This window comes from Dromiciops gliroides, chromosome 2 (genome assembly GCF_019393635.1).
Source record: "Dromiciops gliroides isolate mDroGli1 chromosome 2, mDroGli1.pri, whole genome shotgun sequence".
Classification (NCBI taxonomy): domain Eukaryota; kingdom Metazoa; phylum Chordata; class Mammalia; order Microbiotheria; family Microbiotheriidae; genus Dromiciops; species Dromiciops gliroides.
The window spans coordinates 602532957-602803481 of record NC_057862.1 but is presented as its reverse complement, the minus strand read 5'-3'; the positions used below and the strand labels follow the sequence as shown (position 1 = coordinate 602803481).

The 270525-nt window shown below is 39.2% G+C and overlaps 2 protein-coding genes and 1 pseudogene across 4 annotated transcripts; 2 read left to right on the top strand and 1 right to left on the bottom strand.

The window, feature by feature from the left end:
* Positions 1-42658: 42658 nt before the first annotated feature.
* Positions 42659-83657, bottom strand: LOC122739358 (annotated as a pseudogene).
* A 1022-nt stretch (positions 83658-84679) lies between these two features.
* On the top strand, positions 84680-176708 carry PPP1R21 (protein phosphatase 1 regulatory subunit 21). 2 transcript variants are annotated; one of them, XM_043988520.1, is made up of 22 exons: positions 84680-84958; positions 98789-98857; positions 108624-108770; positions 114345-114446; positions 120121-120285; positions 120454-120512; positions 121653-121747; positions 121986-122038; positions 122554-122703; positions 127325-127426; positions 127515-127603; positions 133681-133817; positions 134614-134706; positions 141608-141735; positions 146611-146763; positions 147512-147604; positions 149365-149613; positions 155314-155346; positions 157676-157792; positions 160536-160634; positions 161655-161783; positions 174759-176708. In XM_043988520.1, exons 1-22 carry the CDS (start codon positions 84902-84904, stop codon positions 174786-174788), a joined length of 2349 nt encoding a protein of 782 aa, XP_043844455.1. In that variant the 5' UTR covers positions 84680-84901; the 3' UTR covers positions 174789-176708. The 2 variants fall into 2 exon arrangements, with proteins under 2 accessions (XP_043844455.1, XP_043844456.1); XM_043988521.1 differs by lacking the exon at positions 108624-108770.
* An 8873-nt stretch (positions 176709-185581) lies between these two features.
* STON1 (stonin 1) lies at positions 185582-261648 on the top strand. Of its 2 annotated transcripts, none has more exons than XM_043989048.1 (4): positions 185582-185676; positions 235229-237212; positions 254118-254320; positions 255694-261648. In XM_043989048.1, exons 2-4 carry the CDS (start codon positions 235277-235279, stop codon positions 255766-255768), a joined length of 2214 nt encoding a protein of 737 aa, XP_043844983.1. In that variant the 5' UTR covers positions 185582-185676; positions 235229-235276; the 3' UTR covers positions 255769-261648. The 2 variants fall into 2 exon arrangements, with proteins under 2 accessions (XP_043844983.1, XP_043844984.1); XM_043989049.1 differs by lacking the exon at positions 185582-185676 and adding an exon at positions 185691-185770.
* The last annotated feature ends 8877 nt before the right edge of the window (positions 261649-270525 follow it).

The window sequence follows — 270525 nt, the reverse complement described above, 5'->3', positions numbered from 1 at the left end:
ACAGCTTGAAAAGCCAAATGGAAAAGGAGATGCAAAACTCTCAGAAGAAAATTGCCTAAGAATTAGGATTGAACAAATGGAAGCTAGTGACTTTTTGAGAAACCAAGACACAGTAAAGCAAATCCAAATGAATACAAAAATAGAGGGCAATTTGAAATATCTCCTTGGAAAAACAGCTGACCTGGAAATAGATCCAGGAGAGATAATTTAAAAATCATTGGACTACCTGAAAACCATGACCAAAATAAGAGTTTAGACAGCATCTTCCAAGAGATTGTCAGGGAAAATTGCCCTGATATTCTAGAAGAAGAAAGTAAAATAGAAATTGAAAGAATCCACCAATCACCTCCTGAAAGATCCCAAAAAAAAAACCTTCAGGAATATTAGCCAAATTCCAGAGTTCCCAGGTCAAGGAGAAAATATTGCAAGCAGCTGCAAAAAAGGAATTCAAATACTATGGAGTTACAGTAAGGAAAATAGTATGGTTCAATCTGCATCCAGACTCCATAGTTCTTTTTCTGGATGTGGATAGCATTTTCTATCATGAGTCTTTTGGAATTGTCTTGGATCGTTGTATTGCTGAGAAGAGCTAAGTCTATCATAGTTGATCATTACTCAGTATTGCTGCTACTCTGTGGTTCTGTTCTCTTCACTCGCCATCAGTTCGTGGAAGTCTTTTCTGGGTTTTTCTGCAATTCACCTCATCATTTCTTAAAGCACAGAAGTATTCCATTAGATTCAATATACCACAACTTGTTCAGCCATTCCCCAGTTGATGGACATCCCCTCAATTTCCAATTCTTTTCCACCACAAAAAGAGCTGCTATAAATATTTTTTGTACATGGGGTCCTTTTCCCTTTTTTATGATCTCTTTGGTAGTATGGTATTGCTGGGTCAAAGGGTATGCACAGTTTTATAGTCCTTTGGGCATAGTTCCAAATTTCTCCCCAGAATGGTTGGATCAGTTCACACCTCCACCAACAATGCATTAGTTCTTTACAACATTTGTGACAAAGAGTCATTCAGCCTTCACTTGAAGCCTTCCAGTAAGGAGCAACCCACTAATGCCCAAGGTAAACCACTTTTTTTTTTTTTTGAGACAGTTCTAATTGATAAATTGTTCTCTTACATCAAACCTGTATTTGCTTTTTTGTGGCTCCCACCCAGTACTTTTATTTCTGTCATCTCAATCTAAGCAAAATGTTCATGAGCAGCTAGGTGGCACAGCTCATAGAGTTCCAGGCCTGGAGTCAGTACAACTCATCTTCCAGAGTTCAAATCTGACCACAAACGTTTACTCGTTGTATGACCCTGTGCAAGTCACTTAATCTGTGTTTGCCTCAGTTCTCTCATTTGTAAAACAGAGATAATAATAGTACCTGACTCTCAGGGTTGTTGTGAGGATCAAGTGAGATAATTGTAAAGTGCTTAACACAAGTGCTCTGTGAATGTTAGCTATTATTATGGGGGGGGGGGCAGTGAGAGTTAAGTGACTCATCCAGGGTCACACAGCTAGTAAGTGTCAAGTGTTTGTTGTTGGAATTGAACTTAGGTCCTCCTGAATCCAGGGCCAGTGCTTTATCCACTGTGCCGCCTAGCTGCCCAATCTATTATTATTAGCAAGAATAAATGACATGCTATTTTTTAATGCTATTTCTTTAAGGTTCATAAAGGATTTTATATATAGTACACCACTTGATCTTCCCAGAAACACTGTAAAGTAGGTGGTAGCTACAGGAATGTAAGTTTGCCTGCTTTATTGAAGAGGGAACTGAAGATGAAGTTAAGTGACTTGCCCATGATCACACAATTAATAAATCCTAGAAACAGGATGTGAACCCAACTGCCCCAGCCACAGATCCAGTACACTATCTATTATATTAGGCTATTTCGTTTGTAAACAAGAAAAATATTTACTGAAAAAAAGTCTCCCCCACAAAAAAAAAAAAGTTTAAAAAAGTTGTAGTTCTGCTCACATCACTTTGCATCACCTCGTGGAGCTTTTCCTGATTTCCTTTGAAATTGTCTCATCATTTCTTGTAGTATAATAATATCCCATGGGGCAGCTAGGTGGCGCAGTAGATAAGGCACCAGCCTTGGATTCAGGAGGACCTGAGTTCAAACCCAGCCTCAGACACTAGCTGTGTGACCCTGGGCAAGTCACTTAACCTCATTGCCCTGAAAAAAGAAAAAAAAATGAACAACAAAAAAAATAATAATAATATCCCATTATATTTGTGTACCACAATTTGTTTAGCCATTCCCAAATGGAAAGGTGCCCCTTTAGTTTATAATATTTGGTTGCTGTGAAAAGAGCTACTATTTGTGTTTTTATATTTATTTAAAATGCATATCCTTTTCCTCTTTCTTTGATTTCTTCAGGGTATTGATAAATCCAGGAATGCCTGAGTCAGAGGGTTCCCATATTTTAGTAACTTGGGGTACCATTCCCAAATTGCTTTTCAGAATTACTGGGATAAAATTCACAGTTCCACAAACAGTTCACTAATGTACAGTGTCTGGGGGGTTTGGGTTTTTTACATTTTTTTTCTTTTGTATTTTCACTTTAAGTTCTACTCCCTACCCCACCCATCAAGGAGGCAAGAAATATACCCATTATACATATGAGTCATGCAAGGCATTTCCACATTAGCTGGGGGGGGGAGGCAAAGAAAAAATATGCTTTGCTCTGCATTTTCATCGGTTCTCTTTAGAGGTAGATATTATTTTTTATCATGACTTTAGGAATTATGGATCATTGCATTAATCAAACTTGCTAAGTTTTTGATGATTAATTATGATTACAATCTTGCTGTTACTGTGTACATTCTGGTTCTTGATTCACTTTGCATCAATTCATATAAATCCAGGTCTTTTTCATTTTTTAAATATTTTTCTTTAAATTGATCATTTATTTTTAATAGTCATTTTTGAGTTCCATTTATCTTCCTCCCTGTAGCTTCTTTCCCACCCATTGAGGAAACAAGCAATAAGATATCAATTATTCATTGACAATCACACAAAACATTTTCAAATTAGCCATGTTGCAAAACAAAAACAAGAAAAAGAGTGAAAAAATTATACTTCAATTCTAACTCAGAGTTCATCAGTTCTCTCTCTGGAGGTAGACAACATTTTTCATCCTGAGTCCTTCAGAATTGTCATATCATTGTATTGTTCAGAGTAGCAAAGTCTTTTACAATTCATTATTGTTAAAACATTGCTATTACTGTGTACAATATTCTGATTTCCCTTTGCATCAGTTCATATAAGTCTTCCCAGGTTTTTCTGACACCATCTCCATTATTTCTTATAGCACCATAGTATTCCATCACAATCATAAACCACAACTTGTTCAGACATTCCTCAATTGATAGATATCCCCTCAGTTTCTAATTCCTTGCCATTATAAAAAGAACTGCTATAAATATTTTGTTCATATGGGCCCTTTTCCTTTTATTTGTTTGAGGAATAGACTTAGTAGTAGTATTGTTGGGTATGCATTGTCTTATAGCTCTTTGGGGATAGTTCAAAATTGTTTTTCCAGAATGGCTGGAACAATTCCATCAACAATGCACCAATGAACAAGGTTTCAGTACTCTTATCTTAGCACTTACCAAAAAAAGATCATTTCTGTACACATAATAGAAGACTAAAACAGAATCCTATATGAAACAATCTCCATTTCATACAACTTGCTTTTTCTAAAAAAAGTATATAATAAATTTTATATATTACTTTCAAAATTATTCTGCTTATCTGTGCTGCTTTTTGAACTTCATTCTGTTCTTTGCATTTCAAAAACTGTTTCAGTGACCTCTTTAAAAGTTTTTTAATATCATTGTTACCTCCTGCTCCAAGCCTCCCCCCCAACTGAAAACCAAGAGAAAGAGAAGAAAATAAACAAACCTTTGTAACAAGTACTATGCATAATCAAGAAAAACAAATTCACAAAATGGCCATGTCTAAAAATATATTGTCTCATCAGTGGCCATCACCTCTCTGTCAAGAGATGGGTAACATTTCATCAGCAGTCCTCTGGAGACAGTTTCATCATTGCATTGATCAGAGTTCTTAAGTATTTAGAAATTGTTTTTCCCGATAATGTTGCTGTCGTTTTATAAATTGTTTTTCTGGTTATGCAGAGAACTTTTTTCCTTTGCCTCAATTTGTTTTATGAACTAATTCTAGGATTCTCTGAAATCATATCATTTCTTATGATTCAATAATATTGCATTGAATTAATATACCATAATTTGTTCAACTATTCCCCTATTGTTTAAGAAACAATTTAAAGCACCTTAGATTTTAGATCTGTACTTTTCTATTTCTGCATCTCCCCACTACTTTTAATTTCTCCTTCAGGATTAAGAAATTTGTTTTGGGAGCAGGTAGGTGGCGCAGTGGATAGAGCAGTGGCCCTGGATTCAGGAGGACCTGAGTTCAAATTCGACCTCAGAGACTTGACACTTACTAGCTGTGTGACCCTGGGCAAGTCACTTAACTCCAATTGCCTCAACAAAAAGAAAAAAGAAAAGAAATTTGTTTTGTTTGTGACCATTCCCTCCTTAATATGCACCTCTACCTTAATTCTTCTATGGATTCTTTCCATCTTCTCTTTGCATAGATTTGGTCAATTTTCATTTATGATTTCTATTACAGTTTTCAAGGAATCAATTGGATTCTCAAATTCTCCTAGTCTGGTTTTACAGGCAATTTTTTCTAACATCTAATATCTTACTTTTTTTTTTCAGTCTTTTGATTTTGTCCTGTTTCTTGCTGTTTCATGGAGTCATTGATTTCTATTTAGTCTTCTAATTTTCAGAAATTAATTTCTTGAGTAAAGTACCATTTTTCTTTTCTGAGCTACTTATTCTCCCAATTCTTTCCTCCTAGAGCTTTTATTTCATTTTTAATCTTTTGCTTTATTTAATCTATGAAGCATGTAGTCCTTGTAAAAAATCCCTTTTTTCCCTTTTAAGACTCCTATTTTGATTTTTTTTTTCCTAAATTCAATTTTATTTTATTTTCAGGTGGCATCCTCTCCCTTCTGCAACACCCAATGAGAAAGCAAGAAAAACAAAACCCATTACAAACATGTATAGTCAAGCAAATTCCCACATTGATCATGTTAAAACAAAACCAAAAATGAACATGCTTCAGTCTGCACTCTGAGTTCATCACCTCTCTCTGGAGGGAGATAGTAGGTTTCATCATGAGTCCTCTGGATTGTGGTTGGTCATGGAGTTTATCAGAGTTTCCTAAGTCTTTCAAAGTTGTTTTGACTTTGTAATTTTACTACTGTACAAATTGTTCTGATTCTACTCACTTCGTTTTGTATCAGTTCAAACAAATCTCTAGTTCCTCTAAAACTGTCCCCTTTATCCTTTCTTACAGTACAATAGTATTATATTAATTTACCATAACTTGTTCAGCCATTTCCTAATTTATTGACATTTCAGTTTCCAATTCTTTGCCATTACACAAAGAGTTGCCAAAAATATTTTTGTACATATGAGTCCTTATCCTCTTTCTTTGATTGTTTTGAGGTATAGACCTAGTAGCAGTATTGCTGGGTGTGCACAATTTAATAGCTTTGAAGACAACTCCAAATTGCTTTCCATAATGGCTAGACTAGTAAACAGTTCCCCTAGTAGTGCATTAATGTACCTGTTTTTCCCCAATCTTTAAGCATTTATAATTTTCTTTTGTTGTTGTCTTTTTTTGTCATGGTAGCCAATCTTATAGATTTGAGGTGGTATCTCAGAGTTGTTTTAATTTTTTTTCTCCAATTATTTATAATTTAGAGCAGATCTGTAATAATTTTTGATACTGCCTAGGAACAGCTAAATGGCACAGTAGATAGAGTGCTGGGCCTGTAGTCAGGAAGACCTGAATTAAAATCTGGCCTCAGACTCTTATTAGCTGTGTGACCATGGTCAAGTAATTTAGCCCTGTTTGCTTCAATTTCCTCATCCATAAAATGAGCCGGAGAAGGAAATGACAGACTACTCCAGTATCTTTGCCAAGAAAATCCCAATATGATGATGATGATGGAATGTTACTGTGCTATAAGAAATGACAAAGCAGGATGATTTCAGAAAGGCCTGGAAAGACTTTTGTGAACTGATATATAATGAAGAGAGCAGAACCAAGAGAACACCGTGCACAGAGATAGCAATATTGTTTGATGAAAAACTGTGAAAGACTTAACTATTCTCAACAATACAGTGATCTAAGACAATCCCAAAGGACTATCAGTGAAACATACTATCCATCTCTAAAGAAAGAACAGATATGAGGCAGCTAGGTGGTGCAGTGGATAAAGCACCGGCCCTGGACTCAGGAGGACCTGAGTTCAAATTTGGCCTCAGACACTTGACACTTACTAGCTGTGTCACCTAGGGCAAGTCACTTAACCCTGATTGCCTCACCAAAAAAAGGAAGGAAGGAAGAAAGAAAGGAAGAAAAAGAAAGAAAGAAAGAAAGAAAAGAAAGAGAGAGAGAGAAAGAGAGAGAGAAAGAAAAAGTCCAAATGAGGTCACAAAGAGTCAGACACAACTAAAACAACTGAACGACTAAAGTCATATCCATAACACCTTTCAGAGTTGTTAGGAAAAAACTTTATATATCTATCTTAAGGAAAATACATATAGTGGCTCAAAACTGAAGAGGCTTATGGCCCGTTAGTCCTACGGTTGTTGTGAGGATCAAATATGATAATATATGTAAAATGTTTAAGACAATGCTTGGCACAAAGTAGAAAAGGTTAAGAGTATTGAACCTTCTGGTCTTTTGTCTCAGGACAGAGCATTAGGGACCTCAGAATGCCTGGTCCTTGGCTATCCCTGGACTTCCAAGGTCTCTACCCTGGAACTTTTATAAGTCTGCCTTCTTTTGCTTTCTTAGCATACAGAGTCTTGACAGCCACACATGTCCTATCCCTGGTCAAATTAGGAGGTTACCCTGCACTGATACTTACTTTCCTATTGCCTGTGAGCTTCTGGCTTACTTTGGTGCAGTGCTGGGGTCACTATAGTCTCTCATTAGATTTCTTGATCATTTTTCTGTCTGGAATGAACATCAAGGTTTTAATGAAGTTGGTATGTGGGAGTTGAGTAGGCTGCTTCCTATTCAGACTGCCATCTTGGCTGGAGAGTATCATACGATTTAGAGCTTAAAGGAACCCTAGGGGTTCCTTCTATTCTACCCTTCCATTTTGTAGATAAAGAAACTGAATCCCAAAGAGGTAAAAATGAAATTGTCCAATGTCACATAATAAGTAATAGAATAAGAACTTAGGTCTTATGTCCAAATTCAATCTACTTCATATTTTAGGGTGAATATTCCCAGTTTCTAGATTGTTGCTTCAATTTAAAGATACTGATTTCAAAGCTCCTTTTCTATTCCTGGAAGGTTGTATAGGGAAAGGAAAAAGATGGGATAAAAAGAATTGTGGACTCAGAACCTAAATGGGGTAGCACTCCTTAAATATACAAGCTCGAACTTGGGAGAGGAGATGTTCCCCACTGCCACCCCCTTTCTGCTCCCATGCATGAGTAAATATCAGTGAAAAGGTTTTCAAAGCAAATTTTAAAATATTTATTAAGTTTTATAACCTATATCACATTGCTTGCTATCTTGGGGAAGGAGAAAAATTTAGAACTCAAAATCTTATAAAAACCAATGTTGAAAACTCTCTTTACCCAGTCCAATCAGAAACTTACTTTAGGGTGATATCTCAGGACAGTTGAGGGTGGCATTTTCCCTAACTGCTGCCATAAATTTTGCCCATATCTCCCCATTCTGCTGGCCTAATTGTGACCAAACTCTATTTTCCCTTAGTTCTTCAGAAACAAAATTTGAACTTTTAAAACAAGATATATGGGTAACAAAAGAATTTCTCTTTATTTGGAACTTATGTGGCATTTGAGAGAGGGAAGCAGGTTACAAATGGATAGGCAATGCCCATGTGCCTCCCAGGAGTGGAGCTGGAAAAAGCTAATCAAAGTGAAATATATAAATAAGTCACCAGATGGTGCTATAAATTTGAGGGGTTCCAGCTCTCTTCCTTTGCTCACACATCTACAGGATGTCTGCACAAGTTGAGATTTTCTAGCTTGGGTTCCTTGCTTCCCAACCTTTAGAATCAACCCAGATTCTATCTCATCTCATTTAGTCTAGGGTGGAAAGCATGAAGATTATTATAATTGATTTAATTTGTTTATTCACATTTATGTTAAAATTCTTTTCTTCTCCAGTGGGGGAGTCAGTGAACCTTACCCTCATCATAATTGGCTCAAATAGGGAATAACACACACTCTCAAGTGGGTATAGTAATAGATTATGCCCTGAGGGAAAGTGGGAGGGGAGGAGAAGGAAGGAAGGAAGGAAGGGCAGATTCGGGGAGGGGGCAGTAAAAAGCAAAACACTTTCCAGGAGGAATAGGGGGAAGGAAGATAGAAAATAGAGTAAATATCAAGGGGAGGGAATAAGATGGACAGTAATACAGTTAACAATAGTAACTGTGAAAGAAATGATGAACAGGATGTTATCAGAAGAATGTATGAAAAATACAAACCATCAACAGAGGAAGAACTGATGGTATCTAAATACAGATTGAAGTATAATTTTGTTAGCTCCTCTTTGTAAAGTTATTTTATCTATTTTCTTTTACAAGATGTTTTACATAACTGCACATGTATGAGTTATATTGAATTGCTTGCTTTCATAGAGAGGATTGAGGAGGGAGGGAGGAAGAAAATTTAGAACACAGAACACAAAGTTTTAAAAAATCAATGTGAAAAGTAATGATGAGCAGGAAGAGTTCAGAAAAACCTGGAAGGACTTACATGAACTGATGCTGACTGAGAGGAGCAGAAGCAGGAGAACATTATACACAGTAATAGCAACATTGTATGATGAACAATGGTGATAGACTTGGCTCTTTTTAGCAATGCAAAAATCCAAAACAATTTCAAAGAACTTCATGATAGAAAATGTTCTCAACATCCAGAAAAAAGAACCGTGGATTATGAATGCAGATTGAACCATAGTGTTTCTACTTTGGGGTTGTTGGGTTTTTTCCCTTCTTTTTTGAGGTTTTTCCCTTGTGCTCTGATTCTTCTTTCCCAATATGACTAATGCAGAAATATATTTAATGTGATTGCACATATATAATCTATATCAGATTGCTTTCTGTCTTGGGGAGGAGGAAGGGAAGGGAGGGTTGGAGAAAAAATTGGAACTAAAAAATCCTAAGAAAACAAATGTTGAAAACTATCCTTTTATGTAACTGGAAAATAATGAAATACTTTTATTAGGAAAAAAAAATTCTATCCTTCCCAACTTATCATAGCTCCAAAAGAACTTTGCATTCACATTATATTTTTTCAATCTGAAGAAAATCATTTCATGTAATTTTGTGATCCAAAGGTTATGATTTTCAATTGTATTCCATATAAAGTATTCTGCAAAAATCTAGTCTTTTCCTACATTAGAATTTTGTTTGTTGTTCATATGCAATTTCTTTTAAAATTTTTTTTCATTTCTAAACTGTCACTCTCCCTCACCCATTGAGAAGGCAAAAAATACGATATCCATAAGGGGATGCTAGGTGGCACTGTGGATAAAGCACTGGCCCTGGATTCAGGAGATCCTGAGTTCAAATTTGACCTCAGACACTTGACACTTACTAGCTGTGTGACCTTGGACAAGTCACATAACCCTTATTGTCCCAACCAAAAAAAAAAACCCAAGGGAAACAAAAATATGATATCCATTATATGTTTTATTTTGCATTTCAGTATTGAACTAGCTGCGCATTCCTTGTATAAATCTAACCTAGTCATAGTATATGATCTTTGTGATATAGTCTCTTTGCTAACATTTTATTTAAAATTTCCTCATCAATGTTTATTAGGGAAATTAAGCTATCCTTTTTTTCCCTCTGTTTTTGCTTTCCCTGGTTAAGTATCAAAACCTTATTTGTATCATAGAAGGAATTTGGTGGGGGCAGCTAGGTGGTGCAGATTGCCTCACCAAAAAAAAGAAAAAAAGGAATTTGGTAGGATTTCTCTTTACCATTTTTTCTGATAGTATTGGTACTAATTTTTCTTTAAATGGTTGGTAGAATTTACTTGTAAATCTATGTGGTCCTAGGTTGTTGTGTTTTTTTCTTATAGTTTTACTGTCTATTTCCTACTGTATTAATTTAACTTTTCCTTTAAGAATTTGGATACTGGGGGCAGCTAGGTGGTACAATGGATAAAGCACCAGCCCTGGAGTCAGGAGGACCTGAGTTCAAATCTGACCTCAGACACTTGACACTTAGTAGCTGTGTGACCCTGGGCAAGTCACTTAACCCTCATTGCCCCACAAAAAAACAAACAAACAAAAAGAATCTGGATACTATGCCATTTGGTGCATATATGTCTAGTATTTATATTAATTCATTGTTTGTGGTACCTTTTAGCAAGACATAGTTTCTCTGGTTACCTATTTTAATTATTTTTGCTTTTTTTTTTGTCTTAGATTATGATTGCTATCTCTGCCTTTTTTACTTCAGCTAAAGTATAATAGATTCTACTCCAGCCCCTTATTTTAACTTTGTGTATGTGTTTATGTTTCTCTCTCTTTTTTTTTTTTTAGTGAGGCAATTGGGGTTAACTGACTTGCCCAGGGTCACACAGCTAGTAAGTGTTAAGTGTCTGAGGCCGGATTTGAACTCAGGTCCTCCTGACTCCAGGGCTGGTGCTCTATCCACTGCGCCATCCAGCTACCCCCTATGTTTCAAGTGTGTCTCTTGTAAACAACATATTGTTGTATTCCAGTTTCTAATACATTCTGCTATCCACTTCCATTTTATGGGTAAGTTCCTACCATTCACATTCATAGTTATGATTGCTAGCTGTATATTTCCCTCCATCCTATTCTATTTATCCTTCTCTCATCTGGCCTCAGACACTTGACACTTACTAGCTGTGTGACCCTGGGCAAGTCACCTAACCCCAATTGCCTCACAAAAAAAAAAAAAACCCAAAACCAAAAAACATATTTATCCTTCTCTCTTTTTTTTTAACCTTGTCCCCTCCTCAAAAGTCTGTTTTCCTTCTGACTACTGCCTCCCTTAATCTATCCTACCTCTTATCATTGAGACAAATAAAGAGCCCAAGAGACAGAGTTTCTGGGTAATTAATAATCAGTTTATTAATTTATAAATTAAACTAGCTGGTAATCAATAAAATGATAGTCAGTGGTTTCTCTCGATAATCATGGAGATGCCTGAATGCTTAAACACCTTTGAAAAAGAAGGTGGCCCTGACAGGTGAAAATCAACCCTCGTTGGTGAATAATTAATGAGGGGGTAGACATATTATGGAGGAGGTGAGCTAAAAGTCTTCAGCTCTTCCTGTTGAGAACATGACTTGATCATGAGACTTAGCCACTTCCAGAAACCTGGACAAAGGGATACATCTTTATCCAGACCACTCCAGTTGGTTTTCTTTATCATAAGCTAGGTTCCCCTAGACCACAAAGTGTGTGTGGGGTGGGAGTGGGGGGCGTTACTGCAAGAGCAAAGACTTACTTCCTAAGGGTAAGAACTCACCTAGATTAGATTATGTTTATAAGGTCTTCTAGTTGGGTGGGGTCCTGCTGAAGATGGCAGAGCATGTACCCAGAAGGTTTGGGCAATTTCATCTATCAGCAATATCCTTCAGAGACTAACTGACTGATCTACAGGTGATGAACTCTGAAGAAATAGAAAGGGAAAAACCTCAATTTAATAATTGGTTATTAATATAATAGAAAATAATAATTTCTCTCATCCACCCCTTATTTTCTCTTATCTTCCCTTCCTACTTCCCATTGGGTAAGATGGATTTCTATACTCAACTCTGTGTGTACATACATACATACACTATATACACACACACATACATACACACTGTGTGTATGTCTATTCTTCCTACTTTGAACCAATTCAGATGAGGGTGAGGTTCAAGTGTTTCCAACTCTGCCCCATTTCCACCCCCATTGTAAAAACATTTCTATGCTTTCCTCTTTTATGTGAGATAATTTTTCCCATTCTTCCTTTCCCTTCCCTCTTCCCCCAATATATTCCTCTTTCTCACTCTTCCATTTTCCTTTCAAGATCATCCCAATGCAGTTGACTTATACCTATGCCTTTTGTTTAAGTAGACTCCTTCTAACTGATCTAATGATGATAGAGCTCATAGGGGTTTCATGTATCATCTCATTTGGTAATGTAAACCATTTAACTTTATTAAATTCCTTGTGATTTCCCACCCACGTTTACCTTTCTTTGCTTCTTTTGAGTCTTGTGTTTCAATGTCAGGTTTTCTATTCAGCTCTCATCTTTTCATCAGGAATGAGTGGAAGTTCTCTCTTTTATTAAATATTCATTCCCCCCAAAGATTATACTCAGTTTTGCTAGGTAAGTTATTCTTGGTTGTAATCGTAGATCCTTTGTCTTCTGGAATATCACATTCCAAGCCCTCTCCTTCTTTAACATTGTAGCTGCTAAATCATGTGTTATCCTTACTGTGGCTCAACATTATATGAATTGTTTCTTTTTGGCTATTACAATATTTTTTCCTTGACCTAGGAGCTGTGGAATTTTGCCATAATATTCCTGGAAGTTTTCATTTTGGAATCTCTTTCAGGATATGACTCCTTCAATTTCCATTTTGCCTTCTGGTTTGAAGATTTGGGAAGTTTACCTTTTTAATTTTTAGCCTTTTTTTTTCCACTTTATCACACACTTTATTGATTCTTTTCTACTAAAGAGAGTAGAGGCCCTTTCCCTAGACAGGAACTATGCAGTCAGCTCAGGGCCAGGACCCTAGCACAGTCATGAGCTTACATGGGATAGATTATAGGGGGTGGCACACACGACATGGTTGTACATGGAAACAAAGAGACAGAGTCAGAGCTACACAGCTATCCACAGACACAGGAGATTACACAGAGAGAGACACAGGCCCAGGCAGAGCTCATACATGGATGGGGATGAGAAGATCACCCTAGAAGTGGATAGTGTCTTGAGAGAGGTCCTTTGAGAAGTCCATTTGTGGGAGAGCTGTGCCAGAAGGGGAGGGGCACAGCTTCTTCCTCTCCAGGGTCTTCACCTTTGAACCAGCAGAATCCACCTGGGATGATGTTCCCCAAGACATTTTCAATCTGCAGGACCCGGTCCTTGAGTCCGCTGCTCCTCTAGGTCCTGGCGCATTCTCTCCTGCTCCTCCTCATCAAGCACACAATTGCCGTCTGTATCAAACCTGGTGAAAGCCACTGTGACCTCAGTGATTTCATGCTCAGCATGCCCCTGGCTGGGGAGGGGAGTGATAGAGGAGGGGAGAGAGAGAGAGACAGATGAAAAGGAGGGGTGCCTTTTTTTTTAATCATGGCTTTTAGGTAGTCCAATAGTGGGTTGGGTTTTTTTTTTATTATAAAAGTATTTTATTATTTTCCAGTTACATGTAGAGATAGTTTTCAACATTTGTTTTTATAAGATTTCTAGTTTCAAATTGTTTCCTTCTCTCCCCTCCCTGCCCCCTCCCCAAGACAGCAAGTAATCTGATATAGGTTATATATGTACAGTAACATTAAACATATTTCTGTATTAGTCATGTTATAAGAGAAGAATCAGAGCAAAAAGGAAAAACCTCAAAAAAGAAAAACAACAGCACCAAAAACAAAAGAAATAGTTTAGTCCAATCAGCATCCATATTCCACAGTTCCTTTTTTTTTTCTTCTGGATTTGAAGAGCCTTTTCCATCATGAGTCTTTTGGAACTTTCTTGTACCGTTGGATTGGTGAGAAGAATCTAGTCTATCACAGTGATCAACACATAATGTTGAACCATCATGAGTCCTTTGGAACTATCTTGTACCATTGTATTGCTGAGAAGAATCAAGTTCTATCACAGTTGATCAACACATAATGTTGATCATACTATGTACAATGTTCTCCTGGTTCTGCTCATCTCATCATCAGTTCATGCAAGTCCTTCCAAGTTTCTCTCAACTCCTCCTGCTCATCATTTCTTGCAGCACAATAGAATCCCATTACATTCACATACCACAACTTGTTCAGTCATTCCCCAATTGATGGGCAGCCCCATAATTTCCAATTCCTTGCCACCACAAAAAGAGCAGCTATAAATATTTTTGTACATGTGGGTCCTTTTCCCTTTTTTATGATCTCTTTGGGAAAAAGACCCAATATTGGTATTGCTGGGTCAAAGGATATGCACAGCTTTATAGTCCTTTGGGCATAATTCAAATTGCTCTCCAGAATGGTTGGATCAATTCACAGCTCCACCAACACTACTACATTAGTGTTCCAATTTTTCCACAGCTTCTCCAACATTTATTATTTTCCTTTTTTGTCATATTAGCCAATCTGATAGGTGTCAGGTGGGACCTCAGAGTTGTTTTAATTTGCATTTCTCTAATCAATAGTGATTTAGAGCATTTTTTTCATATGGCAATAGATAGCTTTGATTTATTCATCAGAAAACTGCCTGTTCATATCCTTTGACCATTTCTCAGTTGGGGAATGACAAAGTCCAGTGGTTCTTAAATTATCTCTCCTCAACTTATTTTCCAGGTCATTTGTTCTTCTGAAGAGATTTTTCACATTTTCCTCTATTTTCCCCATTCTTTTGGTTTGGTTTGGTTTCTTGATGTCACATGGCATCAATAGCTTCCACTTAACCAATTCTAATTTTTAAGGAATTATTATTATTATTTTTTTGTGGGGGGCAATGAGGGTTAGGTGACTTGCCCAAGGTCACACAGCTGGTCAAGTGTCAGTTTTGAACTCAGGTCCTCCTGAATCCAGGGCTGGTTCTTTATTTATTGTACCACCTAGCTGTGCCCAGGAATTATTTTTATAATGAGTTTGTGTACTTCTTTTGCAATTTGCCCAGTTTTTCTTTTTAAGAATTTATTGTCTTCAGTGAGGTTTTTTTTACCTCTTTTATCATTTGTCTAATTCTAATTTATTTTTTTTTTTAGTGAGGCAATTGGGGTTAAGTGATTTGCCCAGGGTCACACAGCTAGTAAGTGTTAAGTGTCTGAGGCCATATTTGAATTCAGGTACTCCTGACTCCAGGGCCAGTGCTCTATCCACTGCACCACCTAGCTGCCCCTATTCTAATTTTTAAGAAGTTTATTTTCTTCAGTATGTTTGTGCGTCTTTTTACCAAGATATTAATTCTCTTAATATTTTTCTTACATTGCTCTAATTTTCCCCCAGTTTTTCTACTTATTTTATTTTAAAAATCTTTTTTAATCATTTTTTTTTTTGCTTTTCCAGTAATTCTTGTTGGGCTTGTGTCCAATGTCCATTTTTCTTTGAATCTTTGCTTATAGATATTTTTAAGTCACTGTCACCTTCTAAGTTTGTGTCTTAAGCTTCCCTGTCACTATATTGGATGTTTATAGTCAGGTTCTATTGTTGTTGTTTGCTCATTTCTCCAAGTTATTTCTTTTCTTTTTGTGGGGCAATGGGGGTTAAGTGACTTGCCCAAGGTTACACAGCTAGTAAGTTTCAACTGTCTGAGGCCAGATTTGAACTCAGGCCCTCTTGAATCCAATGGCAGTGTTTTATCTACTGCACCACCTAGCCACCCCCTCCAACTTATTTCTTAACTTTGGACTTTATGTTAGAGTTGGTCTCCACTTACCTTTGTCTCAAGCTTCAGGCTTTTTTATCCTCCTGTTTTCACAGCTAATTCTGGGGTCCTGTAAGTTTTTGATGCTTCCAAGGTGGTATGATCCAGGGAGAGGTGTAATCATTACTCCTCTGTTATATACTCTGGTCCTTTTCCATGTAAGGCCTCTGCTCCTTTGCAACCAAAAGAGTTCTTCTCTGCCCTAGAACTATGACCTGGAACTGGGTAATGGACAATGGAATTGCCAAATGGTGCCCAGTCTTGTTTCCAGTGATAGAACAATGGTCACCTACAATCTCTTTTTAACCAGGTATTAAATCCCCATACTGTCTCTGGGTGCTAAACACTCCTAGTATGTGCTGCTGCAACTGCTATTGCTGTCTCAAAATTCCACAGCTGGTGTTGCTTCCACCATGTTGTGTTCCTGGCCAGCCCCAACCCTAGTGCCTCACACCTCTCTCTTCTGTACTTCTAAGTTGTCCTGGGCTAGCAAAATTACTCAATCTGACATTTTGTTGGTTCTTCTGCTTAGAGTTCTATTTTATATGCTTTTTTTTTTTTTTTTTAGTGAGGCAATTGGGGTTAAGTGACTTGCCCAGGGTCACACAGCTAGTAAGTATTAAGTGTCTGAGGCCGGATTTGAACTCAGGTACTCCTGACTCCAGGGCCGGTGCTCTATCCACTGCACCACCTAGCTGCCCCTATTTTATATGCTTTTGAAAGATGTTTGGAAGGGAATATTGGGAGAACTTGGCAAAAATGCTCCCTTTACTTCACCATCTTGACTCCATCCTCACCCCTTTGCCTCACATTATAAATTAAAGTACAGGGGCAGCTGAGTGGCACAGTAGATAGAGCACTGGCCCTGGAGTCAGGAGTACCTGAGTTCAAATCCAGCCTCAGACACTTAACACTTACTAGCTGTGTGACCCTGGGCAAGTCACTTAACCCCAATTGCCTCACCAAAAAAACAAAATCAAAAACAAAAAAAAATAAATTAAAGTACACTTCTTGAGTGAAATGGAAATGAAAAGATAGAATGTTAAAAATTCTAAGGGGCTGAGACAGTCACTGCTGAAATGGTCTGAAATCTCAACTTTCCAGAAGCTACAACATCTCCTGTTCAGATCTGCTTTCTCAGCTTGACCTTCACTATGGGAAGAGGGTGCATATAGAGGAGAACCATCAAGCACCACCATCACCACCCTTCATCTTCTCAATACCAAAGTCCCAAAGAGAAAAAGTTAACAATTTCTCCATGTGGCTGGTAGTTATCCCCTCTCTTTATTTCTCCAGGGACAGCATTTTTTTGGTCCACTTGCCAAGTGAATCCTAGATTTAGATGGCCACTGGAGGTTCTCTGATATCTCCAACATCACCCTGACCTGCCTCAATCACCCCACCCTGAAATCTCCTTTTTTTGTTCCCTGTCTTCAGGTAAGCTTTCTATGAGTCCCTTTCTGGCTTCAAGCATATCCTCTTTTTTTTTTTTTTTTGGCAGGGAAATGTTATCCTTTGACATATTTCCCATAATACAAGCAATAACTTTTTCAATGTCCAAATACAAAGTGAAATATTGACTTTTTTGGGGGGAAGGGCAGGGCAATGAGGATTAAGTGACATGCCCAAGGTCACACAGCTAGTAAGTGTCAAGTGTCTGAGGCCAGATTTGAACTTAGGCCCTCTTGAATCCAATGCCAGTGCTTATCTACTGCGCCACCTAGCTGCCCCCAAAGTGAAATATTGAACAACTTTTTGACCTCTGTTTTCATAAGCCACATACTTCCTGTCCATTTGGCACCTATAAAATAGGAATACTGTAGGGAAACTAAACCCTAAATCTTATTTTGCCATGTGGCCAATTACTATGCTATCTTCTGGAATAAACTTTAGAGGATAGAAAAGTAGAAGTGATAGAGTCACTGAACTCCAGGATTTTACAATTTATCTACGGGGACACAAAACACACCTGTAAGAAACAGTAAAAATCGGGCCATGTTTTTAATGTCATTTCAGTCATGTCTGATTCTTTGTGACCTCTTTGGGGGTTTTCTTGGCCGAGATACTGGAGTGATTTTCCATTTCCTTCTCCAGCTCATTTGATAGATGAGGAAACTGAGGCAAATAGTGTTAGTGATTTGCTTAGGGTCACACAATCAGAAAGTGTCTGTGGCTGAATTTGAACTCATAAAGATAAAACTTCCTAATTCCAGCCCAGTGCTCTAGTCACTATGCCACCCAGCTAACCTAGGCCATATTCAGTAACATGTTGATGGTTCATTATAGGTAAATGCATTGTATGGTAATATGATTCTAAAAACATAGATTTTTTTTTTTACTTTAGTTATCTCAAGAAATCCTGTAAAGCAGTTTTCTAACTCTTGTCTTTAGAGAATGATCCAGGTGCATTATGAATACTAGGCCTTCTGTCCACAAGCTGACTTTGGAGATAACTGACCATATCTGCAATAAAGATCCTTGACAACTTGAGGGTTAAATGTTTTAAAATTAGCTCTCACTGTTCACTGGATCTTGTTGCCTAGTGACTGCTGCATTGCCTGCTGCTGTCACTCATATGGTCTCTAGGGACTTCGTTACCCTCCTGCTTTTAAAAGACAGGTTATGATTGGATAAAGGTGACATCATGTTGAATAATGGAATTCTGTCTTTGTCTAGGCAGTGCTTAATAAAGTAATTCAGGATTTCATAGCAAGGCATTTTCGTTCTTTTGTTTTGTTTCTTTAATGTTGATCAAAACCAGACTGACTAGCCCAGACATCTTTGAACAGTTTTAATATACACATGCAATTCTACAATTCCTATGTAGCCAAAAAGACATAGGATGACTCTTTATAGAATATGGCAATGGTTAAGTGGGGGGGGGTGCATTTTCCCATTAAAACACACACACACACACACACACACACACACACACACCTTTTCACATTTTAAAAAACATCTTCAGCTTCATTCTTTGTGTCTCCCAAATCAGCGCTACTGCCAGCAAAGCATTATGTCCCAAGTATTTTCAGAGCTTCAGACCACTGTTGTCCACTTGAGAAACTAAATGAATACTAGCAGAAGTCAACTACACTGACATCTCCTAGAGAGAACTTTCATTCATTCATTCAATAAGCATTTATTAAGCACCTACAATATGCCAGGCACCATAATGAGCACTGGGAATATAAAAAAGAGGTAAAAGACAGTCTCTGCTTTCAAGCTTATAGCTTCCTTATAAAGCAGGTACTTTGCAGGGTCCATTCAAGGAGGTTTGGTTACCAAAGTATCTAAAAGGACCCTGGTATAAGATATTCCCATGGCATCAATCCTTAGACATTGGTGAAATTCCAATGTTATAAATACATGTCATTTAAAAGGTTAAAAAATACCACAGGGTGGCACAGTGGATAAAGCATGGACCCTGGATTCAGGAGGACATGAGTTCAAATTCGACTCAGACACTTGACACTTGCTAGCTGTGTGACCCTGGGCAAGTCACTTAAACCCTTATTGCCCTGCCCCCCCCCCCAAAGAATAGTTGGAGAACTCTTTCTGGTTAAAGAACAAATATGTTGTTGTTTTTGTTTTTGTTTTTTTGAGGGGCCATGGGGGTCAAGTGACTTGCCCAGGGTCACACAGCTAGTAAGTGTCAAGTGTCTGAGGCTGGATTTGAACCCAGGTACTCCTGAATCCAGGGCTGGTGCTTTATCCACTGTGCCACCTAGCTGCCCCCTTGTTGTTTTTTTTAAAAATCATATTGTGCTATATACTTTACTGTCTTCTAAATCAAAACTTAATAGACCAGTTTTTATGTAATAACAGGTTGTTACCTTGCTTCTTTGAAGATTACAACTATTTAAGACAATGTTATTGATGAGATTGCGGGTGTTAAGTAGCAGATTCATTATGCCACAATTCTGTAATAAATCATTTGTTAAATGCTCCCCTCCTCCCCATTGGTAAACATCCAGTATAAAGCATAGTCACAGCTGGTATAATTGGATAATTGGCTCCAATTAATGCTCTATTTCAAAAGCTGTGACTCCGTATAAAGTATGTAACTCAGTGGCAACAAAGGCAAACCCTCATGGGTGGATAAAAGCAGTGAAAATGAGGAGTGCTTCCTAAAGTCTCATTGAAAAGCAGTTATGGAGACAGTCCTTATTAATTATATATGGCTCTGCTTTTACTTGAACAAATAAGTAACATGTAGCATGTCAGCTAAGATACATACATACATCACCTTCTCTTAAAAGCTGGCTAAGAGCATTTGCGGCACTGATGTTTCCAATTTTAATAAAGAACATTGTTTTCATTGTGAATTAAAAGGCTTCCATACATTTCTTGAGTACCATTCATTTCAAAGTTGAGAATAAAGCATTTCAATCATTGCAGATTCCAAACTCCATTGCTGAGTCTGAGTGATTTTTATCTTGCATAAGCAAAGGATAAAGACAACAGGAGTATCTACTAAGAATAGATTGGCAGTGGCAAGTTTTGAGAGAACAAGCCTATCGATCAAAGACAGAACCATAAATGGCAAGGAATGAAAAGATCTTTGTCCCAGGTTGCTGACATCTTGTAGGGAGGGGGTGTGCTTCTTCCTCAAAGAAGGGGCACAGTGAGATTACTTCAAGGTACCCAGGAGACCAAGACTGCAACCCATAGCCACCCCCACCCCCACCCTGACTCAAGTCTTGTCACTGTGGCAGAACTGTCTTAAACCTTCAAACTGCATTTGGATAAGTGGCTGGAACATTGACTAACAAGTGACCATGTCCTAGTGCAAATGCATACAAGATGGGAATATCTTCTGAAACACTATATCCCTTCTCCTCCCATTGATGCATAGCCACATACCCCTCTTCTTAGTAGAACTTGCACCAGGTACAGTTTTAACTACTTATGATTCCAATCAAAGAAAGGTTTACATTTTCATTTTGTTTTGGCCCAAGTGAAGAAAGATACTTTTTATCTCCTCTCTCCCTACCTTATGTAGGAAAAACAACTTTTATGTGTCTTTTTTTTTTAATTCGAGTTGGTGAGGACAGGTAAATCAACAATTCTTGGATTATTGCATGACTGATAATGAGCATGTGTAGACAATTTCTTAGGTGAAAATAGTGTTCATTTTAGGACAAGAGAAGAGAAAGAAAAAGCTGAATTCTTAAGGATTTATGCTAAGAGCATTTATTTATTTGTTTGTTTGTTTATTTGTTTGCTTCTTTCTTTCTTTCTTTCTTTCTTTCTTTCTTTCTTTCTTTCTTTCTTTCTTTCTTTCTTTCTTTCTTTCTTTCTTTCTTTCTTTCTTTCTTTCTTTCTTTCTTTCTTTCTTTTTACTGAGGCAAGTGGGGTTAAGTGACTTGCCCAGGGTCACACAGCTAGTGAGTGTTAAGTGTCTGAGGCCAGATTTGAACTCAGGTACTCCTGACTCCAGGGCTGGTGCTCTATCCACTGCGCCACCTAGCTGCCCCTAAGAGTATTTATTTCAAAGGATTAGGAAATGCTTAGGAAGAGTCAGTGCCTGGTACATTAAGTAGGCACTAAATAAATGCTTACTGATTGATTTGTTAGAAGTAGTTAAACGCCTCATTAATTTACATGCCTACAGTTTGAAATTTGTGGTGATTTATGGAAGGGGGAAAGGGACCCACATGTACAAAAATATTTATAGCTGCTCTTTACGTGGCAGCAAGGAATTGGAAGTTGAGGGGGTGCCCATCAATTGGGGAATGGCTGGACAAGTTGTGGTATATGAATACAATGGAATACTATTGTGCTGTAAGAAATGATGAGCAGGAAGAGTTCAGAGAAACCTGGAGGGTCTTACGTGAGCTGATGATGAGTGAGATGAGCAGAACCAGAAGAACATTGTACACAGTATCATCAACATTGAGTGTTGACCTACTGTGATGGACTATATTCTTCTCACCAATGCAATGGTACAGAAGAGTTCCAGGGAACTCATGATAGAAGAGGATCTCCAAATCCAAGAAAAAAAAAGAAAGAAAGAACTGTGGAGTATAGATGCTGATTGAACCATATTATTTCTTTTGTTTTGGGTGCTGTTGTTTTTTTTTTCTATTTTGAGGTTTTGCATCACTGCTCTGATTCTTTCTCTTGTAACAGGATTAATGCAGAAATAGGATTAATGTTATTATGCGTATATATATGTGTGTGTATATATATATCTATATGTATATGTATAGATATATATAGATATAACCTATATCAGATTACCTGCTGTCTAGGGGAGGGGGGAGGGAGGGGAGGGAGGGAGGGAGAAAAATCTGAAAGTGTAAAGCATGTATAAACAAAAGTTGAGAACTATCTTTACATGTAACGGAAAAAATAAAATATCTCAAAAAAAAAAAAAAAAAAAAAGAAATTTGTGGTGATTTAAGCATGAGCTTAACTAAAGCCTAACTTTGCCCTGTATAGGAAAAGTTTGCTAGAGTAAATTGACAAGAGAAACAATATTATAAAAAAGGAAGTTTTAGGCTATTTCACACATGTTCATTACAACTTGTTCTCGTTGAATCATTAAACATATCCACTATATTTGGCTTAGTTCCAATTTTATTTAGAATCAATCAACACTTGGGGCAGCTAGATGGCACAGCGGACAGAGCACTGGCCCTGGAATCAGGAGGAAGGAGTTCAAATCCAGCCTGAGACAATTGACAGTAGCTGTGTGACCCAAGGCAAGTCACTCAACCTCCACACTTAACTTTTGTCTCAAAAAAAAAAAAAAGAATCAATCAAAAAGCATTTATTGAATGCCTACTATGCATCCCTACCCAACCCCCCAATCACTGCCTTGTTGTGTTCAATGGGCTTGCACAGATCAATGAAACTATAAGCTATGCTGTGCAAGGTTACCCCAGATGGACAGATCATAATTGAGAGTTCTGACAATCCTAAAGAAGAGCAATGCCAAGGAATGTTCAAATTACCAAACAATGGTGTTTATTTCACATGCCAGCAAGATAACCATAAGATTCTACAAGCTAGGCTTCAGCAATATGTGAACTGAGAATTAGCAGAAGAGCAAGCTGGTTTTCAAAGAGTCTGAAGAAATAGAGACCAAATTGCCAACATTCACTGAATTATGGAGAAAGCAAGGAAGTTCCAGAAAAACATCTACTTTTGCTTCATTGGTTACACTAAAGCCTTTGTGTAAATCACAATCAAATGTGTCAACTCCCCAAAGATGTGGAAGTACCAGATCTTCTTACTTCTCTCCTGAGGAACTTGTATTCAGGCCAAGAAACAACAGTTAGAACCAAACATGGAACAACTGATTGGCTTAAGATTGGAAAAGGAGTATGACAAGGCTATATATTGTTACCTTATTTATTCAACTTATATGCAAAGTATATCATGTGAAATGCCAGACTCAATGAATCAAAAGCTGGAATTTAGGTTGCTGGGAGAAATATCCACAATCTCAGATGTACAAATGCTACCACTCTGATGGCAGGAAGTGAAGAAGAATTTAGAAGCCTCTTGATGAGGGTGAAAGAGGAGAGTGTAAAAGTTAACGTATGAAAAAAAAACAAAAACAAAAAAAGCTAAGATCTTTGGCAAATGGTCCCATCACTTCCCAGCAAACAGAGGCAGAATGCAAGCAGTGTCAGACTTTATAGTCTTCGGCTCAAAGATCACTGCAGACAGTAACTGCAGCCATGAAATTAAAAGATGTTTGCTCTTTGGAAGGAAAGCTATAGCAAATCTGGACAGCATACTAAAAAGCAGAGACATCACCTTGCTGATGAAGGTGTGTATAGTTAAAGTTATGATTTTTTTTCAATAGCAGTGTATGGCTTTGAGAGTTGGACTTTAAGGAAAGTTGTGCACAGCAGAATCAATGCTTCTGAATTGTGGTGCTGAAAAGAATTTTGAGAGTCTCTTGGACAACAAGGAGATCAAATCAGTAAATACTTAAAGAAATTAATTCAGGCTCCTCCCCACCCTGGGCCTGGGTGGCGCAGCGGCAGCGGAGACCTTCGCAGGAAGAGGCGGGGTCGGGCGAATCCTCATGAGCCTGTCTAGCTGGTGGTGAATGGGGGCTCTAGGGCCTTTATACTAGGCTCCCCAAGGAAGCCTCTTCAAGACCAATGGATGCATTCACGAGCTCGAGTCTCAAGAGGAAGTTTGAAGATGTGGATGTGGGCTCTTCCATTTCTAACTCAGATGATGAGATCTCTAGCAGTGACAGTGTTGACAGCTGTGACAGCCTTAACCCTCCTAGAACTGCAGGCTTCACCCCCACATCTCTCCTGAAGCGGCAGAAACAACTCCGGGGGAAGAATGTGCACTTAGATCAGGTGACGGTGTACTACTTTGCCAGGCGCCAGGGCTTCACCAGCATGCCCAGCCAAGGTGGGAGTTCTCTGGGCATGGCCCAGCGCCACAATTCTGTGAGAAGCTACATGCTCTGTGAGTTTGCTCAGGAGCAGGAGGTCAACCACCGGGAGATCCTCCGTGAGCACCTGAAAGAGGAGAAGCTGCATGCCAACAAAATGAAGGTGCTCAGGACAGGGGAAAGAACTTGAGCAGGTCATTGCCAAGGAGAAGGGAGAAAGACATTTGGGTCCTTTGGTTGTGGCTAAGCCACTGTCCAGTTCTATAACATAACAGTAGTAGAGTGAGGAGCTTTGCAAATAGGTCGACAAGTCTACCTTACCTTCCAAGAAGAAGCTCTTACCTTCCCTGTCCTTTCCAGTTGGCTTACATGTGACCTGGCTTGACAGAATGACAGCTCTGTCATTGTTTAAATTTGTTTTCAAATTTATTGTCTTTGGCCTCATAAAACTATGGGGTTTTTTTCTTTTGGCACTCTCTCCCCCCGAAACAACCCCTTGTTTGGTTACTCAGTATTACTGTATTATTACTAAATTCATTTAACACTCAAATAGCTATTGAGAATACCATAGTTGTGCTCTCACACAACAGAACTTCAAGACTAGGAAGAAGAAGGACCGTGGCAGACCATTTCACCCAGCTCCTATATTCAGATGTTGGCTGCCAACACCAAAACATCTGGGGCTTTGCACTTCCAAGTACAGAATCATGTCTTTGGGATTTCCATCTTAGTTCCTAATTTGTGAAACATTGCTTTAGATACAGTCCAGTTTGTTTTGGGTCCACATGACTTCATCAGATTCAGAAACTCAGTGGGAGGAAAACAAGAAATGTGGTGGGACCAGAGGACTTTAGTCAGCAATTGTCTGTAGGCCTCATCTCATTTCTAATTCTATGTGAGAGCTATGAGTCTGCCACCTGCTCGTCCCCCATTCTGACGGGCACAACATTCAGTAGTATTCCCTTGCTTCTAGATGTTCAAGAGCTCCATCCTTGGCCCCATAACTACAATTTGGCAAATAGACACTGATCCATTTGCCATTCAGAGTTTATGGGCTTCCTCCCCTCTCTCCCCTAGAAGAAATGTCCTGGCTCCTGAACCTGGCAGAAGGATGCCCTGCCAGAGTGATTCCATCCTGACCCTAAGGGAGACCCTGGCCCCTGTAGGAGCCCCCAGGGCAAAATCAGGTAAACCTAAGACTTGTTTTGAGAGTTCCGCTTGTTTGCAGAAAACTGAGCCAAGAGCAACTAATGCTGCATCCAATAAAGATTCATACATCAGAAAAAAAAAGAAATTAATTCAGGCTGTTCACTGGAAAGTCAAATACTGAAGATGAAGCTTAAATACTTTGGCCACATAATGAAAAGACAGGACTAATTTGAAAAGACCCTGATGAAAAAAATAAAGGAAAAAAAAAAGAAAAGACCTGTTATTGGGAAAGATTAAAGGCAAAAGGAAAAGGAGACAGTAGAGGATGAAATGGATAGATGATAGTATCATGGAAACAATGAACATGAACTTGGATCGACTTTGAGAGATAGCGAAGGATAGAAGGGCCTGGTGTACTATGGTCCATGGGGTCACAAAGAGTAAGGTATGATTGAATGACTACACAACCACAAATGTATTAGGTACTGTTTGGGATTTAGAAAAAGTTCATTTCTGTATATTAGAATTCAGACATCATTACCTCCCCATATCTGAATTAATAAGGTTTTAATAAAGGGTTGAGGAAGGGAATAGTGGTAGATAACAGTGACAATTTTGTTCTTAAAGGTGTTTGTTCTTATACTTGAATTTAGGCATTTCTGCTGTTCTGAGAATTCACATTTCAAATTATACAATGAAATCCTATTGCAAACAAACTAGGGAGAGAGTTGTCAAGTCTTCTTTCCATTCTGTTAATAACTCCATAGGGGAATGGACTTTGTGACCTCTTAGACTAACACAAAAGATCAGTCTTAAAGGGGAAAAAAAACAGTTCATATTGAGAAGCAGTTATTTTAGCTTCAAAGGTTCCTTCTTTCTGTACTTATCAAGTTGGCAAATTTGACCACTTCCACTTCAAGTCTGAAAGGGACATATTCTCTGTTTTTTGTTTTGTTTTGTTTTTTCTCTGTTTAGAATTTTCTTTTCCAAATTACATGTAAAAACAAATTTTGACATGAATTTTTTTAAAGCTTTGTGTTCCAACTTCTCTTCCTCCCTCCCTTCCCACCCCCCCCCACCCCAAGAACTCAAGCAATTCAATACAAGTTATACATGAGTAGTCACAAAACATCTCCACATTAGCTAGGCTGTGAGAGAAAAAAGATAAAAAGAAAACTTCAGATTAAGGAATTTTTTTTAATTTTTTTTTTTTGGTGAGGCAATTGGGGTTAAGTGACTTGCCCAAGGTCACACAGCTAGTAAGTGTTAAGTGTCTGAGGTTGGATTTGAACTCAGGTACTCCTGAATCCAGGGCCGGTGCTCGATCTACTGCGCCACCTAGCTGCCCCAGGAATTATTTTTTTAAAGTGTGTTTCAATCTGTTTTCAGATGGACATATTCTCTGTTAACCTGACTATAATTGTCATCAAGTTGGGGAGGGGAGTGTCAGCGATCACCATGCTTTATATAGGCTATCCATGATAACTGGAACAGATATATAGATTAAATATGTATTATGCACTTGCTATGTGACATGCAGTGTTGTATACACCTAATTTACCTCTGCTTCTTCATTCAATCTCTAGCTTCCTTCAATGCTCAGTTCAAGTTCTATTTTGTATAAGAAGCCTATATTGATCCCTCAGTTACTATTACATTCTCTCACTCTCCAAAAATTACTTTCCTATGTATATGTTGTTTTTCCTAATAGAATATAAGTTTCTTGAGGGCATAGAACAATGCAGAGTGTGTTTTATTTATTCCTCTGGAATCTTGGTTGGTCCTTTCATTGATAAAAGTTCTTCAGGCTTTCAAAACCATTTGTCTGTACAATTTGGCTGTAATTGTATAAATTGATCTCCTGGTTCCACTCACTTTAGTTTGCAATAATCCATGTGAATATAACCTGGGGCTCAAGCCTGAACATTTTCATAAGATTTTCCTTTTTGAAGGAGAATATGATCAATCCATGCTCATTGTATTACATGAGGAGTGGATAAAGATAAAAGATCATTTCAATTATATGAAATTATAAAACTTTTACATGGACAAAGTAAATGCAACTAGGATAAGAAGGGAAGAGGTTGGCTGGGGAAATAATTTTTTTAATCAAATATCTTTGATAAGAATATCACATCTAAGATAAGAAAACAAAACAAAAAAAATACCAAAAGCAAAAGCCATTGCCTGATAGATAAGTGATCAAAGAATACAAAGAAACAGTACTGAAAAGAATTGCAAATTTTTAAAAACCATTCAAAAGAATGTTCTAATTCACTAATAATAAGATAAATGCTAATCAAAACAATTCTGGGGTTTCTCCTCACACTTTACAAATGGAAAAAGATGACAAAAGATAAGAATAACCAATTTTGGGAAAAGGTTGTGGAGACAGGCATACTTATGCCATTTGTTGGTGGAGCTGTGAATTGGCATAACCATTCTGGGAAGCAATTTGGAATTATATCAGAAAATGACTAAAATAACCATAGCAGCATTTTTGTGGTAGCAAAAACTAAAAGCAAAATAAATACTCAATGATTAGTGAATGGTTAAACAAATCATGACAGTATAGTAACAGAATATGCTTATCTGTATGGAATGATCATTATGATGAATACAAAGACTCAGAAAAAGATTTATATGGACTGTTCCAAAGTGAAATAAGCCAAACCAGGAAGATAATATATACAATGGCTACAGCAATGAAAATGGAAATAAGACAGGGGGGGTGGGGTAGCTAGGTGGTGCAGTAGATAAAGCACTGGCCCTGGATTCAGGAGGACCTGAGTTCAAATTCGGCCTCAGACCCTTGACACTTACTAGCTGTGTGACCCTGGGCAAGTCACTTAACCCTCATTGCCCTGTGGAAAAAAAAGTTCTCTCTATAGGTTACCTCATGTAGGAGACATTAAAAACAAAAGATACCAATGTATGGAGCAAACTGCCTCAGTTTACCCAAATAACTCGAGGAGACCACCAAGTCAAGCAGAGACAGATTATTATCCCATAGGAATGGGCAAGCTCAATACCTGAACCGCGCCAGCTAATACATGCCTTGACCTTATATAGGAATGTTGGTCAGAGGGGAAGTCCCCACGCACACTAGGTCGAGCTCATAATCTAACATCCAATCCTGTCTCACCCAGGGTGCGTTTTCAGCTCGTGATCAATGTATGGAGACATGCATACGTGTTCCAGGAGCAAGGGGGAAAAGGGGAGGGGGAACAAGGTCAAAACAAAGGAAGAGGAAACAGGGGAGTGACAGTCAGATGTTTCAGATCTCACAGTTCCCATTGACTCCCCTCTCCGGGCCCCTGTCTCTAAAGATATTCAACCTGAATAACAGGAAGAGTCACTCAGGTGCTTCAGCATTGTTAAGGATGACAGGGAAGTCAAAGAAATAGAATAAAGAATAAAAGAATAACACATTGTTGGGACCCTAGGGTCAAGGGGATTCTGCTCTGAGAAAAAGAGACATGTCACTTAACATCTGGTCTCAACTCAATTGCTGCATCCTGTGCCGAGCCCCGTCCTTTCTTCTTGAGTCCCGAGTATTGAATTGGTGGGCTAACTCCCTGACCCACTGACTGGGGTTCTGACACATGATGGATTTGTTAAGGGCTAAAATTCTAGCTAAACTGTCTAAAATATCTAATGAGTGGTCGCCAATAAATTATAAGCTTTAGCAAGAGTTAGACTTTTAAGCATTTATTAAGGAGAATAAGAATTTGGTAAAGAGAGAGAAAGGCCTAGATTCCTATCTATTAAAGGGAGAGCACATTTCTAGCTCCGCTCTCCACCAGAGTCCAAAGGAAAGAGCGTCAGAGCGAGCGCCAGTCTCTTCCTTCCTCCTCCCACTAGCCCGCGTCACTTCCTGACGCCAAAGAAAAGACTCCTGGTCTTGCCCTCAAAGACCTTCGCTTCATGGGCAGAACTCTTCTACAGTAAATCTCCAGCAGGTGGCGTTATTCCAATCATTACAGATTGCAGACAAAACTAATATGTAGCTGACAAGTGGGGAGACTGAGCAGAAGTAAAAATACTGTTAATTGGCAATAAAACTTAAAGGAGACAGTGAGAATTTGACAAGCAATAAACTTCTAAACAAACTATACTGGGGCAGGGCTGGGTACCTTCCAGACCCCATCCTCAGAGTTTAATCTGACTCAAATCCATAATCATATCATACACGAATGATTTTTTTTTTAAGAACTAAAAAAAGGTTCCTGTGATAGTCCAAAATCCTACTGGTTTGGGGAGTAGGGAGGCTTTTCTGGACACATTTTTTTTTTTTTTAGTGAGGCAATTGGGGTTAAGTGGCTTGCCCAGGGTCACACAGCTAGTAAGTGTTAAGTGTCTGAGGCCGGATTTGAACTCAGGTACTCCTGAATCCAGGGCTGGTGCTCTATCCACTGCACCATCTAGCTGCCCCTTTTTCTGGGCACTTATGTCAGACTGTCTTCAAGTAACTTTCATGCTTATGCCTCCAAGGCCTCACTAGTCAATTGTTAGAACATGTCCTGAGTTGGGAACCAACCAGAAGTGCCTAAGTGAGAGTACTCTGTCCCACTAAAATCCATGACCCCTGACTGCTTCATTGAGTTGTTTTTCCCTGGCTATCAAGGTGTCGACTAGTGAACATACCTGTAGATCTATGTATGGTGCCAGCAGGTTGTCGCTCCTGTGTTCCCACTACTGAGTGTCTCCTTATACTTTCTTTTGAATGTGGTAAAATATCCTGCAATAAAGGCCTATTGCTTTAAGCATTTACCAGCTCCATTCTTCTGTGAAATCTCCTTTAAGACCCCAAATGGCTGACTGAGATTGGAATAGTCTTTGAAAATAAGGACCTTCTGTCTAATAGGGAAAATGGACCTAACATAGGCAGGAGCCAAAAGTTATAATGGTAACCCTCTTATTTTGGACATGAGGAAACTGTTTCCTTGACAAGAGAGTCTGATGTTGATGCAGTAAATAAGATCCCAAGGGTGAAAGTGTGAGGTACTTAAGAGAACAAATGGTTGTTGAGAATTCCTCTGGCTTCTCTAATTGTAAGTAATTTGTTACTGATTCATAAAGAGTTTTGAAAGTCCTTTAGGAGACCGTACTTTGTTATCCCAGCTCTTATTAATGTATGTACTTGAAAGTTAAAAACTCACACTGAGAAAACACCACCCACAGCAACAATAAATGAGCAACAATTCTTTTTTAAAATAATATTTTATTTTTCCCTAATTACATGTAAAAACATTTTAAACATTTCTTTTTTTAAATTTTGAGTTCCAAATTCTCTCCCTCCTTCCCTTTCCTTTCCCTGAGACAGTAAGCAATTTGATATAGGTTATACACTGACAATCATGCAAAACCTATTTCCATATTAGTCATGTTGTGAAAAAAGACACAGACCAAAAATAAAAATAAAAAAGTTAGAAATAGTATGCCTCAAATGCATTCAGACTCCACCAGTTCTTTCTCTGGGTGTAGATAGTATTTTTCATCATGAATCCTTTGGAATTGTCTTGGGTCATTGAATTGCCGAGACTAGCTAATCAATCATAGTTGTTTGTCCTTTTTTTTTTTTTTTTTTTTTTGGTGAGGCAATTGAGGTTAAGTGACTTGCCCAGAGTCACACAGCTAGTAAGTGTTAAGTGTCTGAGGTCGGATTTGAACTCAGGTCCTCCTGAATCCAGGGCCAGTGCTCTATCCACTGTGCCACCTAGCTTCCCCAATCATAGTTGATCATTGTATAATATTGTTGTTACTGTGTACAATGTTCTCTTGCTTCTGCTCACTTCACTCAGCATCAGTTCATGTAAGTCTTCCCAGGTTTTTCTGAAACCATCCTGCTCATCATTTCTTATAGCACAACAGTATTCCATTACAAACAGATACTAAAACTTGTTCAGTCATTCCCAAATTGATGGACATCCCTTCAATGTCCAATTCTTTGCTACCACAAAAAAAAGCTGCTATAAATATTTTTGTACAAATAGGTCCTTTTCCCTTTAATAAGCATCACACGTTCAAGGCTATTCAACAGTTAATTTTCTTCCTTCACTTCTGGTCTTTTCACTAGTTTTTTTTTTATAGGAATAGGGTTGTAAAATTATATAAAAACCCAGGGGCACAGGGATGAGTGAAAAATATCAACAAACCAATCCAGAAGAAAATGTTAAGATTGTTCTCACAAAGTAAATGTGTTGGAGTCAAAGAAAGTTAACATATTAAGCCATTATCTGCCATTAAGACCATAGCACAAATTGTCTGCTGTTTCTTTCTGTTATCCTTTACTACTATCCAGATGATACACTGACCTCTTCTCTCTGAGCTGCAGCTCTTTGCAACTATCTGAGGTTCTCAGTAATGCTTTGTAGCTCTCTGCTCAGCCCGCCCCAGCCACACTCCCAATGCCAAGGCTGTCCTCCCCTTTCTATTTTGCTGCACCAGTCTTTGAATAACAATAATAGAAGTAGCGGCAATTGGTAGTAGAAGATGGTGGTGGTGCTTAGGAGATGGGGGAAGAGAAAGAGAAAGAGAAAGAGGAGAAGAAGAAGAGGAAGAAGAAAAGAACAACAAGACTCTTCTTCCTCAATCTGTAAAATGGACTCGCGTAGAGATTCTTAACTGGGGTTCGTGAACTTGTTTTATAAAACTTTTTGATAACTGTATTCCAACATAATTGGTTTCCTTTGTAACCCCATGTATTTTCTTTCATGTATTTATAAGTATTATTCTGAGGAGAGATCCAGAGGCTTCCCTAGACAGTAACTAAGGGGGTCTATGACACAAAAAAGGTGAAGAATTCCTGAGCTAGATGCTCTTCAGAGTCCCTCCAGCTCTGAAATTCTTGATTCTGTTGGGTTTGCATGTGCTAAAGCTAGAACTCTAAACTCTCTTGTCCTTGTCACTTGGCATAATTATTAAATATCCCCACCTTTAAAAGGCCACTGGTCTGGTGGCTTAATTATTCCTCAATTCATTCTCTGTAGGAAAAAGTAGAACTATTCAAAGCCATATGAGAATGGAGTTTATATATGCTTGAGGCCTGTTTGCAATTTTCCTAAGTGGGAGAAAGGGAAGACTGAATCAGGCTATTGCAGAGATCACTGGATAGGTTCATAGAATTTAGAGCTAAAGTCAGTCTCCTCAAATAAGTGGATTGACTTGCCCTTGGTCAAACAGGTAGCAGAGGTAGAATTCAAATTCACCTCTTCTGATTTCAAAGCTAGTGATCTTTCCACTCTCTGTGCTGAAAATGGACTGTGCTTTCTTCATAGTTCTACCTCACCTGGCCCCGTCAATTGTTTTATAGTAAGTCAAATAATTGAAGAGTTGATCATGTTGGTTTTGCATGCAGGCAATAGATGGAGTGGATTTGGTGGCAAGGGAACTGGCCAGCTTGTGTGAGAGAATATGAATGGAAACCACTTCATTTTGTCTTTTGTCAAGACTATAGAGCAGGGGGGCAGCTAGGTGGTGCAGTGGATGAAGCACCAGCCCTGGATTCAGGAGTACCTGAGTTCAGGTCCGGCCTCGAACACTTGACACTTGCTAGCTGTGTGACCCTGGGCAAGTCACTTAGCCCCCTTTGCCCCACACACACACAAAAAAAAGACTATAGAGCAGAAGCCACACAGAGAAGCTTGTTTCAATAAAGAGGATCCCAGTATTGAATAAACATCTGTGAATGACCATCTACAGAATAATAACAATTCATATTTGCATAGCACTTTAAGTCAATCAGCAAGTATTAATTAGGTGATTACTATGTACCAGGCTTGGTGCTAAGTCCTGGAGTTAAAAAACAACCTCTGCTCTCAAGGACCTTTCATTCTTTTTTTTCTTTTTTTTTTCCAGAAAAAAAGGAATTTATTTTTATTCAAGTAACTGCAAATAGGAAACCAGAGGCGGGGGGGGGGGGGGCTCACACCAGTCTGGGACCACCCCTTCCCCCACTTCAGCTGGACCTCCTTCCCATAACCCTCCCAATTTAAAGATTACCAAAGGAGGGACTGATAGAAGTGGGGGTGGGCAGCTCCCCTGGGGCCCACCTCCCCAACAATGTCACTTTTTTAGTAAACTAGACCTGGTGTCCCCTCTTATCTCCCCAAGCCCTCCTTGTGATGATTTGGGGAGGATGAGCAGGGTGGATGGGGAAGGGTTAGAGGGCAGGTGAACATGAGAACCAACAAAACTGCATGGCTGAGTGTCTGGAAGCCAGAATGCAAGAACAAAACCGTTTAAAAAAGAAAACCAACAAAATGTGTTCAGAGGTAGATTGTGAACGGAGGGAAGATGTAACCAGCTCCTAGGGGGAGGGGGATGGCATTCTGAAAGGATGGAGGGGGGGGGGATTGAGAAGGAAATATCCTTGCAAAACATGCATTCCAAAGGCAAAAATCATAGGCCCAGGAAGGCCAGCCCAGGATTGGGGGAAATTAATAGGATTGAAGGACCTTTCATTCTAATGGGGGAACAACATGTAAATAAAAAGGTGGGTAAACTTTATATACAGAGAAGGTGGAAGACAATTTGAGAGGGGGAGGTACTAGCAGGGGGTGAAGAGGGGATGGGGCCTGGAAAAGCCTCCTGAAGAAATGGGGTAAGTGCAAAAGGAGGTCCAAAAAAAAAAAATACTAGGAGAACCTTGATGAGAAAGAGATAGATTTCAGATGAAGGAGAAAGTGGAGGCTTGATGGAGGAAGTGACATCCAGGTTAGACCTTGAAGAAAATTAGGAATTTCAATAGATAGACCATGAAGTTTATTCTAAGTATGGTAGAAGGGAACAGAGTAGCATGGGAAAAAAGCATGCTTCTCTTTTGCATGTCAGCTTCTTCTCAGTCTTCTTTTCCCTTTGGGGACCTCTCCCTGAGAAGAGGAACTAGTGTTCTTCTCTCAAAGCTGGAAGCCAAAAGAAAAAGCTCTCTCCTCTCTCAAGCTCTTGTCAACTCTATCCTTCACGTGAGCATGGAACACTGAGTAATTAGTCTCCACCAAAAAAGAGAGTCTTATGCAAATGTCCTCGAGCCCCTACTTACATTTGCTAAGTAATATGGAACCACTAAAGGTTTACTTTTTTAAAAATTTTAAATATATTTTATTGACATCTTTTATTTTCACAATAACCTACATTTCCTAATGTTTGACTCTTCCTCTCCCAGAGAGGCATCCTTTATAGTAAAAAAAAAATTAAAATATAAAAAAGAGCAATCAACCAAACTAATCAATACATTGAAGATCATTTGATTCTATTTTTAGCATTTTATACCCATAACTCCCTACCACTTTAAAGATGGGAAGGAGGTGCCTTCTCATATCTTATATGTCAACAAAACATGGACTACAACAATCTCCAAAGAAGTGAACATTAAAGTCATAAAAAGGGCAATGTAGAGGAGTATGGTGGTTATGAGAGCTGCAACACATAACCAATGAGGAACTTTAAAGAAGGACAGGAGGTGAAAGATGTCATCAGGAAAATGTATGCTAGAAGATGGGCTGGTAAGACAAGAGATGTCAAGTTGTCAGCCACAGTGTTCTACTGGTTTCTCAAGATGTCAGAAAATGAAAAAAGGTGCTATGGGACCTTGGGTGGACCTCCTATGGTGAACTTATGGAATGACATGAATAAGAGCCACAAATGATGAGCAGCTAAGATAGGTCGCAATTTGTATAGAAAAGTCCAAATGGATAAATCAAAATTCCATGTAAGTATTAATTTGGAGTGGCAGAGAAAGAGTTTGAAGAAAAATGAATTAATTTCATTTTAGACATGGTAGGTTTGAGATGCTCCATCAATTGTGGCTATATAACATCACTGGAAGATTTTTTTAAAGGGGATATTTTGTTTCAGGAAGGATAGGTTGGGATCAAATAAAGTGCTACACAGTTTTTTCAAACACAATCCAACCTGCTTTTTTCCTCCTACTTACTTTTGGACCTGGTTCACTGTCCATCTACAATGTTTAAATATTAATGTACATTTATATATGTGTGTGTATTTGCACATATTTACACATGTGTACATATATATGTATATATTTATAATGTATATAAATATGAGATGTATGCAAATACAATTTATTGATATCTTGTTTTCTCATAAACTATATTTTCCAATGAATTTCTCTCTGTATATATATATATGTGTGCATATATGTATATGTATGTGTGTGATATAGACTGATCAGCTAACCACAATTTCTAAATAACCAAAGTTCCAGTCACCAAAGAGTAATGGAGAGATGTTCAGTGAGGATAAATAAGTTATAGTGTGTCTGGTGTGCAACAAAGTCTTTTGTAAGATATTATTTAGCAATGCATGACTGGTAAAGGAAGTTGGCCAATCACATAGTCAGAGCAAGTGAAAACAGACCAACAGTCCAAGTGTGGCAAAGGTTGACATATCCAGCAGGCAAGTTCAGGATTAGAAATCTGGGAAAGATCAGGACTGGAGATATAAATTTGGGAGTCAGAAGCATAAAGATCATAACTAAATCCATGGGAGTGTATACCAAAGGGGAAAGAATAGGGAAGACACTCACATTTAAGAAGAAGGAGAAAGATGAGGAGCCAGCAAAGGAGACAGAAGGAGCAATCGGAGAGAGAGGAAAGGAACCATGAAAATGTAGTGTCCTTGAGGGTAAGGAAAGGAAGCACAATTGGAAAGTCAAGTGAGTTTAATCCAGCCTCAGACACTCATCTGTGTAACCTTGGGCAAATCATTTATGTCTGCTTCAATTTCTTCCTGTGTAAAATGGGGGAAATAATAGTCACTGACTTCCCAGGGGTGTTGTGAGGATAAAATGATATGATATTTGTAAAGCACTTTGGAAAGTTTGACATGCTGTATAAATGCTTATTATCCTTGTTATTACTACATAAGATTCTCCCAATTGGTGGACAAATTTATGACAGTGCTGTGCTTATTCTTCATTTCTGTTTTAAAAGAACACATAGTTCCAGACTCTCATGAGGAAAAAAATCCAGAAACATGAAGGGAAAGAGACAGACTTTGGAAGGTAGACATAAAAGGGAAATGTAGCTCCTTAATATATTGCTGACTTCCAGCTTGCTTTCCTAGAGACTTTGGTCAATTTCCTTTTGGGTAAGATTCAGTCTCTGTCTTCACTGAACAAGATATCAGTCGGCTTCAGTCTAAAGAACTCCTTCACTTTTGTGTAGTTCTTGGTATATTCTAATCTATTGATCTCTGATTTTTCTTTGCTATCTGGTTGGATAAATAGGTTTACTTGCTATTCATTATTTGTGATAGTTTTTTTTTGTGTAACTTGCATTTGTAAGGACAGGGGCAGATAGCTGTAAACTTGGGATACACTTCCCTTTTAAGGAATAGCAACCAAGGAAGCTACTAGCTCTATTGCTTTTGAGCCTAAAAAAATATCATGCCCCTAAACCATCAATATTGGCCATTGGCCCCCTCTCAATTTCCCTCCTTTCAGAGGAAGTATTGGACTAAAATTTTATCTATCAGTGTGTCTCCCCCGCCCCCCCCTCCCCGACCCTGACACTAATAGATATAATTCAAGTCCAATACTTCCTTTGAAAGGCGAACAGAGCAACCAGACTTGGGCCCTTAAGCCTGGTCCCTGCCAGGGAAGAATCAAAGTTTCTCTTGAAGAGGGGCCCTATTTTGGAGATAGATATCTATGCCTCCTCATGAGCCACATTTAGACAATGCATGTGGACATATACATCTTACCTGGAACACAGCCCCATGTAAATAATATAAAAAGTATCCAGAAGGGGTTGGTCAATAGCAAAACTGCAAAAACTACAAGAATATCTAAAGAGTATTGAAAACCTTGTTTCTCCAGAATCTACTCGTCCTAGGAAAAACAGCATGGCACCATGGCAAGAACACTGGATTAAAGTCAGGTAATTGGTGTTGTGACTGTTACTAAGTTGCCATGTAAGCTTTAATATTTTCTTCAGTTTTCTCACCTATAAGGCAGGAAGAATACTCTTAATAACAGACAAACAGGGGCAGCTAGGTGGCGCAGTGGATAGTGCACCGGCCCTGGAGTCAGGAGGACCTGAGTTCAAATCTGGCCTCAGACACTTAACACTTACTAGCTGTGTGACCCTGGACAAGTCACTTAACCCCAATTGCCTCACTAAAAAAAAAACAAACCCAACAACAGACAAACATCATAAGGATAGGATGAGATGTCAGTAAAAGCTACTTGAAAGAGCATAAGGATAAGTAGGCCCCCAAAGTATTGAGGGCCTTGGTTTTCTTGTCTACAAAATGAGGGGATGGGACTAGATGACCTCAGTGGTCCCTTTTTGCTCTAAATCTCTGTTCCCTCTTATGTAATCCCCTCCAGACTCTGGCCTCTCTTTATCTGGTCAGTGGCTATTCCTCAGAAGTCCTTTTGAGCTCTAAAGATCTAGAGCTTGAAGTGAGCTTAGAAGCCATTTAGTCCAAACTGTAATTTTTAGTTAAAGGAACTGAGGCACAAGGAGGTTAAGTCATTTGCCCAAGGTTAAAAAGGCAGTAAGTGTCCAAAGCTGTTAGCAACTTAGTGTAGAGATTATGCCTTCCCCTTCTCTGGATATTAGATAGCTAATATTGCAGGGCATGAAGTAGAGGTTCAATACATACATGTCGAAGAGAATCAGACTAGCTTCTCTCTCTCTCTCTCTTTCATCTATCTATCCATCCATCCATCCATCCATCCATTCATTTATTCATCCATTCATTTATTTATTCATTCATTTATTTATGTGTTTATTTATGCATTTGCTCATTCATTCATTTGTTTGTTTGTTTGCTTATTTATTAATTTGCTTGTTTGTTTGTTTTTCAGACTCATTTACATGAAATAAAAATGAACTGGGGCTATGTCAGGGGATATCTCTCAGCTATAGAAGAAACAGACATCTAGCCCATTTAGAATCCAAGCTTTTAGAAGTTGAATTATTTTCTCTCTATTTTTTCTGGTTCTCATAAGTTCCTAGGCTAAAAATACTAGAGCTAGAAAGGATCTTAGAGATTATCTTCCCCAATTAATTGTCTTATTTTACAGGTGAGGAAACTGAGGCCCAATAGATGAAGTACTTTGCTCAATGTCACACAAAACCAGGTAAAGGTAGTACTTACTGACTTCTAGTCTGCTTTTTATCATAAACACTAGTGAAAAAAAAGCAGATGAATGAATGAATGAATGAAAAAAAACCAAACCATTTCTTGAGCCTTTCTATGTGTCCATTGTTGTGCTAATTACTAATCACTAGGGATATAAAAACAAAAGGAAATAGGCCTTTCTCAAGGAGCTTATGTTTTAATGTAGGAAACAACACAGAGAGGGGAGTGGTAGGCAGGGAAGGTCACTGTAGTACTGAAAGCTGTAAGAATAGTGAGTGGGGCTTTGGTGGGTGAGTAAATTGACATAACCTATCCAGGTATCATAGCAGACTTGATATGATCATACTTAATGGTTCCAGAATTGGAAGGAAGAAGAAGGGAGAAGAAAGAAGTTTACTTATTTTGACTAGGTGATTGTTGAGACTGTGACAGAGATGGCCAGAAAGCCTGGATGGGGCTTCTTTAATACTGTTGTCTGGAGGGGCAGCTAGGTGGCGCAGCGGATAAAGCACCGGCCCGGGATTCAGGAGGACCTGACTTCAAATCTGGCTTCAGACACTTAACACTTACTAGCTGTGTGACCCTAGACAAGTCACTTAACCCCAATTGCCTCACCAAAAAAAAAAAAAAAAATACTGTTGTCCGGAGAGGCAGTAACCAAGCGGAAAGCTGGAGGCCCAGGGCAAAAGTTTCTCCAGGATTTTCAGGCAGTTGGGGAGATTGTGGAGGATAGGGCTGGGAGTGGACCTTTAATTCAGACCTTTACAATTGTCACTCTCACTTCCAGCACCTGGAATACCCTTCCTTCTTTTGGAATCCAACCATTTTTCTTCCTCTCCCTCCCCCAGCCCCAAACCATTTCTCTATACATGACCCAAGTCCTGTTTCTTCCATTCAGGCTTTCCTGACCTTTCATTGATTTCTTCCTCTCTTCCTCCTCTGAATAGCTATAGCATTTATTAACTATAGTTGTCACTCATAGATAAAAGAATGTTATATCCATAGGTGTGCTGGTACATGTTTAACAACCAATTATTCAAAAGAAACAATTATGAAGGATAATTTGCATTATCAACATTTTCTCCATCATTTTATTAAGCCTAGACAATAAACAAAATAATAAATTAAGCCCTAGTTTTTAGCATTTGCTAATCTCTAAGGTGTAAATGTGATTAGCTTTCTTGAGTTGGTTTGAGCTGGCTCCAATACACCCCTAATATAACTGAAGGGAACTGATACAGACTGGCCAGACAGGGCCCCTTCTCCCAGCTGGAAAGGTGGGGAATGGGAACAAATAGGCAAAAACTACTAGCATAAGTGATGAATCCCTGAGTGTGGTTCCTGACATCAAAGAAATTCTACTAATGCGATGTATATATTTTAAACTAGCTCATTCAAAAGGTGGCTGGCATCTGCTTAACCTAGATTGGTATATCTGAAAAAGGCTCTAGCTCACTTCATTTTTTCTTTTTTTTTCTTTTTTTAATTTTGCAGGGCAATGAGGGTTAAGTGACTTGCCCAGAGTCACACAGCTAGTAAGTGACAAGTGTCTGAGGCCGGACTTGAACTCAGGTCCTCCTGACTCCAGGGCCGGTGCTCTATCCACTGTGTCATCTAGCTGCCCCTCATTTTTTCTTTTCTTTTTTTTTTGTTTGTTTTTTTTAGTGAGACAGTTGGGGTTAAGTGACTTGCCCAGGGTCACACAGCTAGTAAGTGTTAAGTGTCTGAGGCTGGATTTGAACTCAGGTACTCCTGACTCCAGGGCTGGTGCTCTATCCACTGCGCCATGTAGCTGCCCCTCATTTTTTCTTAATATAAAACAATAGGACCCTTAACACTGATAGCTGTGGTCACTTAGACATAGCCTGTAGCTCTGGACAGGATGGTTTTCCTGGGACTATTGTGTCGTGTTACTTCACAGAGCCTCCTGAGTAACTGGTGAAGCTAATTAGTAATGTATCCTTGTATTTATTTCTTGTTTGTTTGTTTTTTGTGGGGCAATGAGGGTTAAGTGACTTGCCCAGGATCACACAGCTAGTAAGTATTAAGTGTCTGAGGCTTATGTGGGATGGAATTTAGGGTCAAATTAATTGTGAGTTGTCCCAAAAGAATTACAACAAAACCCAGTGACTCCTTTTCCCAAGTTTTATTGCAATACTGTGTGGGTGACCACAGGGAGAGAACCAGAAAAGTGGAAAGGTATCTCTTGAATAGTAAAAGAAAAGACAGTTATATTTATAGTATAGATAAATTGATTATTAGTCTCATTATAATAATCTCCACCGTAGGGAGGTACAGGGGAGGGCCTATCCTAATTTGGAGTTCCTGGCGTCCTAAACCAATCCCCGAGGTAGGTACCTTTTTCAGTGGAGGTGTGTTTTGGGAGTTTGCATGTCATGAGTTGAATCTGGGGACAAATTTGGCCTTTTCTGTACATGTCTCTTTCTGATACCCATGGCTAGTTTCGAAACATAATCATTTTTCTTTTTTATTTCTGGTCTGAATTTCTATAGGCTGTCAATTTCTTTATTGTTATTTGACCTGACCCTTTATGGTCCTGTTATGGGTACTGATTTCTGTGGGTAAGAGAACCTAGCATCTTGAATTGTAAGTTATCCACTAACTGGGGTCTGGCTCCCTTTGAGAGCTAATATCTGAATTAAAGCTTGGGTCTTAGGTTTTTTTATTAACCCCTTTTTTGACTCCTACATCAAGGCTGGATTTGAACTCAGGTCCTCCTGAATCCAGGGCAGGTGCTCTATCCACTGTGCCACCTAGCTGCCCCGTATTTATTTCTTATGTATGTGTCACTAGTGATTTGCGTATTATCAATAAACCCTACGATTAGATTTTTCTGTTTTTCAATTCAACTATTCCTTAAGTTCTTGTCATGAACCAGGAACTTATACTAGGCACTGTACAAAGATGAAAAATGATACTCCCTAAACTCAAGGAACTTATAGTCTAATTTGGAGGATATGACATATGCATAAACAGATGTAATGAAACATGGAATGTGATCAAGAAACTTTTGAGGGTGAGATGGTTTTTAGCATCAGAGATAACTGACATTAATATAGGTCTTTAAAGTTTGCAAAGTAGTTTACATGCATTTCATTCCCACAAAAATCCTATGAGGCAGCTTTGACATTTTAGAAATAAGGAAACTGAGGCTTGGTGATCTCATGGCCACAACGTAGCAGAGGGAATATTCAAACTTAGCTTTTTCTCATTTCAAGTGCATTGATCTCTCCACTAAAGCACATAACTGCCTTATCAAGGACAGGCTTTACGGAGGAAAAGGCACCCTGGAGTTGACTAAGACTTAATGAGAATACTTTCAACAGGCAGAAATGAGGGAATGGGTTTTAAGGGATGAGGTAAGGTCTACACAAAGGCACTGCAATGTAGAACAAGAACAAGAATCTGAAAACAGCTACTCATCCAGTTTGGCTAGAACATAGACAACGAGGGCATGAATGAAGGTAATGTAAAAGGTAGGTCATAGCCAGGTGTGGAGGGTCTTAAATGCAAGGAGAAGGAATTTTCATTTTATCATAGAAATAATAGCTACCCACTGGTGTCTTTTAAGCCATTAAATAGCATGATTAGACCTGTACATTAACAAGATTATTTGGCAGCCCTGCAAAGGATCAAAATAAAAAGCCAAGATATAAACCTGCTCTTCCTTTCCTCATTCAAAAGAAAGAAAGAAAGAAGGAAAGGAAGGAAGGAAGAAAGAAAGAAAGATACTTTAACATTTCTTTATCTCCAGTGTGTAAAAAGTCTGTTGAGGGGGCAGCTAGGTGGCACAGTGAATAGAGCACCGGCCCTGGAGTCAGGAGGACCTGAGTTCAAATCCTGTCTCAAACACTTGACACTTACTAGCTGTGTGACCCTGGGCAAGTCACTTACCCCCAATTGCCTCACTAAAAAAAAAAAAAATCTGTTGAGGGGCAGCTAGGTGGCACAGTGGATAAAGCATGGGCCCTGGATTCAGGAGGCCCTGAGTTCAAATTTGATCTCATACACCTGACACTTACTAGCTGTGTGACCCTGGGCAAGTCACTTAACCCCAATTGCCTCACCAAAACCTAACCAAAACAAAACAAACAAAAAAAGTCTGTTGAATAAGTGAGAGGGAAAACACCAGGGAAGTAGACATCAATGCTTTTTTCACCAAGATAGGCAGCATAAACATATGGCAGCCAACAAATAAGTGGAGTAGAAGACAGACCCTCTTCTTTGCCAGGATTTGCCTTGCACAGTGAGAAAGAAGGGTCTCCAGAGACACTCTTATGGAGTCGGCAGCCAATTACTACACTGGCTGGTAAGTGATGTATCTCCCTGTAGTCTCTCTGTGTCTTATTTCACCGCTTGCCCTCGCTTTATTCCAAAGTATTGAGCCACTGGGTCTTCTGATTGGATCCTGGGAAACTGATTTTCTCAAAGCTTTTATCATGCCAACAACTTAGTCACTTCTCTTTTATCTCAACAATATGCTCTAGATCCAGCTCATGTTCCATGATATTGATAAAAGCTCCCACTCTAGAAACTGTTCTAGGATATACTTGGGAACCATCTTAAACCAGTGACAGCTTTGCTGAGGGTGTATTGCCCTGTTACACTATGATGAGAACCCTAGTGATGTTCTCTTCCTGCATTCATTAACATTACATCTTAATAGTCTAATATCAACCTTTGGTTTCTCTAGAAAGGAGACAAATATCTGGTTGATGTGGTCATCGTCATGGGCCACAAACATGGTATGATCAGTGCATCAAAGTTGCCCTTCGTTGGGTTTGGCCCCAAACTGGGACTTGAGCTATTCTAAGGTCTGATCTAATTTATCCTGGGTTATGATACAACTACATGATGGTCTGGCATATGGGCTTAGATGGTAGGTGGTCCTGTCATTATTAGCATCAACTAAGCCATCTCTCCATCACTCCCTGATCTTGTGTCAACTCACGTAGAACTCTGAGTAAAGTATATCTGTGTGAAGCTCTATATTGAGATTTAGGAAATACAATAGTATTTCTGTTTCTAGAATTCTAAAGCTGAACTAAAACAGAACCTTAGATACCATCTAATCCAATGTCTTATTTTATCAATGAAGAAACAATGAAGCTTTTTTCTTTCTTCCAGAGACCACTTTAGTGGGGTCTGAGACACTCATTGGAACAAAAATATTGAATTGATAATTAATTTATGAAATAAGAGCAAACATGCCCCATTCTCTGAGCACTCAACAGGAAAAGCCATGATTGGCAGTGGGAAACAGGGCAGCAATCACACTTTAATACCACTACAGATATAAGAGCAAACAGCAAAGGACATTGAAGGCAATCAATGAATGCTATTGTTTTCTGGACAAGTCATTGCTAGATGCCTTGGCTAATTGTAGCTAGAGGGAGGAAGAAAAGAGGGAAGGGGAGGAAAAAGGAGAGAAATCCCTTCCTTCCCCCAGGAGATTACTCCATAAAAGCCCCTACTCTTTCACTCTCTCTAACTCCCTAGAGTTTAGCTATTTAAAGCCCCCAGGGGCATAGCCAACTTGTTTGCTCACCTAATCACACAGTTCCCTTCTGATTCACTTATGAGACTTATTCCTACCTCACAAAGGTGTGGCCACAGTTTTACAGTGAGTTTAACACTATGTTACCAGATTAAAAACTCATCTTTTTCTGGAGGCAGCTAGGTGGCTCAGTGGATTAAAGCACTGGCCCTGGCTGAGTTCAAATCCAGCCTCAGACACTTGACACTTACTAGCTGTGTGACCCTGGGCAAGCCACTTAACCCTCATTGGTCTGGAAAAAAAAATCTCATCATCAATGACTAAATCTCATGATTACATCAACTGATTTGGGGGTAGGAAGTGGTAAATTGTCTGAGACGATTAGGGGTTAGATTCAATTATCTTTAAAGTCTTTTTTTCCAGCTCTTATGACTCTATGTAATGTAGGGAACAGGGCAGAAAAAGATCAGTGAAACCTAGAGGAAGCACAGGGAACTGATACCAACCCAATAGGAAGGGTTCCTGGAGGAGGAATTGGACCTTGAAGATTTAGTTAGTTGAAGGACAGAGGGGGAGGCATTCCTAGTATGGGGGAAAATATAAATGAATTAAGAGGAAGATTTCTACAAAAGATGGGCACATGAAAGGTTCCAACTAAGCCTAGGCTTGAGAATCACTCCAGGAACAATGATAAAGCAAAAATCACCAGATAAAGGGAAAGATCAACAAGTAGGAGAGATGAGTAAAGAGAAACACCAGTGAGGTAATTCCCCTCTACACACACACACACACACACACACACACACACCCCAAAGGATCACAGTATCTGGCGGATCTGAGCCAATGATGATGCCTCAATCATTTACTCCACAGAGGTGTGCAAGTCCTAGGCTCCCACATCCCATTTCAGTCCAGCATTGCTTAAAAAAGCAGGGCCTTGGTCTGTTTGGCATTAAATACTATGGCAAGGACTCCCTATCTGACAAGAACTGTTAAGAAAACAGGAAAGCAGTTTGTCACACATTAGGTTTTGACCATCATCTTAAACCATCTACCACATACCATAAGCTATGTGACCCAAAAGAAAACATCACATTGTGAAAAAACATTTGACAATGGAAGGAGTTGCCTTGAACATCAATGGTTAGAGGCAGAATTTTTTATTTATATATTTATTTTTGCTGGGCAATAAGGGTTAAGTGACTTGCCCAGGTTCACACAGCTAGTAAGTGTCAGGTGTATGAGATCAAATTTGAACTCAGGTCCTCCTGAATCCAGGGCCCATGCTTTATCCACTGTGCCACCTAGCTGCCCCTAGTGACAGAATTTTTAACCAAGCAAGATGATCATAAAAGATAAAAAAGACATTTTTAATTAATAAGGTTAAAAAGGTTTTGCCCAATTTTTTTTTAATCAATGCTGCTAGAATAAAAATAGAAACTATTGTTTGAGGGGAGTTTTTTTTTTCCAGCAAATATCTCTGACGATTGTCTAATCTCCAAAATGTATAGGGAACTGATATAAATATAGACAAGCAAATGCTATTTCTTAATAAGTTAAAAGGATATGAAGTTTCCAAAAGATGAAATGGAGGTTATCAGCAAGTTAATGAAAGTATGGTCCAAATCACTAATAAGAGAAATGCAAATTTAAATTATCAAGGAAGCAATTTTTTAAAAAAAATCCTTGTTAGCATCAGCTGCATACAGACACATCTCTCTTATATCTAGCTTCTGCTACAATAAGCCAGTGCTGATGTAGTAGAGGAGAAAGAAAGAAACATTTCTGCATTAGTCATGTTATATAAGAAGAATCAGAGCAAAAAGGAAAAACCTCAAAAAAGAAAAACAACAGCACCAAAAACAAAAGAAATAGTATGGTCCAACCAGCGTCCATATTATTCCACAGTTCCGTTTTTTTTTTTTTTCTGGATTTGGAGAGCCTTTTCCATCATGAGTCCTTTGGAACTTTCTAGTACAAGTGAATCTTCAAGAGCTGAATTCTTCCTCCATAGTTGGCTCTCTTCTTAAGTATCTCTCCTATTGAGAGGTACTAGAGATAGAATAGTGGATAGAGTGCTAGACTTGGAGTCAGAAAGACCTGAGTTCAAATACTACCTCAGCCACTTAGTAGCTGTTGAACTAGCAAGTCCTGTACTGTAATTTTCTGTAAAATGGGGGAGTTGTACTTGATGGCCTAAAAGGTTCCTTCCTATGGCAAAGGTCTATCTATTCTTCTATTTCTAAACTCTCAGTCATTGCCAGTTCATCCTCCAAACTAAGGCAATTCGAGACCTAAGGCAAATCTATTGTCTCTGGCTAGCCTCAGCCCCTTTCTGACCCTTTCATATGCAAATTAGCCACTCGTCTGAAAGGGCTTTTTGCCCCACACTCTTACAAATGCAAACGGACTACTTGAAGTCTGACACCCTGCAATCGTATTAAATGGATTGGGGTTCTCAGTTGATCATGGATCCATTAATCAACCCCCACCTCCTTACAATGTGTAAATAGGTTTCATAAGGTTAAAATATGGATTCTAGATCAAGAATGAATTATTAATGGCAGTTGGAAAGATTAAGGTTATTGTCATAAAGAGTAACTGTGGCCTCCTATAAATGTCTCTCTAGTGCTGCTTTAACCAGGACCTCCAGGTTGGAAGGAATTTGGAGTTGACGATTCATTGTATGACCATAGGCCAATAACAACTTTTCTCTTTCTTCATCTTTGAAATGCATATAATCATACCTATAGAACCCACCTTACAGATACGTCACTCTCTGGTCATTTGTTACCAGAATTAACAGGTAGGAGAATCAAATGAGATAAGGCTTATAAAATACTTTCTAAATTGTAAAGTGCTATGTAAAGATTAGTTTCTAGGAGAAATTTGAGGAGAAATTTGTCATTAAAGGAAATTTGAAACTTCCCTAACTTCACCACCCTCCTATAGTCATCTCTTTCTACATCTATTTTATTTCAGGCCATAACTTGTTGCCCATTTCTACTAACCCAGATGTGTATACTGATAGTCAAGTTCTATAGGTTGCCTCTTTGACTTTATGTCAAAATTTGGGCAATAGACATTTCTTCATCCTCACATACTTTCCTTTCTGGAATTTCAGGCCAAATAACTTTGAGAATTTGTAGATCACTTCTGGAAGCATCATACAGCACGATGCAACTAGCAGTATATAATCCACAAACAGGAACATCTACAGAACTTTGCCATGCACGGGTGAATTCCTCTTCAACTTGGATTCCATGGTGGATCACAGTGGCAAATACCTTTGACAAACAGACATTTCCCTTATTTATGCCTCCTCTGATATTTATGATTAGAAGACCACTGAATAAGGTTATCACTGTTAGAGTTTTCAAGGAATTTTGAATAATTTTGATATATGAATGGAAGACACTATTGGAAAAGGACCTTTCTCTATCAAGTACTTTTTCATCAACAAATAATCTTTTTCTTTTTTCTTCCTTTTTTTTTTTTTTTTGGTGAGGCAATTGTGGTTAAGTGACTTGCCCAGGGTCACACAACTAGTAAGTGTCAAATGTCTGAGGTCGGATTTGAACTCAGGTACTCTTGATTCCAGGGCCAGTGCTCTATCTATGCACCACCTAGCTGCCTCAACAAATAATCTTTTGAATATCAATATTTTGTTGGTGGTGTTATAGGGCTGTGAGACATGAAACTTGGCTCTCTCTGAAGAAATGGAAATGAATTATCACACAAAAGGGAACAAAAGGTTACATGGTGGGCATGAACAGGCTGCAACATAGAACAAATGAGGAACTTCAAAGGAGAACTGGAGTAAAAGATGTCATTAGGGAAGTAGAGAATAGGAAAAGATGGGTGCATCGGCTGACAAGGGGGAGGGATGACAGGTGGACAGCCTGCATGTTTGACTGATACCCTTGAAATATCAGGAGAAGGGGCAGCTAGGTGGCACAGTGTATAAATCACTGGCCCTGGAGTCAGGAGGACCTGAGTTCAAATCCTGCCTCAGATACTTGACACTTACTAGCTGTGTGATCCTGGGCAAGTCACATAACCCTCATTGCCCCACCAAAAAAAAAAATCAGGAGAAATTGAGGAAGGTCTCCAGGACATTGGGTGCACCCCCATTCCCCTGCCCTGTGCAATGCAACATAATACAAACATTTGTTAAGGGTTGTCTACTATGCACCAGCAAGAACTGAGCTAAACTTATGAATCCATAGAGACTGGAGTCACACAGGATAAGTGGGCATTTTGATGGGTTGTGATTCAGAATCGTTTGAGGGAAAAATTAATTGAATTAAGATACCAGGTCCATTGGAGTTTCTGAGGAGAAATATTCCTTCTTATTACTTTTTATAACTGCCAGAGAAATTGTTATTAAATTGAAGAATTTAGTGATTCCTTCACTTGAGTCATATTCCAACTGCTCATTGTAACTTAGAGGTAACTTTGAGTTCTTAAAAGTGGTGCCAGCGGGGCAGCTAGGTGGCGCAGTGGATAGAGCACCGGCCCTGGAGTCAGGAGTACCTAAATTCAAATCCGACCTCAGACACTTAACACTTACTAGCTGTGTAACCCTGGGCAAGTCACTTAACCCCATTTGCTTCACTAAAACAAAACAAAACAAACAAAAAAAAAGTGGTGCCAGCAAAATGAAAACTTGAATATGAGCCCAGTAAAGGACTACACATCTGTCATTTGAAGACCAGCCTAGCTAAATACAAAGAGGTTCATTATTCTAAGGCTGAGATGATGAGATTATTATTATTGTTTTTTTAATTTTCAGCTAGAGCAGTTTATGAAGGGATCTACTAAGATAGAGAGGGGTTATGATCTATGTTGGAGGGAAGAGGATTGGGTCGGGGTAGAGTAGGGTGGTACCTGTACTAATGAAATCACATCCTAGAATTCTTGAAGCAAGACATGCCTATTATTTGGTTAAGTCTATCTTAATTTCCAAAGACGAACAAGAAAAGGATTTTAGTTTAGAACACAGTCCAATCTTCAGTAGTACTCTGTTGTCCACAAATTCTTTTTTTTTTTAACTAATAAAGTATTTTATTTTTTTCCGTTACATGTAAAGATAGTTCTCAACTTTTGTTTATACAAGCTTTACAATTTCAGATTTTTCTCCCTCCCTCCCCTCCCTCCCCCCTCCCCTAGACAGCAGGTAATCTGATATAGGTTATATATATATATATATATATATATATATATATATATACACTTAATAACATTAATCCTATTTCTGCATTAGTCATGTTATAAGACAAAAAATCAGAGCAATGATGAAAAACCTCAAAATAGAAAAAAAACCCAACAGCATCAAAAACAAAAGAAACAGCATGGTTCATTCAGCATCTATACTCCACAGTTCTTTTTTTTTTTCTTGGATTTGGAGATCCTCTTCCATCACGAGTTCCCTGGAACTCTTCTGTGCCATTGCATTGGTGAGAAGAATATAGTCCATCACAGTAGATCAACACTCAATGTTGATGATACGTCCACAAATTCTTTTGCCTGATTTTCAAATATTTCCAATAAATTATAAGCAAAAATATATAGAAATGATAAATAAAACTAAAAGTTGGTTCTTGAAAAGACTAATAAAATTGATAAACCCTTAGCTAATCTGATTTTTTTAAAAAAGAGAACAGAAAATCAAATAAATAAAATAGCAAATGAGCAAGGTGAAATCATGGCAAAATCAGAAGTAATAAAAAAAGTAATCAGAACATATGATTCATAGTTATATACTAACAAAACTGAGATTACAAAAGAAATAAAGGAATACTTTCAAAAATATAAAATATCCAAGCTATCAGAAGACCAGATAGAGATCTTAAATAAATCAATCTCAGCAAAGAAAATAGAGCTATCTGTAAAGAAACTACCAAGGAGCAGCTAGGTGGCACAGTGGATAAAGCGCTGGCCCTGGATTCAGGAGGACCTGAGTTCAAATTCAGCCTCAGATACTTGACAATTACTAGCTGTGTGACCCTGGGCAAGTCACTTAACCCCAATTGCCTCACCAAAAAAAAAAAAAAAGAAAAAGAAACTACCAAAATGGGAAGGGGGTAAGGGGGAAAATTCCTAGTCCTGATGGATTCACAAGAGAATCATGTCAAACTTGTAAAGAATAGTTAGTAACCAAATTTTACAAATTATTCCCAAAAATTGAGAAAGTGCCCTAACAGATTCACTTTATATGACAAATATAGTCCTAATACCCAAACTAGGGAAAGATAAAAGAAAAAAAAATTCAATATTGTTTCAATATTGTTAATGAATATTAACTCAAAAATTTAAACAAAATCCTATCAAACAGACTATAGTGATTTATCCACAAAATAACCTTTCATTATGACTAAGTGATATTTATACCAGGGATGCCAGGATAGTTTAACATTAGAGAAACAACATAATTAATAATGAATATTAAAATTAAAAACATCTAAAACCACATGATCATCCTAATAGATGCAGAAAACACTCTTGACAAGGTACCACACTTTTTTATGCTAAAAACCCCAACCCTACAAATTATATGCATAGAAGGGTTTTTAAAAATATTATCAAAAGCATCTATCTAAAACCAAAAGCAAGCATCATATGCAATGGGGACACACTAGAATCTTTTCCAGTAAAAATGGGAGTAAATCAAGAATACCCACTTTCCTCAGTATCATTTGATATAGTTTCAAATTCTTCCACCACAATATGCCTGTGCTTTACCTTTTTAACCTTATCTGTTACTGACCCATAATATTTAATTCAATTTAACAGGTAGTTGTGAAATGCCAACTTTATGCAAGGCACTATCTTGATTCGGGGGTTACAAAGTGAAAAACTTCCTAGTCTCTGTCCTTAAGAAGCTTATATAATAAGAGCTAAGACATGTGCAGAAATAACTGATACAAAGCAATGTATGAAAAGAGAAAAAATGGTCCAGACAAAATACTATAATAACTCAAATTTATATCAGTTTTGAGGGGGAACTTATTCCACTGATAGAGCTTTCAGCAAGGAAATGTCTTCCACCAACTTAGATCTGCGTCTGTTCTGCAACTTGTAGTCTTAGAGATTTGCCTACATTTCTGAGAGGTTAAATGACTTCCCAGGGTCAAAGCCAATATATGTCAAAGGCAGGACTCGACCTTGAATCTTCCTCATTCTAAAGCTGACTGTAGAAACTATGTATCACTGCTTCTCTCTAGATATAAAATACAGTTACAAAAGACTTTTCTCTTGTAGTGCAGGGTCTGAATTATTTCTCAACTTCCATTTACAATGGAAGGTTAGTTCCCCAGTAGGAAGCTTATTATTTCTCTTCTCAAGGTTCTAGGGACAGTCTGAAGATGCCTAATAGTATCACTCACAAGTGTGATACCCCATTGTATTCCCTATTGATTATTACTAATATCAACTGGTCAGCCAGAGTTAATTAGTTTTTAGAGGTATTTACTAAGGAGACAGAATAAGAACAATTGGAATAAAACCAATCTCCCCCAAAAGCCTAGGACATACTCTCACAAATTCATACAGAGTACAAGAGAAAGTGGGCTCAGTTATAGAGAGGATATGTGGCAAATGGGAAATCATGCTGGTTAAATAAAGTCCTTTTCAGCTTCTGTGGAGTTCTCATGAAATTTTCCTTTGGTATCGCTTTCTTCTGGCTTCTTCATTTAGTCCTGAAGCTATTTTTTTTTTAAAGTATGTTTAGTTTGTCCTCAAATTCTAATGCTGCCACCAGTCACTGCTGTTCCAAAGATACTGCTATTGGGGGTAGCGATGTGGTGCAGTGGATAAAGCACCGGCCCTGGATTCAGGAGGACCTGAGTTCAAATATGACCTCAGACACTTGACACTTACTAGCTGTGTGACCCTGGGCAAGTCACTTAACCCTCGTTGCTCCCTCCCCCCCCAAAAAAAATCCAAAGATCCTGCTAGGATGTGATGGAAAGTCCAAATCTTATGAAGTTCACAAGGTCAACTTCTGGTCAAGGGAAGAAGGGAAGGAGATATAGAATACCTTCTCTGTCTTGCCCCCTCCCCCCAACACTATGCCCCAAAGTGATTCACTCTCAAGGAGTTGGCTGGCATTGTTCCAAAATGAGTTTGGCCTGCTTTGGAATCTTGGTTTCTGAACAGGCTGGTAGTTTTTATCCAAGGCCCCCAGGGCAAGACCAACTCTCTTCAGTCAGTCACAAGACATTGCCTGTGTGTCTTCATTTGCTTTCTTCCAATGCTCACTCCTTCTGATTGATTGTAAGAAACTAGTTTTTGCCTTTGATTTATTGAGTAGAGATATCTAGGCCTTGTTCACATCTAGTTTGTTCTTCTTATCGATTGATTGATTCAGTAGAGATGTCTAGGCCTTATTCACATCTAGTTTATTCTTCTTGATTGATTGACTAAATCAATTTATTTTTATTTTTATTTTTTTTAGTGAGGCAATTGGGGTTAAGTGACTTGCCCAGGGTCACACAGCTAGTAAGGGTTAAGTGTCTGAGGCCAGATTTGAACTCAGGTACTCCTGACTCCAGGGCTGGTGCTCTATCCACCCCGCCACCTAGCTGCCCTGATTGACTCAATCAAAAAGTCTGGGCCCTCTGAATTTCTTGAACACCTTTCTTATACTCATAAAAGAGGCAGTACAAGTATTATTAACCCTTTTAATAGATGAGGACACAGAGGCTCAGGGATATTAAGTAACTTGGTCAAAGTTACTCATCCATAGCTTCCACTACTGAAGCTGCATAGTAAAGGACAAAACTGTGGCTTTATGGTTGATAAGGATGTCAGAGGAGGCTTCTATTCTACTAGGGTTTCAGGGACCAGGGTTTTTAAGGGAGTCAGAGGGAACAGAAGTTGTATAAGATTAGCCAAATTGGCCTATGTGAAATGGAGAGAGAGTGGGGGGTGAGTGTAGGCAGAGGCAGGGTGGGCAGCAGATCTTGGATCTATCCATTTTGTATGAGGCCTCATGGGCTTTCCTAGTTGTCTTGCCTTAGAATGGTTCCAGGAAGCTGTGGCATTTGTAGCTTTGAGATGCTCTATGTGTGTGCCTGGTCACGTTGCCTAGAGTCTAGGAACTGGGAAGTTTGCTTTGGAGAGGACAGTGAGAATAAGATGTGGCCAAGGGTCAGTGCATACTGCATCCTGAGAACATCCTCTGTGATCTTTCTCCCCAGCCCTATGGATACATCTGTGCCAACATCTCTGGACCCTGTCCATTCATAGGCCAGGCACCTTGAGAATAATATTTGAAGACATAAAACACAGGGATTTTTTAAAATGGGGGAATCAGAATGTTATGGCAAAAAAGAATGGTATACTGGACATTTTTATGACTTTGGGTAGTCTCTCTCTTTTTTTTTGGTGAGGCAGTTGGGGTTAAGTGACTTGCCCAGGGTCACACAGCTAGTAAGTGTTAAGTGTCTGAGGCCAGATTTGAACTCAGGTACTCCTGAATCCAGGGCCAGTGCTCTATCCACTTCACCACCTAGCTGCCCCTGGATAGTCTCTTAACATCTCCAAACCTCTACAATTTCTTTTTCTGTTAAATGGGGACAATAATACTTATAATATCTCAAGGGTTGTTGAGAGAATTTTCTGAACTTTAAAGCACTATATAAATGTAAGTGGTATCTATTTCTATTGGCCAAGTTGTAAGGTATTGGCAGGTAAGGTATTGTAAGGTATTGCAAGCAGTATGAGTTTTCCAGGTCATAAGTTTCCTGAAGGAGAAGGGAGGGAAGAGAACATAGAGAGGGAGCCTTTTAAAGACATTAGAGCTATTTTCAAGTTTTTTAGTGAGAGCATTATTAGGAGTCTACTATCTACCAGACACTCTATAAATTTCATCTCACTTAATTCTCACAACAACCCTGGGAGGAACTATTATTATCCCTATTTCACAGTTGAGGAAACTGAGGCAGTTCGAAGTTAAATAACTTTCCTGAGGTCATACACCTAGTAAGAATCTGAAGCCAGATTTTCTTTACTACAGATTTAGCACTCTATCCATTGGACCACCTAAGTTACTCCCACATTAGTTTGGGAACATTTTCATTTTCAGGCTTACTCTTTCTGTATCCACTTCTAGGAGAACGCAAGTCTTCCCAGCCTTGCCTGGGGCTGGGAGAGATCTAGGGAGTGTTGAGATGGACTTTCTCCTGTGGTTGCTAGGTGATGGGGGGGAGGGGAAGGAAGCTCCTTTGGAGTTAGAGTATTATTTGCAGATGACTTGGGGCCAAGGATGAGAAAAGGATCTCTATCTTTCTCTCAGGGGTTGTCATTAGAGAAGGGACAGAATTTATGCTTTTGCTCTTCATTAGAAGGCTTAAGACTTTTCCAGGCTTCAGAAGCAGGAAAAAGATATTTCATTAGCTTTTCGGAGTGGATCTACAGTTGGCCCTTGGAGACAAAATTGTGAGTCAGAAAATTATTCCTCTTTTGTGCCTTCATTTTCCGGGCCCTGCTCCTGCCCCAGTACTATATGGGCCACTCCCCAGTACCTCCCCACTCTCTACGAAGGAAACTTGCACTCCTGAGATGCTTTAATATCGGTGTTTGGCATTTAAGAAGATTCTAAGCTCAGCATTTAAAAACTGGCATTTGGGGAAAAGTCTGGAGGGTAACAGTGAAGATGGGATTTGGGTTCATGGGAACAGGGAAAAAAAAGTGCAGATTGCGGTAGGGACAGGTAGGGTGTGAAGACAAATGTTGCCTGCTTCATGATTCTGCTAAGGGGCCAGCCCCTTGACAGGGTGAGGCTTTGCTGTTCACAAAGAATCAGGAGGTTTCCTAGAAATTGATTGCATGAGGCAGCTTGACTTTGGGAGGGGAAGGGGCTGTCAGAGCAGTTTTAAAACTGCTGTGGCTTTTCCTGCAGCAAACACAGAAATAACCATTTGATTTATTTCCTGAAACCCATTGCAACAGGAGCCTGTAGAAGACGTATGACTGGCAGCGAGGTGCTATAGCAGATAGTACTGGGCTTGGAATTAGGCAAGGCAACATGCAATTATTGAATGCTTACTATGTTCCTGGCAAGGTACTAGGCACTAGGACTACAAAAACAAGCAAAAAGAAAGCCCCTGCCTGCAAGTGGCTTACATGCTAATGAGGGAAGACTACACCGAAAAGGGAGCTAAAAAGAGGTGGGTGGGGAAAGGAGAAAGTACCAGCATTGGAAGTTCAGAGAATCAGAAGCACGTCCTAGAGGGGAACTAAGTATGATTGGCCTGGACTATCCCCAAAACAGAGGCCCTTTCCTCACCACTAGGAGAAGGCTGGTATGAAGGAGGAATGTTCTGGGGTAAGAAGGTCCTAGGCACTGAGGAAAGTTCCCAAAAGACTGGAATCTGAATCCTTACTATCTGTGTGACCTTGGGCAAGCCATTTAACCTCTTTGAACATCAGTTTCCTCATTTGTAAAAGGAGGGGGCCAAACTTGATGGCTGTTAGGGTCCCTGAATCAGCTCTAAATCTATGATCCTAGGGCGAACAGGGATTTTCCCACAGGTGGCTTAATCAACATGATCTCTGAAAGTGTTGACCTTGACTCCTTCCTTCAGATAGAGCTGCCTTACAAAGACAGGAAAATGAGACGCCCAGGTGAGTTGGCCACACCCACGCCCTAAACTCAAGCTTCACAGAATAAGAGAGGTTTCAACTTGTCCTACTGAACAATTTAGTAATTTTCCACTTACTAATCTGCCTTACCTGTTCTGTTCAAACAGGCGAATTGTTTTCCCTAAAAGACTCCGGTGTAGTAAGAGGAGGTCACCTGTGAGCTACATAAACAACTGTAACTCAGACTGGCAAATGCTCATCGCTCCAGTGCCAGTAAACTGCAAATCCAAGGAGGAGGCTCCCCCTAGTGGCTTGTGGAAGGAAACCATGCAGAAAGAGAAGCCTCGTTTCTCTCAAAACAACCAGTCCTGTGTAGTCCCAATGTCTGTCTAGCGCTGGGCTTCTTAAACTTCCCCCGCTCACTATTCCTTTTCACCTGAGAAATTTTTATGTGACCCTGGGTATAGAGGTATATAAAATAGATATACATACCCTTTTACTGTTGCCAAATTTTTTACGATCCCCACATTCAGTTACATGACCTCATGGGTTCTTGACCCACAGTTTTAAGAAGCTAGGATCTAGTGAACTGAATTGTTACTGACTTAGTGGAGGGGTAGTTATGCTGAAACATTCTTAGAGGTTGATAATAGGTACCCAATGCATATCTGTTGAAGAAAAGAGGGAATAAAAAGAATGGGTCAAAACTACTCTCTACATGTGATTTTTGATCTTGGAATGTAAGATTTTTGATGGAAAAAAAAACATTGAAAACTTAGTTTGGAAAGAAAAAAAGCAGTTAGAGGTGGTTTCTTGACTGATAAGGAAAGAGAGGTTAGTTTTGAAAACTCCAAATTCTGATTTGTGGAGTGTATTAAATTATCTCCTCAGTTTCTCAGGGCAGGATTTTCTTTTGTTTTACCGATGATGAGAAAATCTAAAAAGCAGTTAAGATCAGGAAATACTGTCACCACAAAATATTATTTGAATATAAGAGCTGGTTTTGTTTTGTTTTAAACTCAGCCTATTGTTCTGCTTTGCAAGAAGGAAGCACAGAATTATTATGTCTTATTTTTGCAGGAATTCAGATATATTTCACATGTAGTTTTAAAATAATAAGGATTAGAGATGAAAAAAACCCCGAGCTGCCATTTAGTCCAAATCATATATTTTACATATGAGGAACTGAAGACCAAAGAGTTTCAGAGACTGGGTATGTAAATAGTAAAAATGATGTAAACAGTAAGTGGCAAAACTGTTATTTAAACCCTGTCCTCTCATTCCAGATAAAAATCTTCAAATATCTGAAGGACTAGGATTTGGAAGAAAAATTAGATTTCTTCAATGTAACTTCGGAGGAAAGAACTAGAACCAATGAGGAGAAGGTATAAATAGGTCTTTTTTTTTGTTTAGAATTTTCTTTCCCAAATTACATGTATAAACAAATTTTGACATGAATTTTTTTTTATAATTTTTTTTTTGGTGAGGCAGTTGGGGTTAAGTGACTTGCCCAGGGTCACACAGCTAGTAAGTGTTAAGTGTCTGAGGCCAGATTTGAACTCAGGTCCTCCTGACTCTAGGGCTGGTGCTCTATCCACTGCACCATCTAGCTGCCCCTTGACATGAATTTTTAAAAACTTTATGTTCCAACTTCTCTTCCTCCCTCTCTTCCCACCCCATGCCCCACCCCCAAGAACTCAAGCAATTCAATATATGTTATATATGAGTAGTCATGGAAAACATCTCCACATTAGCCAGGCTGTGAGAGAAAACAGACAAAAACAAAACTTCAGATTAAGGAACTATCAAAAAAATTTATGCTTCAATCTATTTTTAGATACCATCAGTTCTTTCTCTGTAGATGGATTGCAATTTTCATACGTCCTTCAGAGTTATACTGGATCATTGCATTGCTGAAAATAAACATGTCCTTCCCAGCAGATCATCTTACACTATTGCTGTTCTTTTGTATACAGTACATTTCACTCTGCTTCAGTTCATGTAGGTCTTTCTAGGTTTTTCTGATAGCATCCTGTTCATCATAACCTTTATATAGTACCTTAAACTTGACAAAGAATTTTATTCACAATAACCCAGCAAAGTAGGTACCATACATTTTGCCATTATAATCAATCATCAAAACTATTTCCCTCCATCCTAATCCTTTCCTATGATACTTACTCTATTTTCTATCTTCTTTTACCCTATTCCTCCTCAAAAGTGCTTTGCTTCTGACTGCCCCCTCCCCTGCTCTACCCTCCCTTCTTTTACCCTCCTTATCCTCTTTCCCTCCTACTTTCCTGCAGGGTTAGATAGATTACTCCTCCCAATTGGGTGTGTATGTTATTTCCTCCTTGAGCCAACTCTGATGAGATTAAGGTCTTTAAGCTAATTTTGTGTCTAAATTTTCTTCCTCCCACTCTCCTCAACCCTCCCTATGAAATCAAGCAGTTCAATATAAGTCATACATGTGCTGTTATGCAGAACATCTTCACCTTCCTTGAAAGTGTTTTGTTTTTTATTGCTCCCTCCCCCAATCTGCCCTTCCTTCCTTCCCCTCTCCTCCCCCCTTATCTCCTTCCCCTCACACTTTCCCTCAGGGCAAAATATATTACTACACTCACTTGAGTATGTATGTTATTCCCTCTTTGAGCCAATCCTAATAATAGTAAGGTTCACTCACTCCCCCACTCCTTTCCCCTCTTCTCCTCCCCTCCATAAGCTTTTTTCTTGTTTCTTTTATGTGAGCTACTTTTCCCCAGTCTACCTCTTCCTTTCCCTTTCTTCCAATGCATTCCTCTTATTTCTTAACTTTATTTTAAAGATGTCATCATGCGTTAGCTAGGTGGCACAGTGGACAAAGCACCAGCCCTGGACCCAGGAGACCCAGAGCCCAAATCCAGCCCCAGACATAAGCCACCCCATCCTGCCTGCCCCACAAAAAAACAAGGATAAACAAAAAAAATAAATGATTTACAGATATCATCCCTTTACATTCAGTTCAGACCTGTATCCTCTGTCTAAGTGTATTCCTACCAGCTGCCCTAATACTGAGAAAGTTCTTATGAGTTAGAAGTATTATCTTCCCATGTAGGAATGTAAACAGTTTAATCTTTTAATATCCCTCATGATTTCTTTTTCCTGTTTACCTTTTTATACTTCTCCAGGGTCTTGTATCTGAAAGTCAAATTTTCTATTCAGTTCAGGTCTTTTTATCTCTCTTGGATCTATTTCCCAGGTCAGCTGTTTTTCCAAAGAGATATTTCATATTACCCTCTTTTTAAAAATTCATTTGGGGGGGGCAGCTAGGTGGCACAGTGGATAAAGCACTGGTTCTGGATTCAGGAGGTTCAAATCCAGGCTCAGACACTTGACGCTTAACTAGCTGTGTGACCCTGGGCAAGTCACTTAACCCTCATTGCCCTGCAAAAAAAATCCCCAAGCCCTCCCCACCCCCCAAATTCATTTGGATTTGCTTTACTGTGTCTTGCTTTCTCATAAAGTCACTAGCTTCCATTTGTTCAATTCTAATTCTTAGGCAATTGTTTTCTTCTGATAGCTTTTGTATCTCCTTTTCCATTTGCCTTTTCAAGCTGTTGACTTTTTTTCTCATGACTCTCCTGCATTGCTCTCATTTCTCTTTCCATTCTTTCCTCCACCTCTCTAAATCTTCCTTCTATCTCTCCTAATTTTTCTTCAAAGTCCCTTTTGAGCACTTCCATGACCTGAGGTCAACTCATATTTTTCTTGGAAGCTTTGGATGTAGGGGCCCTGAGGTTGCTATCTTCTTCTGAAGGTGCACATTGATCTTCCTTGTTGCTAAAGAAATTTTTGATAATTCTCATCTTTCTTTGCTTGTTCATCTTGCCATCTTTTATTTGATTTTTAAGTCCCTCTTACAGTGGAGCCCTACTTCCAAGCTACACTGCCCCAAGCTTCAGAGAGTCCCAGGTGTTTTGGTTTGAGGAAGGGCAGGTTTTTTTCTTGCCTGGCCTGATCTCTAGTCTGAAGATAACCTCAAGCCAACTTTCTAATTAACCAGTCAGCAAAACTTTGTGTGCTGTGGTTCTTAGCTCTGACAAGCCTGTGCCCCTCCCCTAGCTGGGCCTCCTGCAGCTCAAAATTTCTTCCTGGTTCCCTGCTGGGGTGGGATAACCAAATTCTTCCTTAGGTCCCACAGACACCCCTGTATTTTCCACCCCCCTGGTCAGCTGTTCAGCCCTCTCACCTAACCATAAGCTTAGTTCCAGAAGATGCTAGTGCTGCAGCTGATTCGGAGGCTGGGGGGTAAGTTTCTCTGGTGCAGCCTGCCTGGGGACTGTGTGGGTGTGATTGCAGGGTTGTACTCTTTTTGCAGCCCAGCATGGCCCCCTCTAAGCTGTCTTTGGCTGGAAAGTAATCTCAGCCCATCTTTTTGTGGGTTTTGCTGCTCCAGGGGTTGTTCTATGGCTGTTTTGAGGGTAATTGTATCAGGAACTCTGTGTGTTTAATGTCTTTCCTCTGCCATCTTGGCTCCACCCCCCATAAATAGGTCTTAATATAAAGGAACACTTTATAATAATTAGTGCTATTTTAAAATGGAATGGGTTACCCTTCAAAGTAGAGTTCCATAATACTAGGATTGTAAGCAGAGAGGTTGACTACTTATTGGAGTTGAAGGAAAGATACATGTATTGGGCATAGGATTGGAATCGACACCCTCAAAGGTATCTTTCCACTCTGAAGTTCCATATTAATCATGTTTCTTTTTTTTTTTTTTAAGTGAGGCAATTTGGGTTAAGTGACTTGCCCAGGGTCACACAGCTAGTAAGTGTTAAGTGTCTGAAGCCGGATTTGAACTCAGGTACTCCTGGCTCCAAGGCCAGTGCTCTATCCACTGCGCCATCTAGCTGCCCCCAATCATGTTTCTTAAAACAGTTCTATTCATTATACTAATAGTACAAGAAAATAGGAAATAAACAATTCAATTCTCTGAATATTTAGCATCTACTGGGCGTCAGATATTGTTCTAGTCCATGGAGATACAATGATAAAAATGAAAGTCCCTTTCTTCTGTTGAATAGCTTCAATTTGCCATCTATATCTGTGTCTAGCACTATATCTATACATCTAATTTGTACATTTGTCTTTAAGTTGTTTCCCTCATTAGACTGTGTGCTCCATGGGGATACTGTTTTTTGTCCTTTTAAAAATATCTTCATATGTTTAGCACAGTGTCTGATGCATAATAGATGCTTAATAAATCTTTATTGACTGAACTGATAAGATTTTGAGATAAACTAATATACAATAGAAAAATAACTAGTCTGATTTTGAAAAGATAGTAGAAAATGAAATTGTTGGTATAAAAGTGAAAAAAGGAGTAACTGAAGAAGTAAAGGAAACTATTAGAATTATTTTTTGCTAATTATATGCCAACAAAACTGAAAATACTCAGAATACTAAATAGATTTAAATAGCCTTTTATCAGAAAAAGAAATTGAGAAAGCCATAAATGAACTCCCCCCCCCCGCCCCAATTAAACAAGCCATAAGTGAATGCCCAAAGAAAATAACCTCCAGACCAGATGGATTTATAAGTAAATTCTATCAAAAATTCAAAGAATAATTAATTCTAATATTATATAAACTGTTTGTAATAATAGGAAAAGAGGTCACCCAACTAACTCCATACAACTATAGCTTTGATATGGCCTAAACAAAGAGAAATGAGGCTGAAAAAAAAAACCCAAAACACTGTAGTCTACTATCCCTAATGAACATTGATAATAATTTTTAAATAAAATATTAGCAATAACATATTAAAAGATTATATGCTGTGGATAGATTGTATTTAAATTCAGAATATGTGGTTGGCTCAATTATAAGGAACATTTTAAACCCAATAAACAATGTTAATAACAAAAATAATTATACCAATATACCAGAAAAGGGATTTTGACAAAATTTTACACTCATTTCTGTTAAAAAATACTAACAAGCATAGGAATAAATGGACTTTTCCTTACCATAATAAGTAGTATCAGTCTAAAAATAAGAGCCAATATGATATATAATGGAGAAGAGGGTAAAGAGCTTTCCAATAAGATCAAAGTTAAAACGGGGGGGGGGGGGGGCAGCTAGATGGCATAGTGGATAGAGCACCAGCCCTGGAGTCAGGAGTACTTGTGTTCAAATCTGGCCTCAGACACTTAACACTTACTAGCTGTGTGACCCTGGGCAAGTCACTTAACCCCAATTGCCTCACTAAAAAAAAAAAAAAAGTTAAAACAAGGGTGTCCACTATCATTACTACTGTTTGATATAATTCTAGAAATGCTAGCCATAGTAATCAGAAATGACAAAGAAATTGAAGGAATAAGCAAAGGTAAAGAGGAAACAAAATTCTCACTTTTTGTAGATGGTATGTAATCTAGAGAACTCTGAGGAATAAACTAAAGATTAATTGAACAATAACTTCAGTAAAATTGAAAATTATAAAATAAACTTATTGAATCATCAGTATTTTTATATAATAATAGCCAGAATGTATGCATATATGTGTATGTGTATATATGCAAATACATATGTATATATATATATTTTATAATATGCTTCACATGTATCATTTGATCCTCATAGCAACCTGTGAGGTAGATGCTATTATGATCCTCATTTTATAGCTGAAGAAACTGAGGCAGGCAGAGGTTAAGTGATTTGTCTGGGGTCATGTAGCTAGTAAGGGTCTGAGATCTAGTTTCTTTCTTTTTTCTTTCTTTTTTTTTTTTTTTTAGTGAGGCAATTGGGGTTAAGTGACTTGCCCAGAGTCACACAGCTAGTAAGTGTTAAGTGTCTGAGGCCGGACTTGAACTCAGGTACTCCTGACTCCAGGGCCAGTGCTCTATCTACTGCGCCACCTAGCTGCCCCTCTTTCTTTCTTTCTTTTTTAACTTCACGGTTTTTAAAAAATATAGATTTATATTTATTTATAAAATAGTTTCTTACAGAAAACCAACACCAACTTTAAAAAACCAAACCAAACCAAACCAGGAGAGCTAGTTTCAACTCAGATCTTCCTGATTCCAAATTCAACATCCTATATACTGCTGCTTCACTTAGCTGCCAGCTGTCAACAAAACCCAGGAGAAAGTGATAGAAAAGGAATTCTATCCAAAATAATTGCAGAATGTATAACATACTTGGTAGTCTACTACCAAGATATACATAGGAACTATATTTAACTATATTGTATATAATTCAACCGTAAAGCTATCTTTATAGATATGAAGACAAATGCTCACGTTCAAGCCATGGCAATACAAAGTGTAGCGGAACATTTGGAGACTAGTTTTGGTGGGCAGAGGAAATATTGTTATCACCTGTCTATATAGATACTAAAATCAGTAAGGTTGTAATTGCCTCTGGAAAATAATGATGATAATAATAATAATAGCATTTATATATCACTTTATGATTTACAAAATACTGTAATATGCTTTCTAATTTAATCTTTACAATAGCCCTCTTCATTTTATATATAAGGAAATGGAGGCAGTTAGAGGGGAGGTGATTTGCTCAGCATCACACACCTAGGAAGTATCCAAGGCAGTTTGAAGGCAAGTCTTCCTGATTCAGAGTCCATCACTACCTACTGTTCCACCTAGCTGCCCATCTCTGGAATCTCTTTATTCTTTCCTTGTCTTGAAGGAAAGGGAGAGGGGAAAACCATATGAGGAAGAGAAATGAGAAAGTTTATTGTCAATGAATACTCCAGCCTTTTAAATCTTGAATATTTTAGAAGCAGCCTCCAAATAGAGACAGCCTTGGAATGAGGAAGAGTTGGGATTGAGTCTTGTCTCTTTTTATTTATTTATTTTTTCGGTGGGGGCAATGAGGGTAAAGTGACTTGTCCAGGGTCACAAAGTTACTAAGTGTCAAGTGTCTTAGCCAATTTAGAACTCAGGCCTTCCTCAATCTAGGGCTGGGGCTTTGTCCACTGTGCCACCTAGCTGCCTCTTGAGTCCTGTCTCTTGCACATGACTTTGTGACCTTTGATGTTGTTTTGAGTGCTGTCATGACAGGCTAGGCAGTTTGGGCTTTGCTTTCAGTTTGGCTAGTTGAGCAAGGAGGATGGATGCTGAGAAATTCAGGTGACACCAGATTGAGAGACTGTAATAGATGGGAGCAAGGCAGAGAGACTTTGACCAGTATTAAATCATGTCCTATGCTCTAGGGAGCCACCTTCAACCTCTTTGGTTACATAGGACATATATAGGGCTGAGGCAAGGGACAGGTCTAATTGTCTGCACTTTCCCGTTTGAGAGAACTCACTGCAGATGATAAATTGCCTAGCTCCTCATTGTACGCTTCTACAAATATTCATGGAGTTCCTCCTGTAGGCTAGAGGCATGGGCAATGACTAGTGAGTAGGGCATAACCAATGAGAGAGCAGCTAGGTGGCACAGTGGATAGAGCACTGGCCTTGGAGTCAGGAAGACCTGAGTTCAAATCCAGCCTCAGACATGTGACACTACTAGCTGTGTGACCCTGGCCACTTAACCCAATTGCCTCAAACATCTGGAGCCATCTCCAGTTGTCCTGATGTATATCTTGCCACTGGACTCAGATGGCTCTGGAGGAGAGAGTGAGGTTGGTGACTTTGCACAGCCTTCCCTCACTTAAATCCAATTCACTGCAAGTCATGATATCACCTCCAGATTCATGATCCTCTTTGAGAATGAAGGACAAAACAACAACAATCCAATGGGACCTACATTCCCAGAGGGTTGGGGGTACCCAACAGGGAGTAGCTTTCTTTTTCTCCTCATACAACCACAGACGCCCTGATACAAATGCATGAGATTACTAATAGTCTATAGTCATTCTTTTCTCTAGTTAGGGCCCTCAAAATTGAAAATCCCCTGATACTGTTAAAGTTATGCACCATTAAGCATTGTGCTGATGATATCATTCCTATATCCAGCCTTTGAAATTATCTAGGGGAAGGCTATATTGGAAAATTTTTTTCATTTCATGGTTGAGTACCACAAGTTCTATAGCACAATTGAAATTATTATAGAAAAAGTGTGTTATAATCAAACCCAACGCTTTCCTCCCTTGCTTACCACTTGTTACCTATTCCCAGTTGAACATGGTTGATGTTCATAAGAGAAAAGAATTTCATATTGGAAAAGATCTTATAGAGCATCTTGTCCAATCATCCCATTTTATAGATGAGGAAAATGGGGTCAAGAGATAAAAATGACTTTTCTCAAGATAGTTATTTCCCATGTAGGAAATAAATGGCAGAGTCAACACTCAAATATGTCTTCTGACTCCCTATCTGTTGTTTTTCTCCTTACACCATGAAATCATTCCCTAACAGAACTTTTCTCATTTATCTTTATGCCTGGGATGACAAGTAGGAAGTCAGTGATGATAGTAGCAACATATTTAATGTTACATTAACTGTTTCACTCAATCTTAAAGTCAGGAGGAAATGCTATATTGTATAAATGGGAGCCAAGGAAAACTTGTTGCTCTAAAACAAAGCTTCTTAATCTGTGGATTGCAACCCCATATGGGGTCATGTAACAATGTGGGGGTTGTGAAAAATTTGGTAGTAAATGTTTGATTTGTATACCTATTTGGGGGGGGGGGCAGGGCAGTGAGGGTTAAATGACTTGCCCAGGGTCACACAGCTAGTAAGTGTCAAGTATCTGAGGTTGGATTTGAACTCAGGTCCTCCTGAATCCAGGGCCTGTGCTTTATTCACTGCACCACCTAGCTGCCCCCTGTATACCTATTTTATATACCTTTATACCCAGGGTCATGTAAAAATTTCTCAGGCCAAAAGGGGTCACGAATGGGAGAAGTTCAAGAAGCCCTGCTCTAAAACATTAGGGATAAGGACTGTATCTGATATTTCTTTTGTGTAAGGCACGCCCAGGTGAAGAATTTACATATGCTAAGGAAGGTCAACAATTTCTTAATAATTTATAATCTAATCCTGCAGGAAAATAGGAGGGGAAGGGGATTAAGAGAGAGGGGCAAAAGAAGGAAGGGCAGAGTGGGGGAGGGGACAGACAGAAGCAAATCCCTTTTGAAGAGTGATAGGATAAAAGAAGATGGATAATAGAATAAATATCATGGGGAAGGGAATAGGATGGAAGGGAAACAGTTAACAATAGTAATCATGAAAAAGAGAAAAGAGGGGAAAATTGTACAAAAAATATTTATAGCAACTCTTGGTGGAGGCTAAGAATTGAGAATCAAGGGAATGTCCATCAATTGAGGAATGATGGAAAAAGCTGTGCTATATGATTGTAGTGGAATGGTCTTGTGCTACAGGAAATGACAAACAGGATGATCCCAGAAAAACCTGGAAAGACTAATGAACATCGATGTATAGTGAAGTGAGCAGAGCTGGGAGCACATTGTGCATAGTGACAGCAATATTGTTCAATAAGCAATTGTGAATGACTTAACTATTCTCAGCAATGCAATGATCCAAGACAATCCCAAGGAACTAATGAGGAAGCTTACTATGTACTCCCATTGAAAGAACTGATAAAAAGAACACTTGTGGATTGTATATATATATAACCTGGTTGGGATCTTGTGGAAGGGGGAGGAAAGGGAGGGAGGGAGGGAGAAAAATTTGGAACTCTAAATCTTATGAAAATGAATGTTGAAAACTACCCTTACCTGTAACTGGAAAAATTAAAATAAATGTTTGTTGCTAAAAAAAAATTTAAAAAATAAACTAAAATAATTTATAATCTAAGAGAATTGCCTAGAACAGGTGAGTTAAAAGCATAAGAGCCAGATTAAAATGTAATTGGGAAATATTTAACAAAATAAATAAAAATATAGTAGAATATGAATAATGATAGCATAGATGATGTTAATATATAGTTTTCTAAGTCAATATGCTGCTGCAGAGCTCCTTCTGTGTGGTTTAGTGGCCCCCTTTTCCATTTGAGTTTGACATCACTGGCTTAGAACATGGAGAGGTTAACTGACTTGCTCAAGATTACAAAAAAACAATATGTGTGAGAAGTGGGACTTGAACCCAAATCTTCCTGATTCTGAGGTTGGCTCTTTATGCCATGCTGCCTCTAATATAGGTAGGTATGTATGTATGTATGTATGTAGGTAGGTAGGTAGGTAGATAGATAGATTGATAGATACATATAGATATAGACATATGAAAAGACCATATTTAATGACAATAAACATAAAAAAAAAGTAGATAAATAATACAGTCTTATTCAAGCTTCTCATGGAGTTTAAAATTGAATACAAAAGATAATACATACATACATACATAAATTACATTAATAATTGCATGAGAATGGTCCATACTTGATGCTATGGAGTTAAGAAGGAAAAACTAAGCCTAGTGCTTATCCTTGTGTGAAATAATTATAACTGATAACTTAGGGTGAGGGACCCAGTAATTCTCTTTCTTTCTTAGTTCTTTCTTCCTCCCAATTCCTAGATCTAGTTCTTAAAAGTGGGATTCATCTGGGTTGAGGAGTTTTGGGTGGAGACAGATCCAATTATCTAGATGGCTAAAGGATTTTACTGATAACATTTAACCTATACCAAACCACACCAAGGTGGAAATCATTGTGCCCCCATTAGCTTGAGTGGGGTCTGCTTTCTTTCTCTAATGTCTTCTTTTTTACCAAGATTTGTGTGACCTAAGTCACTTATCCCCAGACTTCATTTTAATATAAAACACTATTAATCATGTCAATCAATTAGATTTGCTATGTGATGGACCTCCTACAATTAAAAGGGTATATAAACTGTGACCCCACTACCATTAGGAGTTTTTGATCTGAGAGAGATGGTTATTGACCATCCTTTTCTCAATAACCTGCTGCCCTATTAATAAAATGATTAAATTACCCAGAAAATTATGTCTCTTGTATTTTTATTTGTCACAGCCTCAATGTTAAAAAGACATTCTGTTTAGAAATAAAGTATTTTACTTGACTAATATAGACATAATTTAAGATATCTGAGAGAGGTCCTTAGATTTTGACTTTGCAAACAAAGATAATGAACCAAATGCTAGCAATAGAATAACAAACAACTATGCTCTACTTTACCATAAAGTAACATAGTTTACTAGGTGGCAGAGTGGGTAGAGTGATAGACCTAGAATTAGGAATGCTCATTTTCCTGTGTTCAAATCTATCTACTAGCTGGGTAAGTCACTTAGGCTTGTTTGCCTCAGTTTCCTCATCTGTAAAATGAGCCGGAGAAGGAAATGGCAAACCTCTCCAGTAACTTTGCCAAGAAAACCCCAAATGAGGTCACCAAGAGTCAGACACAACTGAAACAACTGAACAACAACTGGATGTACAGTGCCATTTGATAACATAATAGATACTTTTCTATTTGCCAGTGGTAAATACCATGTTATGCATAACAAACACGAATTACTTCAAACTAATAATTGTCTATAACTTGTTAAAATCCCATTTTTGGTTAAAGAATTTGAGTTTCTATAGACGTGAGATTAAGTACTCAGCGTATTTAAATATGAACTCCCAAAATATGTGGTTCATTAAGCTTCCCATCTCAATTAAGCTCTATTTTATATTGTCTTCTTCCACTAGAATATAAACAGGGGCAAGGATTGTCTTTCTTTTTGTTTGTTTTTTTACTTCCAGCATCTGTCTATCTGTCTATCTATCTATCTTCTTGTTATTGTTCTTTTCCCCCTTCACCTTAGGCCCCCCCTTCCATGTACAAAATGACTTTAAATGCACTAGAATCATGTATAATTAGGTTATAACTCACAACAACATTCCTTCCTTGTTCTCCTTTTGGATAACCCTACAAAAAGGTACATGACTAGAGGAAGGTAAGCTATTTAATGGCCTAATAAAGTCAGAAAATGACAGAGTAGCATATTAGACAATTGGGATTTCATTACAATAGATTTGACAAACATCCCAGATTAGTTAGTAGAAATTAAATTTCATGATACTTAGACCGTTTATAGATGCTTTGACCTATGTGTACATTCTTTTTTTGCAGTAGATTTTTTATAATGATAGACTTTATTGTAATGAGTCAGATAATATTACAAAGCATAGAACAACAATGTAACCATAACATGTAATTTTGTCATTTGGTGGTGCCATTTAAAACAAACAAAACAGAAACCATAACAGAATGTTTAAAAATTTATAACTTAAAGAGCTTGGATATTTCTTTTTATACCCTCTCTCTAAACTCTTCTTTCCTCCCCACCTCCATCCTTCTTATTTCCCTGTTAAGTTGGATGTATTTCTACCCCAAATTCTATGTGTGTTCAACCCTCCTTTGCCTATTTTAAAAAAAATTTTTGCTAGTATTTATACAGTGATTTAAAGTTTGCAAAGCACTTGACAAATATCTCATTTGATCATCTCAGTAATCCTAGGAAGTAGGTTCTATGATTATCCCCATTTTATAGATAAGGAAACAAGTGAGGTTTGTTCAATGCCTGTTCCCTCTACCTTTCTTCAATATCTATATATCTATCGATCTACTCACATACTCCAATCCTGAGAAATAGTCTCACCCCCTTCTTCCTCCTTTGTACATTAGTATATTCATTTTAACCTCTCTTTTATTTTCCTTCTTAAAATCCTCAGAACCGAATCAAGTCACCTTTACTTGTGCCTTAATATTTCAATCAATAGTTGATAATCATTCATTATGCTACTACAATGAGCCAGATACTATGCTATGTGATGGGAAAATGAAGGCAAAAAATTAATAATTCCCACTCTCAAGAAACTTTCATTTATATATAGGCACAAAAATATGCTGTTAACCTAGAAATTAATGAAACAATCAATATAGGAGAATTAAGGTCTTTAATTGGGGCAGAGGAGCTATAACTCAGAGTATTGCAAGGCAAGAATGCTAGGAATACCCAAAGATGGGGACTGAGGACAGGGCTTATATGGAGTAACAGATCAAAAAGGAACTATGAGACTGCCCTTTAGTTAAGTATAGAAGCTACTTAACTCTAAATAGAAATTACTTAATGTAAATGGATGAATCCTTGTAAATAATAACCTAAAGTCCAAGGAGTGAGGTGGGGAATCTTTGGGTGGGGATAAGTTTGTTTTGGGGGAGACCCATGACACAATTAAGAGTGCAATTGACAAAGATTAGTTAGGTCCAGGCAATTCATTGGCCTGGGAATGGGGAGTAGGTAGGGATTAGTCAGTTCTCAGTAAATTGTCTTTATCATTCCCTCCTCTTGGTCAAGATGAATTCTGGAATTCGTTGATGACCAAAAAGTAGTGCTGGGGCATGAAACACAGGATTCTCAGGCCACTCTGGCATCTTGGGAAAGTGGTCTACCCTATTGATGTAGGAGGCAAAAAGGGGTTAAAAGAAAAACCTAAGACCCAAGCTTTAATTAAGATATTAGTTCTAAAAGGGAGTCAGACCCCAGTTAATGGATAACTTATACTAGGTTCTTGTACCCACAGAAATCAGTGCCCATAATGGAACAGAGGGAGAGAGGCCATCATGACCTTAGACTAAATGACAACAGTATAGAATTCTAATGAAAAATGGAGGTGTTTTGAAACTAGCCATGGGAATCAGAAAGAGACATGTGCAGAAAAGGCCAAATTTGTCCCCAGATTCACCTTATGATTCTATCCCACATCACTACCATCATCTACTTATTTTTCCTGGTCAGATGAAGTTTGATATTGCTGGTAATGTCTGGCCATCCATTAAGGAGTTGGAGCTTTTTTCAGATGTGATAAGTGTATCCAGCTGTCAATTCCTTTCAGTTTTGTAGCAGAGGGGTTGGTCAGCAGGACTTGGTAGGGACCTTTCTGTCTGGGCTGTAGGGAATCCTTGCATAAGTGCTTTTTCTAAAAGACACAGTCGGGGCAGCTAGGTGGCGCAGTGGATAAAGCACCGGCCCTGGATTCAGGAGTACCTGAGTTCAAATCCGGCCTCAGACACTTGACACTTATTAGCTGTGTGACCCTGGGCAAGTCACTTAACCCCCATTGCCCCGCAAAAAAAAAAAAAAAAAAAAAAAAGACACAGTCTCCAGGTTCCAACTGTACAGTAGACTGATTTAAGATTGAGCCTCTAGAAAATTAATGAGAGACAAGTTAAGGTGATGAAGAGTTTGGCTAACTCCTTTGCAATGGGGCAGAAGGGAGGTCCTGGTGGTGAGGGAGTCCCTGGAGGGAGAAATGATGCACACTGACAGAAGGGGTTGCCTCTAGTCTTGCATCTAAACTGTCTTTCAGAATCTCAAACTGGATATCAAGTAGACATCTTATATTCAATATGTCCAAAAAGAAACTCATTAGGATTTCCCCTAAATATCCCCTCCCTTACCTTTTCTGTTACTGTAGAGTCCCTCTGGCTCCCAATTTAGAAATTATCCTGGATTCCTCACTATATTTTACCACCCTTCCCCATATCCAATCTTTCGCCAAATCCTTTGCACTATCTCTAGTATTCCCCCTTCTCTCCTGATAGTGCTACCACTCTAGTGCAGGCTATCACTTCAGGCCTGGATTATTACAATAGCCTGCTAGTGGGTCTACCTGCCTCAAGTCTCTCTTCACTCTAAACATCCTCCTTTCAGTTAATAAGTGATTTTCCTAAAGTGAAGGTCCTATCACATCACCTCCTTCAAGAAACTCCAAAAAAAAAAAAAGAAAGAAAGAAAGAAAAGAAACTCCAGTGGCTTCTTATTGTCTCCATGATCAAATACAACATGCTCTAGCATTCAGAACCCTTCATAATCTAGTCCTCCACTACCTTTTCAGTCTTCTTGTTATGGGAATGGGACCTCAAGAAAGCTAAAGATCCTAACCCCCCCCAAGGAATCCTTGAACTCTCCCAGGGGAAAGGCAGCTCTGCCTCCCACCTCAGGAATGGGTGTTGCCAAGCACTACCCTGGTACACCGATATGCAAGATATGGAAGAGTGCTGCATTTCTTACTGATGCCCCATTATTCCAAAATCCCCTCCCTTTTGTTACATTTCCCTCCCAGTTCTTTGTAATGTCCTTCCCTCCCTTTTGTCTGGTAAAAATACAAAAGACTACTCTTCTCCTACTCCTGAGGGACAGTCACCAAGGCAATCTGTCCCCTGGCCATATATTCCTCTCTTAATGAATCTCTTTATTTTACAAGATTTGTGATGAGCCTCCAATTCTTTGGGTGAGGGTGAGCTAGCTCCCTCCCATCCAGGCCATAAGTCTTCCCAAACATTCTTACATTTTACTACTCAACATATGCTCTCTGATATAATGACACTGTCTTCCTTGGCTGCTCCATGAACAAGACACCATCTTTTGGCTCTGGGCATATTTTCTGCCTGTCCTTCATGCCTGACATGCTCTCCCTCCTCCTCTGTTCTAACTACTGCCCTGCCTGACTTCAAGTCCTAACTAAAATCCTACCTTTTACAAGAAACCTTCTACAAATCCTCTTAATTCCAGTATCTTCCCTCTGCTAATTATATCCTATTTATCCCATATATAGCTTGTTTTGTGCATATTTGTTTGCATGTTACCTACTCAATTGGATTATAAGCTCCTTGAGGGCAGAGATTGACTTTTGCCTCTTTTTGTATCCCTAGCACTTAGCACAATGCCTAATATGTTGTAGGTGCTTAATAAAAGGCAGCTAGGTGGCACAGTGAGTAGAGCACTGGCCCTGAAGTCAGGAGGATCTGAGTTCAAATTTCACTTACCAGCTGTGTGACCCTGGGCAAATCACTTAACCCCAATCACCTGGGGACCATCTTCACTTGTCCTGATGTTTATCTTGCCACTAGGCCCAGATGGCTCTGGAAGAGAGTGAAGTTGATGACCTTGCACAGCCCTTCCTCACTGTAAGTCATGACATCACTTCCTGATGTCATGGTCCTCTTTGAGAATGAAGGACAAACAACAATTGGTTGATAAATGATACGTAATCAATGATACAGATCAAATACAAAATAAGTAAAACATAGGCAGGAAGGCACTTATAGTTGGAGGGATCAAGAATGATGAATCTGAGACTTGAAGTGAGGGATTCTGTGAAGTGGAGATGACAAGGAAGTGTATTCTAGGTATGGAGAGAGCCAATGCAGAGACACAGAAATGGGAGATGGAATGCTGCATATGGTATAGAGAGGTTGATGCTAGGAGGTGAAAAAAGGGTTAACAGAAGAACCTAAGACCCAAGTTCTAATTTAGATATTAGCTCCAAAAGGGAGTTAAACCCCAGTTAATGGATAATTTATGTTAGGTTATCATACCTACAGTGATCAGTACCCATAACGGGACCATAAAGGGTCAGGTCATATAACAATAAAGGAAATGACAAGGGTATAGAAATTCTAATGAAAAATGGAGGTGTTTTGAAACTAGCCATGGGAATCAGAAAGAGACATGCGCAGAAAAGGTCAAATTTGTCCCCAGATTCACCTTATGATGTGTAAACCCCCAAAACACACCTCCATATAAAAAGGTACCTGTCTCAGGGGTTGGCTTAGGACCCCAGGAACTCCAAATTAGGATAAGTCCTACCTTGTACCTCCCCAAGGTGGAGATTATTATGAGACTGATAAATCAATTTGTCTATACTATAAATATAACTGTCTTTTCTTTTATTATTTGAGAGATACCTTTCCACTATTCTGTTTTTCTCCCTGTGGTCACCCAAAGTATTGCAATAAAACTTAGGAAACTGACTCACTGAGTCTTGTAATTCTTTTGGGACAACTCATGATCAATTTGACCCCAAATTCAGCCCACATCAAGGTCACTTGGGCTGGGCTATATAGTGCAGGAAGATGAGTGATATATATATTTAAGTTGGAAAAGACAGTTTGAAGCCTGGTCATGGAGGACTTTAAAAGGGCTTTAAAGCCAAAGCAGACAAGTTTATATTCTATCAAAGAGTCAATAGGGAGCCACTGGAGTTTATTGAGTTAAGTATGGTGACATGGTCAGACCTGAGCTTTAGGGAAGTCACTTTGGAAGCTTTGTGGGGGATGGATTTGAGTAGGGAGATACTTAAAATAGGTCCTAGCTTCTTCAATTTCAATTTGACTATTTTTAAATTTAGAATTTTTATTTTCCCAAATTACATGTAAAACCAAATTTTGACATCAATTAAAAAAAAATCTTTTGTGTTTCAAATTCTCTTCTTCCTTCCCCCCCCTCCCAAGAGCTCAAGCAATTCAACATAAGTTATACATGAGTATCATCATCATCACCATCACCATCACCATTATCTTACATTGCTTTTGCCTCTTCTTCAAAATTTTTTCCACAGTTACTATTGCTAACTATGTTTCCCTCCATCCTCTTCCCTCCCCATGATATTTACTCTATTTTCTTTCTTCTTTCACCCTATGCCTCCTCAAAAATGTTTTTCTTCTGACTGCCCCCTCCCCCAATCTGCCCTCCCTTCCTTCACCCCTCAACCCTTATCCCCTTCCCCTCCTACTTTCCTGCATGGTTAAATAGATTACCCAATTGAGTGTATAAGTTATTCCCTCTTTGAGCCAATTCTGATGAGAGTAAGGCTCGCTCACTCCCCACAACTTCCCCATCTTCCCCTCCACTCCATAAGCTCTAAGAAAGAGTTAAAAGTCAAGAAATAGGCTGGCAAAGTGAGCAGACAGAAAAAAATGTGGACACTAGAAAGTTTCTTTGGTGACAAGGACGATCAAAATACACCCTCAGAAGAAAAATATGAATTAGTCTCAGGCCATGGAAACACTCAAAAAGGACTTTGAAGATAAGGTAAGAGAAGTAGAGGAAAAAATGGAAAGAGAAATGAGAGTGATGCAGGAGGGTCATTTAAAAAAGTCAACAACTTGAAAAGCCAAATGGAAAAGGAGATACAAAAGCTCTCTGAAGAAAATAATTGCTTAAGAATTAGGATTGAGCAAATAGAAGCCAATGACTTTATGAGAAATCAAGACACAATAAAGCAAAACCAAAAGAATGAAAAAAATAGAGGGCAGTGTGAAATATCTCCTTGGAAAAACAGCTGACCTGGAAAATAGATCCAGGAGAGATAATTTGAAAATTATTGGACTACCTGAAAGCCAAGATCAAAATAAGAGCTTAGACATCATCTTCCAAGAAATTGTCAGGGAAAATTGGCCTGATATTCTAGAAGCAGAAGGCAGAATAGAAATTAAAAGAATCCACTGATCACCTCCTGAAAGAGATCCCAAAATGAAAACCTCCCAGAATATTATAGCCAAATTCTAGAACTCCCAGGTCAAGAATATTGCAAGCAGCCAAAAAGAAACAATTCAAGTATGGTGGAGCCACAGTCAGGATAACACAAGATCTAGCAGCTTTTACATTAAAGGATCAGAGGGCAGGGAATATGATATTTTGGAGGGCAGAAGAATTGGGATTGCAACCAAGAATCACCTACCCAGCAAAACTGAGTATAATTTTTCAGGAGGAAAAATGGGAATTCAGTGAAAGAGAGGACTTTCAGGCATTTGTGATGAAAAGACCTGAGCTGAATAAAAATTTTGACTTTCAAATACAAGACCCTAGAGAAGCATTCAAAGGTAAACAGGAAAAAGAAATCATAAGGGATATTAAAAGGTTAAACTGTTTACATTCCTACATGAGAAGATGATACTTGTAACTCATAAGAACTTTCTCATTATTAGGGCAGGTGGATGGAGTATATTTATACAGAGGGCACAGGTATGAGTCGAATATGAAGGAATGATATCTTTAAAAAATTAAAATTAAGGGGTGAGAGAGAAATGCACTGGAAGAAGGGGAAAGGGAGAGGTAGAATGGGATAAAGTATTTCACATAAAAGAAGCAAGGTTCTAGTTTCTTAAACTGTGGGTTGCAACCCCATATGGAGTCATGTAACTGAGTGTTGGGGTCATGAATAATTTGGCAACAGTAAAAGGTTATGTATACCTATTTTATATACCTATATGCCCAGAGTCAAAAAAAAAATTTCTTGGGCAAAAAGAAGCCCTGGTCTAAGTGAGAAATGATGGAGGTTGAACCTAAGGTGGTGTAATGGATAGGCTCGACTCAAACCAGTCCTGTTAGTTTAGATTTATTTTTAGACCAAAATAGGACACTCATAACTCATTCAACAATTAACAAAAAGATGCATACTTGGACATAGCATAAAAAAGATATTTAAGAAGCATAATGAAGGATTTAGCTTGTGTAGACATGTCTTCCCCCCTTGCCTCCATATAAAACACTTCTGGTCAGCAGATCAGAGCTGAAATTGAAATCATATGCAAAAGGATTGATATGCCTCTTCCTCAGTCCTTTTTTTGGTCTTTTCTCTTCCCTGGTGTCTTGTAGTAAGGAATAACTGTTAAGTCTCTGGGTAGGAAGAGGAGGCAACAGTTGTACCTGCCTTATTCCTTCACCTGGCTACCATGTGTTCCTGAGCACATGGTGCCTATTTCTGTTCTGTTTATTCTTTCCTGGTGTTAGGTAAATGATTCTCTGGAGATGAAATGGACTGGATTGCCACCTAGTGAGTTTCTAAAAATTGGAAGAGTCATCAGAGTAGCAGAGCCCAGTAAAGCTAGTGGCACTATTAGCTGCATGTGATAAGTATAGAGCTGTGAAGATCTGCTTGATTCAGTCAATCAGTGAATGGACTCTGAATTCAAGGAACCAGTTAAGCAAAGAAGCTAGCTGAGCAAAATAGCAATTAATTGACCAGATGCACCACACCTAGAAGTGAACTTGATGGAGACTCTATGAATAAAGAAAAGGACTCCTGGGGCCAGGGCATACCACTTGGCCACACATTTCCCTCACACAGGTGCCTCACAGCTTTTCTGCTTTGAGTTTGAACTTATTCTCCCCAGGGACTGAGTATATGCACAAGAGATTGAGTGTTGGAGCAGAGAATGTTTTGTATCAAATACTTTAAACATGAGTCCACTTTCCCCAGGTATTGAGTGTATGATGAGGTGAGAGTGTGTCCTTGGTTTGGGAAATATATTTGTAACTTTTGTCCTTGATCTATCTTCTCAATAAATACTCTCTTATAAACTAACAACAATTAGTTAATTGGTAGACTGGATGAGGACTCATGGGAAATAATACTATATATCTGCAACACTCAAGGTTACCCCTAGAAAATTGAAGAAAGGAATAGGCAACCTTCCTGTGGGGACTCAGCTATGAGATTTGGGAGAATGAGTCAGAGGGAATGCTTCAGAGAAATCACTGGTAACTTGGAGAGAGTAGTTTCAGTTGAGGGATGAGGTTAGAAGCCAGACTACAAAGAATGAGGAGAGGAAAAAGATGCTAGGAGTATAGTTGAGAAAGGGAAGAGAAATATAGGATCAAAGCTTGAAGAGATTAGAGCTGAGGATCCAATAATTTTTTTTTTAAAGATAGGAATCATTTGGATATGTTCAAAGACATCAAGGAACAAACCAGAAGATAGAAAGAGATTGAAAGTTAGAGAAAGGGGATAAAGGAAATAAGGAAGGAAACAATCATTTATTAGGTGCTTACTATATCCTAGGAACTGTGCTAAGAGCTTTGGAAATATTATCTCATTTAATCCTCATCACAACCCTGTAAGGAAAAATCATCTTGTTATCTGGAGGAAAGGATGGGGGGCGGGAGAGGGGGGAGAGAGAGAGAGATTGAGAGAGTGACAAGGGCAGCTAGGTGGTGCAGTGGATAGAACACTGGCCCTGGATTCAGGAGGACCTGAATTCAAATCTGGTCTCAGATACTTGATACTTACTAGCTGTGTGACCCTGGGCAAATCACTTAACCCTCATTGCCCTGCAAAAAAAAAAAAAAGCATGGAGAGATTGTGACAAGAAATTTTGAGATTAAGGGAAATGAAAGGGGAGCTTTTGGAGAATGGCCTTTATTTTCTCAGTAAAGTATGAGATAAGATCCTGGGCCAAGAGGAAAGGGAGGTGATACATTTAAGGAAATAAAAAATGTTTTGGACTAGCCTCTTGAGTGGGACAGGAAATCATTTAGGGAAAAGACAAAAAGATTGCTTTGCTATATTGAGGGCCCACAAGCAGTTAGTAAACAAATTTGTATTGGACCAAGTCAACTTGTGTACGTAGTCCATTCAGCAGCTCTATGTGTAGGAGGAGAAATTGTCAATGGAGGAGTAATCAGGAAAGGTTTGGAGGCCAGTAGCATAGGACAAGGGAACAAGGTATTCCAGATTAGAGAACCATATGGAGTTGAAATATTTACATGTTCCCTTTCTCATTAGAATGTGAGTTCCTTGAGAGCAGGAACAGTTTTTGATTTTTTTTTTGTATTCCAGAGCTTAATATAGTGTCTGACATCCAGTAAGCACTTAATAAATGTTTAATGATTGACTGGCTAGTTAACTAAAGGGTGGACATATACTAGGGAGGAAAGTAAAGTCAGAGCTGGGGAAATAGTTTGAGAAAGTACTGAGGTAGAGAGATTGAAGGTTAGGATGAGGTCAACAAACTAGTTTAAGAGGGATAAGATTTAGGGGAATAAGGAATGACAGCATATTATCAGACTGAGCTATCTGATAATAATTTTGGACCATGGAAATGGGACACTTGTGGGTGATTATGAGATTCTGAGTGTGACCATCCCTGTGTGTAGTAATGTGAAGTAGGTCTGGGGAGTTCAGGAAGTTGAGGAATTGAGAGGTTATAGTGTTTAAGGGAAAATCAATATAGATGTTGAAATCCCCGAGTATAAGGGCAAGAGTTGGAGAGAAGAGGAAAACAGTGAGCCAGATATTGAACTCCTTGAGAAACAGCCACAATGACTTAGATAGATTTTGACTGAATGAATTTCATAGGACTCTTAAGAGATGGCTGAGTTGTGCCAGGAAAAGGAGAATCCTATCTTTATGCCTTGTTTATGACATCTGTAAAATGACTAAAATAAGCAGTTCTCAATTTATGGGCCAGACTGCAGTTATTGCAAAGGATCCTTGAATTCCCAGACGAGGAGATATACCCTTATTATGAGAATTTTTGATTCTTGATTTCCTTTTTTTTTTTTTTTTAAGTGAGGCAATTGGGGTTAAGTGACTTGCCCAGGGTCACACAGCTAGTAAGTGTTAAGTGTCTGAGGCTGGATTTGAACTCAGGTACTCCTGACTCCAGGGCCGGTGCTCTATCCACTGTGCCATCTAGCTGCCCCCTCTTGATTTCCTTTTACTAATTTAATTATGTGGTAAAAAGTTTTTAATAGTCGGTTAGTGAATACGGAAAGATGCCAGTTTTTGAAGGACCACCCTTTCGGGGAGGAGACCCATGGCCGTGCATGGGCTACGCATGCCAGCTCAGCTGCTAAGCACTCCACTTCCGGGGTGTGAGCTTAAAAGGCAAGGAGAGAATGGAAGTGGGATCTCTTTCCTGCTCCGAGGACTGGCGCGACACACAGAGAGACGCTGACTGGAGTTGGACTCGGCCTGGCTCGCCGTTAGCAGCACGTGCTTGACTCGGCTCTCTCCCCGCAAAGGTGGCCTTGGGCTTTTGGTGAGTTTTATACGGAATATAGACTAAGTTTAGATTTAAGACTATTTGTTTTGTATTTCTACTTTCCTATCCCTCTAATCAACATCACCTTGTAACTACCAAACAATAAAAGCTCTAACTAGAGACCAGAGGTTTCTTCCATTTACTAGTCTGGGAGATAAATTAAGGGAAAGGTTAAAGAAGGGAGATTAATGCTCTAGTATCCAATTTTAAATCTCACAGTTAAATCTCACAATTATTTGGTTTTGGGAGATCAATGCTGTTTCTCCTAGTTAGAAGGTTATTGAACTGGCTGAAACCTGTCCCATGGCATGTGAAAATTTACTTCAGGGCTCAAACATTCCTCAGATAAGAAGCCAAAAGAGCCAAGGCTTCCTGAAGTAATTCGACTTACCTTATTTGAGGAGGGATTCTCTATAGGTATATACATCTTCCGTCTACATCAGCCTGTTGAGAACCTTAACCTGACTTGGTTTAATTATAGTCTCTTTAACTAGGTTTGTTTCCTTGGGGGATGTGTGAGATTATAATTCTGTTTAAGTTTTTTCAACTTTATGACATTGAAGGAAGAATGAGATTATGAATCTGTCTTTTTTAAAACTTTTATAACAAAAAAGTATGTATAAGATTGCAATGTGTAAAAGAATTATTTCCCTGTCACTCTGACACAATTTTATCTATAAAAAGCCTCTTTAGAATCTTAATCTTTGTTCAGGATTATTATTATTTTTTAAATCCTGAACCTGTGCTTAAGAAAAATAAAACCTAGGTTTTTGCCTCTATAATTTTTGCATGTGGTAGATTTATTTTGGCAGTAGTAACCTACCACATGAATTTAAAGATGAGTTATTTTTCCCATAACACCCTCTATAGATTAAATGCCTCACATATAAATGAACGACTATTTTCAAATGTTTATAAGTGCTATTTCCTAGAAGAAAACAGGCATGTGCATATTTTAAACATATGTAAAATAGTGATATGCAAAATTTACAACAAATAGATACAAAGTATATATGCACTAGCAGCTGGGGGAGTGAGGGTGGGCAGGAAATCAGGAAAGACTCCTTGTAAAAATTAGTATTTGAAGAAATACTTTTGAGATACTAAGAGATACAGGTGAAGAGGGGCAATTAGTAAATTAGTAATTAGTAAAACCTAAGTATGTAAAGGAAATGTATTAACACTGTTAATGGTAGTTAGTAAATAATAGATATGCTATAGTTTAGCCAGTGAGTTATGTTAATTGCATGCTGAGACAATTAGGACCCAAAAGGAGTTCTCTTTCTCTTTTGTTAGGTCTATAGTACATAGGTATTTCACCTGTCCCACCATCAAGAAGAATTTGGTAACCATTGCATAGAGTATACTTCTGGACTGGTCAATGTACAAAACAAGAGAAGCTGATTTGATGCCTGCTCTCTAAGAACACCTTTTCTAATGTAAGCAGAGTTTTCTTCCATTGCTCCTGAATTAAAAAAAAATCTAAAAACTGAAAGAGCTCCCAGAGATCATATCTAATTTAACCCATACCTGAATAGGAATTCCCTCCAAACCATCCCTGAGAAGTGGTCATCTAGTTTCTATTTAAAGACCTGTAATAAAGGGAAATCCATTGTTTTCCAGATGTAGCCCATTCTACTTTTTGATATCTCATTGTTAGAATGTTTTTCTTTCATTAAAGTCTATTTTTATAAACAACTTCTACTTGTTTCTAGATCTACCCTTTTGGGCCAAGCAGAACAACTCTAAAACCTCTTCCCCACAATAGTCCATCAGACATCAATCATACCTCCCATAAACCCATCTGTCTTTGCATAAAACAGGAGTGCCTTTCATTCCATTATCAAATTTCATAATCTCAAGATTATGTCTCAATTAATTAAGATTAATATTGCATTGTTTTTTGACTGCCATTTCATACTGGTGTTGGAGTATGGTGGGTAGAGAGTTGCCTCCTAAATTAGGAAGACCTACGTTCAAGTGCCAACTCTGACACACAGAGTGTCTTGGGCAAGTCATTTGACCTTATAGTCTCTCAAGCAACTCTCTAATGTTACAAATTATAGAGCAGTTGTATTGGATCTCCCCTCTCCAACGAAATAATGAGTGTGGATCAAAGAAAACCCAGTCAACTATTGACTTCCGTTGAGCTATCAATCCACTAAAACCTTCAGATCTTTTTTCACTTGAACCATGAGAGACTAAGTGAATAGTTTTTTCTATGTTTACAGGCACCTTTAGAAATCACAGAAGATCTTGGTTCTAGAGAGGTACCAGTGTCAGGGATTCTGAAACACAAAGATGACTTTGTTGCTGGCTAACCATTTATTTATAAGATTGGGTACAAGAAAATAACTTAATTTTCTTTGGAAAATTCCATCTCCTTTAGAGTGGCACTTAATAAAAATAATCTGACTTTTCTGATAGGGGCAAGTTTCTGTAAACTTTGTGTCCAAAGAATAATTTTCTAAATATGACACATTACTTATGCAATGATTTTTTTTAACCCCAGAAAAGAACTTTATATGTATCCTTATTAAATTTAATCTTATTTGATTTGGTCCATGAATGTAGTCTGTAGAGATATTTTTGTGTCCTTATTGTGATTTTTGGTTATACCTCCCAGTTTCATACCATCTACAAAGCTAATAAATAATCAAATTTAATTGCCATTTATCCTTCATCAAAGACAATAAAAAAAAAAAATCTTGAGCCATACAGGTCCAAAAAAGGATCCCTGAAGTACTCTGCCAGAGACCACATACCAAGTTAACTCTTTTCAACTCTGTTGTCCCTCAACAACCAATAAATTGCCTTGCTGTTAATTCCAAATCAACTATCACCGTTGGACTCAAGTTTGAACACTGAAATATAACCCCTGCCTCAAAGCCTATTGGTATGGAATTCTCTTCTTATTGGTGGAGATGAAGGCTTTGCTTTGCATAAGATGTGGGTAGAGCTGGTGAGAGGCAAGAGCTTCAGTTCTCAGCCAATCCTCCTTTGGGGGTGGGGGTCTTGAAGAGACTTGAAGAGTTGGAGTTCCCCCTGGAAGAGTTCCCCTTTAGGACTCTTTAAGCGAGCCTGAAGCTTTGGAAAGAAGATGAAAGAAGCCAATCCCACTTTAGGTTGCTGAAGGAAAAGACTCTAGGAAGATATGAGAGGATCTGGCAGTTTCAATCATATACCTATTTCCACCTTGCTACTCTAGAGACTTCAGGGAGTTTCATTTTGGGTGTGTTAGAAATGCAGCTAACCACTCATAGTGTTGCACAGCTCTAGTGTTAGCAGCTCTAGTGTTGGCAGCCCTAGTGTTGCTAGTAGGTCACTGCTCAAAAATTCCAAGCAGGTAGCAGTTAGTGAGTGAAGGCTTTTTATTCATCTTCTAGAAGATAGGCACTCTTCTGAGAGTGCACTGAAGTGAGGTCCCTCACCTTTATTTATACCCCTTATCACATTAGGGAATTTCACCACCCCTCATTTACATACTTCCCTCATCAACATACAGCATAACAATAACAACCAATCAGATTGTACCAAGTGGACCAATCACAGTGCTAGAAACTAGTCAGGAGGTACCAGTTGACCAATCAGATTCTACAAACTATGATACTAGGCCATAACCTATTCTGGGTAAGAGTGTCAGCTCCTCCTCAGAACAATGTGTTAACCTACATAACTCTTCAAGAAAGAAAACCTGACTTGGGGTTTGACCAATCAGATTGCTCCATTTACCAACCAATCAGATTGCAGCCTTAGGCCCCAACCCTATGCTGGAGTAAGAATGTCCCCATTCCCCACTAAACAGTGCTTGTGTAAACATAACCTTTCATAACAAAACTTAAGTCAGGGCTTGAGCTCTGAGTCATGTGGGGATCACCTCAGGCGCCTCAAGGTGATCTCCCAGCCCAGCCTGACTCCCACAAAACCCAGGCCCTTCTTCAGGCCCTGCTTGGGCCTAAGGCCCAGGAGCCTTGGCTTCCTCAGAGCATGTGCAGAGCGGCCCCCCTACTGGGGGATTTGGGCCACAAGGCTGTAGGGCCTGAAACCAGACTCACTCTCTGCCTTTAGGGCTCTGAGAAGAGTTCAAATATAGTCTTTTCTTTTAGGTGAGATCCAGGACTTTCTCTACACATAGGGCTCACCTCACCAGTAGCTTTTCTTTGCTACAGAAAAAAAATTGAAATCTGATAATCTTGGCTTTGTGTGGAGGTAGGAAAAGATACAATGAGGTTGATATGGGAAGGTTAGGACATCTGCCAGCACAAACAAGGATGAAAGGCTGAATTTACTGAGGCATGGTTTTTGTTTTTCCAAAGAAGGGAGGAGGGGGCAGCTAGGTGGCAAAGTGGATGAAGCACCGGCCCTGGATTCAGGAGGACCTGAGTTCAAATCCGGTCTCAGACACTTGATACTTACTAGCTGTGTGACCCTGGGCAAGTCACTTAACCCTTATTGCCGCCCCCCCCCCCCAAAAAAAAAGGGAGGCAAGGCGTTATATACCAGTCATCTCCCATCCAACTGAACTCCTTGGGATTCTCAATCGTGCCCCTGTGAACCTCTTCATTTTACAGTACTACTTCAGCCCAGGAAAGCCATCACTTCCTTTCCTACCCAACAGCACTCTTCAGGGCTTCTTTGTTCTCTTCCAAGGGGTAACTTTGATCCCTGGCTGATCCCTGCTGCTGTAGCATCCCTTCCCTTTTAAGCTTTTGCATTTCTTCCCCAATTAGATTATAAGCTCCTTAAGGACAGGGGATGTATTGTTTTTCATATTTGCATTTCCGGCGCTTAGTACAGTGCCTGACACAGAATAGGCACTAATTAAATGTTTATTGACCAAATATCTACCATGAAGTGGACCACATAGGACAATGGCGGTAGTTAAAGCAAAAAGGCCCAGAGAGATTTCAGATATCACCGTTTTTGCTTTCATTCTTCATGAATGTGCCTCAAATTTCTACAATACTTAGCGGCAGGCACAAACTGTAAATGGAATGAGGGGGGTCTAATATATTACTTCCCCTCCCTTCCCAAAGTCTATTAAAGTTACCTCCCCTCACCCACTCCTTTTCTGAGCAAGGCCCTGGGGGTGGGTGTGGAAGGCAGTTAATAAATACTTGGGCCGGTTCTGGGTGTGTGGCTGCGCTTGGCGCTGGGGATCTAAGAAAGGCAAAAGCTGACCCTGTTCCCAAGGAGCTCACTATCTAATGGGGGAGGCGACATGCGAACAGCTGTGCGCATAAACAAGCTATACAGAGACCCTAAAGCGCAAAGACCGCGGCGGAGGGGGTCTGTCTTTCTAGCTGTGGAAATTCCAAGGGCAGGCAGTGAGGGCCGTTCCCCGTGACGGGATGTATCACGGGGTGTATCTTTCCGGCTCTAGAGAGGCCGGGTGGCCTCTAGCTGCCGGGTGGTTGCCATGGAAACCAAAGAGCGGATGGATGAGTTCACCGGCTGTCTCTCTCACTCCTTCCGCTCCTTCCTTTTCCCTCCCTCCCTTCCCATACGCTTCTTCCGGTTCTACCAGCTCCCACCCCGCCCTCGCCTTTGACACCATCTTGGGCCGTGCGTCAAGATGGCGCCCCCTGGGGCTCCAAAGGCGGAGCCTCTTGGCGCCGGTGGTGGCGAGGCTGCGCGCCGGCGTTCCCCAACGTGGAGGGGCGGGGCTCCGCGGCGGCCCCCACGACGTCAGCCCGCCCTTTCTCCACCTCCCTCCCCTCTCAGGCTCTTTCCCCGCCTTTCTCCCTTCGGGCGAACCCGGAAGTGGAGGCTCCGCGGCGGCAGCGGCGGCTGAAGCGGCGGCGAGTACCTGCCGAGAGACCGGTGCCCAGTGAGGGCGCTGGCGGAGCCGAGCTGGCGAGAGCCTCAGGGGTTTGGGGGTGGAGGGGACGGCACTGGGGCCGGGCAGCCCGGCCTGGACTGTGCGAGGGGCGCGATGGCCGCGGCGGACCTTCAGGGGAAGTACCAGAAGCTGGCTCAGGAGTACTCGAAGGTAGCCAGCCCTCCCCTTCTGCCCCCTCCCCCGGCAGGGCGCCCGGGGGGACCCCGGCCCCGCCACCCCCCGTTGCCATGGCAGCGGCGAGGGCGGCTTCGCGGGGAGAGGGGCGGGCAAGGCAGGCGGGCGGATGCTCCCAGAGCGGTCCCCATCCCCGCGGCGCTCTGTGCACCTGCAGCCCAGGGCGAGGGGTGGGGGTGCTGGGCGGGGTCCGGGACTCCCCGGGGATGGAAGGATGGAGGCAGAGTTTGGCGCCTCCTTGCCTGCAAGCCCCGGCTTCTGTCCTCGAGGGCTCGGGGAGGAGGGCAGGTGGCTCGCCTTCCCTTGCCCTTTGCCTCAGTTTCCCCAGGCAAACCCTTCCCAAAGGGATGGATTGGCGATTGATCCGGCGTCTGGATGTTCGTGGTCCCTTCCCCAGTGGGCGTGGAAGTACTGGATACATCCAGAGTCTCGGCGGGTCTAGTGCGAGAAGCTCTTGCGAGCCCTTTGAAGACCGGGGCCTTTTCCCCTCTTGGGTCCGCTCCTGAGCCCCGTAGCCGTGCGGGGGACGCGGAGCTCTGTTCATCTGCGGAGATGCTCATCCACTTGTTGAATGAAATTAGATGGGGACCCCGTCCGGTGTGTCACGCTTCTCGCCCTGCTCATTGTGTAACGGCGGGCTGAATGAAGGGTGTTCCCCTTCATGCCCACAGTCCCCTTATCAATCTTAATTCAGAGGACGTTGGGTAGCGAGACCTCAGGAATTTGCAATGAGGATTAAACCCGGACTTCCCTCCATGGGACGTGGAGCCTTTGCATTTGTGCAGGGGGTGAGGCACCCCGGTACTGAGAATGCAGAGACAGAATTCTTTAGCTTGTGGTTGCTTCATTCATCCAATTGCTTTAAAAGCAAGAAGGCAAAGCAACCCATTTTTTAACAAGCATGGTTAACAAGGCTGTTTGGAAGAGGTGTTCTCTAAGGTCCTTTTTGGCTCTCGATAGGCTGCAGTTAATAGGACTCCAGAACTCAACCTGCAAGTGAGTTTTGTCTCCCTCAAAGTAGTCAAGTTGAGGGACTATACATTTTGAAAAAGACAATGCTACCATTGCCCAAACATTTTTGGGAACTGCCTTCAGAATATGGATCACATTCTTTTGAATATGAGGCAGTTGTAATACAGTGGAAGTGCCCTGGATTTGCAATAGTCAAAAGACCCAGATTTACAGTCCTGATTTTTCAGCTACCTATGTGATCCTGGGCAAGTTATACTTTCTGAGCTTCAAATTCTTTATCAGTCAAGTGAAGGAGTTTGAATAGATGACTTTTCTCTAAGTTCCCACTCAACTCTCTTTTTGTTTTTGTTTGTTTTGTTTTTTTTTGTGGGGCAACGGGGGTAAAGTGACTTGCCCAGAGTCACACAGATAGTAAGTGTCAAGTGTCTGAGGCCGAATTTGAACTCAGGTTCTCCTGAATCCAGGGACGGTGCTTTATCCACTGGGCCACCTAACTGTCCCCCCACTCCCCCAACTCTGAATTCCATAATATCTTTTTTTTTTTTTAAAGTGAGGCAATTGGGGTTAAGTAACTTGCCCAGGGTTATATAGCTAGTAAGTATTAAGTGTCTGAAGTTGGATTTGAACTCAGGTCCTCCTGACTCCAGGGCCGATGCTCTATCCACTGCACCACCTAGCTGCCCCACCCAGGGTGAGGACCAATTTGTTTTTTGGGTTTTTTTTGCAGGGCAATGGGGTGACTGCACCACCTAGCTGCTCCCCATAATATCTTTTTTTTTTATTGCAGGGCAATGGGGGTTAAGTGACTTGCCCAGGGTCACACAGCTAGTAAGTGTCAAGTGTCTGAGGCTGGATTTGAACTCAAGTACTCCTGAATCCAGGGCCAGTGCTTTATCCATTGCGCCACCTAGCCCCCCCCCCCCCCAATATCTTAAATGGTGGAAAATATCTCTGCTTTGTAGTTTTGAAAAATCTGAAAACTTTTTTTGGCCAAAGTGAAAAAGCCATGTTAGGGTGTAGGAACAAGCTTTCCATGTATAGCCAAGTGCTTTCCAAATATCTCATTTAATTTTCAGAACAATTCTGGGAGTTGAGGAAGCTGACATTTAAGTGACTTTCCCAGGCTCATGACACTGGTAAATGTCAGGCTGAATTTGAACTTAAGTCTGATTCCAGGTTCAGCATTCCTATCTCACTGCCACCTGGCACATTACAAAACTAGATAATTCCTTTTTTTTTTTTACTTGAAAACACCAGCTACAATGAAACGACATAACTTCAACATACTTCGCAAGGTGTGAATAGAGTAATGAGATTCATTAACTTCTCATTTATAAACTTGCTCTTAAGGTGTTCCAAAAATCCCTTTATCAGTCCTGGAACAAATGTATAGGAAGAGATGTGGAATGAGGTTTAAAAGCTGGAATCTTAAAAACAAAATACCCACACTCAATCAACCATACTAAAGTTTCATTACTCTATTGACACACCATTTAGATATATTGAATTTCTGCTTGGTGTAGTACTTGGTACTGACTATATTAAAACACTTCCTGACTCTTGTACAATACTTGATGCAGAGGGAAGATAAAGAGAAATACATGGTATGTACCTGGAGGAACTTTAGCCTCATCAAGGAGACAAGACATGCACATTAGAAAGTTAAGATGCAAGACAGGATGTGATTAATGCTAACATACAAGGTAACTGCTTTAAGAATACAGAGGAGGGGGTGCAGCTAGGTGGTGTAGTGGATAAAGCACTGGCCCTGGATTCAGAAGGATCTGAGTTCAAATTCGGCTTCAGACACTTGACACATACTACCTGTGTGACCCTGGGCAAGTCACTTAACCTCATTGCCCCACAAAAAAAAAAAAAGCTAAAGAATACATAGGAGGAAGAGTACAGGTCATTAGTTTGGGGAAGGTGTTATGGGGCCTTGTAGCTGAATTTAAAAGTTGGCTAGGATTTGTTATTAAAGGAGAGGAGATGACATTTTGTGTTGGTTGGGTGAGAAACAGGAACTTTATAAGTGAAGAGTTTAGAATGAGGTGATTGGATGAACCTAACTAGATTAAAGAGGGTTCACAATCTGACCCCTTCCTACTTTTCTGGTGTTTTTACACACTTTCCTCGTCTCCATAAACTTTGTGATCCAGAGACATTGGCCTCCTTGCTGCTCCTTATACACCGCGTGACACTCCACCGCTCAACTCAGTGTCTTTTCACTGGCTGTCTTTCATGCCTGGAATCCTTGCTTTCTTCACCTCTGTCTTTTGACTTCCCTGACTTTCTTCAAGACTCAGCTTAGATCTCCCCTTCTGCAGAATACTAGTCCTTTCCCCTCACTGCTAGTGCCTTCTCTATGAGACCACCATTCATTTACATTGCATATATCTGGTATTTATATAGTTATTGGTATATTGTCTCCTCCATTAGGATGTGAGTTCCTTGATAGCTGGGACTGTGTTTATTTTATGTCTTTATCCGTTGGGCCTGGAACGTAGTTAATGCTTAATAAATGATTGTTTACTGGCTGGTGAGGAATATTGGAAAACAAGGTTGAACAGGGTCCTGGCCTGGTGTGTCATATAACAAATTTTAATTTATGCCTGTTCTTTGCATGATGCTCTCTCTCTGCTCTGCCCTTTGGGGGTTACAAAAATGAAGATTTTTTTCCTCCTCCCTTCCTCACACTAATTAAAACCTGATAGAGATATGATGAAAACATAAATAACTATATCGTGTGGGATGTGAAGAGACATAAAGGAGTGATTTACAAAATCCTGTGGGAATTTAGAGGAAGAAGAATTTTCTTCCAGCTGTGGGTTTGGGGAAGATAATGGAAGAAGTGGAATTTGGGTAGGGTTCTGAAAATGGGTAGAATTTTGAGAAAGAAAGGAAAAGAACATTTCAGGTGGAGGGAATAGTTTGAACTAAGGAACAGAGATAGGAAAGCACAAGGCATATTTTGGAACTAGCATGTCCAGAGTAGAGAGTATATGATGGGAAGTCATGTACTTCTTTTTGTAGATTAGAAAAGTAAGATGGGGTCTGGAATATCAGGCCATGTTGTTTGGCCTATAAGCCAGTGAAGGTTTTGATTGGGGAAGCAATATGATTAAAACTTTACCAGGTTTACTCTTATTAGCAGTGGTAGGATTATCAAAAGGCTATTCAAGTCTAAGGAGTTTGGATTTTATCCTGTGGACTGTGGGGAGTAATAGAAGGTTTTAGAGCAGAAGAGTGACATAATGATAGTGGTATTTCAGAAAGTTTCATCTGTTGGTTATGTGTTGTACAGGTATATTAGCTAGAGGAGAGAATGAAAGCAGGAAGAACAGTGAGAAACAGCTATTGCAGTAATCTTAGAGTGATATACCCTAGAGTAGAGTGTTGTAAATGTGAAGATGAAAGGGTTATCACAGGAGGAAGGAGGCCAAGCTTATGTGTTTAATTGGAGTTTAGGATGTGAGGGAGAATTCAGAAATGACTCTGAGGTTTGGTTGGTAGTTCTTCTGACAAAAGTAAGGCAAGCATTTATTAAGTACCTCCTATGTGCCAGGTGCTGCTGGGTACTGAGCATACAAAGACAAATTTTAAACAGTTTCTCCCCTCAAGGAACCTCCATTCTATTGGGAATGGCAACCTGTTTACACATAATTATGTACAAAATGAATATAGGTTTATTTTGGGTGGTGGGTGGAAAGAGGAGGGTATAAGCATTTATAGTACTTCCTCTGTCCTAGGGACTGTGCTAAACGGGGCACAAGCAGCTGGAGAGATCAGGAAAGGAGGAAGGAAACTACTTTTGGAAGGGAAAGATGCTGAATTTGACATGTTGAATATCTGCAGCACATAAAATGAATGAATGAATGAATGAAAGGAAGAACATTTAGTAAGCACTAAAGCAGTGTGTAAAGTTCTGGGGATACAAATATAAAAGCAAGACAGTTTCTGGTCTTGAGGTGCTCATATTCTAATGGGGGAGACAACATATATCTGAGATTTCAGCAGCACTTTATATGGAAGGGCCCTTGAGTGCAGGGTGCAAGGGCAAAGCAGATGGCACCGCATCTTGTTTAATGTCACTTTCGTTAATAAAAACCATTTTGGTTTCTGATATTGAACCATTTGACAGTGGTAAGAACTTTCTTTTCCAGATCTTTCGTAGCTGTGGCTTCTGAGGAGGTTGGGACTGCAGCACCTGCAGAAGGCATTGCTTTTTCTGGTCTGTGTCTGCAGGGCTTAGTGTGAGGTGGGGATAGTGATTCTCTGTCTCTGACTTTGGGATTTAACCCGATTGTCCATGGTAGTTGATGGTGTAGTTGACTATCGGTTGGTGTTGGTGTTGGCAGAGATGGCAGACCCCTTATGCTTTAGCAATCCTTTCCTGGACTGTCACTGCATGTCCTGGACTGTCACTACTAGCCCACTAGAAGGTGGGCTAGTAGTCTCATGGGGCACTGCTATTTATCTGGCTCTTGGCATTACCTGTTCACTGGTGGCAATTTGTCAGTTTTGGGTGTTTGTGATAGTTGAAATGGAAGTCTTTTTTTTCCACAGGAGTTATTTCCCTTGATGGTATTGAGCGCTTTGCTAGAAGTAGGGCTGGTGGTCAGAGAGGCGTTGCTGTTTGTGAGATTATCTAAGCCACTTGAAGTGAGGGGAGTACTGCTAAGTGAAAATATCCAATATGTAGTTGGATATATGTCTGGGGATAAAAAGTCATGGCTGGAGATAAAGATTTGGGAGTCATCTTTTTAGAGATAATAGTTGTAGCTGTGAGAATAATTGGTTTCTCAGGGAAGAGAGTATAAAGAGAGACCACTGGGACCAAACACTAAACCTTCAGTTATTCCCTTGACGAGCTAGCCAAGAACAGACAAATAATTGATCAGGGAACTAAAAGGAAACCTTGCATTGTAAGGCAAGGGGAGAGAGTTTATAGAAAAAGGGGTGGTCAAAGACAGATGCTATAGAAAGATCAGGGATAATTAAGACTGAGGAAAATGCCACTTTGGCCATTTAGGAAAGAGAATATTGATAAATTTCAAGAGTGCATTTTCAGAAGAGTTTTCTGGTCTGAAGACAGAACAGGGGAATTCCTCAGTCATTATTTGGATCCGTGAAGAAACTGTAGTAGATCCAAGAATAAGTACCGGCTTCACACCTGATTTTGTGTCCAATCCATTGATTTCGTCTATTTCCATTGCAGCAGAAAGCCTGTGTTTTTCTTTTTACTAAATCAGTTGAAGATCCTCAATTTTCAGCCTGCTCTTTTGCTGGAGCATCTACATTCCTACTAGGACCCATTGGTGTCCTTCCAAAAAGTTTTCAGGTTGTATAATATTTTCAAATGTTTGTGTTGTCCTGAGGCAAGAGCTATTTGGGTGTTTATGGAGTAGTATGTTTGTAGTTAGAATAAGATGCCTCTTTTCAAAACTCCTTTTAGATCAGGGAAAAACATTAGGGAAATTGAACTTCAATTATTTTTCCAGGAGTCTTTCTTGTTTCTTAAATTTGTCTTTGGGAGGACCTTGCCTTTAGGAAGATTTTTAACCTGTGATTATAGGTTGGTTGATGTTTGAGAAGATAGGGTTAGAGTTTTGATATCACATATTTCTTTCCAGACACTTAAAGCCTTAAAATAACAGAATTTCAGTTAAAAAAAAAAAAAACGAACCTCAAGAGACCATTTTGTCCAGCCCATAATTTTACAGCTGATGAAGGACTTGAGGCCCATAGGGTTAAATACAGCTGCTTGATGTCAGAGACAAGGATATCATAGGATTATATTTTTTAGGAGGGATTTTAAAGATTGTCTAGGCCATGTCATTCATTTTACAAATGAGGAAACTGAGATTCAGAAAGGTCAGACAAATAGTAAGAAGCAGAGCCAGGAGATTCAAACCCAAGTCTTCTGATTGCAGATCCAGTGCTCTTTACACTACATCATGCTCTTTTTCATTTTACAGATGAGGAAACTGAGGCCTCACGAGGTTAAATGATTTTCCCAAGGCTTCACAGGTAATATGTAGCAGAGCTAGGGCCCAACTCCAGGTTTCCTGACTCCTTTTCCATCACCTTTTCCACTCTACTACATGGAGTAGTCTGTAATATCTAGAGTTTCTGACATCTTAAAATGATGTTGACCTACAGTCTATTTGAGGCTCTGAATGAGTTAGTTACTTAGCTGTTCCTATAATCACTACCTTGAATGTTCTAATCATAGCTCTTTAAGAGTCTTGTAATAAGAATCCTTCAAATAAAAGGACTAGGGACAGAATATCATAGAGCTCTACTCCAGATAAAGATATAGTTCAGGTTATTGAAATGATTTTAATTGATTTTGTCTTAACCAGTTGACGATCTTATCCCTTGAAGTGATAAGTTAAGGATAGACTATCTTCATCAGTGGCTAAAAGTGGAAGACAAGGTGAGAGTTTTCCCAGACCATGGGAGAAAGAATATCTGAATTTTTTCAAATGTTAGCGAGTGCCTGCCACCGCTTTTTCCTGAGTTCAGAGTTGTTTGATAACCTATATTTCATCAGTGATGCCCTCTGATACCTTCATTCTTCAGAAATGAGGATAACCTAAAGTAACACCAAGTGGATGATGTATTACCATCTTAAATTTCTCTCGGGGAAGGGCTTCACTCTCCAACAACCTATTAAGTGGATGAGGGCCCAGCTTTGGTTGTTGAAGGAGGAGCCATCCCAAACTCACTGTTTCCGGATGAATTCCCTGACAAGCCATCCTGCCACAGATGTTGTATGAGAATGGCTTGAAGGCCCTGGAATGTTTACTCGGGAAAAAGAATTTATTGTACACAATAGTTGCCTGCGGGTACCTGAAGGACTTATATAGAAGAGGGAATCAACTTGGTCAGCTTTAGGAGAAATGGGTAGAAGTTACAGTGAGGAAAATTGAAGTTCTCCGTAAGTAAGGAGGATCTTTTTCCATAATTGTCATTGTATGGAAATGGCAGAGGCTGCCTCAGTGAGTTGTGTTTTCACTCACTGGAAATATTCAAGGAAAAGTTGGGTGCCCACATTTTTCATGTATATTGGAGAGGGAATTCTTTTTATGGTCTAGATTGGACAAATTGGCCTCCACGATCTCTTCTGAGGATGAGATTTTGTGAAATTGGGAGAGCTTGTGAATAGCTCAGTATGGTTTCCTGCTGTTCTTGGGAAAACAGCTCACACACAGATCTGGTCAGTGAGGAGGTGCCCTGAAACAAACAAAAAACCTGGACAAGAAGATTTCTCTGCTGAAGAAGTAGCAGCAGAGTCTGGAAATAGCCTTGCTTTCTATTTAGGATTATGCATTTTATCTCACTTGAAGAAGGGATAGGAAAACAGGGGCAGAACTAATCAGTTTTTCAAAAAGAAGCTGGTGAAAAGCCAGAAGGATATTATAGACTTGGTGGTATTCTTGATGCACAGGTAATAGGGATATGCTAACCTTTCTTTGTTAGTAATTTAGTTAACCAGAATTTAAGTGCTTCTTTGTGGCAGGCATTCTCTAAGTGCCAGAGTCCCAAAGATGTGAATAACTGTACATTCAAGATCTGTACATTGTAAACGAAAGATAATCTCAGGGATGGCGGGACCCTGAATCCAGAATGTCTTGTAGAATATGGAATTTGAGCTGAGTTTTGAAGGGAAGCCAAAGATACAGGAATTGGAGGTGGAGGATGAGAGCATGCTAGGCATGCCAGTGCAAAGCATTGAGTTGGGAGGTGGAGTGTTGTGTTCGAGGAATGAAAAGTAAGTAGTGGAGCTAGATTGTAGAATTCCTAGAGGGGAGCAAAATGGAAGCAGTCTTAAAAGGTAGGAAGGGGCCATATTGTGAAATGTTTTAAGTGCTAAATATAACATGAAGAGCTGTAAGGGTTCTTAGAAATCATGTTTTAAGTCCTTCATTTTGCAGATGAAGAAATGGAGGCACAGAGAGGACTAATGCTCATAGTGATGCTGACTTATCAAATGTTGTAAGATTAAAAAGTACAGTTATAGTGACTGGACACTATCGGGTATCCCTATATGCCAAACAAGAGAACACAATATAGTAAAAGAAATTGTCAGTTGTGTCCTTTAATGACTGTTGTATTTGGTGTTTTGTTTTGTTTGTTTGTTTGCTTGGAGACAACTGAGGTAAGTGACTTGCCTGGGGTCATACAGCTAGTAAATGTCTGAGACTAGATGTGAACTTGAGTTCTCCTGACTCCAGGGCCATCACTCTTTCCACTTCGTCACCTAGTGGCCCCAGCTACAGTATTTGGAAGGAGTTTGAGTTAAAGGACTTGTTCTCCATACTTTCTGTTGCAACATAATTTAGTGCAGGGTTGGCAAACTATAGCTTATGGGCCAAATTTGTTCCACTCTGTTTTTGTATAGCGGATGAACTAAGAGTGGTTTTTGTCTTAGCATACGGGCCATACCAAAACAAGCTGTGGACTGGCTATGGTCCATGAGCTGTAGTTTGTTGGCCCCTTATCTAGTGTATCATAAAAGGGCATCTAAACTATTGCATTAAATCAAATCCATAAACACTGATGAGGTAAAGAAGGCTTTTGTAATATGTTCTATTTTATTCATTTTCTTTTCATTAACCATGTTAGCATGTTTAAAGAGTGATCAGATTTTATTGCTATGATTATGATATTTCACAGAATCTTAGGATCTGTGCAAAGAACCTTGGAAGCTTTCTAGTTCAAACTGTATATGAACAAGAATTTCTTCTGACATTCTTGTCAAATTGTTATCCAGCCTCTTCTTGGAAACCTCTATTAAGGGGGTGGGGGCTTACCTCCTAGTGCAGCCCATTCCACATTTATATAGCTCTGTTGAAAGGAAGGTTTCCTTCTATTAGGTCTAAATCTCCTCTTCAGTTTTCATCCTTTGATCCTAGTTTTCTCTATACCCAGCACATGAAATCTAATACCCCTTCCCTCTAGATACTTGAAGATAGCTATCATGTCCCCCCATAGCCTTTTTTTCCCCCTCCAGATTAAACAGCCCCGATTTCTTTTTTTTTTTCCCAGCCCCGATTTCTTAAGCTAATACTTGAGTATATGGCATGGGCCAAGGTCCTTCACCATCCCACTTGTCCTTATGTTCTGTGGTTTGTCAGAGCTCTTCCTGAAATGTGTCAGTCAGACTTACTGACTTCAGTTTTGCATTCTCCATTCTCTCTCTCTTTTAAAATCAGAACGGTATTTACCTCTTTGTAATCCTGTGTTATGGCCTATATTCACTATGTTTATAAGCTCATTGATGGTGGCTCAGGAATCACATTTGCCAGATTTTTTTTAGTCTGCTAGGATGTCTTTCAGTTGAGCCTGGTGACCTAAAACCAACCAGGGCAGCCAATCACCCTCTTATTATCTTCTTATTTTATCTTGGATTACAAGTCCCTATTAGCTCTCATTATATTCTTTCCAGTACAATCATAATTTCTCTCTGCAGAAAAAGCATATGAAGTAAAATAAAAGTTAAGAAATCTGTATATTTTTATTTTCTCATTTTAAAAGCAGTGGTTCTAGATTTCCTTTGATCCTTTTTTCCCTTTAGATAGCTAAAATAATTTTCCTCTTTTCCTTAGAATTTAATGCCAGCCTTGATTAATTCTGAACTTCAGCATTTCTGAGTCCCAGAAATTTATCAATTGCAGCTGCCTTGTGGCAGCTGAATCACAAAGTGGGTAGAGCTCTCAACCTGGAGTCAGGAACATCCCTTTCAGATCTAGCCTCAGATGCTTACTAGTTGTGTGATCCTGGGCAAGTCACTTAACTTCTGTCTGCCTCAGTCTACTTTCTAAGATTGTTGTGAGGATCAACTGAGATAATATTTGTAAAGCATTTTATAAATCTTAAACTAGCTGCTATTATTATTATTATTATTATTAGACTTTGCTGTGCTTTTGTATTCACTTTTTGTTACCTGTCCTTCCAACTTTTATACATGTTTTTTAAAAAATCTAATTTGGCAGTTGATTTCCCTGTGTATCCCATCCACATTGTTTATTTTAGCCTCTTTTTCTGTTTCATTGGAATAAAAAATTGTTTCTGCATATCTTCAAACTTTAATTTTGGGGATCTTGTCCCTTCTCTTGGACTCATTTCCCTATGTATCTTTTTCATATGTATATGTCCATTCACCTGGATTATAAACTCCTTGTGGGCAAGGTCTCTGTTTCACTCTTTTCTGTAGTCTCCCTAAAGTACTTAGAAATGTCTTGTACAAAATAGATATTTAGTAAATACTGGTTGGTAGATTGAATTTTGGCATTTGGAAGAGTAGTGTCAGTCTTATGTTTCAGTCTTTCCTTCATTGCTATAAAGTTTGGTGTGGTTTTTTTTGTAATAAAAAATTTTATTTGTAGTTTTGCGTTTCAATTTTTATCCCTTTTTCCCTCCCTCCCCTTCCCTGAGGTGGCACACAATCATATCTGGGTTATACATGTATGATTATGTAAAACATTTGCTGTGAAGTTTGGACTTAGTTATGCCTCGATTATTCAGATTAGACTTTGTCAGATTGCTGGAGACTTCACTATTTTTTAATCTTCTTTCAATTTCTTAACACTTTAGGCATTGATCACATACAGATACGATCATTTAACACAAACTAACATGGCTGGCACAAACCAAATGTACATTGTTGTTTTTATAGATAGAAGTCACCATATTCTTTTTTTTTTTTTTTAGTGAGGCAATTGGGGTTAAGTGACTTGCCCAGTGTCACACAGCTAGTAAGTGTTATGTGTCTGAGGTCGGATTTGAACTCAGGTACTCCTGACTTCAGGGCCCGTGCTCTATCCACTGTGCCACCTAGCTGCCCCCACCATATTCTTTTAATTTATTCTTTTAAGATTCTGCTTTAATTCCCTGTTCTATCACTTTTTCTAGTTTTCTGTGGAGTCTCAACTTCATTCTTCAATATTTTACAATTTCTTGGTTCTTTTTGGGAACAAAGAAGCATTTCTATCCTTTGTTTTCCAAATGACAAAGTGGATCTATGGAGACTTAGGAATGGCCATATCTTAAGTTTTCAGTTCCTCAGAAAAGAACATGGGGCAACTAGGTGGTGCAGGGGATAGAGCACCGACCCTGGAGTCAGGAGTACCTGGGTTCAGGTCCGGCCTCAGACACTTAACACTTACTAGCTGTGTGACCCTGGGCAAGTCACTTAACCCCAATTGCCTCACTAAAAAAAAAAAGAAAAAAGAAAAAAAAAGAAACGAACATGCTTTGATTTCCCAGAATTCTTTTTTTTAATTAAAAATTTTTTTTAATAAAGTATTTTATTTTTTTTCCAGTTACATGTAAAGATAGTTCTCAACTTTTGTTTGTACAACCTTTCCAATTTCAGATTTTTCTCCCTCCCTCCCCCCTCCCCTATACAGCAGGTAATCTGATATAGGTTTATATATATATATATATATATATATATAATAACAAACATATTTCTGCATTAGTTATGTTATAAGAGAAAAATCAGAGCAATGAGGAAAAACCTCAAAATAGAAAAACAATAGCACCAAAAACAAAAGAAATAGTATGGTTCAATCAGCATCTACACTCCACATTTTTTTTTTTTCCCCTGGATTTGGAGATCCTCTTCTATCATGAGTTCCCTGGAACTCTTCTGTACCATTGCATTGGTGAGAAGAATCTAGTCCATCACAGTAGATTAACACACAATGTTGATGATACTGTGTACAATGTTCTTTTGGTTCTGCTCATCTCACTCATCATCAGCCCACCCAAGACCCTCCAGGTTTCTCTGAACTCCTCCTGCTCATCGTTTCTTACAGCACAGTAGTATTCTATTACATTCATATACCACAACTTGTCCAGCCATTCCCTAGTTGATGGGCATCCCCATAACTTCCAATTCCTTGCCACCACATAAAGAGCAGCTATAAATATTTTTGTACATGTGGGTCCTTTTCCCTTTTCCATGATCTCTTTGGGAAAAAGACCCAAAAGTGGTATTGCTGGGTCAAAGATTTCCCAGAATTCTAATGCTCATTTCCCATGGCTCTAAGCACTTGATTTTTGTGCCTCAGCCAAACTGAATAAAACACATTGTCTTTGTTCTTGTTCTCTCATTGTGGTTGAATGCCCTTCTCTTGCCTCTCATTATCTGCATTCTACCATTCCTCTCAATTCCTCAATTTCTACCTTTTCCATGACTACCCAATTTAGTCCATATTGGTTTCTTCCTCTTTTGAACTCCTATATATACTCACCATATATACCATTTAAAAAAACACATATGTATTGTTAGTTATCAGTATATATCCTGTCTCCCTAGCTACACTGTAAGACTCCTTGAGGATACCTCTTTTGTACCTATCTCTAAGGTTCCTTCCATCTCTGCATCTATGATTCTACAGTATCCAAACATGTTATCTTAGAAATAGTAAGCACCAAATAAATATTTCTCAGTTTGTATGAACAATTACATTTATAGGCACACTAGCATATCTATTTTGGGTGCTTTATCCTATTAGAATGATGTAATTTGTTCATTATACAATAGAAACCTTATGGATATAATTGAAGAGTTGGTAAACTAAGAATTGTAAAGGAAATGACAATTGGTTCGTCAGAACTAAAAAGAAACTAGCAAATTCATTGAGGTTTTTTGCATTTGTGTGTGTGTGTGTGTGTGTCTGTGTGTATACTGAGTATTTATGATTCTGTATTTGAAAGATCCAGTATTTAGTTTCTTTCGAAAACATTCTTGAAACAAATTATAAATTATTTTCATACTTATGTGCATTTGGAATTAATGAATACTTTTTATATTTTCAGCTTCGAGCTCAGAACCAGGTCCTAAAGAAAGGTGTTGTGGATGAACAAGCAAATTCTGCTGCTTTAAAGGTATAAAAGGCTTGTGTTCTATGTGTGAAGTTAGACAGAGCTTGATTGTATTTAATGTAGGCTACAGAGTATGGACTACTGGGTTAAAGTCCCAGCTCTGCTACTGATTCACAAGGATGCATGGGCAGAGGACTTAACCTTTTATGCTTCAGTTTTCTGTCTGTTAATCAGCTGGGTTTTGTGTATTATATGCTTTGATTTTCTTGACTGAGAATTTTATTATTAAAAAAAGCTCTATTGGGGCAGCTAGATGGCACAGTGGATAGAGCACTGGCCCTGGATTCTGGAGTACCTGAGTTCAAATCTGGCCTCAGACACTTAATACTGACTAGCTGTGTGACCCTGGGCAAGTCACTTAACCCCAACTGCCTCACTAAAAAAAAAAAAAAGCTCTATTTATATAATACTATTCTTCTATATCCTAAAACATTTACTCATATAGGTGTATTTAGAGGGAAAAAATTCTTATTTAAAAGGAATTTCATGATTTTGTTATCAAACTATTCAAGACTTATTTGGGTGGCAAGAAGAAACCTGGCAAGTCTCTAGCCTCTTTTCTTTCCTCCAGATTGTCCTATACAGGAATCCTTTTATTAACCTGTTTGCTAATAAAACACTTCATTGTAAGAAACTTTGTCACTTAATAAATCATTTTTATTGATGCTTTTGGATTTACAGAATGCTTTCCCCAAAGCAACCCCAGGTTTTTTGTCCACTTTACATATTAAGAAACTGAGGCTCAGAAGTTAAATGACTTCTTTAAGTTGATGGGTAAATGCCTGAACTGAGAGTCACTCTCTTTTTTCTTCTTTTTTTTCTTTTTGCTGGGCAGTGAGGGTTAAGTGACTTGCCCAGGGTCATACAGCTAGTGAGTGTCAAGTGTCTGAGGTCTGATTTGAACTCAGGTCCTCCTGAATCCAGGACCGATGCTTTATCCACTGTGCCACCTAGCTGCCCCAAGAGTCACTCTCAAAGTATTGACATATACTATTTTAGGGGGCAGGTAAATGACACAGTAGGTAGACTGCTGGGCATGGAGTCAGGAAGGCTTGAGTTCAAATTCTGCTTCAAACACTTATTAGCTATGTGATCCTGGGCAAGTCACAACCCCTGTCTGCCTCAGTTTCCTGCTCTGTAAAATGGGGACAATAATAGCATCTACCTCCCAGAGCTGTTGTGAACATATAATGAGATCATACTGGTAGAGCCCTTAGCACAGCGCTTGGCACATAGTAGACGCTCTCTGTGCTAGCTGACACACAGAAGGGATAGGAATGAGTTCCCTCTGTGCATTCTGTTTGATCATTTTCCAGCCCATTTACTCTCTTCCTCTTCTCCCGGGCAAAATTCTCTGCTCCCCTGCCCAATTAACTTGTCCAGGAATACTCTAGCTTCTCTCCTGACTTTTCCCTCAGTGCCAGGTTCCAAGGGAAGCCTCTGGAGCTCACTCGTTTGTACTGTAGGTATCCCAGTCCTGATCAGAAAGGGAAAGTCCTGTACCCGAGAGTAACACTGTTGGTCCTCCTCCATCCTGAGGGATCAGGGGGCCTCTCGACTCCTCCATGCTATAACAGACAGTTTGAATGGGCTTTCTCCAGAAGAGGTGTTAATCAGAGTGTTTTTCAACTTAAAACAACAGAAAGCCACTATCACGTATTCTAAACAAATGTGAAAACTGCTAAAAAAAGAAATTGTCTTTTTTTTGGGTAAGCTGGTATTTAATATTCCTCCTGGGCTTATTTGCGTTTGAATCTTAAATAGAAGTTACTGACTATATTCATTAGCCAGGTGGATGTCTTCTGAGAGTTAATGATTAATTGGAGGAGCTGAGCTTTAGTCACTTCATCACTTTAGTCACTTAACGGAGGCATCAGGTGGCCAAGTGGATAGTGTGGCAGGCCTGGAGTCAGGAAGACCTGAGCTTAAATCCCACCTTATATCATCCTGGGCAGGTCATTTAAGCTCATTTGCCTCAGTCTTCTCAGCTGTGAGTACTTACCTCCCAGGGTTGTTGTGAGGATTAAATAAGATAACTGTAAAGCACTTAACGCAGAGCCTGGCACATGGTGGGCACTTTGTACGTATTAGCTGTTGCTGCTGCTTCTATTTCTACTACTATTATGTGACTCATTTCTGTGGCACTTGGAAATAAGAGCTATTTTAGTTATGAGATCATAAAGAGATTAATTTTATGGCACTGCTTTGTAGCTATGGTCATTACATTTGTAGTGCTGGTGACATCTTAGCGAAATTGTCAGATGGGAAAATTGGAATGTCGTCCTTTAAACTCAAGGATCCACGAACTCACTGTGGATGGACCCTCCATTAATGTGGATTTCAGCCGATCCAGGCCCCTCCTTACCCTGTGATGGCTCTTGTTCTTTCCTTTCTGTAATTTTCCTCAGGGTGGGGAGCAATTCACCTGCAGACTTGGTACTTCCTCACTTTCTCCTGACATTGTCAGTAAACTAGTGCAGCACCTCACCTGTCTATTCGTTATCCTTTGTCATCAACCTAGTGACTAGCCTTTCTTGAATGGAAATTTCTTAGTCATTTTTCTTTTTTTTTTTTTTTGGTGAGGCAATTGGGGTTAAGTGACTTGCCCAGGGTCACACAGTCAGTAAGTGTGTAAAGTGTCTGAGGCCAGACCCGAACTCAGGTCCTCCTGAATCCAGGGCCGGTGCTCCATCCACTGTGCCACCCAGCTGCCCCTCTTAGTCATTTTTTACTTGCAGTTCTTTGTGGATCACAGCCTTCTTACACCAACTGTGTGCTTGTCGAGTACCTTTTTATTGATACTCACTTTTGACTTCATTAGATCAGGGTTGGTGAGCATTTATTAAGCACTCACTATATGCTCGGCACTACCAGGTGCTGTGTTTGCAGAGATGGGAACAAAGTAGTTCCTGCTGTCAGTGGAGCTCGTGTTTCACTCTGGTGACATAATGTGTTCACAGTTAAAGGCAGGATATATACAAAAGAAATGCCAAGTGGTTTTGGTGGGGAGATTAGGGGAAGGAGGGTACCAACAGCTGGAAGAATTGGGAAAGCCTTCTCGAAGGACGTGGCACTTGAGCTGAGTCTCTGAGAGGCTAAGGTTAAGAGGGAGAGCATTCCAAATTTGGGGGCCAGCTTGTGCCAAGACAAGTTAGATACAATGTCATGTCCAGGGAATAAAAGAAAGTCAGTTTGACTGTAACATAGAGTGCATGAGGAGGAACAACATATATTAAGGCTGGAAATACAGACTGGTGCTAAATTGTAAAGGGCTTTAAATGCCATTTTGTATTTTATCTTAGAGGCAGTAGGGAGCCACAGAAGCTTCTTGAGTAGGAGAATGATTATCATGCTTGCACTTTAAGATGATCAACTTAGCAGCCTTATAGAAGTTGGATTGGAAAGAGGAAAGGCTGGATGTAGGGAGACCAAATACTAAATTAATGTTATAGTCCAGACGAGATGATAAAGTCCTGAATTACGGTGGTTATGGTATAAATGGAGGGAAGTGGATGGATGTTGAAGAGGTAGAATTGACAAGATATGGCAAATGATTGACAATGGGAGGTGGAGGAGAAGGAAGAGTTAAGGATGAATCCTAGCTTGTGAACTAGGGTGACTAAAAATGTTGGTACCTCCTTAGAAATATAAAGATGGATTGTGGGGGTAGAGGTGGGAGAATACAATCAACTTGGTTCTGGACATGTTGAGTTTGAGATAGTTATGGCATATTCAGGTAGTGTCTCAGCAGGTTATTGGAAATGTGAAACTGGGGCTCAAGACAGAACTGAGGGCTGGATATGTAGATTTGGGAGTCTTTTGCATAAAGAGGTTAATTGAATTCGTGGGAACTGATAAGCTCACCAAAGTAATATAGAGAGAAGAGGAGAGGGCCCAGAACTCTGGGGTAACTCCATGAAAAGAGTAATTTGGTTAGACAGGTAGGAAGAGAACCACAACAAAGCAGTATCACAAAACTTATGGAGGAGAGAGTATAGAGCAGATGGGAGTGGGGGGTGGTTAGCATTGTCAGATGTAGCAGAGAGGTCAAAAATAGTAAGTGTTGAGAAAAGGTTATTGGGTTTAGCCATAGAGAACAGAATTTAGATTGTTTCAGTCAAACGGAGATGATCCAGATTGTAAGGGGCTGAAACATAGGTGGGAGGTGAAAATAGAAGCAAGGAGCATATTACTCCCCCTCTTGGCCCAGTGCATCGGGGGCATTAGTGAAAGTACCTCCAAGACTATCGAGGGTGGGGAGGGATGTCATTTTCTGGAGAGAGGCAGGTTTCCCTGTTTGCAAGGAGATAAGAAGAGTGTGAGAAGAAGAGGTCTGATGTGAAGGGCTGTTAATAGTAGAATAGATGTTCCAGAGAGCACATTAGAAGGGGAGAATAGAGTAGAATAGGGGATATATGTGGTTGTGTGTACAGGAAAAGTCGGTGGCTGAATCTTTTCACTAAAAATGATAATTTGATTACTATTCCCAGATGAAGAAATGGAAAATGGAGGTAGCAGATTGGTGGTGGTGGTATTGAGTTATTTTCTGTTATGTCCAACTCTTCATGACCCCATTTGGGGTTTCTTGACAAAGATATTGGAGTGGTTTGCCATTTCCTTCTCTAGCTCATTTTACAGATGAAGAAAAGGAGGCAAACAGGGTTAAGTGACTTGCCCAGGGTCACACAACTAGTATATGGCTGAGGTTGGATTTGAACTCAGGAAGATTAGTCTTCCTGACTCCAAGCCCAGTTCTCTATTCACTATGCCACCTAGCTGCCCTAGTGGCAGAGTATGGGGATAGGAAAAGGGTATTTGACAACATACCTCCACTAGCTAGGCCCTGATGTCCTACTCAGGGGCTAGAGGCATGATGGTTGAAAGTGATAGATTCAGTCTGGTACCTGGCTAGTTATAAAGGGTTGGGAAACTAGTGTTCTATGAATCACAACCATACAATATCATCAGTAGAATATTGGTATTAAAAAAGATGGGCCTTTGTTTCATGGAAAAGTTAAGTGTAATTAAAAGAGCTTTTTAATTTCTCATCTTTCTCTTTTCCTTATGTTTCATTCTGGTCCTGACTCATTGTCTGTTTGTATTTCCAGTGTTTGTATCAAGTATGCTTATCTATTTCTGTCTGTCTTTCTGTGTATCTTGGCTATTGAGGCTTTGTAGGCTTTTGATCTAAGTGCATGCCATCTGGATAATAGGCATTCTTTCTCTGTTTGACTTTTTTCTGTATCGGCGGTTTGATGAAACCCTTGCAGATGGCATTTTACTGATTGTGTCAAACCTTGGAACATTGCAGAACTTATTGGAAGAGATCAAAAATTACACCAGAGTTTAGTCTAATATACTAGGGTTTTGATTTGAATAGGGTTACTTCTTTAGTTAATAGTAGAATTTACTAGTAAAATCATTCAAATGTTTCTCATTTGGGGACTGTGATCATTTAGGTTGGGATTAAGTGACAATTTGTCTCAGCACTATTAGTGAAAAAAAAACCCCAAATGAATAGGTTATTTCAAAGGGATAGTTTACCTATTGGAGAACCCTGTGATTAGTCACTTAATAAAATGGTACTTTCTTCCATTTCTCTTTTAGCTCCTGCCTCCACCCTCCCCTTTGCATTTAACAGGGGCTTGCTAGCAAGCTATCTGATTGATTTGCTATTTGTTCTAATAAAATAGATCAGTCACTTAAGAAAAATTTACATATAGACAACATAGTTAGTACATTAAGAGTCCCTGAACTGAAAGCAACCTTTGAGATTTAGTGGAACGCCTGCATTTTACCACTGGAGAGATTGTTGTTTGGAGAGAGAATATGGTTTATTTGCTCAAGGTTGTACTTGTAGTTCAGACTAGGCGGTCAGAACCAGAACTTGGTTTCTTTACTCTCAGTCTTCCTCTTTCCACTATTCCATGATGCCCTTTGATGTAGACAGGGACTTGTACTACTTAGGATGGTAATTTGATGTGTTAATTATAAATTATTTATTCCAAAAAAAATTATTGAGTCCTAACATGAGCAAGGGAGCCTACTAGTGGACCTGTATTTTGGTGAATTAAATAAAACCCTTCCATTATTACCTATTAAAGTATGATAAACTGAGTAACACAAAGTATTACTCTTTTGAAATTCAGATATGAATATGTCTAAATTAATGCTACTTTATTGGTTTTCTTTAGAAGAGTATATGGAATGTTTAAATATCAGTGAAACTTTTTCTGTGATCAGCCACCATTGAACTTAAAAGAATATAAGGTTCTTCTAAAAACTTACTGTGTCATCTCCCATGAAATATAGTTAGGAAGGAATCCATCTTGAAAAATCCTCCTTCTAATTACTCCTTTGTTTCTTTTGCTCTTTCCCCTTTCTCAGTTTTAAATGTTGTTTGGTGTTTCCTAAGATTTTGTCCTTGGCTCTGTTCTTTCTTCCCTCTATAGTCAGTCACCAAACATTTATTAAGTGCCTACTGTTTTTTTTTTTTTTTTTAGTGAGGCAATTGGGGTTAAGTGACTTGCCCAGGGTCACACAGCTAATAAGTGTTAAGTGTCTGAGGCCAGATTTGAACTCAGGTACTCCTGACTCCAGGGTCGGTGCTCTATCCACTGCGCCACCTAGCTGCCCCAAGTGCCTACTGTTTTGCAGGCATTGTGTGAATCTAGGCCATGTACCATATTGGCAGACTGGCAAAGTCATGAAATATGAACCCCTTCTCTGAATTAGGCTTTGACTACATAGGAAATCAGTTGTATTGAAATACAGTTATCAGAATATAAAAGAAAAAAAGAGTTATCAACTCCAGGTTAAGAATTCCTATCCCTATGGACTTTCTTTACAGTCTCATTAACTCTGACAGCTTCATGCAACACTTTTATGTAGATCCCAAATCTATATCTCCAGACCTGTACCTTCTACTGTTTATAGGACATAGCTGTCTAGATATCTTGCTAGTACCTTAAATTCAACATACCCCAAATGAACAAATGAAAAAAAAGTATTTATTAAGCACTTCCTTAAAGTCTCAAACACTGCTAAGTGCTGCAGATACAAACAGAAAAGCAAGACAGTCTATCCTCTCAAGGAGCTCATATTCTAATTAGACAACGTATATATGGGAGGGTTTATCAGGGCAGATGGAAAGGTCTAGTGATTTTTAGAGTAATGCAGCATGACAGATGCCAATGCCTGAGGGCTGAGACGATGTAGAGGCAGAACAGATGGTGAAAGGCCAGTGCACCTTAGGGAACAATGGCAGGGCAGATGGTAAAGCCTGGTGGTTTACCATCTTAGTGGAAGGATTGTAGTTAGTGACTCCTTTTGCTCATCCACACAGTGTGAACAGCCATGTTCCTCATTCATAACTATTGGAAGTATGTAGAAGACTTGAATTTTAGAGAACTAAGGATTCTGGGTATCCTTTTATGGGCGTGAGGATGGGGCATTCACCCAGGAGGGTGTGGTCAGTGCTGGTGGGTAATGAGAAGTGAGAGTTGCCCCAGGAGAGGGGAAGGGCCCCTTTAGGGCCTGTTTCTGCTGGGTGCTTGGATTGCCTTTTATGTCTGCACAGGTGGATAGGCTGGGTCTGGGGAGTAAAAACCTCCCAAATTAAATATATTGTTTCTAAAACCTGGTGGTCTTCCTGACTTCCTTATTTCTGTACATGGCACTACCATTTATCTCATCTGTAGTTTTTGAACCCTTGGTGTTCCTATTTCTCATCTACCCTATTATTTCCCACATCTTATCATTTGACAAATTACACTTTGACTGTATCTCTTATATCTGCCTCCTATTCTCTGTTCTCCCTGCCATTACTCTTGTTTAAGCCTTGCCTCAACTGTTGTAATAAGCTGCTCAGAGGCCTTCTTCCTATCACCCTACTCCTTCTCCTTTACCTTCACACTAAAGATTAATCTTCCTTATATATAGATATGGTCATTTCATTTTGCTTAAAATCTCTCTCAGTAGTTATCAAATAAAGTTCAGATTCCTTAGCATAACTTTAAAGGTTCTCCAAGACATGATGCTATCCTCAGTTCTTAGGTCTTATTTGACATTGCTGTTCTCTGGTTATTCTGCGTTCAGCAAAACTAGAATGCACTGGCCCCCTTAGAGGTCCTGTGGTTTTCTGCACTTTGTCTTTGCTTATTCTGTTCTTTATTTCTGAAATGCCCTTAGAGTTGGTATTTCCACATTCATCTCTTTCTTAGTAATAATAATAATAATAATAATAATAATAATAATAATAATAATGTTATATGTACTTGAAGGTTTATAAAGTGCTTTTACATATATTATCTTATTTACTTCTTGTAACAACCTTTGTGAAGTAGATACCACCATTCCCATTTTACAGAGGAGGAAACTAAGGCTGAGAGAGCTTAAGTGATTTGCTCAGTCACAAAACTAGTAAATTTTGGATGAAAGGTTTTCGAATATAAGGAATTAATTGTGATTTGGTGTTTTCATAACCCCATCTTTGCTTCATTATGGTCAGACTGAAAAGATGCAAGCTTTAAAAAAGCCTAAGAGAAGATGGGTGTGTACTCTGAGATTATAGAACAAACAACACAAAGAACATTTATTGAGTCAAAGTATCAAACTAAGTACCTAACCCCCACCTAGGAGTTCCTCCACACCCATATGGGCCTGGCCAAATTATAATGGGGACAGCCCAGGGGGGATGTTAAACCAGTTGGAGACTCAGCATGGCTGTAGAACTACCCTGCCTGTGAGAGAGGCAGGGGGAGAGAGAACACAGAGAGGGATGGGGAAGGAAGGTGGAGAGAGAGAGAGGAGTTGGTGGTATTTGATCTTCCATCCTAACTAGGAGACACTGCAAAACGGATTCTCCTTAGAACTGCAGATTCCAGGTGGTGGTGAGTTTGTGTTCCTTCCAGCAAGGCTGGCTTGTTAAGCCAGCTGAGCTGGAAACAAGTTTAGTGTTTGAGTTAGTTTTTGCCAGACCCAAGCTGTTCTGAATAGCTGAGAAAGCAGAGCTTATTTGAGGTACCTGGGGGCCTTTTTTACCCATGAGATTTATATTCTAACTATCTGTGAAGTGGGTCATATTTTCCCTTTTCTCTATCTCTTTTCTCATTGTCCCTAGCTTTATTAACTCCACTTGAGTTGTAAATTTTGTTACCACTAATAAAACTGGATTTGTTTGTGGAAAAGAGGCTGTTAATCTCTTTTCTTCTTAGTCTGGAGACTCAAAAAGAGGCAGTTTGGAGAAGGGGAAACTCTGGACCTAGAGGTCCCCCATTATTTTCTGAACCCCAATATTATGGTGAGCCACCCAATTAACTCTCCCCATACTAATTTTGGCCCGGACACTATTTACCTCCAGTTGATAAATAATTGTTCCTTCCTTGTATCTCACATAGGAATTTGAACCTCTCTTATGTACTTATATTTTATTTTGTATTTGTTAGACTGTAAATTCCATGAGGGCAGAGACCTTGTTTTAGTTAATCTTTTGCATCTCTCCCAGTATTGTGGTTTACATTAGATGAATATGTGAATGAATGGATTTATGCAATTCACCTAGAAATTACTTTGTTGACTAACAGATAAACTATTATCTGTACTTGAGCTTAATATTTGAGAACCTAGCACAGTAAACATATACCTCAAAATCACAGAAGTAAGGAATTACATTTGTATTTTAGTGTAATTTAGAACAAACAAAAAACTCATTATTTCTAAGCCTGAAGGCTGAATTCTGAGCAGTGGGCTATTTTTCTTGTTAATGTAGGAACAACTAAAAATGAAGGATCAGTCATTGAGAAAACTGCAACAAGAAATGGATAGTTTGACATTTCGCAATCTGCAGCTTGCCAAGAGGGTTGAACTACTTCAGGATGAACTTGCTTTGAGCGAACTCCGAGGCAAGAAAAATAAGGTAGGCTCAAATAAAAATAATTGAGGACCACTTTGCCGTCCAGGTACCAAACTGTACAGGGCTACAAAGTTTTCATCAGTCTTGTCCACCCAAGTGCCAGATCCGTTCCTGAGTCAATAAAGCAAAATTTTCCCCCAAAATAGATGTTCTTCCAGTTCACCTGGATAGATATTTGTACCAGTACTTACTTCGAGAAGAAGTAGAGAGAAGAGTTCTGAGCATTGCTTAGGCCCCAGATATATGCTTAAATCTATAGTAGCATTAGTACTTGGGAAACAACTGTGTAAATTGTCTCATGTTAGTTGTAATGATTGATATTTTATTGTGTAATATAATGAAAAGACCATCAGACTTCTTATCAGTAGAACGTAGATCTAATCTTTGTTAGTTGTTTGTGAACAAATGGCTTAATATTTCTGAGCCTCAGTTTCTTCATTGATAAGATTGGGATACTTGTACTATATTCTACAAAGGGTTGATTTAAAGGAAGCACTTTGTAGACCTTAAAATTTAATATAGGGTTGTAAATGACAGTAACAGCTATTGCTGTTATGAATATTATGTGGAGTAACAATAGGTAATAATATTTGACAGAGATAGTGTGATATAGTAGATAAAGAGCTAGCCTCAAGGCCAGGAAGAACTGAATTCTCACACATACTCCACGTGTGATCCTGTCCAAATCATTTAATCGCTCAGTGCTCTAGGCATCTCTCTAAGTCTTTTAAGTTGCAGAGAAGGTGGTAATGTATATCGTTAGAGGGAATTTCCTCACCTGGGAGTTGCCTTTATCAATTAAATTACAGTCCAATTCCTATCCATAGTAGCAATCAATAGCAACAACAATAATTTTGTTAGTGTACTGCTACTAGTGAAAGGTAAGTGTTGACTCTGAAACCCATATCTCCACTGCTTATGTGATATGGAGGGAATAATTGTATCATGCTCTTACCACAGATATGTAAGGATGTGGATACAGTTTCTAAACATTTATTCCTAAACAAATCACTGCCAAGCCAGCTTGGTATTGTTGCTGCCATACAAACTCCCCTCAGTTTAAAATTTTGGTTGTTTTTCGCTTTAAGTTTTATACAACATGGCTGTTTTCTTGATGCTATATGTTAATATTCTCATACTTTTGGAGATCTTATGAGTTAGAAATTGCTTATTTCCTAAGTCTAATTTTTAATTAGAGAGGCACTGGGCATAGTTGATAGAAATCCCAGCTTGTAAATCAGGAAGACCTAGGTTCCACCTCTGAGCCATACTAACTGACTCTGGGCAAGCTGCTTAACTTTACATCATCTTGGGCAACTCTTTACAAGGAAAATGTCTATGCTGGCTGATCACATGTTGTGTTCACCAGGAGCACGATACACTGATGAAATCATGCTTTTGGTGTTTTCAAAGTCTAGGTGCTCTGTAGTGTCATACTTTCACAGGGTTAGATCTGGAAGGTTCAGTGGAGGTCATCTCACCCAATCCCTTCATTATATGGATGAGAAAATTGAGGCCCAGAGAGGTTGTGCCTTGTCCCAGGTCACTTGGGATTGGAATCCTGGTTCCCTAACCACAAAGCAATCAGTCTTTTGCATAGGCATGTGTAAGATGTTACATGAGGGTGGAGAAGCAGTAGCAGTTAAACCAATACGTTACCATATTATGATAAATATGGGGAAAGTCACAGCTAGTTAGTTGCCTGCCTTAGGCAGGGAACGTGACATACAGCAAGACCTTTGGCCAAAGTCCCTGCAAATCTTGCCTGTATGTTACATGTACCTGAAGGCCTTTGTGCTTGACTGCCTGCCTTCCACAAGTCTGAGTTCATCTTTAAACATTCATAGAAGTTAATCACCAATTTCTTCTTTTCTGGACCATTTGGGATTACTTTTTTTTAACCTGACTTCTTTTTTATTGTTTTTTTTTAATTTTTTAATGCTGTGCCAGATGCCCATAGAAGGCTTTTTTTTTTTTTTTAGTGAGGCAATTGGGGCAAGTGCCCAGGGTCACACAGCTAGTAAGTGAGGCCGGATTTGAACCCAGGTACTCCTGACTCCAGGTCTGGTGCTCTTTCTACTGTACCACCTAGCTGCCCCCAGAAGGCTCTTTCTAAGCCAAGACAGCAGATTTTTTACATGTTCCTTTTTGGGAGGACTCATAATGACTCTTTGGTGTGTGATTTTAGTTTAGGCTTTTACTATAATTCTTGCCTATATATGAAACGGCAGGAGAGTTCCATCTCTCAACATGAATTTTGGCTTTCTCAACTTTGAGGCCCCCTTCTTGCCGTGGATTCTTGGGGGTTTTTCTTTGTTCCAGAATAACTAGCCTTGTGGACCTCTTTGGGGATTGCAGCCATATACATAGATTTTTTTTCTTGGTTAGATATATTTCTCAATCAGATAAGGAGAGAAAGAATTCTGTAAATGCTTGACTATTTTGAAGGTAATTTTGGATTCTCTGGATTCTGATCATAATTATAATCTGTTACCTGATGAGCAACCAGCAACTTTGCATGGGGTGGAGGCCAGCACCTAAGAGGCTAGGACTATGGTGCCTAAGTCCAGCTGGGAAAGACTAAAATTAAATATCCTTTGGGATTCATCTTACCCTTTGTTTCAGAAGTATAGGCCCATTTGACTTCAGAGTTTTTTATTCCAGAAGCATTTTATACAGTGGTTTATACAGTCCACCCTCTGTCTAGCCACAAAGTGATTTCCTTAAAGTACAGGTCTGATCATGTCGTCTCCCTTACCCTCCTCAGTTTTCTCCAGTGGCTTCTTTTTTCTTTAGGATCAAATACAGAATGCTCTGGCATTCAAAGCCCTTCATGACTTAGTCTCCTCATGCCTTTCCAGCCTTGTTTCCCAACGCTTACTCTGATCCAGCGATATTGGCCTCTTGGCTGTTCCATAACCAAGACACTCCATCTCTTGACTCTGGGCATTTTCTCTGGCTGTGCCATCTTTCTGGAATGTTCTCCTTCCTCTGCACCATCTAACTACTGACCTCCCTGTCTTCTTTTTAGTCCTAACTATAATCCTAGGGCAGCTATGTGGTGCAGTGGATAGAGCAGTGGCCCTAGAGTCAGGAGGACCTGAGTCTAAATCTCACCTCAGACACTTACTAGTTGTGTGACCCTGGGCAAGTCACTTTAGCCCAATTGCCTTAAATATCCAGGGCCATCTTCAGTCATTCTTATGTATATCTTGCCACTGGACCCAGATAGTTCTGGAGGAAAGAGTGAGGTTGGTGACCTTGTACAACCCTCCCTCACTTAGATCCAATTCAGTGCAAGTCATGACATCACCCCAATGTCATGTTCCTCTTTGAGAAGGAAGGACACACATACAACTATTATCTTTCTACGGGAAGTCTTATCTTCTATTCATCCTGTACATAGCTTGTTCATACATATTTGTTTGTTTGTTTGTTGACTCCCCCATTAGATTGTGAATTCCTTGAGGGCAGGGCCTGTCTTTTGCCTCTTTTTTTATCCCCTGTACTTACACGATGCCTGGTACATAGTAGGTACTAAACATTTATTAATGTTTGTTGATTAATTGGTACACTAGCTATTATAGAAGGCATCATAGCAGTTTGTCAGTGTTTCTTCACTTGACCATTTATTTACATTGGTAATTAAAATATCATCTATTGGAAGAACCCCCCCACAGTGTTTTTGTTTGTTTGTTTTTGGGGGTGGGGCAATGAGGGTTAAATGACTTTCCCAGGGTCACACAGCTAGTTAAGTGTCAAGTGTCTGAGGTCAGATTTGAACTCAGGTCCTTCTGAATCCAGGGCTGGTGCTTTATCCACTGCGCCACCTAGCTGCCCCCAGTGTTTCATGCCAACATTATTTAACAAGCACATGATTACTTTTGTTAAGGTTTTCATATTTTTTGATAGAAGAGACTGATACACTTGGAAGTTTCAAAGAAGGTAAAATAGATCTGAATGTATTATGTCTCAATGGAAAAAAAATTCAGACTTGTAATTCTTAAAAGTTTACATGAAATTCTTTTTGTACCTCATACCTCACTGATTGCAGATCTTTAGATGAATCCATTCAGAAAAACTCAGACCTTTCAGGTCTTTGTGGCTTCATGAGCTGGCAATTTATTGAGCATGTTCCTATTCTATCAGGGATTTTTGTTCCTGTCTAACATCTTTACTTTTTTTTGTTTGTTTGTTTTTTTGAATAAAAGTATTTTATTATTTTCCAGTTACATGTGGAGATAGTTTTCAACATTTGTTTTTATAAGATTTCCAATTTCCAATTTTTCTTTCTCCCTCCCCTAGACAGCAGGTAATCTGATATAGGTTTTATATATATATATATATATATATATATATATATATATATATAAACATCAAATATATTTCTGCATTAGTCATGTTATAAGAGAAGAATCAGAGCAAAAAGGAAAAACCTCAAAAAAGAAAAACAACAGCGCCCAAAACAAAAGAAATAGTATGATTCAATCAGCATCCTTACTCCACAGTTCTTTTTTTTTTCTGGATTTGGAGATCCCCTTCCATCATGAGTCCCCTGGAACTCTCCTGTACCATTGCATTGGTGAGAAGAATCTAGTCCATCACAGTTGATCAACACACAATGTTGATAACATCTTTACTTTTGAGGAGCTTTTGTGTTACTTGCTTTTGTTAGTATTTCCATTTTCAAGTAGAATGAGGAAATGAGGTTAAGTGAGAGGCAGAGAAGTATAGAAAGATGATGCCAAAAGGACAGTGTCACTGTTAGGTCAAGTCTCTTTGATAGTCTCAAGGCCCTGTGTTAAGGAGGAACAAATGCTCGTTATTGGATCATTTGCATAATATTACTCCTATGAGTAAATTTACTCTTATGAGTAAAAAAAAATCAAGAAGGCATTAAAAATAGCTAACTGTAGGGCTTTTAAAAAAGTTATGCCAGAGCTCTGCAGTTCCCTTTAATTGGAGAGTTTTAGGAATGAGAGTAGATGGATGGATGAGCTCATCTCTGGGAATGTGGTTAGGGAAGTTACTTATTTCTCTGGGGACTCCTTTCTCTCTCTCTCTCTCTCTCTCTCTCTCTCTCTCTCTCTCTCTTTCTTTTTTGCAGGGCAATGAGGGTTAAGTGACTTGCCCAGCTAGTTAAGTGTCAAGTGTCTGAGGCTACATTTGAACTCAGGTCCTCCTGAATTCAAGACCGGTGCTTTATCCACTGAGCCACCTAGCCCCCTGGGGGCTCCTTTCTCAACACCGAACTTTCTGCATATGTGGCTGTGGACAAGTTGCTTAGTTTCTCTAGAATAGTGTTTCTTCATCAGTTAAAGGAGAACGTTAATTCTTTCATTGCCAATCTTACAGAGTTATGAGGAAAACATTTTGTAAACTTTAAGGTACTAAATTAATGTAAGCAGTTGCTTGTCTAAACCTGAAATTTCATTGGCATAGGGAACTCTTGGTGTGGAAATTCCCTGTACTAATTCAGATCTGCTCTTTGTGTATTACATGGCATCTGAAAGAGTTGCTTGGGATTTTTCTCTGAAAAATGAAAGTTATGTGAATGTGATTTGTTCTTTCCATCAGAAAAGTGGAGAATCTTCCTCTCAGTTGAGTCAAGAGCAGAAGAGTGTCTTTGATGAAGACCTTCAAAAGAAGATAGAAGAGAATGAACGGTTGCATATACAAGTGAGTAAATCTGTTTCCTCTGTTGAATTTTTAAAAATTAATTTGATTTTTTGTTCTGAATTTAAGTACCAGAAGAGTACAGCATAATGCAAAAGAAGAGTATATTTAAAACACTTTGAAAAGGTATATAATAAATTCCATCTGTTACTCTGTATTTCCTCCTGGATTTCTTTCTTTTGTTTCTGTGCATTTAAAAAGAAATTTTAATGGTTCGATTTTTTCTTTTCTATCCCTGCTGTCATCCCCTCCCCTGAGTGAGACCTTCTTCCTAATTAAAAAACTTAAAGATAAAAATGTCATAACAAATATACATAGCTAAGCAAAATGAATCCACACAGTGGATTTCCCCCCCTTCCCCCCCCCAGGCAATGAGGGTTAAATGACTGCCCAGGGTCACATAGCTAGTAAATGTCAAGTGTCTGAGGTCAGATTTGAACTCAGGTCCTTCTGAATCCAGGGCCAGTGCTTTATCCACGGCACCACCTAGCTGCCCCCCCCCAGTGGCCATTTCTAAAATTGTATATATTTTTCTGAACCTTGAGTTCATCACCTTTCTATCAGGAAATGAGTTACATGCTTTATTCATCATAGATACTCTGAAGACATGATTGTACATTACATTGATCAGAGTTTTAAAGTGTTTCAGTTTTTTGTTACACTATTATTATCTTTGTATAATTTGTTCTTCTGGCTCTGCTCCCTTCATTTTGCATCAGTTTAGATTACCCAGGAATCTCTGAATTCATATCTTTTCTCATTTCTTAAGTTAAAATAGGCAAACTCTTTTTTTTTTAACCTAAAAGACTATTTTACAAAGAACTCACACAAGGCAAGTGCCCACATGGAGGTCAGAAGAAGTAATACAAGGACATTCTCAAAGTTTCTCTGAACAATTTTTTTTTTTGCAGGCAATGAGGGTTAAGTGACTTGCCCAAGGTCACACAGCTAGTAAGTGTCAAGTGTCTGAGGCCAGATTTGAACTCAGGTACTCTTGAATTCAGGGCCGGTGCTTTAACCACTGCGCCATCTAGCTGCCCCGTCTGAACAATTTTAGTATCAATTGTGAGACAAGGGAGATGCTAGTGTAGCATGGTATGCCGGTGTCAATAAAGACTGTACTCCATGAGAAAAGCAGAATCACAGTAGCACAAAGGAAACACGAGATGGACAAATCTAGAGACATCTCTATCCCAAATGTTCAAACGGACTATTTATTTGTGCCTGACCTGTAGTAGAACCTTCTGAGCTCATATTGGACCGATCAACCATAGTGAAATAAATTATACTTTGACCCCAATGTCATGATGTCATTGTTCCTCTTTGAGTATGAAGAATGAACAACAAGAAGTTAGAATATTAAAAAATTTAAAATACATTTTTATTTATATCTTTTTTTAACATTACCTTATTTTTCCCTTGGTAATCCTTTCCCTCTCCCTTCCAGATAGCTATGCCATATAACAAATAGTATCTTTTAAAGACAAAAAAAATTAGAGGAAAAAAATCAACATAATTGATCCTCTACATCAGAAGAGTCACGAAATATGTGCAGTGTGCAAAACTTATGCGCCACCTATCTTTTCAAGGGGCATACCACAGTTTTTTCAACTATTCCACAATTAATGGACATTTCCTTAGATTCCACTTCTTCACTTTTGTGTTTTTTTCCCTTTGTTTTGCTTATGACTAATTTCCCTTCTTAACACCCCTCCCCCCTGCCCCCAGTTGTTTCCCCTATTGAGTTTGATTTATTTCTACATCAAACTCTATATGTGTATTTGATCTCTGAGTTCATTTCTGATAAGAGTGAGGTTTATCTAATGTCAGCTCATCCCCCATATGGAATGTATTTTCATATGACTGTAACCTTAAATTTCTTCCTTAGAAAACAGCCTATTCATATTTTTTTGATGATTTATTAGTTGGGGAATGACATTTAATTTTATAAATTTCAGTCAATTCCTAATATATCCTGGAAATGAGACCCTTATCAGAGAAATTTGTTGCAAATATTTCCCCTCATTTATCTGTTTCTTCCTAATTTTAGCTACATTGGTTTTGCTTGTAAAAAAAACTTTAAAATTTTATATAAGGGGGCGGCTAGGTGGCGCAGTGGATAAAGCACGGGCCCTGGATTCAGGAGTACCTGAGTTCAAATCCGGCCTCAGACACTTGACACTTACCAGCTGTGTGACCCTAGGCAAGTCACTTAACCCCCATTGCCCCGCAAAAAAAAAAAAATTATATAATCAGAACTCCTTTTTTTTTAACCCTGTGCTCATCTTTATTCCTTTTTGACCATGAATACTTCCATAGCTCTAACAGGTAATTTCTTGTTTTTCTAATTTTTTTCTAATGTAACCCTTACTGGCTAAGTGATATATCCATTTACTGTGATATACTATATGAGATGTTGATCTATGCTTAGTTTTTTCTGAACTGTTTTCCAGTTTTCCCAGCAGTTTTTGTCAAATAGTGATTTTTAAAACCTTAGTAGTCCAGAGTCTTTGGACATTTCTTTCTTTTTTTTTTTCCTGGGGCAATGAGGGTTAAGTGTCTTGCTGAGGGTCACACAGCTTGATTCAGTGACACACCAAATCATTTAAACAACCTCTCACAAGTATTTCCTCCTCTCATGGCCTAAGGATCACTGTGCATGAGACTGGTAACATTCCCTTTTTTGGGGGGGGGGGGGTTTGGCTGGGCAATGAGGGTTAAGTGACTTACCCAGTGTCACACAGCTAGTAAATGTCAAGTGTCTGAGGTCACATTTGAACCCAGGTCCTCCTGAATCCAGGGCTGGTGCTTTATCCACTACATCATCTAGCTGCCCCCGGACATTTCAGATAAGAGGCTACTAAGTAGTTTATTTGATTCCTTATGTTGCGTATCTAATCTGTTTTACTGATTAGGCTCTTTATTTCTTAACCACTGCCAACTTGTTGTGATGATTATTGCTCTATAATACAGTTTTTGTGATGTTAGTAAGAGGCTCCTTTCTCATATTTTTCATTATTTCCTTTGTAACAAGGTAGTTGTAATTGTAGGTTTTAAAAAAAAAATTATATTCATTTTTTGGTTATATTTAAAGTTCTAAACTGCTTCCTTCCCTCCCTACCTTGCACTAGAGAAGGCCATCATTTCACTCTCTCTCTCACACACATTCACACACACAGGCATACACATACACTCATGCACATGTAAAATCATGCTATGCATAGTTCTGTTTATCAGTTCTTTCTCTAAAAGTGGATATCTTCCTTTATGGGTCCATTGTAGTTGATTTGAGAATTTTAATATGCATAATAACTTAGTTATATACAGTTGTTCTTCGAACAATATTACTGTTACTGTATATAACATTCTTTTGTTTCTGCTAATTTCACTTTTCATCAGTTCATGTAAGTCTGGGTTTTTCTAAAATCAGCTGGCTCATTATTTCTTATGGCACAGTAGTAGTATTCCATCACAATCAAAACCACAACTTGTTCAGCCATTCCCCAGTTGATGGTCATCTCCTTAATTTCCAGGAATTTTGTTACCACAAAGAGAGCTGTAATGAATATTTTAGACTATATAGGTTCTTTTCCTTTCTCCCTGTTCACCTTAGGAAACAGACTTAATGGTGGTATTGTTGAATCAAAGGATATACATTTTTGCAACTCTTTGGGCATAATTCTAGATTGCTCTTCAGAGTGGTTAGATCAATTCTCAGTTCCATCAGCAACATATTAGTGTCCAATTTTTCCACATCCCTTCCAACATTTGTCATTTTCCCCTTCTATCATTTTAGCCAATCTGATAGGTGTGATATATCTCAGTTTTAATGTGCATTTCTCTAATCAGTAATGATTTAGCACATTTTTTATATGACTATATATAGTTTTTATTTCTTCCTTGAAAACCATCTGTTCATATCCTTTGACCATTTTTCAGTTGGGGAATGACTCATTCTTATAAATTTGACAGAGTTCTCCATGTATTTGAAATATGAGACCTGTGCATTGAGTAATTATCTATAAAATTGTTTCCCCAATTTTCTACTTCCCTTCTAATCTGGGTGACATGTTTTATTTGTACAAACCCTTTTTAATTAAATGTAATCAAAATTATCCATTTTACATCTCACAGTGTTCTCTATCTCTTGTTTATTCTTAAATTCTTCTCCTGTCCATAAGTCTTAGATATGTTCCATATTCTTCCAATTTTCTTCTAATATTCTTTTGTTTTTTTGTTTTTTGGTGAGGCAATTTGGGTTAAGTGACTTGCCCGGGGTCACACAGCTAGTAAGTGTTAAGTGTCTGAGGCCGGATTTGAACTCAGGTGCTCCTGACTCCAGGTCCGGTGCTCTATCCACTGTGCCACCTAGCTGCCCCTCTAATATTCTTTTAATTTTTTCTTCTCCTATTGCTATTGCTAGCATTTCTAATACAATATTGAATAATATTGGTGATAATGGGCATCCTTTTTCACTCCTGATCTTATTAGTAAGGTTTCTAGCTTAACCCCATTACAAATAATGCTTGCTTATGACTTTTAGTAGGTATTTCTTATCTTTTTAAGGAAAAATTCATTTATACCCATGTTTCAAATTGGGGGGGGCGGGGCGGAGCAATGAGGGTTAAGTGACTTGCCCAGGGTCACACAATTAGTAAGTGTCAAGTGTCTGAGGCCAGATTTAAACTCAGGTCCTCCTGAATCCAGGGCCAGTGCTTTATTCACTGTGCCACCTAGCTGCCCCCTCAAATGTTTTTTTTTTCTTCCAAATGTTTTTTTAATAGGAATGAGTATTCTATTTTGTCAGAAGCTTTTTCTACATCAATTGATATAGTCATATGACTTTTTGGTTACTTTTGGTATTGTTATAATCAGTTATGTTAATAGTTTTCCCTACGTTAAACTATCTGTGCATTCCTGGCATAAACCTCACTTGTTCAAAATATGTAATCTTTGTGATAAATTGTTGTAATCTTCTAGCTAGTATTTTATTTAGGATTTTTGCTACAATCTTCATTAATGAAATTGGTGTATAACTTTCTTTAAATTACAGTTTAAAAAAATAACTATGCCAAATCACAAGATATGCTTATCTCAAACTATATTGTTTGATTTTTGATTCCATATAAATGGTGAGGGGGGAATGTATGAAAAATTATTTGATTTTTGGAAATATTTCTTATACAATATTTGATCTTTAAGAGATAGAAAATATTTAGCTATAACTTCTCATTTTGCATATTTTTAAAATGTATTTGAACTTGGCTATAGTACTAGTAATTCAGTATTTTGTGGCTAATGTTCTGGTATATCTATTTGAACCAGTAAATGACTTGCCTGAGGGAAAAGCACTAGAGATCTTTTGAGAATAACTTTTTAAAAGTTTACTTGTGGGACAGCTAGGTGGCGCAGCGGATAGAGCACCGGACCTGGAGTCAGGAGTACCTGAGTTCAAATCCGGCCTCAGACACTTAACACTTACTAGCTGTGTGACCCTGGGCAAGTCACTTAACCCCAATTGCCTCACTAAAAAAAGAAAAGTTTACTTGTGTTTTTATTGGAGTACAATGCAGTAAAAATTTAGACCTTAAACACTAAGATTCTCTGGCCCCTAGAATGTAGTTGAGAGGAGACAAAGATAGTCTTGATAGTAGAATAATGGCTCTTTTCTTCTCAGTTTTTTGAAGCTGATGAACAACATAAGCACATGGAGGCAGAACTGAGAAGTAGACTGGAGACATTGGAGACAGAAGCAGCACAGCACCAAGCAGTGGTAGATGGTTTAACAAGGAAATACATGGAAACCATAGAAAAACTGCAAAATGACAAGGCCAAATTAGAAGTAAGCTTCCCCATTTGTTAAAAACGTCTAAAAAAGAGTCAGATCCTCATTCTATGTGCTTTAAAAAAAAAGGATGTTATTTTAAGATGAGAATCTCATCTGAAATACCTTTCTTTTCTGCTTTTATTTACAAAATGGGGATTTTGACTTGTCTTTTTTAAAATTCAGGTAAAATCACAAACGCTAGAAAAAGAGGCCAAGGATTGTCGACTTCGAACAGAAGAATGGTATGTTTAAGGGTGTTGGATGTCACAAATGTAACTTTCTTTTTTAAAAACTTTTTTTTTATACAAATGTAAATTTCAAAGAGCATTAAATTAGGAAATCAGAATACTTGCTTTCTCTTGTCTTGGCTTTGCAATTAACTAGCTATGTACAGGCAAGTCATTTAATGTCTGTGCTTCATGTTCTTCATCTGTAAAAATGAAGGAGTTGGATTAGATAACTTTTATTGTATCTCCTAGATTTGTAATTTTATAATCTTGAACACTTTGTTCATGTGGTCTACATCTTAGTATCTAGGTTGAGGGTATAGTTTGTGGTTTGTCTTCTTGGTTTCAAAAAAAAGGCATAGCACCATATTATTTCCTATTTTAAGTGACTTGAATCAAAAGTGTCCTGCAGTGGTCTGTGAAGTTAAGGCACAGTACCAAATCTCCACTATGCTTTAAATTTCTGCAAAATGTGCTTTTAATGAAATAAAGGTTTATGATCATTTGGAAATATCTAAATATTCTAGTTAAAATTTTATTTTTGTTAAAATTATAAAAATAAATAAAACTTTAATTTGTAGTTATAATTACATACATGTAGAACAGCTAGTAATGTTGTAGTTATGTATCTCATATTGTTCTTTAGATTGTAAAAAAGAGAAAGTCAACCAAATTTTTTCCCTTTTGGTTTATATGGCATTAAAGGAATCATGTCAGTGATTCAGCAAACCCGGGGTGAGGTTAAAAACAAAACCTAAATGACCAGCTTCTCTTTTCTGAGATCAGATTAATGTAACATCCCTTTTACTTTACATCTTACATTATAGGGAGAAAATTTATGATTTTGAAATTAAAGATGAATTTGTCTAAGTTTGGAGAAATAAACCAAGTGATGGATAAAATATTATAACAACGGTAACCTTTTCCACACTATTAAAATCTTTCACTAGAAGCCATAGTTCTTTAGGACTAAGGTGCTAATGTGACTGAGTATTTTTTTTTTTATTCATTCAAAACCCAACAGCTCTTCATGCTTTATTCCAAGTCTAAGGTATGATAATCTGAAAATGATGTAACTTGCAGTTGGTGTGTATAAATATATAGTTTAGAATTTGATTTATAATGTTAAGGGTTTGTTGTTTTTTTTCCTTATAGTCAGCTTCAATTAAATAACCTTCATGAGGATTTGTCAAGTAGATTAGAGGAATCCTTGTCCATCATCAATGAAAAAGTACCTTTTAATGACACAAGTAGGTATCTTAAAATTTTTCTGATTTAATGTTGGGACACATCAGGCTGACTAATCGTGGTCAGTTTTTGCTCTCTTGGTCATGTCCAGAGGTTTAACTTAGATCAAAAAGTAGATTTTGGTGACATTAAATTCTCTTATATTGTAGAACTAGCATGTTTTGGGGTTAAATTGTTTCTTTGCTGTTTTATGTAAGATGGAAACCTCATATACTATGTATCACTCTTTTTGTCTTCTAGGATTTAGTCAGTATAATGCTCTGAATGTTCCACTACACAATAGGAGACATCAGGTAAACCACAAGATACATTTTTTCTTTTTCAGTGCTCATTCCTTTAAAAAGACCAAAGTTGGTTCATCTCATTGAATGACAATCAACCAGAAGATTTAACTTGTTTTTACTTATAAAATTTGCACGCTGTTGTTGCTGAAAGCAATAGAAATAAGGCCCATTAAAATTTTTTTACTATATTGTGTGACATGAAGTCCAGTAGTTAAGCATACCATCTTTTAGGCGAATGGAGCTTCCAACTGGTTAACATAATATGTTAGACTAGTAAGGCATCTGTGATAGAAATGATTTCAATTAAGTGAAAGGGAAGTGTTTGCCAAATTTTCATGTATCTCTAGTTAGGTTTGAATATTAACAGTTAGGGTGGAAGACTTCATTTTAAATCAAGGAATCATTTATTTAGAAATGTTAAGATGGTTTTAAGAGGAGAAACAACTCCAAGAATATTATGAAATAGTAGTTTGGCAGTTGCATTACTGTGTTCCAGTTTTAATTTTGTATTTGTAATTTTAAAGCTGAAGATGCGGGATATTGCTGGGCAGGCCTTGGCTTTTATTCAAGATCTTGTGACAGCTCTTCTGAACTTTCATACCTACACAGAACAGAGAGTCCAGATTTTCCCCATTGATTCTGCCATTGATACTATATCACCATTAAATCAGAAGGTAAATTTGTTTCAATACTTTTTTTCACTTTCATAGAAACAAGAAATTTTATTCTTTAAGCACTTTGCTTTTTTCTTCTCTTTTTTTTTTTTTTTGGTGAGGCAGTTGGGGTTAAGTGACTTACCTCGGGTCACACAGCTAGTAAGTGTTAAGTGTCTGAGGCCAGATTTGAACTCAGGTCCTCCTGACTTCAGGGCTGGTGCTCTATCTACTGCGCCACCTAAGCACTTTTAATCAACAGATATTTAGCACCTGTTATGTGTGATTGTTTAAGGAGCATTTATTAAGTGCCTTCTATGGATAAAGCATGGCACTAGGTGCTTGTGGGGAAGTGGGGGAATTTAGCCCTCCAAAACTTACATTCTGGTCGTACAACATGCCATAAACATGTCAACTTAAATAACAATACGGGGATTAATTACAACAGTGTAAGAGATTTCACAAGGTAGTTCATGCTTAATTGCTAAAGAATGGTATGAAAAAATTGTCATGAGTTCAAAGGAGAAGAGGAATCATTGAATGGGAGTAGTTGACAAAAGTTTCATGGTGGATGTAGCAGTTCAGCTTGCTGTAGAAGGATTGGTAGAATTTGGGTAGGCAAAGAGGAGACAGGTGGGCAAGAAAATACGCAAAAATTATATGTGTGTGTGTGTGTGTGTGTGTGTTGTGGGGGGCTAGGAGTGGGGTAGGAGAGACAGTGATTGGTCCAGTTTACCTGTAATTAATTTACAAGAGTAATGACAGATATGACCAGAAATATAGATTAGGGCCAGATGATAGTGAGCCTTGAATTGTTAAGCTGAGATTTTAGGCACCATTTTGTTTATGATAGGCCATTTTAAGTTCTTGGTGTGTTTTAGGGCTGAGGTAGAAACACCAAAGGAAGTAATGAAGTAAGTAGGAGAAAACTTCCCAAACTGGGGGGAGAACCCGAGTTCAAATTTGGCCGCAGACACTTGACAGTAGCTGTGTGACCCTGGCTAAGTCACTTAACTCTCATTGCCCAGCCCCCCCAAAACACCCGCCCCCCCAAAAATAAAAGGAATGTTACCAGTCTCAGGCACAATGGTCCTTAGGCCACGAGAGGAGGAAATACTCGTGAGATGTTGTTTAAATGATTTGGTGTGTGATTGAAGCAAGCTCTCACTGAGTCTCCTAGATCCATCCTCATTCTCTGTGTCAGGGTAGCTTAATTATTTGAAAAGGAGAGGTAGCATCCTATTTAAGCAAGTTTGATTAGTTTTCTACTTCTGAGGTTACAAGCAGAGAGTCCTGGACATCCGGGACCTGGAAAAGTATAGATCGGCAGGTTCTAAGTAATTTAATACGGATAGCTTTCAGAGATGGGGCAGTTCAAAAGGGAGAGGAGGAGAGGAGATGGCAAGGCCGTAGATAAGTTGTTTGACCTGAAAAGATTGCCTGAAAAAACTGGAAGTTTTTATAGATTATACCATTCACCTAGATTTTTAGCAAAGCATTTGATGAATCCTTTAGTTGCTGTTATGTGGGGAAAATGGAGAGATGTGAATTCTGTGATAGTACAAGTAGGTGGAATTAGAATTGGTTGGATGACTAGATATAAAATAAAGTCTTTTTTATTGTTCCACATCAGCCTTAGTAGAAGGCTTCATTTGGGTTTGACATATTGTAAACAATGAGTTGTATAAACTCTAAATAGCATGCTTTTCAAATTTGTGGGTAGAGGAGGCAACTAGGTGGCACAGTGGATAAAGCACCGGCTCTGGATTCAGGAGGACCTGAGTTCAAATCCAGCCTCAGACACTTGACTCTTACTAGCTGGGTGACTCTGGGCAAGTCACTTAACCCTCATTGCCCCACCAAAAAAAAAATATGACATACCCCTCAAATTTGTGGGTAGCACAGAACAGGGAGGGAGAGCTAACTGCCTAGGAGACAGGATTCCAAAAGATTATGATGGACTTGAATATTGGTCTCAATTTAATGAGATGAAATTTAATAAGAATAAATATGAAGTCCCTTCCTGGTCATAAAGTTGATTTTTTTAGCCCACGTTTAAGTAGAGTTAGGGCTTTTTATCAGTTTCTTTGAAAAAGATCTGAAGATTGTAGTAAACTGTAATCTCATTATGAGTTAGTAGTGAGATATGGTAGACAAGAAACCTGATATAATTGCCTTAAGAGGGTACCTAATATCAGGAATTAGGAGCTTCTAATTCCATCAGATTCTGTCATGGCCAAACCATATCTGGACTCCTGTCTTCATTTTTGGGTGACATATTTTAGGAAGAACATTGATAAGTTACAGTCCCATCAGAGGAAGGTTACTAGCATAATGAAAGGTCTCAAATTCATGCCATTTGAGGATTGATTGGAAGAACTAGTGGCCTGAAGAAAGAAACCTTGGAGGAGATGTGATAGCTGTTTGAAAGACCCTCATGTGGAAGAGGGGTTAGACTTGAACTGGTTGGCCCACAGGGGACAGAACTAGGAGTGGTGAGTGAGAGTTGCAAAGAGGGAATTTTTACCTAATAATTAGAGTTCTCTAGAAGTAGAATGGGCTACCTGGAGGTAGTATGCTCTCTCCTCACTTAAGATTTTTCAGCAAAGACTAGAAATTTATATCTTTAAATGCTTATATCAGTAAAGTAGAGAAAGAGCAGACTAATGAATTGGGTATGCAATTAAAAAAACTAGAAAAAGAATAAACTAAAACTCCCCAAATAAACACTAAATTAGAAATCCTAAAAATTAAAGGTGAGATTAATAAAATTGAGTGTAAAAATCCATAGTAATAATAAATAAAACTAGGAGTTGGTTTCATAAAAAAATAAAATAAACACTTGGGTAATTTGATTTTTTAAAAAAGAGAAAACCACATCACTAGTATCAAAAATGAAAAGAGTATACCACTAACAAATATGAAATTAAAGCAATTATAAGGAGTTATTTTGCCCAGTTATATGCTAATAAATTAAAAAATTTAAGGGAAATGTAAGAATATTTACAAAAATATAAGTTGCATAGATCAGCAGAAGAGGAAATGGAATAAATAAATCGAACAAGCCACAAATGTGCTTCCTTAAAGAAAAGCACTAGGACCGGGTGGATTTACAAGTAAATTCTATCAAACATTTAAAGATCAACTAGTTCTAATATTACATAAATTATTTGGAAAAATAGGCAAAGAAGGGATCCTACCAAACTCTTTTTATGAAACAGATATGATACTGAAACCTAAACCAGGAAGAGTAAAAACAAAGAAAATTATAGACCAATTTCATTAATGAATGTGGATACAAAAACCCTAAGTAAAAGACTAGCTAAAAGATTATGACAATATATTACACAGTTTATACATTATGATCAAGTGGGATTTATACTAGGAATGTGGGGATGATAAGAAAAACTATTAACATAATTGGCTATATAAGTAATAAAAGTTTAAAAAATCATATGATTTTAAAAATATGATTATTTAAATAGATGCAGAAAAAGCTTTTGATAAAGTATAACATTAATTTCTTTTTTTGTTTTGTTTTGTTTTTTTGTTTTTTTTAGTAAGGCAATTGGGGTCAAGTGACTTGCCCAGGGTCACACAGCTAGTAAGTGTTAAGTGTCTGAGGCCAGACCTGAACTCAGGTACTCCTGAATCCAGGGCCAGTGCTCTATCCACTGTGCCATCTAGCTGCCCCAAACATTAATTTCTATTAAAAACACTTGAAAGTATCGGTATAAATGGATTTTTCCTTAAATTGATGAAAAACATCATTTACCTAAAACCATCAACAAGTATTATTTGCCATGGTACATCATCATGTCAAGACATTAGGGTAGAATGTAAAGAGGGCTGGCCCTGGTAGACTAGGTTTCACTCTACAGCTATTTTTCCTGCTGTAAACTGGGGATAATAATAATATGCACTGGGATTTGGGGAGAAAACATCTGTAAGGTTTATATAAAAAGTGCTATATGAATTTGCATTGTTATTAAGACATTTTCTCTGCCAGATGTCAAAGTGATGAAATTGTTGATAATATTTGAATTTCCAAAATGTAGTAGATATGGTATACATCATGTAATAAAGTCACTTGTTATTGTTTTTAGACAAGAGGGAGATGTGCTGGTGTATTGACTCACTGGCACAACAATTGATTCTTTACCCGCACCACCCCACCCCACCTTCCTTTTTCCCCCATTTTAATGTGGCAACTGTAAGAAAAGAGTGGAGTTCTGTTTTGGGGCCCAACTTGCAGGGAATCTTAGAGTTAAAAGGAATGTTAGAAGCTAACCAGTCTCCCAACTAATCTTTCCTTGAAGCAGAAAATTTCTCAGTAAAATATTGACCCTTGTGCCTTGTGGATAAAAGCTCTATTTCTAGCTACTTCTTTGGTGTCTTTGCTGCTGCTGCCAGTCTTTGCCTTGAATGGAGAGTAAAGATTTTGGAACCAGCCAGAGCAGGTGGCATAGGGAGGGTAGGGGGAGAACTACTTTTCATTTAAAGCTTGGGTTTTCTTTCAAGGCAATTTATTCTTATCAAAACTTTTGTAATCATTTGTTATACAGCCCATTAAGTTCACTTATGAACTTGTTAACATTTTTTATTTTCATTTTAACTCATAGGCTTTTTTTTCCTCCTGCAGTTTTCGCAGTACCTTCATGAAAATGCATCCTATGTTCGCCCTCTGGAGGAAGGAATGATTCGCTTATTTGACAGTATTACTGAAGATACTGTGACAGTCCTGGTAATTTTTTCCCACTTATTTCTGGGAAATGGGATCTCTTCTTTCTGCAAATAATTCTATTAACTCTGTGATTATTTTTCTTTCCTAGGAGACAACTGTGCAATTGAAAACTTTTTCAGAGCATTTAACCTGCTATGTATCTTTTCTTAGGAAGATCCTTCCTTATCAGTTAAAAAGGTATTTTTCCCTTGAGGTCAGTTAACTTCGTGAATTGCCTCCTTCTAGCCTGATCTCCTCAGAATATTATTAAAATAGAAAATTTTCATCTTGTATCATATTTGAACTTGTTTGATCTACTCCAGGTTTGAGCTTTTATTGGGAAAAAAAAAAGGATGGCTTGAATAATTGTGATATCTCACATTTACAAAGTGCTTTATATTTCATAAAGTTCTCTTCTTATAACAACCCTATGAGATATTTAGTTTAAACATCGCCATTTTACATAGGAAGAAACTAAGGCCTAGGGCAAGGATTTGATGTCATGTGATTCTCCAGAGACACTTAAATTTCTGAGTAAATTCGGTATAGAGTCTTGAATTATAATTACTCCAGCTTTCCTTTCCAATGGATTATAATGCATGGAAAAAATTTAAAAACACTATAATTATCATCCCTAAACAATACATTTATGAAAAATGGATATTTTCTCTTTGTTACTTAATAGTGTTTTGGTATATATTATATGGTGATTTAGTCATATTAAGCCAAGTCCCTGTGTTGTAACAGGTAAAATTTATATGCCAATATTCTTTTTTTTTTTTTTTTTTTTTTGCGGGGCAATGGGGGTTAAGTGACTTGCCCAGGGTCACACAGCTAGTAAGTGTCAAGTGTCTGAGGCTGGATTTGAACTCAGGTACTCCTGAATCCAGGGCCACTGCTCTATCCACTGCGCCACCTAGCTGCCCCCGCCAATATTCTTTGTAAATCCCTATTTTAAAATTTGAATTTATAAATAAACAATTTGGGTATATATTTTATAAACTAGTTGTGATATTAAAATAGTAAGTCCTTGAATTTACATATAAGTATTAGATAATTTGCATAATTAAAAATATTTTAATATACTATCCTAATATTTCTTTGAAATGGTACCACTTTTATAGTTTTTTTAAAATAAGAAATAAAATACTTTTTTAATCCATTCAAATCTTTATAGAAAGTTTTACCTTGGTGACCTTAAATTTCAGTCTTAATATTTCTTGGGCAGGACAGGAAAATAATATGAATAGCAGGATATTTCCTTGTCTTGCCTGCTAACAAAAACTTGAAAGGAAGATGAAAATATGAATTGGTACAGTTTTCCTTTTTTTCCCTACAAATCATAATTCTTCCCTAATATTGTCTTTGGGTATAACCTTTAAGGGGAAGAGTGGGGAGGGGAAGACTAAAATAAAATGAAAATTTTGTCCTACACTAACATTAATAAGGTTTTAGGGAACAAGACATTTTAATTTTTTCTTCCTGTGAAAACAATATGCTTTCTCAGCTTCCTTATTTCTTTTAGTGCCAACACTGTTTTTGACTTAAAAATTTTGAGAATTCTAATTTGCCTGGTTCTTCTCCTCACCTTGTATAAAGAAATTTTCACATTGATTTTTAAAACTTTGTGTTCCAAATTCTCTTCCTCCTTCCCTCCCCACCCTCTCTTAAGAACTCAAGCAGGGGCAGCTAGGTGGCGCAATGGATAGAGCACCGGCCCTGGAGTCAGGAGTAGCTGAGTTCAAATCTGGCCTCAGACACTTAACACTTACTAGCTGTGTGACCCTGGGCAAGTCACTTAACCCCAATTGCCTCACTAAAAAAAAAAAAAAGAACTCAAGCAATTCAATATAAATTATACATGTGCTCTCTTCTCATCATCTTCAGATATGCAAATGTTGTCATTTTAACCACCAAGAAATAACAAGACTGGAACAAAATAGAAAGAGGAATGATGGCTCATATATTATAAAATGAAACTTAGAAAATATTTAGATGAAGATCTCTTCATGTTATAGTGAGAAAATGTAGCTAATTTTAGTTGACAGGTCTTTAGCTTTGTGTTATTTGTAATAGAAATAATAAATTTTAGTTGTAAATATTCTTCCCATATCATATCTATTTTTTGTTTTTAAATTAAAAAGTGTGAAAAGGCTAGGTTACCCTTTAATTATTTTGTTAAAATAATTTCACATGAATGACCCTTGAATCTTAGAATTATGCTTATAACAAGATATTTTGCAATCAGGAAACTATGATTTAAAATAACTGTTTTGTTACCCCCCCCTCCCCAATTAAGTTCTGTTGAGGTTTAATTATCTAACATTAGAAGTAACAGCTTACATAGTGTTTTATGAAATGAGCAATTTCTAACCCTAGAATTTAGCTAATACTGAGGTTATATTTTGGAACAAACCATTTGTTTGTTTGGTGGTAAATTCTCACTGCATAGTTGGTTAAATATCATAATTGCCCTTATCTCTTTCTAAATTTTGAGTTTTTCAATGGGGTTTCTCTCCATTTATGATTAATCTTTGAGAAATGCTGGAGACATATAACATCTTAATAGTAATAGTAGTAGTGGAGAGGGTATTTTTTTTTCCTCTCATGCTTAAAGCTTGTGTTTCCAAAGGAGAACATCTGTAAGCTTTAACAATAGGCAAGGTCACTTCTTCCCATTTCCTTAAGAGGCAGGAAAATTAGAAGAACTTTTGGACGAAAAATGTGTGGTATACAAATGTCAAGTCATGAGGGGAAGATGGCCTAACAGTAGTAAGTGGTTCATCTTTCTTGCTTGTGACAAGAGTGAGGAATTGTACATTGCTGTTGCCATTCCCCACTCTCTAAAGAAGAGAGATAATAGTCGTCCGTCTTGAAATATAAGGAAAGATAATCATGAGACTGTTTAGGCCCCTTAAAACATCCTATGGATATTCATCTCATAAAGAATTCTGAAAGAAATTTGCATCCCTCCAGAACACCTGGGTTAACTTTACAGTACTCTCTCTGCTCCTGTGCCTTAGCTCTGCATTCCGTGGCTTGCCCTCCCACCCCTCAAACAAAACAAAACAAAACAAAAAAACACCCAACAAAAGCTAAAAACTTAAACAATTCCCTCCATGTGAAAGAAAATTGGATGTATGGAGAGACCACCACTGCCACTGGATTGGGAGCTTCTCTTGAGGCCTCCCAGCATAGAGAGAGGAGATCTTTGCTTCACTTTACCCACTTGCCTGTTTCCAGAATGTCCATCTTCTGTCTGTCTCACATACTGCATGTCTGTTACCCCCTTGTGTCAACTGTCTTCTCCTGTCTGTGTCCATGTGTCTGGCCCCCATGTAATTCTTCCTTCTGGTTCTGGCCCCCCATGTGCCAGTCCCCTCCCTCCATAGTTGCTGTTCTTTTCTTCCTCTCTCCCTTCCCCATGTCCTCGGGCAAATTTGTATTCTGTAAAAATCACTTTATGTAGAGGTCTGCAGAATGGTCCAGCAAGAACTGTCTGTACCTTTTAAAAAGGGAAACCTAGTTAAAATGTTATGGAAGTTGACTCAGATTAATTGGGCCTTTATGCTATTTGAGTAGCATACAGCCCACACTTGAGATACTTGCAGCAAAAGAATAAATAATGCACCACCTAGTCCTTAGGAAAAATGCTTCGTGCAGTATAATATATAATACATGGATTCTCTTTTTGAATAGTTATCCTTCCTTGAATATGTTCTGTATGCAACTTCCTCTACCAAACCTTCCATTCTTATTCATCTGAATAAAAAACGACTACCACAAAGCTTCCTTAGGAGATCTAACCTTACCAAGCAAGGAATAGAGAGGAACTTTGATACTTAAAAGTTCAAACTATATTTATGTTTTGTCCTAGGATTTCTGCATAATATTCACTAAATTCACACTTTCTGATTGCAGGAATAGTCTACTTGATTCGAACCTGAACAGATGTTTATGTTGATATCAAATCATTTTGTACAAATGATATTCTAAGCCCTACTCATTATTGTTGCCATGCTTGTCTATTCTTCTCCATACTCAGAATACTAAGCTCTCTTAAATACACAAAGTTTATAAGCCGTCTTTGTCATTTGAATAAAGACAAGTAAAGAATAATTTTCCTTTGCTCTAGTATTTAAAAACAAAAGAAAACATTCCTACATAGTCTGGCCTATCTGAACTGTGCTGTGCAGTCACTTACTTGACTCTATTTAGAATAAAATTCAAAGGAATATATTGTAAAAAAAAAACAACCCCAAAATCAAACCACCATGTTTGGAGGGTGGCAGTGTGCGTGGGAGTAGAGAGAAGCCAACCACTAATCTATCCTAAGAAGTGTAATTCCTCTTCAAGTGACTAAGGTTGAGTAGCACATTTCTGCATCTACAAGAGTCATGCACATGGTAGTGTCCAATAAATTGTGTTCAATGAAAATTAAGTATTTTGTTAACATACACCTGGCTTAAAATAAGATCACCTTTTTTGGTGAAATAGTATGATTTACCAAGGCAAGTGACCTTCATGCCTAAAAGAATTAGCTCTGTAGGAATAGCCTACAAAAAGGCATGCAATAATGAATGTGCATAAAATGGTATAACCAGAAATATAAAGACAAGTCTCATAGAAATCCATGATTTAAAAAAATCAGACATAAAATAAAAATATTAAAGAATCAACACCAGTCTTGAGGTGAATATTAAAAATTTAAATGACTTTTTTCTTTAAAAAGAAAAACCTCAGCCATATAGGAAAACTCCAGGTACTTTAAAGAAATTTAAAAGTTACCTACTGTCAGTATATAGATGTTAATTCATACTAGCTGAGCCTCCATCTTTTGAGCTTACCACCAGGTTTGTCGGCAGCCATAACTACTTGTTTTGATCTGAATGTACTGAGGTTCAGTAGAATTACATGTTTGAAACTTGACTTTTTCAGAACATTTCAGGCAACTTGAACTTATACTTAAAACAATGGATTTGAAAACTTTTGAAATTTAACGTACATAAAATAACACAGTAGGGTTCTTTTATTCCCATTTTTTTTTTTTATGTGCCTTACTGGGCTTAAGCTTATAAGAGATCTGCCTCAGAATTTCTATCAAAGGGGACTTACTGACTAGAAATGCCTTTTCTTGAGCTAAGGTTTTTTCCTAGTATGTCCTTCATAAACTCTTAGACTTATTTAATAAGATACTAATCATTTAAAGTAAATCTTTATTATTCAGATGAATTAATTGGCAGAAAACAAAAGAATAGTACATGGGGCAGCTAGGGTGGCACAGTGGATAGAGCACCGGCCCTGGATTCAGGAGGACCTGAATTCAAATCCGGCCTCAGACACTTAACATTTACTAGCTGTGTGACCCTAGGCAAGTCATTTAACCCCAATTGCCTCACCGAAAAAAAAAAAGAATAGTACAAAGATTTGTTATATTAGGCATTAAATATATCTGAGATTTAAATAAAATTAATACAATTATGTCATGAGGGGGAAAAAATGGAAAGAATTCCTAAGAAGTCTTTCTGATAATCCCTAGGGTTTTCTCACTGTGCTAAAAGGCTCCACTTTTTTTTTTTTCTCCCTGAGGTGAATCTTTGTCAGGTAGCTTTTTCAGTTTTAAAATTGTGAACTTTAGCTTATGTGTTAGGAGTTAATTCTCAATATAAGAATATGGATCTACCCCTTTCCACAGCTGTTTTCTTTGAAAGATGTTTTTCAGTAGTGATAATTTCATGGTGAAATGCCCATTTTCCATCAATATTGGTTTCTTAAGGAGACTCTTAAAGTAGTTTGTATCTATGACAATAGTATCTGCTGTTGTTTTGATGAATTCCCAGTAGGAATTGTCTATGAAATGATCATTTTTTTTTATCCCACAGTATTTCTTAGGGGGCTATTTTTGTTAGGGAGAACCAGTACCTCTTCAGGAGAGGGTCCCAGGTAATAAGTGATTTTGTCTTTTTGATTATGTGAAACACTGACTTCAGGATAGTAAGGTAATTGATAATGACCTTTATTCTTGGTCTCAGCAGTGCTTTGGAAGTTACAGCAAAATAGGAAGCAGCAGTTTTGTGTGTCATGGGGAAAAAAAATGAGACCTTTATATGCCTGAACTCGTTTCTGTTGCACAGAGACCATGGGAAATCATTTCAGCCCATTCATTTCCCACTTAGCAGTCTATAACTATGTCCGAACCTAGATAATAATAAGTTTACTATGGCTAGTTTAAAATCATTCAAGGTGCTCACTTAAAAAAATTTACCTATTCCTAGTTTGGAGGAAGAATGTGAATCTTCTGTTTGCACATCTGCATTAAGAGCCAGAAATTTAGAATTATACAGTGATGTGAAAAAGATGACTGCTGTGTTTGAGAAGCTCCAGACTTATATTGCTCTTCTGGCATTGCCAAGTAAGTTTGTTCTGACTCTTGTATTGGTTCAAATCTCACCTTATTCAAAGTTGAATGAAGACTTCTGATGTCTTAAGTAGGGAAGAACAAGTCTTAGAAATTCAAATCATCTTTTTACTGAATAAGACCATCTTTAGTAGTATAATTATAATTTATTCGTTTCTTTGCCTTGTCTTTAGAAGCTTTTTTTTCCCTCCTGATGATTGAATGGGTAGTTAGTTTTGATGCTTTCTCAAGAGTTTTATAGCTTCCCTGGTGCTGGGATATTTTAATTATCATGTGTATTTAGGAGTACTCAATAAATACTTAAATGTGTATAGTCACTGAATATAATCAGAAAAAAGAGGTTTTAGAAGATACCAATAGTTATGAGCTAAGCAGTCTTCTGTAGGACTCATATTTGGAAAAGGGTATAAAAGATATGGTTTCTCTTAATGATTTACTTCCTTTCTTAACTATCACAGCATTCTTGGAGATTCAAGGATTTGTTCATTCAACCAATCAGCAGCTATTTATTTTGTGTATACTTTGTGTGAGATGCAACTTGAAGCATTTTAAAAATTCTTCACATATTCTTTGAAAAGGCAAAATTTATTGTATATACTTTGATGATCATGATTTATATCTTAATGCTCATGCATTGATTTCAGTAAACACCTGCAGTATACAGCATACATTGCTTTGTGGTTTTCCATCTTCCCTTTTCTAAAACAAGGTGGTGGTGATAAATTATATTTAATTTTTCAGGGGGAGTATATTGCAAAAATGTTTAGATTTGTGAATTTTGATATTTCAGGTACAAAGCCAGATGGACTACTTCGGGCAAACTATAATTCAATATTAACACACATTGCTACAGTTCTTCAAGAATTTCATAATGTCATGAAAGGTGAGGTTCAAAAATGAATGCAAATAAACTTTGAAATTCTTGCTATTTTAGGACACTGTCAATGATTATAAATCCCTGATTAAACCCATAATAGCATTTGGGTGTATTTAAATGCATAGCTCACTGTCCTGTTCTTAACATGTTTTGTTTCTAAGAGTAAGATGCTGAAATACTGAATACATTTAGGAAAGGTGTGTGAAGTTTACTAGTATGTGTTCTCCATATCTTTCATGTGGTCAATTTTATTGAAGCCCAAATTCCAAAGATTTGAGAAAACAAAGGTTTTAAGTCCTTCTGGATTCTTATTCTGTACTCTTATTACCCTATCACATATTCCATTATGTATGAAATATACGTTAAGTAGGATTTATTTTATGTTATCTAGCTTAAAAAGAGGTCTATTTTGAAATTTTCATCATCAGTCTATGTAATGTTTGTGTGCTTTAAAAAATGTACTCAGGGGGGCAGCAGAAATGCCTCTTGTGTATTTTCTTTATCTCTTAGAACATGTTTAATAACAATGATACTATAATACCTTCTTGACAAGTGCTTGATACTTTATAGAGAGCTTTCACATCTATTACCTCATTGTGGGTACTTAATAAGTAATGTCAGTCATTAAATGATTATGTCATATGTGGAAATAGGTAACAATACAATGGATAAGTATATTGTATGTCATGTATTTGGGTAACTTTGGGGCCCTGTTGTAGGATGATATATAATCTAGTAAAAAAAATCTTGCCCTGAAAATTTAATCTGAATCTGGGAGATTACTATTTGACTGGAAGGGTAATATTTATTTTTTCTTATTTTCTGGGTGGATTGTATATTATACCATAGCCTCATGGAACTAGTCCAAGATGACTATTCTGGACTGTTTGGTAGTCAGTTACTACTTTGTTGGTCATACAGGATGTGATTAGAATATCTACCCTGACCCCCCCACCCCCACCCCATTCTCATATTGAAGAGTCAGGACCATAAGAAGGCCAAGTAATTGCTGTTTGTTCTATGTTGCTCTCCTCATAGGGACCTCATCGCAAGTCATCTCCAATTCTAGGCACCTCACTCTGGCACTGGTATAGGTTCTTCTAAATTCTCAAGAGGTTGACACTTTTTAAATTTGGTCTTTTCCTGAGCACTGATATATGAGAGGAAAGAGGGAGAGAGTCAGGGAACAGTGATAGGGAAAGAGGAAGAGTTATGGGGAAGTCACCTATATTTTTACATTTTTTTCCATTCCTAAATGATGATGGAAAGATAACTTGATCTCTTACCAACCTTAAAATAACAATGAGGATTTGATGAGATCTTGAGTGTTGAGTTTCTTCAAAGAAGAAAACCTATGTAAATAAACCACTTAGTATATTATCTCAAACCTTTATCTTCCTGTTTTACTCTGATTTTGAATGCCTGTGTTAAGATTTAGCAAGAAGAGTTTTTGTGTGAAAGCAAAGTTCGGAATATTCTGTGTCCTACTTGTAACAAAAGTTAACTTAGTCTTTACCACATGATATTGTGCATTTTCAATATTAGGTTGAAACTTGGCTAATGTTGAGTCTTTTAGGAAACTAAAAATAAGTAAGTGACTATACATAAAATAAGAAAAGAGTTTATATCCAAACTGCATCATTTTCTTTTTCTGCTATTAAGGTTGTCAAGAAAAAAATCTAAATAATTGACACATCTGAACTTGATTGGGGTAGTAAATAATTGAAATTGTGGATATGATGGTAGTGGTACTTTGGTAACATTACTATTTGCAGTAAAAACTATGTTGGCCTCTTAGTATATGTACTTATTTTGCTAGTTATTGTAGTGATTTCATGAAAGTCAGTCAGATAACCAGATGTATTTTTAGAGATTTATAGAATTTCAGTAAACATCAAATGTAAAGTTTAGCGTAGCCACATAAGAAAATGCTTATCTCAGTGAATAGAAAGTTGATTTACAAGAAATACTATTCCAGTTGAATTTTCATTTATAGAGGCAGCCTAATGAAAATATGTATAGAATTATTTTTTATTTTCAAAATTTTAATGAACTTTTTTTTTTTTTGGATAATGGCCTCCTACTTACCCCCGAAAGTAATCATATGACTGAGTAAAACTTTTCATCCATATTCTCCCATAGATTGTCCACAATGAATTTTCCTACTTTTTGGGGGGTGGGGTTTCCCAGGACATTTTTATATTTTGTGAATACCAATAAAGAATTATATTAAATCATCATATAATGATTATGTTGGCAGCTGCCAAATGTAATGATTTTATCATTATAAAGCACTTGCTTATACATTTCAGTCAGCCTTCTGAAGTAGGTAGTGTAGGTATTCTTATCTGTATTCTACAGTAGTGGAAACTGATGGTCAGAGGGGTTGAATGACTCACACCTTGTAAATGATTGAAGTGGGATTTGAAGCCAGGGCTTCTAAGGCTCAGTCTAGCACACTTTGCACTCTTCTACCATGTTGCTGTTTTTAATGTTCTTTAGAAAGTGTTTTGTTGAATTTTTCTGCTCACGTGAATGTATGAGCCTCTTTTCTGAAATTTTCATCCAATAATGGCAGAACCAACTGTTATAAAGTCCTTAGACTAAATACTAATGGTTAATCTCTTCTTGGTAGTGTTAAGGGTTAAAATTCTAGCTAGTCTGTCTAAAATATCTAATGAGTGGTCGCCAATAAATTATAAGCTTTAGCAAGAGTTAGACTTTTAAGCATTTATTAAGGAGAATAAGAATTTGGTAAAGAGAGAGAGAAAGGCCTAGATTCCTATCTATTAAAGGGAGAGCACATTTCTAGCTCCGCTCTCCACCAGAGTCCAAAGGAAAGAGACCCAGAGTCAGCGCCAGTCTCTTCCTTCCTCCTCCCACTAGTCCGCGTCACTTCCTCCCGCCAAAGAAAAGACTCCTGGTCTTGCCCTCAAAGACCTTCGCTTCATGGGCAGAACTCTTCTACAAGTATCCAGCAGGTGGCGTCATTCCAATCATTACAGTCCCCCCTGTTGTTCCTCAAGAAACAAAATGTTTCCTTGACGGAACAGTAAAAACAATATAATAACTATTGCTAACTAATAATATGTGAACAACAATATAGAAAAGGAAGAGAGGAAAGTTTTGTCCAGAGGGGCGATTTTTTTTTTGTCCTCATGAACTGACGCTTTGACATTAGTCTTGCAAAGGGAGGGCCTCTGCAGAGAATACACGTTACAGATGGTGTATATTATAACAGAAAGAGAAAAAAAACAACAAAAACAACAAATCAAAACTGTTCATTTAAAGTCTCTGAAAGTCTTTTCTCAGATGTCCTCTAGGTGTAGTCGTGGAATGGAAGTCTTTTCAGGGGTTGATGTGTGGATGCTGGTAATCAGCCAGGAAAATTTCCTACAAAATTGAGCTTAACACAACTTTAAAATAGCTTTGTCAATAATCAAATCAAACAATGAAAGTTCTCAAAAACATGTCTAAGGGAATACAGAATCTTAGTTGTTACACATGAAACATATAATAAAACAAAAATTGAACCATTCTTTAAAATTATATTATTATTATAGTCCCCCCTTATGGAGAGTAATTGAGAAGACAATTGCTGCGATATTAATTTTTAAAAATAATTTTTATCTTTGTTTCATCACTTTTTGCATCATCTGCCTAATTATCCTCATGCCATTATGAGAAATTAGAAAATCTAATATAATTGGTAACAGGTGTCAAGGCCAAATTCAACACTGTTATTTATCATGACACCTGAGATAATTATGGGGGTTACCATAAAAGAACAGAGAAATGATGGGATATGAGCATTCCCACACTTGAGCAATATGTACTGCCCATACAGTATGCCAGGCTTAAAATAGGTGGATGGAATATATGTCCATGCCACCGAACATATTGGAAGAAACTGAGTCAGACTTAATCAGATGCATGGGATTGAGATGTCCATGGCATCAGGCATATAGGAGGGAGCATAGAAGCCAGGTGTAGAAGTGAGATGGGTGGGATGAATACTTCCAGCCATCTGTACAATATTGTGGGGAAAAATAAAATAAAATATTAAACCAAGAGAATCCAACCTCAACATTAGTCAAAAGCCGTTCCCTCGGCCATACCTTGATTTCATGCATGTCTCCCCTCATGTGACAGTTCAGTGTCTGCTCTTGCATGTATTCCTCTTATGATTGGATGGCATCTTGGCCAACTGGCATCTGATAACTCAGAATAAAGGCAATTAATACCTTAAATGATAAGTTCCCATAATCCAAGTCTCATATGGATTTAAAAATTGAGGATAATAAATGATTGCAAAAAATGTGAATACATCTTGACTCAGAACACAATATATAATTATGCAACAATTTCAAATAATACCCCTTTTTTTTTAACTTAGTATACAATTACTTTTTTGAAAAATCTGAACATATTTAAATACAAGTTAAAGCACAACACAATCTCAAAGACAACTTTTACAAATGTTCCCCTCTTTTTTTTTTTTTTTGGAATATGCTTATCAAAAATAATACTTCTAGAATCAATTTACACTTGCCATGGCAACCAATTTGCCAGGGAAATGCTTTAAAGAGTTTGATCAAATAATCAGTTAAAAAAAAATAACAAAAACAAACAACTCAGAATATGGGAGCACAATACTCCTAGAATTAACATTGTATTATGAAATCAAAACCATCTCTCAATTTTTTAAAATTAGATAAATGAATAGAAGAAAATACACATGGAATAATAAAAGACAATGAAATTCAAACTAGGGAAATCTAAATGAATATGAATTTAATATTAATAAGAGTCTTATAAAATATAAACTTGATCACATGACTATAAAAAGCTTTTACAAATATTCTCCTTGTTTTAGAAACTAAGTATAAGACACAATCTCAAAAGCATGAAAATCTCTATGAAAATAAACCCATACCATTAATTTCAAAATGTATATGTAATGGCATAGAAATCCTATGTAACCTCTGAACTGACATTAATACTCTGAGTAAAGTTAGAACACTTTTGATTCCGATATCTAAAATCCCCAATACTCATATCAATACCTTGCTGCTTACTTCCACATTTCTGTAAAATATATACCCTCCCATGGCAAAAGAAGCGGAGTCTTGAACTATGTTGATTGTCATTCTTATTCAGCTTAAGTTTTTCTTCTTTAACCCCTCTATATTGTCTGTCAGTCTTTTCACCATACAAATGCTTTATAAGATTACTAATTAAAGACAAAAGCAGGTTAGCAAAATTATGAACAAAACGAGCATATCTGGAATTTAAAGGGCTTTCTAAGGTTGTCTCAGAAGCACAGCCAGGCTGGGGAAGGGCTGAGCCTGAAGCTGCAAATGTAGTTAGAGAAAGTTGAGCATGCGCATCAGATCTCTGGACTTCCCAGGCAGGGGAAGCAATGGGCTTGGCCATGGGAGGAGTAGAGGGTGGGGTCTAGAGAGGAGGGGAGGGACCAGAGCAATTTGAATCAGACTTGATTTTGAACTCAGGCCTGGATTCCTCTTCCCCCACTTTGCCTCCAGGTGCTAGGGAATTAAAAGCTTCAAGAGGGTGGGTCATTGCCTCCAGGCATGCAAAATTAGAGCAACAATTAGTGTTAGAACTGGGAAAAGCTGCAGGAATCTCTTCAGGTTTCTCTGAAAAAGCATGGTTGGGAGAGGGAGAGATATTTCCTTGTGTGAGTAAGTTGCTGGCTCTTTTAACAAAAATAAAAAGAAAAATAGAAAATCCACAAAAACAAAGCATTAACATGATCTTATCTCCCATTTGTCTGGTTAAACAGACTAAAATAAAAAATAGGGTAATTAGGGAGTTTAAAAGGTCCATTCGAAAAAATTTAAAGGAAAACACAGCCAGTACGCCAGTACTTAGCAGTTAAAGGGAGAGGGAGGGGAAATTTCTTACCCAACCAGAAGATCAGAAGACTGAGGTTTAGCTTTCCTCTTCGTGGTCAGCCATCTGTTAAGGGCTAAAATTCTAGCTAGTCTGTCTAAAATATCTATGAGTGGTCGCCAATAAATTATAAGCTTTAGCAAGAGTTAGACTTTTAAGCATTTATTAAGGAGAATAAGAATTTGGTAAAGAGAGAGAAAGGCCTAGATTCCTATCTATTAAAGGGAGAGCACATTTCTAGCTCCGCTCTCCACCAGAGTCCAAAGGAAAGAGACCCAGAGTCAGCGCCAGTCTCTTCCTTCCTCCTCCCACTAGTCCGCGTCACTTCCTCCCGCCAAAGAAAAGACTCCTGGTCTTGCCCTCAAAGACCTTCGCTTCATGGGCAGAACTCTTCTACAGTAAGTATCCAGCAGGTGGCGTCATTCCAATCGTTACAGTAGTGAGACATGGAGTAGCCACCTGGCTAAGATCCAGCAAGGAGTAAAGGGAAGTGTGATTGTGCTGGTTTTTCTGTTATAATCTAATATTTAGTCGATGTCTAAGTCCTCTTTAGAATCTGAAAAATCCTGTTTTCAGCCTGGAGAAAATCCATTGACCAATTGTGGGAGTTCAGGGCCAACATACACCTGGAGGGAAATATGCTTTCTGGTAGATTGCCTCCAAAAGAATAAATAGCTGGCATCTCTGGACAAGTCTCCTAATATGTTGGTACTCTTTGGTAGCATTCCCTTGAGTTTTTTTGTGACAAATTAAGAAATTCATAAAGTTTGGAATTATAATTAGGCAAACTAACAAGGAATATCGATCGATGATCTGTTTTACTGTTACCTTTCCTCTATCCCTTTTGCCATTTGTAAGAGTAAATATAAAACAATGGATTTAAGGTCCTAGGATTTGAAGGCTGTTGTCCATGATACATACATACTTATGAACATAACATGTGGAGGTCACATGAAGTAATGTGAGATTTTATTTGTTTTGGTTTTTTTAGATATTTCCAAGCACTATAGTCAGAAAGCTACTATAGAGCATGAACTTCCAACAGCTACTCAGAAGCTTATAACAACTAATGACTGCATCCTGTCTTCAGTAGTGGCATTAACAAATGGAGCGGGAAAGGTAATTTTTCCCATTTTGATCCTCTTGACATAAAATGTAGTTCTTTTTCTTAATTTTTTTTTTTGGCTGGTAGAATTGACTTTCAGACAATGAGGAAAAGAAAACAGTCTTTCACATGAGTTTGGAGACTGCACAGAACACAGTGAGGGTCAGTGGCATATTCCTCTATGGGTTTAGCTTGTGTGTGTTTTTTTTTAATACTTAAAAGTGTGAGATTAAAAATTGGATATTAGATCATAAATCTCCCCTACTTAACCTTTCCCTTAATTTATCTCCCAGACTAGTAAATGGAAGAAGCTTTTGGTTTTCTAGATAGACCTTTTATTGTTATGGTAGTCACAAGGTGATGTTGATTAGAAGGATAGGAAAGTAGAAACACAATACAAATCGTCTTAAGTCTAAGCTTAGTCTATATTCCTTATAAAAACTCACCCAAACCTAAAAGGCCACCTTTGGAGAGCGAGAGCCCGTCCGTGCCGCGTAGTCAGGAGCCCCGCCGAGCCGGCCAAAAGCTCCACTTCCGTTCTCTCCACCCCGGAAGTCGAGTGGGTAGCAGGCAGTCTGACGTGCGCAGCAGGCGGACTGTTGGTCTCCTCCCCAAAAGGGTGGTCCTTCAAAAACTGGAGTCTTTCAGTTATTCTAACCGACTGTTAAAAAACTTTCATATTTTTTTTACCACAAAAGGGGTTAGGTGCTTTTTGCCAGAGCAGGGTTAGTAATGCCCATCATTCCCTGAGGGTTATCAGGAGATGAGGAGGAACACCATAAGCCACAGTGGTTCACGCCAAGGTTTGTACCATTGAGAGAGTCTCTGGGCTCCAGAGCCACCCCCAGGCACAAGTCCCAGCTGTCTGTCTCCCCTGACTTGGTGCGCTGAGTAGGGAGAGGATGGGGATAAAGTGCAGTTCTTAAAGAGCACTGGAATTGGGGCGTAGAGGACTGAGAGTCAAATCCTGGTTCTGTCATCTACCTCTGTAATAGAATAATAATGTCTTAGGTGGTGTAGTAGAGATGGGAAAACCATTGGAAATTGTGCCACAGACAGTTACAAGCTGTGTGATCTTGGACAAGTCCCTTAAACACTCCTATCTCAGTTTTCTCATCTGTAAAGTGGTTATACTAATCGTACCCACCTCATAGGATTCTTGTGAGGATACAGTGAGATAACATATGGAAAGTGCTTTGCAAACCTTAAACTGCTATATACATGCTAGCTATTATTTTTATTATTGCTACTATGACTATGACTGTTTTATTGGCAACTACTACTTAACCTCTCTGTCTCAGTTGACTCTTCTGTTAAATGAGGTGTTTGGACTGGATCGCATTTTTTGGCTATTCCAGCTTTAACTCTATAATGATATGGACCCGTTTTTATTGAATAAAAGAACTTTGGGCATAGAAAGCAGTTTAGTTCAATAAATTTACTGTCACTGAGCACTTAATCAATATTGGTCATTTTTTTTATTTGCCTCTTAGTATCTTAGTCATCCTGATGTAGGCAGAATTAGAGCTCAGTTCATGTGCTTGTAGTTACTGTTATATTGATCAAATACTTAAAAAAAATAAGAGTCTGCTGTCATCTAGCTATAGAGTTGGATAGTACTGTTATTACAGATACTGTTTCCGCAGACTCACAGGTTACTTCACAGATGGGCACTGATTTCTTTGACTGAATTTCTGAACAAAATACTAACTGATAAGTAGAACATGGTAGGGAAAAAAATTTCCCAAGATCATGTTGTATACCTAATGATTAAGCTACTTTTCTTAAACTCTAGTAAGCTGTCATAGCAGTTGCTTATGACCATGATTGAAGGCAGCAGCTGTTGGGCTCCTTTAGACCTGTTATTGTAGACTTTCTGAACTAGAAAACCTTCATTATTTCTTATTCTGTTCTATATGTCTAGACTATATCATAAGTTTCTCCAAAGTAACTATTTTTTTCTGTATTTTTTTTGTCTCCTTTACCAAGCTGTTGACTTTTTTTTTCATGATTTTCTTGCATCACTCATTTCTCTTTCTAATTTTTCCTCCACCTCTCTTTATTTTCAAAATCCCTTTTGAGTATTTCTGTGACCTGAGACTAATTCATATTTTTCTTGGAAGCTTTGGATATAGGAGCTTTGACTTTGTTATCTTCTTCTGAGGGTGTATTTTGATCTTCCTTGTTACCATAGAAACTTTCTATGGTCAAAATTTTTTTCTGTTTGTTCATTTTCCCAGACTATTTCTTGACTTTTAACTCTTTGTTAGAGTGGGATACTGCTTCCAGGGTGGAGGGTGCACTGTCCCAAGCTTCAGGAGGGTTTGTGTAGCTGTTTTCAGAAATACTTCTAGGGATTTGTAAGTTTTTAGTTCTTCCAAGGTTGTATGATTTAAGGAGAGGTATGTTTACTACTCTCCTGGCTCTGGTCTGCAAGCAACCACAGGCCTGCTCTTCTGCCTTGGAACTATGAACACAGTTCCACTTCATGTGGCCACAAGCTGCAGTGTGCTTGGGCTCCTCCCTGGCCTGGGACTGCCACCCAAGAATGGGACCTGGATGGCAGTATGGGTAAAACAAAAGTCCTGCCTCCGTGCTGGCAAAGAGATCCCTGTAATATCCTTCTGGCCAATTGTTTGATCCCCTGCTGTCTGTGGGCTAAGAGTTCTAGAAGCAGTTGCTGCCCTTGCTGATTCAGAGGCTCCCAAGGCCTGCTCCTGGTTTGCTGGAGCTGGGTCTGTGCTGGACTGCACCCCACTCTCACCCTGGTATAATAGACCATTCCTGCTGGCCTTCTAAGTTGTATTTGGCTGGGAAATTATTTCACCCAATCTTTTTGTGGATTCTGCTGCTCCAGGAATTGTCTTATGGAGTTATTTGAAGGTATATGGAAGGGTCTTGGGGAGAGCTCAGGCAAGTCACTGCCCTTCCTCTGCCATCCTGGCTCTAGCTCCCCTGACCCCCAGTAATTTTATTATTAAAAACATTTTTTTCTTTTTTGTGGTACAATAAAGGATTAAGTGACTTGCCCAGGGTCACACAGCTAGTATATGTCAAGTGTCTGAGGCCGGATGTGAATTCGGGTCCTCCTGAATCCAGGGCCAGTGCTTTAGTGCTTTATCCACTATGCCACCTAGCTGTCCCCAGTAATTTTATTTTAGCTTTCTTTCTTTCTTTCTTTCTTTCTTTCTTTCTTTCTTTCTTTCTTTCTTTCTTTCTTTCTTTCTTTCTTTCTTTCTTCATTCATTCATTTATTTTTGGGCAGGGCAGTGAGGGTTAAGTGACTTGCCTAAGGTCACACAGCTAGTTAGTCAAGTATCTGAGGCCAGATTTGAACTCAGTTCCTCCTGAATCCAGAGCCGGCGCTTTATCCACTGCACCACCTAGCTGCCTCCTAGTTTTATTTTTAATATATGTTTTATTAATGGCTTTTGTCTTTATATCACAGCCATTTCTAGAAAAGAACAAAAAAAAATCCTTTGTGTTCAACAATGAATTTATACAAAAATTTTATGAAAAGAAAAAGAAAAACAAGCCAAAGCATCCCTCTGAAAAAGAAAAAAAATCCCAAACTGTATGCATCAGACCCTCTAGATTCATCCCTTCTTTATAACAAAAAAGAATTAAGCAAAAACACCCACTACAGTTCCCAGCCCTGATGCAGCCTTCTTTCCTGGGGGCACCCACATCTCTAACCTGGAGGAGGAGGAATGTCTCCTCATCTCCAGAATAATCATTAGTTTTTTCATTTGCTCTGAGATCAGCTTCCTTTTAATTATCCTTTCATAGGGATTTTATGTAGAATTCACTTAAAACTATTTCTAGGAAAGATGACTTGCTTGCTGTCCAGCCCATGGGCTGCCTGAACAATAGACAGCATAGTTAATGATTTTCTGTTAATACAACTAGCTTTGAAATGTTAAATGCTTGTGTACTCAAAATCACTAAAGCTTTGCTTTGTTTGAAAGCTCGAATTTTTTTTGAGAACACAGCACCCTTTTTTGACTGGAAATTTTGCAGTGGGATTTGACCAAAACCAATAAAGTTCTTCCCAGATATTGTCTGATTAACAACTTTTTTTTTTTTGGTGAGGCAATTGGGGTTAAGTGACTTGCCCAGAGTCACATAGCTAGTAAGCGTTAAGTGTCTGAGGCCGGATTTGAACTCAGGTCCTACTGAATCCAGGGCCGGTGCTCTATCCACTGCACCATCTAGTTGCCCCTGAATAACAACTTAATATCTAGCTGATAACACACACACACACACACACACACACACACACACACACGTTCTTACCAAACTGGGCCTTGTGTTTGTCATTCTTAAATTGATTACATGAACTAACTTTCAAAGTACAGATTACAACTTTCAACATATCTTTTATACCTTCCTTTGGAAGGTGATTTGATTTGATTTGATTTGATTTGATTTTTTTAAGTGAGGCAATTGGGGTTAAGTGACTTGCCCAGGGTCACACAGCTAGTAAGTGTTAAGTGTCTGAGGCCGGATTTGAACTCAGATACTCCTGACTCCAGGGCCAGTGTTCTGTCCACTATGCCACCTAGCTGCCCCTAGGTGATTTTTTTTTTAAGTTAATATATAAATGGTAGAAGTTCAAATAATAAGAGTTGCAAGGTAGTAGTTGAAGTTAAGAATGTCACGAAAGGCATTCATCCGGTAAAGGAGAGTTGTGTCACTTCTTGAAGAAGAGAAATGACCAACGATGTGACATGTCTGCTCCCAGAATTCGGGATGCTTACCCTGTTCTTTGATTAATCACTGCCTGGGTATTCACCTCAAATGGTGCATTTTGAGGTTTGGGGCAGGGTAAATGAAATTTAATTTCTGTTCCCACTAACAATCTGTCTTCTTGTCATCCTTTGTTTTAGATTGCATCTTTCTTCAGCAGCAATGTTGACTACTTCATTGCTTCACTGAGCTATGGGCCTAAGGCGGCAGGTGGATTCATCAGCCCTCTCTCAGCAGAATGTATGCTGCAATACAAGCAAAAAGCTGCTGCTTACATGAAGTCTTTGAAGAAGGTTAGAGAAGAGCACTTAGATGCATAGTTTTGTTTGCAACCAGGAGGGACCTCGGGGCTGGCCTGGAGTTCTATTAGAGTTCCTTTTATTATCGATCTAGAACTGAAAGGGTCCATCTAGTCCAACCTCATTTTTAGAGCAAGGGAAACTGAGGCCCAAGGAGATTTAGTGACTTGCTTACAGTCACACAGGAGATATGTATGATTTTAAACCCAGGTCCTCTGACTCCAGAAGCGGTGCTTTTCTTTTCTTTTTTTCTTTCTTTCTTTTTTTTTTTTTGTGATGCTTTCCTTTTTTACTGTACCATGCCCACTCCCAGATAAGGAAACTAAAGTCCAGAAGGAGGGGCTAATTTACTTGCTTAAATTCCTACAGTTAGGAAGTGATAGACTTCAGATTCTAACCCAGATCTCAAGACTCCAGGTCTGGACCATCATTTAAAGTCAAGGAAAAGAAGGAAAGAATATTTCCAAAGTTTTTATTTAGACTCAACACATTTCTTTTTGGCATTGGGTCAGGACAGGGGCATAATTCAGCTTGACAAAATCTTAATGAATGAATTAACCACTTTAAAATTTCAAGAAGTGCATGAGAGATAGTTGGGCTTGCTCTCAACCCCCAAATGGGGGAACCTGGAAATATATAACATTTAGTACTCCTGTTTGTACATGTAGAATGCAAGAGAATAGAAAAAACACTTCTCAACTTCTCCCCCTGCCCTTACTTGTTGATGATGACTTTGCTGCAGCCCCGTTTGGAGTCCGTGCCTTATGAAGAAGCTCTGGCCAACCGTCGCATCCTTTTGAGTTCCACGGAAAGCAGAGAAGGTCTTGCACAACAGGTATCAAACCTCAAATAACATTGGTGATAGAACGATGAAAACACTGATTTCACACAGTGACTTTTTAAAGAGCACACAGACAAACTTGCATATTTAATGCTGTGAATGTATCGGGACACCTAGGTGGTGCAGTGGCTAGGGTGCCCAGCCTGGAGATAGGAAGACCTAACTAAATTCAAATCCTACTTCAAATACTGGCTATGTGACCCTGGGCAAGTTACTTACCCACTGTTTGCCTTAGTTTCTTCATTTGTAAAATGGAATTTAATTACAGCACCTTCCTTTGAGGGTTTTTGTGAAGATCAAAGAAGATAATAATTATAAAGTGCTTAACACAGTGCCTGGCATATAGGAGGTGTTATATAAATGTTAGCAATGGTTATTATTATTAAACATGAAAGATCACTTCTGAAGGGCATTCAGATAAAGAAAATTTACTCTATACTAATTGTTACTTTCCTTCATGATTACATGTTTGATTATAGTTTTCAGTTTCATAGAGAACAATGAAAAATAGGATTTGTTCATGTTTCTGGAATGAACTATTTGTACTGTACTTAAATTAACCATTTTTGTTGATTTCCACTTTGTATTGCATTTAAAAAACTGTTATAGGGGCAGCTAGGTGGCGCAGTGGATAGAGCACCAGCCCTGGAGTCAGGAGTACCTGAGTTCAAATCCGGCCTCAGACACTTAACACATACTTACTAGCTGTGTGACCCTGGGCAAGTCACTTAACCCCAATTGCCTCATTAAAAAAAACAAAAAACAAAAACAAAACAAAAAAACTGTTATAGGCATAAAGTATTGCTAATATGTAAATGAGATCTTTATTCAATTGATGACTTTAAGGATATTGCTTAAAGAGTATCAGCACACTTTGGCCCAGATCATTGATTCTTTATGCAGGCAGTAGAACTAGATGACTTTCAAGTAGTGAGACAAAATGGTTATAGACATATTGAATTATTTTCACCTTTTAAGTCCATAGAGAACTATTTGATTTTCTATCTTTACTTGGTCTTAGAGACAAGATTACTGAGGTTGTTACAAAGCAATACTTATTTAAGATGTTGCACAAATTTATTTTGTGCTGCCAGATTGTTAAAATTGAAGAATAAAATGTATGATGGGCAACTTGCTGTATAGGTATCCATTATTTTCCTCCAACATTCAATTTTAATTTCCTTTATTGATATACTCAGTTGTTGAATTTAAAATAATCAGCAAAATTAATTTCAGATACAAACAGCACAGTGTAGACTTCATAAAAGTTATTCCTGAATGGACTGTTTAGTTTTTGTTCCCCATTCAAAATTATGCACTTAAGAAGATAATTCAGAAATTGCTTTTTTCTCCAGTTCTTTTCAGGCTGTGGCAATTGCTATCTTTTCTTTTGAATTTTTGAGAGCATAGCCAATAATGCCAAATTTTGCTCCGTTATCTTAATAATTTAGACTTTTACATTTCATATGAGAAATTCTTGGCTAGAACTGACTTTTGACTTTTCAAGGGTTGTGATCTTCTGGTTTAAAAATAAATGGTAAAACTTATATTAAATGCAGAAACCAAGTGGCAGTTTAAAAGGAAACAGTTATATTCTGTTTATCTTTCAGTAGTTTGTCCAGTAGGTCTGAGCAATTTCCTAAACATTTTTGGGCCATTTGAATTGACTTTGATTTACTCACATTAAGTCTCTAGGACATTCAGTTTTGTTTTCATTTCAGATTCAAATCCGTAATTATCTTCTGCTTCTTAAGGTCCAGCAGAGTTTAGAGAAGATTGCCAAGCTGGAACAGGAGAAGGAACACTGGATGCTGGAAGCCCAGCTAGCCAAAATCAAGTTAGAGAAGGAAAACCAGAGGATGGCAGATAAGGTGAAGAATGCAAGTGGAGCCCAGCTGGCCCCAAGCACCCAGGAAAATACTGTTCTGGTGAATGCCACAGTGCAAGATCAGGAAGAGTCAGCTGACAAGACTTGGCAAGAACCTACTCAGAGTACAAGCCTGGTAAGGCTTCTTCATCTGCCTCGGTTCATGGTTTTCCCTTGTTCACCTCCTCAGTGACAGAGGTCTTACCTGTCTTTCTGGGATGAGCATAAAAAACACATGAAACGGGGCAGCTAGGTGGCACAGTGGATAGAGCACCGGCCCTGGAGTCAGGAGGACCTGGGTTCAAATCCGGCCTCAGACATTTGACACTTACCAGCTGTGTGACCCTGGGCAAGTCACTTAACCCCAATTGCCTCACTTAAAAAAAAACAACAAACAAACACATGAAACATGCACCATGTTACTAAAGGAAGACTTTACCTATTCTGTCTAATGCAGCCTGCTAGTCAGAATGCTGTTAAAAGGGCAACACTGCCAATAGAGAGGCATCCTCATGGTGTAGTCGACAGAGGGCTGTATGGGAATCAGGGAGACCAGGATCTGAATCCTGCCCCTGATGCTCACTAGCTGTGTGGCCATGGGCAAGTCATTTAACCCCTCTCAGCTTTAGTTTCCAGATCTATTTAGGCAGTTTCAGTGGATGTGTGGTCTCATCAGTGTGGGTATTTACTCATGCAGGCTATAAATATTGCATGCCTTCTCATTCTGTGGCAGTCTTTTCTATGTCTGCCCATAAGTGCTTTACAGGACCAGAGTGGGATATGGGAAGGGCAGTTAGACATTCTAGAGGCCTCAGCATCTCTTAACATTGAGTGGCTACCAGTGGGATATGTGGCTTTCTGTTGCTTATCCTGAGTTCTCACTGTATATTTAGCCCAACCATCTTTTTCCAGTCATAGCTCTCTCTGATAATACACCTGCATGAGTCTTCTTTGGTTATATGTTATATTCTTTTCTTCATCATTTCTTTGCCTTTTCCATGACTCTAAGCTTCAGTTCTTTAGTGACTGTGGCCATTCCATGTCTTATAGACAAATATCAGCACTGGAAAAATATTGTTCTTAAACCTCCTGACTTTCGTTTTAGGTAAGACGTTCAGACTTCCATTCTGGCCCCAGCACATTCCCCACATACAATGCCTTTCCAAGATATATGTACTGTTGGATGATCCCTATGGATTTTCATCCTAGAGTATTTCATCCACTTGGCCTTTCCTGTGTGAATAGTTAGACACTTTTTTATTTAGTTAGATAACTCTTTGGGTGTTTATGGATCTCATTTATAAGGTGTTGCATTGTTTCAGGGCTTGATGTAATCAATACAGTGCCATCCCCAAAGAGATTTATCCAAAGGATCTCACTATCTATAGTGAGTTCCTTGCTGTACTGTACTTCTATTAGGGTAGTAAATAATTTTGACAAACATATGTCTACTAATTTTATCCCTTGCTTGATTTTAATAATCAGAACAAAGTTACTGAACAAAGTTATCTCTTGTTAACAGCTTTTAAGGAATTTTCCATGATTTTGGTATATTTGTAGGAAGCACGTCATTGCGAGAGAGCCTTAGAATAGTATTTGGCTCTATTAGGTCCAATGCTTTTTTTGTAGTAATAGAGTGGTAGCTTGTGTTCTCTTTAGTTTTTAGTCAGTTGAGAAATTGTAAAGATGTGATCTTATTTAGGCTATCATCTTTGATGCATGTGTAAATTCTCCTAAATGTTTTATATAGACATGAAGATAAGTTTATGGTTTGGTAATTATTGATATTTTCTCAGTAACAGTTTTGGTGATAATAAAGTCTGGGATTTTTTCCTATGCCTTTGTCATATCCTACACTCTTTCAGCTACTTTGAGAATCATTTCCTCTCTACCTCCAAAATGTTCACCTCCAGCACAGATTATAAACTAGATCTAGACTAACTACATTTCCCATCTCTTTTTTTAAAGTTACATTTCTACATTCACATATAGCCCATCAGGGGTGTGTGGTAACACTACTGTCATTGAAGGAGGAAAGAGAGCAGTTTTTAAAAGACTTTTTGCATTTTAAAAATCTGTGTTGCTTTTCATCAAGTTTTCTGTAACTTTGTTCCCTTCCACTGCTTCTTATTGTTTTATGAAGCAATGCTACTCACAGACTTTCATGATCATCCTTTGTAAGATTTTATAAATGAAAAAAAATTTTTTTACAAATGAATGTATATTCAAAACCAATCTTGCATTTGACTGCCATATCTCTGTGCTTAACAGGAAGACCAACTTTTGTTGGCTGAGGCAGTCTTAGGTTTTTTGGGGTTTTCTCACTGTGGTGATTGATTTGTGTTGGCTAAGCTTCTTCAGGAAATTCTGAAAAATCTATATTGATGTCAATTTTTTTTATCCCCGATCTATTTATTTTATTTTATTTTATTTTATTTTAATTTTGCAGGGCAATGGGAGTTAAGTGACCTGCCCAAGGCCACACAGCTAGTAAGTGTCAAGTGTCTGAGGCTGGATTTGAACTCAGGTCCTCTTGAATCCAGGGTTGGTACTTTATCCACTGTGCCACCTAGCTGTCCCCCATCTATTTTTGACATTAAGAGTTTGGTTAAATAGATTGGGTTGGCATTTCCTTTATTGCATACAATGTGATCTTCTCAATTTACTTCTTCTAATTTGTTTTGATTTTGATCTTTGCTCTAAGAAGTTATTTTCCTGACTGTGCACAGATAATTGATTCAGAAATATTTCTTGTTATTAGTAATCAGGAACATTTTTTGGTTATGTTATTTGTAGTTTGCCATGTCTGTTGCTCCCTGACTTTCTTCTTGAAGAAAGTTATTTGTGACATAGAGGTATGGATTTTCAGTATAATCTAAGGCTTTGGCTTCTGGCATTTAATACTCCAGAACCATCATTTTAATTCATATTATTCACTATCCTCCCCTTTGCATTGAATTAGAATATCAAAGTTTGTGCTGATTTAATTAGAACAGGGTTTTATACTTTAAGGTTTCCCTAAGATTTCATACCTCATACCTTTCTCAGTTGAGGCAGGTATTTGCAGTGGATAGAGTGCTGGGCCTGGAATCAGGTAGACCTGAGTTCAAATGTTCCCTCAGCTTTAGGAAGCTGGTCAAGTCATTTAACCTCTGATTACCTAATTTTTCCTCTCTGTAAAATGGAGATGATAAAAGCTTCTACGTCCCATAGTTGTCGTGAGGATAAAAAGAAATCATATTTATAAAGTGTTTTGGAAATATGAATCATGATTAGTACTTGAGGCTAACAACAACCCTGTGAGATAGGTACTTATGGGTATCATTATCCTTGTTTTACAAAAGAGGAAGAAGAATCTCAGAAAGGTTAAGAAATTCATGTAGTGACACAGACGATAGGTATTTGAGGTAGGGGTGCACGCTTAATGAGCTACAAAGAACTTGGCTCAAAACAGCTGTGCCAGATAGTGGTACAAATGTTAATCCCCATTGTACATGTGAGCAAACTGAGCCTCAGAGCTTCTAACTGACCACTTAGGTGCTCTATTTTTATGCTTCCTAATTCGAAGCTCCACACTGGAGTTCTATTTATTGGTTTGTGAGCTTTAAAAAAAATTCTTTGTAAATCCCCCTAACCCCTTTTTTTCTTTTTTATAACTTGGAGTAAATTATTCAGTATTGAAAAGGAATGTTCCACATGCCATGTGAACACTTCTTAATTTTTTGCTTCTGATAGCAAGTTTGTGTCTGGTTTAAAATACAAGCTTAATTAACACGAGGGCTCCCTTTTAATATTAGCAGAAGGGGCTCTCATCTTTTTTTATTTATTTTTTTGGCAGGGCAATGAGGGTTAAGTGACTTGCCCAGGGTCACACAAGCTAGTAAGTGTCAAGTGTCTGAGATCGGATTTGAACTCAAGTCTTCCTGAATCCAAGGCCAGTGCTTTATCCACTGCGTCACCTAGCTTGCCCATGGGGCAATCTTTAAGCTCATAGTGTCTGTACAAATGAAGAGATATTGGATAAGATTGGGGGGTAGGGGGTGGGATCATTACCTATCCCATAGTAGCTTAAAGAAGTCTTTTAAATTAGTTCTCTTGGTTAAAATTCCAGTTTTTTTTGACAATGCAACATAATTCATTATGAATAGTGGTAGTAAAAGATAGCAGTTGATAAAGAAAATTCACTTCCAAATCCTTATTTTATTCAATTATATGGAATTAGATTAGAATTAAAATTGATGGATTTAAAAACTATAATCATGTACCATCATGATTAATTTCAATTTATATAAATGTCATTCTTTTGAAGAGCTCTGATATAGTTAGTGTTTCTCAAATCAGTAATGGAAGGTGGAAGATGAAAAAGACGAGGAATTGCTGGCCCGGATTGTGAGGGTGAGGGGCAAAAAGAGAAAGAGCTACATCTTATGGTTTAGCTTGCCCATTCCAGCCCTATTTAAATATGTATGTTAACATATATGAATACATTTATTGGTATCTTCCTATAAAATTTTTCTAACTGAAAGCTTCTATTGAAGCTTCTATTTCAGTACATGGAAAATTATGTTTCTCTAAATAGTTGTAAAAGGCAGTGTAGTCAGTTTTGTGATCATACCATTTATTAGCACAAAGAATAAACTTAATCATATTAGATGTCTGCTATTTACTAGTCAAGAGTGGGGCATTTAAACAAATCAGTAAGTTATTTATTAAGCTCTTATTATTAGCTCTTGACAGGGAATGCATTGAAATTTAAATTACATCAATTTCTTTTTTTTTTTTTTTAGTGAGGCAATTGGGGTTAAGTGACTTGCCCAGGATCACACAGCTAGTAAGTGTTAAGTGTCTGAGGCCAGATTTGAACTCAGGTACTCCTGACTCCAGGGCCTGTGCTCTATCCACTGCTCCACCTAGCTGCCCCTACATCAATTTCTTTAAGTCAGTGTACTCAAAATACTTGTTTCCAGTTATGAAGAATATTCTTAATTCAGAAATTATAGTTATATTCTTTTGAAATCTTTAAGTATAAACCTTTCTGGCCCCCAAATTAAGAAAGATTAATATATTTAAAACTACACTTTAATTTTTATTCATGTAAATCTGACAGAAATTAATGTCTGTATTATATTGTTTTCAAATGAAAACTATCAAACTATTGTTGTCTTTTTTCTTCTGATCTTTATTTGGAGCTCTTGTCCAGAGACTTTGTTCCTTACATTTTTGGTTCACAGGTCTTCAGGTATGATGATTACCATGGAACTACACACATTCCTACTCATTGCTTTTCTTTAGACATATAAAAATGACAGGAATTGGGGGGCCAAGAAACTGAAATTGCCTTTTTCTTCTTATAAATCCAGTAATCTAGTATAATTTAGTTTTTCTTGAAAAATCCTAAACAAAGTATTTTGATAAACTATGCCGTTAAAAGTCATTGTTTAAGGGGCTGCTAGGTGGTGCAGTGGATAAAGCACTGGCCCTGGATTCAGGAGGACCTGAGTTCAAATCCGGCCTCAGACACTTAACACTTACTAGCTGTGTGACCCTGGGCAAGTCACTTAACCCCAATTGCCTCACTTAAAAAAAAAAGTCATTGTTTATTCCCTGCTGACTGTCATGGCAGTAAAGTCAATGTATGTAATTGACCCCAGGCAAAGCATCCTTAGTAATGAAAAGGAATCCAAGGAAAATCTTATTCTGATCTTACAGCCTAAGAGTAAACTCCCAACACAGATTGAAGTTGAAAATATCCCCAAGCATACAAAATATTGTGCAATGAATCCTTAGTGAAAAAATTGAAGCTTATACTAAGTGATTTTTTTCTCTTGTATTCTAGGTTGGAATGTTGGTGATGACATCAGACAGTGAGGTACTGTGTGGTTGACACCTCTTGCATGTTTCTTGATTAATACCTGGCAGCACATTTGTGTAAATAAATTCCTTGAAATTCTCAATCTTCATCTCATTTTATTTTAGTAAAGATTCTTATAAATGGGAAACCAATTTTCTTTTTTCACTGACGATCCATTTGTTTTCGCCTCCCAATTCAATTTTAACTGTCAAAGACAAATTATAACTCAGTTTGCAATTACCACCTTGTTAAATGACGTGAATTAGCAATTTAGCAAGGTGCAAACCAAACTATTCCATAAGCTCAAAGGTTTGGTATGTGAGACAAGCAGTTTTATTCATTAGTCATCTCTTCTCTCTCATGCATGGTATTTGAAATTGACAATGAAAAATCAGTAAAGCCTTTCAGGGCATTAATGAACAACATACTTAGTGTCTCTTTCCAAGATTATATAAGGAGTTTAAACCAAGATGCACTGGTCAAATGAATGTATTTCAATTTTTAATTTTAATGTATGCTTGGAAATTGCCATTAAAATGTGGATCTCAGGTGAATAGTGGACTGATTATATATTTCATGTTGGCAAAGTCTTTAATGCTGTTACAAGGCTGTTGAGGATAAACTTTGACCAGTCTCCTGCTTTTTGAGCAAACCAAAAGGTTTGTATCTGTCAGCATTATAATAAATAATGCTATAGACCATGAAACTCTTGAATACCGATATGAAAACCTTTTAAGGTACTTCTAAACATTATGTCTCTTCTGAGATTTTGAGAAACTTGCATGAGATTTCTCCTTTGAAAATCCAGTAGAATGAATTTATGGAATGTGAGGGTACTATAAGTAGTAGGACCATGTAATTTTAGCACTGATTAGACAGTAACCCTAGTGATTGTCTAGTCATTGATCTCATTTTACACATGAGGAAATTGAATCCAAGAGAGGTTATACTATTTGGGAGCATTTTCAGATTTAAGGTAGAAAATGTTTTCTTTCCCTACCTTCTGTATCCCCCACCTCCACACCCTCCAGTGAGAAACACTGTATCCCTACCTTGAACTCTCTTTCCTATTTTCCCTTCTGCCCTTTCATAGCCTGGGAAAGCTTTCCAGGAAACTGAAACAGGGTTCTCATGGTCCCATTAAAACCCTCCCAGGATGTATCTGATATGACAGTGTTGCACCTACAGAAACATCAATCAAACATCTGAGCAATTCAGAATAGCCTATATGGTCTTATGCTCCATATAAGAAGCTTCTAAACATAATAAAAATAAAAGCTTCTAACGTGATAAAAATAAGAATTTCTAACAGAACTGCCCAATAATTATATTGATTTCCTTTGAAGGTAGTGAGTTTTCTGTCACTAAAGTTACTCAAATAGAAGGTGGATATCAAGTATGTTAAAGAGAGGTTTATTCTTTAGGCACGAATCTGATTTAAATGACTTGAGGTCTAACCAAAATTCTGTGATTCTTTTTGTGCCTTAATTCTCTAAAAGAAGGCTCATTGGCATTATTCCCTTATTTCCACTTATGAATATAGAATTGTGATCATTTTTCCTTTACTCTTTTACAGAGAGGCCCTCTCTATAGCTTGCACTTGTATAATAAACTCTTTACACACAAATCCCTGCTGGGTTGTTGTACAAGGGTTATTAGTTTAGCTTGTAAAAATTGGACTCATTTGCACAGCGCCATGTATTCAGTGAACATGCGATAAATATTTGATGATGACATAAAATAAATTAATCTTGATACTTATGCTTTGGGCATGATTTGTCTTTTCTTTGTTCAAGGTTATGTCTGAAGTGTTTAGCTTTTTTCAGCTTTGTGTGAACCATGGCTAGACTTTATGCTAATTTTTGTGTTAATGAATGCCTTATAATAAAAATTGCCAAAATGTGTCTTGTTAGATAAGCAATCAAATTTTAGAATTTGAGTTTCTGTTTAATTGTGCTGTAGCATACTAAGTTTCACCAAATTGACAATAGCATTGCTTATAAAGATTAATTAAGGTGATCTACATTTTTCTCTGGTAAACGTCTTAGGAGCAGGTTCCTTTGCCTCTGATAACTATTACATCTCGAGACAGCAAGGAAGATAATGGACATTGGACACTGAGTTTGTTGAGCCTGTCCGTTTTCTTTTTCTGGTTGGATTGCTGAAGTTTCTTCAAGGGGCAGGAAAACTATGGTTCCCTACTGAATATTAAGTCCAGTTGCAAAATGAGGGGATATATTTATTTGCTCCTTTCACTAAACAGAATGACTTTTCTCTTTTGCCATTGCCTTGCAGTTATCTCTTTTACTAATACTGAGCCATCTCAGGAATGTTCCTTTTTCTCCAGGTTCCAGATGTTGAATCCCGTGAGGATTTAATAAAAAATCATTATATGGCAAGGATAGTGGAGCTTACATCCCAGCTTCAGTTGGCTGATAGCAAATCAGTGCATTTTCATGCTGAGGTGAGTTGTCAGGGATTGGATCTTTTGTTATTTTCTTTCTAAGTACCTTAGGATTCTGCTGACTCTCAAGCAAACAGACACTGCTAATTACCAGGGCAGTAAAGTTGTATGTCCTATAATTACTTGGTCATAGTTCATACTGGCTGTCTTATGCACCAAGCAACTAATTCTGTACTTTAATTTAGGGTCTGAGATATCCTCAGCTTTTTCAAACATGATCATTTTGAAACTTTGGTTTGAATAACTTAGCATTAAAAAGTCTATGTAGATGGATAACAATGGAAACAATAGTAGTGATTTTTATATGATGTTTATCCAAGATGCTTTCAAAACAAAATCAAAACAGTTTTAAAATAAGCTGTTGTTTTTAATTGCCATTAAAAGTATAGAGTAGTACCTAGAAATATCTGTGGAAAATGTGAAATCAGGGACATTTGACATAAAAAAACTCAGCAAAATATTAGGGAAAAAATCCAGTCCTTAAAAATATTTTAAAACAACTTCCCTTCCTTTTTAACAGGAATAAAATTACACATATCTCACAACATGTATGGATTAGAAGGAAAAATAAAACACATAACATTGTGGATAATCATGAGGCCCTCCCTTGCCTGTCTCGTTTCTAACTTCCAAAGATGACAGTACTCTCCTCCCTACTCCACCCAATGGAACTTTCAGCCACTGTTAGCAGGTGTTAGGGGGAAGGGGTTGGAAGATGTGTATAAAAGCAGTGTGGCGGCCAAACTGCAGTGAGTTTTACTTTTATGCCTTACTTCTCAGCCTTCCCTTTCTCCTTGATCCACCTGTCTCCAAACCAAGGTGCCTGGTAGTGTCCAGGATACCTAAATAAATAGCCACATAGAGCGAAAGCACTTAGTAAGTATTTACTATGTGCTAAGCTTTGAGCATACAAATTAAAGGGGCAGGGGGAGCAGCTTCTGCCCTTAAGGAGCTTACATTCTAATGGGGGGAGAGATAGCTTATGAAAGGCAGGGGGAATGGGAGGATAGGGTTGGAGTAAATCTGTTGGGGCAAAGGTGGAAAAATCTGGAGAGGGAGGAGTGGAGCCTGGACTGAAGTAAGAATGACCTGACTAGGAAACAGTGTTCAAAGTATGCATACATACTATATATACATATATACATATATATACATATATACACACACATATATATATATATACACACATACACACACACACACACACACACACATATATATATATATATATATATAAAAAATGCCAGCTTAATATTTTTATTAGGCACAATTAAATATTTACTTAACAGAAAGTTAACTTTTACAGAAAGTGCTTTGTAAAATTGGGACTGAATAAACTTACATGCCAGTAGTTTACCATTTGTTTAAAAAAAGAAGTTTAATGTTAATATGATAGTACCATTAGCATCCATTTGTTTGGCCATTTAAAAGTTGCCTTCCCATGTTGTGATCATTGTATGTTTTTGTTTAGTTTTGGGTGCCTCTTCACTTTTCATCACTTCATGTAGGTCTTCCCGTTTCTTTGAATTCTTCATATATCTTCACTGTTCACTTGCTGTAGTTTTTTTTCCTGATCTAAAGTCAGTTGTAGATTGTAGAATTTAATCTTGTAGGGTTTTTTTTTTTAATTTTAAAAGAAATTGGTGGAAAAAGACATGTAAAACTTTGCATTATTTGTACTTATGTATGCTCTGTACTAAAGAAGTTGGTGGAATGCTGGGGAGGTAGAGAATGAAGGAATTATGTGTATATGGAAAAGCGTCTTGATTGGCTTTTTTCCTTTACTGATACAGTAAATGACAGCTATTGTGCCTAAGCTGGTAGACTGTTTAGAATAGGTAGTGGAGAAAGAAGCCTCACTTTTTTTCTGCTGAATGGGTAGAAATTTTTGCTACTGAATTCCTAAAACACTTTGTAACACTTGAATATGGCTATGGTACAAAAATTTAAAACATTTCGCTAGTGTTGCTTTGTCTTGTAAACAGGAAGTGGTGACTTCTTGTAGATTTTTGTTAGTATAATTTGTCTGAACATCTAGGTACGAACATAAAATCTTAATGTGGTCCGTCTGGATTTTCTTTGTTGACTTCCTTGGTTTTATCAGAAATTTTTCAAGGAAGTTAATTAAATTTAGTAGCCAGATTTCCAGTTTGCCTTTTAATAATATGCTCTGTTGAACAGTAGTGTGAGTTAGAATTTTTTTTCCTTTTTTTCTCCATTCAGTTCTAGCCTGCAAAGAAATGAATAGGAATCTTGAATCTCATGACTACTTTTTCATATGTATATAGTATGACTTAAGGATAGGACTATTGAAAACATTGATTGCTCATGTAATCTGTACAGAAGTGAAAGAAAAAGCACTTTATGGTTTGTGAGCCATTTTGCCTTTGATAATCTTGGAAATATCTACTTGCCTTGTTCAACTGTAAGTAACAAATAGCACATGCTGGGCAATTAGTAGAAACCACCAATGTGGAGAAGGCACCAACAAGTTTACAATTTGTGTTGACTGATTATCCTTTTCACTCCTCCCGAAGCAAATACAAAATGCTCTGTTGGGCATTCAAAGCCCTTCCTAACCTCCTATCTTTACAGTCTACTTCCACCTTGCTCCCCAACATGGATACTTCAATCCAGTGACAACTGGCCTCTGAGCTGTTCCATGAACAAGACACTGCCTTAAGTTGAAATGAATTACAGAGAGCCTTTCTTCTTTCACTAACAAGGTTTTCTACATTGACAGTGTCGAGCACTCTCCAAAAGATTGTCCTTAGCAGAAAAATCTAAAGAATCGTTGAATGAGGAAATGAAATTAGCCAGTCAGAACATTAGCAGACTGCAGGTAAGTTCAGAATTGTTAGTAATGTAATTTAAATCTCTGTTTTCTATTGGGTTTTCATGGGCAGGAAAATCGATCTTCTGTTATCAAGTATGGTGGCAGCCAGTACTTTAAAACATAATTGTTTAGTAACTCATTTCCAGGTAGTTTGAATTTAATAATGTTTAAATAAAAATGGAGGTTGTGTTATTTGTTCCTCTGATCATATTTTACTCTGATAATATTTAATAGGCCAGACTTTCCCATCCTTTCTCTGCCCCACATAAATACTTGGTGAATTGGCAAATGAGATGATTCTGTCTTTTATTCCTCTTTTCCTCTTTCTGATCCATAACTGATCAACAGTATCCTATGCTGAAAGTTCACTCCTGCTGCAAGAATGTCCCCTCAAAATAGCCAGGCCTGAAGTCCTCACTATTAGATTTCTTATTTGCAGTAGGTCTTTGTTTCCAGTAAGCACCTATTAAAATGAAAATATTATTCAGTACCTAGCCCAGTGTGTTTTGCATGTAGAATTGATTTGCACATAGATTGAAGTTTGTGGAATGGAATTATCTCATTGCCAATACTTTAGAATTTATCTTCATCAGATTATCTAGGAATGGACTGTGACTAAGGAAGAACTGGGTGGAGAAGAAAGCAGTCCTTGAGTCAGGGGAGCAGAAGGGAATGATGGAGGGGGTGTTGCCAGAGACACCTCAAACTGGCCTGTGTTTAGAAAAACTTACACCTAGAAAGTTAGATTGAGCAAATGAATTTTGATGGCAAAACTTTAAATATTGTATTGGGGGAATTTTAAAGATTAGCTGAAATTTAAAACATTTTTTAAAGCCACCAAAAAAATTCTGTTGACACATTTTCTCTTGTTTGCTTCACAGCAGCTACATAGTGTGTGGCTGTGCTCAGGAGCCAAAGCCTCTTTGTAGGCAGTTTGGTCTCCAAAATATTATACTAATTGAATGCAGAGAATACTACAGAGCTTTGGAAAGTGAGCCACTTTTATTCTTTTCTTCCACTATTTAGGATGAATTGACAACTACAAAGAGGAGCTATGAAGACCAGCTCAGTATGATGAGTGACCACCTTTGCAGTATGAATGAAACCTTATCTAAACAAAGGGAAGAAATTGATACTCTAAAGATGTCTAGTAAGGTACATATGAGGGGTGTGTGTTTGTTCTCACTGGAAAGAAAAGATCCTTGTACTAATATGCATGTATGTATGTATGTATGTGCATAGATGCCTCATCTTACATATGTATAGAGATAAGTGAGGGATGGTGGCATAGTGGACAAGAGATGGCCTCAGAATGAAAAATACTTGGGTTCATTTCCTGTCTCATCATATACTGGCTCTGTGACTCTTAGCAAATAGCTGCTCTAGAGGTCACTTTAGAGTCACTGCTTTAGAGCCTAACTTCTTAAATGGTGGGTCACAACCCACTGGGTCGAGTAACTGAATATGGGGGTTGTGAAAAATTTGGCAACAGTAAAAGGTTATGTATGCTTATTTTGTATTCTTTTGTACCTGAGGGCAAAAGGGGCGGCAAGTGGGAAAAGTTTAAGAAGCTTTGTTCTAGAAGAGCTTTCTTTACATTGCAGAGAAGGTGCTGATTTTCACCAACTAGTAAGAGTGAATTTCCTTGTCCAGGGATCTGTCTAGTCCGTGTGTGTGTGTGTGTGTGTGTGTATTTGTATATGATACAATCTGTAGGCTATTATATATAATTATACTTGCATTTTAATGCAAAGTCATGAAATAGAAAAGCCAAAGAGGATTTTATGAAGGTAGTTGTAAACCATTTCCCCAAACAGCATGTATACTATTTTCATTTAATAGATTCTTTGTCTAAAAGTAGAACATTAGGTTCTTTATGGAATTCTGTGCCAGGAAGATCTGAACTCTGAAGCCCTGTACAGCGTTTGCTGATTATCATCTTTATTCCTTATAATATGCCTACTATTATGTTGGTGACGAACTACACAGAATAGCTTAGGTCAAGTACTTCCCTGAAAAGACTGCTTCCTTGCGTTTGTGGAAAAAAGATGCTTTTGTGACAGTTCTTTGCCATGTAGGGCAAGGTTTCCTTGATTATCTTCCTGACTGTGAAAGGGAAATCCTGTGACTTTCCCACAAATCTCTTATACTTGAGGCTTGGGTTAAGTAGATGATATCTATATCTATCTGTCTATTGTATTATTATACATAAGTAGAAAGGTTTTGTCAGGCCATATATATATGTATATATATATATGATAGATAATAGCTATAACTATAGCAATAGATATAGATACGCACAGAAAAGGAAGCTGCAGCTCAATGAAAGGATTGCTCATAGGCCCTCCTTGGAGAGGCAAATAAAGGAGTTGGGGGAGTTGTGTATCCAAAGGCAACAAGGAAAATCATTTCATCAGACATTTGTTCATCTTTTATTGCATGGCTCATGTTAACTATTTCCAAGTGACCACCATTAAATAATTGAAATTTTTAGGTCTCTGTTGCAAAGGATGAAGAAGAAAGGAAATTCTGTGAAGGACTTGATAAAAATCTCCAAATTAAACCAGCATATACATACTTTGGTACTCAGTGATTTTAATGCAAAAATGGGCATCATGAAAAATGTGTTGGAAAATATAATCTGTTGTCTGCAGAGAAGCTTGCACCTAAATATAATGAATAGTTTATTTGAGAAAAGAATTAGGAGGTGCAGGAAATAGTGGGTGCCAAATAATATCACAAAAAGGAACTGATTATATTTTGAGAGAAAACAACTCTTTATTGATATGAGTCCTTCTCAGATCAGTTGTATACAGCCAGACCATTAATGATATAGGACAGATATCAAAATTAATATAAAACTAGAAGAAAGAACAAAAATGAGAAGAAAGTGTGATATGCATTGAAAAAAGTCCAGTTCCATTGATTTAGGAAAACTCTTGATGTTGAAAAATAGGAAATGAATGGAAGAAGGTATATCACCATTAACCTTTTCTTGTCTTTTTTTTTTTTCCCGTAGTGCAGTGAGGGTTAAGTGACCTGTCCAGCGTCACACAGCTAGTAAGTGTCAAGTGTCTGGGACTGGATTTGAATTCAGGTCCTCTTGAATCCAGGGCCAGTGCTTTATTCACTGTGCTACCTCACTCCCCCCCCCCCCATTAACCATTTCTTTTTTTTTTAAAGTGAGGCATTTGGGGTTAAGTGACTTGCCCAGGGTCACACAGCTAGTGTTAAGTGTCTGAGGCTGGATTTGAGCTCAGGTCCTCCTGACTCCAGGGCCGGTGCTCTATCCACTGCGCCACCTAGCCGCCCCCCCCCCCCCCATTAACCATTTCTAAAGCTAAATTACCAAAGGAGCCTAGAAACTACCCAAGCACTAAACATCTGATCTTCTTGCGAAACAACAGTATAACTCAGAGCGGTTTAGAACATAATTTCAACTTTAAACCTTAGAGAGAAACAAAATGGAAAGACATGAGCAGTGTTATCTCATATGACAGTAAGAAACTACAGAGGGAAAAAGGAATTTAGAGGAAGCTTGGTATGAAATTCAATGAGGCAAAGATATCCTCAAGACATTTAAGGATGAAATTGGAATGAGGACAACCAACAAACGAAAGACAGGAAAATCTGAAAAATTTTTATGACAAACTTTTATTAATCAACACTTAGCAAGCACTTACTATGTTACAAGTACTGTGCTAAGCATCAGGTATACAAAGAAAGGCAAAAGACAGTCCCTGCCCACCGTCTAAGGGTGAGACCACTCACAGATTGCTATGTACAAACAAGCTATAGACAGAATAAGTTGGCGATAATCAGTAGAGGAGAGGCCCCAGCATTGAGGGGGATTGGAAAAAGCCTCTACTTTGTAAAGGGGGAGGAGGGAGCACCTTAACACACAGGACTTGATTATCACCAGTGCTGCACTGGGTCTTGAGTTGGGAAGATCTGAGTTAAAATCTGACTTCAAGTCACTTAACCTTTGCCTGCCTCAGTTTCCTCATCAGTAATCTAGGGGTAATGACAACTCCTAACTCCCAGGGTTGTTGTGAGACTCAAATGAGATAAGAGGTTTATAAGCACTTTCCACACTTGAAAGTGCCATATTAATGCTAACTATTGTAGGGGAGGTAGAAATGGCTGAGGGAACAAAAAAGAAAAAGCATCTGAACTAGACTTAAATGTGATCAGACAAGGTTCATGATGGAGGCGAAACAATTTTGAGGCAGTTGAGAAACTTCAAGTTAGCGAAAAGGGAAGAGATCCTATGAGCTTTTTAATCTCTTCATCCCCCCCCCCAAATCCAAAGTCATGAAATGCTGACCCATATGCTTACTTTCTCCTTTATACAAACATTTTATGAGAAGGTTATAAAAAGGTAATAGGCAGTTTCCACAGATGGTATTCTACAGGAGGTACCTCTACACTTCACATTTGATTCAGACATAGTGAGAATACAGGGAGATGGAGCAACATGGCGGAGAAAAGCCAGGAACTTGGCTAAGCTCTCCATATTTCCCCTCAAAATAACATTAAATCAAGCCTCTAAACCAATTCTGGAGAGACAGAATCCACAAAAAGTTGGAGAATAAAGGATTCCATTGTGCTTAATATGTTTGACTATAAAAACAAGTTTGGTTCAGTAAAGCAAAATGCCACCTCAAAGGCAAGTTATTTTTAGTGCATGTCAAAATTATGCCTAGTGAATAGTATGCTCTGGCCCACTCTTCTAGAATCAGGCTGGTATGTCTGTCTATCTTGGTCCTAGGGGTACTCTTTTTTTTTTTTTAATTTATTTTTTGTAGGGCAGTGAGGGTTAAGTGACTTGCCCAGGGTCACACAGCTAGTAAGTGTCAAGTGTCTGAGGCCAGATTTGAACTCAGGTCCTCCTGAATCCAGGGCCGGTGCTTTATCCACTGTGCCACCTAGCTGCCCCTCTAGGGATACTCTTGAGAAGCTTGAAGATCTCTCTTTTCTAATGATAGTGGCTTGTGTTCTCCACTATTAGCCATCAGTGATTAGCACCCAAGTTTTATTTAACCACTTAACATCAATTAGCTTTTTCTAAGGAGTATTTACTTTGAAGACAGCAATAACAAAAGTACATACATTTCCTTCCAACTCCTTGGAGGCATAGTCTCCTATCATGCCTTGGTCTCTGGGAAAAGAAAGCTTGGGGTAAGCTCAGTTCTTATATAACATTGGCCTTGCCAAGTTAATGTCCAAATGGAGCGTGTCTGTTACATGAGTCCTCATCTTAGCTCCCACTGAACTGTATCTCAAAGGTCATTTCTTGCTCCTTGGAGCATTGATGCTGAGCTGACTGTAGAACTCAGAATAGACTGACTCCTGGGATTCTTCCTCTGGCATTTGGAGGTTTATGGTCCTTAACTCTCTAAATTCCCAAGGTCAAGAGTGTGAGATTAATCTCCTTTGTTGTTTTTCAGTTGTTTGAGTCATGTCCAACTCTCTGTAACCCCATTTTGGGGTTTCTTGGCAAAGAAACTGGACTGGTTTGCCATTTCATTCTCTAGCTCATTTTGTAGATGAGGAACTAGGGCAAATGGGGTTCAGTGACTTGCCCAGGGTCACATAGCTGGTAAGTGTCTGAGGCCAGATTTGAACTAGGCAAAGAACCAAAGCCCATTTACATGGTCTTAGAGGAGAGAAGGTCCAAAATCTGGTGCAGCATTGTTTCTTACCAGATGCCACCAGCAAAGGAGCCAAACCATCACAGTTCAGCTGGGAAGAGAAAGTGGCTGGGGTTCTTGTCGCTAGTCCTTTTTGAATGCTTCTGGAGCCAGTCAGCCTCCTGGTCAACACACAGTTAGCTGACCAGAACCAGTTACAGAATAACTTATTTCCAAAGTATCTCCAAGGCTCTTCCATGACATTTCATCATAACTTTTCTGAAGGCAGACTTCCTTCTCTTTTCATATGGGGAGATGCCCTTAAGAGATGTTCTGAGTATGTATAAGGTTCATATCTATGAAAGACCTAACAAAGGGGGCAGCTAGGTGGTGCAGTGGATAAAGCACCAGCCCTGGATTCAGGAGTACCTGAGTTCAAATTTGACCTCAGACACTTGACACTTACTAGCTGTGTGACCTTGGGCAAGTCACTTAACCCTCATTGCCCCCCGCTGCTCCCCCCCCCCAAAAAAAAAGAAGAAGAAGAAGAAAGATCTAACCAAGAAAACTTGTCATTAATGTCAAGTGGTGCCAAAGGTGCTTGTCACTATCAAGGAAGATACCTAGTAGAGAGTCAAATGGAAGAGGAATTCTCTTTAGATGGTGAAGGCTACCAGTTGCACCTTTTCGTAGATGACATTGTGATGATTGTATCAAGCCCAAGAACATTACAGTGCCTCCTAAATTTGGTCATAATCATTGAAAATATTTAAGCCCTACTATTCACATAAAATCAGATTGATTATAGATATAGAATACCTATTGTCCAGAATATGATATACAGTTAAATGGATAATCCATAGAACTAATTCAGAATACACACAAATACAGATACACAGATGCGTTTGTATGCATGCGCGCGCGCGCACACACACACGCGGCACTCACAGACAGCAAAATGGGCCGGGAGCTGACCAGGAATAGGAAGACAGGCTAGGTGGCCTTTAGGAAGTTGTCCAGTTCTCTTAATGATCCCAAGCTTCCCCTGAAACAGGGCTTCTCTTTAACATAGTTTTCTTCTAGTTTAAGATATATTTTAGTCCTTGAGGGAAGTAATCCATTCAGCTTTGGAAACCACTATGTGGCTAAATTGTTTTGATTGGTGAGTGAATACAGGTTCATCTGACTGATCTCAAGACAGTGCCTCACATTCTGTACACACGAGCTATCTTCCCACCTAAAACAGTATCCTCTAAATCTACCCTTCTAAAAACCACTCTTCCTCCCCCGCTCCCTGGAAGACTTAATCTGTTGGGTTGGAGACTCCTCCTGAGGGCTGAGCTGTCTTGATGGGTAAGTGAGCAGAAGCTCATCTAGCTGAATGCTGACCAGACCATTCTTCACATCCCAGCCAGCCAGCCAGGCCATTTTGCCCTTGCTACCATACTTAGTAACCACCCTCCCCTTCCCCACCTCACCCTACCTTCTGCCTCTTACTAGGAATGGTAATCAGATCATCACTTTTGCTTCTGGAAAAGCATATGTCAGTTGACTGTCCTTGTGCATCAGCTCACTATCCCTTTAATTCTGAGCCCAAAGTTTCCTTCCATGGCTACCACTCCAACATTTGAGGCAAGGGACTGCCCTTGTACTTATAGCCCCAGCACTTAGCACACATAGTAAGCACTTAATGTATTTTTATTCATTGATGGGTGTGTATTGCAGAACCTTATTCTCACGAGAATGGAAGCTGAGGATTCCCCTAAAGGGCAATGGAGAAGCACAGGGTGGGTGTGAGTAGGCTAAAGCCCATTGCAAATGAGGCTAATCCTATAGAAAGAGTGAGGAATAGCTGATATACAAGCCTCTGTGCACCATTGACATCCACCCAATGTCACAGTAAGTGAAGAAGGCCCCCAGTGAGTTGGGTGGACCTTTTGTATTGGATACAAAGACAAGAATTGCACTGGGGGAGGGGCGGTGAGCAAGTATGGATGAGCTGTGATCTGAGGGATTGGTGTTGGCAAAGGAGGAAGGGAAGATGAGATGCTGTAGAAGAATTTTGAAGAACGGAGTAAGGGAACTGAGGGAGATGGCAGATGCCTTGATTCTTTTCCGTAAAGAAGTTGAAATCCTTTGTTGAGAGGGAGAGTAAGGCAGGTGTAAAGCATTGAATGAGAAGGTTTGCAGTAACTGCTGTGAGAGTGACGCCCAGTCAGTCCAGGAAGGTTTAAAGGATTGCTGTTATGATGAAGGCCCATTTGAGACCTGGTGACATGAACTTGTCATGGGTCCAGGTGGCAAGGCTGCATTAATCCTTCAGCAGCTAGGAGCAGAGAAGGTGAGTGATGAGGGTGGCATCCAGATGTGAAGACCAACAGGGTTTAAAAAGTGCTAACAGAGTGGGTCTGGGGAGTCAAGAATGGAAGATGGCTGATGGTCATACTCTTTTACTCTGGGATCAGGACAGTGGGAAAAAAAAGAGGTAAAAGGATTGATGGATCTGAACTGGGAGCAGTGACTGGAACACAGTGGCACTGAAGAATATGTTTTGGAGGAGTCGAGGCAAGGGTGAGATTGTGATCAGAAGAGGGAATTTCAGCATTCAGGTTTGTGAAAATGGTATAAATTCGAGGTGAAGGTAAGGTCTAAACTATGTGACTACCGCTGAGGTGGCATGAGGATGTATTGAGGACATCCGGGCAAATATGAAGTCCCTAAGAATGAGGGAAGTAGTTGGAATGGAAAAGACTGAGCCAGTACTTACTGAGCTCATTGAGGAAGGAGGGTGAGTGACCTTGGGGCCAGGACAAGACAGCCACAAGGATCTGGACAGGGCCCTGTTGACCGATTATGTGAACCTCAGAGGGGGAGAAGTTTCTAAATGCTTATAGTAGGACAGTCCCTAGAAGTAATCGTGGAGGGCAAGCAATATGCTTGAGGGACTTGAAGAAAGAATTGGCCAGTGCTAGAGAGCATGTCCAGAGATGAGGTGCTTTCTGGAAGTTACATTTCTGTTAGCATAAAAAAAAGATAGAAAGAACGAGAGGGAGGAATCTAAGAAGGTGAATTTCAGGATTGAGATTTCAGGGGCCTTAAATGGAGGGGAAGGGCGGAGTAAAATAGACTCTGGTGGAAGCAGGTTAGCATGCTGGAGAGAGGCCACACAGGACAGATAGATGTACCTTGGTAGATCGCAACTCGGAATCACAAGGATTGGGGAGTCCCAGGTGGTAGTTTGATAGCTATAGGTTATGGAACCACTGCCAGTCTAGGTTACAATAGGCTGACTGCTTAGTGGAGAACCTCTCTGGAAATTCATTCTATTAGTATATAGAAATTTTTACTTTGTACCAGTTTGCTTTTCATTGTGATTTTAAGGTATTTGCTTGGCTCCTGGTTATCATGGAGACTGTCTTTGTGTGTGTCTCTTTGAAGGCATCATGCAAAGATATGAGATGAATTAGGGGCATATCTTTCAAGGATCTCATGTTTTAGCCCTATCTGCCTATGTTCTCACAGTACCCTCAGTTTTCTGTTGCCATAGCATTAACATAAGCTTGCCTAATGAGATAGAGAGATGAATTCATCTACGGCACCTTGGTGGCCCTTATCTTGCTTTTTTTCCTCAAGTAATGTTTTCTATTTTTTGGATTCTTATTATTTATTTGGTCATGATGGTAAAGTCTGATTTGCAATAAGGTCTTTTAAACCAAGCTTGGGTTCAGAATTGGAGTAGGAATATCTATTGAGTATATTAATGATAGGGAACAATAGTTTTGGTGGTTCAGATAGTAATTTTCAGCTTAGCATTATGGAAGCCTGCATTTTGGGTTTCCTCAGAAATAATTCATTAATTCTAGTTTTAACAGAGGTCCTATTTCATCTCCTATTATTTAGATAACAAGTAACAAGTTCTTGGGAAACTGATCTGTCCCTATTGGTGGCATTGGCATTTTTACTTAGGCTGAAAAAAATTAAATTCAATCTCTGCATTGCCCCCCAGGTATTTGGATTTTGGTTATAATGGGCATTTTCAAGTGAATTCTGGTATGCTTAGAAGAAACTTTTCAATCTATTTCTCAAACCATCTACCACCAATAGTGAATAAAACTCATTCCATTCATGTATTCTTCTAGCTTGTTAGATTGCATTTAGTCATTGATTTGTGTCTTTTGTTTGGTACCTATTTTTTCCTGTTTGTTGCTAATTCAGTTTGTCAGATAAAGCCTCAGACTATTATTGAATCAGTGCTCTCACCATTGGATACCATGTAAACATCCTGAAAATGTTTTGGCTGCTATTAGCGTGTTCTTTATATTTTATGCATTCCTCACTTGTATTGAATAGTTAAATGTAGGAATATGATTAAAATGGTTTCCGGATGATATTATTGATTAACCTTTTTCCCTCCTCTTTCTATAAAGACATGTATCTTTGTTCAGGATTAGTATAACAATGGGAAAAGCCAATTAGGCAACAAAGAAGTGTGCTGGTGAAAAGGTTTTCTGCCAGCTTTATGGAGCCCTTGACTTTAGATTAAAATAAATATGTGAGGTTTTGATGGATGCCAGGTCAGTAGTTTTCTCATTATAACTGATGGGTGGAAATGGCAGGGGGAATTACAAGGAGTGGGAAGGAAGGAATTGGCAAAATGTTCAGAAGCACAATATTTAATATGCAGAAGAAATGTCAGAGGACTTAAGAGAATAAAATTGGTTTTATAAATGGAGCACTAATTTTTTTTAAGATAAATGGTTAAAAATGTGACACATAAAGACAGAGCTATGAGGACTTCAGAAATTATCTAGTTTAACTTCCTCTTTTTATAGATGGGAAAATTTGACCAAGGTCACACAATGTTCAAATTTAGTAAATATTTATTAAGTGCCCAGTGTGTATATGGCATAGTGCTAGTCCCTGGGGAAAATATGAAGTGTAAATAAGGCATAGTCATTGGCCTAATGGAGTTTACAATCCACTTGGGGGTTAAGATAAAAAACAATTATTGTAATACATATTATTGTAATAACAGGATTGTAATACATGTTACATGATAATTACATTAGAGTTGTAAAACAACCCTCGTTCTATGAGACTTGAAGAGGAAAGTGCTTACCCAAAGGAAGGGTCAGGGAAATATTTATGTAACAATTGGGATTTGAATTGGATTCAAAGTATGGTCAGGGATTCAACAATCATACAGGGAGTAAGGACATTCTAAGCTTAGGTAACAGTGTGAGCTGAGGCATAGACAAAAAATTGTGTAGGACTTTGAATGTCAAGTATTGCCATTTGAACTTTGTTTGAGAGGTATTAGAGTGTACTCCAAGGTATTTTGAGCAGAGGTAAGACATGACTATATCTATACATCAGAAAGATTATTCTGGTATCAGTATGAAGGATGAATTAGGAGAGGGGGGAGAAAGGAGAGGTGTGAAGACCTATGAAGAGGCATATACAAAAGTGCAGGTGGGTGGTTAATGAAGACTCATTTTAAGAAGAATAGAGGGGGCAGCTAGGTGGTGTAGTGGATAAAGCACTGGCCCTGGATTCAGGAGGACCTGAGTTCAAATCCAGCCTCAGACACTTGACACTTACTAGCTGTGTGACCACTTAACCCTCATTGCCCCACCAAAAAAAGAAAAAAAGAAAAAAGAAAAGAAAGAAGAATAGAGAAGAGGATGTGGATCTGAGAAATGTCATTTAGGTTGAATTGACAAGATTTAGTAACTTACTGGTTGAACTGAAATATTAAAATCAGAAGGAAGAGCAGTTTTAAGGGAAAATATTAAGTTTTAGACATAGCAAGTTTGAGGCCATACCTGCTGTGTTCAAGGTACTGTGTTACATTCTAGGGTTACAGAGATGAAAAAATAACAGACCCTGACTTCAACTACTATAAAATCCGCTAACAGGATCATATGTATATAATTCAAGATAATTAGATGAAGGCCAATCAGAAATCTAGACAATATGTTCTAGAAAAATTTGAGAAGGAAAATAATACTTTTAGCTTAGGGGACCAGGGAAGACTTTAATAATAATATTGCCATTATTATAATAGCTAGTATTTGTAAAATGTGCTTTACAAATATCTCATTTGATCCTCACATCAACTTGTGGAGTTGGGTACTATTATCATGTCTGTTTTATAGATGAAGAAACTTAGGCAGACAGAGGTTAACTGACTTGCCTTGGGTTACACAGCCAGTAATTGTTTTAGGCAGGATTTGAATTCAAGTCTTCCTGATTTGGGGTCCAGTACTCTTGTTTATAGTATCACTTAGACTTCATGGAAGATCTGGCACCCAAGCTGAGAAAATAGATATAAATAATAAACCCATGAGAGAACTAAGTTATTTCATCAAGCTCCTATACAGCTGTATACTGTTTCCTATGGAAACACTGGGGTTGGACCCAAGAGATTAGTTCATAGCTTCCAGTAAAGCAAAAGATAAAAGCTAAACAGGGAGGATGTGGCAGGGGTGAATGCTTGATCCATTCTGTCTTTTGTCGATGGTGTACCCTGCAAATGAAGCAAGAGCCTCCAGCAAATTTCCATTTAGGAGATAATTTCTCTTTCTCTTTTTGAAAAGTTCCAGTTATGATGAGCTTTCTAGGACTATCCACTCAAAGTCTTTATTTCCAAAGATTCACATGAGCTACAGGTAGAGATGAGGTAGAAATACACTGCAGCAATGGGGGTGGGGGTGGGGGGGAGATGGGATATAGGAAGATTAAGTTTGGAAATAGCTAGTTGTTGAACTTGAGTGCAACATAGAATGCATGAAGAATAATAATGTGAAATAAAATCAGAAAAAGCAGGTTGGAACCAAATTGTGATGGTCTTAAATTCCAAACTAAGGAGTTGGTATTTTATCTTTAGAGAAATAGGGAGCCAGTGAAGATTTTTGAACAGTGGAAATGGCCAGTCCTGTGTATTTAGGAAGATTATTTTTGGAGTTGTGTGAAGCCTTGCCTAGAAAGAGGAGAACCTGAAGTGAGCGGAATCGGTTTGGTGACTTATAACAGTTAGCACAAGATGTAACCTGTCTTGTAGACCATCGGAGATGCGGGTTAGAGATTGCAAGACAGGTCAGGACCAGAAATAAAGATTTAGAAGACTTAGAAAAGGTAGTTGAAGCCATGAAAATGAATAAGATCAGATTCAACAAATCTTTATTACTACATACAGGGGACTGGAGGAACAGAAACAAACAAGAAACAGACATGGCCTTTGCACAGCAGAGAATCACAGATTTAGAACTGGATGGCACTGGAGAGGAGAGCTAGATATGGAAGACTAACAAAGAGAACAATCAGTCAGGAAAAGCTTCTTATAGAAGATGGCCCTTGAGTTCAGTTTTGAAGGGAACAGGATTCCAGGAGGCCAGCATGGTGGTAGCCCCCATGCAGGCACACCAAAGTTGGAGATAGCACATCTAGTTCTGGGAAGAGCAGCTAGTCTAGTTTAGCTGGAACATATAGTTTGTGAAGGAGAAATGGGAAAGAAGTCTAGGAAGGTCAGTCAGAGCCAGTTGTGAAGGCACTGAAAGGTCAGCATGCGTTTGTATTTTATTGCAAAGCCATTAGGGAGTGACTAAAAATTTTTGAGCAGGAGAATGACATGGTCAGACCTTTACTTAAGGAAGATTATTTTGGCAGTTGTATGGGATATATAATAGGGAGGGAAGAGACCAGAAGTAGGGAGACCAATTAATAGTCTTTGGCAGTAAGTAATTCAGGAGAGGGTGATGAGGACCTGCACTCTAGGGGTGGCAGTGTGATTGGAGAGGGTGGGATTTGGTGCAAAAGGTGTGGAGGTAGAATTCACAAGACTGGGCAACTCCCTCGATAAGAGAGAAGGAAGGGTCAAGGATGACTAGAAGGATCTTCACAGAAGCAGGGAAGGTGGAAGAAGTGTTCTATAAAGGTTGATGCATCTCAGGGCATGGTAATCACACATAGCATGTTAGGCTTGCCTACTGAACCTCTAGGTGGTGATGGCCAGCAGGCAGTTGGTTATGAGAGACTGACTTTCAGGAGAGGGATTAGGGCTTGATTTGAAAATGATTTGCAAAATGATGTTAATTGAACCCATGGGAGAGAATGTGTTCATCCAGAGAAAGGATGCAGAGAGAGAGAGAGAAAGAGGAGAAGCAAGTCTAGGACACAGCCTTGAAGGAAGAAACTTACAGGGCAGAAGTTGGAAAATCATCAAGCAAAAGGAAAATACAAAGGAGAAGGTAATACAAAAAAACAGAAAAGTAAAATAAGAGAACTAGAAAGTAGTTTCCTGCAAGAGGGAAGAGAGAGGGTGCGCTAGAAGGTAGTGGTCAATAGTGTCCAGAAATTGCTGGAGAGGGTAGAGGATGCCAGCAACAAAAAACTTTGGGCAAATCCCCGATGAAGTGAATTGTGATAACTTTGTAAACTGTGAAATATATTTTTCTTGAAGTTTGTTTCCTAATTGTTGATTTTTTTCTTCATACAGGGCAATTCTAAAAAGAACAAAAGTCGATAGTTTACAAATAGTTGGGTCAGTCTGGTGACTGTCCTTTCTGCTGCTGCTGCTGCCCAGAACTGCAGGTGCTGAAAATCCTTGTCCATTTCTGGAGTCAGCCTTTTCAAGAAATTGAAGTATTATTGGACCTAGTAACAAGTCATTGCTGTGTATGGCTTTGAAAAAATTAGAATGTATTTGTAACCAGTAAGGCAAATAGAGAATTTGATGTCAACAGTAAATACAAAACAATACACAATACCATGGATCTTGTAGAAAATTCCTTAAGCTGTTTTTACTGTGCACTTTTTAAGATTAGGCTTTAATTTCAGTATGTCAGAACAAAAAAGATTTTGTATATTTTCAAACTCAATTATATGGTAACAGATTTGGTATCAGTGCAATAGATGTATGTTTCTGGATAAAATGTTTAAATTAGTAACTTTTCACTGTTTCTTGCTATAATTGAAAGCAGTCTCCAGATTCTTTATGGAGACCTCTCCATTATTATTATTTTTTTTTTTTGGCCATTCAAACTTAGTTCTCTCATGGGTTTATTATTGTCTCTATTTCCTGAATCACTCTCTGTATTAGAATGATTAGCTTATGGAAGTTGGCGTCAATAAATTCATACTTAAAGCAAATTGTTTCTGTCTTTCTAATGTATGTTTGATAGTGGAAACTAAAAACTTTTGGGATATGACAAAAATAATCAAAACCTTAAAAATGTCTTTCTGATACCTTTGTGTCATTTGAATTAGATTCAGTCATTCCAGATTATTTTTTTAAAAGATTTACGAAACATGCTCCCGTAGCTCAGCACTCAATCAAAGGCCGGAATCCTTTTTATTCCTTCTTGTTATCCCCCAACTTCCCTACATGTGATCTATGTCCAAATTTTGTTGCTATTGCTTCCTTCATAATGTCACTTGTGTTTGTCTACCTTTCTATTCCTGTAGTGAAATACCTTAGACCAGCATTTGGGTATTCTTAAAACTACATTATTATAATGTCTCCAGATAGCAAGGTGTGATTTTTTTTTTTTAAGATTTACCTAACTGACCATTAATCGGAGGAGTCTTCTAACTCTTCTGTGACTTCAGCATATGAAGGCAAAGATAGAAAACATCTGGCACAGCAGCACTCTCTGTCTGGGAATAGTTTGTCCTAAAATAGAGGAAACTTCTGTTCTCGGCAGAGAGCCATGTCCATAGACGTTAAGGAGATAAATAGGAAACTTGCCATTAAAGTGACTGCCACTTTGCCTTTAATTTTTAAGTAATTTAGTAATTAGCTACAAATTGGGAAATTAGCTTGCAGTCAGAGCCTTATAATACTACTTGTAGCTCATGTGAATCTTTGGAAATAAAGACTTTGAGTGGATAGTCCTAGAAAGCTCATCATAACTGGAACTTTTTGAAAAAGAGAAAGAGAAATTATCTCCTAAATGGAAATTTGCTGGAGGCCCTTGCTTCATTTGCAGGGTACACCGTCGACAAAAGACAGAATGGATCAAGCATTCACCCCTGCCACATCCTCCCTGTTTAGCTTTTATCTTTTGCTTTACTGGAAGCTATGAACTAATCTCTTGGGTCCAACCCCAGTGTTTCCATAGGAAACAGTATACAGCTGTATAGGAGCTTGATGAAATATATTCATTCTGCAAGGAGTATAACTTCACCCAACTCATGTCTCATTTGGAGTCAGGCTGTACGTGTTGAGCAAATGCAGAAAAATATGCTTATATGTAACATTTTGTGACATCACTTATTGTCTCAAGCCATTATTTGTGTCTTGTTTTATTTGGCTTTTCTTTCATCTGTTTTTGTTTGTCTTCTCAACCAGTGTGTAAGCTCCTTGGGGGCAGGGACTATGTCTCAAATGTCTTTGTATCCCACTGTAGTGCTTTACCACAGTGCCTTGCACACAGTAGGCGCACAATAAATGTTTGTTGGACAATTGATTGTTGAGTGAATACATTTTGGGGGGGTAGGTTAAACAACAAAGCCATATGCAGAAGCAAGCTACTGTTAAAATCAAAGATGTGTTTCCCTTTATACTTTGCAACTGGGTCAGGCAAGAAGGTCATTTAGAAAGCATGAAACTTGCTGCATTTAATTGATCAGCTGGCAATTGGGTCATTCAACTTGCCTGGTGAGTGTTCATTGTGCTCTATAAATCATTGTATTCAATTGGCACTTTTGTTTGAGACAGCTGTTATTTATTTGCTATAAATTTGTTCCCAGAGAGTACTTGTGTTTGCTAAAATTAGAGGCCAGTGGCAGAAAGTTGGTTTAGCAATGGTGACTTTCCTTTCTTCAGGCTAGCTAGCATCACATGCTGTAATTGCTAAAAATGTCCTTGGCCAGAAACTTTAAGCTTTTCTTTTTCTCTTTCAGATTTTTTTATGTAATTGAAGCCATGAGTATGGTGCCTAATGCCCTACCACTGTCTTGAGTGGGCAGGAATGAAACCAAAAATAGAAACTGGCACTTTTATTTTATTGTTCCAAAAGTCTTTAGAGAATAATCTTTTCTAGGATTCAGGGCTATGTAATTTACCCATTTCAGTGAAATTCAGTTCTTAATAATTTATCATTTTTATACTCTTATTTTGAGTTTATTTAAATTGATCCTGAAAGCTATAACTTATCTTTTCAGAGTCAGTGCGTTTTGAAGAATTCTCTAAGTCAGTCTGCTTTGTTATTGGGATAGGGACTGGATGTGTGATTTCATTGAGATAGGGAACTCCTTGGTAAATAAATTCCCTTTGTTAAAACAACCTCTAATTTGGAGGATTTCTTGTTAAATATATACAAAATTTTAGGTGATAACAGAGAGAAAACTGGGATTGCTGGTGGAGAGATTGCTAAATTTTTCTTTTTGGAGCTTACAAAGAAGAAAGTAAAATGGCATTGAGTTCATTTGAGTCAGCTAAAAAATACTATTTAATCCAGGACTACAGAATAATACCATGTGTTTATATTTTTTAACTTTTGGGAAATTTTTTTTTGTGGCCATTTTAACTCCTTTTCAGGCTCTGGGGTATATATTGGTTATTTAGTTCAGTTTTAGAAGTACAGTGCATATACATATGTGGACATGCACCTATATGCATGTCTCTGTATATATGTATACATGTGTATATATGTGTATATGTACACACACATATACATACATATATATAAAATTTGAGGGTGTAATGATTGGAATGATGCCACCTGCTGGAGACTTACTGTAGAAAAGCTCTGCCATGAAGAGAAGGTCTTTGAGGGCAAGACCATGCATCTTTTCTTTGGCGTCAGGAAGTGACATCTGTTTGTGGGAGGAAGAAGGAAGAGCCTGGCGCTCTGGTGCTTTTCCTGGGGACTCTGGTAGAGAGCAGAGCTAGGAATGCTCTCTCCCTTTAATAGATAGATGAATGTAGGCCTTTCTCTCTCTCTTTACCAAATTCTTATTCTCCGTAATAAATGCTTAAAAGTCTAACTTTTGCTAAAGCTTATAATTTATTGGCGACCACTCATTAGATATTTTAGACAGACTAGCTAGAATTTTAGCCTTAACAAGGGGGTATCTCCATTTACCTTTCTGAAGTAATTGATATAGTTTGTTACCGTAGAACAAGCATTAGAACAAATTGTGACAACATTAAGAATAGAGACTAGGAATTTCAACCTAATAAGGAGTTTAGTCTGAGCTTGGTGCTCTGTGGATAGGACACGTTGGACAGTGAAACTTTAGGGCTGGCAAGGATCTCGTAGCTCCAACAGAGGAACTTGCCCCAGACTTTACTGAGGAAATCAAGGCCATTTGCAATGATTGCCCATTTTTCATCATCTCACAACAGCTTTACTTTATTCTTTAGTATTTTCTTCTTTACTCTTTTCAGTGATGAGGTGGCCCTTTTCTTTAAGGCCAACCCCACTACGTGAACTCTTTAGTATTTTTTCCTAAGTTTAATTAACAGCCAAACTTATATCATACCTAAATTTGTCTCTATTCTACTTTCAACTATTACACTGCACTTTGGGGCCACAAAAAACAAATCCAGTCCCTCTGTCATGTAATAACCTATAGGTAAGTAAAGACAGCTATATTGTCTTCTTCCCACCTCCATTTAACATTTAGCTTGCTCATCTCACTGCTGTCTACAAAAATCCTACCTCTTCTTCTAGGACAAGATGGAATCTCACTTCTTCATGAAGGCTCCTCTGACTGCTCCAACGCTCAGTATTCTCCTTATCTTCTTAAATAAACCTTATGGTCCCTACCACAACCTTGTGCTGGATTATTTAGTTTCCTGTGTTTTATAACTCACTGATGTTTTATCTGTGTTGGTTTTCTCTTTTCAATTAGAATGTAAACTTCTGGAAAGCAAGATCAGTGACTCAGATTTTTTTTTTTTTTAAAGTGAGGCAGTTGGGGTTAAGTGACTTGCCCAGGGTCACACAGCTAGTAAGTGTCAAGTATCTGAGGTCGAATTTGAACTCAGGTCCTCCTGACTCCAGGGCCAGTGCTCTATCCACTGTGCCACGTAGCTGCCCCACTATGGGATTTTTTTTTTTTATATCTGATATAGTACCTAGTGTGTAGTGCTGAGCATAAAAGGCACTTAAGTATGAATTTGAAAAGATAAATCTTTTCTAGCTATAGATTGTGTAGATTTATCATAGACCTGGGGGCAGCTAGGTGGTGCAGTGGATAAAACACTGGCCCTGAATTCAGGAGGACCTGAGTTCAAATCCGGCCTCAGACAGTTGACACTAGCTGTGTGACCCCGGGCAAGTCACTTAACCCCCATTGCCCTGCAAAAAAAAAAAATCATAGACCTGGAAGTAATCTTAGAGACCATGTAGTCCAACCCATTTTATAGATCAGGAAGCTAAGGTTCAAGGTCATCCAGGGAGTTAATTTTATTCCAACCCTGCATGGGGCTGATTTCTTAGGAAACAGGGCTGCCACTTTTTATTTGTGTATTGTAAATTGGTCAGGATACAGGAAGCAAAATAAAATTAGGTCACAGCTGGTGAAGAATGGTTATAATGGCTTTGCTATTAAGTCTAGGCCGGGCTATTTACCAACATTTTGATACAATGGGACTTTGCTGGAAAGGCTCTATAGAAATATACACTAAAGGAGTAGGAAATAAATCTTGTATTTATGAAAGGGATGACCTTTGAGGCAGTGCTGAGTCACATGCAGTAGAGAGAATATGTCCTTGCAAAATAAACTTTTTCTAGTGTCTGCTCTTTAGAAGATTATAGTCTCATTTATTTCTCTCAAATGCCTAGTTACTTTTCTAGGATATTTTGATAACTGCTGCATAGATTGAGCTTTGTACTATTTCTGAGATGACAACATTAAAAGGTAAACTCAGAAGGGTCTTTATTTAAATAGCACTGATAATTTAGACTAAGTAAAAGGCTGGTGAAATTACATTTTGACTACATGTTCCAATATTATATTAAAAACATGTATAATAAAAGTATTTTTCTGATTCTCCCTCCCCCACCTTCCCCCCCCCATGTATGTTTATCTTGTGACTCCTGCAAGACTGCAAGCTATATACTCAGCACAGGGATGAAAACAAAACCTACTGCTTCCTCCAGTTTTCCTGTTTCTGTTAAGGACGCCATCATCCTTCCAGTCACCTAGGTTCATAACCTCAGAACGACCTTCGTTCTCCCTCACCCACACCTCTACATCCAGTCTTGTCAGCTTACCTCCACAATATCTCTTGAATGTGTCCCTTGTCTCCACTCACAGAACCACCACTAAATTCAAGCACTTACCTCCTCTTACCTGGTCTCTTTCAAGGGCTTCCTAATTGTTCTCCCTCCTTCTAGTCTTTCCCTTCTCCAACCCATCCTCCAAACAGCTACCAAAACAATCTTCCTAAACAAGTTTGAACATCTCTCCTGCTCAAGAATTTTCAGTGGCTCCCTAAATTCTCTAGGATGAGATCTAAACTCCTCAACTTGGCATTTAAAGCTATTCAAATCTGGCTTCAGCCTACCTTTTAAGACTTATTTTACATTACTTCCCTTCACATAATACATTAGATCTCAAGCTGCCAACTTAATTTTCCTTGAATTCAGCAGTTCATCTCCATACCTTTACATAGGCTATCTTCCATTCTTGGAATGCATTCAAATCCCTTCACCTTTACAGCTTAAGAATTTTTAGCTTCGGGGCTTGGGGAGCCAAGATGGCGGAGAGGAAGCAGCAAGCTGCCTGAGCTCTCCTTCTGTTCCCTCAAAACGAACATTAAATCAAGCCTCTGGACAGATTCTGAAACTACAGAACCTGCAAAGAGACAAAGAGACACAGTCCTCCAACCAGAGATAATTTAGAAGACTTCAGGAAAAGATCGGTCTGACTCAGGCAAAAGGGAGGCCCAGCGCAGGGGAGCAACCCAGCGCCGAGGGGGTCGGGGCAAGTCAGCAGGAGCTGCGGACCACAGCCGAACAACTGAGGCTCCCGGAACCTGGCTCAAAAATATGGTGGCCAAGAAGGACAGTGGAAAAACCTACCTGCACCGGCCGAGAGGGCCACGAACGGCGGGATCAGACGCCGGGGTCTGGCGCCTGGCTGGCCGAGCACAATCAGACAGGAAGTGCAGGGCTGGGGATCTCCACACAACATAAAGGCCTCAGAGTAAAAGCCCAGTCACACAGCACCTATACACCTGCACAAGAAGCCCAAAACAGGGACCCTGGTGCCCCCAGAGCAGACCTCAACTTAAAGAATAAATAAATAAGCTGCAATAATGAGTAAGAAGCAAAAAAGAGCCCTCTCCATTGAGAGCTTCTGTATCAATAGGGAAGAAGCCAACACAAACTCAGATGAGGACAATAGCCTCAAATTGTCTACATCTGAAGCCTCACAAGGGAAGGTGAATTGGTCGCAAGAACAAAAAGCCTTCCTGGAAGAGCTCAAAAAGGATTTTAAAAATCAATTGCAAGAGGTAGAAGAAAAAATGGGGAGAGAAATGAAAGAATTTTTAGCTTCGGGGCAGCTAGGTGGCACAGTGGATAAAGCACCAGCCCTGGATTCAGGAGGACCTGAGTTCAAATCCAGCCTCAGACACTTGACACTGTGTCACCCTGGGCAAATCACTTACCCCTCATTGCCCCACAAAAAAAAAAAAAAAAGCTTAGCTTCCTTCCAGGATCAGGGACTACCTTCTATCAGAGATCTTTCTTGACCTTCTTTAATCTCCAGTTATTTATAGTATCTCTTTCCAAATCATCTTGCATCTACATATATGTAAATATATAACATGTAAACATGTTATATCTCCTAGTAACATGTAAGTTCCTTGAGAGGAGAGACTATTTTTTATTTTGTCTTTGTATCCTCAGCTTATTACACAGTGCTTCCCATATACCAGAAGCTTATCCAATTTCATTAAATGAGTTGTTACCCATTAAAAGTATGGCTTTTTTTCCATATGAGTTATTATTTTCTGGTATGGATTTCCCACCTTAAGCATGTCAGATGATGAAATGGCAAATAGTGGAGACAGCTTTCTTTGTACCATCTGTGCTACAGATCATTTTGTCAACAGCAAAACACTTAGGACCAAAAGAGTTAACATGTACTCCTCTCCCACCTTCCCTTTCTCTTCTTTTCCTTCCATATTCTCCCATTCCTTTATTTCTTTCCTTATTCTCCCTTTATTTCACTTCTTTTTTCTCTATCACTCCCCCTTTTTTCCTCTCTTCCTCTTTACTTTTTCCGTCCCTCTTCTCTCTTCCTCTCTCTCTCCCTTTTACTTTCAAACTTTCCTTCTCTCTCTCTCTCTCTCTCTCTTTTTTTTTTTTTTTTGCTATTTTTTGGGGTAGGGCAATGAGGGTTAAGTGACTTGCCCAGGGTCACACAGCTAGTCAGTGTCAAGAAGAGTTTCAATAGATGAACACTTGGGATCCATGCCCAAAAAAGAGTCCACAGCATGGGATACACAGAACCCTTTCTCTTTTAAATTTTTTAAAATTCTTAACAAACACCAAATATCTCACCTCCCTTCTCCCATTTTTACCTTTCTCTCTCTTTGTCTTCGCTTCTCTCTTTTTCTTTTCTTTCCCTATTCTCAGCCCTTTCCCCTCCTTCCACATTTTTTTCTTTCTCCATTTTTACATCACCCACACTCTGTAGCTGCCTCTGCTCTAAGTCCCTTTCTAATTCTATTGATGGTGGAACCCCTTCATATTGAGTCCTTAGAAAGTTGTTAAACCAAACCCACTTTTTTTTTTTTTTGCTTGGTGGTTTGGGCTTTAATTAGCTCCCACTCTTTTTTTTTTTCACTCTAATTATGAAGCTAGATATGAGGGCACTGGAACCAAGAGCTGCTATTTCTACATTTAGTGTTGGAGGTAGTGTGGAATCCATTGTGGCTACTGGGATGTTGATCACTGGACACTGATAGGGCTGGAGCAATGTGTTGAGGAAGCATCCGAACAATACTTGGGGCACAGGTTCAGTGTGGAAGTAGAGAGTGTACTAGGGTAGTATGTGCAGAAGAAAAGGAGGTATATTGCTTAGGAAGGAATCTGTGCCTTTAAGCAAGAGAATAATGGGAAGAAAAGGTGTCTGGGTGGAGAGGGCACTGAAACAGATGGAATTTCTAAATGGGGGAGGGGATAAGAAGCCTCTTAAGGAGGATTAACCTGTAAAATAGTACTAATGCTCAAAACCTAGATCCTAGCCATTTGAATTCTTCTCTGGGCTACTTGTCCATACTCTTAGCAGAGTACTGGGTTCGTATTGGATACCCAATAAATGCTTGCTAATTGGTTCACCTGTAGAATGAAGGTGATGATACTTGTTCTCTCAACTTCCCTGGGATGTTTTAAAGATCAAGTGAGATTGAAAGCTTTTTTACAGCAAAGTATTATATAAGCACTGGTGGTTCTTATATATTTTTTTCTATTCTATTTGTATTTGTTTTTTGGCCTTTGCTGGGCAGTGTGGGTTAAGTGACTTGCCCAGGGTCACATAGCTAGTAAGTGTTAAGTGTCTGAGGCCGAATTTGAACTCAGGTCCTCCTGGATTCACCAGAGCCGGTGCTCTGTCCACTGTGCCACCTATCTGCCCTATTCTATTTGTATTTGGAGAGCCCACTTTGACAGGGTTAAAAGAGCACTGGATTGGGGGGCAGCTAGATGGTGCAGTGGTTAAAGCATCAGCCCTGGATTCAGGAGTACCTGAGTTCAAATCCGCCCTCAGACACTTGACACTTACTAGCTGTGTGACCCTGGGCAAGTCACTTAACCCACACTGCCTGCCCCCCCCCCCAAAAAAAAGAGTACTGGATTTGGGGGGGGGTGAAATTTGGGTTCTCTTATCAGGTCTACAACTAATTTCCTATATGATTGGACAACTCACTCAGTTCCCTCATCTATAAAATGAGATGTTTGATTAGTTATTACCTAAGATTTCTTTTGGCTCTAACATGTTTGTGTCCTAATTGATATTGTTAGTTTCTTTGGGTTTGTTTCTATTTGAGTGCAGGGATCATGTATTTTCTTGCATTCTTCTTAATGTTTGGCACAGAGTTAGGCTAGTGCAGGCACTCAGTACAGACTACTTAATTAACAGACATCCTGTCAATCAATTAAAAAAAACTTTTGCCCAAACCAAACTTTTTTTCTCTCTCAATTTCCCAACCCACTCAGCCATGTCAGTTCCTACTTCTGACTTGTTGGTTCCTTCCAATGACACCACCTTTTTGCCAGTCACCCATGTTGTCACTTGGGGTCACCTTTGAAATCTTCCCCTCTCCCTCAATCCCCACATCCCACATCAAGTCATTTCATTTCTGTCTCTGAATGGTTTCACATCTGTGCTGCAGATTCACCTCTCTAATCCATTCTCCCTTCAGAGTCATTTTTCACATATATCTCTGATAATATTGGGAGTGAGTGTATTGGGAGGAACATCCTTTTGGAGGTTTGCCTGTTTGGATTGGCATTCAAGAACCTTTATGGTTTGCCCCCAACCCACATTTGTATTCCATCCTTCTGTGTATCCCATCTCTTTTTTGGGCATGGATCCCAAGTGTTCATCTATTGAAACTCTTCTAGATCTTCTAGATCTTCTAGATCTTTCAGGATTCTGTTTAGTTGGTACCCTCTAAATCCCCATTTTGGTCACTGTCTTACACTTGAAAACTCATCTTTCCCCCCCTTGGACATGCCTTAGCACTTGAGCCTCCTTTATGTACTAATTATGTGCTATTTTGGATTAAATTCGCTGTGTCCCTAGCTCCTCTCCCTATTAGATTGTCATTTTTCTTGAGGGCAGGAACTGACTGCTAGGTGGCGGTGGATGGAGCTCAGCTCTATATCCAGTCAGTTGCCGAGTCTTACCAACGATAGTTCTACAACAACTTTTGCGTTTGTTGAGCCTTTAGCTCAGGTGATTGGCCCGCAGAACTTCCAAGAGAAAAGATCAAACATTTTGTGTGTGTGTGCCCCTCGTTCTTATGGCTGGTTAGTTTAATTTTGTCGGCAGGGGGAAATCCCCCAGCTACGTAACTTGACTGCAGTAGCCAGTCAGGTAGGTAACGGGACCTAGGTTAGGTTGTGAGTACAGATGTTGGGGGGAAACTGAGGATCACAAACCAGAGGGGTACCGGGAGGGGAGGGCGAAAGGCGAGAGAAGGAAGGAAGGCAAAAAGTCGGGGGAGGAGGAGGCCGAGAAGGAGCAGTAGGAGGTCGTTCCAAGGGTCTCGGAGTGCCGGGTCCTGGCCCCCTTCCTGGCTCGGCACCGCCCCCTCTTCTAACCCCTCCTTTCCCTCTCCGCCCCTCTCCTGCAACCCTTACTCCTCCTCCTCCTCTTTCTCCTTCTCCTCCTCCTCTCCTGGATGGCCGCAGCGGCTGGAGCTGGAGACTTTCTGCGTTCTGTCTGTGAGTGACCCTGCCCCGGGGCGCTGGCTGGGGACGTGGATATGGACGGGAGAGGGGAGAGAAGCGAGACCCGAGACCTTCTCTGTCCCAAGAGGTGCCTTCCCCAACTCCCTGGGGTCTGAAGGATGGAGTAGAGCGGTTGGGGAAGCTAGACCGCCCCCACTTCTCCCCAAACCACCTTCTTTCTCCTGGCACCCTGCCATCCTCGTCCCTCTGACATCCCTGACCACCCCTCCAGCTTGGAAGGGTGCGGATGGAGCGGAGGGGGCTTACCCTGCATTCCCATTTTGTGGGGTCTGCTCTGGCAGACGGGCGGGAGCGAATAAGAAGTTTGGAGGGGTGTGCCCCTCCCCCTAACCTTTTATGTGTAAGAAACCCCGGATGGAAATGGGGCCACTTAGAACAAATTGTAGGTGTCGAGGGAGAGACCTGTGCAATTAGGAGCCTGATTCTTTGGTTTGGAAGAAAGGGAGAACAGATCTTATTGATCACCTTAGTTAGCAAGCCTTTGGGGCATCTCTCTCTAACTTCAGCGGGCAGCTACCTAGAGAGTTCGAACTCGTACGTCTGGGGGGCGGGGAGAGGGAGGGGGTACGATACTTTCCAGGGGTAGAATTTGGTTTGTAAGTCATTTGTCACTAAGTTCTTTTTCCTGCCTGCTATCTCCGGTCCTGCCACTCACTCACTCACTCACTCACTCACTCACTCACTCACTCACTCACTCACTCACTCACTCACTCACTCACTCACTCAGTTCTCTCCCTTCCCCCTTCCCTATCCCTCTCTTTTTGGTAGGGCTGCTTGATTTTCCCCTCTCCTCTTTCGGCTCCTGGGACAGGCCATTTTCCAAAGTCTGAGAGTGCTACTTCTTCTGCAAGAGGAGCCGTATGTGTGTGTGTCTTTGTTTTCCTCCTAATCCTCATTAGGTGATGAGCTTCTGCCAGGGGCTTCTTGAGCCAAACAGATATAGCTAGGTAGCATTTTCCATTGGTAGCATTCTGCCAAGATGAATAACGTTCATTCGTGATTTGGTTAGCAGTGCACAATCAGGGTTCCATCAAAACAAAGTTTGTGAATTCAGCAAGAAAACTGAAGTACCTCCCTTCCCAGAGACTTCCTTCTACAAAATTGTATTTCCTTTGGTTTTGGAATCTTTGTTGCGCATCCAGTCCTGCCTTCCTTCAGGAATGAGGATGCTTCACTTCATAGGTTTTTCCAAGTTAGACAAGGGAGAAGAAGAAGAGAGGCTTGCTTAAACGTATATGGGGACACATCCCTTCAAAAACCAAAGAATTCAACTCCACCATTCCCTGACCATGTTATTGGAATATGGAAGCTCAGATGTAGCTTGTTTTCCTACCGCTTAGCAGAATGTTATAGCCTCCCTGAAGGCTGGGGATTTTTAATTTGCCTGACATAAACCACAGCATTCACTGGCCCTTCACAGCTTGGCACGTTCACTTTGTTGCATTCCTCTCCTTCCCCTACCTCCCCCCAACACACAGACTCTCACTTTTAAATGGAGTTGTGTGAAAAGAAGGATACTCAATAGCTAAAGTGAGCAGTTCCACAAACAAAAACCAGTCTCACTTATTTTTAAAACCTAGCCTGGCTTTTCAGCCTGAATCCTTTTTGGATGGAAAATGTCGTGGATGGTTGTGAGGCTTTTCTCTCCACTCTCATTAAGGTTGAATCACCGTTTCCATGACATGTTAAATTCTTGGGGTGGCTAGAATGGACTTGTAAATTCCAGGATGAGTCCAGGCTCTAGTTGGGGGTAAGGAGTAGCTAAGAGGCTTTTTTTTTTTCCTGGGAAATTTGCAGGGTTGATACTAGCAAACTGTTCGTGTAGAGGCCACTGTTTCAGTTTGGATGATTTAACTTGACTCGCTTTATAAGGAAAGAACCATTTAAATGTAAACAAGTTATCAGCAATGATTTTTTTTTTAGCCTGCTTAAGAAAATAAACTTTGAAAACGCTTTAGCAGGTGCTAAATTCTTGTTTGTGTAAACAAGCTGTTTATACATAAGTGATAAGTTATTTAAATAAGTTGTAACATAAAGGATAAGTGATGTTACAGATTATTTACATTTAATCATGGTCTAGAAGAACCTTTTCTTGACATAGCTTTGCCTAAATAGCCCACATTATTGTCTACTTCTTTGAAAATAACAATCTTAGCTAAAAATGATGCTGCAGTTCATATTTTCATGGAGAATTGCCTTCCCCATGAGTATGAATTTAGTGTGGTTTGGTTTTACTGTTGTAATTTGAGGAAATACAGTAAATCAGTGCAAATGTCCTAGTGACTCTATGAAAAGGAAAGCATTCTTTAAAATAATATGTTTGGGTTCATTGTTTGGAAAGTTATTCCTTTAACTACAGCCATTCCTCCCCCCCCCCAAAGGACTTTTAATAGTGTATTTAATACTCTGGTGAACAAATATTCAGAAATATTCTATTTAGAAAGACATTGCCTTCCCTTTGTGTTTAGTTTTACTGTCACTTCACAGAACCTGGTAAAATGAGTTTTTTCATTGATAGGTACCCTTTAACACACAATTAAAATACCACCTCTTCTGAGAAGTCTTCCCTGATCCACACCCAATTCTTCTCAGTAATGAATTTCTCTCCTTAGATATCACATCGAATTTTGTTTACAACTCTCCTATAGTACTTTGTATTATTGTTATTTCTATATATGTCCTTTTCCCTTACTTTTCACCCAGTACTGTGTTCGATGCTATGGGGGAATGTAATGAAAGTCTGTGCCTTTATAATAAATAAATAACATAAATAATAGTTAGCATTTATATAGTGTTTAATATGTGCCAGGCCCTGTGCCAAGCATTTTACCATTATCTCCTTTTCCCCTCACAACTACCCTGAGAGGTAGGTACTAGTGTTTTATCCCGTTTTTCAGTTGAGGAAGTTGAGACAGATAGAGTTTAAATGACTTGCCCAAGGTCATGCAACTAGTAAAGTGGCTGAGTCCAAACTCAGGACTTGACTCTAGGCCCAGTACTTTATCCAGTGTGTCTGCTTCCTGCCTCTAGAATCATACAGTCTGGCTGGGGAGATGACATATAGCTAAATGAAAGATTGTATGATTAGATGTCAAATTCGTGTTATTAGACAGCAAGGCGTATAGGAGTTGAGAGGAAGGAGAGAGAACTTTGGGATGGAGTAGCCAAGGGATGCCTTAAATGAACACAGCCGGGATCCTCATGGGGAAGGGGAAGGGAGGCTAACATTTATATTATGAAAAAAGCAAGCTGGGGAATCATAGATGCATAAATCTTGTTCCGTGTGATTTCAGGGGTAGGGCTGAGGCTGTCTCCCAGGGCAGAAACAAGTAGAATACAAATGCCTAGTGCAGGAGAAAGGGGATTTGTGTGAGACTCCAGGAGATACCGATTACATTTGTTGTTGTTGTTGTTCAGTCGTTTCATTCAGTCTGACTTTTCATGATCTGGTTTGGGGGTTTCTTGGCAAAAATACTGGAGTGGCTGACCTGCCTATCAATGAATTAAATGCTTCCAAAGATGAGACTCTCAGTCTTGGTGCTAGGGGAAGAGATTTTGGGGAGGCTCATGATCCTGTGTGACTTTCAACCCTGTGTCCAGAAGGAATAGCGGGTAATGGATTCTCCCTTCCCACAGGGTCCTGGTTCTGAGGTCCTGAGAGATTTTGCTAATGGCAGTGAAAGAGAGAGGCTGGTCAGCAGTCCTTTGTCCTTGGGAAGAATTCTGTAACTTTCCTTTTTCTCTCTTCATGACTCTCCCCTCCTCACCAGTCCCTAGCAGCTCTCCTTGAAATTCTATTCAGTCCAGTGGCATGGATCTCTCCTTCTCACCTGTTGTCAGTTATCCACTTAAAAAAGTGCTTCTTAAGGACTCATGTGTCAGACACTCCGTGAAAGCTGGAGATACAAAGAAAGGCAAACCAAGCATTTTCCTTGAAAAGTTCACATTCTCTATGGGACACAACATGTAGATTAAGAGGTGTGTGTACACATACATACATATATATATATATATATATATATATACATATGTATATACAGAGAGAGAGAGAAGAGAGGAGAGAAAGATGATCTTGGAGTTAAGTAATAGGGAGCCGTTGGAGTTTAATGAGGGGATGATCTAGGCCAATCTGTACTTTAGGAAAATCACTTTAGCAGCTCTCTCTATACTTCCCTCCCCTATTAGCAGCTCACAAACCTGTTAGATGTTGCTAAATGGAAAAAAAAAAGCCAAAAAAACAAACAAACCCAACTGCTATCCTTTGTATATAGGTATTATACTTCCTTTCTGTGGGATATACATATTCATTATTTTGTCTCTCCTAATGGGTTGAATTTGTACTGACCCATCCACGTTTTCTCTTCTTGGGATTAACAGCATCTATCTGTGAAACAGTTGGGCATCAATAGGAGTCAATCTGTAACTGGGATGCTAGTCACTCAGTGGTTGGGCAACAGTTTTTCTCTCTTTGAGGTCAAGGATCCCATCAGTTAATCAGGTTACAATCAACAAGCACTTATTAAGTGCCTACTCTGTGCCAGGTATTGTACGGTATTTAGGCATGCAGTCTAAATTTCCACCTTCATTAACGCTGTGGAAACCAACTGAGGTAATCAATCCCAAATGGGCAACTTAGACTTACCCCTCAATGATCTACTCTAAGAGAGAAGAAAATGAGCACAGATAATTGAAGACAATGGATAGTCTGATAAGTGTTATTTGACTTGACATAGATCCACAAATATAAACATTCTTTCCTTCCTTCAGACCTAGCAGAGACTGACTGGTACAGACAGAGTGCCATCTCTTTGCAAAGTTGTTTTATCCAAAAGAGAAACAAAACATTTATGGGTTTTGTTTGGTTTTGTTTTTTAAACAGAGACTCTTTACTAGAATGAGTGGAGGGCCACAAAAGGACAAAACTGTCAGAATGGTCATCCCCCCTACAAATAACAATCGCTTAGACCGTAAAAATAATTTTTCCATTGCAAAGCTGAGCCAAGAGTTACATAGAAGCATAATTCAAAACAGCAGAAGCCCAGAAACTCAAAGCTAAGGCTGATATTGCGGCCTTAGCTCATTTCTTCAAACCTTTTTGGTCTTTACCATGACTCATATGAAGGACTGATTTGGAGGGACGGGCATGTGGTAATTGTTGTTGTAAACCTTATTGTTGTGGGATTTTGTTTAGTGTTAAGCCAAACAAAGGATAATGCTTCATCTCACATCTTTACTCCCATGAACTTCCCCCTCATTTCATTCCAGATCTTGTGCTTCCAATTGCTTAGAGATCCCCATGGAGTTTTTCTAAACATCCTCTAATTTCTCTTCGAGTGAAGGAATCTATAGGAGGTGCTGGATCTGGTTTCATTCAGAATAACATCCTGGATGTCAGGAGCTCTGGATTTTGTGAAGATTTGTTCTGAAAAACAAAAACGGACTTTTCTGGGAATTGGTTGATAGTGTTGGAAGTCTCAGATTCCTGGATGGCACAGATTAGACCACAAACATTTTTTCCTAAACTTTAGATCTTAGTCTTCACTGGCATAATAAAGGCTTGTTGACTGACTGTCTCATTAGCTGGCCAAATGCCGATTCTGCACCCATGGAAGAATTTTAAACATGTGCCCAACAGCCCCCAAACATACGCTGGATAGACTATTTTCCTGTTTATACCTTTCCTGCAGTGTGGTGTACTACAGAGGTGTCAAGCATATGGCCTCACTAAAATGACCACACTTCTGAGTGAACCCCAAACCACATTAAAATGTAATTGGGGAGGGCAACTAGGTGGCGAAGTGGATAAAGCACCAGACCTGTATTCAGGAGGACCTGAGTTCAAATCTGGTCTCAGACACTTGGCACTTACTAGCTGTGTGACCCTGGGCAAGTCACTTAACCCCCATTGCCCCACCAAAAAACAAAACAAAACAAAACAACTTGATTGGGAAATATTTAACAAAATAAATGAAAATATAATAAAGCATATTACATTATTAAAATGTAAAACTAAGTCCATATGCAACCTGCAGGCATCATCACAAAGGTTTAGTGGGTGCTGTTTTTATTGAGTTTGATACCTGTGGTGGAGGGGATGGAATATGCCTTGGAGTCAGAAAGACCTAAATTCAGATCTTGCCTCTGATGCTTATTCATCTGTGTTACCCTGAAAAAGTAAGTCACTTAGTCTCTCTTCACCTTGCTTTCCTTATTTGTAAAACGAGGATAATATTAGCATCCTATATCACAAGGGCAGGTGATATCAATAATTATGAGATAATGTATGCAAATGTCAGTTCATCATATCACTAGTCAGGTGTTTCCCTCTTATTTGCTTCCCCCGCTGGGTCCTGAACTAGCCACACTTAGGGATTAGCCTCTGCCATAACAGGAAATGTATAAATGCTTCATAAAGAAGGCAGAGTTGCTTAGTTACCAGAGTCTTTTTAGCATTTCTTCTCAACTCATGGTGGGAAATTGGGACTGACAGGTTTGAAAGGAACATGAGCAGAGCAGAGCAGAGACCACCAGAGTCCTTCACCTGAGGACAACCCCGAATAGCTTATTAACCAAGAAACAGACATCTATTAAGCACCTACTGTATATCAGACGCTGGGGATCCAAAGGAAAAAAATGACAGTCTTTACCCTCAAGAAGCTTACATTCTGTTGGGAAAACAGTATGTGAGTCAGTTGGCTAGCAAGCATTTATTAAATGCTTACTCTGTGTGAGGTGCCCTGCTAAGGGCTGGTGATAAAAAGAAAGGCAAAAACACAATCCCAGCACTCAAGGAACTGATACTCTATTGAAGGAGACAGCATGCAAAACAAAATGACCAACACTTGTAGGTAAATACAAAATAATACACTAAGTAATCACAGGATAATTTTAGTTGAGGTAGGAGTCGGCTCTTGACCTCTGGGATGATCAGGAAAAACAATACCACCCAAGTCAGTACCAGAATCTAGTTGGAGATGCCCCGGAGAGCAGGTAAGGAGTTATTGGCGTGGAAGCTGAATCAAATCAGGAAAAGTCATGGATTTTTGAAAGAGTCAATTTACTGGTGAATTTAGGACTGATGGGAAGATCTAGACAATCAGTGATTTCTAATTGCTCCACATACCCCTGGTGACCTAAATAAGCCTAATTCTAGAGGGATCTTGTCATTAAGATGAAAGCTCATTTTGAGCAGGGATTATTTAATTTTTTTTGTACTTGTGTCCCTATTGTCTAAGCATAGTGCTTGGCTACACAGTAGGCACCGTAGGCCATCCACCATTAAAAAAAAAAAAAAAGAAGGCAAGGGTGTGTCTGCCAATCAGTTCCACCAATTACTTAATTCCATGCAGGCCCATTTTGCTTCCTGAGAACCAAAGCAGCACACGTTATGTCCAGGAATTAGCCCTGTCTGGAATTAAAGGTTAGGGCCATAGAATTTAGGAGTAGCATTGTTTTATTCTCAGGAGAGCAGAGCGAACCCAAACTTTTTTCAAATGTCCCAGTAAACTCCAGGTTCCTTATGAATGCATGGAACATGAGTACGACAAGGGTTGGTGGAGTTTCTTCAGGTTTCATGGTTTGCCAGAAAGGGGTGGGGAGTGGATCCCTTTGTCAGTCTGATGAAGCCTATGGATCCTTTCTTAGAGCAATTTTTTTTTGGTAAATAGTATTTTATTTTTTCCAATTACATGTAAAGATAATTGTCAACGTTCATTTTAAAATAAGACTTTGAATTCCAAATTTTTCTTCCTTCCTCTTCTCCTCCCTCCCCAAGATGACAAGGAATCTGATATAGGTTATACATGTGCAATCATGTAAAACATTTCCACATTAGTCATTTTGTGAAAGAAGAAACAAAATAAAACAAAAAACAGCCCCCCCCCCCAAGAAAGTGAACATAGTATGCTTCAATCTGCATTCCGACTCCCATCAATTCTTTCTCTGGAAGTGGATAGCATTTTTCACCATGAGTCTTTTGGAATTGTCTTGGATCATTTTATTGCTGAGAAGAGCTAAGTCAATCATAGTTGATCATTGCGCAATGTTGCTGTTACTGTGTACAATGTTCTCCTGGTTCTGCTCACTTCAGTCAGCATCAGTTCATAAAGGTCTTAATATGTTTTTCCGAAATCTGCCTGCTCGTCATTTCTTAGAGCACAATAGGATTCCATTACATTCATATACCACAACTTGTTCATTCATTCCCCAATTGATGGGTATCCCCTCAATGACCAATTATTTGCTGCCACATAAAGAGCTGCTATAAATATTTTTGCACATGTAGGTTTTTTCCCAACCCCCCTTTTTAAATCTCTTTGGGATACAGACCTAGTAGTGGTATTGCTGGGTCAAAGGATATGTGCAGTTTGATCGCCCTTTGGGCATAGTTCCAAATTGTCAGAGCAGTGTTTTTAAATGTGTAAAATAAAATACAAAATAAACCAATTATATTGAAATACAGTTATGAAAACAAAACAAAAACAATCTCACAGACATCATATTAAGAACTCTGTCTGGATGTTGATGTTCCTCTTTATCCATTCCTCTGCTGTCTGTGGGGGAGAGAGCACTGTTAGGTCAGCTGACATCCTGGTCCTTCCTGTTAGATTCTTTTTTTTTGTTTTTGCAGGGCAATAGGGGTTAAGTGACTTGCCCAGGGTCACACGGCTAGTAAGTGTCAAGTGTCTGAGGCCGGATTTGAACTCAGGTACTCCTGAATCCAGGGCCGGTGCTCTATCCACTGCGCCACCTAGCCACCCCCCTGTTAGATTCTTAAACAGGTACTTCCCTGCCAGCCCCTGATAGCCTTTTGGTCAGTAATAGCTAATGAACACCTGACACCTTTAAGCTTCTCTCCAGCCCATTCTATCTTGTCCTTACAATTCTGCTGCATCTTCTGCTTCCTTCTGCTTCCTACTTATCCAGATTTCTGTCCTCTTTTGATTTGCTCTTCGCTCTATGTATCTCCCTGGTTACCAGATATCTACCTACTGCTTGCATTGATTCCTGATGTTCATGTCTGCCTGACTTGTTTGCTTGGTTTCTGATGACTACATCTTTCATGATTTTTTTTTTTTTAAGTGAGGCAATTGGGGTTAAGTGACTTGCCCAGGGTCACACAGCTAGTAAGTGTTAAGTGTCTGAGGCCAGATTTGAACTCAGGCCCTCCTGAATCCAAGGCCAGTGCTCTATCCACTGCGCCACCTAGCTGCCCCTCTTTCGTGATTCTTAATTCCAGATGACCAACCTGGTTCTGGAGCATTCTTAGCTTAAGCCACCAATCTCTGTGTCCTCCTGACTCTCTTAGTCCTGGTTACCTAAAGATCTAACCCAGCTCATGGCCCCCTCACTGACTCTTGAGGTATCCATAGAAAGGGAAACCAACCATGTGGTGGGGAGTAAATGATAAGTACTATTCTGTCCCTCATTTCTGCATAAATTCAGGCCTGTTTTGTCTAGCAGGACTTACTCTAGGGATGGAATTTGAGTTTGAATTTGGGGGCTAATTTTAATTTCTGGAAACTGACTCACCTATTTTAGGGTCGGAAAGGGTTTTCTTGAAGCCAGTTAGTGCAGGATTATTGAAAGAGATGTTGTGAGAATTGGAATTGCGCCCCCTACTGGAGAGATACTGTAGGGAAGCTCTGCCATGAGGAGAAAGCATGTGATTTAGAGATCAGGTGACTTTAGCTTCCAGAAGTTACATCTATAGAACCACCTGTGGGACTTGTCAATCAGAGCTACTAGCCAATTAGCTTGGTGGTGTGTGTATGTGTGTGTGTGTGTGTGTGTGTGTGTGTGTGTGTGTGTGTTTCCTGTTGGAGAGGAGGTTTCTGGGAGGAGGAAGGAGTGAGTGAGCTCTCTTTCACTGGGACCTCGTGTGGAGTGTAGCAGAGATGCTGACTCCCTCAGATAGATAGATGAAGGCATCTTGGTCTCTTTCTCCTCACCAAATTCTTATGCTCCTTAATACATACTTAAAAGTCTAAACTCTTGCTAAAGCTTATAATTTATGGTGACCACTCATTAGATTTTAGACAGTCTAGCTAGAATTTTAGCCCCTTACAATGTCTATTATTAACTTGCATTTCTGTAATTCTTTAAAGGAGAGGTTCTTAATCCCTTTAACTCAGGGGTCATAAAATTTTTAAAAAATTTTTATTACTATATTTTAGTATAATTGGTTTCCTATTTTATTATATGTGTTTAAAACTAGTATTGTAAGAAGGGTTCATAGGCTTTACCAGACTGCCAAAGAGGTCCATGGCATAAAAACAGTTAAGAACTCCTGCTTTCATGGTACACAAAGGATTTTTTTCTGGAAAGCCCTGTGATCATGGTAGTGAAAGTATTACTGTTCTCATTTTACAGATGAAGAAACTGAGGTTTAAGGGTGAAGTGACCCAATCTGGGTCACACCTCTAATAAGCACTACAGGCCTCAGATACATTCTTCTGACTATGAGATCAAAGAATTTTTAAACTATATCATGCTGAACCTCTTTCCCCACCTATACTGCTTACCCAACTCTGTAGATCTTTGTGTGAATAGGAATCCACCTTGAGCTACCATGGTAATCAATGTAGAACATACTTGAGGCAGACAAACCTGACTTAGCAGCAAGAGTCTGAGGACTTTGGATGGCTCTGCCACTGGTAAAGAACCATGAGGTCCAAAATTTAAAATTTTAATTTTGGTTCAGTAATGAAATGTATTTTATGTATATAAACATAATTATACATATATAATTTATTTATAATATAATTATATATATAGTTATATATGGGCAGGATTTATTTAAGATGACTTAGGTACAGCCTTAGGTATAGGTTAGACTCAGTGACCTCTAACAATCTTGTTGTTGTTCAGTCATTCAGTTATGTCTGACTTTTCATGACCCCACGGACCATAGCATGCCAAGCCTTTCTATCCCCCGATATCTCTTGAAGTCTGTCCTAATTCACATTTGTTATTTCCATGACACTATCTATCCATCTTCTCCTCTGCCATATCCCTTTTCTTTTTGCTTTCAATCTTTCCCAACATCAGGGTCTTTCCCAATAAGTCCCATCTTCTCATTATGTAGACAAAGTATTTAAGCTTCAGCATTTGACCTTTCAGTGAATAGCCTGAATTAATTGAAGTATTGACTGATTTGAGCTTATTGCTATCCAAGGGACACTTAAAAGTCTTTTTTTTTTTTTTTTTTTTTTTTTTTTTTTTGCGGGGCAATGGGGGTTAAGTGACTTGCCTAGGGTCACACAGCTAGTAAGTGTCAAGTGTCTGAGCCCGTATTTGAACTCAGGTCCTCCTGAATCCAGGGCTGGTCCTTTATCCACTGCGCCACCTAGCTGCCCTTCAAAAGTCTTCTCAATTTGAAAGCATCAATTCTGTGATGCTCAGCTTTCCTTTTAGTCCAACTCTCACAAGCATACATTGCTTCCGGCAAAACCATATCTTTGACTATCTGGACCTTTGCCAGCAAGGTGATGGCTCTGCTTTTTTCTGCTTTTTAGTCTGCTGTCCAGATTTGACCCAGCTTTTCTCCCAAGGAGCAAGTGTCTTTTAATTTCATGACGGTAGTTACTGTCTACAGCAATCTTTGAGCCAAAGAATGTAAAATCTGACACTGCTTCCATTTCTTTTCCCTCCATTTGCCAGGAAGTAATGGGACCAGTTGCAAAGATCTTTGTTTTTTTGATGTTAAGCTTCATGCCAGCTTTTACACCCTCTTCTTTGAACAGACAACCTTCTTAGAATACCCATCATGGGCCTATGAATGCTCAAGATGACAGCTTCTCTAGTGGCTCACCAGTAGGAAGGAAACAAGTGTTTATTAAATGCTTCCTATGGGCCAGGCACTATGCTAAGTGTTTTACAAATGTTATTTCACTTGACCCTCACAATAAATCTAAGAGGTAGTTGCTAATATTGTGATCCCCATTTTTCAGTTGTGGAAACTGAGGCAGACTTGCCCAGGGTCACACAACTAGTAAGTATCTGATGCTGGATTTGAACTCAGGTATTCCTGACTCCAGACGCAGCACTCAATCTACTGTACCACCAGCTGCCTCTAATATGTTTTATAGTTTGGGTGGGGAAATGGATTTCTCTCAGAACAGAAGAGGCTATGGTTTCCTTATCTGAGCTTCTGGAATTGCGTGGATCAATGCAGAGGAAAGCCACCAACGTGGCATGCCTGAAACCCCAAAGCTAAAACAAGAGCTTGGAAGAGTAGGTGGAATGAAGGGAGGAGTAAAAAACGCCCACATTCCATGATAGTAAGTTCTGCCGGTTTTATGTAGCTGATATAACTTTGCTTTAGGCGTATGGCTGTAGTAGCTTTTGGTGAATTGGAAGCATATTGGGCTGTAGGGAGAAAGGGGGCCCTCATGGGAGAAGAGGGGGAAGAGGAGGGAGAAAGAATTCCTTTCTCTGCAGATTCTGTGCTTTCTTCGACTTTCCTCATTGTGAAATGCCGCTTCACGTGGCCCAGACTAAATTATATACAGTTCAGAGGCAGTTCCTTTCCACTGGCCCTCCTATAAATTATGCAGTCACTGGGGTAAAGTTGAAGAGTGGTGTGTGTGAAGGAGAGAGTTGTAAGCATTCCACAGAACCCTGAGCACGGACACCTGGAGAAAACTTAGCCCCAAACTTAGGAAATTTAAGACTGTTGATTGTGAGTTCTAGGGCTATGTGTTGAAGAAGAGGCAAGATGTTGGGAGTTCCAAAGGGAATTAGATTAGGAATTAGTAAATCAGGGATCATTAGATTGGCTTCCCCACCAACCAGTATCATTGGACAAGTCAATAATTCCTCTGAACCTTAGTTTCCCCATATGTAAAATGATGGGTTTGGATTGGTTGATTCTGATTCAAAGATCTCATCTGCTTTAAGAGGCTGCCAGACTAAAAATCCAGTGTAAACAAATGTTGAAAACTATGCTTATATGTAATATGTAACTGGAAAATAATAAAATAAAATTTAACCCCCCCCAAAAAATAAAAAAAAAGGAATTATAAAAAAAGAGGCTCCCTGAATTCAAACAACTTATAGGTTAAAGAATTAAGTGTGAGGTTTGATAATGGAAGAAGATATTCTCTAAGTCATTTTTTCCATATAGAGTTAGATGATGAATTTTTGTTAATGATTCTTTTTTATTGTTTCAGTTTCATTTTCTTTCCTTAAAAATCCTGTCATTTTGCTGGATACCTTTGTTTTACCCCTTCTCTGTATCCCCACCCCACCCCCAATGATGTGTTTTTCCTTATCATTTATAGTCTCCATCAGGTAAACCATATACCAGGATACACTCATGTAACCCTCTGTGTCCCTGGAGTTCCTTGAATGTCTGAGCACCTGCTTAGTGCCCAGCCCCATGCTAGGTGCTATGAGGTCCCTGAGCTCACTAATCTAACTGTAGGACCAATACTTCCATACCTGCAACAGAGAGCAATTAGGTGGAACGTTAGCTCCTCTGGTATAATAAAAGCTTGTTGGAGATAAGGACTATGTTTTGTCTTTCTGTGGTCAATGTTTTGTATGTAGGAAGCATTTAATACATGCTCATGGGAGTTAGAAATTGTGTCCAAAATGGAACTCATTCTCTTCACTCCCAAACCCTCCCCTCTTTCTGAGTGCCTTAATTCTGTACCACTATCATCCCAGCCACCCAGGCTGGAAACCTAAGCGTCATCCTTGACTCCTCACTCTCATCCTCCATATCTATTTCTTTCTTTCTTTCTTTTTCTTTTCTTTTCTTTTTTTTTTAGTAAGGCAATTGGGGTTAAGTGACTTGCCCAGGGTCACACAGCTAGTAAATGTTAAGTGTCTGAGGCCGGATTTGAACTCAGGTACTCCTGAATCCAGGGCCAGTGCTCTATCCACTGCGCCATCTAGCTGCCCCCCATCATATCTATTTCTGTGGCCAAGTTCTGTTGCCAAGTTCAATGGACATTTATTAAGCACTTTCTATGTGCCAAGCACTGTGCTACCGGTACAGAAAGAGGCAAAAGACAATGTCTGCTCTCAATTATCTTATAATCTAATGGTGGAGATAACACACAAACAAATATATACAAAGCAAGCTATATTCAAGATAAATAGGAAATGATGAACAGAGGGAAGGCACTGGGGTTAAGAGGGGTTGGGGAAGGCTTCCTGTAGGAAGTAGGATTTTAGTTGGAACTTCAAGGAAGCTAGGGAGATTAGTCAGAGTGGAGGAGGGAGAACCTTCCAGGCATGGGGGACAACCAGAGCAAATACTTGGAGCCTAGAGATGGAGTATCTTATTCAAAACAACCAGAAGACCATTCTCACTGAATATCAAATATCAAAGAACACATGTTGGGACATGGCATAAGGAGACTGGAAAGAAAGGAAGGGGCTCAGTTATGAGGGCTTTGAATGCCAAATGGAGCATCTTGTATTTGCTCCTGGGGGCAATTGGAAGCCTCTGGAGTTTATAGGGATGGTGGTGATGTAATCAGGTCTTTGTTTTAGGAAAACCACTTCATGGTAAGGATGGTGAGGATGAAGAGGATGAGGAGGATGTAAGGGGAGGCAGAGTAAGAGGTAAAAAGCCAACAGATTATGGCTTGGCTAAAGGGATTTCAGAATCCTTCAAAATTGAGGTGTTACATTTGTGGATGATGTTGCAAGAACAAGGGTAATGTTAAGGGCTAAAATTCTAGCTAAACTGTCTAAAATATCTAATGAGTGGTCACCAATAAATTATAAGCTTTAGCAAGAGTTAAACTTTTAAGCATTTATTAAGGAGAATAAGAATTTGGTAAAGAGAGAGAGAAAGGCCTAGATTCCTATCTATTAAAGGGAGAGTGCATTTCTAGCTCCCTTCTCCACCAGCATCCTCAGGAAAGAGCCCCAGTCAGAGTGCCAGGCTCTTCCTTCTTCCTCCCACAAGCAAATGTCACTTCCTGACACCAAAGAAAAGACACATGTTCTTTCCCATAAAGACCTTCCTTTCATGGCGGAATTTTTCTACAGTAAATCTCCAGCAGGTGGCATCATTCCAATCATTACAGTATGCCATCTTGATATGTGGCTGAGATTGGGTAGAGAGTAGTTCGTGGGAGGCGAGTAGGTTGAGGAAATGAGTGGTTAGGGTATTTGAAGGAGAATGAATATATATGTTGAAGTCCTCTACTGTAGGGGCAGGAGTTGGGGAGGAGAGAAAAATTGTAAGCCAGATATCAAGCTCACTGAAGAAGGAAGGGGGTTTGCAGACAATTGCTGCCAGGATTTTGATTGGGTGGTAGATGTGAATAGCATGAACCTTAAAGGAAGAGAGATTACCAAGTGAAGGAGGAAATTGGAGAAGCTGAAAGTGACAATGAGGAGCAAGATGGTATAATGATAACAGCAAACATATTCAATTATTTTCCACTAAGGTAAAAGATAGATTAATGAATGGATGAATGGATAAAACATTTATTAAGTACTTACTATGTTCTAGGCACTTTGCTAAGTGCTGGGGATACAAGTATAAGTAAGGAAGATAGTAGTACCTACCCTCAGGGAGCTTACAGTCTAATGCATAAAGACAACACATTAAGGAAAACTGGAAAAAGGGACAGGAAACAAGTATGGCAGGTGAGGAGAAAGAGGCTGATTCTGTAGAGAGTCCAGGCATGAGTGAGGTGATGCATGGATGGGCTCCTTCCTAAAATGGTGGCCCCAGAGAAGGAGTTGTTAATGACAGAGAGTCCCAGGGCAGAGATTTCTCAGGGTGGCAGTGAAGAAGGCAAGGACAAGGAGGAGGACCCTGAAGAGAGTCCAGGCATGAGTGAGGTGAGGCATGGATGGGGTCTCTCCTGAAAGATCTAGGGCTATTTAGCCTAGAAAAGAGAGGGCTTGGCTAGAAGCATGATTTCTATTTTTGTTTTTGACGGGTTGAAGGATTCTCATATGGAAGATGAGTTAGATCCAGAGGACAGAATTAGGACCAATGGATAAAAGTTAAAGATTTTAGCAGATTTCAGCTAACAACAACAAAAATGTGGTTAACTTTTATATATATGAGCTAGGCAATATGCTAAGTGCTTAACAATTATCATCTTATTTGATCCTCACACCAACCTTGGGAGGTAGGTCCTGTTATTATCCCTATTCTTAACAAATTACAATTATCCCCAAATAGCTACTTGGTGAGGTAGTGAACTCCCTGTTATTAGAAATATTCAAGGAATATGCTAGCTGATGACTTCTTCATGGTAATGTTGAACTAAATGACCCCTGAGGTCTTTTTCTGTTCTAAGACTTGTAGAATCATATTTCTGTGTCTGTAGCAGTTGATATATGGAACAAAGACTAAGAGTGGGTTTTAGCTGAGGGGGCTGGAGGTATGTAAGTAGAGGAATGGAGAGGAGAAAGGTCAGGATTGGGGGATGGGCTGTAAAGGAGTGGAGGAAGATAAAGATGAAAGAAACTGTGTGTTCTTCCTCCCCACCGCACGCCCCTTCCCCGCCTCCACCATTGGCCTGTGAGGCAGTGAGTCCCAGGAATTGACTGAACGGTAATTGGTGACTTAGAAATTTGGAGAGTCTGGGAGGAAAAGAGGATGTTGTTTGTCAAATTTGAGTCTCAATGTGTTCCTTATTCATTTATTCAATAAATATTTACTGAGCATCCACTGTGCTAAGGTGCTGTGAGGTCTCCCTCCAGAAGCCTAGTGAGGTTGGAGAGACAAGATATATGAACAGCCACGAAATAAGAACATAAGGCTGTTTGTGGTAAGTGCTAAATTCATGTGTTCCCCAGGAGAAATAGCTACTGGGTGGGAAAAGCCTTCCTCCTTTTTGAACTTAGCATGAGGTTACTCCCTAATACTTCTCTTTCAATGTCTGTATCAAGTGGAGAAAAAACAAAACACTTTCAGAGTAAAAACCCAGACTTTGCCACCATCCAAAATATAAAACTGAAATTCCACCCTCTGGCCCATTTTGTTAAGACTTCAAGTAGGTGTTTGAGTGGTTGGTTGGCAGGCAGGGAAAGGTTAGGCCTCCAAGCACACAATAAATAAACCAAACATGCTGCCTTTCCTTTAGACTCAGGATTTACTTTTGTACCATTCTAATTGAGGCAAATCTCATTATGTGGCATCAGAAGAGACTATAAAGCTAGTTTCCATCTTTTCCATTGCCATATTTAGAATTTCAACTGGATTGCTTTATTTCAGGTCTTTGATTTTAACCCAAGTAGCAAAATGGAAGCAGGAGGCTGTGAAGGTAATAGTAATAATAGATAGCATTTCTATAGCATTTTAAGGTTTGAAAAGCTCTTAAATATCTCATTTTATATTCACAAAATGCCTAGGAGTCAAGTGCTTATTGTTATCCCCATATTTGAGGCCAGAGTTGAACTCGGGTCTTCCTGATTCCAACTCTACTGAGCCACCTATTACCTGCCTACTAGGTATCCAGGGTATGTTCTGGTAGCTGTTACCCCGCTAGAGTGAAGGATGTTTTGGTTGGAGGGAGGGCAGGTTTTTCTCTCACCTGGCCTGTTCTTTGGTCTGAAGATAACCTCAAGCCAACTTGCTAATTAATCAGCCCGCAAAACTTTTTGTGCTGTGGTTCTTAGCTTCAACAAGCCTGTGCCCCTCTCTCACCTGGGCCTCCTGGGGCTCAAAATTTCTTCCTGGTTCTCTGCTGGGGTGGCATAGCCAAATTCCTCCTTAGGTACCACAGACACCCCTGTATTTCTCCCCCACCAGCAGTTCAGCCCTCTCACCAGACCATAAGATCAGTTCCAGTAGACACTGGTGCTGCAGCTGATTCAGAGGCTCGGGGGTAAGTTTTTCTGGTGCAGCCTGCCTGGGGATGTCAGCACGATCACAGGGTTGAACTCTTCTTACAGCCCAGCACAGCCCCTTCTAAGCTATCTTTGGCTAGAAAATAATCTCATCCCATCTTTTTTGGGGTTTTGCTGCTCCAGGGGTTGTTTTATTGCTGTTTTGGGGGTAATTGTGTCAGGAACTCTGTGAGTTTAATGTCTTTCCTCCGCCATCTTGGCTCTGCCCACCTGAAGTGAAGGATGGTGCCATATATGGCATTAACAGGATAGGCGTTGGGGCGTTGATGGTAGTAGCCATCTGAGGACTCAGGCCATAACTTTGCTTGACATTCCTGGCGTGTTCCTGAATCTAGTCTTGGGAGTCCAGAATGGAGGACTCTGTAATACCCAATACTGAGTAGTGAGTGGCCTGAGTTTCTGAGCTGGTGGTGACGATCTACTTTTTCCAGTTGGTTTCCAAATAAACTCAAATTCACATTGTATGTTTATTTATAGGACTCAACTGCTTGTAATAATCCTCTCTAAATCTTTTTTTCCCTCTCACAAAACCTAGTTGGGTTGATTATATATTCTTATCAACTTCATGGGACTAGAAGTAACCCAATGTTGGCCATTGGTAGTAGACTTGAGATTCCTGAGGGCCCAGATAGTAGCGGGCTGGGGATTGTAGGAAGGAACAATTTCATCTGATACTTGGTTTCTTTACCTGGCGTGTCTGCTTTCAATGGCTACCAGCTATCCCTTCCCCTTTAAGCAACATTTAGTCACATTCCTGCCTTCACTCTGGGGCTTATTGGTCAGGGCAATGAAGGTTAAGTGACTTTCCCAGGGTCACACAGCTATTAAGTGTCAAGTGTCTGAAGCCGGATTTGAACTCAGGTCTTCCTGAATCCAGGGCCAGTGTTTTATCCATTGTGCCACCTAGCTGCCCCCTCTCCTGTCTCCCCCATGGTACAAGATCTTAAATTAACTTTGTCTTTCATGCTAGAAGTACAAACAGGACCCTAATTAATGAATAAATTGTCCAGTTCTTCCCTATTAACTTGGATTTGTCATAAGGTATATGTATATGTATGTATGCATGTATATATAAAAATTTAACTACCAATGAGAATTGAAAAGAGGCACAAAAAGGGGGGGCAGCTAGGTGGCGCAGTGGATAAAGCACGGGCCCTGGATTCAGGAGTTCATGAGTTCAAATCTGGCCTCAGATACTTGACACTTACTAGCTGTGTGACCCTGGGCAAGTCACTTAACCCCCATTGCTCTGCAAATAAATAAATAAAAGAAAAGAGGCACAAATAATATGGAGTAACTTAAAATACATTCATTTTGGCTTTTTGGAATAGTGTAGGGTATACATATTGTGTATATACATGTATTGTCCCAAAATGAACCCCCCCCCCCTTTCTCCTTCCCTCCACCCATGTCATTCCGTTAGCAACCCAGGCCTTATGCCAATAGTTCGACACAAGACATGAGTAAATCAAAACAACAAAATCATTTCTATTTGGCTTTGAAATGTTCGATATAATATGACAACACTTAAGCTGTGACCTGCAGCTTGGTCCTGTGCTCAGTCTCTGGATCTGTTTGGACAGCTGAAGAGGAGATCCTTGTCACAGGGGTTACCAGCTGATGGATAATTGGCCATTGATTCCATGTGTATTTAATATGATTGGGCCTGTCAAGAGAAATTCTCTTGCTTTGGAGATAACTGACGTGTCATGGAAACTGGAGATATCAGTAACAGACACCTTTATTTATGCTGTTTCCTTTGCATAGAATGCCCGATCCCCATGCCCACTTATTAATTACCTGTTTATTTCCAATGTTCAAATGCCACTGATGTGAAGCTTTTATGAAGTTTTAGAACTTAAAAATTTTTAAATAGAAAACTTTTAGAAGTTTTAGAAAATAAAACCTTTAGACATTTTGGGGTTTTTTTTTTTTTTAGTGAGGCAATAGAGGTTAAGTGACTTGCCCAGGGTCACACAGCTAGTAAGTGTTAAGTGTCTGAGGCCAGATTTGAACTCAGGTACTCCTGACTCCAGGGCCGGTGCTCTATCCACTGCGCCATCTAGCTGCCCCACCTTTAGACATTTTTGACTTCTGTCTCATGCCTAGATGTAACCTCTCCTTTAAATTTCCTTTTTCCCCCCAATCTCAATAGTATTTTATTGTTTTTCAAGTTACATGTAAAGCTAGTTTTCAACATTTGTTTTTATAAAATGTTGAGTTCCAAATTTTTTCTCCCTCTCTCCTTCCCCTCCCCCTCCCCAAGACAGAAATCAATCTGATATAGGTTATATGTATACCATCACATTAAACATATTTCTGCATTAGTCATGTTGTGAAAGAAGAATCAGAACAAAAGGGAAAAAACCTCAAAAAAGAAAAAAAACCACAAAAAAGTAAAAATAGCATGCTTCATTCTGCATTCAGATTCCACAGTTCTTTTTCTGAATGTGGAGAAAGCATTTTCCATCATGAATCTTTTAGAATTGTCTTGGATTGCCAAGAGGATCTAAGTCTATCACAGTTGATCCTTGCACAATGTTGCCCTTCTTTAAATTTCCACAAAATACTGTCCACACAGAGGCAGCTAGGTGGTACAATGGATAGAGTGCTGGATCTTGAATCAGGACAACTGTGGCTCAAATCCAGCCTCGGACACTTAGTAGCCATGTGACCTGGGCAAGTCATTTAACTTGTATCTGCCTCACTTTCCTCACCTGTAAAATGTGGATCATGATAGCCCATACCTTCCAGAGTTGTTGGGAAAATTAAATAAGGTAATATTTGTAAAGTACTTAGCACATATTAGGTGCTTTAAAAATGCTTGTTCTTGGGGCAGCTGGGTGGCACAGTGGATAAAGCACTGGTCCTGGATTCAGGAGGACCTGAGTTCAAATCCAACCTCAGATACTTGACACTCACTAACTGTGTGACCCTGGGCAAGTCACTTGACCTTCATTGCCCCACAAAAACAAACAAATAAATAAATAAAGCAGATAAAGGAATAAACAAATAAATAAGCAAATGAATTAATGAATGAATAAATGCTTATTCCTCTTCTACATATCTCTAATGGCACAACTCATTTCTTGCCTTGTTAGTGTACTTACCTTCTTTTTCCTACTTTTTTTTTTTTGCCTGGGGCAGTGAGGGTTAAGTGACTTGCCCAAGGTCACACAGCTAGTAAGTATCAAGTGTCTGAGGCCAGATTTGAACTCGGGTCCTCCTGAATCCAGGGCCAGTTTTTTATCCACTGTGCCACCTAGCTGCCCCTTTCCTACTATATTCTAATAAATTCCTTGAAGGAAAGGACCATTTAAAAAATTCATCTTTATATCTTCTGAAGATCCTTGAGTAGTGCCATATATAGATGCTGGTGCTCAGTCAATAAATGCTGGAAGGAAGGAAGGATATTAAATATATGGTGATGTGGAAATTCTAAGGCAGCTCTTCTACCTCATAATCTGCATCTCCTCCTATACTATAGAAATTTTAAGTGTATATGTAATATGTAATGTATTTATTTGGAGAATCACTTCACAAAATAAATCTGGACTTCTTTTATTCTCTGCCCTCTCATTAAATGCAGAAAGGAATTACACAGTAATTAGGATAAATCATTTGAATTTTCTTATTCAGTCCATCTTTGAGTTTTGCACCACCAAAGCCTAAATCCAAAAAGCTCATCTGTAAGATGCTTTAATATTCTGGGTCTTAACTTATCCCCTTCTTTACTTACTATAGGGTTTGGATGGGGAGGGGAGGAGGAAGGAGAATTGCCTGTTCTAGAATGATTGATCTGGCCTAAATCCTCTTTGATTTCATTCCATCCTTGTGTTCATGGTGCCTTTAAGAAATGTAGATCCCAAAAGACCATGTGCTGCCAGTTGGGGCATTTGCCAGGATAATGCCCTTTCTGATCTTACTTTCTCCTTTGAGTTTTCCCTCCTTTCATTCCACAGTAGTGCCCACGGGGGCATAAATATCAAGCAACAGCCCTGAAAGATGGCCCTTGTTTTCCAGCATGGTTCTAACATGTCAAGTCTTGCAAATTTGACTCTTTCCTCTGAGTAGGAGTGAACAAGAGTTTTATGAGAGGGAAAAGCACAAGGACATACTTTATGTTGTCACTGTGATACTGAAAGACAGCCTTACCAGCTGATCATTCAGAGGCAGAATATCATACCTGACATCTGACTATTCAGTAATATAGGCTGAAAGTCCACAGTATCCAAGAGTTTACTACTAGGTGTAGTGGGGAAAATATACAGAGGAGGAAGGAAATGGGCCCTTACCCTGGGGGAACCCCCAGTATATTGGAGAAAATAGGAAACCACACATACTACAATTAATATTTTTATACCTCATTTCTTCACTGTTAATCTCTTCCCACCCCCAAATGTGGTTCCCTTCTCTACTCTATGGAAACTTTTTTCTTAAGGGTCACAGGTTGAATCCAGGGGCCATTTTTCAGCTGTTGGTATTGTTCATTATGTTCCTCCTTTTTAAGATGTTTCCCTTAGCTTCTGGGATACAATTTATAATCTCTAGGTGGTGCTGGGGAGGGCAAATTTGGCTACCTATAACTCATTCCACCTTCACCCGCCCAGCAGTGATGGCGCTGTCAACCTCCAACAGAAAGGGAGAAGAGGGGATCCTTTCTTAATCATTCTGTCTCTTCCAACAGATCTGACTCAGGCAGGATTCTCTCCTCTTGTCCCCACCTCTATATTTCCTTCCACTGCCTTCTTTGGAGATAAAGAATGTTTTCCTTCCTAGTCACCCAGACTGCTAGAGATAAGCTCAGAGCTTTTGCCAGAAGCACTTCCCAGATTCACAAGGATCCTTTTCTCTGCTGGCTTAAAGAGGTCAAAAACGTAAAGATTCTTAATGTTGGTTGTTAATAAAATATAGTAATAAGAAGCTCAGAGCCCCTCTGTGTCTTGGCTAGAGACAGGAATCTCTGCCCTATGCTGTAGCTGGCGTAAACCCCAGCTAGCCATTATCCTTTAACTGGGTACTATTCCAGCAACATCCAGGGATATAGTGCTCAGTCTTTAGGGTCAAACATAAATGTCTGTGAGAAATAAAACAATGTCAGTTTAAAAAGAAATTACAGGGGGCGGCTAGGTGGTGCAGTGGATAAAGCACTGGCCCTGGATTCAGGAGTACCTGAGTTCAAATCCAGTCTCAGACACTTGACACTTACTAGCTGTGTGACCCTGGGCAAGTCACTTAACCCCCATTGCCCCGCAAAAAAAAAAAAAAAAGAAATTACAAGCATACTATTCACCTCCAGAGAAAGAACTGATACTGTCTGAATACAGACTGAAGCATGCTATTCCTCCCTCCCTCCCTTCCTTCCTCCCTCCCTCCCTCTCCTCCTTCTTTCCTTCCTTCTTCCCTCCCTCCCTTCTCTTTCCTCCCTCCCTCCCTTCCTTCCTTCCTTCCATTAGAGTCTTCTTGTACAAAATCACTAATATGGAAATGTTTTCCATGATTGAACATGTATAAACTATATTGATTTGCTTACTATCTCAGGGAGGGGGAAGGAGAGGGAGGGGAGAAGGGAGGGATAGAATTCGAACTCAAAACTTTTTTTAAATATTAAAAAATTGTTTTAACATGCAATTGGAGAAAGTAAAATATGATTTAAAAACAAAACAAAAATAGATGACATTTATACAGTGAAAAAATAGCAAAATAAGGAAGCAAATTAAAAACAGGAACCATATGCACCTAGCCAAAGGAAGGAGTGAGAAAACAGAGGAAAAAAAAATCTTTAGACATATTCCCACAGTTCTTAAGATAGTGACCACCCGCCAATCTGAAGGCTTTTTAAGGTCAGTCTTTAGTTCTGACCATACGTTGCAAGACATTCTCAGGAATGCAGTATCAATGGCATTGTCCTCAGTTCACCCGATTCCACTCCCTAGCTCTGTATTCCCTGATTCTGGCTCCCTTGCTCTGTCCTACTAGCTGATTTTTAAGTCTCCTACTTTTTATCTTTGATGTTCAGCTCCATGCTGTCTTCTCTAGTGCACTGTACTACAAGTCCCAAAATGTTTAGCTGGGATCTAGACTCTCACTCTGAGTCGTGGGATGGCAACCCAGTCACACTGTACCCTTCAAATTCTTTTAAAGTTTTGATAGGCTCTTTGTCAATGACCTCATTTCTTCTTGACCCCAAATATGGCTCTAAAGGTTGTAATGCTTAGGGTTTTTTCCCCTTTTTCTCTATACTCTCTCTCTCTCTCTCTCTCTCTCATGGATGTCATTTCATATAGTATCCACCTCCAAGTTTTCAGAAACCTTCTTTTTGGGACTAAACCAGAGCCAGATACACAACTTTACTATTGCTTATTAACCTTTTTGGTGAATGTTGTTTCTGGGCTCTTGAACAATACAAGCCGCAACCCTAGACCATAACATGTAGCATCCTATCTCGCACTTACTAAAATGAAAACCCCAAGTGAAACAAACCCTGGAGCCCCAACACTGTGGTATTGCTCAAAACTTTTTCTCTTAGTCCCATCCAGCCTTTCTGTCTCCAGCCACCATCATAATAGGCTAATCTGATAGATGGTATGCTAGCTCTTTTCCCTATATCTGGCTTTCCCAAATACCCTGGAAGGAGTGCTGTTGGAGTAAGTTTGCATCTCAACCCACTTGTTCCTCACCAGTTCAGGATGGCAGCAACATTTTCAAAGAATCTGCTACACATGGTGCTAAATATCACCTACCTATCTGTAGTCTCTTCTGTGTGTATCACTCTCATTTTCTTCACTGTTTATTAAGGATCTACGTTGTGCTGGAGGAAATATCAAGTTTGGTCATGACTCATGAAATTTAATAGGGTAGTTAGGTGGCACAGTGGATAGAGTCAGGATGACTCATCTTCCTAAGTTCCAATCTGGCCTCAGATACTGTGTGACCCTGGGCAAGTCACTTAACCCTGTCCGCCTCAGTTCCTCATCTGGAAAATGAGCTGGAGAAAGAAATGGCAAACCGCTCAAGTATCTTTGCCAAGAAAATCCCAAATGGGGTCACAAAGAGTCAGATTTGACTAACAACAACATGGAATTTATTAGCTAATAGGGGGACAAGATACCAGTATAGATGGCTACAATGCCATATATTACATGGCAAATGAATTAGAAAGTTGCAAAACACAGTGCTGTATAAGGGAGAAGGTCATTACTGGTTGATGGAAATCAGAGAGGACTTTTTGATGGAGAAGGGATCATTGATGTTTCAATAATAGGTAGGATTTCAACTGGCAAAGAAGAGGGGAGAGAAGATTCTAAGCATAACAGTACGGTAACCAGAGCCTTGAAGTTCTAAGAGCTCAATGAATGCCCAACTGGGTAAGAATAAAGAATGTGTAGAGGGAAGTAATGTCATAGGAGACAAGGCTGAAAAAATAGGATAGGACCAGCTTTTGAAAGACTTTGAATATTATACTAATGGGTCTGAATTTTATTCAGAAGGCAATAGGAGTGACTGAAGATTTTTGGGCAGAGACCTAATGTGCCCAGATGTGCTCATAATAGAGATTGTTGCCATTGTTGTTATTCAGTCATTTTTTAGTCATGTCTGACTCCTTGTGTCCCCATTCGGGGTTTTCTTGGCAAAGATACTGGGGTGGTTTGCCATTTTCTTCTCCAGCTCATTTTTTTTTTTTTGGCAGAGCAATGAGGGTTAAGTGACTTGCCCAGGGTCACACAGCTAGTAAATGTCAAGTGTCTGAGGCTGGATTTGAACTCAGGTTCTCCTGAATCCAGGGCCGGTGATTTATCTACTGTGTCACCTAGCTGCCCCCTTATCTACAAATGAGGCAAACAGGGTTAAGTGACTTGTCCAGGGTCACAAAGCTAGTAAGTGTCTGAAGCCAGATTTGAACTCAGGAAGACTTATTTTCCTCTATCCAGGCCTGGTGCTCTATCCATGGCACTACCTAGTTGCCCCATACTAGAGATTACGAAGTGGAAAAGTAGAGGTAGAAACACCTGTTAGGAGGCTCTTGCAGTATCCCAAGTTAGAGTGTTGATAAATTCCTGCATTGACATATTAAGGACCATAGATGTAGAGCTTGAAAGAGCCTTTGAATGTACTTATTCCAACCCCTTCATTTTATAGATGAGGAAATTGAGGCTGTGAGGTTAAGTGATTTGACCAAAGTCATTGAATCCTGGTCTTTTTGACCTCCTGTCCAGTGCCTTATCCACTACACCAAGAGAGAAAGAGATTGATGTGAAAAATTTTGAGGAGGTAGAATGGACAGAACTTGGTAACTGATTGGTTATGAGAGAGAGAGATGAGGAAAAAGCAAAAAATCTTTTGTTTACAAACAAGAAGGACTAGTTGAAGTTCTGCTAAAGACAGAAATGGTGAATTCAGGAAGATGAGGAAAAAGTGAAACAAGTCAGCAAAACCAATCAATACATTAAAAATGAAAATATGACATCATATACAATGCTCCACACTCATGAACTCCCCACTTGTAATGCAGAGGATTGTTTAAGGACCAACAGAATGGGGAATATCTCTGGAGCCACTGGAGGAGAGAGTATGTTGTAGTATGGATGAGTCAGCCGTTTTAGAAGTTACAGAAAGGTCAAAGGAAGATGGGGATTAACAAAAGGCCATTGGATTTGGTGATTAGGGGGATGTTATTCCTTCATGTAGTTGTTTGTTTTTTTCAGTGATTGACACTCTTTTTCTTCTCACGATTCATAATTTATCAAGGATATTCCTGTTGAAAGTATGAGAAGGGGAACAGACAAGCTTTCTCAAATGATATTCTATAGCAGGCTATATATATATTTTTTGTGGGACAATGAGGGTTAAGTGACTTGCCCGGGGTCACACAGCTAGTAAGTGCCAAGTGTCTGAGGTCAAATTTGAACTCAGGTCCTCCTACATCCAGGGCCAGTGCTTTTATCTACTGGGCCACCTAGCTGTCCCAGCAGGCTATATTTTAAAATAATTTTGTGTGTGTGTGTGTGAGGCAATTGGGATTAAGTGACTTGCCCAGGGTCACACAGCTAGTAAGTAACAAGTGTCTGAGACCAGATCTGAACTCAGGTCCTCCTGACTCCAGTGCCGGTACTCTATCCACTGTGCCACCTAGCTGCCCCTAACAGGCTATATCTTTACAATTACACAATTAATTGAAAGACACAGAAAATACAAGATCCTGTTGACTATTTTTTTTTTTTTTAGTGAGGCAATTGGGGTTAAGTGACTTGCCCAGGGTCACACAGCTAGTAAGTGTTAAGTGTTTGAGGCCGGATTTGAACTCAGCTACTCCTGACTCCAGGGCCGGTTCTCTATCCACTGCGCCACCTAGCTGCCCCTGTTGACTAATTTTTTTTTTTAATTAATTTATTTTTTTTTTTGCGGGGCAATGGGGGTTAAGTGACTTGCCCAGGTTCACACAGCTAGTAAGTGTCATGTGTCCGAGGCCGGATTTGAACTCAGGTACTCCCGAATCCAGGGCCGGTGCTTTATCCACTGCGCCACCTAGCTGCCCCCTGTTGACTATTTTTTAAAAGCATTTAATTTTGTAGAACAAAATGCTACCCTAGTGGCTTTCCTCTAACAAGATGTCTCCTATTCATGTTAAAATTGTATGAAATGTCTTGGAAAAAATGAAACAACAGCAATAACTTTGCTGTCTGATTATTATTATTTAAATTTTTTTTTTTGGTTGGGCAATGAGGGTTAAGTGACTTGGCCAAGTTCATACAGCTAGTAAATGCCAAGTGTCAGGACAAATTTGAACTCAGGTCCTCCTGAACTTAAAACAACTAGGTACCAACAAGGTATATACAATGTAAAGGGAGATAATCTCAGACAAAAGGCACTAGCTTTAAGGGAGCATCAGAAAAGGCTTCTTGGACTTCAAGGAAGCTAGGAAAGCCAGGAGAGAATTTCAGACCTGGGGGAAAGCCACTGAAAATGCCCAGAGTTGGGAGATGGAATATTTTATTCAAGAAATTGCAGGGAGGGGGCAGCTAGGTGGTGCAGTGGATAAAGCACCAGCCCTGGATTCAGGAGGACCTGAGTTCAAATCCGGCCTCAGACACTTGACACTTACTAGCTGTGTGACCCTGGACAAGTCACTTAACCCTCACTGCCCCACCAAAAGAAAAAAAAGATAAGAAATCGCAGGGAGGTCAGTGTCAATGGCTTTCAGAGTAGCCAGGGTTGAATAAGATTAAGAAGCCTGGAAAGGTGTGTATGTAGGGGGAGTTTATGAAGGGCTTTGAATACCAAACAAAACTTTATATTTGATCCTGGAGGTGATAGGAAGTCACTGGAATTTATTGAATTGGAAGGTGACGTGATCAAATTTTTTAAGAAGATTAAATTCTTTAATTAATTCTTTAATTAAATTCTTTAAGAAGATTAATTTGACAGCTGAGTGGCGAGGATGGTCTGGAGAAGGGAAAGACTTGTTTGGAGACCCACCAGCAGGTGATTGCAATAGTCTAGGCACCTCTTATTGAGGAAGGACCAATGTCTTTTTTTTTTTTTTAAATATATAATCCACAGAATTGCATAGCACCTTTCCTCTCATGACCTATCTCCTCTATGAAGCAAGCCTTCCAGAATCCCCACCCCTTTTCATTCTAGACTCTCTTCTGATCCTCTTTTTTTGCCCTGATCCTTCCTTCTTTTCTTTCTCTTTCTTTCTTTCTTTCTTTCTTTCTTTCTTTCTTTCTTTCTTTCTTTCTTTCTTTCTTTCTTTCTTTCTTCCTTCCTTCCTTCCTTCCTTCCTTCCTTCCTTCCTTCCTTCCTTCCTTCCTTCCTTCCTTCCTTCCTTCCTTCCTTCCTTCCTTCCTTCCTTCCTTCCTTCCTTTCTTCCTTCCTTCCTTCCTTCCTTCCTTCCTTCCTTCCTTCCTTCCTTTCTTCCTTTCTTCCTTTTTTTTTTGGTGAGGCAATTGGGGTTAAGTGACTTGCCTAGGGTCACACAGCTAGTAAGTGTTAAGCATTTGAGGCCGAATTTAAACTCAGGTCTGGTGCTCTATCCACTGTGCCACCTAGCTGCCCCTCCCTGATCCTCTTTCAAAGATGCATTTTTCTTTTTTGTGCTGGGCAATGAGGGCTAAGTGACTTGCCCAGGGTCACACAGCTAGTAAGTGTCAAGTGTCTGAGGCCAAATTTGAACTCAGGTCCTCCTGAATCCAGGGCCAGTGCTTTATCCACTGCATCACCTAGCTGCCCCTAAAGATGCATTTTTAAAACTCTATAAACTGTTGCTAAAAATCCCTGCCTCCAGGCAGCCTTTCTAGGCTAATCCCACCCAACTCTAAGCACTGGGTCCATCAGTTTGTTCCTATTGATTTGAAGAGCAGGTATTGGAAAGAGCAGTGCGTTTAGAGTTGGAGGCCCTGGGTTCGAAGCTCAGGTCTGCCACTTACTGTGTGTCTTTACTTCCCTGGGGCTTGGTTTTCTGTCCTATAAAATGAGGGGGGTTGGATTGGATGGTCTCTGTAATCTTTCCCAGCTCTGAATGCTATGATCCCACAGCTGTAATTCATTGTATATTTGTTTATTCACTTAGTTCTACTGCCATAGGGACAGAGCGAAAGGAATTCAAGGAATTGCCCAAGCAGGGTGGCAGGGTCACAGCATGTAACACGTGTCACTGTTTCCTTTCCTATGCCTGGATGCCTCCTTCCAGTAGCTAGACAGCATGTGGAAAGCCCCAGGTCTCCCTAACTTCATCTGTGCCTGATTTGGAGTCTGCATAAAGTTTAGTGGCCAGCAAAGGAGGTGGGAATCTTATCTAGCCAAAAGGAAAATAATCAGCAACAGCTGGTGGTCGGGAAAGTCTGGAGAGGCTGGGGAGAGGAGGCCAGAAGTCCCAGAGAGGAGTCGAGAGACAGAGCACAATGAGTTCTGAGCCAAGCCATGGATAACAGCAAAAACAAGAATGAGGAGTGATGCAGCTTCTATAGAGTGCACAGAGCATTAAACTTAGAGGGAGAGGGGTTAATTATGTCAGAATTTTAAAGCTGCAGTGACTGGCAGAATAAAGAGGTCACAGATTTAGAACTGGGAGGGACTGGCTATATAGTCCTTCTATTTCAAACCTTTTATTTTACATAGAACCGGCAATTGAACAAACCCTCCCCCCCTAAACATTTGCAACCCCACAAAAAACCCAAACATCTTTCCTGGTTCTAATCAATCATGTGTGCCATCTGGGTACATTAGGGACTTAGGTATGGAGCAGCTAGATGGTACAATGGATAGAACACTGCTCCTGGGGTCAGAAGGGCCTGAGTTCAAATCTGGACTCAGACATTTCCTAGCTGTATGACCCTGGGTCAGTCATTTAACCTCATTGTCTCTTTAAAAAAAATTTAAATACTTAGGTGTACAGTATTCAGAAGCAAATGAGCTCAGTAGTATAGCATTTGATTAACCCAGAGGTCTCAGCTATTGAAGTAAGAACTCATTTCTTCAATAAAAACTGTTGAGTTACCTGGAAATTATTCTGGAAGAATACTAGCAGTATCACACCATCTACCAAGATAAGCTCTAAATGGATAGGTGACATAGACATAAAGGGGATCATCATAAACCAGTTAGAGGAACAGAGAAGAAATCATCTGCCAGATCTAGGATTAGGAGAAGACTTCGTGACCCAGCAAGGATGGAGAGGGACACAGAAGCTAACAAGGATTCCTAGCTCCGTCCTCTCGGGCCATCTCAATTCTGCTGCTGCCCCATGTCAGTATCACAGAATGCCTGGCCCTAAGCCTGAAGGTTGGGACAGCTGGTTCATAAGCGGTTATTAAGTAACTAGCATGTGCTAGCTACTGTACTAAGTGCTGGGGGTCTGAGGAAAGGCAGAGGACAGTGCCTGTCTTTTGATGGCATCAAGAAGGCAAAGTAGACACTGATCCATAGTCCAATGCACACGCATAGTGAACACTCATGGCCAAGGCGGGTCCCCACCCTGGAATTGTGGGGCCTTAATGTCCCTCCCTTATCCCCAAAGTTTTCCTGCTGCTCAGCTGCTCTGGCTCATGGGGACACCCTTCCCAGATTCTTCTTATGGGCCTCTGCAGACAAAGGCAGTCTGGGCCTTAGGCCTTAGTTCATTCTTTCTTCTGACCTTTTTATGCTTTTCTTTTCTTTTTTTGGGGGTGGGGGGGTGGGGCAATGAGGGTTAAGTGACTTGCCCAGGGTCACACAGCCAGTAAGTGTCAAGTGTCTGAGGTCAGATTTGAACTCAGGTCCTCCTGAATCCAGGGCTGGTGCTTTATCCACTGTGTCACCTAGCTGCCCTCTCCACAGAGCTTTTCTAAGGTGTGAAATGCTTCCTTGACACATAAAAGGGTTTTTCATTTTTATCTGAATGTCTCCTGTGGTGTTTTTCTTTTTTCTCTTTATGATATTAGGCTTTGCTAAAGTCAAAAGGGGCACATTCTTACCTCTCTTCTCTCCAATAGTTTCTAGCACAGGGCTGGACCTATATAGTAAAGGGTAGTAGCTGATATGTATATTGAAGGTTTACAGAGCACTTTATGTACATGATCTCAAATGGCCCACCAAAAAAAAAAGTCATTTAAGATAGGGACTAGATGTAGTATTGTTCCCGTTTTACAGATGAGGAAACTGAGGTTCAGAGATGTAAAATAACTTTCCTATGGGCATATAGGGTCAGGGATAGACTTCTAATGAATCACATAACAAGAAACTATTAAGTGCCTACTATGTACCAGGCTTCTGTGCCAGGAATTGTTCTAGGTTTGGGGATAAGCAAAACAATTCTTAACCTCAAGAAGTTTTAGTCTATAATGGTAGAGACAATGTACAAATTTCTACATATATAAAACTCATAAAGGGGCAGCTAGGTGGCACAGTGGATAAAGTACCAGCCCTGGATTCAGGAGGACCTGAGTTCAAATTCGGCCTCAAATACTTGACACTTACTAGCTGTGTGACCCTGGAAAAGTCACTTAACCTTCATTGCCCAGCAAAAAAACCCAACCAACCAACCAAACAAAAAATACTTAGCCAAAGAGCTGCCTCATGAACACAAGGACACAATGATCCCTTCTTGTTGCTACCACCTCCTCCCAGCTTTAGCTCTTATCAGGTTTTTTTTTTTTCCAGGGGGGGGTGGAGGGGGAGGTTTTTTTGAAGTTTCCTTTGGGTATAGCTCTCTACTGCAAGGAAGGAAGGAAACAAACATTTATTGTCTACTGTGGGGTGCAGCTAGGTGGTGCAGTGGATAAGGCAGTGGCCCTGAATTCAGGAAGACCTGAGTTAAAATCCATCCTCAGACACTTGACACTTACTGGCTGTGTGACTCTGGGCAAGTCACTTAGTCCTCATTGCCCCCACAAAAAACAAAAACAAAAACAAAACAAAACCAAATAAACCAAAAAAACCTGATAAGAGGTAAAGCTGGGAGGAGGTGGTAGCAACAAGAAGGGATCATCATGTCCTTGTATTGGTGAGGCAGCTCTTTGGCTAAGTCTTTTTTTTTAATTTTTAATTTTAAATTTTAAAAATTTTTGCAGGGCAATGAGGGTTAAGTGACTTGCCCAAGGTCACACAGCTAGTAAGTGTCAAGTGTTTGAGGCTGGATTGTAACTCAGGTCCTCCTGTCTCCAGGGCTGGTGCTTTATCCACCGTGCCACCTAGCTGCCCCCTTTTTGGCTAAGTCTTGAAGGAACCCAGGGATTCAAGAGGAAATAGTAAGGATTCCCAGTGTGCAGGAAAGCCCGTTTGGCTGAATTGTAGAGAATATGGAGTTGGAGTAATTTGTAATAAAGGAGAAAACGTAGTATGGTGCAAGGTTGTAAAGTGCTTTAAATGCCCCAAAGAGGCAATTATATTTGATCCTAGAGGGATAGTAGGGAGCCATTGGAGTTCACTGAGTAAAGGAAATGACACGGTCAGACCTGTGCTTTAGGATCCAGATCTCTCCCGATTCCCTGTCCAGTCCTCCTTCTACTTATTCCACCATTCTGTCTTTCTGATACTTCTAGTAGGTCCTTAATAAAAATTTGTTGAATAAATGATGATGATAGAGGGATTTACAAAATAGATAAGTACTGTTCTGAGTGGTGGTGCCAGTTGATACCAGACCCCATGTTACTTGTGAAGGTCCCAAATGAAAACAATGAGACCCTAATGAAGGCAACTTTGTATTATGCCAGTTTTCCTTTAAACTATTTGCCTCTTTTGGGTCATTGTCCTCTTCTTGGTGTATCTGTATAGAGCCCACTTTGGGGCCCCAAGTCACTGCATGTCAAACATAAAGATGACGCCCTGGAAATGGAATGTCATTCTGGCCCTAATCCCTCTCTGCTGGCCACCCGAGGACACGTGTCTCAGAGATGTTCCGGGTTGACTTGCCATCTGTCCACTTGGCATTCTAAATTCAGGAAATAAACCAAGAGCAAAACATATTAAGAACAATAGCGAGGACCTGAACAAATCACAGAAAAGTGAGAGTTAATGGGGCCACATTGGGTAGAATTAAGACAGCGAAGGCAATGAGTCTGGGGATTTGAGTTAGAAGCTTTCTATTTGAAGGAAAGTGGGGTAGGAGATGTTTTGTCATTTAATATTGTACAAATGGTATTTCCTGTCACATATCTGAGCTAAATACTGCACATGTTTATGATTAAGTATTATGGGTTGCAGAACATATGTGCTAATAACATAGGACATAAGATCTGTTTTCTTAGGATTTAAGATAGAGAGTTAGTTTTGCAGACCTTTAGATTTAGATTTTTGTTCTCAGTTTTGGGGTTGTTGGGGTTTTTTTGAGTGTTTGAATGGAAGGGTTCCAAGAAATGATCTTATACATTTCTTTTTGTTTGTTTGTTTGTTTGTTTTTTTGCAGGGCAATGAGGGTTAAGTGACTTGCCCAGGGTCACACAGCTAGTAAGTGTCTGAGGCCTAATTTGAACTCAGGTCCCCCTGAATCCAGTGCCCATGCTTTATCCACTGTGCCACCTAGCTGCCCCAACATTTTATTTTTAACTAATTAATTAATTAATTAATTTTTTTAGTGAGGCAATTGGGGTTAAGTGACTTGCCCAGGGTCACACAGCTAGTAAGTGTTAAGTATCTGAGGCTGGATTTGAACTCAGGTACTCCTGACTCCAGGGCTGGTGTTCTATCCACTGCGCCACCTAGCTGCCCCAACATTTTATTTTTAATATTTTTTCTTCCATGTTGAAAAGCACCTGAGTTGCATGTCTTGCTTCCTGAGGCAATAAGGAAATAGCAGTCAATGTTATTTCAGCCATTTTTGCTTATGCAAATACAGCTCGAAACTGATTGCCATATAGTTGTTTGATGCTCTGGCAAAGGAAAGAGTCTGTTAACTCCTTAATCACCTGTAAGACGTTCTTTAACCAGACCGTGCAGCTTTGTTACAGAAGAAAAAGTCACAGACATAGTTGATTAGAAGACAAATACAGCCTCAAACCTGTAGATTTATTCCCCATCAAGCAAAATGGGTATATCCAGGGTCGAAGTTTCCAGGGCCTGCATGAAACCTGTCGAGGAGGGAGTTAGTACTCCAATCTAGTTGGGAGCTGATACCAGAAGACTACTGATAGAAGCTTTCTAATAGTTCCTCTTGGGTTTTTTTGGTTTGGTTTTGGTTGGGTTTTTTGGCGGGGCTATGGGGGGTTAAGTGACTTGCCCAGGGTCACACAGCTAGTAAGTGTCAAGTGTCTGAGGCCGGATTTGAACTCAGGTCCTCCTGAATCCAGGGCCGGTGCTTTATCCACTGCGCCACCTAGCTGCCCCCCATTCCTCTTGTTTTTTAATATAACTTTGACATTAGGGTACCCAACAGAGACATCCCAAGGCCAAAGCTCCTGTTGTGCTGACCAGGGGAAGGGAGCTTCATCATACCCACAGTCCATTAGGAACCACAGACACACTCTGAAGGGACATTAAAGCATATTAGCTGCTAGTGACCTGAGGTATGTACAGATGGAACAAATAATCTGATCTACTTTTTTTTTTTTTTAGTGAGGCAATTAGGGTTAAGTGACTTGCCCAAGGTCACACAGCTAGTAAGTGTTAAGTGTCTGAGGCCTGAATCCAGGGCCAGTGCTCTATCCACTGTGCCACTGTTCCGTCAAGGAAACATTTTGTTTCTTGAGGAACAAAAGGGGGGACTGTAATGATTGGAATGACGCCACCTACTGGAGATGTTCCATCAAGGAAACATTTTGTTTCTTGAGGAACAAAAGGGGGGACTGTAATGATTAGAATGATGCCACCTACTGGAGACTTGCTGTGGGAAAGCTCCACCATGAGGAAAATGCCTCAGAGGCATTGTGGCTTTTCCTTGGTGTCAGGAAATGACATTTGCTCATGGGTGCTGTCTATCAAGGCTACCAGCCAATCAACTTGAGGAGCCTCCTATGGTCTGGGAGGAGACAGGAAGGAGGAAAGGGAGCCTGCGCAGAGAGCGCTGGGCTTTTTGACTTCCGGACTTGATGGTGGTGGCGGCAGAGGACTTCACAGGAAATTTGAGGAAAGATAGGAATGCCAGGCTGTTAGAATTCTGTTCTCAATCTTTTTCTTTCTATTTTCCAATAAACCCTTAAAAACCTAACCTCATTTTATTAGTGATTTTTAGTCAGTTTCCCCCAAACTGGGGGAACAGATTAGAATCCACATTTAGAATCTTAAATTACACACCACCTAGCTGCCCCTCTGATCTACTTTTTTTGTTTGTTTGTTTGGTTTTTTTTTGGCGGGGCAATGGGGGTTAAGTGACTTGCCCAAGGTCACACAGCCAGTAAGTGTCAAGCATCTGAGGCCGGATTTGAACTCAGGAACTCCTGAATCCAGGGCCGGTGCTTTATCCACTGCGCCACCTAGCCGCCCCCCCTCTGATCTACTTTTGAGGAAAGCATCTGCAAGGAAAAGCAGAACCTCATATCCACGCTTTTGCTTTAATGCTTAATGAAACAGCAACAACAATAAGTGGAAACTGTGAAGTATAACACATGTGGAAACTTAAGGGGGGGAGTGCCATTTTTTTTCCATTTACAAAATATTTTAGAAATAAAGTCATTGAATGAAGGCTGTCATTGGAAGAAGGAGGTACTGCCGGAGCATGTTTATTGGAAAGTTATATTTGTCTTCTAAAGAATTTTTCAGCATAAATATTGCCATATTAGTTGTGAAGAAGAGGCAGGGAATGTGAAGGGCTAGGGTTATGAAAACAGTTCCCTGAGCAGGGATTCTAGTCAGGGTCCCAAATCTGTGCTAAGATATTTTGTTGTTCTTGACTAACCTTGGGGAATATTGTCTGAGACAGCAGGTCCAGAGCTTCTCTTTCCCACAGACTGACATCCACAGAGCATATGTGGCAAGAAGAGCAGATACAAGGCTTTCATGGTTTATTAGGGGTTGCCTCTATGAATGAGTTTTTTAAACAATTTTTTTCCATATTAGTCATGTTGTGAAAGAAAATACAGACCAAAATAAATCCTCCACAACAAAATAAAGAAAGTGAAAAATAGTCTGCTTTGATCTTCATTCAGATTCCATCAGTTCTTTGTCCGGAGGTGAATAGCATTTTCCGTTATAAGTCTTTTGGAATTATCTTGGATCATTGGATTGCTGAAGAGCTAAGTTTATCATAGTTGATCATCACGCAATGTTGCTGTTACTATGTACAATGTTCTTCTGGGTCTGTTCACTTTACTTTGCATCAGCTCATTCTTTCCAGGTTTTTCTGAAAGCATACTGCTCATCATTTTTTATAGCACAAAAGTATTCCATCACAATCACATACCACAACTTGTTCAGGGGATGAGACTCCCCTCAATTTCCAGTTCATTGCTTCCACAAAAATTACGGCTATAAATATTTTTGTGCATATGGGTCCTTTTCCCTTTTTTGTGATCTCTTTGGGATACAGACCTAGTAGTATTACTGGGTCAAAGGGTATGCACAGTTTTATTGTCCTTTGGGCATAGTTCCGAGTTGCTCTCCAGAATGGTTGAATCAGTTCACAACTTCACCAACAATTCATTCAGTTATTTTTCAGTTGTGTTGGACTCTCTGTGACCCATTTAGGGTTTTTGTTGTTTTTTTGGTTTTGTTTTTGGCAAAGATACAGTAATGGTTTGACATTGCCTTTTCCAGCTCACTTTATGGGTGAGGAAGCTAAGGCAAACAGGGTTAAGTGACTTGCCCAGGGTCACACAGCTACTTGTCTGTGGCCAGATTTGAACTCAGGAAGATGAGTCATTCTGATTCCTGGCCTAGTGCAGTCATCTAGCTGTCCTAACAGTGCACTAATGTCCCAATTTTCCCATATCCTCTCCAAAATTTCTCATTTTCCTTTTCTGTCATTAGCAAATCTGATAGATGTGAAGTGGTACTTCAGAATTTAAAAAATTTACTTTTCTCTAACCAATAATGATTTAGAGCATTTTTTTTGTATGACTATGGATAGCTTTAATTTCTTCAATTGAAAACTACCTGTTTATACCCTTTGACCACTTATCAATTGGGGAATGACTTAAATTCTTATAAATTTGACTCAGTTCTCTATTTATTTGAGAAATGAGGCCTTTATCAGAGATACTTGCTGTAAAAAATTTTCTTCCAGCTTTCTGCTTTTCTTCTAATCTTGACTACATTGGTTTTGTTTTTGCAAAACCTTTTAATTTAATATAATCAAGATGATTCATTTTATATTTTGTAATATTCTCTATCTCTTCTTTGGCTATAAACTTTTCCCTTTTCCATAGATCTGACAGGTAGGCTATTCCTTGCTCTTCTAATTTGCCTGTGATAATACCTTTTATGTCTTAATCATATACCCATTTTGATCTTATCTTTGTATATGGTGTGAGATGTTGATCTATACTTAGTTTTTGCCAAACTGTTTCCCAATTTTCCCAGTAGTTTTTGTCAAATAACGAGTTCTCGTCTCCAAAGCTTGGATCTTTGGATTTATCAAACACTAGATTACTATGGTCATTTACTACTGTCTTGTGTACCCACCTAATCTATTCCATTGAGCTATCACTTTATTTTTTAGCTAGTACCAGATTGTTTTGGTGATTACTGCTTTATAATACAGTTTGAAATCTGGTATGGCCAAGCCACTTTCCTTCACTTTTTTTGATTAATTCCCTTTATATTCTTGACCTCTTGTTCTTCCAGATGAATTTTGTTAACATTTTTTTCTAGCTCTATAAAATAATGTTTAGTAGTTTGATTTGTTTGATACTAAATAAATTAATTTAGGCAGAATTGTAATTTCTATTATATTGGCTCAGTCTACCTGTGAACAATTGATTTTTTTTCATTTGTTTAGATCTGACTTTATTTGTATGAAAAGTGTTTTCTAATTGTGTTCATATAGTTCCTGTGCTTGTCTTGGCAGGTAGATTCCCAATTATTTTAAATAGAATTTCTCTTTCTATCTCTTGCCTGCTGGACTTTATTGCTAATGTATAGAAATGCTGGTGATTTATGTAGGTTTATTTTATATACTGCAATTTTGCTAAAGTTAATTATTTCAACTAGTTTTTTAAGTTAATTCTCTAGGATTCTCTAAGTATACCATCATATAATCTCCAAAGAGTGATAGTTTTGTTTCCTCCTTGCCTATTCTAATTCCTTTAATTTATTTTTCTTCTCTAATGGTTATAACTAGCATTTATTATACAATATCGAATAATTATGATAATGGGCATCCTTACTTCACCTTTGATCTTACTGGGAAGGCTTCTAGCTTATCCCCATTACAAATGATGCTTACTGATGGCCTTAGATATTGCTTGTCATTTTAAGGAAAGCTCTATTTATTCCTATGCTCTCTGGTGTTTTTAATAGCAATGGATGTTGTATTTTGTCAAAAGATTTTTCTGCATCAATTGCGATAATAATACAACTTTTGTTGGTTCTGTTATTGTAAAGAATTAAAAAAACCAGGGTACTAGGGGCAGCTAGGCGGCATAGTGGATAAAGCACCAGCCCTGAATTCAGGAGGACCTAAGTTCAAATCCGGCCTCAGACACTTGACACTTACTAGCTGTGTGACCCTGGGCAAGTCAGTTAACCCCAATTTCCTCACCAAAAAAAGACAAAAAACCCCCCAAAAACCCCAACAAAACAGGGTACTATTCCTTAGCATTTGAGATCCCTGGAAGGGATTCTTGGGTTCTAACAAATAGACTCTTCCTCTCCTGGCTCTTGGCCTCTTGGAGGCATGAATAGCAGAATGAAAGAAGCTCCAGGCTAGGAGTTAGGAGGCTCACTAAATCCCACCTCTGTCATTAACTAACTATTAACCTTGGACACAGTCATTTAAGCATTTTGGGCCTCATTTTCATTCTCTGAGACACTTGGACTAAGGTCCCTTTCAATTCTAACATTTAATGATTTTTATGGCTCTGCCACTGACTAACTGTGCGGTCTTGAGCAACTCTGGGCCTCAGACTAATCTTTAAGTCCCCCCTCCCCAAATGCTAAAATTTGATGATTCTTTTAACTGGGGAGGATGGTAGAAATATTTTCTTGATGGAGAAAGTGAAAGGAATTTCTAGTATGTCCATAGTTCATCCCAAAATGGAAGCTAATCCACATCTGGACACCTCAAATATTTCAGCATGTGCTGTCTCAAGAGTGCTACCAACACTCTCCTTTTTGAGCTTTGGCTCTAGGTTACAGACCTTTTGGTGACTTCTCCTTATGTCTGAGTTTTGTCCAGGATCATCTCCACTGTGATTCCAGATGTTTTCAGAATTATATAATCACTCGAATTATGAGATGGTCATAGAATGAATAGAGAGATGGTCTTTTAGACAGGAAGATCTGGGTTCCAGCCCTACCCTGACATATGCTGGCTGTGTGACTCTGGGCAAGTTACTTAACCACTCTGTGAGATTAAAATTGGATATTAGATCATAAATCTACCCTACTTAACCTTTCCCTTAATTTATCTCCCAGACTAGTAAATGGAAGAAGCTTCTGGTTTTCTAGATAGACCTTTATTGTATGGTAGTCACAAGGTGATGTTGATTAGAAGGATAGGAAAGTAGAAACACAATACAAATTGTCTTAAGTATAAGCTTAGTCTATATTCCGTATAAAACTCACCAAAAGCCAAAGGCCACCTTTGGGGAGAGAGAGACCGTCTGTGCAGCGCAGTCAGGAGACCAGCAGAGCAGGAAAAAAACCCCACTTCCGTTCTCTCCTTGCCTTTTAAGCTCGCACCCTGGAAGTGGAGTGCTAGCAGGTAGTCTGACGTGCGCAGCAGGTGGACTGGCGTGCGTAGCTCATGCTGTTGGTCTCCTCCCCGAAAGGGTGGTCCTTAAAAAAAAAAACTGGCGTCTTTCAGTTATCCTAACCGACTGTTAAAAAACTTTCATATTTTTTTTTACCACAACTCAATGTTCTAGGTAACTCTGACTTATTGAACTGGTAGGAGATCCTCATTCAGGAGTCCCTTGTACTACTAAACTCTTAAGTCCAGTCCTTATTTCTGCCCCTTATCCCTTGAAAATGTACTTTTTGACATTGCATATCTTATCAGCTGGAGTTGTCGTGTTGGTTAATTTTTCTGTTTTTCTTTTCCCTTTATTCTTTGTTACAAGAGATGACTTGTTGGGTAGGAGTTGTGGGAGGGATACATTTGGAAATGAAGGTGATATAAAAAAGAGATGTCAATAAAAATAAAAATTACCAAAAAAAAGCAGCAGAAGATACCTCAAAGGAAAAAAAAAGGAAACGGACTTCTGGAGGGATCTGGATATAGTGGCTCTAGAATTGCATCCAGTTCTTAAGGAGAGATCCAAGAATTTTTGGCAAGTATAGATTTGTAGTTTAGATGGCATAATATATGAATGTGCATACCTATAAATATATAGGCTTTGATTTGGATAAAGGCCCGTTTCTTTGGCCTAAGGACTCTGCGGGATACAAGTTTAAGTCCAAACCAACTTGGAAAAAAGAAGGGAAAAAAAGTACTGGTCACTGTCAGATAGAAGCTGTTGCTCAAATGAACTAGATTTGAATTTTTTTATTACTAGTAGGGTTTCAAGTCCTTATCCAATTGTCTTTACCTCATTAAGGTCTTCTGATAGGCACCTCCCAAAAAAAAGAAAAAGAAAAAGAAAAAAAGGTGACTTTTACCTTCTCTCCTGGGAGTCAGGGAGGGGAAAGGGGAAAAGGAATTACTTGTGAGATTTTGGCTTGGTTGCTGACCCTGGACAAACAAGACTGTGTGAGGGCTTTTGAGACTGTGATAGAAAGATGAGGTCACTTCAGGGATGGATCTGGGAAAAGGGATGAGAAAGCTTTGAAAGGGGGAATGAAAATGCTGTTAAAAGGCAAGGTAGAGGAAGTGAGTAGAGCAGAAAGGAATGAGGAGAGGCAGGATGAAAAGGACAAGAGAACTCAATTTTAACTAGCTCAACAAAGCACGCTACTTTGAAAGCTTCATTTACCAGTGTCGGGCTTGAAACCCAGAATTCTTAAACCATTCAATGGGAACTGGATTTGAACTACAGAAGTGTTTAGTGCGTGTTCTTTAGTATAACAGAGATGAAAATTTGTTCTTTCCTTTTGGAGCTTCTAAAGAATTCCTTTGCATGAAATCCAATTCAACTTGGTTTACATTTGTCTGGTGCTAAGAGAGTATATGATTTCAGTAATGAGAAGAGGACATGATGATACCCCCTTTGTCAAGAGAGATTAGAGCACTTACTATTTGGGGATTGTAAAGTAGTGAGACAGGCAGATATTCAAGCCTGGTTTCAAGAAATCAATCTCATTTTTTATACTTCATCATAGATAAACTGACACGAGCTCTCAAGAAACAAACATTACACATGCAAATTCTAGTCACATCAACAAGAAAAGAGGCAAATATTGAATATATCAGATGTTTTCTAAAGAGACTGAAGCTGAGATCTTTTAAAATAGACCCTACCAAAGTAAATATTTTCATGATCTCTCACTCTAACAGAGGAGTTATTTTGGCTGAACTCTTTTGAAAGGGGGAAGAATACCGTTGCCTAGTTCCTGCAGATAAGCCTCTCTGACAGTCTCCTAATGAGCCAAATTGCTCTTTGAGCTGGGACGGAAGACTTTATGGTACCTCCAGCCTAATGGGCAGTGACACTGAAATGCATTCTCCCGGGTAGCCGGTGACCTCAGCCTCTAGCTCTGTTGTGGGCTTCTGTGCCCACAGGAATGTGCCCGGGTGCAGACACAATATGTACTGTGTGCACCCCCTCTGCAACTAGAGGCCTCAGTTCTTTCCAAAGCTTGAGCAATTGTATTTGCTGAATCTTCATTAACTGAGGGAGGGATGGAATTTTGTGAGATGTTTTTTTCCCAGACTCATGTGACATCTGAAAGCCCCTCTCTGGCCTCTGGACCCTTTGTTTAAAACACAGTTGCAAAGGTACCCAGTGATTACAGAACTTCTACCTTACTGGGTTTTCTTTTCTCATTGAATGTTAAGTGTCACAGAACCATTGAAGCTAGAAGGGGCCTAAAAAGTCATCTCCAGCTCAACTTCCTCATTTCTCAGATGAAGAAACTGAGGCCCTTCAAGGGCAAGTGGTTTGTCCAGGATCACACAGCGATGGTGTCCTGGTTTCCACTTTGGTGTTTTCTCCACTACACCCAGTGCTTTGGTATGATATGATTACAAGTATTGTTCCAAGACAAACAACATCCCTAAAGTTAGATATCTTTTTTGAAAAAAAGAAATACAGGTATGTGTTGAAAACCAATCATTCTTCACAACTCCCTTGACTTGGAGACAGATTGTTTGGCATAATGAGTAGAGCACAGAGCCTGGAGTCAGGAAGGCTGAGTTCAAATTCGGCCTCAGACACTAGCTGTGTGACTTTATGTGATTTAACCCCATTTGTCTCAGTTTCCTCATCTGTAAAATGAGCTGGAGAAGGAAGTGGCCAACCACTCCAGTATCTTTGCCAAGAAAACCCCAAATGGGATCACAAAGAGTCAGACATAACTAATTAACGCTGTTTGGAACTCAGAACTTCAACAAGATCTTCTTGACAGAAAAGGAGAGAAGAAAGGAGAGAGATGGGCCCCTTTCACTTTCTTCTTCTTCTTCTTCTTCTTCTTCTTCTTCTTCTTCGGCAGAGTAATGAGGGTTAAGTGACTTGCCCAGGGTCACACAGCTAGTAAGTGTCAAGTGTCTGAGGCTAGATTTGAACTCAGGTCCTCCTGAATCCAGGGCCAGTACTTTATCCACTGTACCACCTAGCTGCCTCCTCCCTTTCACTTTCATACCACTTTTAAGAAGCTCCCACTGAGATGCTAAACTTGGAGATCCCTTTATTCGATAATACCCACCACTTCTGCCTTCTTCTCTTGTATATTCTTCAGCTTGGTAATACAGACTTCATTGGAGCTACTTTGAAGGGGGTGAGCCATAGTCCTGGGGTCTTTGACACACAAAAGGGATCCACCCTCGTCCTTTATGTTACAACACAAGCAGTGGGGGTACATGGCATAGACTTCATTCACACATATATGGGTTAATGGGTAACCATTTGCTGTGACATGAAGGAGGAGGGCATACCATTTTTGTGTTCAATCTCTGAATGACTGCTTATTGGAGATATGGATCTCACTGCAATTAATAGCTCATCTTTCCTCCCCTTATATACATCCTCTTATACTTAAGGCTTCAGAGGACCTCTAGAAGTAGGTGGTGGCAAGGGATCACTGGGAGTCTCCACCCCCCAACAATTTGCACCTGGTCTAGCAGTCTCAGATTCCGACCTATAGATAGGTGACCCCAGGATTAAGGCTCCCAGGAGCCTGAGGGTCTAATTTGGGTGCTGGAGATCTTCTAGGTCTTTAATATTTCACAGACAATAGAGCTGCATCTGAGATGCCCATCTATTATTTCTTACTCTCCATACTATAGACTCATCTTATCTTGTCACACATTTTCTCGATATCTTTTTTTTTTGGCCAGGCAATGGGGGGTTAAGTGACTTGTCCAGGGTCACACAGCCACCTAGCTGCCCCATGATACTTCTTGTACAGAAATCATAATAGGTAATTATTTGGAGTCTATTTATGTCCACCATGAATTTTCTCTCCTGCCCTTTGGGTCACCTGCTATTTATAAGGTGTTGGTTTTCCATGGTTCACAGTCATAAATCATTACTGGAAGAATTAATGTTTTGTTTTGTTTTTTTAAAAAAGACTTTATATTTTTAAAGCAGTTTCAGTTCAATTGAACAAGCTTTTCTTAACTCGTTACTATTTACAAAACCCACATGATGCAAAGATTGAAATGAGACAGGCCCTGCCCTCAAGGAGTTTACATTCTACTGGGGAGAGGAAAGTAAATTTTTTAAAAAATATGAATGCAAGGGGCAGCTAGGTGGCACAGTGGAAAAAGCACCGGCCCTGGATTCAGGAGGACCTGAGTTCAAATCCGGCCTCAGACACTTGACACTTACTAGTTGTGTGACCCTGGGCAAGTCACTTAATCCTCATTGCCCCACAAAAAAATCAATCAATCAATCAGTTAATCAATGGATAGATAGATAGACAGATAAATAAACAAACAAATAGATAAATGAAATAAATAAACAAATAAAAGGTAGGCCTTTGTTTCAAGAAATCTGGGGTTATTAAAGGAGGCTTGCAGTTTCCCAGAAGCAATCCTGGCCACTCTTGGTTTTTTCCTTATGGATGATCAGGACAAACTCTTTTGAATAGTTATGGATCTCATCCAGGAGGCTCTACAGTGTTCTAGTGCTTGTTGTAACCAGCACAATGAAATCTGCAGACGTGAGCAAGTGAAGGAGCTCACTATCTGTGGAGAATCTCTCTTCAACGTCTACTCTTTCCTAGATCTTCTCCATGACAGTGTTGACTATATGGCTTCTTGTTTTATACCTTGCTTGATATTAAAGATCAGAGGATTGGGGCAGCTAGATGGCACAGTGGATAGAGCACCGGCCCTGGATTCAGGAGGACCTGAGTTCAAATCCGGCCTCAGACACTTAACCCTTACTAGCTGTGTGACCCTAGGCAAGTCACTTAACCCCAACTGCCTCACTAAAAAAAAAAAAAAAGAAAAAAAGAAAAGATCAGAGGATTGTTCCATGTTGTTACATCTTTTAGGGAAGCATAAATAATTTTGATAAATGCATAGGAGACACCTTGTTGGAAGAGAGCCTTTCAGGGAGTACTGGCCCTACTGAATAAAAAAAAAAAATTAGTTAACAAACATTAAATACAATAAGTTCTTTAGTAGTCAACAAACAATAAGTCCAACATCATTGATAGGTAAGTAAAGGATCATTTGTGGGCAGATAAAACACAAATGATTGGAGAGAAGAATCAGGTTTCATTGGGGAGGTGCAATTTGAACTCAGTCTTGAAAGATAAAGAATCTGAAAAATGGAGATGAGGGAGGAGTGAATACATTCTAGGGATTAGGAATCTTATTGAAATGTACAGAGGAATGAGTTAGGCAAGGAATGAGTTAGAATGCTAAGATCAGGAAATAGCTAGTAGTCCAGTTGGGTAATAGGTAAATGTAGGTAATACGATGAGAAATAAATGTGAAATAAGTTTGAGAAGGTGGGTCTGAACCAGAAGGTGGAAGGTCTTAAACAATAGGCTGAGGAGTTTGTCTCCTATCCTGGAGGTCACAGAGGTCCCTTGAAAGTTTTTGAACAGAAGAGTGTCCCAGTAAGATTTGTACTTTAGGAAGATTATTTTGGTATCTGTGGGAGCATGAACACCAGTTAGGAGGCTATTATAATAGTCAAGATGAGAATCGATGAAGCCCTGAATTATAATAATGAGCTAGCATTTATATAGCATTTTAAGGTTTGTAGATAGCTTTACAAATATTATCTCGGATCGTTCTCACAACAAATCGGGAAATAGGTGCTATGGTTATCTCCATTTTACAGATGAGGAAGCTGAAGCAGAGGTTAAGTGACTTGCCCAGGGTCATACAGCTAGTAAGTGTCTGAGGCTGGATTTGAATTTAGAAACTTGCTGTCTCTAAGTGCAGCATTCTATAATCTGAGCCACCTAGCTGCCTCTATGGTGATGGATGTGAACCATCTTTGGCACAGGCCCTCTCCTGCCTCTGAAATCCTCAAAATCCTGTCTGCCTCAGTTCCCTCAACTGTATAATATGGATGATAGTATTACCTACTTCCCAGGTTGTTGAGAATCAAATAAGATAATATTTGTAAAGCTCTTGGTACATAGTAAGCACTTAATAAATGCTTGTTTCCTTCCTTTCTTTAAAAAAAATTTGAAAAAAATGAAAATACTGGGGCAGCTAGATAACACAGTGATTAAAGCACCAGCCCTGGATTCAGAAGGACCTGAGTTCAAATCCTACCTCAGACACTTGACACTTACTAGCTGTGTGACCCTGGGCCAGTCACTTAACCCTCATTGCCCCACAAAAAAAAAAAGAAAGAAAGAAAACACTGTAAGTTAATTATACATATGCAATCTAGTTCATCCATCTTTCTTCTTTTTGATCAAATTGGTGTTCATGTGCAGTGCCTATCCAAAATAGATATGCTGATGGACTCATTTCATGGATTATTCAGAGAGGCAATATTGCATAGTGTATAGACCACTGGATTTGATATCAGGAAGAGTTGGGTTTGAATCTCACCTCAGATACTTATTAGCTATTAGACCTTGGGCTAGTGTTTTTGGACCTATTTGCAAAGATATTTGTTTTTAAATAAAAAAAAATAGTATTGTGTTTTTTCCAATTATATGTGAAGATAATTTTAAACATTCATTTAAAAAATTTTGAGTTCTAAATTTTCTCTCTTTCCCTTTCCTTCTTCCTCCCTAAAAAGATAAGAATTTTAAATAGGTTATAGATGTGTAATCACATTTTCCCATATTACTCATGTTGCAAAAGAAGAAAAAGAATAAAAGGAAAAAAATAACAAAGAAAATAGTATGCTTTGATCTGTGTTCAGACTGTGTTCAATTCTTTCTCTGGATGTGGAGAACATTTTCCATCATGAATCCTTTGGAATTGTCTTGGATCATTGTATTGCTGAGAAGAGCTAAGTCTGTCATAGTTGAACATTGCACAATGTGCAAAGATATTTATAACAAATCCTTTTTACCATCAAGAACAGTGGAGTCACCATATCTGGATTTTGAATATCACAGTTCTTATAGAAGAAGTGGAAGTGACATTGGAAATAACAAAGATGGCAAGCAACTATACTAGATCAAGTATAGACAGAGAATGCCCATTCTACGTGTGACATAATTTTGGAGGCCTTCAAGGAGCAGTTCTCAATATATCTGAAGGAGGATAAGATGCCAACGATATAGGAAAAATAATCTCAGAACATATTATTACAATAAAAAAAGGTGACCAAGAGTCATGATGCCTTCCTAGTTACTTCCAAAAATATCAATGCTATCAATGATTCTTTCTCATTATTTTGGAATTTTTTCTTTAAGATATTTTGAAACTTGTTTTGAATGCCTTTAAAATTTTGCCTCCAGTTTAGATAAAAAACCAAACAAACAAACCTGTATTTGGTTAGGTCCTGGCCACCTTTCCCAAGTTAATTTTCTTGAGTGTCATTTCTTCTCCCTCCTGTCTAATACTATAGGCTCTGAGGGGGTTAAAGACCGACTGTGGTAGTTGAATGGTAGTGTTTGACCATAACCAATGAGAAATGGTCACTATGGTATCCATGACAAATCTATTCCATTTTACTTTTTTGTTGCCCTCCTTCCAATTTCATCTTCAAATACTCTTGGGATAATTTTGTTTAGCTGGGTCTTATGCCATGTTTTCTGTAAATTTATTTTCCCCCTCCACTACCCTTTGCTGTTTTATGAGACAATATTGTTCATAATATTTTGTCATCCTCCTTTGCAATGTTTTGCAAATGAACTTGTACTTTAAACTGATGTTATCCTTGGCTGCCATGTCTCTCTGTTTGGCAGAAAAATCAAATATTCTCTGACTGAGCCATTTTGGGGCACCCTTTTTGTGGTGTCTTTTTTGTGGCATTGTTTTACACTGATTAGAATTCCCTTAGAAATGATAGCTACTTCCCTCCATTTTCCATTTTTCAGTCAAACACTTGTTTAAATAAGTTGGATTAGAGTTACAATTTCTTATATTGTCTCCTATTTCTTTTAATTTGATGATCTTACTGCACACAGAGAACTTATTCTGAAAATAACCTTAGTCATTTCCTGTTTTTGTTAAGATATAGTCAATTTGAATTTTTGTTGAGTTATTTTCTGACTCTTTTCTTGAAGAAAATATTCATGATATATAAACATGTGATTTCTATAAAATCTAGAAATTCTTCGCTTCTTCTCTAATCCTGGGAAATCTAGAATATTTTTTGCCATTCTCCAATGCCCAACTTATCTAGTATTAAAATTCCTGAGTATTAAGGTTATTCCTCATATGTTTGTCCAATTTCTCTTCTTCCTTCCTGCAACAGATATTAGTATGAAAGCTATAATTCTCTTCTGGTGGGCCCCTTGTCCACTTTCATCTTGAACACTACAAGGTGGGATGATCAAGTACCCATGAAATGATGTCTCTTGTTCACCTTGAATACACAATGAGACCAAACTCAGGGACTGCTTTATTGGTGTCTCCAAGGAGAAATAGTGAGCCATCCTTATATTGCTCTCTATCATCTTTATTTTGTTAGCTTTATTTATAATGAGGATGTCCTTGTGGCTGCAGCTTAGTTCCTCCAATAATATTTCAACTCATTGTCATTGGACAACGATTGTTAAAATTCCATCTTGTATAGGAAGTCTTTTCTAACTCCTCTTAATTCTAATGCCTTCCCTCTTTAATTCTTTCCTTCTTATCCTGTGTATAGCCTATTTGTATATATTTGTTTGTTTGTTGTCTCCCTTATCAGATTGTAAATTCCTTGAGGCCAGGGACTATCTTTTGCCACTTTTTATATTTTTTATATATCTACTGCTTATCTTAATTCATGGTACATAGTAGGCATTTAATAAATGTTTATAGATTGACTGATAGTAATCTCTCATTCAGAGCACCAGTAGTTAAGTTAATATTTCTAGGGGCTATAAAAGAACCACATGGAACTGAAGACCATTTTTGTATTTTGATCTAATTCATGGATCATCATAGCCAAATAATTCATCATTTGATAGCCAAATTGCTGGTGAAGACCCTGTCTTCTTAGGCTCTTTCGTGAATGGCAGGCATAGTCAGTCCCTGAGGCCATACTTGAAGCCATTTTAATTTTTCAGAGCCTACCCAAACTGGCTTTCCACTGGCATATCTGTAAAGGACCCAGGTTTATTGCTATGCCACAATAACTTACCTATTATTGATGATCATGCTGTTCTTAATGAAAAATGGAACACGCAAGCTTTGACTTATTTCAGTCATCAGTAGATGTGTAGTTAGATTGTAAGTGCCCTGAGGCAGGAATTACACTTTATGATGCAGCTACACCATGGGCCTGTACTTTTATAGTTCTTTTGCATGTAGCATAGTAGGATGATAAAGCATTGTTAAATTAAGTCGAACTGAAAAGTGCTCAATATTTTTTTGCTCCATGAAAGTAAATCTGGATTTACATCTTTTGGGGAACTAATGTATTGATTTTTTTTCTTTTAACAGTTACTTCATGCCTGGCACACCAACAAGTGCATTGCTTGATCCTCCAGAATGTATTCTGCTAACCCAGCCAACTGGGTCACATTTGATGATGAGCCACTTTCTCAGTCCCCTCAAAAATCAAAGAATTTTCCACTTGAGAATCACAGCATCTCTAAACCAAATGGACTTAAGCTGAACCTCCCTGGCCTCAAGGAATCCTATGGTTCTTCATCTACAAGTAGTACCCCTCTTTCTTCTCCCATTGTGGACTTCTACCTAAGCCCAGGGCCTCCAAGTAACTCTCCCCTTTCCACACCTACCAAAGACTACCCGGGCTTTCCTTGTATTCCCAAACCAGGGGGGATTCATGCACTTTATCCTATTCCTGAATGGCCTTCAAACAGCCCACTTCCAACACCAGGGACAGAGTCTTCATTGTTCCCTTCTAAACTCAGCAATCCTGCCCGTTCATCCACACCCAGTGATCATTTGTGTAAGCTTCCAGATGTCAAAGCTGAATTTGTGGATGAAAGGAACCCTCACCCTCACCAATCAGAAATCTTAGACCATCAACGTGACTTTCCACAGTTTCAGTATTTTCAAGATGACTGTGCTTTTTCAAGTCCATTTTGGAAAGAAGAGTCTTTACCTAGCAGCTCTCCTTTCACTTTTGACCCTGAAGGAAAAAATCAAAGGTCTAGCAGAAAGATGACACCTCCTGAACAGAAAAGTCTCAATCAATGCTCTTTCAATTATGTCTGTGAAAGACTTGAACACCTGCAAGCTACAGATGATGCTACAGATTCAATTGGAAGCCTGCCTATGCGGTGTCTATACACTGGAGACAGCAGCCCATCCTTTGTCCCCCATACATTATTCAGAAGTCATCAGAAAGTTGGGTGGTCCTTCATGCTTAGAATCCCTGAGAAGAAAAATATGATGTCTTCTAGGCAGTGGGGGCCAATATTCCTGAAAGTCTTGCCAGGGGGCATTTTGCAAATGTACTATGAGAAGGGATTGGAGAAACCATTTAAAGAGCTTCAGTTGGACCCATACTGCAGACTCTCCGAACCCAAAGTAGAGAACTTTAGCATGTCAGGGAAAATCCATACTGTGAAGATTGAGCATGTGACTTATACAGAAAAAAGGAAATACCATTCTAAGACAGAAGTAGTCCACGAGCCAGAAGTGGAGCAGATGTTAAAACTGGGGACCACAGACTACCATGATTTCCTTGAATTTTTGAGGGCGGTAGATGAGGAACTGATGAAACTCCCTCCTCTCTCCAAACAAAAAAGAAACTATGAAGAACAAGAAATTTCCCTAGAAATTGTGGACAACTTCTGGGGAAAGGTCACTAAAGAAGGAAAGCTAGTTGAAAGTGCTGTAGTTACCCACATCTACTGCCTCTGCTTTGTGAATGGAAATACAGAATGCTTTTTAGCTTTAAACGACTTTGAGTTGCAGAAGAAAGATGAGCGCTATTTTGAGAGAGACCCAGAAAAGAAAGGAATTGAAATTCTTGAATACCATTTTCACAAGTGTGTGAAAGCACAAGAGTTTGAACAGTTGAGGATCATTAAGTTTTCACCCCTGGATGCTTGTAGATTTGAGCTGATGCGTTTCAAGACATTGTATGATGGGGAGAGCCTTCCATTTTTGGTGAAGTCTGCTGTGGTTGTCCAGGGTGCATATGTTGAGCTTCAGGCTTTTGTCAACATGGCTTCATCTGCTCTGACCACAACCCGTTCTAGTCCTTTGAGATTCTGTGACAATATAATGATACATTTTCCAGTCCCGGCTCAGTGGATCAAGGCACTTTGGACCATGAATCTCCAGAGACAGAAGTCCCTGAAGGCCAAAATGAACCGCCGGACATGCCTTGGCTCATTACATGAACCAGAATCGGAACCTGTCATCCAGGTCACGGTGGGAACAGCTAAATATGAGAGTGCCTATAGGGCCATTGTGTGGAAGATAGATCGGTTGCCAGATAAAAACTCAAGTAAATATCCAATTTTTCCAAGTTATTTTCCCCCATTATAGTGTTTCAAATGTTTTTCACTGTGCTTCTGAGTCTACACACTGGAATCAGTTTCAAACATCTAGTCAATTCTGTCAACTTGAGGCTTTGTCTACACAACCAATTGGTTGAATACCATTGGTTGAAAGGTAAAAAATATAGTCAGGTTGGTGTTTTCACATGGTATTTTAATAATGCAAAGTAATTTAGTTTGGTTTATTTTAAACAGACAACTGGGCCATACTAGGCCAGATCCCTTTAGCCCAGGGTTCTGTCTTTGATCGAGGCACCAAGGGATAGTTTGTGGGGTTGAACCTCAAATGTTAGAGACGTTCTCCTGAACATCCTAGTTTCCTAGAAATAATAAAATTTTTAGGAGTTAAAAGGGACCACAGTGGTTATTTAATCCCATTCATATCTGAAATAATCTATCATGGATCTATATCTTATCAATATATTGTGACCTTTTAGAGGGCAGACATTTTTATTCTCAATCTGTATCAACCTTTGCATGTAGCAAATTCCTTAGGTTTACTACCTGTTATGCAAAATAGGATACACAGACATTTTTAGGTGTGTTTAACTAGGGCCTATTGTTGTTTTAACTTATTTCTTTTACCAAGTTGACAGATTTTATGGGATATCAGAATGGATGGTCCTCTAGTCCAACTTAGAACAGAATAAGAATCCCTTCCTACACTATCCCCCATGAATAGTTATCGAGCCTTTGTTTGAAGACCCTCAGTAAGCAGAAGCTACTACCTTTGGAGGGAGCCCATTCTACTTTTAGATAGTGCTAATCCTTAGGAGATTTTCCTTTAGACTGAGCCTAAATCTTCCTTTCTTCAGCTCCCACCCGCTGTTCCTAGTTCTGGCCTCAGGGACCAAGCAGAACAAGTGTAACCCCTCTGCGGGGACCTTCTCTCTGGTCCTTGAAGTCTTCTCCTTTGTAGATTAACTGCTTTAGCTCCTTCAGTTGGTCCTGATGAAACATCACCTTCATGCCCTTTGCTATGCTGGTCTCCCTTTTCTGGACAGTCTCCAGACCACTAATTGTCCTTCCTAGAATCTGGCAACCCAAGCCGACCATAATATTGCCTTCTTGTTCCGCACGATTTTGGCTCCTTTAATGTGGCCGTAGGTCTCCTGAGCCTTTACCACCACCACTATCATCATCACACTTAGCAATTTCATAGCTCCTACTACATGCCAGGTGTTTTGCAGGTGTTGTTTCATCAGATTCTCACAACTACTCAGACATTATTATTTCCATTTTATGGTCTAGAAAACTTTGACAAATAGAAATTAAATGACTTGCCCAGGGTCACAGAGCTAGTCACTGTCTGAGGCCAGATTAGAACTCATTATCTTCCTGACTATAGGCATGGCACTCTACCTCACCAACTAGCTGTATCTCCCTCTTGACTCTTATAAATTTTTAGTCCATTGAAACTCAGAGGTCTTTTTCAAATTGCTGTCTGGCCAGGTCTTTTATCTTGTACTTGTGATTATTGATTGTTTTTTAGCTCAAGTGTAAGACTTTACATTTATCACTATTATATTTGATTTCGTTAGACTTGACCAAATGCTTTTACCTGTTGAGGTCTTTTTGGATCCTGATTTTCCTCTTGTGAGGAACTTCCTTATGTAGTAGAGAGAGCCCTGAATTTGGAGTTGGAAAGGCCCGGGTTCAAATCCTGCTTCAGACTTATTAGCTGCATGACCCATAGCACTTCATTTAACCTCTGTGCCTCAGTTTCCTTGTCTGTAAAATAGGGGTAGCCTCCAAGGTCACTTCCAGATATAAATTTATTATATTATCATCTAGCAAATTACTTCTCTCTCTTTGCATTTGCTAAGTTTGCCATCTATACCTTGATTTAAATCACTGAGAAAAATATTTTCCAAAAGCACTAGGTCAAAGACCCTGAGTCACTGTACTAGAAACTTCTTTCTAAGTTGACATCAAGCTAGTAAGGACTTTTTGGGTCTAGCCAGTTAACCAATTCCAAATTCATTTCATAAAAACAACACATTGATATAGTACATTAGGGTTTACAAACACTTCTCTCACAACAACTCTGTTTTTTTGGTTTTTTTGCGGGGTAATGGGGGTTAAGTGACTTGCCCAGAGTCACACAGCTAGTAAGTGTCAAGTGTCTGAGGCCAGATTTGAACCCAGGTCCTCCTGAATCCAGGCCTGGTGCTTTATCCACTGCGCAACCTAGCTGCCCCTCACAACAACTCTATTGGTGAAGTAGTACCAGTATTCATTTCACATATGAAGAAAGTAGGACTCAGACAAGTTAAATAATTTGCCAGACTAACATGGCTAGTACATTTCATGGCTAGGATTTGAACCCTGGTCCTCCTGATTTAAAGTCCAGGAATTTTGTCACTAGGCAATGTTGCTTTTCATCGACCAGGCTGTCTAGCCCACACCTGTCCATTTGGACCATATGAAATATCTTGAGACTTTGTCATGTTATTCTTGTGAACGAGTTTGAAGGGAACGTTATAGTATCATGTCAACCCAATCTTAGTGGTAAAATTTAATGCATTCAGTGAAGCAATAGGTCAAAATGTTTTTAGATATATTTTTTCAAGCTGTGAAAACATAGCCTTAGTACCTTTCTTTGTTAAGACTATCCCTGAGTGGAGAAAATAATTGGGCAAATCCTGGGGAAAAGGGCTGATATACCCTTGTCCCACTCCAATCCCTATGTTAAGAAGTTGGGTTGTTGGGGCGGCTAGGTGGCGCAGTGGATAGAACACCGGCCCTGGAGTCAGGAGTACCTGAGTTCAAATCCAGTCGCAGACACTTAACACTTACTAGCTGTGTGACCCTGGGCAAGTCACTTAACCCCAATTGCCTCACTTAAAAAAAAAAAAAAGAAGTTGGGTTGTTTCTAGGGGAGTACTTGGGATAAAGAACAAGTTGGATGGCAGATTCAGAAGGGGCAGTGTCTACCTTAGTCTTTCCTAGGTCCAGGGAGGTTCCATTTGTGCACAGCTGCTTACCTGAGGGGCTCTAAGATATTGACTCTATTTGAGGTTCTTTGCAGGCCGGTAAGTTTTGGGGCCCAAAGCAGAACCATATCTAGGATGGGGAAAACTGGGGCTTTGCCCCATCTGGCCACTTGTGCTGAAATTTAGAAGCTTGCTTTGTCTCCAAATAGTCTTACAGCCTAGCATCCCTGCTTTGTGGTTCTTCACTGGCCTTGCTCAATGGTCCCTAACATCTGTAGTGTGATAGCTATCTTAGGCCACAATATTCCCAGTGCTCTAATTCTTCTACTACCACTCTCCTGTACCTTAATGGCTTTCCTCCTTTAGGATACCATTGGAACATTCTCACCTCATCCTGGAGTCAAGGAAAATGTCTATGCTACAAGTTTCCCTACTTTCTTACCCCACTCCTCTCATTCCCCTCCACTCCAACCCACACTGCTCCTCTTCACTCTTTGGCCTTGTAATAGGGGCTAAAGGACTCTGGGTTATATTGTCTATGCCACAGATGTACAAAGACAGACTTTTTGATTGATATGTTACCATTCCCTCAGTGTGAGTGCATATAATAAGGCAGACTAGGCAATTCTAGGGCTTACAGAAAACCACTTATGGAACAATGAAGGTGAAAGCCAATACATGTCTGCTGAGGTGAGATCTGGAGGTTTTCCCATACTCCAGCTAGGCTTGTCTTGGTTTGATCCACTCTGCTGTCTCTACGAATGGCAGTCTCCCCAGCGGATACCTCATACTATCTTGGTCTCCAATTCTTCCCCTACCACCTCCCAATCTTTCTCTTTCTCTCGCTCTCACTCTTCTTTTTCTTTCTTTCTTTCTTTCTCTTTTTTTTTTTTTTGGCAGGGCAATAGGGGTTAAGTGACTTTCCCAGGGTCACACAGCTAGTAAGTGTCTGAGGCTGGATTTGAACTCAGGTCCTCCTGAATCCAAGGCTGGTGCCTTATCCACTGTGCCACCTAGCTGCTCCCCCTTCTCTGTCTTTGCAGGGCAATGAGGGTTAAGTGACTTGCTCAGGGTCACACAGCTAGTAAGTATCAAGTGTCTGAGATCGGATTTGAACTCAGGTCCTCCTGAATCCAGGGCCAGTACTTTATCCACTGCACCACCTAGCTGTCCCACCTGCCCCAATCTCTCTCTCTCTTTTTAAAAACATTTTATTTAAGTGAGGCAATTGGGGTTAAGTGACTTACCCAGGGTCACACAGCTAGTAAGTGTTAAGTGTCTGAGGCCAGATTTGAACTCAGGTACTCCTGACTCCAGGCCCGGTGTTTTATCCACTGCACCACCTAGCTGCCCCTCAATCTCTATTATGGAATACTTGCCTCAGATTCTGAAATTACAAGCTATACCTCTGATCCCAAGGGCAAAGTGGATTTGATGCATCTGTCCTTAAAAAGAACAAATGGACCTTTATTCCCTGAGGCTCCCAGACCACCCCACATTCACTAGGGGCATCCAGCCTAGACAGGTAATGGCTGGTTTGGCTTTTGTAAGTTATTGTTATTGACTTATGTAGACTAGGCCCAGAGATAAGGAACATTTTGAGCAGTCTCTGAATCCCAGACATTCTCTCTGCAGAAAGAAAATTCCATTGGCCAGATTTGGCAAAGCTTTCCCCTATCTTCCCTCCTTTTCCGCCAATTCCTATGGGATTTACTCCGGTTGCAGAGCCCTGTTGACCCCCATTAATCATTCCTTCTTTGGAGCGTGTTGCTGATACAGAAAATTTCCATGGAAAAGCAATCAGTCTCCTAATATTCTAATATCCAGGCTATTCATGGAGCTAATTTCCTGATAACAAGGACAAACTGGCCCCTAGCCTTCTCATAACTCCATTGTGATGGGATCAACACTTACCAAGTTCAAAATCTGCCAAAGTTCAATACGTAGCTAGATAAATTATTTGTCTTCCTCTTTCATTTGTTTGCTGAGGAAGGGAGGAAGGCCATCAACAAAGAACCTTCTCTGGAAATTTGAGAATAAGAACCAAACATATGGTCTTTTTATTCGTGAGATTTTTTTGATTTATTTGTTTTAGGGCTGGATCTGTGATTTTATCAGCTGATAGGGATTTATTAAGCACTGACTAAGTGCCAGCTACTGAGGATAGAGAGGAAGGCAAAAGATAGTCCCTGTATCTACGTACAAACAAGATATGTACAGGATAAATAGGAGGTAATTAACCCACCGGGAGAAGGTACTAGCATGAAAGGACATCTGAAAAGGCTTCTTGTAGAGGGTGGGATTTCAGCCTGATACTTGAAGGAGGCCAGGAAAGCCAGGAGGCAGAGATGAAGAGGAAGAGTATTCCAGGCAGGAAAGACAGCCAGAGAAAATGGCCAGAGTTGGAAGATTGACTTTCTTGTTTGAGGAACAACAAGGTAATTCCCTGGGCAGTAGTGCCTCCTTGCTTGAGGCACTGCGGACTTCAGTCACTTGCTCAGTAACACCAGCCAGCATGTATCAGAGACAGCACTTAAATTCAGGTCTTCCCGACTTCAATGACAGTCTTCCATCTACCTACTGTGCCACACAGCCTTCTTCTCTTTTGAGGTCAGACGTGTTCTAAAAATGGAATGCTTGCTTCAAAGGAAGATAGATCAAGGGAAGCCTTTTTCTGCTTAAAAGAAATACCTGATCTAATGAATATTTGTAGAGCCAGGCCAAGAGAGGTTGGTCCTCTTGATAACCAGGTACAGAATGATGGGATTATCCTTGGGTGCGGTGATGAGCACAGGGATCAAAGGAGGTCAGACATGTTTCACTATGTGAATTGCAATGCGAACTGGGTTCCTGACAGGAATATATAAAGGTAAAAATTAGCGGGGTGGGGCTAAGGAGAAGTGTTCAAAGAGCCAATTCCTGTTGTTCAGCCCTAGTGTACTGCCAGCCAGCCTTAAGGAAACAGAACTTTCAAGCTGAGTCAGCCCAGTACAAACTTTATTTTTCAAACTCACGATACAACAATGGATCCTCCTTTAAAATATTTTAATTGTTACATTATCACATGTAACATTTAAAAATCTAATACTGCTTATAACATTTGCATTTCCTAACATTGTTATTCAGTAACGTCTGACCCTTTGTCATCCCTTGGACAATGCTGTCCATGGAACAGCATCTTGGAAAAGTGCTTTGTAATTTCCTTTTCCAGTGGATTTGGGCAAACAGAGGTTAAATGATTTACCCAGGTGGCTCAGTGGATAGAGCACTGGCCCTGGATTCAGGAGAACCTGAGTTCAAATCTGGCCTCAGACACTTAATACTTACTAGCTGTGTGACCCTGGGCAAGTCACTTAACCCCGATTGCCTCACCCCCCCAAAACAAAAACAAAAAAACCCAAAACGAAACAAAAAAATGATTTACCCAGGGTATCTGAGGTTGAATTTGAACTCAGGTCTTTTTGACTCTGGGCCCAGTGCTCTCTCCCCTGAGCCACCTGGCTGCTTCTTTCCTGGGCTTACCTGTGATTAAATGATTATTTATTGATGACCCAGAACTATTATAGGTATTTATAGGTGTTGGGGATGTATAAGAAGAATGCAAGAATGATTCCCTGAGCTGTGTGTTTATGATATATGTATATAAAATCAGCAAAACAAGAGATGAAAGTACATCTGAAATGAAAATGCAAGAGGTGAACAAGGAGAAACTTTAAGATTTTAATTAAATATTTACTAGTTGTTGGGCACAAAGGGAATGAATCCGTGAAATATCTCAAGTAGGTAAACAGAAAATGAGTGAGAACTTCAGAAGTGTATTTTGGGGGGGGGCAGGGCAATGAGGTTTAAATGACTTGCCCAGGGTCACATAGCTAGTAAGCGTCAAGTGTCTGAGGCTGAATTTGAACTCAGGTCCTCCTGAATCCAGGGCTGGTGCTTTATCCATTGCGCCACCTAGCTGCCCCCCAGATGTGTATTTTTAAGGTACTCAGTGTCATCAGCTCCATTCAGTATTATATTAAAATGTTTTAGTCATTAGACAGGATACCTTAATTAATAAGTCCTCTGGCAACAAAAGTCCTTTCATCAAAGTTAGCCTGCATGCCTGGGAGATCAGGAAATTCTAGAGAGGTTTAACAGCATGGTGTGGTAGACAGAGTACTAGATTTGGAGTTAGAAAGACCTAGGTTCAAATCCTGTTTCCCAAATTTACTAGTTATAGACCACCCACCTAACCTCTCTGAAACATCATTTCTTTTGTCTCCCAAAGGGTGCTGTGAAGCTCAAATGGGATAATCTATGTAAAGTGCTTGCTTGGTACATTTTCCAGATTACTGCCTGGGATTCACCAGAAATTCAGAAAGATGCTGCCCAGGCTAGGAGTATATATATGGATTCTGAGCAAGAGACCCTCTAGAGAAAGGCAGGGGAGAGTGAAGATTTCCTATGCAATGCATTCCCGGGCCTCCTACCATATGTACAATTTCTGGTAGTAGAGTTCTAAATAATGAAGTATCTTTATGGAATGCACTCTCTTATTAATATCATTATCATGCTCGTCTGCTCCACAGTTTTGCCAGTTACCTAGGACTTCTTTGCCAGAAGGCTTTTAGATATTAGCTTGCAGAAGAGAGGGAGAGCAGGATCTTAAAATATGGCATCCTCCTTCAGGTCAGTTACTAGAGAGCCCCTCCTTATGTCAATAATTCAGTATTCTGGTGTATTCCTGATGCCATGAGTATGGTATTCCCTCTATCAATTCAGGTCTCAATCCTTCTAAACTTTCTCATCATGTATGATCATTGTCCATAGTCTGGACTCCATCAATATCCACCAAATGACAACCATAATTCATTTCTATAGCACTTTAAAATGGACAAAGGCTTGTCCTTTCATTCTTTTAAATGTGCTATGAATAACATTGGTGTAGGTGAGCTGCCCAACTGTTTTGCCTTGTTTTCATTACATAATTGATCTACTTATTATTATTTTTCTGGTGGGGCAATTGGGGTTAAGTGACTTGCCCAGGATCACACAGCTAGTAAGTGTCAAGTGTCTGAGGTCAAATTTGAACTCAGGTCCTCCTGAATCCAGGGCTGGTGCTTTATCCACTGTGCCACCTAGCTCCCCCCACCTGCCATTGGTTTTTGCTGCCATATAGCACCATTGGGAGAATTTAAATGTTGAAACAATGGACTTTTGGGGCAGTGAGCAGTTTGTATCATTGAAAGCATTGTACAGTTACCAAAATTTAATACCATTCAATCTCCTGTTCAATTCTGGGTCCTAGAGTGCTTAAGGTGGAACTAGTAATGGGCTGATTTAATAGGCTGTCCATCTAATGGTATTTCATAAACTGATCAATTTAAGGTTTTTGTCTATTTTTTTCTGCATGTGGATGGTTAAACCTTTATTTTTCAAATAACCAAGGGTTTCATTGAAGGGACTTAATAATATTCTGGGCTTGATTTAATTAGTACCATTCTGTCTATTAAATAGAAGCATCTGAGAGGAATAGAGGGATATGACCCTCCACTGAGATGGAAAGTGCCCCCCCCTTCAGCTTAGTGATCTGATCTCAAGGTCTTAAAGCCCCTTAGAGCCCCCTATTTCTCTCTCTCTCTGTTTTTTCTCTAGAGAGAGGCAATAACGGGAAGCTACTATCCCTCTTTCTAAATATAGGCATATCAACTTAAAAATTGCTTCATAGGGTCTGCACCGAGACATTATGTAGATATGATAAATTGTTGCTGAAACAGGAAGTTTTTCAAAACAACCTATGGCTGAACCCTTGAGGTTGGGGCACTCTGACCCAGGAGAGAGACTTATCGCTGAACATCCCAGGAGAGAGGTTTATTGCTAAACATATAGTATTAACCTAATTACCGCATTTTGCTTAAAATAGATGTCTGTAAAGAGTATAAAAACTGCTTGGTTTCCTAACCTCCTGGTTGTCCCAGTGAGTGCAGTACACCTTTCTTTCGAAAGAAATAAAATCAATGCTTTGGCCTCCTTTCTCCTCAAGTCTCAATTACAGGGGTTGGTGGGTGTATTTCCCATCCCACTCACATCCTTCCTTCATTTGAACCCCGTATAAGACCTCTTCCATGACACTGATGAACATATGTCTTTCTTATTTTATGCTTTGCCTCAATATTGATATCAGGAAGGTAGCATGGTATAGTTAATAAGTCAATAAATATTTAATAAGCTTCTGCAGTATGCCAGGTGCTGTCCTAAGTGTTGGGGATACAAAGAGAGGCAGAAGAGTCTCTCCTCTCTAGAAGCTCACAGTCTATTCGTGAGATACAGCATACAAACAACCATATAAAAACAAGCTACATACAAGAGAAATTGGAAATAAGCAAAAGTGGGAAGGCACGAGAATTATGGGGAATGGGAGAGATTTCCCGTATAAAGTGGGATTTTTACTGGAATATGAAGAAAGCCAGGGAAGCTAAGAGGCAAAGTGAGAAGGAAGAGTAGCCTAGTCGTGGAATGTCAAATAGAGTATTTTATATTTGCTTCTGTGGTGAGAGAGAGCCATTGGAGTTTGTTGAGTATCTCTATGTGTGATGTGTGTGCGTATGGAATGTGTGTGTGTGTGTGGGGGGGTGAAAAAGGTACTTTAGAAAGAATGGTAGATTTTGTACCTATTTTTTTTTGTTTGTTTCTGTTGTTTTTTGTTGTTGTTGTTGTTGTTTATTTGTTTTGTTTTGTTTTTGCGGGGCAATGAGGGTTAAGTGACTTGCGTAGGGTCACACCGCTAGGGTCAAGTTTCTGAGGCCCAATTTGAACTCAGCTCCTCCTGAATCCAGGGCTGGTGCTTTATCCACTGTACCACCTAGCTGCCCCCCGTGATTTACTTTTTGTTTGTTTTTTTTTGGTGAGGCAATTGGGGTGAAGTGACTTGCCCAGAGTCACACAGCTAGTAAGTGTCAAGTGTCTGAGGCCAGGTTTGAATTCAGGTCCTCCTGACTCCAGGGCTGATGCTCTATCCACTGCACCACCTAGCTGCACCCATGATTTACTTTTAAATGATTTACATCAGAGCTTTTTCTGAGAGCAGATTTTGATAGGGAAAAGGAAAAGTACAAGAATACAAGGCACCTCAAGGAGATTTATGAAATGAGTATGAGGAAGCAAAAGAAGCAAAGGCAAAAAAAAAAAAAAAGAAGCAAAGGCAAATGACTGTTTTTATAATTTTTTCAGAGGCTTTACAAATAAAATATAAAATTTTCTTTACCCTTTCTTGATTCTATTTCTCTACTTCATTCCTCTCTGGTCTTCTTAGTTTCTCATATTCTATCTGTCTTATCATCTATTCCCACCAACCCCTCCCCCCTCCCACCGGTAATGTAGAGTTCTAAGATAAAGTCTGTCTAAGTGTGCTTAGCAATACTGAGACATTAAAATTGTACAGAGCAGAGTTTGGTTCAGAATGGAAGGAACGCTGAGAGTAGTTATTACTCAGGCCAAAGAGTGCCCCTTAGTGGCCACCACTGGGATAAATAATAGAGTTGTTTCTACTATTTGTGGTATTATTACTTAGAATTATGAATTTTTTTAAAAAGCAGAAAAAATTTAGGAGAACACTTTTCCCACCTTTAAAAAATTATATAGAAAAATAGAATGGAAACAATTCTTCTCCTGGATTTTTCTTTCTTTTTTCTTCTCAGACATATCTAATAATGTGTTACCAGGTCGTCAAGTTAGGTTTTGTGGACTGAATGTAAAAATAAGCAACATGTCAGAATTATTTTCACAAAAGATGTTATCAGAGCAGTACGTCATCATATTGTCTTGACTTGTGTTTAAAAAATTATTTGTTTTTTTATAAAGTATTTTAGTGTGAACAGAGAGATTCTAAAAGTTACGTAAATATCCAGGTGGGTCGGTATATAACTGAGGGTGATTGAACTACATTGAACCAGCTTGCCAGAGTCAATTATTAAAATTTCAGTGTAAGCATTGATGCCTCTGGCAAACGTTATAAATCAGGGCTTGTCTGATTGTTTTGTTGATTGTCTAGACTTAAGAAAGTGATGGGGAAAATGTTAATGATACAGATTAAATTTTAAAGCGTTCCATATATATATTTCCCCTCCACTTTCCCCTCTCCCCTCACCCCTCACCCCTCAAAAGCCAGTTGTGAGACATTTACCAACACACTCCTTAACTTACATTTTCTGGTATTTAGAATGAATTTTCATTAACATTATCCCAACACATGTTTAGGATATTTCTAGCAACAGAGAAAAATAAAAAGTAATAAATGCAGTCCAGAGACTCCATTTTCTGTAGATACTGGTTGATTTGACCAGGAGTCAGTACACTGAGGACTCATGAAAGTTGCTTGTGGTTTAGTTAAGTAACTTCCCTGCAGTCACACAACTAAATAATACATGTATGGGGCTTGGACCTGGATCCTCTTGACTCTGGGTCAGTGCTTTCTCCATGAAAACACACAATCTCTTGGACTGTGGTATGTGATAGTCTGTACTTTTAATCATGGCAGGAGTAATGGTTCGGAAATAATTTACCCTAAAAGTTTACCTGTGTTGGAGAAAAGTAAGCTTGATCTGGAAGTGCATGATACTGAGATCACTTTTAATCATCCTTTACCACCTAGAAGTGCCTGGCATTCTGGTTTGTATACATTTATTTTCATATAAAAGGAAGGGAAGAAATAATCAATGTGGTTAAACAATTATTTGGGTAACCAATAAATATGTGTTGAGTATCTACTATACGCATGACATTATGCCTCGTGGGAAATAACAGGAAAGGTAAGATACTGGTACTCCCTTGAATTGAATTGGAAAGAGAGGATTTAGTGAAAGTAATAACGTAAGGGGGTACAAGTGCCAAGAGAGTGGATTAGAGAAAAGCATCTACTATTTGGAAGGAGAAATTACTGTAGGCCAGAATAGTCACTGAGGGGGTCACAGAAGTGAGTTAGAACCAGGTCTGGAATGATAGGTAAGTTTCTTTTTGGGAGTGAGAACATTCCAGGCAATTTAAATAAGGAGTGATCTTCAAAGTTCACTTTGTTGTTGTTTTTTTAAACTTATTGATCAGATTGTCTCATTGCCCTAAATGTTTCTAATTGAATATGGAGAACTGGACGTAGAGTTTATATTCTATTGTAATTTTACCCTAGTGAAAATTTTTACATTATTAAGACTCCCCCAGTCTCTTTTTTCAGCTTATCTAGGAAAAAAAATACATTATTGCCTGACATCTGTGTTACAAGAGATTCTGGATAGTTTCTTAGCTGCCGTTCTGATATGAGTTAGAAAATAATAAATTCCCTAAAGTATTTTTGCTTATATTTGTATATTTGCATGGATATGTAGCATTATAGTTACAAATATAGTTAAGTGAAAAGTAAAGTTCAAAAACCACAAGTATTATTATTATTATTATTTTTTTTGCGGGGCAATGGGGGTTAAGTGACTTGCCCAGGGTCACGCAGCTAGCAAGAGTCAAGTATCTGAGGCCGGATTTGAACTCAGGTACTCCTGAATCCAGGGCTGGTGCTTTATCCACTGTACCACCTAGTTTCCCCCAAACACAAGTATTATAAGACATAGGTTCTATTCCTGACTCACCTACCAATTAGTTGTATGACCTCAGGAAGGTCACTCACTCAGTTTGCTGTAAAATGAGTCAGTCTCAGTGATCCCTGGGATTCCAGTTAGCTCTAACATCCTATGATTTGTGGGGTATTTGTCAGCAAAGCTGGATTAATGAATCATTCACAAATTGGATTTAGTGTGAAATCAACACTCTCGAGAAAATGGGGAATTTAAAATTTCACTAAAATAGCCTCCTCTCTTTTTTTTGGCCTTTGGTCCTAGTTCACTACAGTCACTACTGTGAGCATCCTGGAGGCAAAGGGAACTCCACAACTGGGCTTTTCACACTCCAGGCATTTTCATTGGTTGTCTCCATTCTGTGCCTGGATTTTCTCCCTCCTCAACTTCACTTCCTGCCTTTCCTGGCTTCCTTCAGAGCTCGGCTCAAATCTCATCTTCTGCAAGAAGTATTTCCCAATCCCTTTTTTTTTTTTTTTTGCGGGGCAATGGGGGTTAAGTGACTTGCCCAGGGTCACACAGCTAGTAAGTGTCAAGTGTCTGAGGTCGGATTTGAACTCAGGTCCTCCTGAATCCAGGGCCGGTGTTTTATCCACTGTACCACCTAGCTGCCCCTCCCAATCCCTCTTGATGCTGGTGCCTTCTCTCTATTGATTATCTGCAATTTAGGTACATATTATATATGTAATAAATATATACACACATTTATTATTATTATTAATTTTTTTTGCAGGGCAATGGGGGTTAAATGACTTGCCCAGGGTCACACAGCTAGTAAGTGTCAAGTGTCTGAGGCTGGATTTGAACTCAGGTCCTCCTGAATCCAGGGCTGGTGCTTTATCCACTGCACCACCTAGCTGCCCCACATACACATTTATATATATACACAACACAACATGCAAAAAACTATGTAGGGGGCAGCTAGGTGGCACAGTAGCTAAAGCACCGGCCTTGGATTCAGGAGGACCTGAGTTCAAATCCAATCTCAGACATTTGACACTTACTAACTGTGTGACCCTGGGCAAGTCACTTAACCTTCTTTGCCCTGGAAAAAAAAGAGAAAAAAACCCATATATAAACTATATCTACCATATATAAATATATTATATGACATATTTAATATATGTACAAAAATATTTTATATAAATCTATATATAAATGTTGTATACGTGTGTGTTGTTCATATCTAATTGTTTGCATTTTGTCTCCCCCATTCAACCGTGTGCTCCTTCAGGGCAGAGACTTCCCCCTGCTCTTTCTTTGTTTGTGTCTCCAGTTCTTAGCACAGTACCTGGCACATAGTAGGTGCTTAAATGCTTTTACCTAACTGACTAGTGAGGATTGTGACTAGGTCCTTTCCACTTTCATTGAGGGTAGAAGAAGAAGAAATGGGCTTAAAATGAAACAAAGGAGACTTGGGTTAGACAGAAGAGTCTTGTATTCAGATAGTTAAAATAATAGAATGAAGTTGTGGAATTTCCTTCTCTGGGAATCTTTTAAAATGAGACAGATTGTCACTTCTATGGAGTGACTTTGGTTTACTCAATGACTTTGGAAGTGAATGGTGTCCTTAGATTTCTCCCAATCTCTCACAGTGCTCTGATCAGTAATAAAATTAACTCACTTTTGTAGAAGGCATCCCAAAAGTCTTAGTGCAGTTTGAGGCTTCTGAAGCTGCTTTTTATAACTTAAAACTGCACATCAAGACTTTTGGGGATACCCTGTATTTCATTCTAAAACTCGAAAAGTATGTTTCTCCCACCATCCCTATGAAGTAGCCAATGCAAATATTTTTATCTCTATTTTAAGGACAAAAAAAATGAGGCTGAGAGGTTGTGACTTGTCTAAGGTCACATGGGCAGTAAGTGGGATCTGAACCCAAGTCTCTCTCTGCCCCGTGTCCCATACCTCCAAGTCCAGTACTCTTTCCATTAGATGCCTTGTAAATATTTGTTGCTTTATAGGTAGGTTTATCCCTTAGACTTTTCCAACTTCAGAATGCTCTGGTTCTGCCTACAAATAACAGATTATGCTATTTCAGTTATGGATCTAAAGAAACAAATACAGTCATACTCACTTTTACTTACAGTATTCCTACTATAATTGTCATTATTATTCATGTTAGTATTATTTGTAGTATTAATAGTATACAAAACACTAGAGAGATATTCATTTACAAAAGAAAGATGCAGGGAGACAGATGTGTGCTTCTGTCTTACTATCATCCTTGGGTACCAGCCTTTGTCTGGCTCTGGGAAATGAAGCCATACCTGTGGACATAATTGGTTCTATATCGTTTAGAAACAGATTCAGAGTGTGGGGTGGTGGGGATAGTGATAGGTGTGTGGGATTAGGGTCTGTGGAGTTTTATGCTGAGATAGAAGAAGCCAGAGCCTTTTCTAAATACATCCATCTGGGGCAGGACTTCTTTTCCTTCTCCTCCTTCTCCTTCTCCTCTTTCTCCTTCTCCTCCTTCTCCTTCTCCCTCTCTCTCTCCCCCTCCCCCTCCCTCTCCCCCTCCTCCTCTTTCTCCTTCTCTTTCTCCTTCTCCTCCTCCTCCTCCTTCTCCTTCTCCTCCTCTTCCTCCTTCTCCTTCTCCCCCTCCTCCTCCCCCTCTTCCTCCTCCTCCTCCCCATTCTTCTTTTTTTTTTTTTGCAGGGCAATGAGGGTTAAGTGACTTGCCCAAAGTCACACAGCTAGTAAGTGTCAAGTATCTGATGTCAGATTTGAACTCAGGTCCTCCTGAATTCAGGGCTGGTATTTTATCCACTGTGCCACCTAGCTGCCCCTTGGGGCAGGACTTCTTAACTGTTTTGTGCATCATGGACCCCCCATTGGCAGCTGGATGAAACCTATGGACTCTTTCTCAGAATATTATTTCTAAATGTATAAAATACAATAGATGGGATTTCAAAGGAAACTAATTGTAGTGAAGATAAAGATGCATTTTCCCCCATCCAAATTCATAGACCTTTCAAATTCATCCATAGAACTGTGGATTCTGGTTAAGAAACTCTGATTGGGGGGGGGAGGTGTGTGAACAGACAAGTCCTTGTCCTTTTCATTGTGCCAATCAGGCATAGGCCAGGAAAAAATTAAATACAGGGCTATTTAGTTTGGTAGAACTCTCTTGGTGTCAGGGCCTTCACTCTTGGTTTCATCTGTCATCCTGGCTATTTATATTTGTGTGTTTCCCTGTTCTCCCTCTGGGGGAGGGGACTCTCTATATATAACTGGCTGGCATCACAGGTTGTAAGGAATGACAGACAATTTGTCATTCAGGAAATAAGCCAGATCTTTTTAGACTTGGTTTAATGCCTTAAGCCACATTCTGGTGGAAACCTTTCTACAGGTAGGGCCATCTTTATCATTTCAGTGAAGCAGGAATTCCATTTTATCTAGGCTGCTGGCCTTTGCCTTTCATCCAATATATTACTTTACGTAGAGGCAGCATCCTTATTTGATATGTGTGGATGCTTTTGGTAATACAAACCAAAGATCTTTTCTAAAAAGATCAGGTCAGTCTTGATGCTGACTACTCAACATGTTTCTGACTCTGTTATATGGTATACACACACACACACACACACACACACACATGCACACATCAACATGCTTAGTCTTGGAATATAGTTTTCAATTGAAACCACAAACACTAAGGGCAAAAATATAATTCTTTACTCCATATATTTATGAGTTTTGAAAGGAGATGGGTAAGAAACTCTTCTGATAAAGAGCATTTTGGGACTGGTACCTAATTTTCTGAAATGCAATGAAATCTCATTAATTTAGACTTCACTAATTCAGTATTAGCTATTTTAACTAGAATTGGGCTAAAGTTTTTCTCTGTACAGTCTATGGAGAGAAAGTTTGTTAAGGGGAGGAATGGTGGTGTAAGCAAGATTGTAAGAATTTGTTAAATCTTGATTACAAGATGTTTTGAAGTTACTTAGCACAGTGAGACTATGCAAATGGTGTTATTTATTACAAAAGAGTCATCAATTTATTAAAAACAGACCCAGCAGGAATTCTATTTGGAAACACTTTGTTAGCAAGTTAGCTTAGTTACTTGATTGTCTGGAAAGTAACAAAGCAACCTTAAAAAAAAGTATTCTACAATATTTCCCTAACCCTGATTGACTTTCTCTCAATTAACATGAATTAATGAGATCTGACAGTTTGTTCTTAAATCACACTTATGCTGCTCTCATGTTTCTGGATCAGTTTGGCTAGCTACAGAAAGGTAAAGAATCTCTCATGCATTCCAAGGAAAGAAGGCAATTACTTTGATTAACAATTTGCTATTTGATTTCCTCAGGTCCTGATCATCCCCACAGTTTGTCATACAAACTAGAACTTGGATCAGACCAAGAAATACCTTCTGATTGGTACCCGTTTGCAACGGTTCAGTTTGTCATGCTTAACAGTTATGCTTCAAAAACAGAAATGAAGTCTATGGGCATAGAGAGTGACGTCCAGCCCCAGAAACACGTTGTTCAGAAAGCTTGTTATAATTGCCAGGTGAGTCATAAGTTCTTTCGATCCATCTGCGGGCTATAAGAACTGTGATTGAGTTTAGTTTTAAGTGCTTTATTTGAATTGCTTAAGTAGTTATAAATTTAAAAATTTTTATTTTTTTTGTGGGGCAATGGGGGTTAAGTGACTTGCCCAGGGTCACACAGCTAGCGTCAAGTGTCTGAGGCTGGATTTGAACTCAGGTACTCTTGAATCCAGGGCCAGTGCTTTATCCACTGCGCCACCTAGCTGCTTCTAAGTAGTTATAAATGTAAGGAATATTTGAGACAAAAATTATAGCCATGAATATCTGATTAGTCAGTGGTAAGTGCAGTGTGTCTATAAGAGAACACATGTTCCTTGATCAACTGAGAACCTTCCACAGGAAAGTCCTTGAAAAAATAAAGGGAGTTTCAAGAAAAAATACACATACTGTAACCAGAAATATAATATAAGCTTCTTGAGAACGTGGACTGTTTTTATTTTTGTCTTTGTATGCCCTAGCAGTTACCACTGTGTTTATGCATAGTAGGTGCTTAATAAACATTGAGTGAATGAATGCAATATTATGTTGAGATATTACCTAACCTAGCACAAGGAAGCAGATGTTCACAATTGTCAGCATCTTCTATGTAGTTTTTTTTTAAACAGACACACTTCCTCCTCTTGCCACCCACCCACCTCCCACACACACATCCATACATTGTCTTCCTTCAATTATTCAGCCAATTTAGGTAAATAATTATCTAGATAACCTCTGCCTCAAACTTATTGTGTTACCCTGAAATGTTTCAATGTGTTCATATTTCATATATGATTTTGAACCCATCTCTGAACATATTTTCATTTTCCAATAATTATTTATTAAATTTATATCTTTTGTATTTATATCACCTTTATTCCCAAATATATCCTTTTCACTACTATTTTAAAACTCACTTCTGTAACTTAAATATCAGATCTAGTTCTGCCATTTTTTTTCCCACTTTGGGGCCCATAGTACAGTTAATGTGATCATGTTATATGTTACTAGCACCGGCTCATGAGTTTATCCCATAGTATCATAAATTATCACACTTGCAGCTACAGTGATAAATCACTTATCAACATTTAAATGCGTAGTTAGTGAAACATTGCATTTATGGGTTGACTGTGAGGTGTAAGGCCCCCTCCTCAAGAGTTATATTCTGGAAGCTATTCTGTGCTTAGTATCTGTTTAGCTTATAGCACACAATGTGGCTTGTATACATCTGTAAAAAAGTCGTGGATGTCTCAGTTACTCATAAAATACACACTTATTTCCAAAATGAAGCCAAGGATTAAGAGATGTAACTATGTTCTATTTATTAACATATTCTATGTTTCATTTTAAACCACAGGTTGAAATAGAAAAGAAATGGATTAGAATTGATGGAGAAGACCCAGATAAAGCTGGAGACTGCATAACTCAGTAGAAGAAACAAGACCTGACAATGAAAAAGAGTGACCTGTTCTTCAGATATGTACTTCAGAGAAAATAACAATAAGAGGTCTCAACAAATGACTTACTATTGGATAGGAATAGATACTGAACCTCCCAGATGAGAAAATTCACTCAGCCAATACTGGTCTCCAACTACAATCACCTAGTGGGATGAAAAAGTTCCACTTTGAACATTTGTGTTATTTAAAGTACAGCAAAGAGAAAAAGGGCCATGGTTTGTGTCTTGAGAAGTCTAACATCTGAAATCCATCGCAGCCTCAATGATACCCTCAAGAGATTCAGGCCCTCAGTATTTGGATCTAAAACTATTTTCCTCTATATAAGACTTTTGCTTCTTGAAACTTCCTGGTGTTGATCCAGGTAATTGATGTGAGCTGGCAGCTAGATGACCCAAAGTAGTTGCTCCTCTAGGGTATTCAGTGTCTGACAGCTTCTGAAACATTGCTTCTCCTCCTTTAACCTGGCTATATACCTTCTTTTCCTATTGGCACCTTTGTTAGAGAATAAGGAGATGAAACCCAAACTAATCAATTTAGCTTCTTGCTAATGGCATTGGAAAAGGGCTTTGAGTGAGAGAATGTTGAAAACATAATGTAAAAAGGAGATTTGGGATATATACTGTCAAGACCTGTTATTACACTATTACTTGCTAGTCCTTTGACTTTGGGCCAATCACTTCAATCTCTTTGAGTCTCAGTTTTCATTTCTATAAACTGGGGATAATAATATCTGGAGCTCTACCACCCGGGGGATGATCGGTCATCTAGTCCAACACCCTCATTTTGCAGATAAGAAACTAAAGCCCAAAGAAGTTCAATGGCTTCTCTAGGGTCACTCATAGTAAGTGGTAGAGCTGGTATTTGAATTCAGGTCTTCTTCATCCCTGTCTGCTGTAGTCCACTACTTGGGAAGCACTCTAGCAAAATATGGCAGGATTAGGGATTTAAATGACCAGTGCCTTCCTTGGTTTGGTCTTTAGCAGAATGGAGAACTGAGAATTGACTATATTTAGAAAGTGTTTTTCCACAATTTCTAATGATTATATCTTTTAATCATTTTTGGGGGGTGGGACAATGAGGGTTAAATGACTTGTCCAGGGTCACACAGCTAGTAAGTGTCAAGTGTCTAAGGCTGGATTTGAACTCAGGTCCTCCTGAATCCAGGGCCGGTGCTTTATCCACTGGGCCACCTAGCTGCCCCCCCCCCATGATTATATCTTTATATTCTTTATTCACTTCAAGACTTGTATGGCTTCTGATATGTGCTGCAAATGTATATGACAAACTTAAGAAGTCATTCATGTGGAGAAATAGTTTATTTTGGCAAGTCAACAAGATATATGAATGACCTTTTCCTTGAAAGGATACTCCTTTCAAAATGAAATCATAACATTGTGCCCATTGTACTTCTGGGCTTTGATAACCCTGAAGCCTCATTTGAATAGTAGTTAAAATATGCAAGTGATTTCAAATGATTATTTAAAAAAATATATGAGTATTATTCTTCTAAAGTTGAAATACTAAGAATATGAACAAGTTATTAGCCTAAATTATTTTTTGAACCCTGAGATAAGCCTCAAAGTGAAGAGAAATCCAAATCATATAGCCAAATAATTATAATAATAATGATTTTCTCCGTTGGGCAAGCTAAGCATAAAGGAATTAGATGTGAAATTATGAAATTATTCTGAACTGGACACATAAGGTATTGCATGTCAATGATTCTAAAACACTAGGTAAATGATTATGATCATTGGGCATCTATTGAAAATCCCACTGCATTAGCAGATTTTATTCTGCTTCTGATTTTATACCCCTCCCCCTTCTCCCAGCACACACACATTTGAGGGAAAGGGCTGGTTTTCTAAGTGTAACTAGTCTTACATTTCTGTATAAATATCCTGAAAATGAAGTCTCTCAGGGAGACTACCCTTCACTTAGTGTTCAGTCTTAAACATTATTAAAAGCTGTTTGTCATTATCTACTAAAGTCCCCTTCTGAAGCAATAAGTGGTCTAACATTTTCCCAGAAATTTATCTGTTTGACTTAAAGTTTCTTGTGTAGATTTTATTTAATATTGTATAGCATTCATTTTAATCTATTTGCTCAATAAACCAGATTTTTTTCCTTTTCCATTTGTTGGTGGTTTGCATAAGTAAGCAATTTTTTGTTGCTTCTTTTAGTATAAAGTCATATAAAACAGTTTAATGTTGAACTACATTTGTATTAGTATTTTAAAAACTGCTCTTGATTTGATGCTTCTTTATGATTCTGTGACCTCATCGGTGTGGGTACTTTCCTCTATCAATGCAGATCAAAATCTATTCATGGCCTGCAGTTCTTATCCATGCCTTTCTATATACATCCTTTACAGTCATTACCCAACAGGCCTGAGGCCTTCCTCCAAATCACTGGATTCAAATATTTAATACTTAGAATTCGTCTTGGATGAAACAGAGGGTGAATTGTTATATGTTTCCAACTTCCCCTTTATAATCTTCCCTCCTTTCATTCTCTTTCCCACCTCTCCTTCATCCATTTCTTTTTCATCTGATGTGCCCTTCTTCTTTAACTCCATGGATCTGTTTAGCACAAAGTAATACAAGAGGGGCTCATCCTCTGAATCTTTAAGATGGTTCTAAGGAATTTCATTGGAATAATTTTTCCATTTCTTTATAAGCCTATTTTATGCCCACAAAGAACTTAGATCTTGATTCAAATGAGTTCAATGAATATTTAAACTTGGAAATAAATTCAACTAATGACTCAATTAATTGCCCCTCCCTGCTCCACAAGTTGGCAATTATCTTTGGGCATCCCACTGTCAGGGTCCTTTCCTCACAATGACAGCCTGCTTCTTTGGAGAGTCTTGAGATTCAGTGTGCAGAATATAACAAAAAGTGTAGCTAAGATCCAGCCTGAGAGTCTGTGGGAAGGCAAAGGTTGATGGCATTAACAGCGGTATGCCATGGCATAATTGTTCATTTACACATTTACGAGGATCCTTAAATATTCATTACTTAGTGTTAAATTAACATTCTGTGATAGAGAATGGGCTTCTTAGCAAAATTCTTCTGACCTTTGAAATGGCAGGAGGTCAGATGTGACACAGGGACTCAAGCAAGAAGCCAGGAAGAGTCAATTAGATTTACAAATTAGAAGTAAAATGTTATCTCCTAGGGACAAGCAAGTAAGAGATAATTGCAAAGAAACCTGATTGAGGGGAGGTGTGGTAGTGGCACACTTTGAATTCTGCTTTTCTGTCAGGTGTGATCTAAAAATGTCCCCATGATCTGTGAATTGGACTGTCTAGGATACCACCTATTAGATCATTTTAAGTCTTAGAATCAAAAGTTAATTCAGTTGTCAACATGGCCATTTTGGACAGTTGACTAGATAGCAAATGGCTGATCCTGACCTGATGTTTTTTAATAGAAATCATGGTTCTTTTAACTTTTGTCAGTAGCATGCTAAGCTATTGGGTGGCATTTCCTTGGAGCAGTTTAGAAAAGGGACGAATCTGTTACTCAAGTGCTTTGAGCTATGTGAGTACTTGGCAATAAGTTCTGCAGGGAATTCTGCCTTGGAGTGGGGTAGTAATTCTATTCAGGGTATATAACAGAGATTCCAGTAACAGGAAGCTGATGATGATTTTGAAATTGACCAGTTGTATGTGTGTAAGCAGTTTCATACACAACATGATCCATGGTGACATTGGGCAACTCTGTCCTAATCCTTGTGGGTGAAGCTTTGTGTTTTTCTCAGGGTTCAGTCAGTGTAATCAGATTATATCCAATGTTTGTTGTCCCCATGAGAAACTGGGCTCTGGGAAATCAACTAATCTTATCCAGTGGGGAAACACCAGTTGAGAGAGAGACACACACAGAGACAGACAGAGAGAGAAGGAGCAGAGAGGAAGAGACAGAAAGACAGAGAGGGAGATATTCTCTGGTGTGGTAACTATACAAGAAGTATTTGTCTTTGACAGCTGGAAAGATGAGTAAATCAGATCAACTCCATGAAAGAATAAATTGCTTGGTGATTATGAGCCTGAAAATAGTCAAGCTGATTAATTGTAAATATCTGAATTTAGTTTAGTGACTTGAAAATTTTCCCTCCTTTGTATAGGAATGAAACTTTTCATCCCTGAAAAAGAAATTTGACACTAATGGTTTTCATTTTGCTTTCTTTTAAAGCTCATGTTGATATAATAAAAATGTTCAATCATTACCTCCCTTCCTCTTTCTTGTTGAATTAATATTTTTTCCCTGAAGGCTAGTATTCTTAGTCTGTTTCTTTACAATTTGGTTCATTAGGCTATTAGACTGAAACATTTAACTCTCTGTTACTTGCATAGACCTAGTGTTTCTGGGTCTCTGTTTCCTAGGATGGCTATGCAGATGAGTTCAGAATGTCTGGCAGAATAGACAGATCCAATGTGTTTTGGTTGGCTATTTGCTGATATATACATAGACTTGGTTACCCTGTAGACAAAATAGGTTAGTTCTTAGCAGTAGTGAACACCTTGTTTAGAGGGTCCTTTTTAAAGCAGCAAAATAAAAATTGGTATAAATTCATTAAAATGAACAAATGGTTACCCTAGGATGTTCGACAGACTCTGAAAAGGAAAGAAGACTTGGAGTCATGAGGAGAGTGGGGTTGAGGTTCATTAGGATCATAGAATTTAGATCTAGAAGCTTAAAAAGATGAAGTATAACTGTCACTTTTTTTTTTAGTGAGGCAGTTGGGGTTAAGTGACTTGCCCAGGGTCACACAGCTAGTAAGTGTTAAGTGTCTGAGGCCAGATTTGAACTCAGGTCCTCCTGACTCCATGGCTGGTGCTTTATCCACTGTGCCACCTAGCTGCCCCATAACTGTCACATTTTACAGATGAAGAACCTGAGGTCCAAAGAGGAAAATCACCCATGCAAGGTCACAAATCTGCTGTGCTAACTTACTGATATTTAGCAGATGGTTTATGCACATTAAAAAGCATGAAAAAGCCAAATCACAGTTTAGTTCTCAACACCTTTTTTATTCTGTTTTCATAGATTATATTATTTATATTACTGAATGCTAACTTCAGTTATGACTAGTATTTGCCCCATATTGATTGCTCCAGATGTCTTAGCTTGGCTTAGATGAGTTGACCAATCATTCAAACAGTGCCAATTTTGTTTCGCAAAAGATGTGTTTTGCAAAAGTTTTCTTTGCTGGTCAACAGCTATAATCAGCCTGCTACCAAAGTTAAAACTGTTGAGTTGTCATTTGACAATTTATGCATAACAGTGATTAAGGAATGTGCTTTGCTCAGAATATCATTATGTACTCTGCTAAGTAAATATAACCCAGATCAAGTTTCTATTCTTTTAAGCAACCCCTCTGGGGTTACTTCCCCAACTCTCACTCAAAGGTCTGGTCCCCAGAAAATGGGCACCTCTTCCTTTAGAGTTCTAGGGCTGACCTGGAGGGGCTGGGATTTCTAAGAATGGTCACTCACAATCCCTCACTGGTATGCTTTGCCATTGACTACCAGCCAGTTGCTTCAATTGGTTTTAGCAAAGATATTTACTAAGGTGGCCTAGTAAGAACAATTGGTACAAAATATTTCCCCCAAATTCAGGGTATATTTTCCCCATACATATATAAGGTCCATAGGTACAATAGGCTCAAGTTTCCAGTATGATGTTAATGAGGTATACATGTAGAGACCATGTGTGCCCAAAGGATAAATTCCCAGCTTGTGGTTACTGAAAACTGTCCTCTCTTCATAGGGCCTTCATGAAGTTTCCCTTGGGTGTAGCTCTCTACTGCAAGGAAGGAAGGAAACAAACAGTAATTAATTATCTACTATGGGGGGCCACTAGGTGGCGCAGTGGATAAAGCACTGGCCCTGGATTCAGGAGGACCTGAGTTCAAATCTGATCTCAGACACTTGACGCTAGCTGCGTGATCCTGGGAAAGTCACTTAACCCTCATTGCCTCACAAAAAAAAAAAAAAAGAAAGAAAGAAAGAAAGAAAGAAAGAAAGAAAGAAAGAAAGAAAGAAAGAAAGAAAGAAAGAAAAGAAAAGAAAAGAAACGAAAAGAAAGAAAAAATGTTTACTATGAGCCAAGCACCTGGCTACATGCATTACACATAACAACTCATCTGAGGCTCACAATCCTAGATAGTAGGTGCTATTATGATCTCTATTTTGTAGTTGGAACTGAGTCAGAGGTTAAATGACTTGTCTGGGTCACACAGCTAGTAGGCATCTGAGGCAGGATTTGAACTTGGGCCTTCCTGACTCTAGACCTGGATAAACAGTGTACCACCTAGCTGCTTCTAGGGCTCCAAAAGCCTATACCTCTATTGAGTCTACAGCTGGCACTTATCTCTGCTCCAAAGGGTCTCACTCTCTGAAGCTGTTGCTGTTTTCAGGCGGCTGTCTTTCCACCACTTCCTCTGTCATTAGCCACTGCTGCCAGTCATCTGGGAGGCTTGGCAGGGTGAGGGTCCCTCTCAGGGCGTTGGCTGAAGCTCCTTCCCCATTAGACTGGCCGGCTGCTGGAATGCACAATTCTTTTTTTTTTTTTTTTTTTTGAGGGGCAATGGGGGTTAAGTGACTTGCCCAGGGTCACACAGCTAGTAAGTGTTAAGTGTCTGAGGCCGGATTTGAACTCAGGTACTCCTGAATCCAGGGCCGGTGCTTTAACCACTGCGCCATCTAGCTGCCCCAAAACAGTATTTTTTTTTTTTTTTTTGCGGGGCAATGGGGGTTAAGTGACTTGCCCAGGGTCACACAGCTAGTAAGTGTCAAGTGTCTGAGGCCGGATTTGAACTCAGGTACTCCTGAATCCAGGGCCGGTGCTTTATCCACTGCGCCACCTAGCTGCCCTAGAATGCACAATTCTAAACTGTCTTACTGTCCCAGACTCCTGTTGGATTCTTTTGACCAGTCATTAGATATTTCCTGTTCGGTATCATCTATCTTTATGTAATGATTAAAGGACTGTATTCCTGCTTTTGATTAATTGATTTAATTGGGTTGTCTGGGCCTTCTGTGATTATATTAAGTGGGGTCAGGATGGAGATACCTTTATAGTCATAACAAAATGTTTTATAAATTGCATATTGACTTTTTAAAAAAAGAATTAAAGATGTATTTCAAATAATCATTTTCTGTGTTTTTTTTGGCAAGGTTACTGTTGTGGCCATTATCTTAGCTATGGAATTAATTTCAATAAACAGATAATTGAATATGTCATCAAAGCATCAGCTAGTATAGCATCTTAAAATATACTGGAAGAACAAAAACTATGCCAAGCTGCAAGTGACAATGACATAGGCACACAGGATCATAGATTTAGAGCTAGAAGGGACCTCAGAGGCCATCTAGTGCAACTCCCTTATTTAATCTATCTATCTATCCATCCATTTGTTTATTTATTTGTTCATTCATCCACTCACTCATTCATTCATTTATTTGTTTAATTTTTGTGGGGGCAATGAGGGTTAAGTGACTTGCCCAGGATCACACAGCCCCTCATTTTACAAGTGAGGAAACTGAGGCACAGAGAGGCAAAGTGATTTGCCCAAGGTCACACAGGTAGTAAGTGGCAGAGCCAGGATTTGAACCCAGGTCCTCTGGCTCCAAATCCAGTGAGTGTTGTTTCAATTCTACTGTACTTTACTCTTTGGGTCTTTGGAAAGTATTTCTTCATGTTTAAAGCTTAATAGCATTGTTTTTGTTTCTATAAGACCTACAGGTTATCAGAAAATGGCATTTCAAAATTTTGTTCTTGTTGTTCAGTCGTTTCTGACTCTTTGTGATCCCATTTGGCATTTTCTTGGCAAAGATACTAAAGTGGCTTGCCATTTCCTTCTCCAGGTCATTTGACAGATGAGGAAAGAGGGGCAAACATGGTTAAATAAGTTGACTAGGGTCATACAGTCAGTAAGTACCTGAGGCCAGATTTGAACCCAGGTCTTCCCTACTCCAGACCCAACTCTCTATCTACTGCTTTCACTTTGCTGCCCCAAAGTTTAGGGTACTATATTAAATAGCTGTACACGATGTGAAAAATGGCTTCTATAGATAGAAAAGTAAACTGTCCTTGGACTAGCAGAAATGAAATCTTCACCCTCTCTGGTAACTATTATCAACTCTCATGATTAAAGTATTTTATTCCTACTTTTGATTAATTGACTTAATTGGGTTGTCATCATTTTAATATAGATGATTCCTAGATCTAGCCAGCCTCAGATTTATCCAGCCCCAGTATTCCACTTGAGCTTCAATCCCACAGCACCAATTGCCAATTTAAACTGGATGCCCTAGAGATAGTTTAAACTCAAATACATCCAAAATAAAATTCCCTTTCCCCCAAGCCGTACCCTCTTTCAACCCTCCCTATTTCTGTCTAAGACTCCATGGCCCTTTGAGTCTCTCAGACTGATAATCTAAGCAGTATTCTAGACTTACTTTCTCTCAATTCACATATCTAACCACTTGCCAAATCTTTCTCATTCTACTTCCACAACTATATGTCACACCAGACGACTCCTCTCCACTCACACAACTAACATATTAATCCAGGTCCTCATCACCTTCCATACTGATGATGGAATTGTCTCCTAATTAGTCTCCCTGCCTGCATTTTCTCACCTCTCTGGTTCATCCTATACACCTGCCAAAAAAATTTTCCTTAGGTGACATTCTGACCGAGTCATTCCCTCATTCAATCAACTACAGTGGCTCCCTATCGCCTCTGAGATAAAACATAAAGCCTTCTGTTTAGCTTTTAGAGCCTTTCTTTACCTGGACCCAAATAATCTTCCTGGCTTCTTTGGGTATTACCATACCTGGCTGCACTCTGTGACCCACCTAAAGTGGCCTTTCTTCAGTTCCTCACATAGCATACCTACTTACAATCCATGCCTTTGCCCCAGCCATTCCACATGCCTGGTATGCACTCCCTCCTTGCCTCCTCTTCATATCACCTCTCTCTTCCTTTAAGACACAGATCAAGCATCTTCCTTTATATGAGACCTTTCCTATTTCCTACCCTTCCCACTCTCACCTCTTAGTTCTTCCTTCCTTCCTTCCTTCCTTCCTTCCTTCCTTCCTTCCTTCCTTCCTTCCTTCCTTCCTTCCTTCCTTTCTTTCTTTCTTTCTTTCTTTCTTTCTTTCTTTCTTTCTTTCTTTCTTCTTTCTTTCTTTCTTTCTTTCTTTCTTTCTGTGGGGTAATGAATGCCTAATACTGTAGATACCAAAGTCTTTAATTCATATGATGCTCCAAGGATTCTTTTAGAGGAACCCAGCCTGTTTCTTAGTGATAAGTGATAGAGTGATATTCTTTGATGCACGTGATGGACACAGTTGGTGGAGCAGTGAATAAATCACTACACTTGGGGTTGGGAAGACCTGAATTCAAATCTGGCCTTAGATACTTACTAGCTGTGTGACCCTGGGAAGGTCGCTTCACCTCTAGTTGCCTCAGTTTCCTCGACTGTAAAATGGGGATAATAATAGCACCCAGGGTTGTTATGAGATTCAGCAGTTCCTGGCACACAGTAGGTTTATTCCCTTCCCAATTTCCTTGATTAATTACACATGGAAATACATACATCTATGTCTATGTGTACATGTACATGTACATGTATATGTATATGTATGTATACATATACAATCATCTTCAATTTGTGAGCTAAATGCTATGGTTATCATTTTATGGATGAGGACATTGAGACTGCAAGCGTTTAGGTGACTTAAACATACCGTGTAAATGTCTGAAGCCGCATTTGAACTCGAGTCTTCCGGACTCCAAGTCCAGCAATCTGTGCATTGTGCCCCCTGGCTTGCTTCTGTGATGAATGATTTGTCCCCACTGGGTCCTTCCAGGTTTCTCCCCTTTCCTGATCAGTGCTTGCACCTTTTTTATCCCCTCCTGGTTTAATATTTTGGCAGCCTCTTCTGCTATGGAAATTGCACGTGGGGTGGGACTTCCCATTGTTCATCTTGCCTCTTGTTCTCCCCTGAATGCCTGAGGTTTTGTTTCCCCCAGTCAAACACCCCCATGTCTGTGCCCAGGGACGTGGCAACTCTCTCTTACTGCTATTCTCATATAACTATACTTACAACACCTTCGGGGACACGGGAGAATGTAGCTGATTGTCAATGCCCCTTATCTTAGATCCCACGAATTATTTTTTCCTTATTAACATTATCTGTGAGCACACTTTAGATCTTCCTGCAGAATTGCTTTGGATTGTTATGGCCTAGAACTGACAGTTCCTTCTTGAAACAGAAGGGGGCGTCCGCGACTAGGCCTGCGGTTCCCTTAGGTTTATAGACAGCAGTATTCGAGTATGGTAGAAGAGCCTGTATTAAGATTAATAGAAGATCCCCGGGCATTTTGTAAATCATATTTAGACATTGTGGAGTATAATTAAAACTAATGCAATGAACAAACACTTAAAGTATTCCTAATTCTTAAGAGTGAGAGTGCAGCTCAATAACAATTTGGAGAAGTGCAAGGATTTAAACAGCCGGCCTCCCCCTAAATATTTATTTTTAGAGGACACTGAGGAATATTACTTTCCATTATATCAGATTTTCGATGTGGAATTTGTTATGTGTGTATGCTGGGGGCGGGGGGGGGGTGGGGATTGTGGAATGATTTATTGCTCACGTTCCACATGGATTCTTGTTAGTTTTGCCCCTTTGGAAGGGCTGTATTTGTCTGCTGCGGTGATTTCTAGGTTTATTTTCTGCAGCAATAAAGGACAGTCACACGGAAGGCCTGTTCGACCCTGGCCTGAGACAACCCCTTTTCCTGCGACAAGGACAACCCTCCGGGTTCTTGTAAAGTGTGACCGTCCAGGGTCCCAGGGCTGTAGGGGAAGGAGGGTTCTCTGGTGTGTAGCCGACATTGACCTTGGGCACGTGGTTTCATCCTCACTTTGTAGCCTCCTCCTCCTAGGTGCCGACGGACTGCCTCCCGGTCATCCGAACACATGCGCACACCTGGGCACGACACAGATGCTAACAAGCCCCTGACGCTCTTCTCACGGGGCGGGTGAACAAACACCGAAGTAACATAACAAGGGGCTCCTGGAGTGTGCTGGCTGGCCATACTTCAAAGCTTCCTCTGTCTCCCCGCTTCCTCCCAAGCTCTGTGCACCTTGCAGTATGTCCCAGCCACTTCTACAAAGACGAGAGCAGCCCCATTCCCCCTTCCTTTACTCCGTTCAATATTCTGGTTCCAGCAGCCCCTGGCAGGAGACTGGAAGCTCTCACACCTGAAGCAGGGGCTCTCAGGAGCTGTGGCTCAGTGCGGATGGGGTGGGGGGTGGGAAATCTCCAGGCAGTCCATTAAGTGATTGAATATGGGTTCTACACCGGACTCCGACCAGGGCTTAAAATGGATGCTTTGAAGAATGGTGAAGCGCTTAATAAGTCTGTCAGTCAATGCCTGGAATGCACGAGCAGGGTTACTGTGCTTCTGTTTTGGAGCAAATAAGTTTGAGTCCCCGCCTGTCTTCTTAATAGTGCATGGGGCCCAAACATCAGCCATGTGTCCCTGCTTCAACTAGGGCTAAGGCAATTGATGAAATTATGCACTCTTCACAAGTGCACATCTCCCCAAGGGATCGGATTGGTAGCTGTGGGCGATTTACATTCTTTGCTTCAAGTCGTTGGCTTGGTGAAAGCATCGGTGCTTATAATTCAGGGCTGCATTAACACTGCACCTTGTGCAAAGATTTTCGTCAGGCTCTCCAGAAGAATGAGAGGAGCCAGTCAAGGCTGATGGTGGAAAGCCTGCAAAGGGAAGAGGGACAAGTGGCCCAAGGAACAAGGCACAATGTGGGGAGGGTACTGAGCCAGTACACTGCCCTCTGACCTTTTACCCAGATGTGAGGATCAATACCTCCAAAGTGGGACAACCCATGGAATCCTTTGCATGAACCTGGAACTCACAGCTCTCAAGCAGGACTGAGGATCAAGCCATCAATGAACAATCATTTATTTATTGCTTACAATATTCTGGGTGCTATCCTAAGTTCTGGGGTTTCAAAGTGTCATGGGGGAAAAGGTAGGGGTCCTTAGGTATTCCTCTGTAAAGAATTACACTCTTTCACACAGTCCGATTAGAATTAAAATGGTATTTTATTTGGCACTAGAGAAAGTGACCAAGTGGGAAGTCAAAGACTTCACCCCTGGGGAGGAGGGCTCAGGAAACATTTTTCTTCCAGAACGGAAGGCAAAAGCTTTTATAGAGAATAGATAGGGTGTCCACCAGAAAATGGAAAGTTCCTTTTGTGTGTGTGTGGAAAGCTGGATGCTTGTCATATTCCTGAGAGTCAAGGGGGATTTTCTTGAAATGATGGTCCTGACCTTTGGGGGTTATCTCCATCTCCTAGCTCTGGTCAGGTAGTAGCCAAACCTAAGTTACTTTCCTGATATAGAATTTTGTCTCCCCATACTTCTTAGGTGTGTTGGTCCTGATATCTAGTTGGTCAATCTACAATTTAATAGTCCCTTGATTTGTTGATAAATTTGTCCTGTTATCTGATCATCTTTGGTTTTGCTTCTCACAGGAGAAACTTCTGATTTATCCTAAGCCCCATGTCACCATGATATGGAAAAGAAAACATCTGGATTTTGTCATCTGCTCTTGTCATGAGTTATTTGGATAAGGCAGATGAAATGGGAAGAGGATTGACCCTCTTACAACCTTTTCTATCAAAGGGAGGATCCATTCTGAAGGATCTGAAGTCTTTGTTTCTGAGGGGAGTTCAATAAGGCTGGTGACCTGTCTGTATTCCTAAGTGAAAGTGGGAGTCACTAGAATATCAGGAGGGGACCATCTTTAGCAAATTCAAATTTGTTTCCCTTCTATGGAATCCAAACTACAGGTCGGAGTTATGAGTCTGAAGGACTTCAATGGCAAGTTTCCTGAGAGAAAGATGGGACTCAGCAAACAAGAATTGTATCTTTTTTTTTTTGAGGAAGAGGCTATTATGAGTCCTTTATATATTTTCTTCATTTTCTTTGGGGTGAAATAAATGCTGTCCTGTATTGTTACCTTGAATGTTTGCACAAGAACTAGGGACCTTTTTATTTACATCTAATCATGAACTATATTATGAGCTCCATATTTGAATTATATTTTGACATTTTCAGAAGAAACTCCAGGTAGAGGCAAAATAAGCCAAAGAAATATGATTTTAAGTCTCCATTCTCATAACTGATGTATTGGGGATATTATCAAGAGTGGAAGGTGACCTGGCCTGAGGCACACTCAGTGGCTGCATTATGTGATGCTAGCCAACTGATTTCTACCAAAACTTAGAAAAAGGAGGAAGTGGTTACATTTAGGCTGAGTATTTCTCAATGTTGAACTTGCAGGAACTTCCTCTCCTGAGTCACTGTCCAAATTGAAGTGAAAACCCATTGATTAAACATTTCGAAAACGATATTATCTCATTTGATTCCTTCAATGACTCTGCAAGGTAAGTGCTATTATTATCTCCATTTTAAAACTGTAACCCTGGACAAATCACAATCTCTGTTTGCCTCAATTTCCTCAACTGTAAAACCTGGAAGAACAGCAATTATCTCAAAGGATTGTTGTGAGGATCAAATGAGATGTTTGTAGAGCACTTAGCACAGTGCCTGACACATGTTAGCTACTATATAAATGCTTATTCCCTCTCATCCACCCTCCACCTCTCCACCCCCCCAACACCCCCCATCCCCCAGTTAAATGTCTCCAGTTCCTTCAACTGACCCTTGTATGACATGATCTTGTGCTTCTTCACCATCCTGGTCACCCTTCTCTGGGTATTCCCCAGCTTGTCAATATTGTAGCAGGGAAAAAGGTGAAAAAATACTGGCCCTTGGATTTCCTCTATTAAAGAATTAAAATTCACACACATCCTGATTAAAGATAAAAGCAAGGTTTTTATTTGGCACAAGGGGACATGGCGGGGAGGAAAGTCTAGAATTTTAACCTCCCTGAACCAGACAGAGGACAACACTTTTATAAAGGGTAGACGGTGTGACCACCTGAAAATGGAAAGTTCCTTTTTGGGGTGGGGTGGGGAAAGCTTGGATTCTTGTCATATTCCTTAGAGTCCAGGGGGATTATTATTATTTTTTTTTTGCGGGGCAATGGGGGTTAAGTGACTTGCCCAGGGTCACACAGCTAGTGTCAAGTGTCTGAGGCAGGATTTGAACTCAGGTACTCCTGAATCCAGAGCCGGTACTTTATCTATTGAACCACCTAGCTGCCACCAGGGGGATTTAAAAAAAATGATGGTCCTGACATTTTGGGTTATCTCTGTCTCCTAGCTCAAATAGTAGATATGATTAATTGACATTACTGCTGACATGGGGGTTCAGATTATTAAAGTTTAAACTGGCCTACTAGCTGAAGGACAGACACCTTGAGAAGTAAGGGAAATATGCCTATTAGGTGTAGCTGGTGCTTGATTGGTGTTAAGGGAAAGAGATAATTCCAGAAGTCAGGACCACCACCCCATTCAAGCTTTCCCCACCCCCCAAAGGCAACTTTACATAGTCAGGTGGTAACCCCATCCATCCCCACACCATGTCTCCTCTATAAAGGCTTTGACCTCCCTCCTAGTTGGGGAGAAACGTTTCTAATTGGATCGCGTGGGAGAGGGTGTAATTCTTTAAAGAGGAATACCTAAGGATTCCCACTACCTATTTCCCCCAT

What these genes read in the sequence shown, in the direction of transcription:
- PPP1R21 (XM_043988520.1), top strand. Translation starts at nt 84,902, where the DNA reads ATGGCCGCGGCGGACCTTCAGGGGAAGTACCAGAAGCTGGCTCAGGAG. An exon ending in ATGAACGGTTGCATATACAA is followed by an intron (nt 114,447 to 120,120) that starts GTGAGTAAATCT and finishes TTTTCTTCTCAG; the next exon opens with TTTTTTGAAGCTGATGAACA. An exon ending in CTCTAAAGATGTCTAGTAAG is followed by an intron (nt 161,784 to 174,758) that starts GTACATATGAGG and finishes TTCTTCATACAG; the next exon opens with GGCAATTCTAAAAAGAACAA.
- STON1 (XM_043989048.1), top strand. Translation starts at nt 235,277, where the DNA reads ATGTATTCTGCTAACCCAGCCAACTGGGTCACATTTGATGATGAGCCA. An exon ending in GTTGCCAGATAAAAACTCAA is followed by an intron (nt 237,213 to 254,117) that starts GTAAATATCCAA and finishes TGATTTCCTCAG; the next exon opens with GTCCTGATCATCCCCACAGT. An exon ending in AAGCTTGTTATAATTGCCAG is followed by an intron (nt 254,321 to 255,693) that starts GTGAGTCATAAG and finishes TTTAAACCACAG; the next exon opens with GTTGAAATAGAAAAGAAATG.